The sequence below is a fragment of the Miniopterus natalensis genome, chromosome 19, assembly GCF_054644295.1.
Source record: "Miniopterus natalensis isolate mMinNat1 chromosome 19, mMinNat1.hap1, whole genome shotgun sequence".
Classification (NCBI taxonomy): Eukaryota; Metazoa; Chordata; class Mammalia; order Chiroptera; family Miniopteridae; genus Miniopterus; species Miniopterus natalensis.
Window position 1 is genome coordinate 4069179 of NC_142099.1, and position 256290 is coordinate 4325468.

The 256290-nt window shown below is 48.6% G+C and overlaps 1 protein-coding gene and 1 non-coding gene across 2 annotated transcripts; both read left to right on the forward strand.

Annotated features, from left to right (window-relative positions):
- Positions 1–35263: 35263 nt before the first annotated feature.
- On the forward strand, positions 35264–232647 carry NTNG1 (netrin G1). The gene is made up of 6 exons (XM_087828145.1): positions 35264–35421; positions 42526–43282; positions 130659–131299; positions 168281–168453; positions 178012–178038; positions 232364–232647. The coding sequence occupies exons 2-6, from the start codon at positions 43037–43039 to the stop codon at positions 232645–232647; spliced, it is 1371 nt and encodes a 456-aa protein (XP_087684271.1). The 5' UTR covers positions 35264–35421; positions 42526–43036.
- Positions 210884–210958, forward strand: TRNAT-GGU (transfer RNA threonine (anticodon GGU)). The gene has a single exon. It is a non-coding gene; the product is annotated as a tRNA-Thr (tRNA).
- Positions 232648–256290: the final 23643 nt, after the last annotated feature.

The window sequence follows — 256290 nt, forward strand, 5'->3', positions numbered from 1 at the left end:
AATAGATAGACGTCTTTCTGCTCTCTACATGGGAGTTCAGGTCATGCCTGGGTTACTGACGATATCACGGATGGACGGTGCAAAGGATGGGGCTCTTGACTGTGCTGATCTCGGCTGGAAGGACTCACGAGGCTGTGGTCAGATCAGAGGTCAGAAGATGGCTGGACTCGGCCAGGGCAAAGGGCACGGCTGCTGTCCCTCCCCCGGCCGTCGCGTGGAGCGTTGGCTCGTTTCTGCTCCACACGCTGTCTGTGTTTCTTCCTACCCCCCACAAGGGACGAGAGAGTTTTTGTGCTTTAAGGTAGAATTTCTGGCTGAACTGATTGGACAAAAGGCCTTAGCTGAGCTTGGCATCCATATGTGAGAAAATCCTAATACTAAAAGGAAATCAAAATGCTGTATTCCAAGCGGAAGATGGTATATGTTTTTACTTATTTATTTTGTATATGTATTGGGGTGACACTGGTTAATAAGATCATATAGGTTTCAAGTGTACATTTCTATGACGTGGTACCTTTACAATTGAATGATAACTTTGAGACTAAGTTCCAGCTGGCAAAATAATAAAATAAAAGCGAACATATTATTGTTCCTCAAAAAAAACCTTAACCAATTTACAACACATTTCATTGGGAAGCAATTTATTTAAAACTGCATTTGCCAAGCTTTCTATAATGTGGTAAAATGGCTTCAGTCTAATGTTTGGGTCCATCCATATCTTCTCTACACATACGAGATGTGACATTATCATAAAGTGTAATTACTTCCAGGAACTTTAAAATAAAAAGTGTTTTTAATTAAACATTTGCCTGGCCATAGATTAACTGCAAGTCACTCTATCTCAGAAAAATAGGCAATATTTTAACCAGATCTTGACACAAATGCATTAAACCTATTTTAAAAAATGTTTTATTACTTGCAAGTTTCGGCCTGATGCGATTTTAAAATAGCCAAGTTATAAACCCCTGAAAATTGGAGTTTATAGCGGGAGTACTGACAGAGCCTTAACTTTTAGGAGGACGGTCGTGCTGGTGGCATAACGTTGGCCGACGCCGCTCAGTCCGTACGGCCGGTGACGGGGCTGTGGGTGCAGCTCTTCCAGCCTGACGCTGGTTGACTGCCTGCTCAGAGGCTTTCCTATGCTTCTAAAATTTTAGAAAAGGCCTTTCTTGTTTTGGAAAGTCCTTCTCTGTCCAAAGTGAAGGCCCGATCTCTCCCTCCTTTCTCCGATGCGTCCTCAGGTACCTCACCTTCTCCCAGGGCTGTCCCCACCGCGCACTCCTGCCTGGGGTGCTGCTCTCCGCCCAACGGCTGGTTATTCCGGCAAGAAAATTAGAGGTCGGCCCTAACTGCCCATATTGCTTCCTTACCGTATCCGATCGGTTGCAGATACTGGGGGGTTACTGCCAAACTATCTTTTGAAACTATTTATTTTTTATCATCACTGCTCTCATCACCTTAGTCCCCGCCACCCAACCCTCGGCCAAGGCAATCGCAACGGCCCCCCGACTTGCATTTCAGGATCCCCAGTGCTTGGGGAGGGCCGGTTTGTATTTATAGAATTCTAGCCAATAAAGCAGTAGGAAAGATGGAATTAAAAAATCACCACTTTGTAACTTATGATGAAATCACGGGTCTCTGCAATGACCATCCGCAGTTGCTGAAACCAGGAGCGGTGGTTAATGGAGAATTTTATAATGAAGGAACCCGGCTGACATGCTCAGAACCCATCAGTCGCAATAATCACTAAACGTGGGGAAACCAGGTACTAGATGTCTTAAAATAAGATGAACGCAACAGGATGTAGTCTTGCCCAAATATTGAACCTGATTTCTAGCCAGGCATCTAGATTTATGGGATCTATAGGGGATGGAGAAATAAGTTAAACAACACTATGAAAAAATAATCGGCCAAATCCAGAATGTGAGAATTCTACAGAAAAAAACAGTGGCCTAATTTCTCCAGCAAACCAATGACATATAAAAGGCGGTAACGATGGGGGGTAGTTGTTACCAAATAAGAGTCTTAAGAGAGATCATGTGCCAGTTGTCTTCCTCTCTCTGGCTCATTTCACTTAGCATAATAATCTCCAGGTCCATGTAGAGCGGTTTTACATTCATAGTTGAGTGAGAGGAAGGCGCAGAGGTTCCTCCATACACCCCTTGCCCCGTGGATGCATGCATCGTCTCCCCCGTAATCAGCATCCCTCACCAAAGTTGTACGGCCGTTGTCACTGATGAACCTACACTGAGAAATCATAATCAACCAATGTCCGTGGTCCATCATGGTTCACTCTTGGTGCTGAATGTTCTGTGGGTTTGGACAAATGGGTAATGGCATGCACCCCTCATCATAATATCATGCAGAGTATTTTAACTCTCCTAAAAATCCTCTAGGCTCTGCCTAATCATTCTCTCCCCTCCCCCCACCCTCCAACAATTGACCTTTTAACTGTCTTCATAGTTTGGTCTTTTCCAGACTGTCGTGTAGCTGGAGTCACACAGCATGTAGCCTCCTCCGACCGGCCTCTCTCGCTTAGCAGCGTGCATGTCAGGTTTCCCTGTAGGTCTTTTCACGCCTTGGTAGCTCATTTCTTCTTATTGCTGAATAATATTCCATGGCCCGTACGCACCAAGGTTTATTTATCTTCTCACCTACTGAAGGACGTCTTAGTTGGATCTAAGCTTTAACAATTATGAATAAAGTTGCTATAAATATCCGTGTACAGGATATTGTGAGCGTACATTTTTAACTGCTCAGGGAAATACCAAGGAGCACAATTGCTGGATTATACGGAAGGAGTGTGTTTAGTTTTGTAAGAAACCACAAAAGTGTCTTTCAAAGTGGCTGCACCCTTGGTGCGTCCCCAGCAGCAATGCAGCATTTGCTGCTGTTGGGGTTCCGGATGTGGCCACTCTAGCAGGAGAGCAGGGTATCTCCTTGTGGTTTTAATTTGCATTTCCCCAACGACACATGAGGTGGAGCATCTTTTCATATGCTTATTTGCCATCTGTGTATCTTCTTTGATGAGGTCTCCGTAAAGGTGTTTAGCCCATTTTATAATCAGATTTTTTTAAAGAGTTCTCTAGATATTTTGGATAACAGTTCTTTATAGGATGTATCTTTTGAAGATATTTTCCCCAGCCCATGACTCGTCTTCCCATCCTCTTGATAATGTCTTTTGCAGAGAAGAAGTTTTAAATTTTAATGAAGTCAAGTTTATCAATTATTTCTTTCATGGATTGTGCCTTCGGTGTATCTAAAAAGTCATCTGCGTTTTCTCCTATGCCATTTTCTAGGAGTTTCATAGTTTTATGCTTTACATTTAGGTCTAGGTAATTTTTTAATTTTGTGAAAGGGGTAAGGCCTGAGTCTAAATTAGTTTTTTACTTTCTTTCATGTGGATGTCCAGTTGTTCTAGCACCGTTTGTGTGTGTGTGTGTGTGTGTGTGTGTGTGTTTAATATATCTTTACTGATTTCAGAGTGAGGAAAGGAGAGGGAGAGAGAGAGAGAAACATCAATAACGAAAGAGAGTCATTGATCGGCTGCCTCCTGCACGCCCCTGACTGGGGATCGAGCCCACAACCCGGGCAAGTGCCCTGAGTGGGAATCCATCTGCAATCTCTTGGATCCTTAGGTCGATGCTCAACCGCTGAGCCACGCTGGCCAGACATCCCGCGCCATTTGTTGAAAAGGTTGTCTTTGCTCCACTGTATTGTCTCTGCTCCTTTATCGAAGATTAGTTGACTATATGTGGGTCTATTTCTAGGCTCCTCCTTCGGTTCCATTGACCTGCCTGTGGTTTTTGGTAGATGTTGTTTTGTTTGTTTGTTTGTCTGTCTTTGCCAGTACCACCCTGTCTTGACCCCTGTAGCTTCACAGTAAGTATTGAAGTTGGGTATTGTCAGTCTTTCAGCTTTGTTCTTCTTAGATACCGTGTGGGCTATTATGAGTCTTTTGCCCCCTCTCCATGTAAACTTTAGAATCAGTTTGTTGATAATCCGCAAAATAACTCGCTGGGATTTGGGCCGGGATTGCACTGAATCTACAGAGCAGCCTACAGGCCTGGCGGCGGTTCGAGTTCTCGACGCTCAGTTTAGGGAACTGTTTTCCTACCTTCTTCTGGTCCAGAGGTTTCAAATCAGTAGCCTCTGTGCTTTGTTTGGCTCAACCTTGTGTCAGCCCCCAAATGTTTTCTTTGTGAATTCAAACAGCCTTAAATTCAGATAGTTAAGGATCAGGAGATTTTGCTTAAAACTCTGGAAGTTTGACTTGGATGACCTGCGATACCGGCCTAGAATCCCTCCCGGTGGCAGCCAGGAGCGGCCGAGTAGCAGGCACGGCTGTCTCCAGGCCGCATCTCTCTTGTACGCGATAGACCAGGTGGCCAACTATTCGCCCACATTTCCGTGCCCATAGAAATGGCTTTTTCTTATCCCGTTATTGCTAAGGAAAAGTCAGAACAAACTATTTTTTTCAGTCTTTGCATGTAACCTGCTTGTTTTCCCTAAATACTTGGAGAATGTTTTCTTCACGGAGCACACATGCTGAGCACCAAATCCCGTGACACTCGGCTCGTAATGAAAAAATTTCTCTGTCGTTCTCAGACCCAGCCCTCCTTCCCAAATGGCAGACGTTATCGGGAGTGTTTCCGATTTGCTTCGCTTACTTTCTAAAACACCAAATGACTCCCTTTGGAAGGATTATTTAATGTCAGTTTAGAGTGTCTACTTTCAATTCTGTTCAGTTTATACTGTTCCTGAAAGATGTTTCAGGAAGTTTATAGCATATGTTTGAAACGAGTCCCTAGTTTCAAGCTCCTTGCCTGCTTTGTTCACTTGGGTACATTTCAGCGTGGGCTGAGCTACGTAAGCCTTCTCCTGTTCCTACACATGTCCCGAAAATGTCTTCTCTATATGTCTCATCTGCAAGCTACATAGTGCGAGGTCCACTAAACATCTTAATGATGGGAGCGCTTGCTTTATTTCCTTCAGACACTCCCTTTTCAAGGGAAGGATATACGCCACCTGTATGCATTCAACAAAACTAATTACGTAGGGGAGTTTATGAACAACTTACTCATGGACTTGCTCTGTGAAGAAATACTTGGCTGGTGCTCAAGGTTATTCAACGAGGTAGGCAGTCCCTTTGCTTTTACCTTAATCTACCAGTCAGCCAACAAGCTACTTTTCATCTTGTGTTTACTCTGAACATTCTAAGAACTCCCAGTTAAAAAAAGATTTTTTACACAGATAGAGGGACTTTTCTAGGGTACTCATAACATGTATTAGTCCTGGGCCTCTAGAGAAACAGAATCAACAGGTTATGTGCTTGTATCTGTCTGTCTACCTACCTACCTATCTAATCTATTAGCTATCGAGAGATGGGTTTATTTTAAGGAGTTGGCTCATCCAGTTGTGGAAGCTTGGCAAGTCCAAAGTCTGATGGGGTCAGCCAGCAGGTGGGAGACTCCGGGAAGAACTGAAAGTCTAGTCCAAGGTCAGTCCCCTTGCAGAATTCCTTCGTACCTGGGGAAGGCCAGCCTCGGTTCTGTTAAGACTGTCAGCTGATTGGAGGAGGCCGGCCCCCATTAAGGAAGGTAATCTACTTTCCTCAGAGTCCACCCATTTAAAAATGAATCTCATCAAAAGCCACCATCACAGAAAACACCCAGAATTACATTGAACCAACTATCTGGCCACCGCGGCCCGGCCAACACTGACACATAAAATTAACAATCACAGAAAACAATTTCTATAGGCGTTCACAGTTATAAAAGGAGGTTACGCGCGAATTTGAGTTGTTGGAAAGGAAGATATGTACTCCCGTGAGCTGTCTGTGTTTACTATTAATGTGAACTGACTGGAATCGCAGCTATTTTAAACCAGCATTATCAGAACACATTACAAGAACTGCATATGCGGAAAAAACACTGGGCAGTAAAACATATCGATGAGCAGTTATTGACAGCTTTTATCCAGACGCACATTTGCAGGAACAGCGAGTCCATAGTTTTGCAACAGGCCGGTTCCCCGGCGAAGCTGCTCGGGCCCAGGGCGCGGCGAGTCCCGGCGGCGCAGCGCGGGCGCGAGGGGAAGGCCGCTGGGGGCCGGGCGCCCTGTGCACGAAGCGGGCGCTACAAGGTTCTTTGTTAAAGTACTTTTTACATCAAACTTTTTTCCCCCCAAAGTAATAGAGGAGAAATCGTTTTTCCTCTGGAATATTTACAGACTGCATGTTCTTGCCTTTATGGCCCGTTTTCTCAGTCCTGTTTCCCTTCGGGGAGGAGCGCCCCGTGACGCAGCGTTTGCCCACCTCCAAGCACTGGGCGCTTAGCAGCAGAGCCTCGGAACATCCTCAGTTCATTCCCCCACCTGCGCTCAGCGCCACGTACCCGAGGCCGAAACTGGGCACCGCGCAGGTTAAATCAGTAATTTCACTTCTAAGGAATATAATCAGTCCCTAAGTGACTAAAATAATGTTTTAGTTACTACCAATAGAATGACCAGAGATTCAGGTTGTTCACCATTACTTTTTTTTTTGGTTTTTTTGCAAAATAACCACCATTTTAAAAAATTAGTATTTGTGCCAATGCCACTCTTTGTCCTGGGAAAGTGTTCACCCCTCTTCCAAGCCCTGCTTACGACACTAGAACATTATTTGAGACTCTACTAGGTATAAAGTTGTACAGAATAGGCTTTCTATTCCTGGTGTCTATATATTTCACTAGCATTCAAGGATGAACTTTTAGATGAACTAAATGCAATTTTAGACCAACTATTTTATTCAAACATCGAAACCTTCAAGGGAAGACGTCACTTATTCTTCAACACCTCCCCTTTCCAAAGGGGACATTTTATAAGTGATATTTTCTGGCCAACCATTTTTCCCAGCGCTCCGAGGTGTATGTGGGCCGTGTTGCTGCTGGCTCACTCGGAGCGGGGCCGAGAGCCGGGTCGCTCTGCCTTGGAAGTGTTCACACGCCCTGGGCTGGAGGATTCTTTGTTGTGGGGTCGTCCTGTGCATCGTGGGATGTTCAGCTGCACTTCTGGTTTCTACCCACCAGGTCCCACGAGTGCCCCTCCCATCTGGTCTTGACAATCAAACTTGTCTCCAGACATTGCCAGATATCCCTGGGGATCTAAAATGCCCCCAGTTTGAGAATCACTGATTTAGAGCCACTGCTTGGCACTTTTTAGCTTTCTAAAAAGAATTCAAACCAAGTGAAGGTTGGGGACAGATTTCTCTAAAACCGGTACTGAAGAATTACTAGAAAAAAAACATTCCAGCCAGAAAATAGCGCACTGTAGTAAAAATGGGATAAGATGCTTCACAGAATATACACATTAATGAAATGAGGTACATACTATGTAGGATGAAACCAATGAAGAGCATTATGCCCCCAAAACTGTGGTGGGAAACCACTCAAACCATAGCAGCCCTGTGACTGTCCTCCTCAAGCCCATAGAAGAGATTCATCCTTCCGCCTTCTGCAGCAACCTTCTAGCTACGTATCTTGAGTGTTTTCTTAATTTAGAAGATTTCTCTTCTTGGCTATTAGAATTCCTACGGCATTTTTTATTGCCATAGTCAACATTTATTTATTGTCATGCTAATAAATGTCTGTGCGTCTGGTTGATCTTTTCTGGTAGGGTAGTTCAAGAATGGTCTTAGCAGTTAAAGTCTGTGAAGGGATTGTCATCATATTGACAACTTTTTCCTGATATTTTGAATAACTGTCTTTCAAATCGCTGAGATATTATGCCCTAGAAAATGGCTCGAGAGTTCTGCAGGAACAGCTTTTCATCTGAGTTATGAGTCTTAATATTCACTTACAGCATCGACTCGCGTAGTTTCAGATACGCCGTTATGAGCCACTTGGAAATGTAAAGGCATTCATAAATAAGCGCGTACTAGAAGTGTTCCAGTTGGTGGGATAAGTAATGCCCATTTAAAAAATTACGATAAAATAATATCAAAATGCACACCCACTTGGGTTAAATAGAGTCAGTGTCTTTTGAGTCATTAAAATAAATTCATTATACCGAGCGAGTCTTTCAGGAATGTTGTTTTTGCATTTTATAGCAAATAGCTGGTTGGACGCTAGAATTAGCAGATGCCAGGAATCAGAGTGAGGACTTCAAATGGGACGAGAGTATCACGTTATTATTGTGATGAAGCCTTGTTTATTAAGGACATTAATGCAAAAAATACACAAAAGAATCTGAGACTTTTAGTACTTCGTATTCAGCATGCATCGTGTCTGGAAAGAATCAAATGAGATCACGTGCATGAAAATTAACTGGCTGATCGCTAGTATTTTTTTCAGGTTCTTATATATTCAGAGACTTTAGGACAGAAGAAATATCAAAATAGCTTTCTTTGCCAATATCATAAATCTTCAGTCTGCCTCCCCTCCTCCCACAGATCAAGGATGCTGAAGTCTCTGGGACCCGCTCTGGCCCTTTTCCTCGCCCAGACCTTCGAGGTCCTTTTCAGGGCGTGTCCCTGCTTCATTTCTGAGCCACGGGTGACCGTGGGAATCCGTGCCAGGGATCCAAACTTGCCTTGGCACATGAGCGGCCATCGCCATTTGACGTCCTCCCTGGCCCTCGTGTGCTGGTACAAATGGAAAACAAAACTCCTTTACTGGTCCAGCAATTCTTGCGTCCTCCTGGGCCCAGGGTCTGGCCACTTCCATCATCCTCTCGGAGGCTCGCTCCCATTTCCTCCCCTTCCTGAGCAGCCCCATCTCCTTCTCGAACACAAGTCTCAAGATGGCTTCAGACAGATCTTTAAAGTAGCTGTTAATTACCACTGGGGCAAGGGAAGCAAGAACCAGAGGTTTAGCTCTTCTTCCATTCTTTCTGTTCTCTCCGAACAGTGAGAAGAAATCAATATTTTAATAGGCCTATCAATTATAGATACTGCCTCTATCCAGATTTCTCTATTCCTCACGAAACTCTTGCAACACACGCTGCCATTCCACGGACTCACCATGACCCCGAGAGTGTCTGGCTGTCTTGCCCAAAGTCACAGAGCTAGAAGAAGAGGCGCAGCTCAGCGCGACGCGGGCCCCCAGCCCCGTAACGGCTTCCCCGAATGGATGAGCTCGGGGAGGACGGCGGGCTAGGCCGTCTTCACCCGTGCTGGTTACAGAGCAGGAATTGCCATCCCGATGTTTGGTATCTGTGGTAGGCACGATAGCGGCCCTACAAAGATGCTCACCCCCTGAACCTGTTAATATGTCAGGTGACAGGCACGGGGGCATTAAGGTTGTAGATGGAATTAAGGTTGCTAATCAGATGACCTTGAGATGGGGAGATTGTCCTGATTGACCCAGGCAAGCCCGCTGGAATTACAAGTCCTTAACTGTGGACGAAGGATGCAGAAGAGTGAGTTTCAGCATATTCTGAACTTTTCTAAGACCTCCGTCCCACGAATATCACCTTGTCCAGGGAGAAGCCTAAACCCTCCAGGGAAAGAGTGAGTGTCCCTCTCCTATGGGCTTCCAAGCATGTCTGTGGGTATATATACTATATATTTATCATATACAGCGCAATAAAATTGCTTGTAATTACCTGCCCCCCCCCCCCAGTGTGAGCAACTGAAGTTTAATGATTTCTGTTTATAACTTGATAATCAGAATAATTATTCTGCCTTACACAGTGCCTCACACGTACTACAAGTTCAGTAATGGTCACTGAATCCATAGTCAAATTAACACATTCGTGAGTTAATGGAGATAGTTCTTTATATCTTGAAGAGAAACTTGAGACTTTAGAAAAACTAAACAACTAATTAAAAAATAAAGAAAAAGGAATGAATATTAGTTTTTTTGAGACCAAACCAATGCCCATTGCTCTTCAGATTTAATAATGAGACATCCGTTAGGCACTAGCTGTTTGGTGTTTGTTCCAAGGCACGGGGCAGATGGGGATCCCATGCATAAGTCAACCTTGGGGCAAAGTTCAACAAAAAATTAGTAGAAATAGGCATTTCTCTTACAGTTGTTGCATGGCCAGTACTTCTGCTCAACAGATACCCGTTTGGGCTGCTTTAGAGTCCCTATGGAAGAGGTAGGTCCACCCCGTCAGCCTTGAGGACCCAGGAGTGTTTGACCACGTCTCACTCGGAACTAGTCCTATTTTATTGTTTGGCTGCATCTCATTCAGGGATTGCTACACTCATCTATATTTAAACAGAATTAGATACAATCAAGAGGAAGGTCAAGCACGTCTATCTTCACCAGGGTTCAGTTTAAATAATAAATGCAGAGATTAAACAGCAAAACAGACCACTCACCGAAACACACCACTAAGCTTCAGCAGCTGAACTCACGGGCCTTCCCCTCTGTTCGCTTGAGTAGATGTTAAAGAAGTAAAATGTTCTGTGCCCCCTGCTTTCTGCCAAATCACAGCAGCCAATAGTCACAGTAAATCAATGCATGTTCTCCGTCCAAGTCCCTTCGGTGCTGTTGAATTGTAATAAATGCAACTCTCCACTTCAGTGAGCTGGGCTGGGATCCAGGACAAAGGAAAACCTTGAGTTTAGAGGCGAGGCTTTTATCTGCAGCTCAGCAAGACAGTCCCCATTTTAAAGAAGATGCAACTACCAGTACATGTAAATAATGAAACCCGAACTGTTTTTATTGAGGCTGCGACATCCTACTGAGTTTGGGAAGTAATTCTTTTTTGTCTAGTTAGATTTCAGGTGGCTGTGCCATTGCTCAGACACACCTTTTATCATGTACTGTGTCTCTTCGGATAAGTATTTCCTATTTTTGCTGTCGTGATTTTTAAACATTTTAATTTTAGATTCAATAGTATTTCATATAGTAACTTTGAACTTAGAAAATATCATGTACTCTCTGGCAGTGTAATTATCAGTTGTTTCCCCATCAGAAAGTAGAGCTTAAAGTTCACCTGGGCACATGGGCAGGTGAGTCCATGAATGGGCACAAGATTTTTTTTCCCCCACCAGTTTGATCAGAGGCTTCTAGACCAATTGATTTTTAGATATAATTCGCTTGAAAAAAAGGATTTTGGACTCTGAAACATGTTATGATTCCTACAGGTTTATTGTCTTAAAATTATAGTTCACACGCATAGAGATCATGAAATGGTAAATGCTTTACCATAAAATCCCCTATAATTTCTTCTAGAAAAGAAAAAGACTTTACCTCTTTGTGTTGGAACAAGTAAGACAACAGATACAAAACATAATTAAATCTTAAAGCCCGGTCGATGTGTGTGTGTGTGTGGGTTGGGAGAAAAGGTGAGCACTGGGTACCAGTCTTGAAAACAAACTTTGTTTCATTTCCAGTTTCAAAACACGACGCACTGAGATTTATTTTAAAAAGAGCAAAAGAGCGGAACCCGTCTCTTCAGCTTCCCAGGGACCCAGACTGCCACTGGCTGTCTCGGACTCGCAGCAGCCAGAGGACAGGGTTGAGATACCCCAGAGGGCAAGGGCCGGGCTCGCCTCCCCTTCTTGCCCAGAGCCGCTCATGCATCGTCCCTGGAGCACCCGCTGAGTGGCTGGCACTCCGCTGAGCACGCGTGATACTGTGGGGACAATATTTTCCAAAGATAGCAGAGGATCGCTTGAGTGGCGCTCGCCGAGCACGGGGGATGCTGCAAGCAGCAAGCTCTCAGCCCACATGCTCTCCTAGACGGGACCCGGCTAACAAAAAATAAATAAAAATAAAAGCGAGGAGGGAGCCGGGAAGGGTTAGCATGGGCCACGTTATTCGAAACGGGATATACAAAACCATACACAAAGTTCGCAATAACGGTGACTGCCGTTTATCGAAAACTTTTATCACGTGTGCCATGTGACCCTAACAACACATCGCAATGTAAGAATTATCATCGCCTTTTGACAGCGGGGGAAACTGAGGCAGCACTTAGCCAAGGCTGTAGAGCTGTTCGGTGGCGGAGCCGGGATTCAGGCCAAGGCAGCCCCGTTCCTGCCGACGCCACGAGTTCCGAGCCCGAGTTCCGTGGTGGCAGGTCCTGAAGCATGTTTCCACCCGGGGTTGGTAAGGGTCACTGCCGAGTCGGGCCTCGGTTGCGAGGACGAGAGAATATGAATTGTTTTGCCTCCTGGAAGCGCAGGCTGTAGCGTGAAGAGTTAATAACCAGAGAGTCACACGCTTGGAGACGCCCGAAGGAGAGGCGCGGGGTCTGGTGAGCGCCTCCGCCAGGAACCCGCTGCTGACCTGGGAGGTCAAGGCTAAACCAGGGCCCAGGGGCAGGGCCCAGGGGCGAGCCGCTGGGCAGGGGACGCCAGGCCGGCAGATGGGGAGGAGGGAGGGCGAGAGGGACAGAAGCGCGCTGAGCATGGTCACAAATAGAGCACTGAGCAGAATCAGAGTGACGGGCAGGCCTGTCCACGGAGCTGGGCGGTGTCACGCGGGCCACGGCGCCACTGGCAGGCATTCTAAAACCTGACTTGGGGTTTGTTAAATCCACTCTCCTCTCTGTGTACAGAATGAGTTGAAAGGCTGGAAGTGGAGAAATAGTGGGGAAAGTGGGGGTATTTTAAATATTTTCGGGAAATAGAGTTGGTAGGACCTGGCGACCGGTTACACATCAGGATTGAAAATGGGAAGGACAGTTTAAAGGACAGCTCGTCCGTGGACAGACGGTAGGACTGGGCAGGCAGGCGGCCACACCAGGCAGGCACATTTTATAAAACTGGAGGGACAGTGGGGGTGAGGGAGCGAGATGGGCTCACGGGGCCCGAGGGCCGTGAGCCGCCCTGGGCGAGAGTCGCGCGTAGTCGGATATGAGTGAGGAGCGGCGTCGGGACTGGAGATGCAGCCCGGGAAGTTCCTGGGAAACAGACCTGCGGTCAGTGACGCTAAGAATCACTCGGGGAGGAAGAGCGGCGGCGAGAGAGGCGTGGCAGGGACCGTCCCGGTCGCTCGTGCTGTGCGACAAAGGGGACGGAGGGGTCGGCTGGAGAGTCAGCGGTGAGAACCGAACAGGGCGGCGTTAGAGGGAATTCGGAGGCGACGGCCAGCGGCAAAGAGAAAGCGTGGAGCTGAGAATGAAGTGTTGGCCGAGGCCCCAGGGTGGCGCTGGTTTCGGGCAGCGTTCAGGAGAGGTCACGGGGAAGGGGTCGCACCTCTGAAGAAACTCCGCAGCGAGGACAGGAGGCGGCGATGGGGGCAGACGCGGGGCCGGGGAAGGTTCTTATCGCTCGTTTGTTTTTCCGTCGCTTCCCTCTTGTTCCCTGGGGGAGACTCTGGGCGCTGCTTGGATGTCGCAGCCCGCGTGCACCAGGCAGAGGAGGGCGGGTGCCACGATGCCAAGTCCTGCCCCTTCCACCAAGAAAAGGGGGTTGTCCCCAAGCATGAGCTCCGCGGGGTAAAAGACACCACCAAGATCAGACCTGGCCTGGAAGGCGCGAACGCCCCGAAAACGCACTGCTGCAGTAATTTTGAGAAGTCTTTCCCAGAGTCACATTCCCCCCTTTCCTTTAAATAAATGGGGCCGGCTGTGCCACGGTGTCCCCTTCCCCTGAGGGGTGCGGGCCTCCCTGTGGCGAACAGCTCCCCGGTTTCCCGGGAGCAGGCGCCAGGCCCGCGCCACGCCCCTGAAGTCCCACAGCGTTTCCCAGCCTGTGTCTCCCACACGTCCCTAAACTCATCTCCACGTGACGAACAAGAACCTGTCCTCTAAAAATAAGCACAGGTTCCTGATTTCTAAAAACAGTAAGAAGGCGCAGGCCGCTGGCTCCCTTTATTGAAACCCAACCCTGGGCGTAGAGGTGAAATAAAATTTCTCGCTGAAAACTTAAGAGCAGCAACGGCGGCAGGATCCCGAGGAGACGGGCGGCCAGCGCCAGGGTCGGGGGCCAAACGGGGTGGCGTCCAAAGCCACCTGCGCTGTGGAGGACACGGGGGCAGGTGCAGGGACTGGCAGCTCCTGGGCATTTCCCCCGCTCTCAGTGCTTCCCCTCCTCACCCTCAGCACCCAGGGGGCGTGGCGGGGCAGGCTGGCTGCCCACTGGGGGAGCGGGCGGTCAGAGGCGGTGACGCCGTGAAATACCAGGCGGCGGTGAGAGGCGGCGACTGAAACGTGCGTTCACAGACACGGATGGACGCTAATGTACGCCGGGGCCCTGAACAGTGTAAGACACAGCTCTGGCCGGGGGGCTCGGTGGGTTGGAGCACCATCCCACCCACCGAAAGGTTGTGGGTTCGATTCCCGGTCAGGGCACACACCTAGGTTAGGGGGTTTGACCCCCCGTGGGGGGCGTGCAGGAGGCAGCCGATCGGTGACTCTCTCATCACTGAGGTTTCTCTCTGTCTCTCCCTCTCCCTTCCTCTCTCTGAAATCAATAAAATATATTAAAAAAAAAAAAAAAAACCACTCAAGAAATTGATCAATTTTGTCAGGCTAGTTCAGAGATTGCTGTCATAGGTCATAAAATATTTTTGAGAGGCAGCGACCTAAAGGCATCGCCAATTAATAAATACAGAAAAATCTATGTACTGGAAAATTCTGTGAAATTAATATTTTATGCGTGTGTTGGATGTCGATCGCGACCCGAACGATGCCGCGACTTTGAGGGGAACAAAAGAAGGTCAAAAACGTCCTTCACATGAAAGTTTTATGTTCCGACAGCAGGAAGGAATGAAACACTTTCTCATTCGAAATAGCGGTTGTCTGGAGCTTCTTTATTCCTCCATCGCCACCCAGTAAACTGAGTCTTTTCACCAGGGGTGCAGTGGGGGACCTTAAAGATAATTAAGGAACGTAAAATATGCCAGTCCTCTCAGCCGTCGTCAGAATATAAGTTTTCATCTCTCTCCTTCAAGAGCATTAGTGTAAGTTTAAGTCTAGACTCATAATTTTTTTAAAAAATCATTTAAATTTATACTAAGACGAATGTCTAATAACTGTACAGAATATAAAATGTTTGCGTTTTTATAAATATTTAATAGGAGCCGTGCTTAAAATATATTGCTGATACATGAGCAAAAATATTCCTTAAATTTGTTGGTGTAACGTAGCAAACAAATAACAAAGGAGACAGGAAATCCTTAAATTTGTTGGCTCCGGGGTCAGTGTAGGCACGTTCCTCGCTCCTGAATGCCCTGGAGGTCGCAGGCAGCGTGCAAGGAAGTGCGTCTGTCCGTCTCCTTCCACCGTCTGTCTGTCTGTCTCCCTCTCTGCGAATATGCTGCCCCCTTCTCCCGGCTCCCGGCTCGGAGCAGGTGAAGGAATAAACACGGGTTCGCCGTCAATTCGTCCCGTAGCCCCGCGCGTGGCTCAGCCGACGTGGCCCGTCGGCTGGTTCTCTGGCCATGCCCAGCGTTTGCTTCTGTTCCTGAACTGTTACCCGGCGATTCCCCTCCCAGGCTTTCCACTCTGATTTGTCTGTGGCCCCGTGTAGGGTCCCTCCGTGTCCTACGCCCTTGAAGATCCCGCATCTGCCCTTGACGCCCCCCCATCCCGGCCTCTCCGGCCCCGCGCCGGCTCAGGAGAGGAGGCCCTGCCTAGACAGGCCTGCGCCCCCCTCGCCTGGTTTTGGGCTGTGAGATGATCAGTTTTGGATTTTCTGTTCATTGCATTTGGACCTTCAGGGAACATAAACTCATCTGACCCAATCTTAAATCCCTACACGTAGCCCTACGGTATCTAAAATTGTGGGTTCTTGCGCCATTAAAAGATTAACCTATTATGGATTCAAATTCTATAAGCATACAAGGATATATAAGCTTGCAACTTTAAAAATAGCAGATATTTGTTGAGCTTTCATTATGGCCAGACACAGGGCTAAGCATTTTCTGTATATTATTTCATCTTATTTTTTTATGAAGAGGGACTATTATTTTAGCCCCATTTTTTATATAAGCAAGACTGAGATTCTGGGAGGCTAAGAAGTTTTCCCAAGATCACACTTAGAAGTAGTAGCAGAGCTGAAGTTCATACTCTTTATATAAGGGCTTCAGCCAGGAGGCCAGCGGGCTACATGTGTTTTACTTGCCAACGGTTACGATTCTAATTAGCACCTTAAATAAAGGCAGTGGCCGGGGACCGATAATCAACGCGCCCGACCCTGTGAGAGCTTGCGACCCACCCAAGTTCTTTACAAAGTCCCCCTAATACTCTAAGTACCGGTGTGGTCAGGGGCGAAACGCCCTTCGGTTGGGCTCCCTCTCCCTTTTCTCGTGGCTCAGCGTGGATAAGCTGGGAAATGTATTAGAAAACAACCTTCCTAATGGTTTTTATTTCAAAATAGGTTTCAGGTGTTTCACGCTGAGCAGGCTGCCCCGTGAATTCCTAAGCTGCTGGGATGAACTGAATGCTTAGAATTCTCCTGTAATCACTTCTGAAGTCTCGAGAGGGGGGAAAACCTCCAGAAGGGGGATGACTCTGTGACCCAAGCCCCTCCTGCGTGTTGAGTTTCCACGGGGCCCCATCTGCGTGGCCCCCCAAGCGGACGCTCTGCTCCTAGCCCAGGGCTCGGCGGAGGAGGTGGCCCGGAGAAGGCAAAGGTGAGAGGAACAGATCCCTGGCCCCCCGAGGGCCACAGCCGCTGCCACCGAACTCCCCCCCTACCGTTTCGCTCCAGCACCCTGCCCGGGCTGCCCCCCCATCCCCGATTCCCCCCTTCCCCCCCCCCCCCCCGCTCCCCAGCAAACAGGATCCCTCACGCCTCCTTCCGAGCGCAGCCACCTTTGTCAACAGCCACGGCTGCGAAAATAACTCCAAATAACTCCGAGTGAAAACCAGCCAACCAAATAAAAACATGCTGTGTCCCTCACAATTGGCGAGGGGAGGAAATTACCCGGGGATGTTCTATCCAAAGGGAAGGTAGTGAGGAGGCCCGAGAGATCATTCCAGGCGCCCTGGGGGGAGCACAGCCCTGGGGTGAGAAGCCTCCCCAGGATGGAGGTCATCCTGGCATCTTCCGGCAACGGATACTTAAATAACAGAACCTTCCGGATGCCACTGGGCTTTGGCAGTTCGGTTGATTCAAGAGGAGGGTGAGGAGAAGGGGGCTGGATGTTTTATCTTGTGGCCCCAGAACACGGAACACAGCTGCTTCTGGCCTGAGGACGGAAAGCTCTTGAAATCCATAAAAGAAGGTGTCTGAGACTGGAACTCTCCGGTGTTACCTGGCAAGAATAAGTCGTTTTCATGACTGCTGAGACAAAACCAGGGTGCTTGGGAGGCGGGTGTGACGCGGAGGCGAGGGTAGGCGGCCTCGTTTATTTCCCATGATCTCAGATAAGGTCCTGCAGCGAGGGCCACGAGGCCTGCCGACAGCAGGCCTGCCACGGCGCAGTCCCGGCGCCGCCTAACCCAGGGTGTCTCCGTATTCACTGGCACTGAAAACCGCAGGGGGACATCGATTATCTTAGTGAGGCTTTGAGAAGTGCTGTCCACCTCATCACAGTAATCACGTGATACCAAGAAGCAGGCCAGGTCGTTGTTCTTGTTTACTGACCTAAAAATTTGGTCTTACACAGGTCTAAAAAAATTGTCTCTCAAACCACGTCTCCAAGGCCCAGGGATAGTACAAACATATCATCAGAGACATTCCCTCAAAAATCCCATTTTGATTTTTCCCTTCTGTCGAATGAGCACCTTTTTTTTTATGGTTCCTTCCATAGATTGACTCTCACAGGAAACTCCAATATAAAATCAATTGTCCCAGACGTCCTGCTGCAACCCCTCCTGACCTACAGCTGCATTCCAGGTTCCAAGGACCTGCTGGCTTGCTGTAGAATAAAACAGTTCTTAAAATTCTACCACAAAGCTCTTCTAGGATACCAGGGGTCCCCCCCCAAAGTTATTTCTCATATCATCATGGAAATGGTATCCTATGAACCCCTTGAAGTGGGGGAGCAGGTCTTCAATAAAAAATAAAAATTGAATATTCGAAACACCCTCAAACTTTGAATGCCTTCCTCTACAGGAGTCCAGGAAAGTTCTGGAATTTTAACATCTTTGGTGTAGGCTATTTTAGATCCATATTTCAATCAACCTACACACACACACACACACACACACACACACACACACGTTCCAGCTCTTCCACTTAAAGCATGAAATCTAGAACGTCTCCTTAGTGCACCTATAGCAATATTTTAGGCCTGATACAACATTATATTCCTTGTACCTTGATCCCACACCTGTCAGACCTCTTCCTACTCATGTCCCCCAAGTTCCTCTGACTCAGGTAAAGGATCATGCAGTTCTCCTGGTGACTACTGTACCTCATCACAGGTCATGATTTCGATACCTCACCCTTTAGGGCTGTTGAGACTTGAGTCTGGCTATAGATCGAGAACAGTGACAAGAGTAGGCCCAGAGGGTGACCGGGCAGTGCTTTGCAAGGCAACTGTCAGGGGAGGTCACTACAGGTTCTTCAGGAAAAGAAAGACCAACCTGCCCAGGTAGGGGGGAAAGGGCTGCTTCCACCGCAAAGAAGGCTCCGAAGATTTTAAGACATTGGGTCATCAATCAATGTCATAACTTTGAGAGGCTCTTCAAGGTTGGGAATTCAATTCCCTTTGTAGTTCAGCCACATACGAGATTAGGCTTCGGGTTTGGTTTTCAGATATCTTGGTCCCGCTATTATAAGAAATGAGAGTTTTCCTCGGGGCAGTCCTTGAAACAGACCTTGAGATGGGAATTCAAAGCACCGTGAGCTCATTGCCTCAAGTTCTCCAGCACAGTTAGAAGCAAACAACCAACCCCATTATATTCTGTATTTTTACTATAATGTTTGAAGTCTGCAAATACCTGGTTGCCCAGAGCCTTGCCTCCTAAAGGCGCTTGATTACAGGTATCTCAAGGCCATTAACTGAGTCACTGTGTTGCCGTGGGTTAGCAGCGTTCCCTTTATCCTGGGCTACGGGATCATTCACGCCTGTAAATTTAGTCACAGAGAGGGGGGCAGAGGGATTTGCCACAGGGAACTGACCTCATGCAGTTGTGGGGGCTGGCGCTGGTCAAGCGCTCGCTGCTGCGGGGCTTTGTTCTATTTGACGCATCTGCGCGGGAACCTTAAGTCCACAGGCCAAGTAGAGGCAGGAAGGGAAGATGGGTGCGGGTGGGAAAGGGCTGGAACCGTCAGCAGGAGCTGAACTCATGAGGAGGGTTTCGCGTCTGGTTCCTGTTGCCCCCGACCGGCCGAGCGGGCGCCCCGCAGAGGCCAGAACCTCCATCCTGAAGCTTGGCACCCACTCGCCCAGGGGCCGGAGGAGCCCGAGGAAGACCCAGGACCGAGGGCCGGTGCAGGCCCACAGGGTGGGGGTGAGCCACAGCGGGGCCGCCCTGTGGTGTCCCCCTCCAGGCCTTGCGTAGCCCCCGCGGGCCCACCGGGACAGGAAACACGGGAGAGGGACTTCTGGAAAGGCAGTTCAGCTAGCGGGCCCACACACTGTAAAGCCCTCCTGCGCCCGGGGACTGTTCCGTCAGAATTTTCTGGAAATGCCTGACAGTAGAGAGGAAGCAAAGGGCATAGAGCAGAGCTGAGTGACTAAGAGGATTTAACAGCAAACAGCAAATGTCCTTCGTGGGGAAAGGGAACAGCGTAAGAGGCTCCCGAGCGTCACAGCAAATGTATGCACCTTAGTGTGTGCGACACTGGCGCCTGGTTTCCTCTGGTACTTCGCCCAAATGCCGCCTTTTGTTCATTTCCCTGGATTCCGGTGGAGATTCCTTGTTCTCGTGGAAAGTAGATGCAGGGGGTTGTGTGATTCCCACGGTGAAATATTTAGACCTCGGCTTTCCTCTCACGCCTTAGAACTGTTCCCACATAACTATTTATTATTTGCCAAAACAGTAACAGGCTTATCTATATATCATAGAATTGATGAGTTTATGAGGCATAGAATGGTTTGAAGTGTTATGTCAATTCTTGAGAGTTGAATCAATCCTTAAGTGTAACTAAATAATAATTGAAAAATAAATTAACAATCATTATGGCCAGATTATTATGTTCCGATAATATTATTTATGGTTTTCATTTCCATGGTAGATTATAAAATTGAAATGTTTTTATGCTCCTAATATCTTTACTAATGACATTAGGATATAAAAATTTGGTTAGAAAGATTAAATTTTCTAAATCCTTTGCATTTTTGATGGAGAAAATAACCATGATAGATACTGTCTCTGTCATGAAATTCCCACTTAGAAATTGCCGGTTACTCATCACGTTTTCCTTCCCCTCACTCACCTGAACTCTTTCTCCCTCTGACTCCAACAGAAAATCATAACGACCATTCACTGAATAATTTTTACGCGGCTTATTGATGAACCTCCCAAAACTTGAAGGCGGGGAGCTCTATGTACCTATTGCCTTCATAGGACAGTTTTTCAGACCTCACGTCCACCTGGGGGAGGGGGCCGAGTGAAAACCAGAAAAATGAGAGGTAACTGGTCATTGGAAAGGCAGCAAGTCACAGGGAGCCAGGGAGGCACATAGTAGGGCCACCTGGCCAGCCCGGATGAGTCAGAAAAGCTTTCCAGAGGGAGCGAGCCTGAAGGCTGTTTTGGAATCAGGAAAAGATAGAAGAGGAGAGAGGAAACAATACGTGCGAAGTCCAAAGGTAAAAAAGAAGGGCTGTGTGAGAAGCGACAGCAGGGTGGCTGAGAGCACTTGGAAAGTAAGCACGTAGGTGGCATTTAAAGCAGGACGTCGGGCGGGGCGGGTCCCTGGGCTGCGCTGCCAGCCGGGCCCACCCGGAGGCCGGGCCTGTGGAAGCCGCGGGCACCGCCCCAGACGCTGGGTAAACACTGAGGTCCCTCAGCACTGTCACTGTCACTGCCCCCCGCCTTCCACGTCCCGCAACTGAAGGTGGAGTTGTTGGCACCGCATTAAACAGAAGCCCCTGCTGGTTGTGTCTGGCAGGGGCCTGGGCCTTAAGGCTTGTTTAGCATTTGGATATTTTCAAAGGTGTTAAGCTCATTATGAAGTTTTGAAGAAAATTCGTAAATATTCCTTTGGTTACATATATTACGTGTGTTTGTATGTCTCAACTGTATTTTTAAAAAATTACGTAACTTTTTTTTTGTATCATGATACGTGTACAATATTCAGTTGAAGGGAAGTTCACCAGGACGGTAGGGGGACCGCCGTGCTCCAAACCAGGGGGCAGCGGATGGAATGAGAAAAAACAGGTAACATGTGCCCTGGTTACAGTCTCTGTTGAGACTACCAAACACAAGCAGCGCTTAATTGCCCACCTCACTCGCTTTAATTCGCAGCTAATAAACGATTCCGTTCATGCAAGGTCTTAAGTTTTATATTAGAGCCTCCCTTTGAATCCAAGATATTTTTAAGCTCTCCGTAAAACATATATTTAAATCCCTTTATTTGCTGACTTATTATTGAAAATCATTGTTGGCAATAAAAACACTTTTTAATAATTCTCCCAAATCAAAGAGACCCCAGCCAAATATTCCCCAAAGTGGGGAAACAACAAAGGCAGGAGATGAAAATGAATCAGAGATGCTGTCTGGAATCTCAGCTTAATTTTTCGCAGTTGCTCAAATATTAATAACTTGCGATCTGATCTTTGGAAACATGTGGAATCTGCTTAAGCCTTAAAAAATAAAAAGGTATGCCCTAGCCGGCTTGGCTCAATGGTTAGAGCGTCAGCCGGAGGACTGACGGGTCCTGGGTTCAGTTCTGGCCAAGGGCACATACCTCAGTTGCAGGCTCCATCCCGGCCCTGGTTGGGGTGCGTGGGGGAGGCGGCCAATCCATGTGTCTCTCTCGCATCAGCGTTTCTCTCTCCCTCTCTCTCTCCCCCTCTCCATCCCTGCGGTGGGGCCGGGGGCACATGCATCTGGCCCAGGCCAGGCTTTGAGACCCACGTGCACATCTCTTGACTTGATTAAAAAAAATAAAAATAAACAGAGCAGATGGATTTGGGAGCCCAGCACCAGTGTTAGATGAGAGAGAGAATCATGGACCTCACACGATTGCTCCCCACATCCGCCTGGGGACGTGCGGGTGCCTGGCTCTGAGGGCCTCCCTGTGGGAGGAGGAATGGCAGGTTAGGAGGGCGGCGGGGCCTTCTCTGCCCTTTCCCTTCTGTTCCCACACTCTGAATGAGCTCCCTTTTTTGAGCACCAGGTGTGAAGGATGCTTATTTAGGTCAGCACTTGGGGGTAGCTGCCGGGAAATCAGTCACCCCAGAAGCCCTCTGTAGGAGTTCCGCCCCTGCCCATAGTACACCCCCCCAGGGGTATTCGTGGGGCTGATTAATTACAACATTTGGGGGGGGTGGAAGGAGCCCCCCAGGCCCGTTTCCAGGGGACAGGTGAGTCATTCGTCTTTGCCCCCAGTTCTCAATGCAGGTGACACCCGTGGAGGCCTTGCGTGCATGAAAATTGAGCATCCTACCACGGAGGTTCAGGAGGCCATAAAACCTGGGACACAGAATGGAGACGGCGAATTTTCCATCTGCAAAAAATGGCCCATAAAGTGAGTCAGCAAGAATGTGTCATAAATAGCACCGTTAGAGGAGCTGCAGAGGAAAGGGCCAGTTACATTTTCACAGAGCACCTGCCACCGAAGCTGTGACCTGCACACACCTCTGTCACCTCACCTGAACGCCCGTCCCACCGTGGATCTGCCCTCCAGCTTATTGAATAATTGAGAAAACGCACTCTGTCTCTCTGTTAAATACCATTAATTCCCAGCAGCCTGCAGTATTACCATACCATGAGCTCAAGCAAAATACAAATCCGGATGCATTTCACAAAAGCCCAGACTGGGTCATAGTTGTTCCAGTAGATACACAGAAAAGCAAAGGACAGACACAATAAATCCCAACCAGAGGCAGCGTTTCTTGGCCACCCAGAAGGAGGCTTCCCGATCGTGTCGAAGGCAGACGTATCCATTAAATAGAAAACGGAACTGGCCACTCAAAGGCAAGTCTCGCTGACTTTCGGCTCAGCCCTGCAAAATCCCCACCCAGGGCTGGCCTTGCTACCCAGGAGAGAAAAGAAAGAAAGCATTACAATACCCAAGAAAGTAAGAGGAAAAAAAAAATTCTAACTCAGGGTGAGACTCGCATCTTTAAACAAAATGTGTGTGGCGACAAATGAAGGAGCTAAGTGTTAGGTGTTGCGGTGCTGACTGCCTGGCCAGCCCGGGAAGCCTGAAGTGGAGTTAAGTCAATAAGGGGGCGGGGGGGGGTCTTTTCTGTATAATGCTCTGTGCTCCTGCCTCCTTCAGCTGTGACACGTCCACAGCCGCTCCCCCGTGGGGCCCGGTGGTCCCCGTCCAGCCGTTGTCTTCTTTGGACGCAGCATGGATTCCGAATTGTCTCCTCCGTGTCCTGTTGTATAATCAGGATTCTGGAAAATAAAGTGATAAGAGCATGTAGATTACAAACAGCAGTCCGCCGAGAAATGATGCCTACACACAGGGATGGGTGCCCACTCTCCGCTCCTTAGCCCCAATTACGTGCGTTTCTTCTTCCTCCGTCTCCCACATTCACAAGCACCCGCTGTGCTGAGTCAGGCACTTACCGGAGGAAGTCTCCTTAAGTCCTTAGGATTAGTAAGTTTTATGTCCGTGCATTTGGAGGAAAGGAGATGGAATTACAGCTCAGGACTCGCGCGCATGAGGAAACGTAGAGGGCCCCCATCCCACGGCATTTTTTAAAATATGTTTTTATTGATTTGGGAGAGAGAAGGGAAAGGAGAGGGGGAGAGAGATGGAAACACCGATGAGAAATATCGATCGGCTGCCTCCTGCGCGCCCCCTCCCGGGGAGCCCGCCCCCCGGGCACGTGCCCTGATCGGGAGTGGAACCGGGGACCTGTTGGAGCATCACCCCACAGCACTGAGCAGGAGAAAGAAAGGCCCAGTCGGGTCACAGAGGCAACATTCTATAGCAAGAGAGGGGGACTCCGAGGCCACACGGTGTTGGGTCCCACCCGTGAGTCGGAAGTTGACGAGCAGGTTCCTTAGGGCGGGGCAGCCTCCGTTTCTCCCCCTGGAAGAGCTGTGAGAATGTGGACTTCGCAGGCCTCTGGTAAGGCTGCGGGTAGACGGTGACATCAGTGTCTACACAGGACTAGGTGCCTCATAAGCATGTCGTACTTATTATTTGCCTCCCTTCCCTTGCCTTGGGCCACACCCTAGTCAGGGGCAGAAGGGAGGTGATGACACGGGTCTCTGGGCTTCCCTTACACAGGGCCCCATCTGTGATTAGCTGGGCCGAGCTGTGGTCCAGTAAAGCTGGACGTCTTTGCTAATGGCCATCCTGGAAGATTTCAGGCCATTCAGAGTCCTCACATCATGCTCCTCACCAGTGATAGAAGATGAAAGGGAGCCGAGGCTCTGGGCATGGGGCTGTCACCACCCCCTTCCCTTCTGCTGACTCACTGTAGTCGCTTAGGATCAACACCCCCTCTCTCACCCTCCAACCCACGGTGCTGAGGAATTAATTCAATCAGGGAGCTCTGGCAGTGCGTATAGCGGGTTGCAGGGATTTCCCCCCTCTCTCGTACACATGATTAATCTGCCGCAAAAGAACGGAGTTCGAGTCATGAGCTGCACTAGTATCTGGAAAAGATTGCATTGAATTTAGAGCGATCGATGCCCACGGGTGTTCCATGGAATGTGACAATTCTTTCACTTTCAATTTCAGACCCATGTCTTTGGACGTTTATGCTCTTCCATAATGCTATATTTTTGGATGGCAGACTAGAGGGCGAGAAAATATTTGTGTTCCCAGAGCAGCTGCAGAAAAAAACTTTGATTTCTGCTTCTCTCCAAGTTCTGTAAGAACCAAATGGTTCTGACGTGACAAAGGGTCACGTTAATGATAGATTCTGGGTTTGTGTTAAGACTATATTGTTTAAAGGTAGCCGGTCAGAACTATGAGCATAATATCATTCATTCGCAGCCGATACCTTTAAGCCCAACAAAGCCGATCATTTTTATCTACAACCCGAAATAACAGTCAGTGCTCCTTGTTGAGTGTTGCAGAGCCCTTGGCTGCCACTCGGTTCGAGGTCTTACCACAAATCACCAGCCCGGGCGAGTGCCGAAGGGCGAGGACCTCCACGCTCTGCGCTTCCGCATAGCACGCGTTGGTGAAGATGAGCCGGCGAACCATCTGGAATAACTCTGCCCCCCGAGGCTCGCAGGGCTGCGTCCTATTTATCATGTGTGTCCCTACCCCCGCTTGAAATCACTCTTACCTTACCTATGCCAAGGGGTCCTGGATGTCCCTGTGGCACACGGAACTCATTACGGGCCAGGGAGCAGAGACTGTCGCAGAAATCTAACACAAGCCATCGTCAAGAGGTGGGGGCGAGGCCCCCGTCAGTCATGGTCGGTGCACCGTGGGCATCCCATCAGACGCCTACGATGATGCCGCTGGAACTTTTTCTTTGCTTCCCCTAAACAACTTTTAAGAGCATGGCCAGTGGGTGGGAGGGTCTTCAACTGTGTCTTTTATCGTAATGCTGCCCGGCAGAGCTCAGCGCCTACTGAGAGTATTTTCTGATTATTTATTCTCAAGTGTTAACGTGTTGTTCCTTTCTGGCCAGTATAAGGGTGATTCTTAATATTTCACACGACCCCAAGTTTAACAAGCTTGGTAAAACTGGACTACGGGACAGCGAGGCCTCCCAGGGTGGCCTTGTTGGTGATGTCCTAGCTCCTAGGCTCAGAGGCTTCCCGGCGCCAGACAAAATGTTCCAGTCTCTTCTTCTTTTGGTTTGTTTATCCTCATGGGAGAGTATTTTTCCCACTGATTTTTCAGAGAGAGTGGAAGGGAGGGAGGGGGGAGAGAGAGAGAGAAATATCGATGTGAGAGAGACACATCGACCGGTTACCTCCCACACACGCCTGGACCGGGGCTGGGGATTGAACCTGCAACCCACGTACATGCCCTTGGCCTGGAATCAACCCCACGACCACTGGGTGCCTGGGCCGACACTCTAACCACTGAGCCACACCGGCCAGGGCCGGCGTCTTCCTCTTGAGAATTCATATGAAGATGTGTAAGGACACTAGGAATGTCATCCGAGATCCCCTGGTTTCAATTCCGTGCCTTCCTATGGAACAAGGGACAGAGATGTAATTTGTGGGGTTTGTAAACATGTAGTTATGTGACACCCGAAGTGAGAAAACGAGATTCTGTCTCGCCAGAACAAATAGCACTCTATGTGCGCCCGGGCCTCGCCAGAGGTGCGCAAGAGAACCAGCCAAAGCCTCGAATTCCGCTGCCTTCCTCTGGAATGTTTTTTTTCCCATTTATTCATGTCTTTGGCAAGAATGCTGTGAAAAAAAGATTACTTCCTCACATTGTATTCCCTTGCGAGGACCCCCAGGAAAAATGCATGCCTGGTCTTCGTACAAAGAACAGCTGTACATTTTCTATACCTGGTTTTTAAAAAATCTCCTAAGTACTATCCATTAAGTTATGAGGTTTGTCGCTTTTTTATGGTCCACTAGTTGGCTTAGGGGAAAACTGTGGCACATGGACATTATAAAGTGCATTTTAAGCTTTATTTCCTGTTGCACTTTGTTTCTGCTCCTTTTGGGGAATCATGTTTTATGTTCTCTCTCTTTTTTTGTATTAAATTTATTGGAGTGACATTGGTTAATATTACGTTCTCTTGTAAGTGCCCTGAAATCTTTTCTGAAATACGGGGGTAGCACAAATTTTAAAATGGGCAAAGGAGTTTTAAGCAAACTTCCCAGCAAAGTGCAGAAATGAAATTTGCATACAAAAATCAGTATTAATAAAAAAGTAGTAATAATGCCAGCTGACACCACCTGTGAAAAGGGCTGTTCTACGTGCTTTATATCCATGTCTCTACCTCTATCTCTCCCCAAAGGGTCAACGCTGCTTACTAGAGGGCCGTGGGGCACACGAACAGAGCAAATACGGTTAAGCCTCGAAGAGCTGCGTGAACACGGATCACCGTGATTTGCTGTTTGTTTCAGTCAGACGTTAAAAACCAGATTCTAACTCTCTGACCAGGATGACCACGTCCAGCATGCCAGGGAGCCTCAGGGCCTTTGTGTTAGCTGTTTCCTCTTTCTGGAATATCCTCCCACCCCCGCCAGTGTCTGTGGGGTCAGCTCTCTTTCCTCCTCACCTCTCTGCTCAGCGTCACCTGCCCCGGGAGGTCTACACCCGCCAGTCTGTGTTGCAGTGCAGGTGGCCTTCGGTGTCCCGTCCTTCCTCTATCTTGTTTCCAATCACAGTAGAAAATTTACTCATTAATTAGGTTTCTTGTTTTATCCTGTGCCCCCCAACTGGAGTGTAAGGTTCATGAGTTCAGTCTTCTTTCGCTCGCCACTGAACCCGAGCTCCCCGACGTCGCTGGTATTACGCGTTCAACACACACTTGGTTGAACATCTGAAGAAAACCAAAACTGTGAGAGTTGCATAGGGCTTCTTAGTCTCATGTAATTTAAAAGGATTGTTTCGTTTAAAACTATTTTTTTTGATAGATAAATGCCAGAAATCTCACTATGGTCTCACCTATTTTTTCTATTTCAACACCTATCATTTTAGTGTAAAATCATGACTACCTGGCTTCAAACGGTGGCCTCCCAGCCACTGCCCCTGCTTCAGCATCTCTAGCATCTATTCATCATGCACAGTATTTCCAGATAAATTTCTAGAAACCCACATTTTTCATGGCTCTTCCCTGCTCGGAACTCTAATTGCTCCATGTTATCTCCTGGCTGAGCCTCAAACTCTTCGAAGGGAATTCAAGGAGCGTTGACCTTCGAGCTCATCTAATTTCCCAAACGTGGGCCCGCAGCTCCCTGACGTAACCCCTTCAGCCCAATGACTCCGTTTCCCACCGTCTCCTGACACTGGCCCCACCTTCCTGGCCGGGCTCCCTGCCTTCACCGTCGCTCAGTCTCCTGCTAAAATCCCCTCCCTTGTTGACCCATCAGACTCTAAGCTCTTCCTCCCTCCTTCTGCCTCCATCACACAAACACTCCCTGATCTTTGAAGACCAATCACACCTTTATTCAGTTCTTAAAATTCACGTTTCAGTTTCTAACCATCTGCTGTGTGATCTTGTAAAATCCTCAAGTGAACTTGAAGTGACTTAAGCATAGAAATTAGAGTATCTACTTCTTTTCCAGAGGGTTTAGTACAAAGTTAGACGTGTAATAGATGGTTTAAAAAATGCTTGTTTATTAAATAAATAAGTGAAGTGTCAATGGAAGAATTTAGTCTGATGTAATTATGGAAGGCTCATTATTATAATATGGGAAGGAGATAATAACGTACACAGAGTTTTTTAACCAAATATTACATTTATTCTTCACAGCCATCCAATAAGATACTCAGGATTACCCCTATTATTTCCATTTTATGGTTGAGGAGAGAGAAACTCGGAAATAGTAAGTCAGCTACCAAAGGCCATACACTCTTTCCGTGATATATGAAGGACTTGAACTCCGGTTACACTACATCACATAATGACTTTGACTTGAATACATAGGAAATACACACACGTATACAACATATACTCATACTTATGTGTAGTTTGATCTATGAGTTGTCCATCTGAAATGTTTTGGAAGTCCTGACCTTTATGGAAGTCCGATTGTAGTAACTGACAAGTGCAACTTGTGTAGATATATTAGCACTTGCCATGAAAGAAAGCCCAAAAATCACTGACTGATTTGGAAAAAACTCAACTGGAATAAAGTGTTCAAAAGTTCTTAACACCTCATGACTGCATGGTAGGTGTCAGAGAACTGGAGTTTACGGGTTGAGTGATACACCTCCAGGAGAGAGTTATGGCAGCTTATAGCTAATACAAGTCTTCAGGAAACTGGGCCTGAGCGAGCGTGGTTACCAGTTAACTGTGTTAGGGAACAAATGCTTACGCTTGATTTCCCCTTTCCTTAGAAGTATGACTTCCAAGTTCCCAGCCTTCATTCTATCCACTCTTTCAGGGAATCAAACCTATATCCCACTTACTTCTAATATGTAGACATGGATATAGGACTCTTAGAAATCAGCAGTCCAATTCTGTTATCCAGGACTGTGAAGGATACATTTCTCAGCTTTCATTTAAATTAATACCAACCTCAAAGCAAGACTCAAAATGCAAAAGCTGGAAGAAACCTTAAGCTAGTGATCCTCAAAACTTAATGTGCTTAAATAAGAATTACCCGTGGAGGGGCTCATTCAGGAAGCTACTTTCTAGTGAGCCCCCAAGGCCATTCCAAGGTAGGACATCCACGAACCCCACTTTGAGGACTACTCCCTTAGATGCACCAAACTCAGCTTCCTTGTTTTACAGACGAGGTAGGGAAGGCCCAGCGAAGTGAAATGACTTACACAGCTTCACACTGCAAGGCGGTGTCTTAGCAGGGTCTGTGTCTCTTGGCTACTAGCCCAGTGCTATTGAAACTCTAGTACTTCACTGGATTTTCTTTAAAAAAAAAAATCATTCAAAGGGTCTAAACATATAATGGTTCAGATTTTTTCATTGCTGAAAGCTGGGCTTCCGCTTCTCCATCCTTAAATGAGCTATGAGGGTTCAGCTCCCCCTTGTCTACCCATTAATTCTTAATATGAAGACAATTGCAACATCTTGGTAATATATACACCATGCTACACGGTCACTGGCAGTCTAGCTCTGTTCCTTTATTGCAAACTCAGCCTTCAGACTCGCAGGGGCAGATCGAGTTTCAGGGAGGTGGCTGAGAAGAGAGGTGCTTTCCTAAGTCTCATTTTACACAGATACGAAGAAAACTACGGTTTACAGAGGCAGAAGGCAGCTGGGAGTGTGTGGGGAGGGCGGGTAAGAATCAGGACCCGATTCTTCACCGTTTTCCTCATCGCCAATCCATCTCCTGACTTTTTGGTCATAAACAACTAAAGGGCGTGACTGATTATCCCGTCTTCACCAAATACGAAAAAAATATGAGGTCTACGTCGACTTAGCAAGTTCTGATTGCTGCAGACACCAGTCTGTTGCTGTTAGTTTATTCCTCATAATTTCTAAATCTCTTGAATTTTAGCATCTTTTCTATCTTGCTTTATTTTATCCCTCCCCCCCCCCTTTTTTTTTTTTGGACAGATATTTCCCGGCAGGCGTCTGAAACACACAGATTTAGAATGACACAAACGCGAGCCACGGCCGAACGACTGGGGCTGGGCCTCCCGTCTGAGGCTCACTGGGGCCTGTGGTTAGCGGTCACTCAGCTCTGCACTGTGCGTGGGGGGCTGGCTTACCCCCGAAAGACGCTTGAACCCTGGGTTTCCCGGCCACCAGTCTGTCCTGCAGCCCCGCCCCTGATACCACTGCTCACTCGGGGCCATCCAAGGACCTGCAGCCCCATTCTAAGCACAGAACCTCATCGGGAAGGTGATCTCCTGCCAGAAGAAGGCGTGTAAAAAAAAACTAAAACAGGGTTTTTTTAAAAAAAAAAAAATCTGGGTGTCATAATTTTAAAATTACTTGCTGTTTTCCATCCCTCTCTTCTCTTACACAGAGACTGGGGCATGGCCTCCAGCACCTCGGACAGTTCCCGGCAGGTGGAGCGGGGTCCGCCGTTGTTTGCTGAATTGAAGAACCATTGGGATGGCATTGATGGAAAGGTTTTGAAATCAGGCAGGGGGCTCTATTATTCAATCTTCCTTCGTATGTTTTTCATTCTCGGTCTGAAAAGGCTTCTGATTTTGTTGTTGGAGAGGAATTGGAAATACGAAAATTACATAAATCACGTGTGAGGAAGCCTACACAGCTGTTGATCTGTGAAGACTGAACTTTCCCAGCCCGCATGCTAGATATATGATGAGATCTCTCTCTTTCCTTTCAAGGAATAACTTAATGATCTTAGACAAACCTAGTGCAACAAAATATAAGTTCATAGACGTGTACTGGATTCACTATGTGTTCTGAGTCTCAAAAAAACCTAAAACAGGTGTTTTTTTAAAAAAATCTAGGTGTCATAATTTGGACAGATTTCAGTGGTTGGATAATAATGTCTAAAAATAAAATAAAAGTGTCACATGCTCTGGAAGCATAAAAATTAAGAAGTCATTTCTTCTGGGTGAGATAAGATAAACAAAAAATAAAAATAAAATTACTATTTTCTCACAAACACTTCTAGGACTGTAAAGCTGGAATAGTAAAGACGTGAAATATTTGACAGGAAAAAATCTGTCTTTGAAGTTAGCATACTTTCTCCTAAAAAATACCAAAACCCCAATTTCCGGTTTTTAAATATATTATTTCAACCAAGCGGCCAGTTTTATTATTTTCAGACTGTTTTACACAGTGCCGAGTATTCAGAAGCACATGGATGCTCATGGTCATGGTCACGTTCCCTCCATCCATCACCAGCTCTCAGTGGCTTAGACCATCTGCTATTCTTCATGTTCTAGAATCAGTAACAGTCAACATGCTTATTTTCTTATATTAAACAGTATGTCCTTTGGTCAGCTACTGGCCCTCAGAAGAACTAAATGAGATTATGAACATGCCTGTGTTGGACATGCTTGATACTTGGGTAATTTGGGCTTGTACGTTGAAAATTTCATGGTAAGAGTCCTTGGTAGTCTGGCGATCAAACCCAGACCAGATGCGTAGGGCTTGCAAGAGGTTTAAATGTCAAAATATTTAAGCATTAAAAAAATCCTGTTAGCGAAGGGCTTCAAAACCTGTCAAAACCACACCTCTAATGGCGCTGTGATAAAACATGTCCCCGAGCACAGAGTGGAGGCAAGATCGAGCTAAAGGTTTACCAGCTGCCCACAAGGACGTTTCTGCAGGGACACAGTCAGCAGTTATAAGAAGCATCTATCACTCTAGAAACAACTGGCCAAAGAGAACTTGTCCCTGTTTGGGGTATTTCAGACATCTGAGTCTTAATTTAATATATGGGGAGTAAGTTCCTGTTACCAAGGAGGCCATAACCGAATCCTGGGGATGGACAGAAATCACTCACACGCGCAAGCGCAATGAGCATTTGTCTCCTACCTACTTTACGTCAAGCGCCTTTGAGTATTTATAAGAAGGCAGGTATCTTTTTGGACCAGATATATTGCAAATACACCACCACTACCAGCTTGGCAGATTGACAGTACAAGTACTTACCCAACCTGCCAAATCTCTACAAAGAAGGATTTTAAGCAGCTAATAACCCAGAAAAATGGACAACAGCTAGAGACCTAGTAGGATTACAAATAAGTGAACATTTAAGTCGAGGAAGGAGGACCGCATGGAAACCAGCCAGAGCTCCGAAGCCAAAGGCCTCAAAGATCAAGCGATTGTCCTCTAAAGGGGGAGAGAGAAAAAAAAGAGCGGAAAGGTTAAATAAAAACAGACATGTTGTTCTTTCCAGAGAGAGCCAACTATATATAGACGGAGGAAGCAGAGGGCAACAGGAAAAGTGAGCCTGCCCTAAATTATTTTCCCTGATGCCCAGAAAACATCTAAAGTAAATTCCTGATTGGTATGTATTATATAAATGAATGTGCAGAGGTAGAATCCAGAAAGCTGGTTTCATATATAGATGTTAGCTCACAGGTTCTCCTAAAAGAAAATATTAGATCTGCCCTAAGTGCCCTTTGGAGGGAAAGTCCTTCCCACCCCATCCCGGCTGGTGGAGGAATCAGATCCGGAGGGGAGGGGATTTAATGCTGAAGATTTTCTCCTGCGGATTCTGACTTCCTGCCGTGGTTGAGATTCACGTGTCTAGCTGGTGATTTACTGAGTCTGTGAAAAGATCAGAGCAGATGTGACGAAACTACCTAACTAGAGAGAGACCCCATTCTCATGTGGGACCAGGTGTGTGCCGCCTGTTCCAGGGAACCCTGGACTGGGGACAGGCCTGGTACAGGGAGAGGGGGAGGGGGGTCAGCGGCAAGATTTGGGCAGATGAAAGGGAACATTTCTCCAGGTCCGGAGCCAACCATCGTCAGTCACCAAGATCTTGGTGTACCCCAGAAGGGAGCTTCCTGATCTCTGCATAGGTTTCTCCTCTGTACTTTTTACTGGAGCGGGACCTAAAAAGATCAGATAAAGCTGAGAATGCGAATTCAGAAGCGGTTTTCTTGGCCTGAGGGAAGAGGGCAGGCTGAGAGCTGTGCGCTGCGGGCCAGGGGCCAGGGAGAAGTGAGGGGCTGCGTGGGTGATGCTTCTCAAGTCCCTCTCACTCCCCAGAAGGGACTGGGCTGGGGGAGCTGTAAGGGAGGGTTAGGTGGTGAGGGGCACCTCCATCTCATGAACCCTGGAGGAGAATGGGCAGAGACCCCGTGAAGGGCCAGGGACGGCCACTGTCCAAGGATGCCTTCTGAGAGTTTCACCCCTGCAAGGGACTTTATGAAATGTGGGTGAGAAGGAGGGAGCAGGGGAACCCCAACTTCCTGGCGGGGAGGGAGTAAAGGGAGAGGGGACTCGTGTGGCCTCTCAGGTGTGGGGCCTCTCAGGTAACCCCTGCCAGGAATCCCCCGCCTCCTTCCTGGCTGCTCAGGGCCAAGGAGGGTCCCTCTGCAGGCTCAGACCTTCTCCCCTGCGCCCCCTTCTGTTAGCACCACCCCAGTCGTGGCAGAGAAACGCTGGCTCTGCGCTTAGCTCTGCGCCCTCCTCTGCTGTGCCTGGACCACCCCACTGGATCCTGAACCCGGGGAGCTGGCCCCCAGATCGGATGCAGGCCACATCTCCTCCTCAGTTTATTCCCTGAACCCCTGGAGCACAGGGAACACATTCCTTGTTCAAACCACTCGTGGCGCGCCCGGGTTTGCTCCCTCACTGCTCACCCCTTGCGGTACAGACAGTGATAAAGCCGATTTCCGTGGGGTTCTGAACATGCGTACCTCATGGCAACCTCCTTTTTTCCTAGGTAAAGGTCTCTGTCCATCTAAGTCTTGATTTTGTCGTTGCTGGTGTGAATGGGTAGCTAAGAGTGGGGCCCCCCAGTGGGTAGCTAAGAGTGGGCCCCCCAGTGGGTAGCTAAGAGTGGGCCCCCCAGTGGGTAGCTAAGAGTGGGCCCCCCAGTGGGTAGCTAAGAGTGGGGCCCCCCCGCTGGTGGAAACAAAATCTTGGGGGCGCTGGTCTGTCTCTTGGGAAAGGCGCAGGGGCCTGCCATGCACCACCCTGGTCTTGAACTTGAACTTCTCCCCAAAGGAGCGCGCATCTCCAGAGGGGGAGGCTCGGGGCTTGCGCCGCGGGGCCGCCGGCGGGGCCGGACGGCCGGTGGAAACACTGTTGCCATCCCCGCGAGGGGCCGAGCGCTGCGCGCGGCAGGGCGGGGGGAGGGGTGGAAACCAGGAGCGAGGAAGGCACGGGGTGGGCGGGGGCGTGAGTGACAGGCACGCCCGGGGTCCCTGGAACCCGCGGCGCCGTGGGCGTGGGGGCGGGGGCGCGGGGCCCCGCAGCCGCCGCAGCCCGAGGTCGCCGAGCCCCGGCCGCGGTGCCTCCCGCGGCGGCGGCAGCAGCAGCCGCGAGCGCGACGGAGTTAGGACCGCTCGGAGCGCTCGGGTCTCGGGGAGGATCGGGTTTGCGATCCTTCCACTTGCTGCCAGTTGCAGAAGAAGATCCGCTTTTAAGTGAGACGTCCACGCCGCCCCTCCGCGGGCTGCGGCTTCCCCGCCGGCTGCCGCCCTCCCGCGGCCCCCGCCCCCGCGCTCGCTCCCGCGCCGGCGTCGCCACGCGCCCCTAAGTTTGCCCGGAGCTCGCTGGCCGCTCGGACGGAGCAGGGTCCGGCCGGGCGCGGCGGGCGCGGCGGGCGGGCGGGGCGGGGAGCCGGGCCCCGCAACCCACGAGCGTCGCGGGCCATGTATATTTCATCAAACGGACTTGGGGTGCGCCGCGTCGCGCAGCCATCAGCGCCATGTGCGGTGACATTTCTGACTTGAGCGGAGGAATGCGCGAAGGGAGCCCGGGCGGAATCGGTGCCCGAGCATCTTCTTGGCGCCAAGGCGAAGCGTCCTGATTGATGTCCCTTCGGACTGAGCTCGGCGTCTCCATCTGAAATGAAATGAAAGCTGTGCCGAGCGGGGTAGAGCCGCCGCCGGGCTGCTGGTTCTGATCCCCGGGGAATCTGGAAATCGTCCTGCAGCTCAACACATTAAAAACCAAAAAAAAAGGGGGGGGGGATAGAAAAAAAAATTAGGAATTGGAGGGAAAAAAAAGAAACACAATCCCTCCGTAAAAGTTTAAGGGGAGAAGCGGCAGAGGCAGCGGCGCGAGGAGGCGCGGAGCAGAGCGGGCGCGGGGACCGGGCGGCAGACCTCCCGGGGCTGCGGCTCCAGCGCGAACGCCGCCGGGGTTTTGGAGGGAGAGGCACCTGGCCGTCCTCGCTGCCTCTCCGCCCACCGGCCTCGGCTACCTGTCCAAGTCTCCGATCTTTTGCATTTCGGAAGGAATTCCCCCCTCTCGGCGCGGAGGCTGCCCCCGGGGCCCGGAGGCCAAGGTAATTGAGCGGCGGGCGCGGGGCGCGCGGAGTCCCCTCCGGCGGGCGGGCCGGGCGCGATCGGGACCCCGGGGCTGCGGCTGCAGCGGCTGCGGCAGCGCGGGGTCCACACCCCGCCGCTCCCGCTGCGCCCGCGCCGCCCCCCCACCCCGCCCCCCGGGAGGCTCGGCCGGAGCCGCCACCACCGGCCAAGCGCCGCCCGCGGGCTCCCCCGCTGCGCTGGCTGCCGCCCGAGGTGCACCAGGCTGGGCAGGGCCGCCGCCCGGTGCCGTCGGCTCAGTTCCGGGGGGCGCCGGGGCCATCGGGCCACACGGTGAGTGCCGCGGCGACCCCCTCCTTCAGCCCCTCTCCCCGGGTGCCCCTCCCTCCCGCCCCCCGGTGCCAGCCCCCCGCGGGAGGCGAGGAAGTTTGCAAAGCGCGGGGAGGAGGCAGCGCGCGGAGCCCCTGTGCGCGCCCCCGCCCCGCCCGGGGCGCACGCCCACCCCCCCACTCGGGGCTCCCCGGGGTGCGCCCCTGCCGCCGAGGCGGGCTGAATCCAGAGCCGGGACGCCGGGCTGTGCCTCGGCGGACGGACGGACAGACAGACGGCCCGGCACAGGGCGCGCTGTCCCTGCACACACCTGACCAGACCCCGCGCCTCCATGGAGGCTCCTCTTTATTTCTTTCACCAACTGTGTTTGCTTTGGGGGGGAAAAAACTTGCCCCCTCGCCGGCCCTTTGCAGCCGGTGGCCCCACCGATTGCTTTTGGAGTTTCCCTCATGGAATGCCCTGCGCTGGGGCGAGACGGAGCCTCGCGGTCCCACGCGCGCCGCTGGGGAGAAGGGGCAGGACCCGCGGGGGAACGTTTCCCCGCTGCTCTGCCGGCACTGCGGTCGCCGGCGATGGACCCGGCTGGGGACAACGCGCTGCTCTCCCGTGCGGATCGGTGGAGATCTATAGATAATACAAATAGTACTGAATATTATTGGGCCCAAAATAACCAATTAAGTGATTCATCCGCGGGGAAACTTGGATAGAAGAAGAAACTGCGCCCTCTGCCGTCGGTCTTGGTAACCTCACCCGGGGACCTTTGCCTTTCTTCCCTTTTTCCTGATAATCCACTTGGGCGGTTGTCATTTTACAGGGCGAGGGAGGAAAATTCCCAGCGGGGATGTTAGAGCAACTTTATTTGGAAAGGCCGGAGGGTGCGGTCCCAACCGTACAGGTTTCCGGAGAGAAGGGGCTTCTGTCCCCCGCCCCCTGCCCGGGTCTCCTGACCCAGGGAAAGGTCAGGGAGCCACACTTCGTCAGCCTTGGGAGTGGAAAATTCTGAGTAAGATTCAGCATCTCACGAAACATCACAGTGTATACCTGGCAGTAGCTTTGCTCGAGAAACAAGGCCCGATTTTATGACTGAAAATACTGAGTTTTCTTCTTACAGAAATAAAATTTTAAAAACCAACAACAAAAACGGGAAGACCTGACAACAGAGCCATTTATTCAAATATACTCAAGGATTAAGCTTGTTAGAGAAAGTTTCCCAGGCGTCCCCTTTTACGGAGGAGAGGCAGGGTTTGGGGGATTTGTCTAGCTCCTGAAGAGCGTGTCTGAGCCCTGGGGAATTAGCAACCCCTGGTTTCGTGAAGTATTTTTGAACTGTGTCACTTTGAATGACTAATATGCCCCCAGGCCCTTCTCTTTGGGAAAAAAAAAAGGCTATGAAAAAAGCCGCTCCATGACTGTCCGAGATATTTTTGGAAGACAAGCAACTTTTAGTTTTTCATTAAGATAACGTTTGATTCTTTGCATGTGAATCATAATACAAAGAAAAAAATCATCAGGTATCCCACATGTCCTGCAGTTCCAGCTTCCATACGTAAGGGGTATGTTTCCTGTCCTTTGCTGGCTGTCGTGAAATTAGGACCCGCATGAGGCATTCCGAATTCCTCATATTTGTCTAGCAATTTGGTGATGCTTCCTGTGGCGGGATTTACGTGGGATAGTCTCACAATTCTGTAAGAAAAGACTTCATTTGCCCAGAAGGCTGCTCTTCCTATTGAGGCGTCTGTTTTGTCAGCTTTCACCGGGCGTGTGTGTGAAAGCGATGAGGGTTACCTTTTTTTTAGGAAGAGGCTGATAATTTATTTGCAGCGTCCTTTGGCATATTTGTAATTAGAGCAAATACCTATCTTTGCTTCCATTATTGTTCCGGGGGGGAAAATCAGGCAACGTGCTTAAAAAATTTAAACCGTTACACATTTAGTTGGCATGTTTTGTAAGTGTTGTAAGATTTCAGGAGAGAGTTTTAGTTTCAAAAAGCCCCAAGTCTCTCAGAAAGAATAAAATTGCATTCAACTCAGGCAATTATATATTCACAGAAAAGTGTGTGTGTGTGTGTGTGTGTGTGTGAATTGTATTTTAGGTCAGTAAGAGACTTGGCATACTTTTAAAAATAATTTTATCTTCAGAACCCAGAGTTTTGTTTGAAAACTCCCGTTGGGGGTAGATTTCCTCAGCTGCGCTCTTTAAGCCCGGGCTCTCTGAACTTCCCTGCGCGAGAAGCAAAAAGACTTGTTGTCCTGTGGTAATGAAACAACAGATTTCTTCTCGGCTTAACTGCTTCTGAAATGATTTTATGAATTTTCCCATCTTCCAACATCCTGCCAAATGCATGCTGTCTAATTCCTCTCATCAGTCTTGTCTCTGCGAAAACAGACATCTTTCCAATACTGAGGTATGCCGTTTGGTTTTATTAAGAATCTCATGATAGGCAGTTGCTCATAGGAGCCAATCAAGTCTGAGCAAAAAAAAAAAAAAAAAAAATGCCAATCACGTTGCAGAACATGTTCAATTCCTTATATATTGAGAGACAGTGAACAAAAGGAGAGAAGCAGATGTTTCCCATGAAGATGGAAAACGCTCTCTTCCCCGCCAATAAGTAAATGCAGAGAACACCCGGTGCGTTGCCCACCTCGTCCGGTGGGCGCGTCCGGACAGTGCCGGGCGCCGCTCCTTTTCATAGGTTACGGGATTTGTCATGTTTCAGCCTCTCTTCACCTTTCCACTCTGGGATGTGACGACCGTCCCTTTGTTCCTTCCCATGGAGAAGCCAGCGTGTTTCGAAAGCCCTTGATGCCTGCGAGGAATGAATGAGTCGATAGCTGCCTGTTTCGGGTGCCCGAGAGGAGAGCCCAGTGCTTCTGGAATAAGCAGCCTGCTGCCAACACCCCCACCGCCCAGCGAGATTATGTAAGGGAGCGCGCGTGGAAAGGCAGCTAGCGCGCGTGGAAAGGCAGCTAGCGCGCGGGCCACGCGCAGTATTTTCCCCGCAGGTGATGAACTTGGCAGTCAGCCGACCGTGATTTGGGGCGCTGTTAGCTCCATGTAGCGTTTCGGGAAGGCTGCCTGTCTGCTGAGAGAGAGGGCCCGGGAGATGCCTCGTGCAGAGTTAATCCAGGAGGGAGGGGGTGAGCCGCAGGCTCCCCGAGACGGCTGAGGCCCCGTGTGCGCGAAGCCAGCTGGTGGCCCGCTCAGCCCAGAGCAGCGGCATGCGTCGGCGCGAGGCTTGGCACGACTTCACAGTGTTGTGTCGGCGCTGCGGACGGACGGACGGACGCCCCAGCCGGAGGTCTGGGGGGCGCCCGCAGCGTTTTCACCCAGGGGCGCCCCGGCGCTGTAGGGCGCAGGAGGGTGCGGCCTTACCTGGGTCAGACTCCCACGGTCTGCAGGGTGAGGCGCTAGCAGGGGGCTGCCCAGAGCTCTCCTGGGGCCGCCAGCGTTTAGGTGACGCGCACACCTGACACACAGCCGAAGCCCACGTCACTGGGCAGTTAGTGCCGTCACGGGCCAGAAGGGACCCGTGTAGTGTATTAAATCCCCAGCTGTGTCACTGACTGTCCTCCTGATCCGTCTGCCTGGCCATTTGCTGTGATGACCTAGCTTTTAAGAGGCCAGGGATGATTCTAGCCTGGTTGAAAGCATAGCCAGATGGGGACCGGTGCCATGAGGTAATAATAAACGTTAAAAACAGTGTTTTTACATTGTTTTATTTTCTTTGAAAACTCCTCTGTTATACTTGTTATACGTTAGTAGAAAATCCCTGATTTCGACAGAGGCTTCTGTGTGCCATAAGAGTTCACGGCTTCGATTTCCTATTAACTTTATATTAAGAGGATTTCTTTGACGGGTAAGCAGCACCGAAAACTAAGGGAACCCTGATGGAAGGATACGCACCAGGTGAGGCGCGCCACAGACCTAAAATATGAGAACACGGCCAAATAATTACGTTAGAGCGCAGCTCGCGGCCCTCCCCCCTGACCTATAACCTGCCGCGGTCGATATCATTTTCCGTGTCAATGGGAGCTCATTAAATGTAAATTCTGCAGACCGGCCGAGCCACGCCATATTAGTGCTTGCCAAGGCTTGACATTTTTAATACATTAATAGTACGTCTGTAATGTAATGGAAAACTATTAATCACAACTGGTTATGTGCCAGAAATGGAAGCTATAATTGGCTGCGTCTTGTCAGGGCCGTCTGTCGCACAGGCCTGCCAGTGCCTCCTGCTCAAATATCTTGCACTGCTCTGCATTTCTCCTTGTCAGTTCTCTGAGTCCGATCAATGGTCTAGTCCATAATTCTGGGTAATGACCATCATTATCATTCCCGGTCATTTAATGAGAACTCGTTACCATGGGATCACTGTTGGGTCAAGAAGTAGTAATAGGTTCCCATACATTTCCTTCCTGTCCAAATTTTCCACATACCTGTATATGGTCACCCCTTTATTTTGTGGTGGCAGGAAGGCCACATGTAGATAAAGACAGTAATCAGGAATAAATAGATTAGGGGGGTGACATCCATTGGTTTTTAAAAAAAAAAAAAAAAGTGAAGATTAAGCTCAGGGAGAATTCAAATATTTACTTGGGGTCATGTTTTGAAAAGAATAGGAAGAATTAACCCCTGCCAGGCCAGTGTTGCTCAGTGGTGGAGCACTGACCTATGAACCAGGAGGTCACAGTTTGATTCCTGGTCAGGGCACATGCCCGGGTTGTGGGCTCGATCCCCATTCGGGGGGGTGCAGGACGCAGCCGATGGATGATTCTCTCTCATCATTGATGTTTCTATTTCTTTCTCCCTCTCTCTGAAATCAGTAAAAACGTATTTTTTTTAAAAAAATTAATTCCTGGTGCTTAATCAGCCCAGAGTCATTGCCATCCGTTTCAGATCTTCCGGAGTATATTGTCCTTGATAAATAAGTTGCTGTGGATTTGAAACTAAGAACTGAAGTTGATAATTTCTGGTCAAGTGGATTTTAGAGTGCCTCAGTTGTAACAACCCCTTCCCCCTACACACACCCCATGGAAGTGTTGGTTCTGTTTATAATATAGTAGCAAACATCACTGAAGCATCACCTAGAAAATGAACTTCTATGCTATTTAAACACCTTTTTGGATTATTACTTGTCAAATTGGTGGATGTTTCTGAAAATATCAATTTATATATATTAACGAATCTAAAAAAAACAAAAAACACACAAGGAAACCAGAAGGCCATAGTAGCCACACCACATGCGCCCCTGTGATGTTTTTCTCTTTAGCTTAAGACCTCACACGGAGCTGCACACAGAGTCATCCTTACTCTCCGAGGAGGAGGCAGATTCAGATCAGTGGCTGATCCGTGTTTAGACAAACAGCTAATTATCGCTTCGCGGGAACCCAGCTATTCGACGTTTCCTAATAGGAAATACCACCATTTGCAGCTGTATGGTAGCATTTTATGAATGGCGATATAATGAAAATTGTACTTGCATCCATAAAGCAATTATTATAAATTACTTTGCTATGGAAACACAATTCAGCCATCTGCTGGCATTTCATAGTTTCTGGGGCTCCGTTCACTTGAAGACGGTGCATTATTTAAATATAGTGGATTCCTTTTGGAAGATTGTTTGAAGATGGTGAACCTCCATATTTAAGCCGCTTCGTGTGAAGCGGGGGGTCTCTGAGGCTGTTTTCTTGAACTCTGGGCTTTTTGTCCTTTCTTAGTGGTTTAAAAAAATAATGGTTGGGACTGTGACAACATGGACCAACTAATTAAGCAAATACACGTTTTGAAACGTGGAATCCAAATTTTATCGTTTGTTAAGATATGGACTCCAGTCTCCAAAGGGAAAAGTTGCCAGTTCAACCCACCAGTGACTTCCCCCCATAGCAATGGATGCTGCATTATCGGTTAACCAAGAGTATTTTCAAACAGTCATTTTTATTTTCTCTTAGAATTAGTGCCATATTATTCTGCTTCATGGCCTGTTAAGTCACCCTCAGCTATTTTTAAATGTGCATTTTAAATTGTGCATTTTACTACCGAGCTTTTAGTTTTAAAGTGTCGTATAACATTCGCCTTTGGGACAAACTCTCTGCTTCTGTTACAGAGAGTAACTGCAGGTGCGATGTCATGTCTGTAAAAAGATGCCAGAGAATAGAGAGAGTTTTGAAAGGAAAATGTGCTCCTTTGGTTTTATTTTGCATCTTTTTTTTCCCCCCAGAGCGCAGAATTATCTTTATGACTAAATGCAACCAAACAAAAGATGCTCAATTCTTCTGATCTAATGGGCAACTCCAAAGGGACGGGCTGGTGGAAACAATGGCAGCTTTCACTCCAGCTCACAAAAGCTGAGAAACGTACAAGGAATTGGGAGATTATTAGGGTCTCTTTGCCAAGAGACAAAGGCATACAAGTAGCTGCCACCCTTTGTCATTGTTGTAAAGGGACTCATTTCCTCCATTGTGCTCCTGGGAGATTTTCTAGCCCTCCCACGCAGAAGACATGCTTCAGTCCAGCTCTTTGCTCTCAGTTGGGTCAAAATGGAAATTTAATTTTTGAAGCAAAAACCTGTAACTCACCCGGAGCATACACACACACATGTGTCTTGGTTACATGCAAGAGTTCAATCCTTCCTGTTGAAACTTTCCCCAACGGGGATGATGTCTATGGTCCGCTCGCTCTAGCAAAACAGCCGAGTCACGGTGACCCCCATCCCACCCATCTGCTCTATGTTGCTTCCAACCTCCCCAATGCCAACCTAGCCTACCTTTGATAATTTTTTTTTTTTGTCTCTATAGGGGTGTTGGTGCCAGAAGAAGAGAATGGTTGCCGAGAAACAGACACCAGGCTAGAGACACTCAGCCTCTTGCTTCAGGTATTGACACCTGAGCAGGCCTGGGCAGCCCTGATGAGCCGCGACCGTCGGGGATCGCCCAGGGTGATCGGATGTGCAGCCAGAGAACCATCCCTTTGTTGAATCACTGTCTGCAAGTGGACGCCTTTTACGAGAACCAAACCAGACCCCAGTCTCCTAGTTATGCTCTAGGACAACAGACGCGCAGGTTAACGCCTGATGCACAAGTATGATAGCCTCCCGCCAAAGTCCTCGACGTCCCTGAGCACGCACCGTATCTCTCAACCCTTCCCCTTCCGTCTTGGATTCAACTTTGAGGTCTCATCCTCTTAATTATTTTTTTAAAATATACAGCCCTACCTACGTATGGACATCTATGTACATGTAAAATAAACGTGGACCACAGATAAGCCAAGCCTGCGTCAGTTACCGAGAAGATTGCCAAGAGTTTAGAGATGTATTTGTCAAGATTCCTGTCCATTCACGCCCTTTGGGTTACGGTGTCCTCGGTGATGCAGCCCTACCCTCTGGTGTGGGGACACTACGATGTGTGTAAGACCCAGATTTACACAGAAGAAGGCAAAGTTTGGGATTACATGGCCTGTCAGCCGGAATCCACGGACATGACAAAATACCTGAAAGTGAAGCTGGACCCTCCAGACATCACCTGCGGAGACCCGCCCGAGACGTTCTGTGCAATGGTGAGGCAGCCCTTTCGAACAGTGTTTCAGAGTAGGTGGGGCCTGTGGTAGGTGAATATACACCAGGTGGGTCAAAGACTCACCCCGTCGATGAGCTGGGCCCGTGGGTGGGGGCCATCTGGGCCGCCAGGCCAGCCTCATCTCGTGGATGGAGGCTTGTAGCATCTGGAATCCCAAGTCACAGTGTGATGGAGGCTCTGGAGCCTACCTTCCACTTTCCAAAGGTCTCACAAAGACAAGGGCACTGTCTATAGATGGTCAAAGGAGACGTGCGGCTGAAGGTGACATTTCAGATTGGAGAGGGGGACTCTGATTAGGCCGTGTGTGGTGTGGTCGGGAGCAAGCCTGAGGGTAAACCAGCTTCAGCCAGAGCGATTCAAGGCCAGTCCCAGGTTCCATCGCTCAAGGCTAGAGTAGAGGCCGTGGTGTTCCTCGTCAGGAAACAGCTGTGATTTGGAAATCTTTGGTTAGGAGGCCGGCGAGAAGAAAGCAGAGGAGGAGGGAGGGGCTAAGGCGTCGCGGGCAGCTGTTCCAGAAGAGTCTGACTTGTCCATCCCTCAGCCCCTTGTCTTCAGGGGCTGCGGTCTTCCACGGGTGTTTCAGAGCTGAACGTTGGGATGCTGGAAACATATCTACTGAAAGGTAATGGTGTGGGGCATACAAATTCAGGTTCAGCGAGTCCTCACTTAACTTCGCTGATGGGCGCCTCGACTTTAAGCAGGACCAGTTGTACCGCAGGCTAATTGATGTAAACAGCATTCAGGTTCCTCTGGCATCTCACCAGCCCTAGAACGAGGCAGCATTGAGCGAACGCCTGCTACCTGAGAGCCTGCTGTGCTAGCCGTGGATAAGCCAAGCTATGGAATTCGTCGTTTTCTCGGTGTGGCTGAGTCTCATTCTGGGCGGAAAGGCAAATGCTATGTGGAAAGATAACGCTGGAGTGACACGTTGCATTTTCACGAGGGACATTGCTGAAAATATACCTAGGAGGTCTTAGGATAAGAGTTTGGCGATTGAAATGATGTAAATCAGCATGCTGAGGGATTCAGGTACCGTGTTCATTCGGTATAGGTCATTGTTTTTTGTCAGAGGTGGTCTTCATTCGATCCAGGAGTTGGGATTGCATTTTTCACGTAACTGATAGAATCGTTTGGCGGATTTTAATAGTGTTCGTACCTGACTTTATTATCTTGAACCTGGCCGGGCATTCTCAGGATAGTGAAACTATTCATCAAAGTAGCATCTGTTCGCAGTCCCCAGCGAGTGAAATTAGCATAAGGTGATCCCAGACCTAGCACTGGAGAAAGGTTTTGCAACAGGAGACGATTGTGAGCAATAAAGAGTGTTTTCACCTAAAAGCGAAGGGCTTGCCATTTTTCAGAAGTGCCTTTGGGGACTGGTTTGAATTATGGTCCAAACCTGATCCTGTGGAGAGTGAGAGAAAGAGCTTGGCGATGAGGTGTCACTGTGACTAAGGTGCCCAGGAGACTAAATATTTCAAAGAAAGGACCCGTCTCCCTGGGAGGCGGGCAGGCAAGGGCTTTGCAAAGAAGTCCCATGTTAGAAACCAGAGACCTCCAGGAGAGGAGTTTATTCAAACACATTCGCAAAACTACAATAAGTATATAAACAGGGCAGGGGCATTTGTGAGCGTTATATGAGGCCTTTGACCATCTCTCACCCAAGGTCAGATTTTAGATCTCATGGCTAATCTGGGGGGAAATGGCCATGCAGGTGGTAGGTTGTGGGATATTTCACTCCTTACACCACAGGATGAGTCCTGGGCCAGCTCTTCATATTATTAAGAACACTCTGGCTCTATGTGTCGGTTCTCATGCCCTTGTAACAATACGTCACTTCAAGATGGGTTCAATAATTTACACATCTAAGTAAAATAGCAAATCTCCTTGTTCAGAGAGCCATTTCCACTTGCATGGCCCTGTGTGATGACTTCATGGGTGGTCTGATTGTGTGGCTTCCCCAATCTCCGCCTCCAGCCAGAGAAGCCTACCTACCACTGTCCCTGACCCTGTACTTGATGTCTCCCTCACCTTTCTCCCATCACGAGTGGGAAAGAGAAGTTCATAGACCTTCTTGTCCCTGCCTTTCACAGGGACATGGTCTAAGGTCCTTAATCAAGCCAGTTCCTACCAGCCCATTGGCTAAGGGATGTTAGCGACCAAAAGGGAAAAAGGAATTCAGATGATACCCCTCGGTGGCTTCATCTCCCAGGATACCCCACAGGACAGTCCTTTTAAAAAAAAAAAAAGTATGTTTTTATTGATTTTAGAGAGAGGAAGGGAGAGAGAGAGAAACATTGATGAGAGAGAGAAACATCCATCTGCTGCCTCCTGCACGCCCCCTACTGGGGATCAAGCCCACAACCCAGGCATGTGCCCTGATCGGGAATCAAACCCCTGATCTCTTGGTTCATGGGTCAATGTTCAGCCACTGAGAAACACCAGCTGGGCAGGGCAGCCTTTTGAAAAGGCTGCATTTTACTAGGATGGCGATACAGGGGCGCCTTGGTGGACTCTAAGATGGTCAATGAGCTGGACAGTTTTCCAGCGGAGAGTGGGTGGTTGGTGAGACGTTACCCATCAGGGCTTCATTTGGACTCCTTGATATGCATACGTTTGGCATTACAGAGTTAATAATCCATGCTATAAATGCATACATACTTTGGGACTGTTTGTGTGCATATTATAAACCAAGCCAACAGTAATGGCCCAGTATAGAAGCGCGTTCTCTGGGCAGGTTTGGCCTCCCCATGGAGCTCTCCCATGTCAGGGCTCCTGACGCAGGGCGCTGAGGCTGCCTCGGGACGCTGTCATGTCAGCCTGTTGAGGCTCCTTAGCCCCAGGTCTGATGCGAATGCTGCAGTCGTCTGTGTTAGGCTCTCAGGCTCTCCCCTCCTGACACACGCACCCGCACCTGCTCGCTCAGAGTCGTTACGGCCCATTACATCAGCGGAGCTGCCACAGCAGCAGGTCGCCACGTAGCCCCGATATGCAAACGTTTCCTGCAAAATGGTCTCAGGAATCACCTGCTCAGCGAGTGACACCCTGATTAGCTGTGACTATATCGGTTCTGAGCACCTAGGGGACATTGGTCAGAGAAGGGCCCTGTAATCCCTATAGCCTTTATCTTACGTGAAGTTGAAGTTCACTGGTGAGGTATGAAGAGCTCATGTTGCTGCTTTTCACACTCGTGTCCTTGGTCTGTGCCGTCCACGAATGCCACGTTTACCTTAGAGGGGAAATTTAAGAAGAGAGGACCACGTGACTCCATTTTACAATAGATTTCTGCTTATTAACCTGCATGACCTACTTAATAACTCTTTGGTGTCCGGTGATTTTAAATTTTTGTATATTAGTAAGGTCTGCATTTTAAACATTAGTTTTATGGGAGGATTCTGCCATTTCTACTCAGGATAGTGGAATAGGGGAATAGATACAGATACATGTAGAGACGGATATATGTATGAATTGTATATATTGAGGTCATAGATTTTTCTTTTTAATTTAATATAATGTTTCTTTTAAGTTGTTGGTGGCTAAAAAATAGCTGTTTTTGTTCCAGGGGAAGGACGCAAAGGGTAGGAGAGGGCTGAGCGTCTTGTCTCAGGCTGGGTTACCAGGTTAGCATGGGTCACAGCCTGCTTTGAGTCAAGTAGAAGCTCCAGGCGCACAGCTTGGTCAGAAAACACGGAGCATCTGGCAACTACAATTCCTTCTATTTGCTTAAAGAGCAAAGAAGGGCCAGGCTGGCATGGCTCAGTGGTTGAGCATCTACCTAGGATTCAGGAGATCGGGGTTCAATTCCCAGTCAGGGCACATGCCCGGGCTGTGGGCTCGATCCGCAGTAGGCGGCGTGCAGGAGGCAGCCGATCAGTGACTCTCTCATCATTGATGTTTCTATCTCTCTCTCCCTCTCCCTTCCTCTCTCCGAAATCAATAAAATATATTTTTTTAGAAAAAGGAGCAAAGGGAGTGACATGAACCTGTGGGCCAAGCCGAGTGACAACCCGGAGCTGTGCCCTGCCCTCTGTGTTTGGACAAACGTAGCTGCCATAGCTCCATCCATACCCCGGGGACTTGAAAATGGCCACATGATGTGCAGTGATCTGCAGCCTGTAGCTCATTCTCGGGATAAACTCAACAGAAGCTTTGAAAGACGGGAGGAGTCGGGGCATTCGTACAATTTATGGCTCCGAAGTGCTGATGACTGTGAAAACCGGAGCCCTTGAGTGCAGCTCTGGATTTCAGAGCCAATCAAAACCAAATTAGGAAACAAAGATTATTAAAAAGTCTTCTGTGCGTGTAATTCTGGCATAATATTATGAGGTGGCCATTAAACGCGGCCCTTGGAGACTCCGGGCGGCATTAATGTAGCATGCCTTTAATTACAAGCAGGCTCGTATTACTAAAAAAATGCAGAAAAGAAAGGACTCCGAGGGGCAGTTAGCAACACCCTCATTATGCTTACTGAAATAATGAAAAGGAGGGGTGTGATTTTTCTAAATAAAATGTCAGAATTTGAAATGGAAATGGATTTTCTTTAGGAAATGTACTAATGGGTGCTCGTGCTCTTGATGGGCATTTATTCAAGTGCTGTAGCAGGTCTATTAACGATCATTTTATATTGTGCTGTTTTGAGATAGGCTCCTATTAAGAATGGGGGGGAAACTTTAATTATTGTAAGCATTGTGGATAGAGCATATTTCATTGTGTGCAAATGGAGTTTATGGAAATGGGGGAGAGCCTTTGTGCTTTAAGATTCTAAAGGACCCAGTGGGATGAGGGAGTAGGGACGTGTAGTCCCAGGGCTCTCCATAGCTTACATTTCTGATTTGACATTGGCTCGGGAAAGCCATCTGGTGGCCATCAGGTGGCTTTTGAGAAGTTAATTTGATAAACTCAGTGATGTTTTCAATGACAAGGCATTAATATCAATTTTCCCCAAACGGGAAATGACATTGACTTATATAATAATCGAATGATCTTAAAAATGCACTCCGTTCGCATGAAACATAATTCAATAAATGGATGAAGTTTTAATAACAGCAACATATTTCATTTGAACTGATTTATCCCTTAATTATGCCAGAATGGAATTTTTAAAAAACCCCAGTTCCTTCATTATTAACACTCCATTGTTATTAGTTCATTATTTAGACTCATTTCTTAGAAAAGTTTAATTCGTGTTTGCAATGAATTAAGTTCCACGGAGATCAATCTTTCTGAAGTATCACTGTATGAAGTATTTCCTTGTTGAGGAGCCCGCAATAGCGCCTCATGCTCTGTTGTGTCGAGTATGAGGTACTCTGCCTGATCTTTAGCTCTGGGTGTACACAGCCTTTCTTCCCATCGCTTCCCACCAGGACCCCACGGCGTGTCTAGTGGACTTGAGCCTGGCAATCTGACTGGAAGGGAACCATTGGGTTTGGCTTGAAGCTGCATCGGCCTAGCAATGCTTGGTTTCTGGGAAAGGCCTTGGGAGGGAGCTGATGGAGATTGTGGCTGTGATGCTCTGGCCGGTGTGGCTCAGTTGGCTGGGCATCGTCTGGTGCACCAAAAGGTTGCCAGTTTGATTCCCGATGGGGGCACATGCCCAGGTTGCAGGCTGGGTTTCCCAGTAGGGGGCACCAGAGGCAGCTGATTGATGTTTTGCTCTCACATCAATGTTTCTTTTCCCTTCCCTCTCTCAAAAAATTAATGAACTATTCATTTAAAAAAAAAAAAAGATTAAGGCTGCCAGCCCTTGTTCCCAGGCAGTGTTCTCTGTGTGCACAAGTGCCCTTGTCCCTCTCTGTTGGGCTCATGCTTCACAGATATTCTCGCAGACGGCTGTGAGCACAGTGGCGTGAGCAGGGCATGTAGCGCACGCAAAGCCTGGCGGCGGTAAACCGGGTGGGTGGGGCGCAGCGTTTAAGTGACAGGGCAGCAGCCTGTTTAATGGCAGAATGACTTCTGATATCCGGCTGGACAGCAGAGGAGCAAAAACTTGTGGAGCCCTAACTTGGGACACGCTGGGGCAGGCTGAGTAGATAAGCCATGATTCATCTTCCCGGAGCTCCAGATTCACACCGGGGCCAGGGCAAGCATTTAACTGAATGCACAAGTGCAGGATGTTTAAAGGGGAAGCGTGAGAGTCCCGAATAGTCACTGCCTTGCGGTAGACCACCTTGACTTACCCCCCACAGCCCCCCACAGGCAGCCTTGCCTGCCCTCGGTCTAGAGGCATATCCCCTGGGAAGTGTGAGAAGACGTGTCCTAAGAGCACCGTAGCCTGTCTGGACTCTCTGGGGGTCCCTCGGGCATATTCCTTCTGGGGGGGATGGGGGCTAGCTCTGCTCTGCTTTGGAGCTCTAGGTGGGTCTTAGGCTGGTATGTAGATCTTCTGACTTGGAGATGAGAATCATCCCCTCATCTCACATGTTTTCTCTACCTGGACGAGCGGAAGACTCCTTCTACTTGGAATACTCTACTGTTTTCCACGTATCCCAGTCCCACCCACCCTTCAAGGCCTAGCTCAAGGCGATTTCTCTATAGGCCTCCTGCCAACTGCAGCTCATACTCTGCCGGCCTTTTAACTCCTCTGTGTGTGTGTGTGCGTAATATTATAATGTATATATCACCATGCCTTTGTACTCTGCCCGTGGAGTCTACTGCATTCCACCATTTAGCACTGCCCTGCATTTTGTTGATTTATACATCCACGTATGCACTGTTTCATGTGTTTACGATGTCCTGACTCTAACTAGATCATTACGCTTTACATGAGATAATATGTGACAAGGCCTACTGTATACATCATAGTGTAACTTCCTGTTTTTATTTCAACATTTGTTTTTGAGACACCCGGTTATGTAGTTTCTGATACCGAGAATGCAACAGAGATTAAACCTTATATTGCTTTTCTACCTCCAAGCATTTACCACACTCGCAGGCAACAAATAAATAATAACATGTTTTTAATTGATCAGTTGATTGAGTACAGTAATGATTTTCCAGAGTGTTTTCTTCCTTCTTGAGAACTTTGATCAGGACCCTAAGGTTGTTTGGGGGGTTTTTTCCCTCCATAAATGAAGAGACGGCTAGAAAAATGTGCCTGTTGCACTTGGGCAGCTTGTGATGATGTTTTTAAAAGACAGATGGGAGAGGCAAGTACTCTGAGCTCCGATACTGAAAGCGTAGATGAGGGATTTGTCCCATTTCTAATTGAATCCTTTAAAAATATTTATCCATTTGCGACAACGTGGGTGGAGCTTGAGAAGATCGCACTAAGCAAAGTCAGTCAGACAGAAAAAGTCAAGAACCATGTTATTTCACTCGTATGTGGGATATAAAACCGAAAGCAGCAAACGAACAAATAAGAAAAACCTCATAGACACAGTACGGTGGTTGCCGGGGGAAGGGGGTGGGGCAGTAGAGGGCAACGGGTGTCAGATCCGTGGTGATGGAAGGGGTGCTGACCGGGCGGTGGGCACACAGCGCGACGTGCGGGTGATGCGTCACAGAACCGGGCCTTCGGGAGCAGGTGCGCCTGAGACGTGCTCTTTGTCTGGAATCTGCCTGCATCGGGTTTCGTTCCCGAGGCCAGAGGACAGGCTGGTTTCCGTGCACCGTGTTTAGATTTCAGAACTCCTTCCCTCACGAGAGGGAGATGATGAAAATCGTTGCACACCCGTAGCTCTGGGGAAGGACTTCCTGAGGCTGGCAGGTTGTGAGTCTCCTCTCGTCCTTCTGGGAACAGATCCACTCACAGTGGCCGCTCCGTGAAAATCAAAGATGCGACTTGAGGAAGGAACCGGGGGCGGTTTTCACTCCTTGACCTGCCTGGACGCGGATTTCTGAAACAGGAACCGGAGAATTGAGCTGACGTGGCTTTGGGACAGAGAAATAGCCCTTTCGTTCCAGGGGGTCGGTGTCATCTCGAGGTGCAGCAGTTGACGTTGTCATCAGGTCCCATCTGAGCAGTGGTTGCTCAGCCGCCTGTAACCTCCTGTTTCTTCCCTGCGCCCCCTTTCCCTCTGGGAAACCGCAGAACGCGGAGGCTGGGGGCCGAGCGGCCCGATGCCCGGGGCGCTCCCGCCAGCGCCCTGCGGGGCTCCGAGCAGCGCTCTTCCCACCCCGGCCTTGCTGCCCCCCAGAACCTGCTGCTTGCTTGTTGGCGTGAACTTCGGCTGCATTTTTCACAAAGAATATTTGTAGCTGATGCTTATCAAGAACTTGGATGGTGCCATGGGCCATCCTAAACCTTGGCCTTGGTTGGTTAATCTAATCCCCGATCCTATCGTCATGTTACTCTAGATTAATGACGGGTTAAGTCATAGAAGCATGAGATTAGTAACTTTTCCAGCTAACCAGGGGGGCCAGGCTATCAACCCGTCTGACACGCGTGTCCCATTCTTAAACCGTGCGGCAGGCTCTCCCCTAATTTGATTTGTTGCATGTGGGATAAAACCATCGCGGAAAACCTTTTTTAAGAATCGCATTTATGATTTGGACTGTGAGCTCCAATACTGTGATTTTGTCGTTTAAGAAGCCTTTTATCTGAAATAACTTCGGGAAATTGGGTTCTGTACACAGAGAGCCGGGACGTCGGACTCGCGCGTATGCGATGAGCGTCTTCCTTCAGGGGTGCGAGCCAATCAGCGGGGCTTGTCTCCACTCCGCTCCCATTAGCGCGTTTATATAAATGGAAATAAGCTGCTGGAAATCCTGGAGGCCGGAATGCACACGGCGTTCACCATGGCGAGCCAGGATAGTAAGTCAGCGACTGTTGGCTAGTTAAAAAAATGAAATTAAATTAAAAAATCATGTTCCTGTGGGTGAGGTGTTGCAAAAAGCAATTAGCAGGATACTTTTGATGTTTTGATTTTTACAATGTCAATAACAACTGCTGACCATGTAGCCAGCTGCCTCCTTGCTGTCCCCCTTGGATGTCTGGGGGCATTTTTAACTTAACATGTTTACTATAAAGCTCTTGATTTCTTTGCCCCTCACCTGTCTTTAGTCTTTTTCATTTCTGTAAACATTACTTTATATTTACCTAGTTGCTCAAGATGAAAAATCTAGGAATTCTCCTTGTCTCTTTTATGTCCCTCACAACACACATCAGCAAGTCCCATTAGCCAAATTTCAAAATATATTGGGCATCGCCCCCCTTTTCACTGCCTTCGCTGCAAACAGGCAGTTCCCAAGGAGCTTTATCTCTAGGCTAGAGCCCTTCCCTGCCTCCCAGTCTAGCTCTATTATCAAATTCATATATGGTTTATAGTGTTATAATACAGTGTGTAATATTATAGCATATAATATAAATATTGCTTAATTACAGGCTATATACATGTAAAATTTTAAGGGTCTCAGTGAGTAAGGTCCTCTCCTTGTTCAGTTTCCTTCCATAACTTTGTGTCCCATTGAGAATGAAGCCCAAATGCTTACTGCCGCCTGGAAGGCCCTGATCTCTCTCACCTCGTTCAGTCCTCGGCACCTGCCACTTCTTGGTGGTCCTCATAAAACTAAGTTTATTCTCGCCTTGCTGTTTGGACCCACATTTTCAATATCTTTTCATAGTTTGTTTCTACCATTTATTCCCTGCTTAAGTACCTGTCTCAAAGGGGCCCATCTTCTCAAAGGGACACTATCTAAAAATAACATCTCCTGCAACCCTTTATCCATCCCTGAAACAGATTAATTTTTCTTTGTTGAACTTATTACAGGGGTGATGTTGAAATGATTTAATAGGTGAACCGGCACCAACACTGACCACTAAGAAAGACATCAGTGGCTCCGCCTCACTGGATGCCTTCTGACCGAATGACATTTATTATATCATATACGGCTCGTTTCTTTATATCTCTCCTTCCCCTCCACAATACAAGCTCCAAAGGGCAGGAATTTTATCTTGTGTCTGCTCATTGTAGGGCTCAGTAAATATTTGTTGAGTGAATGAATGAACGGCTAAAACAGAGATATGTTAATTTGATCATAAACATCATATTAAAGATTATTACTCAAATACATACATGGTCTTTGGGATATATAGGCTGCGTTGGAGGTCCTGAGTCTTGCACAAATCATAAAAATTTAATTTTTTTCACACTTGCAAGTTCATAAACAGCATATAGCTTTGACTCTTTTAAAATATTATCATCCTGAAAAACTATTCTGTAATTTGCTTTTCACTTAACATTATCTTAGCAAATTATCCATTTGATCTGTGTGATCTAGTTTATTTGTATTAAAATTGTATATATTCTTTATTAGTGAGAATTTAGGAAGTTAATTTTGTTGTTGTTGTTTGTTTTTAGTTTTTGCATTTAGCAGCCATTCTTCAGGAAGACATCTCATCTCTGGGTGCACATAAGCAAGAGTTTTGTTTGCACCCAGAAGCCAACCTGTCAGACTATAGAGTGAATTCAAATGCCATTGTACCATCTTCCATTCCTACCAACAGATTATAGGGATTCTCCTCTCTCTGTTTTGTTTGTCTCATTTACTGATATGCTTCCTCCTATTATCTAATGAAAATATTTAAGAAATCACATTTCTCTTATTGTCTCAGCTACCAGGACACTCACAGTTAGACTATATACTCTGTCACAGCAACCATACTTAACTTGGGATTTTTGATAAAACTCTATGTGCCATGACTCTAATCACTCATCTTTGTTTTAATTATTTAGTAGTAAATCACTTGGAAGTTGTTTGAACATTACTAATAAAAATTCATAATGGAACACAAAATTTGGAGAAATAGATATTGAGCTAAACCGTAACCAGACTTCTCTGACTAGCTCTTTGTATGGAGAGCAACAAATTTTAAGAGTGGCATCTTGCATCTGGCCATCTGAATTGAAAGGTATGCTCAGACCTGTACAATTTACACAAAAATCACGGCTTTAAAAGTTATTTTTAGTATTTAGTTGTATGTCACTTTTCCCCCCAAATCACTGTCTTCATTACTGGACTCTGACAATAGCCCAATAGTGCTTATAAGCTGGAAATCTCCTCGCTTACTTTGCAAGATGATATATAAATATTGCCTCATCCATCACCGGATGACTGGTCTCCTCCGTGGGAACCTGAAGATGCTGTGTAACTGTAATAAATTTGGACAGTGAGGGGAGGGTTCTGTTTCCAATGAAAACTATAGGCAGGAACTTTCCATTTAGACTCACAGTGTTGGTAGATCAGTACATTTTGTACATTTGCTTGTTTGTTTGGGGCAAATTTGGACTGTTTTAGGAGTGCCAACAATAAGGCGTCCACCTCTTTTATACCCTCCTAAGAAGGGGCCAATTAGATGCCCAATTAATATCCAAGATACTTACTGGGTCTTGGACATTCAGAAGTGGATTTGTCTAACTTGGAAAATCCTTTAGGGATATGTTATTTGGATTCCAACAAATTGGAATGTTCAAGTTCCAACGTAAGTTATTTCATTTCTTTCCTCAGGAAAAGTATGGTAATGGTGTACCCAGCACAGGGCCTGGCACATAGGAAGTGCTCAGTAGATATCAGTCACCTTTATCACTGTGACATCACCTTTGCTGCTGAGAAGCTGAAGTCATTCTTAGCCTCATTTTTGGCTTTGAAGGGATCTTCTCAATGTTTTCCCTGCTGTTTTCCTCTCTCTGGACTGTCTGCCATTCCCGATATTACTAATGGCATCTAATAACTAACTGCTTATGAGGCTCTGGCTCCAAGCCAGGTATTTAAAATCAAACTAATTTCACAACGGTTGTTTAAAGCAAATGAAATGTATTCTAAACAGCACAGTGTTGAAATCACCGTTCACAGACGCAATGGCACCGAAATGATCATGGGTCAGTGTTTTAACAACTGCACTAGACGCGCCTAAGAGCAACATCATGACTCCAAAAACAATGTTAACAAAATAAATAACGATATGAAAATGAATAAAAGCTCGTTTTGTTAACTAACTGTCATAATGGGCTTCACGTGTCGGCTCTCACGAGGGCTTAGGAGTAGAAGGGAAATTCAAGCACAGGGAATGGAAATGCTGCGTCCAAAACTGATTTTCCTGGCCCGTGTGTTATCCTCTCTCAAAAAGCATCTGAATTTGGTCAACAAAGCAGAGTGTCGTCGGCGAGATCGGCCTCCCGCGCTGATGAGAGCTCCTGGAGGACAGGGACCGGCCCTGTGCTCAGTTACAGCCGGTTTAGTGCCCGGCGCACCGTGAGCCCTTCGCACACGACTGTGGAATGGAGGGTCCTTCTAGCACTTGCTTCCCTGAATCTAGGCTCTCCCCACTCTTGCTCTTTTATTTTTATTATTGTCCCTCACTAATCTCTTCTGCCACTTGAGTTCCTCTTTGCAGTCTTTGCCATCATTGGTGATATCAGGGTCACCTCCGGCAGAATCTGGCGGAAGGTGCCGCTTGGGGACATTCATGGGCGTATTTAGCGCTCCCCCGTCAATTGGTTCTGCGCGCGTTTATGTGAGGCCTTGCTCTGGGAGCCCTGTGCCGGGAGCTCAGTGGGAGGTAACGCCGACAGGCCAGCGCTGCCTTCCAGAAGCTTTATCCAGTCAACTATTTAGAGAGAAGAGGGAAGTAAATGCCATGCTGGCACTCCATAGGGACACAGAGGAGACTGGGGACACAGGAGGAGGGTTCATTGCAGACTCAGAGGTCAGCGGTGGCGTCACAAGGAGCCGACCTTTGAGCTGAGCTTTGGGGAAAGAATGAACTGATCTGTGAGGCCAGAAGAAAGACAAGGACATCCCAGCTTAAGGAACAAGCACAGCTTTGCCTTTAGCTGTCCTTTTAAAATAATTCCCTTTGGTCGATCTGGCTGAGCCGTAATAAATGTTACGACTGTGCCATCAGGGATTAATCTGAATTCTGCTCAGCTGTCTTTATGGTTCCCCATAACATCATTCCTTACACGAGGCAGATTCCCCCTCTCTGATCTGTCCATCAGCAAACATGATCGTGTAGGTGAAGTTCTTTAGAAAAGGCAAAGTTCTATATAAGTGGGGGAAGGCTCTATGCAGGTGCAGTGATTCCTGTTACCTATTTGTTACCTATTTATTCTTATTACCTGTTTATTTCCAAGCTCAGCAACCACAAGTCGTAGGTAGGTACTTAACAGATGACATAGAGATTCAGTTCAGTAAATATTTATTGAGCCCTAATCAAGTAATTTTGGACCAGTTACCTATTTCAACCTTCAGTGTTCCAGTTTCTTTTGCATGGTTTTTGTGAAGATTGACTGAAATAATTAACCTGGAATCCTAGCAAGTACAGAGCAAGAAAAAGCCACCCCATGCATACCAGGCTTTTGGTTTGACCCAGGGCTCTGCCGACCAAGAGTTTTGCCAGAGAGATGACAATGACATAATTGAGACATGCAACAAATACACAGCAATGGATGGGTGACTGTATTCAAGTCGCTGCAACTGCGGTTAAGTATCAGGAGTGTAAGTGTCCTTGTTTGGAGATGGCAACCGTCAGAAAGATCTCAGGGAACATAGAACTTGAATATAGGCAACCTCACTTGATCTGTGTCCCTAAGCTCTGGTATTCAGAGGGTCTTCCATAATCCTAGTCCAAACTTGACTTTTCCCGAAATACTGATTCAGGACTATATGGCGTTGTCGCTGGCACCCTGGACTATTGGTTTTACCATTGTTTTCCAGTAAGAGGCATGCATAGAACTGTTGAAATGCCCTTTTCTTGTATTTCTCTGCTGTGCTCCAGAACGAATCTCCCTGACTCCATGAATCTCCAGCCATGCTCAGACTGGCATGAATTTATGCATGATCCCTGAGAAGAATATTCTAAAGCATCTATCCGCCAATGGCAGAACATTGGTGTTAATTTTCCCATTTATTAAATAATCAGGATACATAAATACATCTGATTTGCTATTTGCAGTGTTCATGAAGTCTAACGTTCACATCCCAGATTTGTTATACTGATCACTTATGTTTGTGTGCAAATAACTTAAAAATGGTCTCATGCATTTTGAGGCACATCAACCCTCATATATAGGTGGAAAAGCCCCATTTTATAATCGAGGAAGCTGGGATTTGAAAAGGTTAAATGACTTGCTTTAATTCACAGTAACTAACAAATGGTAGATGCCTGATGATCATGTATTTGTCAATATATAATAATGAACCCGTATTGAGTATATTGTACCAGGCACTAAGTGCATGTCACATGTTAATTCAATCTTTGAATGAAAGCTGGAGTAGATTCAAGAATATAAATATATCACCCTTGATTTTTTTCAAGTTTTTTCAAAGCCATACTTTTCTCTTTTCACTCGTGCATGTCTTCCATTAGTTAAGGCCACTGTAGTCATCACTGACGCCCCTTAGCGCGGGTTGTCACCTGGCTTCCGTGGCAATAAGGCTCGAACCCGTTCCTTGGGGCGCCACAGGATCAGAGGCATCGAGCTGTTGACAGATGGACGCCAGGGGAGAAGGTCCAGGTCTGGAGGAAAAGCAGCCTGCAGTTTCCAAGGGTGGCTGACGGGCTGCGCTGAGAAACGGGGAGCTAACCCCCGAGGCCGGGGCCTAACCTGAGCGAGCCAGCGCCCCGGCCGTCCCTCTGCTGGCCTTGCCTTCCTGCCTGCCTTTGAGGGGCGCCCACAGCATCATCGGTAAGGTTCTCATTTCCATTTACAATAATGCCAAGGAAGAAAGACCGCAGCACTGGATTCTAATATAAATCATTTCCAGGAGCTACGAATTAATGTTTATGATTAAGTAGTTACTAATCTGTGAAATGAGGCGCCATGGCCAGGAGAGTATTTTTCTGATAGGCACGTCTTACTTCTTTTTAATATTCCGGATATTTTTTCTCGGTCTCGGTAGACACGTGTAGTACTTTAACCTGACGCCGTGCCTCTGGTCTCGCCTTTCGTGGGCACCTCTGCTCCCTTGAGGAGACCCGAGGTGGAATGACGTGGGGGTCACGTTTGCGAAGGTCAGCATAAGAAACCAAGTAGTAAGTCTGTTTTTAAATAATCGTCTTTTGTACCAGGCGCTGTCGAAGAACTGCACCCTGGATGCTTGTGGAATGCGTCCTGGTTCTTCTGAGCCGCATCCTGGATGAACACAAACACAAAAACACAGACGCATAGTGTGATTCTTTTCATACCTACGGCACTATCTTTGGCTTCTCTGCTGTTTGGCTGCGTTCTCCAAACTCAGGACAGGCCTGCCAGTCTCTAGACCAGAGAGGGCTAACTCAGAGAGACCACCAGCAACAAAGTCAACAGCAGCATCCTGAGGTTACTGGATATTTTTCTGTGACCTCATGACATTCTAAAATATGGACCGAATCGACCCATTTCAAATATGCACCATGCTTTTGCCTCTGATGCTCTTATTTATCTTTAGGGTTGGGATATGGTCTAGTCCAGGACACAGGAAGACCTGGGATTCTTTAGAAATTCCAGTTTCACAGGAAGGGAAAGTGTTCCGAAAGTGTTTCGGAACCTAAGGAAGATGAATAAATTATTTCTGTTTTTCTTGGGCCATGTCATACTTCAAAATTAAAATGGTTGACAAGTTTTAGTACCAGGCAATATTTTATTTATCTTTATGATCGGCTCGTGGGTGATGATTTAATAGGATAATTATAATTAGCAGTGTTAATGAATGGCAGATCAACTAATTAGAAGGAAAACTTATTGTTACTGATGAATCTGGCAAAAAAGTAATTATTTAAGTGGCAGCTATAGTATCATTAAGGTTAATGGCCAGATGCACACTGAACATCATTATTGATGCTGATCATCAAAACCAGTTGCAAATGAATCAATTGGATGTGCCATTTGGTATCATGTTTGGTTATGTTTTGTGTTAAAAGCAACTGATACAGGTCAGGTTTAGAAAACACAATTTATCAAGTTACCATTGCTGACCCCCAAATCAAATATAGGCAACCAGTTTTCACCTTAAATGGCATATTTAGGCTTGTAATTCCTTTTTCTATTTTTGGAATTATTTAATAAGAATAGGAGATTAATAATGGGACCCTTATTACTCATCCCAATGTACAAATATTTAGTGTTCCAATCCCCATTTTAATAAGACAGAATTTCACTGTGTTGAAATCTAACCCTTATTTGAAAATACAAAGCTGGCCATTTTTAAAGCAATGGAAACTTGATAGAATGTTTATGTTGTATGAAAATAATTTTTCTTGGCAAACTCTAAAGTAGAGTTTGGTCGTGGGTCCTTCTGCTACCCATGAGCTGTGAACTTGGCCCTTGAAAAATCACCTCATTCAGAACAGCGGACGTTTCTGCTTCCAGGTTGGTATGAGATCGGTACAGGAGAGCTCCGGAATAAATGAAGTAGTTCCCAAGAACATCGTAATGGCCCTGGAGTAGGAATGGAAATTATACTCCACTTCCAAGCCGCTCTGAGATATTTGTCAATGCATCAAGTAGCAGCGCTTCAGAGACTTGTTGAGGTTTCCCGGCCAGGACGCAGGGTCTTGGCCGCTCTTGTTTTCAGTGTACTTTAACACAATTCACCGTTCTAGAACAGAAGTCTTTTCCACTTTATTCTTCCTTCCTTTTTGCCTCTTCTGCTTTTATTTTTCTTTAGGGTTGGGATATGGTCTAGTCCAGGACACAGGAAGACTTGGCATTCTTTAGAAACCCCAATTTCACAGGCCTGGTTGAAAGGGGTTGGTGTTCCTCTCTTTCAGTAACAGAGATATTGACTCACCTGGAACGTTTTTTGCCTGGGGCAGGAGAGGAGGTAGGAATCAGGCCAACGTTTCTTTGACAACCAAATAGGACCCACAGCACTTTGCTTTGCCTGAAAAATTACATGCCTAACCCAACACCCTTCACGAACGCCCCAGCACGCCCCGTACCTTGGAAGTGAGCGTTTCACAGCTCTCTGGATCTTGAGGAAACCCAGACTCCCCTGGTGGAAGTAGCGCGAGATGTTTAAGAAGCTCTTAGTTGCAGCTGCGAGGTACAGTGAGGAAAAAATCACAGCCCTTTCTTCCTGCCCACGGCCCTTAAGATGGGTGAGCCAATCTGAAACACCCGAAGATTTCGTGAAGAGTTCAGTGCCTCCCTGAGTGTTTATTCTTGGTCCTGGAATTGAGAATTGAGTGTCAGAGCTCCGTTTCTATCTGGCATTTAGGTCCCAGTCTAACTCCTGCAGAATTTTCTGATCCTGATTAACCAATGCAACTGGCTCAGGATTCATGTGGCATAACAAGTAGTATATACTGTACCCCACAGTAGGAAGATATGTCAAGACTTCTAATTTAATCGTGAGATTCCAGGCTTCTAAGCAAGCAGAAGGGACGGTTTTAATCTAATCACCAAAACAGAACTTAACTAGTATCTGGGTTGGAATCACCTCTGTGTGCTTAAGGACGGCATTGATCGAGTGTTTCATGCCACCTGTTATTTCTGCTCTTTGCATAATAACACTGTGAGGCATCTGTGATTATCCCCAATTTACACATAAAGGAAAAAGACCAAAGAAGTTCAGGGACACCCTGCTGATCGCTGAGCCGAATTCTCTGAATTTCCTCTCTGGGATCCCACTTTTTGGCTGGATGGTTGCTCATTAGTTTATTGTGCTAAATTACGCATGTCTCCTGGCTTACCTTCTTAATTCTTCTTTTCTGGTCTCCCCGCTTCTTTTCTGACCTTTTTGAGAAGGTATTTTGTTCTTCTGTAGAAATGATTAAGTCTTTTTACGGATAAAGCTTTCCCTGCCTGCCCCCCCCCCCCCCAGGCTGGTTTGTATGACTCTCCCAAGTGCTCCCCTCACATCCTGTCTGTCCCTGTGCCAGCATTTCTGCGCTGGCTGGGGTCTGTTTGTTCCCACAGGTCACTGACTTGAGCGAGGATCTCATCTTCTGCTCTGTGTCCGAACCTCCGGGGTGGGGGGTGGGGTTTACGCAAGTTCAGGGTTTGGAACTATATATTAGCCTATAAATTCTTCAAGAGCAGGGATAATTCAACCGTATTTTCAGAATTTAATACCGTTGCTGCTACATAACAGAGACTTACAAAATAATAGTTGTTGCTTGGTTGGTTGGTTGGTTGAATGAATGAATGAATTTAAAATGCTGACTTGCCTTGGTTTTTGCAATATAAATATTTTATTTATTTGCAGTGTATTGCTGATGAATGCATGAGTGCCAGGATACCATTAAGAATTCAGGAGCAATTGTAATAAATACCAGCTTGAAATGTGGCCAGTGCTTTCTGATGTTCGCCCTTGCCTAGCCCACCCTGCACAGTGGTTCTTGTCTATGTTTCGTAAGAAGCCCGAGCTCCAGAAGAACCAGCTTGTTAGGGTGAATGATTGCAACAAGAGTGCAGTCAGAATGTGAGGATGCTTCGCAAGTCCACCCCGGGATTGGAGAGCGCACTGCTGTGTTATATCCTGCCCAGATTCTGTGTTGGAAAGAAAGCAAGAGGCATGTTAGACTTCAGCAGCCTGCGGAGGGATCCTGGGAGCAGCGCGCAGCAGGCTATCGCCTTGGGCAACCTACTAGGAGAAATTGATTGTTACCCTAGGTGGCCATCAGGATATTACTAGATTTCTTAGAGCCCTAAGAACATTAAGTGGGGTTTTCAGGACTGTAATACATCCTTCAGGTCTCATTTCAATGGCAATCAATGCTCATAGTCCCCCTTTCAGAGCCCTGCGAAGCATGCTGGTAGAATTAATGTCACCAAGGTATTGTTTTCCCCTTTGCTTTCTGTTTTGTTTTGTTTTTTTTTTTCCCTAAGAAAGGCAAGTTCTAAGACAGATGCCTTCTATGAAAAGCTATTACACAATTTGAAACAGAAAGCCGTTCTCTAATAATAGTGGGGCGTTGGGGGACCATGAGTAAATCTGCGCAAATGAGATCAATCATAGGAACTCTCGGGCCCCATCTTTCAACTTGACATGCAAATTCCAAACGCATTTCCAGTGTGCGTGGTGAGGCCACAGGTAGCTCCAAGGCCGGTTTGGTAAAGATTCGGAGCTTTGTCAGTTGGTCCTGTCTCTGCCTAGGATCATAAGTAATTTCAGTGTTGACAAGTACGGATTCTTGCTGGGGGCAGGTTGAAATTAAATTCAGCGATTCAGTACAAATCAATAGCTACTTATTGAGGACTCACTCTTTTCAAGGCTGGGCACTTAGAGGGAAACAGAGTTGAATAAAACAAGGTTCCTACCCTCAAGGAACTTTCTTTTCTTTTTGATTATAAAATAAAGTCCTATTGTAAAGAAACTAATGGTGCACAGAGTAGCTCAGTGGTAGGAGAGACTGATTTAGGGAAAGTTAAGCGGACAGCCTTTTTTTCCCATTCAACTGAAGTCGGCAACTCATTTGATTAGGGAGCTATTGGCAGGGTATATGATGTATATGTTAGTTGTTTCTGAAGTTAAGCTAAAAATCACTATGCATTTTCATAGACATGAAAAGCATACTTTTACGTGTCTGAATCCAAGATGCTCTGGAAAAAGGATTTCGCTGCATTAACCCTTATAAATAACTCAGTTGTATTGATCCTCTGCGAAGAAATTCAAGGATTACCCCTGCTCATTCGTTTCGCAGCGGACACATGTTGGCGTCTCATTTCGCGCACCGGCCCACAGGAATGAGCGGCGCGCTCTTACGCTGAGGCTGGGATGCCGCGGCTCGCGTGGAGCACGCTGAAAACCCACCGGGGAAACCGCACTGCGCCGCGTTAGGGAACCCCCGAGAATGGACGAACAGGATATACCTTCTCACAGCCTGTATTTGCGAAGGCCTCTGCTTTTCATGATCACACCCAGGTTTTCCAAAACGCTGCCATCTCTGATTTGTTCTTTCAGGTAGTCCTTCTTGCTCTTGGTCCAGTTGGGGGCCCTCTTACTTGTCATTTGAGTAAATGTAGATAGTCTGAAGTGGGGGTTTTCGGCCTGGACATCATTGATGTCGTGGGCGGGATAATTCCTTGCTGTAGGCGGCTGCCCCGTGGGCGGTGGGAGGCTGAGCAGCATCCCTGGCCTCTACCCGCCGGGTACTAGCAGCACGCTCCCCCAGACGTGACAAACAGAAATGTCTCCAGACATTGCCAGACGTCCCCTGGGGGTCAGAATTGCCCCATTTGGGATCCATTCATCTAAGGTGACTTCCTAAATACTCTTCCTCAGCCTCACCTGTTCATGATGCCCTTTTCATGGTTCTAGGCATTGCTTTCACGCGTCACTCCTGCACCCCAACTTTCAGTGACAGTTTGCCCTAGTGTTGGGGCCTTGATCGCCTTCACCCCTGTCTTTTGTAAGTTCCAGTCTTTAGCAAAGTCCTGTGTGCACAGAGAGCCATGCAAAGCAGCTACCCTGCCCTGTTCCTCCCGTCTCTCACGGCTGAGAGGAAGCTTGAACAAATAGTTTCCAGTTTCCTTCTAGCTGTTTTCTGACATATAGCTCTAGATACATACTTCTGTTTACTGAACAATGTTTAGTCAGTGTTTAGGGCCTTACAAATAAAGTGTGTGTGGGAAGTAAGCTTTGCATGGGTTCTTGTATGAGGAACAATTTCTCTGTTGTATCCTCACGTTGATTGATAGGTTGGACAAAAAATTCTAAGTTAAAACGTTTTTGTTTACAATCCTAAAAGTCCGGTTAAACCCAGTGCCGGGGAAAGGCAAATAGCCCAAGGACGGTGCTTCAGGTTCCCCTCTGGGAGGTGGCTGCTCCTGCCAGAAGCTCGCCTAAATATTTTGATGGGAAATTGTGTATCACACATACACAAGATCAGTGGAGCACTCTCTAAGATTGATCACAATCTGGGACTAGTCGAGAAAGGGGTTCAACAGAAAACATGAGGCGGGTACAGTTTGGTTACGCAAAAAAAAAGAAGTCTGCTTTCAGAACCGCTTCCTTAGAAAACGAGACCGTGGCAGTGAATTCTGTATCAAAAATACATCTCAGTGAACTAGCCCAGGACCGAAAACGAGCTGTGAGGTCACCCATCGTTAACATTAATTGACTCTGTGTTGAGTAAGTGAGGGTCTGTTTTCACTTGTTACTTAGGGGACTGAGTACCTTTCAAGCAGCCAGAAAGTTGCATTAAGCGCAGTTTTCAGAAGATTCTGACATGCTACTGAAAACGCTTAAGTGTTGGTTTAAAAGGGAAAGTCGCCCAGCTGGGTGTGGCTCAGCGGTTGAGCATCGACCTAGGATCCAGGCAGTCAGGGTTCGATTCCCAGTCAGGGCACAGGCCCGGGTTGTGGGCTCAATCCCCAGATCAGTGACTCTCTCATCACTGATGTGTCTATCCCTCCCTCTCCTCTCCTCTCTCCGAAATCAATAAAGATATACTTTTAAAAAAGAGAAAATCAAGTACTCCTAGGTAATTTTTTTCTCTCCAGTGGGGGTTGGGAGGGAAATGACTCTTTAAACTTTTCCAGAGCCCTTCCAAAAAAGTGTTGCTGAGGAGGGGCCCTTTTAAGTAATAGCCAGACAAATAATCACAGATTACGGTGTCATGCAATTTAATGAACTAGGTGAAGGAAAAACAGCAACATTTCCATTGTAATGAGAAGCTAGCGCCCTCCCTCACTGTAGCCTGCATCTTAATGTCCCCGCTGTCTACCCTGACTTGGGGCGCCAGGGCTCTGTCATTACTTGGCAATTCCTTTCTCTAATTTCTTGTGACACAGGGTGCTTAAGTCCATGAGAAATGTGAGGCGAGGCAGAGCGAATTCCCGCAGACTGCTTTGCTATATGCAGATCACTCATTTGCATTATTCATTAGATAAGAGCTCCGATTTGCATCTCTTTACCGTTGTCTCCTGTACGTGAAAAAATCCTGGAGAACTCTCCATATCCCCCCCACACTTCTTATATTAATAATAATTATTAGGAGAATTGGGCGTGATCGCTGTCCTAGATTTTGTCCTGCACTATTTGCAGTTTCTCTTAAAAAAAGAAAAAAAGACTCTAAGCATCCCTAGGTCCCCAAACCAATGTGGTTTTTCCCTTCTGTGTTTAAAATATTTAAAACTTTAACATTTGATGAAAGATCTGAATACATAAATATATTTTATTGAAATGCAAACCGAGACATTTATTTATGATCCACATCTAACATTAGGAATGGAAAGGAGGAGGGAGTGGAAAATAAAAGTACAAGTACGTATAAGCACAAGTTTAGCATTTAAGTCTCCCTGCATCTCATTTCAGAGACATTTCCCAGCAGCGGAAACAAGCCGCAGATCAGAAGATGCTGCCGGTAGTAAATTCTCCCCCTCTTTGTGGTCAAATCCAGGCGATGAAATTTTGCTTTGCCTTTAAGCAATGACCAATTAAGATGATCATTTCTCAGCATTAGCCCCATCATTATTTAAAAAAACACAAAAACACAACACTCATTGATGTCCTCTGTATGGGCCTCTGGAGTTCCTGCGATGAGAAAATAACAAAATATCTTTTTCATGTCCTTGGCCTGTAGTCTCAGTTCACCATGGTCATAGTGAACTTCCAGGCACTCGCCATTTCCTTGCCATGGGCTCTGTAGGTTTCATGTATGGTGTGCGATTCTGCGTTGTGAGCTACAGAGGGGACTCTGGTCCCCATTTGCGCATTCAATTGGAACCCCTGGTGTGCTGACAAAGGAGAAGCAGGACATGGTGTGGGTGGCAGCCTTCTTTGTCTTTCTGAGGAGAGAAGGGAGCTGAGGAGTCAGAGACTCTTCTGCCTGATGCTCATGTATTGCTGTTCAGTTGCCTCTGGAATCAAGGATCACATTTTATCAAAGGTTGCTGCCAATCCAGTGTCCTGGATCAATCCCACCATTCAAAACCAAAATGGGATTCCCACGGTAGCAAGATGACAGTCATAACCGGAAATACAGTGTCTGGCAGGCTAGGATGGCTTGTTCTCAACAGAGCTGTTCTATAGATTGCTCATTGTTTCATCAGCACAGGTACAACGATGGAACCGATTCTTTTGTTCTACTCTTTCCTGTCTCCCAGAGCCTTGAATTCACTGGTGGAAGAGGTCATCCCAAACATTTATTATCCTTGTGCACGGGGCGCCCCTTTACCCAACTGCTGTTTGTTCTTGGCTGGTCCATGCTGTGGTTCAGAGTGACCTCTTCTGATTGAAATAGCCCGTATTTGCACAGACCTGACACTGCAATCCTGTCTAAGATTTTTGGCCAGTGTCCAGTCAGGTCAATGTCAAATTATGTTTTTCTTGCAAGAGTGATCGTTGAAAAGACGGTTTTCCACTTCAAGCATTCAAATGTTTTCAAATAATAAAGTGCCTTTTCACTTATTTAGTTAGGGCCAAATGGTAACCTTTCAAAGTAACAAACATGAATATTAAAAATTGAGGTCAGCTTATGCTTAGTTATATTAGTTTTGGGTGATTATGCCATTTGGAGGACATCCATCTTCTGTTTTTGTTAATGTCATAGTGGGCTTGTAGTGCCAGGCTTCATAAAAATGTCACTGGTGAGCTGTTTCTATTATAGAGGTCTTCTTGTGGTTTCAGAATCCTGAATGAATTGAAGAGATTACATTTGAATGTCTCATATGCATTTCAAAAATAACATGGCCAGAGACAACTGTGATTTGCCACCCTGCCCACCTCCCCTCCTGCCCCTCCCCTCAAAACGATTACTGATCAGCTCAGTAAGTAGTATCTCCAATTCCCCTATTTGCCAAAACCTTAGCAGTCACCCTCGATCCCTTCTTTCATTCTTATGACCCGATTTCTATAGTTTTACAACAAACCATCTCAAAACTCCATGGCGCACAGTAAAGACAGGTGTGTGCAATGAAAGATACTGTCATAGTCACCTTTGGTAAATACTCTCTGTCCACAACTATTCACATCCTTTCCACATGCTAAATATGCCCAATCCTTCCCTCAACATTCCCAGAGTCAACTTACCACTTCTTGATGTCCAGGATGTTTTCCTCCAAATCAGGCCCAGGTACTAATGAGGCTCTTTGGAAACATCAGCACAGCATGGTCCTCTCCATCTCTGCAGAGCTGTGAATAAAAGACTGCATTTATCTTCCATCCACATACCCAACATGCAGTGGTACCAGGCATAGGATAACCGCTATACACATTCCTGTTTAAAAAAAAAAAAAAAAGAGGAATGGGAATGGGACGCACCCAGCAGTCACTGTCCAAGGGCAATTCTGGAGTTCAGTTGGGCAGACCTTGCCGGTTCCTTGCTAAGGCCTCACATCTCCTCCCTAGCACTTGTTTTGTCCCAGCTGTTGGCTCCACCTTCCCCAGGAGCCGGTTTCCCTCCTTGAGTCTGTCTGCCTTTCCTTGAGAAAGGGCCCACCTTTGCAGCTGAGTAGTTTCCTGGCCCTGCTTCCTTCCCAAAGTGATTCATGGGTGCCAAGACACCACCCCCTTCATCTTGTGGTGCTTCTGCTTCCTTCAGCCCAAGCTGATACAGTTCTTTTAACATCCTTGGGCTTCCTATGTGTCAATTTATAAATCCACTACATTAGATAAAAGACAGGCCTAGAAATCTCTTCAACATATGCCCTTTTCTACCTTGGACTCCCTGTGTGACTAAGCCTTTAAGAATCTGGTGCCTATTGTTTAAAAAAAAACATGCTCATAAACCCAGAAGGCTTCACATGTAGTTGAAAGGTTTATGAGGCACCATCTTAAATTTTTCTGAAGTTTTAATGAAAGATTTCACAATCACACACTTGTCTTCATTCCAACATCAAGACATTTTCCTAACAGGCCTGGATTCTGTCTTTGCATGGAGGCCCTTTCTCTCTCTGAGAATCTTCCCAGGGGAGACACTGAGTGAGCAATTTTTTTTTTTCCAACTCAGCAAGATCTTTCATATTTTCTTTAGGGCTTGCTTAAAAGCTGATTTTTTTCCCCCCTTCTATTTCTAAATAAGGCTACTTTCTGAATTTTTGTGGGACACTGTGAAACCAGTACACGTTGGAAACTGCACTATCTGTGCAACTTAGCCTAGGGAGTTACGTAGCATCATTTGCTCTGTTCTGCAGTTGGTGGGAGCAGTCACAACCACCCCCAGCTCCAAAGCAGGGAGGGTTAGCTCCACTGATCGATGGGGGCTCTCAGGGTTACACTGTAGAAGAAGGTAGGGTATTGAAGTATTGCTGTGTCCATCTTTGAAAAATGCCATTTGCTACACTTTTATCCTGTCCATGACCAGATTCTATTGATTCTACCTCAAAATGTATCCCAAACCTGCTCACTTAACCTCTTTTGCACCCCACTCGGGCAGAACACCATAATTTGAATTACTGCATTGGACTCTTCTCTAATCTTTCTGCACCTGCTTTTGCCTCTAACCCATTCACCACCACACTGCAAGAAAAGAGGTATTAAGACTGTAAGTTGGCTCATGTCACTCTCGGTTTAAATCTCTCTGGAGGCTTCCGATTGCATGTACTACAAAACCCACATGCCTCCCGATGGCCCAAGAGGCCCTGAATAATGTTCCCCTCACCTGTCTGTCCAGTTGCCTTGGTGAAAGGCATGCCACTGTCTTCTTAAGCACTGGTCTTGTCTCCAGACCAACCCAACCAACTTGGCGCTATCTTTCTTCTGCCTGGAAACCCCTTTCTTTGGTTCTCCATTAGGCTTGTTGTAGGCGTCGGGAACAGGACCCAGGACTGGGTGTTTGACCTGTGGGGTCCGACCGGACCAGGTTCAGCAACCTTGGTACTTGAGGGTCTGGCCAGGAAAGAATTCAGAGCCAAGGCCCGAACCATAAGAGAACATTTATTTTGTTAATCACAGAGGTAGAAAAGGTAATGCCTAGAAGAAATGGGCTTAGGAAACAAGTTATAGAGGCAAAGGGAGGGCCCGTGGAAGCCAATGGCTAACAGGCCTGGGGCGGGGGGAGGAGAAGAGACAGGCATGAGCGTGCTCCCAGGAGGGGGAGCTCTGGGTCCTCCGTCCTGATGGTTTTACCTTAGGGGAGGTTCCAGGGAAGGATTTCATTATAATATTCAGCGGCTTTCCAGGTGTGTCCTTTCAGGGTTGTGGCTCTGAGGTCAGCTGTGGCTGGTTTGGTTCCTTCTCTGGGCCTGGAGCTGAAACGCAACTGAGGCCTAGATGTTATCTTCTAGGGAGGAAAGGTCACTGGGCGAGGGGAGGAACGGCCACCCTGGGGGCAAGGCCCCAGCCTGCAATTGTCCTTTGCTAGGCACCTGGGGCTTTCCATCCTGGGGACCTTCTGAACCTGGCGGGTCCTCCTGGCTGTGCTCACATCTGTCTGACTGCCTCCCACAGGCTCATTTGCATACTAAAGCTTCACGTGAAGCGTTACCTTTTCAGGTGAGAATGCTAATCATCATTATAATTAACATTTGTTTGAGTCAGCTCAAAACGTTTGCCAGGCCTGGCCCTAGCTCTTCCCTCTGATTATCTCTTTAAGTCCCTATAACACCTTGGGAAAGAGGTTCTGTTACCATCCTTACTTCACAGATGAGAAGCTGAGGCTCAGAGATTTTAAACAGTGCTCCCCAAGTCATCCTACGTGTGCTGCAGACGTGTACCCCGCACCGCGGAGTTTAGAACCGGGCCCAGGACTGCCTGGCCCCAGGGGCTGCCCCTCAGCCTCCAGACCCTTCTGTCTGTGCAGGGAGACTTGCCCCTTACTTTGTTCCCAGTCACAGCACCTATTTCTTTCCTGCGTCTTGCTGACCACGCTCTGTAGGGTTTTTTTTTTAATTATGAGCCCACTTGTTTATGGCCTGTCTTTCCCCACTAGCATTGAAGAATCTTTGTTGTTCGGGGCTGTATCCCAGCACCAACACAGTGCATGGCGCATAGTAGGCACTTAATAGGTATTTGACGAGTGAGTGTAGTGGGGTGTTGGTTAATGCTTAACCACCGGTTCTGGGTGGCAGGGTGGGGGCCTTTCCGAACTTCCAAACTACCAGCGCGGGGCCGATTTCATGCTGTTGGCTTAACCAGGGACTCTCAGGACTTCTGAAAACAAGGGCTCGGAGCACCGAACGAACAAACAAACTAATGCTGCAAAGAACAGAGCAGCTCACCCGCAGCAACTGGCTTTCAGGGGGGCTGGTGTGGGGCGGGGGTGCTGTTCCCCCTCTCCATAAGCCCTTGTGGGTTTTGAGCTCCAAACAGACCACGCGCTGTGGTGAGGGCTCCGAGCCCAGCTCCTGGGGAAGCTGCCGACGGACGGGAAGGAGTTAACTCTGTACCCGAGACACTAAATCTCCGCCACAAAGTAGCGCGGCCCGAGACCAGATAGGGGTTGGGGTGACCTTGCTTCATCCTTGATGGCAGGGGTTCGAGCAGGAAGCAGTGACAAGGAAGGGGAAGGGGGAAAAGCCATTAATATTTCACATGAGGTGGAAAAAACGCTCGGTTACAGCTTTGGCGAGGACCAGAAACTTCCTGGGAACATCGGTTAGATTTTCATGCCCAACGACCCTGCAAAAGATTGATTGGCGATGGGTCCAGTTTTTGACCTCTGTATGCAGTGCGAAATGACGCAGGCTTTTTTTTTTAATCACTATGTGCCCCTCGGCATTAATTACAAATATATCAATTGTTGTTTTTTTAAGCGGCAGTCCCACACCGGTGTGAATCGGGCAGTGGAGCCGAATGAATCTGTAGCGTTGGGCGGGCTTGTATTTATCACATCAGGTAGGAAAGCCCTGACATCACGTCGGCGGTTGCTTGTCCAGGTGGTAAGACAAGGGGTGACGCTCAGGTGTCTCGTCTCAGCCACGGCCAGGGTGTCACGTGACTCTTGTTTAACTGGCAGGCCTCTACCTTGGCCCCACCTGCTGCGATCCTTCAGCTCTCTGCATGAGCAATACCTCCTACTATGTGCCTTCACCCTGAGCTTTTGAATGAATAAATTCTAAAAATTTATTTAGAATTGGAGTTGTTTCCACCTTTGCCGGTGTCAGGATCCAGAGTTTTAAATGTGCATGTGTAATTCATTTTTGCTTTAAAATTTTGAATTAATGCCGAGAGAAATGCCTTCCCCTTTGTTAATTGCCAGGTGTGAGTCTAAAGAACATACCAAGCCCTTTCCCTGAAGTCACACGGATGGTACAGAAGGGAGGCTGTCTCGGTGGAAGGCAAAAACATTCTGTTTGTGTCTCCTGGTAATCTATCTGTTGGTTAATGGACCCAGAACCCTCTAGACAGTTCACAAATCCACACAACAGAGCAGATTTTCGCATTAGGAGTCCCGACCTGGCTGAGGAAAGGTGAGAAATCAGACGCAGCCCAAGAGCTCCCCGTTGACTATGAATGTGAGGACCGGGACCGAGTTATTCCGTCCAAGGCGACACTCGCTGGTAACTCCACGGTGGTTGGTGGCATACAGATCAATGGCCTTTCTAGGGGATTCATTCCATCCCATTTGAGGGGCTTCCTAGGACAAAATAGGCATTGATATCCAGTCCGATTTGGGGGTCTCTAAGAGTTTGAGCGAATTTAGAGATTCACAGGAAGCTTTGGGACAAATTTGTGACTCACTTTTTGTTTTTAAAAAAAAGACTAGCAGTCTCTAAAGGGAGTAAAAATTCTGAGCACTGTCAAAATTACTCTTTCCTGCTCACCAGCTTTAACTCAACGTTTCCTGTACCATTTGAGCATAGTACTCCTGGAGCGCCCACAGGTAGGTCCGTAAAGTGTGTCAGCGCTCTCGTCTCTTAAAAAGGACCTTATTGGATATAACGCACCAGCTGTCCAGCGCCTCACCCGGTACAAGAATCCCCTATACATCACCCTGGACAGACAGACAGTTCTAGTGTGAGCGCATCTAAAAATGGAAAGCTCTTACGTCCTGGGACAGTTGGCACTCACACCTATGTCCTGGCAGGTAAATGAGAGTCAGAAGTTAAAAAAAAAAAAGTCTTATTTGAACAGCTCTCTGTACACCAATGTTCACAGCAGCATGTGCACCATAGTCCAAAGGTGGGAACAACTCCAATGTCCACCGACGTTAAAACTGAAAAACAAAAGGTGGTACACGCACACACTGGCGTGTCCCTCAGACCTAGAGGTGAATGGAATTCTGATCCATGGTGCAACAGGGGCGCGCCTCAGAGATACTATGCGAAGTCCAATAAGCCAGGCACAGAGGGACAAATCTCGTATCATTCCAGGAACGAGAGGTGCCGACGACAGTCAAGTTCACAGAGACGGGAAGTGGAACGGGGTTGGCCGGGACCTGGGTGAAGGGCGGGGGGGGGGGGGGGTGAATAATGGATACAGAGTCTCAATTTGAGAAAATAAACGTTTTTGGAGACTGACGGTGGTGATATTGTTGCACAACAGTGTGGATGTACTTAATTCCATGGACCTGTGCACCTGAAATTGGTTAAAATGATACATTTTGTATTGCGTCTGTTTTGCCACAATTTTGTATTGTGTCTGTTTGGCCACAGTTGGTAACAGTAACAATATAAAAAGTGGTGTCGGGGGAGAAGGCAGGAGTCCTGAGCGGCTGGTGGGCTCTCTCAGGCTCTCGCTCTCGGTGGCTTGTGCCCCCGCCTGTCCCACTCCTGCTTCGCGCCTCTGGCCGCCCTTCCACATGCCCATCCCGGAGGAATACGCTCACCTGGTGTTTCCAGGAGGAAAGTGGACGGACTTGGTTCAGAAGCCATATCCCGAGGGGTGACCTCAGTTCCAGTGTGTCTCGCTGTGTTTTTTTCCCAGGAGTCCTCTCATAACCTCCAGGCCCCAGATTCTAACTTTCAGCCCCAAAATGCCAATGTCTGGAGCTCGGCCCCTGCCTCCCTCCTTCCAACTCGCAGGGGCCCTAGAGACACATAGATTAGCCCGGAATCTCCCTCTCTTTCCCTGCATTTGCTGTTTTGGGGAACATCTTCCCTTATCGTATTTTTCTTATATTTCCAAAGCGTGCATCTGGTTTTAAAAGCTAAGATGCGATTGCTGAGCGTGGATGGATGGAACGGTCTCGGTTGCCGTCGCCGAACCACGCGTGTGAGGACATTATGCAGGCTTGGAAATTACCCGCGACGCCAGGGGAGTTGATCCTAATGTTCGCTTTAATTCAGTTGGCTCACATTAGACAATAAAACCTGACTAATTGTGGATAATGGAATTTAGACTACACTGGTTTCCTGTAAAATGAGAGCCACTGGCTGTTCTTGTTAAAGAATTAAATTTTCTTTCCTTTAAATTCCATGTGTATCGTAAACAAAGTAAACAGAGACTAGTAGGTAGCGAGATAAGGTACAGGAGGAGGGTAATTCAAAATACGCGGGCATGACCGCGTCCAACCGACGCCCTGGAAGACACGCCGGTGTCTCATGGCTAGATGAGGGGTGGACCCGACAGGTGGCCGGCGTGCCTTTCCCTCTGGGGGGCAGGACAGCTTCTCTGCTGCACCGCGGGCCCCTTTCTCCCCTGGCTTTCGTCTCGCCTTCCGAGGGCTCCTTCCAGGCCGCGCCCAGTGTTCTGTTTTCCGCTCGCTGCCCCTCGTTTCTGTCTTCCTGACACGATCTCAGGCTCTGCCCAGTTTCTGCCGCGCCTTCAACGCCCACCTTTCTGTGCTTCCCCGCTTCCCTCTGGCCGCGCCTGTCCCGCTCCCCTGCGCAGCGGCGCCTGCTACCCAACGGGCACCGTCCTGCGGATCAGCCCCTGGAAGTGCGTTTAACCGGGTCCTCGGCGCACACGAAGCAACACCGTCCGCTCAGATTTACACCGTGAGAGGAGGCGGGGTTAGGTCGGGGCTGTGAGATCATCGCTGAAGGATGGAGGTTTCACTGTACTGTTTTGTCTGCTTTTACAAATGCTCGAAATTTTCCATAATAAAAAGTCAAAACTATATTCCCGATTCCCAAACTCTAGTCTGAATATAACTGAGCTTAAATACACAAAATCTAGGATTTCAATATTCATATTCAGAGGACAGAAATAACATTTGCCTTAAAATCCAATACTTATTTGTTTTTTTGTTTTTGTTTTTCCCCACCCTTTCCAGTCACTGGAGAGCCACATATAATAGAAGAAATTTACAGCTGGAGACTCCGAGTCTAATTCCAGCAGCTCTTTGCCTTTTGTTAGTTGCTAGACCTCAGGCAAGCTGCTTAAACCCTACAGGCCTCGACTCTCTCATTACGTAAAATGAGAACTTGTACTGTGGTCTCATAGGATGCTCAGCTCTAAAACTGTCTGAGCTGACAATTTCCAGATCCACCGTGAAGGTGGCTCATGGTGTGTTTAATTTTTATTCTGTCATTAATGGAGCAGCGGGCTGTATTCAGGGAACAACTGATTTTTAACTTAAAATATTGTATGCTTCCTCTGGGTCTCCTGTACATGAATGTATTTTTTAAGCCCTTCTGAAATTAGTTGGTATTTGTTATGGCTGTTACCTAATCAGTGAGTTATAGAAATTATTTCCCACTTGGGAAAGTTGAACAGTGTTCTTGGCGTGGTGCTAAACTAAACTCTTTCAAGACTCAAAAGGGTGCACCCTCATTTTAGGATTCCAGGGTTTTCTTAATAATACCATATGTCATTTTATGATTTCATTCCATTCAGCTATGCCCCAGCCTCCTTAACGAAATCATTGATATATTCTCATGTAACAGGAATGTCCTTTTCATCAATTTTATTCTCAATTTTTAACTGCCCCGTGTCCCATAGTTTGACATATATTATGGGTGATGTGTTTATGGCATTTTTTAAAATATGTTTTTATTGATTTTAGGGAGAGAGGAAAGGAGAGGGAGAGAAACATTGATCAGCTGCCTCCTGCACGCCCCCTGCTGGGGGTCAGGCCTGCAACCTGGGCCTGGGCCCTGGCTGGGAACCGAACCAGCGACCTTTCGGTGCCCGGGACGGCGCTCGGCCAGCTGAGACACACCAGCCAGGGCTCCATTTTTTAAAACAAAGGCGAGACTTGAGTATGTGAAAGGCAGCCCTCACTCATTGCGAGCCTGAGTGTGTGTAACCTCCACCCAAGGATTCAATTTCATTGCAGCCCTGTAATCATTGCAAAACATCTGCTTATGAAAAATGTGCATTGGATACTACTTTATAGTATTGCTGAAAGTATTACCTCAATGTCACATCAAAATTCATCCATTCAACAAATGTTTAATGAATGTCTCCTAGGTGTGTTAATTTTTAAAAGAGATCACACAGGAAAGAAGCCTCAGAACAAATTACCAGAGGACACACATTTTCAATTTTAAACTGATTTATTCATCAGAAAAAAATGTTACTAAGAGACACTTACTCATTCATACACACAGCCCTCCTCCTGCACAGATACTTGAATTTCCATAATTAATCCAGAGGCCAACCCTGGCCCTCGGAAAGTGAAGGGCTGTTTCGGTGGACACCGTATTGGAATGTCCTTACCAGATCCACCAGATCCACTTTCAAACAGATTCTCCCTGCTTACTCGGTCTCTTGGGGGTAATCCATTTGATCCATCACTGACCTTCTGGACCAGGGTTGGTTTGTTTGATCTCTGCTGTGTTCCGGGCCTAGCTCCTCAAAGCCCTCTCCCCTGCCGACTCTGTTTTTTCCTTGGTTAGGTGAGCTTGGGAGTCCAGAGGGGGCCGGAGTGGGAGAGACGCCCTCCCCCAGCCGGGGTGATGCCCTGACGATCTTTTCCAGAACATTAAGTCTTTTATCTCAGCACACGGTACAAAGATTGTCCCCCCCCCCCACCAGAGTCACATGGGAATCTTTGGAGTGAGAGCCTGGTGGGATTCCTGGAGATAAAACCCGTAGGAGTGTCCCGCTCTCACGTTAGTCCACACTCAGCGCCTGGCAGCTCATCAACAGTAATGCATTTTAGAAAGGTGATTTGATGACGATGCTCATCACACCGCGCTGAACACTGGAAATGTGCAAAGAGCGGGCTTGGGTGCGCCCATCACACACAAAATGAGGACTGTGAGGTATGTTAATGCTTGACTGGGGTCATAATTTTACTATGTGTACATATATCAAATCAGTTTTGCACACCTTCATCATAGACTCTGTGTGCGCGCGTGTGCATGTGTGTGTGTGTGCATGTGTGTGTGAGTGTGTGCATGTGTGTGTGTATGCATGTGTGAGTGTGTGCGTGCATGTGTGAGTGTGTGTGAGTGTGAGAGGGAGAGAAACATGGCTTAGGCGCCCTAACCTTGTTGTAGTTGAGTCGTTTGGAGAAGGACCCCGTGGGGGCAAATTGGAAGGGGGGAGAAAGTGAATACAACTCCCGTGGTACTCCCGTCAGAAAGGGCTCAGGCTTGAGTTAAGGCAGCAGCTCTGGGGCAAACAAAAGGGACCCCGTCTTTGAGAACAAAGGGATCCCGGCCAGGAGGCGGCGGCTGGGAAGTCGGAGGGGCGGGGGGGGGGGGGGGGGGGGCCCCGAGGGCCTCGCCCGCAGGGAGGCAGAGGCCAGGCCGGCGCTCACCCGGCGAGCCGGGAACTCGGGCTGCCCCGCGTCACTGCGGGTGACTCTTAATAAAACACTGGTTTCGGTGCATTTCTTCCCTGTGCAAAGGTTGTGCAGGGAAGAGAGGTTTAGATTCGTTGATCTTTAAGATTTCTTGGGGTGGTTTTTTAAACAAAGAATTGATTACCTGTCACTGCCCAGGAATCTGCACAAAAGGTTCAACTTCTAATCTCTCCCCGGCTTTTAAGCCCCTCGTTTGAATCGGGCCCCTGTGCCTCTCTGATCATGTTTAGGCTGCTTTCCAGGCCACACTGCACTCGGGGAGGCCAGCGCCTTCCTTCCAGGCTGCGTCCCAGAGTCCGTCAGGCCCGGCCCCCTGCCGCCCCTCCACTCGCCCCTGGCTCGGGGGCCCGCCCGGCCTTCCCCGGGGTGCCTTTCTCCCCCACTGCCCCCTGCTCCCTAGCCCTTGCTTGTCTCCTCCGAGCATCCCCCCGGGCTCAGTTCCTTCTCCGGAATCAATCAGTTGCATTTGTTCCCTGCTATGTGGAACCCTAATGATCTTATAGATGGTGGTTTGCTTGGTTAACGAAATTAGTGTTCCTCGGGGTTTCCTGGGATGTGGAGCAGCGCTCAGTGAATTGGGGAAGCGTCCTGTAAACAGTTACATGTGGCCTTCGCCTCTGCGGGAAGCCGCCCGCTCCCACTCTGTCTGCCAAAATCCCATTAATATATTCCTCAAGGTGCAGGTCCAACTTTATATCATCTAAGCCCCACACTAAGTTAGTGTCTCTCTCTCTCTCTATACATATGTATATATGATTATATATACATGATTATGTATATATACACGAGTATATACATGTAGTCATGTCTATTTCAACATGTATGTGTAAGTGTATATATATTTGAGCATATCTGTTAACAATATTTCTTTTTTTTTATTCCCACCTGAGGATATGTTTATTGATTTTTAAAGAGAGAGAGAGAGAAACATCAATGTGAGAAAGAAACACTGATTGGTTGCCTCCCGTGTATTCCCCAACCGGCGATGGAACCCGCAGCCCTTTCGTGTTCGGGAGGTTGCTCCAACTAAGTGAACCACCCAGCCAGGGCTCGGCTACAATATTTCTTAATCTAAACGAGCATCTCCAATACTACACATAAACAGGTTTAGTTTAATATCCTCAGACCACCACGCCCGGTGCCGTTACTCTTTGACCCTTGGAAAGATTTTTGCGGACGAGAGGAGCTCATGTCCGTATCCATGGGGCCCCCTTAGCACACTGCGGAGCGAGGGGAAGGTCGAGCTCACCCAGGGAATAAGCCCATCAGTGGACAGAAGGCAGGTGGTGGGGTCTCTCTCCAGACTGAAGCAGGAAGGGCAGCCGCTCATTAGGAAACACAGAGATGTCTGCTTAATTACTTGAAAAATGTCTGAGCCAGTGCATTTTATGACACCTGCAGGGTATAAACATGCCCATAAATTTAATTAATTTTCTTTCTTCTTTCATTGCACCTGTATGGCCTGCAGGCAAAGGAGTCTAATGAAAGCACAATCAAGCACTTCTGCTGGACTTCCACAATTCATTTGGGCAACATTCAGGAAATGAAATACCGAATTTTCCACCCGTTGATGGGGAGAAATGTATTTGGAAAAATGCAGCCGAGCAGTGAAATTATTCCCCCGTCAAATTCTGATCAATGACTCCCTCAGTCTTATTTCCAAAAAAGAGCTTAAATCTCTTTATGGAGATATTAAAATATATTTAATACTCATAAATCTCCAAGATATTATTGTTTCCCTGGAGGAAAGCGTTATATGAGAATTCAAAGGCTTAGGGCTTGGATTGGTCAGACCCTTAGAGCAAATAATCCAATTTGCTCTCTGTTGCAGTAACATAACCACACATTTTTGTTAAAAAATCTTTAAATCTATGATATTACTGTTTTATCAATTGCAAACTTCATAGTAATGAGTTTGCTTGGATACCTATTATAATGATATTCTATCATTGAATAAGTGCTATTTGCTAGAAACAATACGAGTACTTTAAATATTATACCTTGAATCCTCATAACAACAGTGCAAGGAAAAGATGACCTCTTTCAAAATGATTCCCATGGAGAGTAAGGGGCTTCTTCAAGGTCACACAGCAAGTAAGCATTAAAACTTATCCTTAAACCCAAGTTCCTTTGGGTCCAAACTCTGTGCTCATTTAACTTGGTTCCATGAACAGCAATGCCAAGCGATTCCCTCTTTGTTAATTCAGTGTCACAGAACATGTGAAAAGTCCATCGACATGGCTGGTTTCCTTAAAAGAATCTTGACATTATTAAGCGCTGAGTGATGAATTATTCATAGGAGCTTCTGGACTTGGCCTGAAAAATCTACCTCCCCAGGAATTTATGCAAGAAAATTCCAGCTGTTTCTGAGACCATTTAACCTGAACTACAGGGTGGGGCAAAAGTAGATTTACAGTTGGGATTACTCGAAACACAGCTCATTTTTGTATTATTTTGTTTTAATTATTGTATTTTACGTAGGAACATATGGACAACTGTAATCCTACTTTTGCCCCACACTGTATGCTTGCCTGTGTCCAGTTCCTACAACAACCACAAAGGACTCCTTTGCTTCAATGCTATAGGGGGAGGGGAAAGAAAACACCACTTATTTTGCACCTACTGTGTGCTCTGCATTTCGCGTGTCATGTGGGTGATGGAGGTGACCAGAGTCACTGCCCACTGGGAGCACCCCAAGGCTCTGACCTTCCCACCTGGGGATTCTGCCTTTAAAAGACACAGTGGTGAACGCCAGGCTTCAGAGCCGACTTGAAAATCACTGCTGGATAAAAACGAAATGACATATTCTCATTTTAGCTGCGAAATCCCTTACTCTGTCATGAAACACTGTAGTTAGTGCCATTTTCGGTCTTAATCTCTTGTAAACGCATCGACTGGTCACGTTCTGTGGGCCCTACACTAATTCGAATCGATCTGATTTTGCGCCATCCAGCCCATTACACTTGTCTCAATTTTTTGCATCATGGCTCTAACATCTGGCAGCGCGAGAGCCTGTCTAAAGAGACTGTCATGAGAAATCACGTTCGAGGGCCTATTATTAAGACTCGGCCAACCGTCGGCACTAAAGCTCAGCCGCTCCCTTCCCGTCTCGGGCAGGGGCGCACCCCCGGGGACGGGACAGGACGGGATGGGCGAGCGTGGCCGCCGGCAGCTCCGAGGCCCCTCCTGGGAGCCGCTCCTCCCACCCCAGGTTTTCTCCAGGTGCCTGCTGAGCCCTCCCGGCCTCCTCGCCGCCCCCACCTCCCGGTTCAGCCTCCAAGGCCAGTTACTAAATTAGCTGCCACTAGTTCCTCAGTGACACTGTGGACCTAATTAAATCTGGCTGACAAATCCTTGTGGCAGTCAGAAGCAACGTGTGCACTCGACTCCACGCCCTGGTGCCTCAGTGGGACTCCGTCCCCCCGTGCCTTTTCCAGGCGTCGTGCTCTGAAGAGGCCAGTAAACAAGTAAGGCTGCCCTTGAACGTGGAACGTTGTTTCGAAAAGCCAGCCTGTGATTTTAGGCCAGACTTAGCAAGGGGGGATGAAGGCACTAAAGTCATTCACACGCTGGCTCGCATTTTACACCTCGATTTAGATGAACATATGTTTGCCTTCCTGGCCATTTAAAATATAGATTTATCTCTGGTGGCGGCTTTTGTGCATATGCCGGGCATGAAGGCAGAGGGACCTGTCCTTGCGGTCAGGTCCCTGGATAACTGGGTCTCTGTCTGCGTCCTCTCCGGAGGTGTTGCGCGGTGTTTATCAGAAGCTGCAGGATGGCCCTGCGTCCGTTTAATTTTGCAGGGTAATGAGAAGTTAAATAGCCTCCCAGCTCAGGTTGTACAGCGGAGGCCCAGGCTGTGGCGCCTGACAGTGGGGACGTTTACGTCCGAGGGAGCCCAGTTTGCGACCCACCTCTGCACACAGTTGCGGAGCCCTGAGACTCGGAGGCTCGGTGTTCACCTGCCGCAGGCGGTGGCATCCTTCACGGGGCCATGAGCAGTAAACGAGGTCACGCGTGGTCGTCAGTCAGCACAGTACCGAGCGCACGGTCAGTGTGGAATGAATGTTCCTGGTCACTGTTCCTGCTGCTACTGTTACTCTCAGCCCAACTTTCTAGAGACTGTCTCCAGGAAAGAAAGGAGATTGCCCCAGGGCAAGACACTAACTTACTGCTTAACCAGAACCTACGGTTCAGATGGGATGGAGCCGAAAGAACGAGCCATCTTCCTGTGGAGGTCAGATTCTGGACAGGAGCTTGACTTTGGGAAGGGGCTGTTGCGGGCCCTTCTGGGATCCGCAGACATCACAGCCAAAGGTATTTATAGCCATCTGATAGGTCACAGGCAGGGGAGGGCCACCTGTTCATAGGACAAAAGAAGGTGGAATGCAAATAAAAAAAAAAAAAAAAAAACATTAAAAAAAAATAAAAACCCAGCCCTGGCCTGTGTGGCTCAGTTGGTTGAGCATCCTGTGCACCCAAAGGTCACTGGTTCGTTCCCAGTCAGGGCCCATGGCCTGGTTGTGGGCTCAGTTCCCAGTAGGGGGCGTGCAGGAGGCAGCCGATCGATGTTTCTCTCTCTCCCTTTCTCTCTCTAAAATTAATTTTTTTTAAAACTTAAAAAACAAAACAAGCAAACGAAACCCTTGCCTGTGTCCAAATGAGTGAAAATAGGGAACCGTGCCTGTGCAAGGCTAAGATAACATGGGTCAAGGGTTTGGACATGACTTTGGAATTAGACACACCCGGGTCTGAATCCCAGCTAACTCACTTTCCTGACCGTGAGCCCCTGAGCGAGTTATATAACCTACGTAAAACCAAATCTTCCTCCTTTGGGGAGAATTAATTTTGCTGCTGAGAGCGAGTTAACAGCGAGCCTGGCAGGAGATAAGCCCCCCGTATGCGTTAGTTCTATTTTCCTCTATATGAGAACCTGACGTTGGAGTGTATCCAGGCAGACAATCTTTCTATCCCAAGAAAGTGCCCGTGTGTGTCAAGATAAAATTGAGAATTTGTTTTTTTAATCCTCAGTTACTCTACTGAATAATACAGAGATTTTTTTTTTTTTTTTTTAGTAGAAACCCTTCCAAATAATTAACATTTTAATTACTCAAATTGCCACTAGGGACAGCCACAGACTAGAGAAGTACACGGGAAGGCGCTGTGGAGACCACACTTCGTGGGCCCAGAGCTGTTCTAACGCAGACCTCACGCTCACGCTCCGAGAGGGGCCGCATCATCTCCGTTTCCATGAGTCTCGGAGACGTTAACTGGCTGCTCAGAGTTATGCAGGATGTGAGAGGAGGCGGGATTTGAACCGGAATCTGCCTGTCTCTCAATCCGCTCTATCCAGTGGCAATTATGTGGCATATACAGATGTCACATACAATGACTACACTGGAGAACAACATCGGCCCCCCGTGATGTCCCGGTAAACTCGGCGAGCCGTCTTAATGGGACCGGATTGGTCCCAGATGTTCAATGCTGCCCGTGATGGGCTGTTTAAGGTCTTCCCCCCCCCCCCGCCCGTTGCTATGCAAATACAACCATTCACACGGTCAGAAGGTAAAATGTTGCACCTGAGACAAATGCCACGCTCATGTGCCTTCTTCCCTCTCTCGTGGTGTAAGAGAAGAATTCTGTCATGAATGTGACACAGGTTTTATTTCCCAGGAATGAAACACGTGTAGATTCACATGCCCCCGGGGCGGTCGGGTGCAGACGCCGGGCCCAAGTGGCAGTTTCCTCCCCACCTGAATTTCTAGTAATCGCACTTTCCTTGTCACCTCGTGTGGCTTCTGCAGCCCCATCAGCTTCGGTGACGTAAGTGTTGGGATACTAGCAACAAACAGCATTTTTTTGACCATTGGCCCGCTCATAACTGTGTGCTCCAGCCCTACGTTGATTTCCTCAGTTATTCCAGGGAGATTTGCTTCAGTCTTTGTCAGCTGGCTTCCTCCTCGCTTGTTCCAACTTCCTGAAGGGACCACGCCCCGGGGGGTCTTTGATGTCTCCAAGCTGCTTCGATTCTTGGTGCCTCCAAGCAAACATATGGGGGACCCTCCAGAGCACCGATTGGCCCAGTAACGGGGAAGCGCCAGTGGTCTGCTGTGTTCTCTGGAATTCCTGAGGTCTCCAGATCACTTCTGTGTGTTTCGGATAATGGGGACCAAGCTATCCACCTGAAGATTTTGATCCCTAACCTGTGATGGATCTGGGCAGGGCCGAGGGGCCCGACGCCCGCCTGGGTTCCTTCATCCATGGATGAAGCGGCGCTCGCCCTAGTACTGACCTCCTAGGCTTGTGCGTCACGTCCAGCATGGGGCTCAGCGCACCCTGGCCACTGCTCCCATTGTATTCAGACTGGCTCAGGCCCGCAGGCTGGCGCAGAGATTGTTATTTGCTCTTTTCGTGGGTATTTAGTGGGACTCAGCCAGGAGCTGGAGGATGCCCAGGGTAGTAAGCACTAGGTTATATTCGCAAGCACCCTGCCCGCCAGCTCTGCGGTGCTCACCTTGACTTATGCCTCGGTGCCTTATTACTCCTTTCTGAGGACTCGCGCTCGCCTAGCTCTGATTTCCACGTTGGGTTGCCCCAGACCCCGGAGGCAGCGCATCTTCCGAGGCGCCGAGAAACAACAACAGTAATAATTATCATTGACTGGGGGACTAGGACATGCCATCCACCGGGCAGAGCCGTTACCCAGAAGGGTAGATGAATGAACAGATTGAGCCCTGGGTGGTTCCTGTGCCTTTCGGGCCAGTGAGGGGCACAGATAGCAAGAGAGCGAGCCCCCGGGACCCGCTAGCTGGCCCTCAACGCCATCTGTCCCTTCTTCACCCTCTCGGGCGCCGCCAGACTGTGGGAGGCGCGCTGTTGCCAAAGGAGATGAAGTGAAATGAGCATTCGGCTGGAGCAGGAGAAACACACTCAGTCCGTAGGTCGGCCCCTCCATTCTGAAACCTCAAGTGAAATCAGTCTAGAGACTCCCCAGGCCTTTCCCATGTACCTGTGGGTCATGTGTGCGTCGAACAGTTTTCCTGTAGCGAGAAGGAATAACAAAGGCCTCTCGATTCAGAAACTTTGGGCAGCAGCCTGGGATCGTGCGAACGGTCACAGGCCAGATTCCAGGCCTCGCTCCACCTGGTCGTCGCAGCCGTTAAGCGAAGGTGCAGGGAGCAAAGGGCGACCCCGTGGAACCATCTCCGTCTCCTAGCTACAAAAACGTTTCAAGATCAGACCCTTTTCACTGTCACAATCTCTTTTCAAGTGAAGGCAAGTGTAGCTCCAGAAAAACAACGAAGAAAGGACCCATCGTGCTAAATGGAGCTCCTTATAGGTGAAAAAAATTCCACAAAACAGTGGTCGTGCCCCACGCGTAGAGAAACCCCCAGATGACTGCTTAAACCTGTCCTCGCCCGCCGCTCTTTCCCTACATCCATGGAAACCAGAGACTCTGGATCTCTTGCCTTCCCTGGTTTCCCACTTCTCCTTAAATAAATATTCCTTGTGTTCTCTCCCGCTAATGAGTGTCACCATGTGCCTGTATTGCTAACCGTTTAAAGAGAGCAGTTCCTTTGAAAATATAATTTCCTTTTAAATGCGTCATCATTTTGAAGTGGCCTCATAAATCCGGTTGCTGATTTGGGATCTTAAATGCTATATTTATTTATATGAAAGTCGGCCTGCTGTTCGTCTTGAAGGTATTATATCCATATAGTTAACAGAAGCGATGAGCCAAATTTAATTTTCTTTCCACTCTGGAATGCTTTGCATCTTGTAATCACCATTGATTGCCTACTTACTAGTCAGAATCAATAAAGGGAGTAGATGTAAAATGGCCCGATCTCATGTTTTATAATATAATAGCCTAGTCAAAGTGGAGGGTGCTAATAGCATTCAGCTGCGTAGACATTACCTGGTAATGACAATGGGAAGAGCTCAGACTCCGGAGGAGCAAAGGAAAACGGGAAGCTTAAATATTGAACTTTATTTTATGTAGAATGAAGTTTATGCACAGATTTTTATCAGGATATGTGTTTTTACTGTTTTATGGACAATATAATTTGTCTTAACTTTTTATCATTTTAATTGCATTTCCTCTTGGTGACACCCAGCCCCGTTTTGCCTTTGTTTCAAGACTGTCTGTGATGTGACGGATGCATTTGCCTAAAATCCATCAATACGACATTATGGAAACATTAAAGCGTATAATCCTGAGCTGAGAATAACAGCTTTCGATGTCAGGTTCCTATAAATCAGCAAAACCCCACAGATAAAAGATAAGAACTATTCCTAGGCGCTCGGAGGCTTGGGCCACTTCTCCACTGTGCTTTATGGGTCTCAGAAAATAATTTCATTGAGCTTAACTATTTCTAAAATGATTGTTGTTTCATATGAAGCCCATTAAATGCGGGCATCCTGCTGGGAGTAAGCAGCCTTCGGACCATTCATTGGTATTCAGAATCGGAGGTCCTTAAGCAAGCACCCTTGATGAGGGTGTTGTTAGAGAAGAAATGGGACGTGCACGGTTTCAGAGCCCATCCAGAAGGGAGCAGCTCCGAGAAAATCAATCCGAACAAATGACAAATTGCATCCTGTATCGGAGGAGAAATGTGCTCCTGGCGTCTGGAAAACATTCAGGATGGGCGTCAGGTCCTCTTAGTGACTTTCCTGACAGTCACGGCCTTTCACTGTTTCCTACACCTGGAAGCAAAAGTCCGCCCGCAGACAGCCCTCCGATCCGGTGATTAGGGAGTGTCCACGGGGTAGAAACCTCATTTGTGGAATAATTTGTGGATTATGGCTTAATTACTTCATTGCCTGTCACTCATTCAGGATGGCTGATGGATATGAGTGTCTGTATGTGGATGTCACACCCCTCTCCGGCCACGTCTTTTGCTCCCTTTTATATTAGGTTCTCCCCACTGGAAGCCACGTGATAAGAGCCACCTTTCGTGGTCCTGTCTTCACGGGCCTCTACTCTAAAGCAGCACAATATTTTTGTTCTGGAGCAAGAGATGCGTTTGATGGAAGGCTCAGAACGGCCTAATTGTGCCTGTCTTGTTCTGTCACTCTACTCTGGAGATAGGGCTTTCGGTCATTGATTTTTGCCTTTCTATGGGATAAAAATGTGTAATAGAGCAGGAATAATGTATAAATTTAAGAACATACTGAAATAATAGTCTAGGGATGTGGAGATGCCCAAGAGTTTTTTCACTTTCCCCCCGAGACATCTATGGTCAGTGAAAATCCTATTTAATGCTTGAGTGCTGACTCTATGCCAAGCACTGTTCTAAATGCCGGATGTCACCTCTTTTGATCCGCACAGATGTTCCATGAGGTGGGCACTGTTTCCTTCCTGTTGTCAAGGTGAGAACACTGGTGCTCAGAGACGTTGAGTCACGTACCTAAGGTGATCCAGCTGAAAAGTGACAGAGCCACTGTTTTACTCTCTCCACCTCCACCCACTTTTAACAATACTCTGATTCCCATGGGAGCCCAAGGTCAACTGGTCCCATGAATGAAACACTGATAGTCGGGAATCATCCCACTGGATGAAGCTAATGATTAAAATGAGACTGCTTCCCAGCTTTCCAGTTTGTTAGCACCGAACTGCTCTTGCAGTGTCGGGCGGCCCAGTGCAGAGAGGCAGGTGCAGAGAGGATCCCGGGTGAGCGCGGATGAGAGCCGCCCTTGGGAAATAACAGCCGCTAACTTTTATTGAATACTTTCCCTGTGCTAGGCCCAACGCAGCGCCTTGTTTAATTTTAGCTCCTTATAATTATTCCAGTTACATCAGCGCTGCAGCTGGGGTTTTGAAAGGTTAGACGATTTTCCCAGGGTTACCTAACTGCTAAATGATGACAGCAGGACTCAGACTCCATTGGTCTGAGTTCCCAGGTAGATGCTCCAGGGCTCTGGTTTAGCTCTGACACGGCAAGAGTTTGGGAATCATCACGCCTGTCCTACAAGGAAAACCTGGGTGAACTGAAAGTCAGGGAGTTTTCTTGGTTCCATCAAAGATGAGGTTACAAGGCAGATGAACACAGGGGTGCATATATCTTTGTGAGTAAATGTTTTCCAATTTATCGGGTAGATCCCTAGAAGAGGGATTGATGGATCATATGATAGCTCTGTTCTTAAATTTTTGGTGAACCTACATGTTTCCCATAGTGACTGTACCAGTCTACATTTCCACCAGCAGTGAATGAGGCCTCCCTTTTCTCCACAACATCTTCAACACTTGTTATTACCTGTCTGGTGGACAACAGCCACTCTAACGGGTATGAGGTGGTATCTCATTGTAGTTTTGATTTGCATTTCCCTAACAGCTAGTGAAGTTGAGCATCTTTTCATATATCTGTTGGCCATTTGGATGTCTTCTTGAGAGAAGTATTTGTTCAGGTTCTCTGCCCATTTTTTAATTTGATTATTTGTTTGATGTTGAGTTGTATGAGTTCTTTATATATTTTGCAAATTGATTGTCGAACTTGTTGTTTGCAAATATCTTTTGTTGGTGGTTTCTTTTGCTGTGAAGAAGCTTTTTAGTCTGATAGAGTCACATTCATTTATTTTTGCTTTTACTTCCCTTGCCTTTGGGGTCAAATTCATAAAATCTTCTCTAAGGCCAACGTCCATGAATTTAGTACCTATATTTTCTTGAATGTAATTTCTTGTTTCAGATCTTCTGTTTCAGTCTTTGATCCATTTTGAGTTAATTTTTGTGCATGGGGACAAACTGTGGTCTCGTTTCAGAAAGTTCTGGTAGACGGCAGTGTTCTAACATGTGGGGATGGAATGATACAAGGGGAAAATGCAGTTAATGTCTTCCAGAAACAACTGAAAAGCAGCTTTAAATTTTTTATATTTATTTTGGAAGTGAGGGTAGTAGGGCTTTCGCAGCATAATTCTCCGACTGTGCCAGCAAACATGTGGAGGGGTGTCTGTCCCTTCCCAGTGGGATGAAACATCCTCATGTTTACAGATCAGGAGACTTAGTGGAGTCAGATCCCTTCACACAGTCATAAATGACCGTCAGGAACTGCAGTCAGGCTGCTTAAATCCAAAGCCTGTTCCCTTGGCCTTTGCACTTACAGACATCCCACCAGAGGGTCACCTCCAGGGCTCAGGGCACCAGTGGACATGGTGTGGGCACCTCTGGTTGTTCACAGCCAGGTTTTAGATGTTTTATAAGATCACTTTTGAAAAAATAAAAATAATGTGGCCCAGCCAGTGTGGCTCAGTGGTTGAGTGTTGACTCATGAACCAGGAGGTCACAGTTCAATTCCCGGTCAGGGCACATGCCGGGTTTCTGGCTCCATCCCCAGTAGTGGGCGTGCAGGATGTAGCCGATCAATGACTCTCTCATCGTTGATGTTTCTCTCTCTCCCTCTCTCTTCCTCTCTCTGAAATCAATAAAAACATTTTTTTAAAATGTGTACAGTCTTGTACACCTTGATCTTTGCAAAAAGTTCCATGCATTTAATGCTTTTCACTACCACCCAGCCAACCACTTGGTTCATGAGTCCAATTTGCTTCCCATTGCTCAGTGGAAAACGGTGAGAAAACTTTTTCTGGACGATGGGGACACACTTTTAAAAAGTAGCCTGAAGCTAATGTAGATTTGACCAATTAAAAGGTTAAAAAAAAGTAAATTCATTATTCTGTTACTAGAAGAATTCCTCAATTTCTCAGTTATTTTGAAATTTTGTGAAATGCCTTCATTTCACCAACCCTCCGTGTTTTTAGTAAATTCTTCTTTGGGAAGGCAAGAGGCTCAAAATAAGTCTCTCGAGTTGCTGTGGGTTTTCATTTTTTTAAAAAGAGCTAATTACTTGGCACCTTTTCCTTCCTTTGCTCTTAGTTTACATCAAAGATTTTTGGAAATAGCTGTTGAGATTTCTTCATTTAAAAAATGTCCTTTCTTTTGTAACAGTGCAGAAAGCAGCTCCTTCCAACATCTTTCAGAGGCTGGGGAATTGCAGTTAAAGTTGAATGGATTTCAGGCCGCGAGCTGGACCTCCGGCTCCCACGTGCCCAGATACGTTGCAAAGCCTCGGATCACCGGTGACTGGCGTTCAAAGCACAGGGCTCTGTTGTGTCTGGCCGTGTGGTGCGGAGCGTCCTAAATCAATAGTGATGCCATCAGAACCAGAAAGCCGATGCAAAATAGTTCCCTGGCTTCCTGCATAGTGACCTTTGCTCTGTTGATAAATTGCTAATGGCTTCTTGGACGGGAGGTCTCCCGGAGCAGCCAAGCCTGGGGATAAATGGAGAGGGGGAGACAGGGCTGTTTATTGTCCAGAAAAAAGTGGCTCTGTGAACATGCTACAGCAAGAATGTCCAAATGTCATCGAGTCTCACATTGTGATAGATGATATAGATATAGATATATAGATAGATATAGATATACATATATACATATATACACACACACACATATATAGAGCAAAAAGAAAAAATACTATAAAGATCCAAACGCCACCTAACTCGAGGGCTTCAGAAATTTGTGGCAAGAGGAAGTCTTCCCACCACACAGTGCATTAAACAGTCTAACAAATGCAGACCAGGGCCCGAGTTTTGCAGAATGTAGGGTAACATCCTATGAGATGTATTGAAACAGCAAGCAGCCCTGGCCGGTGTGGCTCAGTGGTTAGAGTATTGGCACCAAAGGGTCTTGGTTCAGTTCTCAGTCAAGGGCCCGTACCTGGGTTGCAGGTTCGATTCCTGACCCAGGTCTGCGAGGGTGCAGGAGGCAACCAGTCATTGTGTCTCTCTCACATTGATCTTTCTCTCTTTCTCTCTCTCTCTCCCTTCCCTCCCTTCCACTCTCTCTAAAAAATTAATGGAAAAAATATCCTCGGGTGAGAATTAACAAAAAAATAAAAGTAACAGTAAATAAATAAAACAGCAACCAGGTCCACGTGGCCTGTGCCTGTGCTCCATACGGCAAACTTGGGGCTCATTCTGACCCTAACCTTGCTCTGTATTTCTAAGTTGGTCGCTGTCGCTTTTGGATTGAAAATGAATAAAAGTAGGACTTGGCTGTCACGGCAAACAAAAGGCCCTTTTCCTTCAGCCACTTGACTATCTCCTCCACTTACTGCCCTAGCTGGGTCTCACCAAGCTGCCTAGAACGTTTGTGCCTCAAAAATACCTTTTGTTTTGTTGAATTTCCAAATTTTAAAGGGGAAAAGTTTTTTTATACAGAAGGGTTAAATGCCACCAGGGACCAAACTAATGAAAAGCCTCATTTGAGAAGAAGAAGTTTTGGAATAAGAGGTGACTGGATGTCACATGTCAGATACAGGGAGAGTGCGCTTTTGATTACTCAGAGGTAAGGCTGCCAGACGACTTCTGATTAAAATTTCTCAGGCTGGATCGGAGCATCAAGGGGTTGGTTGGAAATCTTCATAACTTGTGAACTTGACTTTTATCCCTTTGAAAAATTATACAAAATATTTTTTGCTCACATTTATATTCCACGTGGTATGTTTCTCCTTGTGGCTCCGCAGCTACTCTTGCTCAGGCTTTTGACTCCTCGTAACATCAGAATCGAATTTGAGCATTTCTAGGAAAAAAGAGGAAGTTTTAGAAATGGGAAAGTGACCCCCAAAGTTGGCTCTAAAAATGTGTTAGGTCAAAAAAAGACTGAGAACAACCTAAATGAACGTGAATCGGGACTCTATAGAAGTTTTATGGATGGTGCACTCATAAAACAGAATTCTACAGGGTGCCTCCAAAAATGTATATACACGTTGAATAATTGTTCATTCTAGTGGGTTAAATCTGTAAAGAAACATTAGTTGAGCGATCAAAAAAATGTATGTATATTTACAAGTTTAAAAGATTACAACAGTGTCTAGGACACATTGAAGGAAAACACACAAAGGGTCCCCACTGTTAGGTACCTTGATTTTTGTCACTCAGTATTTACACGCATGGAATCAATTAAGAAGACTTGCGTAATGAATTAGTGGTACTGCCTTTGAGCAAGGCAGAGATGCTGGGGCTCAGGAGTTGGGAGACCTATTTCTCACTGTCTGGACCCTCCTGCATGAGCCGTTTCACTGTAAAGGTGGAGAGACAGACGGAAAGGAAGAACTGTTGGGCTCCGCACACCTTCACTCTGCCCATGAATTACTTAGGGTCTGAAGTTCATCAAAACTTATTTTGTCCAGTGAAGTGGGAGTGTGGATGGGTAAACCAGTTAGGAAGCTTTTGTTTTATTTCTGAATGAAAAGCTAAAATAACCCACTTCCTCTTTGGAAATATATTGGAGGTAAGCGAACCATTCAGCAATGAAGCATTTTCCAGCCCATGACAATTGCTAGAAGGTACAATACTGAAATTTTAAGTATACACCTGTTATTACAGCTAATGCATAGGGCTAATAACCTTGCACGTGAGATCACCTGCTTTATGAAGATATAAGCCTGTAAGAGACGGTTACTCTCACCGACAGCGAGTTACCCGGTGCAGGTGAAAAGTTCCAGTTGCCTAGATAAAACTCTGGAATTCCGGAGTATTTCTCTTTCCTTTCCGTGGCCTGTAACTTTTGAAACTTATGCTTCCGAAGACTTGAGAGTGTTGACTGTTTGGTTTCCTCCCCCCACCCCCATCACTGCGACTCGTTCCGAAGCGGGTGCCACGTGGGGTGACGTGTGCCGTGTCCCCACATCTGCTGCTCCGCTACACCAGTGCCACTGCCCAGAGATAATAGGGCCTCTTTTCTTCTCCGGCAGGGACACTGCCATCATCTGAGCTCGGGTGAGAGCTTGAAATGTTCCCACGGGGAGTTTCTGTTTTCTGCTCCTCTGATGGGATAAATGCCCCATTATTTCTATAATTGTGCGTATTGTTAGAGTTTCAGGGCTCCTTCCTCCTGGGTCTCCCTCTTTGCCTCTCCCCCTTTCTTTTCTTCTTCCATCTCCTGCTTGCTGGCTGTCTGTCTCTTCCAGTCTCTCTATGTCTCTTTCTATCTCTCTGTCTCTGTCAATCTCTCTCTCTCTCTCTGTGTCACACACAGATCCCCTGCCTCAGGTGAAGGGTGTGGAGCAGGCCGCAGGACCTGGGGCCCAGGGGTGGCACCTGCCAGGCCAGTGCGCCGCCCCCTGGAGCCTGTGTGGCTGTCGCCGAGGGGCCTGCTGTGGTTCTGTGACTAGCACGCGCCTCACACAGCCGGAGCCCCGAAAGGGAAACCGCATCTGGTGTCGGAGCAGCTTGCTGATAAGATTTTATCTCCCTCCTGCAGATACTGATAGAGCCGGAGCCAGGTGGGCAGTAAATAAAGGAGATTTATCAGGGGCCGGAGCTGTGAGCTAACAGGACTTTCTCAGGACTGTATCAAAAGAGACCCAGAAGTGTTCATCTCCCACCTCGGTGGGGCGCGAGGAGGAATTGTGTGGCGGGGCAGGAATTTATCTGTGCAATTTGTTTTCAGCGGTGAGCATTTCTTGCACAATCGGCCTAATCCGAATAGATGGCCGAAAACCCAGGGGTTGATAAATTACGGTCATGGCACCCACATCTTATGCTTCGGGAACCTTAAGCAAACCCAGGGCCGTGCTCATGGATTAATTGAGCATGCATAATTTACCACCCAGTTTACATAAGTGTGAATATTTTTCTCATTCTGGTAAATAGGCTTTTCCAGCTTGGGGAGAAAATCAGAATATTGCTACACGATGAAATGAGCCGTCAGCCTATTCAGCTCTTAGAAGAAAAAAATAGATCTCTGCTCTTGCTGCTACTACTTACTTATTAAATCGAAATTATTTTTCAAGTTTAATTTGCTTCTCTCCATTTATATATATTTCTTCTCATTCACTTTTATTGTGTTGGTTTTTCCCCGTGCTTGTGATCAATACCGTTTCCCCCTTTCTAGCTTGATGCTACTGTACTTGAATTATTTAGCAAATGTTAGTCTAGGAAATTACTTTCGGGACAGTTAGCTCTGCGAGGGAGACAAAGGCAGGGAATCCTGCTCAGACACATCAGGGATCCGATGCCTTCTCACGCAATTAACGTAAATTAGCCATTAATCCTGAGTCCCTCTCTGTCATTTACAGAATGGGAATAGAAGGGCCTCTCCTGCAAGTGGCTGTGTTCGGGGTTATAACGGACGCAGCAAAGAGCCTGATTTACAGTTGGGCATGTACCAGGTGCCCGAGCAGTCGTATTTATTTTTGTCCTTATCTTATTAAAACAAAGTTTATTTTACATACCTAAGGGTAAAGTCTGAACCTCTGAATTGGTAGTTTAAAGCACGTCTTTGCACAGGAGAATTTGTTTAATTCTCCATAGCCTGGGCTAGGGAGGCCTTGGACACACTGCACAGGGCGGTGACTTGGCTGGTGCTGGCTCTGTGGCAATTATGCCAGTTCACGTGTAGGCAGATAACCTAGGGGCTCGCGTCTCTCACAACGTCTCCATTAGAGTTTTATTCTTTTTGTTTAAACCAAAAGGGCCCTTGTGGGAAATAAGAGCTTAAATGCAATTGTTCATAAAGGAATACTACTATGAATTTATTAATCCCCATTTTACAACGCGGAAATATATCTAAACCCGAATCCGCATGGCAGGTGTAATCCTGAGAGGCTGACTTCCCTCATCGACTCTCGTTTCCCATAATACACATGTTGTAGTTTTAAAAGTGTTATTTTTATTTATGCTAAATTTTTTACTACCATAGCCACTGATGCTAAAATCTTAAATTTTGCTAACTTGGGGCCTCTGTGTGATAAGTTATTTAAAAAAAAAAAAGTGTAAAAAAAAAAAAAAAGTGTAAGTAAATGTAGAGAAACCGGCTACTGAAAGGAGCTTTTCAATAAATCTTATAAAATTCACAATCCCTTTCACAAAGGAGGTAAACGTATTTGCATCGTAAGTTAGTATTTCATAGCATTCAGCACCCACACTGGTAAAATTCCCTGTACGCTCCTGTCCTGGTGCGAGTCGCGGCGCTCCGCCAGGCCCTGGGCTGTTCCTAGAGAGGCGTGTCACATTTTTGGCCAGTTCTCCGTGGCCTATTGACGTGGCTGTCACCCTAGAAACCCAGGGAACTCAGAGATGTGGCAGCCTCTCTGCTGGCTTTTCTCCGAGGTACGTGTCGGGAGACCGCTGCCAGGCCCCGGTGGGAGACACCAGCGGGGTAATCATCCAGAGGAATAACCTCGGGCCTCTGAGATCAGTGACGACCTTACACCTCTGTCTGCTTCCGAATCCTGGACGGAGTGTCGCCCGTTAGCCACCCCACATGAACGGGGGGGAACCCAGCTAAGGGGATCACTAATTGTGAGCCGAGGGCTCGGAGCTAGAAAAGAGACTTCAGCTACCTAAGACTCAGTTTCTTCTTCTGTAAAGTGGGAGGATTAATGAGATTGAGCACCGTGCCTTTCGGTGTATGTCAGTGGCTTCTAGACAGACCTACACCCGGAGGTAGGGACCTTCTCTTCTCATTTTGGCCCGGGTGACGTGGGATTGAGTCCTAGTCTTAGCACTTGGTCTTTCCCTTCGCTCTAAGTCACGTGGTCAACGTTCCCTTCTTGGCTTCCTGAATGCCAGCGTTGCGATGCCAGCCATCGGCCTCTTAGACAGTAAGGTCTTTATTTCTCTTGTGAGCGCCAGTCCCAGCGTCGGGTGAAGTGGGGTCCCAGCTCTGGGCTCCCTCGGACACCCAGGCCTTGAGGGGCTCTGCTCAGTCCACACGTGTCTGGTGCCACCTTCTCACGCGCAGCCCAAACAAGGAGGCCCGAGGCTGCAGCTCCGCAGGCGAGGCTGAGGGTGGACCCGGAGGCCCGGCTCGCCCACCGCAGCTGCTCTTTTCGGCCAGTTTGCAGGTTCCTGCAGAGCTTGGCGCTGCCACTCAAAATGGTCTCTGGCCACTGTGGTGGACTTTGGTCATTTTTGTAGCCCTCTTACTGCCCATGTGTGCACTGTTGTTAGAATATAGTGCCCTGTCTCTGAATACAGAGGGCAAGAAAGGGGAATAGACGTTCCCAAGGCCCTTTGGCACCTGGGGCTCAGCCATGTGACCCTGGCTTGGCCGACCACATGCTCCCGCTTCAGGCCGCGCCTGCAGAGTGCAGTGGGGAGGGTGCATTCGTGACACCCAGTGACCGGCAGAGGCAGGTCCTCGCTGGATGCCACGTGTATCGTACGGTGTCTTCTTCCATCGCTAGCAGGGGAATAGCGGGTGGGGAGGCCCGTATTTGGTGTGAGGAAGTCGGGGGAGTTTTAGACGCCACTAAAAATTCGGTGCTGCAGCAGGCATGGGGGTAACAAGGAGTTAACCTTACCTTGGACAAAGGATTACATATGCATATTCGCTACCCACTTGTCCTCAAGTCTTCTGTGACTTAAGACAAGCATTTTTTCATTGCTCCTGGCCATCGCATTGAGCTTGCTGCATCTATAATGACAATCCCAATAAAAGCGATTTTATTAACCTGTCAATTATTATGCCGTTTTCTTACTCTGGTCACACATCCCAAGTCTAGGAGGGTGTTGAAAATGGAAGACAGCATTTCTTCACATCCAAAGCGCTGAATTTCATATTTTCCTTTCACGAATGAGAATGGGGGTGGCCGTGCCTATATCTAGCTGCTTATTATAAGACTACTCCTGGTTTACTTCCTCAGAAGCTTAGGTATTCTATTGCTTGAAATTAGAAAGTTTATGGAGCTATGCCTATGTTTGGACTTTATCTCCTAAGAAATCACTGCTTTCATTATTCCCTGAGATAAGAGGTTTTCAGAATGTGTTGTTTGGATGAGACCACCCTAAAAAAGAAAAGGGTTCTGTGGTCAAGCAAGTTTGGAGAAAACTATATAAAATCTCTTCTTGAAAATCTATACTATATATTAGTTCACATATGGTGTCAGGTTGTGTGTGTATGTCTGTGTGTGTACTCTCATTATACATATGAACTCATTTTACATTGTCTGATCCAGAGTTTTTCAATTTTATCTGACTACCAAGATCTTTCTGGTAGAATAACAACTGTGAGCATCCTCTGGAATTAATTAGTTACAATCGGTAATGACAGTGTATTAAGAGACGCACTTTGGGAAATGTCTTTCCTATATTGTATTTCTGTTGTTGTTGTCATTTGTTTTGTGGGGGGGGGTTTTGCATTACCTATGTTTAACGACAGGTGCCTTGGGCTTACCTGCCCCCCACGGTTCACTTCTGCCTACTTACTAGCTCTGTGACTTCGAGCATGTTATTTAATTTCCCTCTGCACCATTTCCTCATCTGGACCTGAGGATAACAGCATTCATATCAGAATATTATGAAAATCAAATGATTTATACTTGTAAATGCTTTGAAAAGTGCCTGCTTATAGTGTTTTATAAATGTTGGCTTTTATTATTGGGGTGTTTTTTCCCCCCAGGCTAAGTTAATGTTTTCATTGACACCCCCTTTTGTATGGAATTTTTTTAACAAAGCCACATAACACTCAGTTCTTTTTAAACCCAGTAACTGATTCTCTACTTGCTGATCGTATGCCTGTGCCCAGATTTTTCTATTTTGTGATTCTTTCCGGTTCTAGCTCAAGGAATGTTAAATTGAAAGTCAAAGAAACCAATGCATGTAAACACGGCGTTTACTGAAAAAAACCAGCAAGCAATCACACCCACATCTGAACACAGGAAATTACAGGTAGCCAGGCCATGTGGGGTTAGACTGAGGTGAGACTTCTTCCAGTTCTGGGGCATTTCCTGTTGTTTTGGTCTCCTTCAGGGCCCTTCCCTAGTTCCCTTAGCAGACTGACGTTCTCTGCTCAGTTTTGCTGCTTTCCCGTATTTTTCTTGACCGTGGGTAGGTTCACCTTGCAAGGACGACATCACTTGGCTTTGCACCTGGTCTCCCGCAACTAACAAACTCCATCTCTCAGCACCTGAATTCCAAGTTCCCAGGGAGGAGTATCTCCCTGGCTCAGACCAGACTATGGTTTGGATCCCAGGCTCAAGCGTCCGCTCCTATTTCAGTTAGCTGAAGTCTGAGCTGGAGCTTCAACTGGTCCAAACAGGACCCCTTAGAGCAGCCCTGCTGTAGGGATGGTGGGTGGAGAATATCCCCAATACTAGAGATGGGCATGGGTGGTGCAAACAGCACAGAATGGTCACCATACTTACAGTAGGAAGAGATCTCTTAGTATTTTCTTCTAGAACGTCTGTTGTTTTCACTTCCTTTTTCCACCCATGAAGAACCAAAGAGTGCCGGGGGAAATGTGTTATATATAACCTAGCACTTGAAAACCACAATCTTGATTTCATGGAAATTTCTCCACACAGACATACGACATCTGAAGGTGGCTGCAGTCAGAGTCCCTGGGTCAGAAACACAGCCTTGAGGAAGCCCGTTACTCAGGAGGGTCCCTCCTACGGCGAGGCTGAGCGCCCGTCTAGACCACGCTCCCGGGCCAGGTGCCCGCTGGCTCCCTTTCACTCTCGCAGCAGCCAGCCTGCAATGAAGGTTTGGTCTTCATGCCACAAAGTGAAGTTTATGACACAAAGCGAAGTAGCTGATACCTGAAATTATTAAATTCAAGATCCAAAAAACAGAAACAGCCAATCAGGGATTTACATGTACCCGCTCATTCTAAGTTATGAGCATTAGCTCCCGTGCGAACCATTTCCCTGGGAAAACCCCCCCGGTCCTCTGCCCCTCTTGTGTGTTGCAGGTCTCGGGGAAGGGTGCCCTTCATTCCATTTCCGTTCCTCTGCCTCCACTGGGGCATCGATAACCACCTTTACCTGCCCTCGCCCAGGAGCGGGCATTGGTCTAGATCGTATTATAATAGTCTCAGGGCTTTCATGCCTGATGTTCGCTGGTGTCGCCCGTTTCCTCCTTCGTTTGAGAGCGTTTGCTCTTTTCATTTTAGCCTGACAGTGACATATCCCCTCAAACAAAGGAGCGAACACCCCACACTGCCTACACATTTGTGCCACATGTCGCTCCTGAAATTAGTATTCTTTTGAACTGGCTCACACACGGGCACCGCCCCTGCCACCTTTAACCACGCCAGCGATGAAACATGAATAGCCCACAGTGAGGGGCCGCATCCCGCGGAGCCAGCCGCTGAGATGAATTACCATTCGGGACGGTGTGTAGATTAATTATTTTGTTTGTGTATTATGTTCCTTAAGTGGCTGCCTGATCGCTGCCCGGAAGATTGATTACTTGTTCCATTTGCCGTGCGGTTTCTGCGGGGGAACATCTTTCAGGACTCATCACTTCTGAAAGCCCAGGGGGCTGGGTTGACACCAGGGTACTCCGGAAAGGCTGGAACACGGGGGCCAGGCTGTGGGAAGTGTGTTCTTTAAATAAACACCTGCAGCCGTGGCGAGGGTAGCCATCAGGCCCTTTGACCGTCAGGAGAGACAGCCGACCAGGAAACTGAGTTAATGTGAGCGATGCGACCTGAAAACGCAGCCCGCCTGTTGGATCGTGCGGTTGGGGGGAATGAGCCCCTCCCAAGATTTTCTTGGTCTCCAGGAAGCTGAAATAACAAACTGTGACTTGCTTGTCTTTTCATCTCCTGATGGTCGAATACCCCAGGGGCGGCCACACGGTGGTGACTGCTGCTGCTGCTGCTGGAGGCAGCCTGTCCTCACGGTGGCGCTCCAGAGCCCCCCTGGTTCCTCCGGAGGAACCCGCAGCGCGGCCCTTTGGGGGAACCTCGTGGGGGTATGTGCTGCCTCAGAACACGTGTGATCTGCCGTGTTCAAGGGGTGACCGCCAGCCCTCAGGAAGGACTTACATTAGTGGGATCGTGTTGCAATGGGAGTTCATAACAAATTTAAATAGAAAAGTACTTTTGAAAGAAACAAATGAGCTAAGATTAAGAAATAGGACAGCCTTTTGTTTCGTGAAAGACTGGGCTAGCCTCTGCATTTGGGGACGGGAAAACACGTTGCCTAGCGCGGAGCGTGTGCTCTCTCTCTGCGACTGAGTGCTTAAGGCCGGACAAGGCCGGTCAGGACTCAGAGAGATGTCGCATGCCCCGGCCGGACACTCCGCACCGGTGCCCAAGGGGGACCGCACCTGAGCCCAAGGCGTGAAGTTTCTCTCTCCCCCACGGCTTTGGCCTTATTGTTGAGGCCTAGTAATCATCGTCGCAGTCAACTGCAACGGTAACAGTAAATACTTAGAAGCAGGGCCCGGAAAATGCTTAGGATCCTTCGCATCATGGGTTAAAATTTAGCAACTGTGAATATATTTAGGGCCATTTTGATTAAATCATTTTCCTGTGCGACCTGAAAAATTGGAACTGGACAGGAATTTACTCTTTTCCTTTGTCATTGGCCCTCTCGGTGTGTCGGGGGGGGGGGGGTGCCTGCCTGAGTTCAAGTCCAGGAGGAAATCCTAGTAATGCAGGTTTTTCAGCAGTTACCCCCCTCCCGCTCCCCTCAAACCTTCCGTTTTGACAGACTAAGTTTGCTGTCTTGGGAAGCGGGGCTGAGACTATTACGGGAATAAAGTTGCCTATGAAACGAGTCTTCCAGGGTTTGAAAACTCTCCGGTTAGCATATTTAGAAATAGACTAGAATCGGAAAAATAGGGTCTGTTTTCCTCAGCGTCCCCGATGCCCCCCCCTCGTCCCCTGCACGTGTTGTTCTATCTTTTACGGCTCAGACCCACCCTCATGAATAAGTCTCTTACCTTGTTGATCGCCTAGGCTCCGAGGAAACTGAGAGTGTCGGGAAGCCTCGGGGGGCGCGTAGCTGTTATCTTCGTTGTAAAATCGGCCCGTTGAGTGTATCCGTGAGAGTGCGGCTTTAAGTTAATGAGACCGGAGTCACGTATCGTTTATTGAAGTCATTTCATTACTTTATGGTCACACCTCCAGCCTTGAAAGGTCCCTGTGATTATTTGATAGCTAAATGTGGCTGTCCTTTTCAAACAAAAATGACAGTATTGATCCATTGTTAGAACCAACCCTCGGTTTAGTGTAATTGCCTCTTTCCACTGGCCTCTCTTCATTGTCCTCATGTAACCAAAGTAAATAAAGACGCTAACCAAGGCGAGCATGGGGTGTTTTCTGGAGCAGCGTTCATTCATTCCCTCCATCAGTCATTCGCTCAATCAGTCAGCCTGTCAATAATAAAATGCATCGGGCACTTGCGAGATTTCTCACCCCATGCTTTTCCTTTCCGTGTGAATGAGAGCCCCAATCCCTGCCTTCGGAGGGCCCAGGGTTTTGCGGGAGGCCCTGCAGAGGAGCGAGCCGTCAACCGAAAGCCCAGCAGGGCCCAGGGAGGTCACCGCAGCCTCCCAGGGGAGAGCTCGGGGAGATCTCGGGGACCCCTAGGGAGCTGACGCCTGAGGGAGGGGGCGACAGGCACAGGAGGCAGGAGAGGAAGGTCAGGCGAGGCTGGGAGGGTCTCCGTAAGCCGTGCATTTGGCTTTTACTCCGCAGAACCCGGAGAGCAAATGGGGAATGTGACGGAGAGAATGTCTCCTGCCCTATTAGTATCATATCCGCACTGAATTAATCAGCCATACTTTATGCCTCTTCTTTACCTGTCAAAATGTCCAAACTGGTTCTGTTTTTTTATTTTTTATTTTTTTTATCGTCCAGACTGAGCCGGTTTCCATTTCTGACAGATTTGACTTTGAAATGTTTTTGCTTACCTGAAAGCTAGGAAGATTTTTCTTTCCACCAGAATTTCTAACTTCTATCTTCCTTCCTCAGCTACCTGCTGAGGTCCTTTCCCAGGCTAAATTAGAAAGGCAAATCAACGTCAAAACATACAGGGGATTTAAAAAGAGGTGATATGCTATGTATGTGATATAAATTATCTCCCTTTATGATTAGTTGGCTGAATGAACCAATTTAGAAGCCAGTTTGGGTCATAATTTATAACATTGAAAATATTTTAGTTGCTGTGAGAATATCACTGAAATTCACTTTCGTTAAAAAAATTTTCAAAACTAGAGAACAGCTAGGTCTAGGGAAATATTTGAGAAAATTCTGCCTTGTGACGTGTTCATTTCAAATATTTCTCTTATAGTTTAAATATAAATGGGGAAGTAAGAATATATGGTATAAAATGCACCCCATCTCTTTAACACTTTCTGTAGATGTCCCAGTCAGCTCTTCTGAAATAGAGAATTTGCCCCCTTTTTACTTAAGACAATGAAAGGACCAAAACCCACCCATACAGTCATTTTAGACACCTTCATGAATAAATGGAGTTGCTACACAGCTGTCCAAGTCACTTATATCCAAAAATACCAGCTTAGCTCTACGCAGCCAGTTTGATGGGTGCTCAGAGCCCTGCTTTAAAGATGGGGAGGAATTCGGGGGGGAAGGGGTAGAGCCCTCTGTGTGGGCCCGGCTGGAAGAGCCTTCCTGACATGTTCGTCCTGGAGATGCAGATTAAGGGGGCAGAGAGCAAGGGGTCGTGCACCTGCTGGAAATTCCCAGAACCCGAAGATCTCAGTCCTCTGGGACCTCAGCAAGGAGGAAGGATCCCACCCCACGTGGCCACGTTCTTAACCCAACACCCTGTCCCACACTGTCTCTCTGGCTCGGTGGCCTCAGGCCTGTGGTAACTCAAAGAGCCTTTTCCCCAAGGATATTTTGTTATTTAGGACATTGTCAGTGATAGCAGGGCCTCCGTTCCCGTTTTCCAGTTCCAGGCGAGCGGGATTAGAGCGTCCTGTGAAAGACGTCGCAGGTTAATCCCTGGCTCTATGTGGCATGGTCCCTTCTGCCCTGTGTAGTCAGGATCGTCTACATTCAGGTTTATAGGATGCATTTCATTAAGTTAAATGCTCTTGCTGGGATTATGTGCTTTTTCATTTAATGTTTTGCCCAGGGCTACTTTTAATAAGTATCTTAATGGCTCTAAGAAGTTTTGCTATTTTTTTGTCTTTTGTTTTGATTTTCACTTTAATAGTAGCTGAGAAAAAAAAATCCCCATGATGTTACTGGAAAAATTGTCATTGTCACTACATTAAAATAATATAGGTTCATCTCTCTGAATTAAAACCTGTTATTTCACCTACTTCCTAAATGAAATGATTTTTAAAAATCACATGAAAACAGAAGCAAAAATAGCCTCTCCATAATAGACTCCCTGTATTGTATTTTATTTTAAAAACCTCTTCATAAAAATACAAATAAATATTATAATTCATATTGTATTTCCAAGTCTGATCTTGAACAGAGATGACAAATTTTTTATTTAAAAAGATAACGGTATTCTCCCATGCCATTTGTTGCTCCCACACTTGTTACATAAGGGAAACACAGATTTGGATAAAGTGCTCTGGCTGAGCATGTGAACTACAGGAAACCTACCTTCTAGGAGAAAGAAGATACAGCGAAATAACCACAGAACAAAGAATGTCAGATAAGATCCGTGGAAGTTATCATACGGAAGGGCTGTTTATATATTTTGAAATGAAAACTAACAATGAATAGACTGATAAGACTTTTGCCCTGATTTATACAACCACACAAAAAATTTTATTAAGGTGTTTTTAAAAAGCTGTTGTACATACAGTAACACAAGTTGTAGATCACATGAAATCTGAACGATTCCTGAAAGTCAGGGGCACATAGTGGAGATGGGGAGGGAGCCCGGGGTGTGGGTTGGGGTGGCCAGAGGGAGACTGTGTGTGAAGGGTGGGTCACCAGGGCAGCTCAGGGAGCACGAGCAGGGAAGGCATCTTTGGGTAAAAATTTGAGGTATGCCTTAGAGACAAGTAGTAGACCAGTTGGTTAAAACAGAAATTTATTTTATTGTTAAAGAAAAGGCCATAAAGGTAGGTTGGGATCTGACCGTGGTGAACCGTGAATGCCCAGCTCAGGAGTTTAGATTTTATCTGATAGTTGATACCATGGAAGGTTTGGGGAAGGGGAGCATGTGAGCAAAGTAGAAAAATCTATCTGGAGGCAGCACATGGAATAAGGGCCACGTAGTGCATGTTAATTACTCAGGGTAGGAGCCCGGAGTTAAGAAATAAACACACGAGTTAGAAGATCTAAAACATCTCTTATGTTGACTGGAACATATGGTACCCACATTTCCCAGGGACTTATTTGTGTTCTGTTAAAACAAATAAAAAATCAATCTCCCTTTGCCCCAAAAAGTGGGGTGGCAAAAGACAAAATAAAGGGATTTTGGGAGGTCGATCTGTTGGTAGTGGACAGAGTTGAAACCCTTGTGCTGTGATGCACAACTTTACTCATAAATGTGAGCGTTCCCGAGCAGGGGAACCGCTGTGCTCGAGACTGGAGTGAGGGTCAGCCCCGTTCAGCCATTTGGTGGCAGAGGACTGGGGACCATTATCTCGTATAAACAAGGCATTTACTCAGGTGTGAATTACTGTTGTAGACAGTTCTGAGGAGAGAGAAGAAAAGGCCATGGAATCAACGTCTTTGTTGTGAAGGGGGAGGGGAGCACACAGACCCCAAAGCTTTGAAACGTGGCGAATCCCAATCTGTGTCTCCAAATACGTGGCTCATGGCCACAGCTCCCGGTTGAATGGATACGGGGACATGAGAGTGGGTGGGGGTGTAGGAAAGTGAATAACGTTTCCAAATTAGCCCCCTTTCCGTCTTTTTTCTTTCTTAATTTCCCTCAAACCTGTAAGATAGGCACGCTTATACCGTTGAGGCCTATAGTAATCTTTGAGGCCCGTTTTATACTCTTTCCATTTAGGCCTTAATCAGGAAGCTGGTCTTTTCAAAGTGAAAGTCATGAATAGTGAATAGGAAACATTTTAAGACCATGGTAGGAAAGATGAGCACTTTGGGGCTGGCTGCTGAGTGGAGCGAGGTCGCTAATGAATACTCCGTGTTACCCGGCTCTTGTCATCGGTGGTAATTAGCCTTAACAAGGCAAGTTAAAGAAATTCTTTCCCAGCCTTGTACCGGGTGACTCCCTACTTAGCATTTGTCTCCTTACAAGCCTATAACCCGAGGCAATCCCAGATACTCCCCATGGGAAAGATGTATTTCACAGTTAGGCTTACGGCACTTGCCTTTATTAATTTTATGGGGGGAAAAGTCCATTTTAACATTCATTTTAATGTTCGAGTATTCAGGGATTTGGGCGTTGTGTTGGTAAATATTGTTATTATTTAAACAAATAGAAATAAAGTATAATGACAATAAATCATGACCCAAACACATCTTAATTAAATATTCTAAAACTCCAAATCTTTTTTTTTTTTTTAATGTATTGTGCTACTTCTCTTAGGCGTCGTCTCATCATAGTTGGTTGAAACATTCTAAGGAATTGTAGACACTAAGCAGTCTTGGTTGATAGACGTCAACAGATGGCAGGAGATTAATCTGGGATCCTAGCTCTCTAGTTAGTCAATTGAGCAGATCTATGCCGACTTCGTTCCACTTTGTCTGTAGAATGCACCCCCTACCTGCACCCCTACTCTTCTGTTTTCCAGAATTCTTAACCATGCCCCTACCATCATTTTGCAACCAGGTTGCCCCATCCTGTAACACTGAGAGAGATTTCTCTTTGATCATCCTAGCCCCCCTCCCCCTGCAGTTTTTTGGAGGTTGACAAGGTCCCTGCCATGTTTCCCTTTGTGAAGGCTGTTGGGACCATTCATTATAGAGATGTCATCATTAACAAAGCGACCCCAAAGCTGCGGGGGGTTAAGCCGTTTAGTGACAGAGTGAAATGCTTGGTGCTGGCCTAGAGGGGTAGCCTCTCGCTCACGTCTTATATCACGTCTTTAAAATGCTTAGCAGTTTCTCCGAGTTCTTTTCAGAGATTTTTTTTTCTTTCCGTGTTCAAACATCTGCCTTGACATGTAAATCTAACTAACAGGTAGACAGCAGCAGCCCGAAGGAGGTTTGGAATGGGTGTCTTCACGACGGTGGTCTCTGCCATTGTGCGGCTCTGAGGATAGCTGGCGCTGTGATCTCTGTGCGTGCTCAAATGCCATTGAAAAGCCACAGAATATTACACAATGTCTGCCAATATGAAAAATGCCGCTCGGCTGCCATTTATTCCAAGCCGGGCTTCTGCACAATGCACCGCTGCAGATTCGGCGAAGCCCGCTCCAAGGCACTGTGAGCAGAAAGACTGGCATAAAACAGTGGATAACTTTCTAAAATGGAAACAGGCTTAATGCGTTTGCCCAACTGGGGCCATTATATTATTGCATTATTTTTTCAACATTTTCTGGCCCGTCACTTGTGTTGAGTTTTTCGTGGCTTCATCAAAATCATTTTATCATTTTCTGCAAAATAGTTTTATAAGGTCTGAACATGCCACTGCAGGTGGCTCTGGTTGGCCAACTTGCTCACTTAGTATTGTCCTTTCCAGGCTGTGTGGTTGGCACATCTCGGTCTGAAAGGAAGCTCTTTGAGTTCTCATTTCAGCAAACTCCTGAAATGATATAACATCTCCAAGACTCAGTCTCCTCTTTTATCCAATGGGAAGAATAAGCTTATGATGAAGGTTGAAATAAACAACATATAGCGTCTAATATACATTTGCTAGTATTTCTGTGGTTACCAATTACACTGTCAGGAGGACTCTTTATTAAAAGCTCACGATTTAGAGCTACATTCATCTCCACAGTACAAACTCTGCTCACTTTCTGCAGTTGCTTTTGTTTTTTTAAATCTTCACCTGAGGATATTTTTTCCATTGCTTTTTCAGAGAGAGTGGAAGAGAGAGAGAAACATCGATGTGAGAGAAGACACATCAATTGGTTGCCTCCCGCACGCGCCTGGACCGGGGCCAGGGATTGAGCCTCTAACCGAGGTGCGTGCCCTTGACCGGAATCGAACCTGGGACCCTTCGGTCCGCAGGCCCACACTCTGACCACTGGCCTGGGCTTTGCTCACGTTCTAAATGGAGCGTAGCCAGCGGAACGCATTGACTCGACTCCCTAAAGAGCAGTGTTTACTCCCCTCATCCATGTCAAGACCCGACACATTTCTTTGAACTTAAAAAGTAAGTTTTTCAGTGAAAATTATGTCCTGAAAAGAAGACAGGTTGGCATGACTCTATGCTTGCTTGACTCTCATAGCATCGGACGGACTTTAAAGGAAGACCCTCCTGTAGCTGACGCATCCCTTACCCATGACGATTATTCATAATATTATTAAATACTACTAAGATTCTTCAAGAGACCTAAAATTGGTAACTCAGTATCTTTTCTCAAATATTTTTTTCCACGTGGCAAAGAGTTTCCTTCTCAGTAGCTGCTTTCAGAACATGGAATAATAAGCATTGTGTCTTCCCCGAAGAGTCTGTATTCCAGACTAATGACTCTGCATTTGCTCCACAAGTTTTTAACTCTCTGCTGGGCCGATGGAAGCCCCAGAGTCCTTGGTGGCTAATAAATGAGCATTTTACAAGGAATTCTGCTGGGAAGATGGCATTCAGATCAGCCCTCCGGGGCATTTTGCGGCAGTGAATTCCCACCGGAGCGTGGAGGGAGATGACAGAGAAGTTCAAGTTCACCCTTGGGAAGGTTGTTTACAAGCCTCTCTGGAGCACCTGGCAACCCTCAGAGGCAGCCACAAGCGCCCGGGAGGAGCCCGTCGCCCGTCGCCCGTCGCCCGTCGCCCGTCTGGACACAGTCGAGCAAGCGGAAGGTGATGTGCTTTCAGGCGCGTTGCGGAGGGGTGACGGTGCTGCTCCCTAGGTCACTGGAGGCCGCCCTTGAAAGCGAGCCGTCCGCCTACACACGGCCTCCAGGGCGCTGCCTTCAGGGGCCGGGCGGCAGCATCCGACCCCCATTAGGCGCAAGCGCTTCAGCAGCTTAAAGCACTGACGGCGGAAGCACTTAGGAGCCGAGTAAAGTTGTCTGCAGGACACGCCGACCCAGGGCATCATCAATACTTAAAGGCGGCTTCGCGTATTCCGTGCGCCCCCCGTTTCCAGGCAGCCTGCTTTCTGCATGATGTTAGGAAGCAATGATCGATAATTTCCCATTTCTTAGTAAAGGAACGGGATGTGTCTCTGTTTTTCCCCTTCTGTGAAGGTTGTTGCTTTTTTTTTTTTTTTTTTGGAACAGCACCAGGCTCTGCCAAACGGTGTGGGTGACCCAGGAGCTGACAGATGTCCAGACAAGGTCCTGAGGAGGATGGCGCGGCCTGAGAGCAGGGGGCAGGGCAGCCTGGGATGCCTTTCCTAAGGAGCCGGCCTGTGCCTAAGGTCGTAGTTATCTAGATCTCAGGGCTCAAAGTCAAAAGGCCTCCTCGGAGGAATCACGGCGAACAAACTGTTGATGCCGCGTGTCTTGCGAGCAACAACATGTGAAAAGTCTGTTGTGTGGAATAGGTCATATTTAATTTATAGGGGTTTTAAGTGACAAGCCTTGTCTAAACTCCAGAAGGCTTTTAAAATTTGCATTCTTATGAATAAACCAGTCTGTCTGAGAGGCAACCTTAAGTGTAATAAATAAATAAAAGCCAACCATTCATTCACGTGACATTTTTTCATGCCAGAAACATGGTTCAAGATAAAATCCGGTGATCGGCTGACCACCCGTTCGCCGCTTTTTCTTACCTCTGGATATTTTCTCAGGGGTTTCTTCTTGTTGCAAAGGTCTTTCCATTTCCTCCTCAGCTACGTAAATCCATGACTTCCCTGTGGACATACTTTGAACTGGTAAAGACTACCCTCTTCCCAGAAGTCTTTCCTAAAAAAAAACTATGCTCCCAATTTTCTTTCAGAAGCTACAAAAATAAGTTGAAGCCGTCATTAGGTATTTGCGTTCCTTCTGCTCTATACCAGTAACTTTTACCTGGGCTAAGCAAGCACCTGCTTCGTGTGGCCTTTTCCTTAAACTGTTTCATGTCTCATTTCACCTGTTGGATCAGAAAGTCTTCAAGGAAATAGATTACTCATTTTTCCTGTAATATTCCCATTCATACAGTAGACCCTCAGCAAATGATTTTTTGTGCTTGTTTTTTCACCTGTTGCTGATGAAAAAGTCTAAGGCTGGTCCTGTCTGAATTCCTGTTCCTTTGTAGGTGTGTATGTATTTTTATTTTTTACTCTGGGTGTTTCGGGGATCTTCTTTTTAAAAATATATATATGTCTTTATTGATTTCAGAGAGAGGAAGGGAGAGGGAGAGAGAGAGAGAGAGAAACATCAATGATGAGAGTCATAGATTGGCTGCCTCCTGCACGCCCCCGACTGGGGATCAAGCCCACAACCCGGGCACGTGCCCTGACTGGGTATCAGACTGTGATCCCCTGGTTCATAGGTGGAGGCTTAACCACTGAGCCACAGCGGCCAGGCTGAATCGTCTTTTTAGCCTTGGGGTTCTTAGATTTTCTAAGGATGTGCAGGTGTATTGTGATGTCAGACTTTTTTTTTTTTTTTTAACTCATTGGTTTGGTTCTTATACAAGACCTCTCAATCTGAAGATTAATATTGGTTGCGGAAATTTCCTTTTTTATTTCTGATAATTTCTTATGTTCTGAGAATTCCTACATATTCTCTCCTTTTGTAACTCTATTAGCTGTACTTTGGATGTCCCAGATTGAATCTCTGTGTCACTTCTGTTATACTTGTGTGCGTGTTTCCTTTCACTCAGTATTCTGAGCAATTTTATCAGCTTTATTTCTAACCCTTTACAAATGTTTTAAGAGTTGTGAAATTTTCATGTTGTTGGCATAGGACTGGAAATGGACCAATTCTAAAATTTAAAAAAAAAAAATGCCCTACACTTTTCTCAATTAGGTTTGACTCGTTTACTTGGTTAAATGGCATCATGTATATAAATCAAGCCTACCCACAATGTGGTGTGTGGACCGCTGCAGGTCCACGAGCTGTTTGTCACCTGCCCGAGACAAGGTAAGATGCTTACACCAGAATGTAAATCAACTAAGTTTCTAAGTGCACTATGTAGTTAGCTGACATTTTTTCCTAGCAAGACTTTCCAATGGAAAAAAGCCACACATTGATTAGCATTTTGGCAAATGCTAATGTCACAGACAGGTAACAGTTTGCTGGTCAGCACCACTCCTTGGACCACACGTTGAAAAGATGGTAGAAGGCGCTTAGAATCGTGCCTGGCGGAGATGTTGAATAAGTGTTAGTTGAGTCTGGCACATGCTTTCCAAAATTTGCAAAGTCCCATGATCGTCCGCAGATAGGACGCTTAGCTGTTTATCGCTTTACTAAAACAATCCAGGGAACTTTGCTAATTTCTCACAGTGAAAGTTTTGTTATTTTTTAGTTTGGCAAAATCCCATAAACCCCTTTGGTTTATTCAACAGAAAACATTCACTGGTGTTGCCAGTGAGTCATTCGCCAAAACGGCGCTGAGCTCTACTTGTTGCCAACCCTCGCCTGCCTGTCCTGGCGCGCCCGCGGAGGGCCCCCGTCCTGGGACCTCGTGCCAGCTGATCCTGATTAATGCTCTGGGATCTGCATGCGTGTGTGTGTTTTGCTAGTGGGCTGGGTAGCGAGTTAATGTACCAACATCTGTCTTCCATCATAAGTTCCCCCCGGAGTTTAGAAATCATCTCTCCATCCTGCTCGCCGATGAGAGGCGGGACGTCTCTGCAATGCTTTGGAGCAAGTCCTAGCTCCTGAATGTGCACTGTGGCGAGCCATGCACTGGTCAGCCCCCTTCTGTAGGCACCCGGGGCTCCTTGGCTTCCTTCCTGAGCACTTTTACCCAAGGAAGAAGTCCACCCACACCCTACCTCGCTGTCTGGTGCTGGTCCATCTTGGGCCCAGCCAGCTCCAGATTGCAAAGCTCATGTCATGGCCCCGTCCTCCAGTCTCATTCCAGATCGTCTTAGAGTGGCCTCGTTTCTCAGTGGGGCTCTTGCCATCTTTGGACTCCACTCCCAGAACAGCACGCAGCCCGTCTCTGCAGAGACCGTACTCCGCCTGACTTCTACCACCCCGTTCGCACAGGCTCAACAGGCCACACCTGACTCCACCTTGGTTGGCGTCTCTGTGACCTTCCTCAGGCACCAGGACTCTGCTTCCCTTTAGGACCCCCCTGCTCTTCTTTCTCTGGATGCCATGTTGGTCCAGGGCATGGCCCAGGGCCACTCCTCACAGAGCCCACCCCAGCCCTGCTCAACCTCAACCTCAGCCTGCACGCTCCGCCTGGCCCAGTCCCCGAGCTAGGGAGTGGCAAACACGTACAGGTCGTGTTAGTGCAGATGACCCCTTAGTTTGTCACGTGTTCACTTTCAGATTTCTAAATACACGTGATAACCAATTCCTTTGTATTTAACGAGATGGCCTTGGAACGAGCAAGCCAGCGCGATTGCTGTCTCCCTATTCGCAGTGAGGTCGCCTCGTCGCATGTGGCCCATTTCAGTAGATCTGATCCAAATGCCTTGTTTGTTACTCTTCCTCTGCTCAGTCCATTCTTCAGGCCACTGCCACATTACCTTTCTTAATCTGCCGCATGAGCCCTCATATGTGTGCGGCAGGACCTAGTGGCTCCCGGTGGCATAACAGATGGAGTCCAAGCACCGTTGCCTGATGATTAAGCCACATCATTAACTCAGCCACTGCCTCCTACACTCTAGGCTGTCTTTCAATTATTCAGTCACATGCCCTTAATGATTGCGTCTAATTTTGCTCAAATTATTATATCTGAATTCTCCCTTCCTACCAACTCCATGTTTATGCCTCAGTTCACATGCTCTCTCGCTTTAGGACAGCCTTACTCGAGTGGCTCAGCCCCATGTGCTCTTGCCCTGTTTTGAACTCCCGTCGTAGTTACCGTCATTTCTTATTTATTGCTGTACTGAAGTCCTCTCTTTTTGATGTTAGCTCTTGGGGGGCAGGTGCTGCTCCCCCAGGCCTCAGTATTCACTCACAGTGGCCAAGAGAGTGCCCTTCACGTGGAAGACACTCAATAGACACTCAGTGAGTGAATATAATATTGATTGTTACAAACTGAGGAAGAACCGGGAAAGTAGCCATATGATGCTCACTTAATGAAGTGGGTTTGGGAAACTTTGAACAGAGGCAAAAAAACTCACAACAGGGCCACTTTATATGAACAGAACCTAATTCTCATGATACTGAGCAGCAGGCTAGATCATCCACCCTCCCAGTAATTTATCTGAAAGTATCGATTCATAGATGCCTTTCGGGAACCTTCACTATATGTATGCGAATAAAGGTGTCTGGAGTGTAGGAGGGCAGAAACACCTATCATATCTTTGAATCTTTAACAAATCTCTACTTAAGAAAATTGACTTAATAATATATTCACTCTTTGGAAAATTTTCTAACCTCTAAAAATTATACTTCATCGTTTGCAATACAATGCAAGTAAAAGAAGTAGCATAAAAACTCTACGTGGTATAATTTTAACTGTATTTTTTTTAAATGCATGAGAAATATTTGAGGAAAAGAGAAATATATCTAAAATATTAATGGTTAAGTGTAACCATGAGTGCTTTTATCTGTTTTACAGTATTTTGCATATCTTAAGTTTTTATTAATGAATATACTAGACTTTACTATTATGAAAAGTGATGGATTTTAAAAGGGAGGAAACTGCCTAATAGAATGAAGTCCAATTCATTGATGGCTATTGTTAGGGCCATTAGTCCACTGACTTGGAATGGAGAGCGGAGAATTATGTCCTTCAGGGAAGAGTATATAGTACTCTCCGTCTTAAATTCATATTTTATTAGATTAGCCACAGGTACATCTCTGTGGGTAATTTGTATCTCATTGATTGCCACTCATATATAAAAAATATTTTGACATCTGTTAAGTTTTTGTGGGATTGTTGGGAAATAGTGAGTTCTCCCAAAAATGGAGTTTATACTTCTTGATGCTGTAGAAAAAATATGGATGAAATTCAGAAATAATTTTGCATAACTACCCAGAATAAATTGAAGTAGAGTGGATAAGTGAAATCACTTCTTTCTAAAGAATTATACTGCATAATTGGAAAATATAAGAAATCCCACATCCAGCCCATGCTAATAAGGAGGTGGGCATTACTTCATTGTGGTCCGGCGTCCAGATATGCTCTTCCGTGCCCTGGCTGGGTGCCTCAGTTGGCTGGAGTGTCATCCTGTACACCAAAAGGTTGTGGGTTCAGTTTCTGGTCAGGGCACATACTTAGGTTGTGGGTTCGATCCCCTATCAGGGTGCATAGAGAGGCAACCAATTGATGTTTCTCACATTGATGTTCTTTCTCTCCTCTCTCTCTCTCAGTAAAAACATATCACGGGGAAAGGATTTAAAAAAATGGCTTTTTTTGTGAGTTTTGGATTACATGCTTATTGATGACAAATTGTAGGAAAAGTGAACAGCTAAGTAATCAATGCACCGTTTTAGAAAAGTGAAAGGAAATGGGTTCCACTTACTCCTGTGGTTTCTGTTTCTGTTGGCTTTCTCCATTGAAAGGCCCGTTCACACGAGGGTTGCTGAGCTCAGCAGGGCCCGCGGCCGTGAGGAAGGCCAGCGGAAGGTGCTCGCTCTCCGGCGGCCGAGCGGGCTTGGGGGTGAGGGCAGGGTCCCCGCCCGCGCTCCCACCGCCCTGGCGCCCGACCGTCAGCGGCGGCCGGCAGCTCGGCGCCGTCGGCTTCGCGGCAACACTCCGGCCGCGGAGACGCGGGTCAGAAATCGTCAGGAGCGGCGAGGGCTTCGCGACCAGCCCTGAAACGGGGGTTCTTTTAGAAACCCCACCTGTGCGGGAGCCCACCGGCGCGGAGTCCGCAGCCCAGCGGGGACCGCAGGTCACCCCAGCGTTGGCCTCCAGGACGCGAGAGGGGGCAGAGCAGCTCGTTCACCTCTCCGTGGCTTTGCCGTGGCCCCCTGGCCATCACCATGGCCCCCTTGCCATCGCCGTGGCCCCTGGCCATCGCCATCGCCGTGGCCCCCTCGCCATCACCATGGCCCCCTGGCCATCGCCATTGCCAGGGCCCCCTCTCCATCGCCGTGGCCCCCTCGCCAGCGCCGTGGCCCCCTCGCCATCGCCGTGGCCCCCTCGCCAGCGCCGTGGCCCCCTCACCATCGCCAGGGCCCCCTCTCCATCGCCGTGGCCCCCTCGCCAGCGCCGTGGCCCCCTGGCCATTGCCAGGGCCCCCTCGCCATCGCTGTGGCGCCATCGCCGTGGCCCCCTCGCCATCGCCATCGCCGTGGGGTGCGCGCCTCCCCCGCCCAGTGCCCTGAGCAGAACGAGCAGCCCGGAGGCAGTGCCAGCGCTTCCTCCTGAAGGCAGGAGGCACCTCGGGGAGCCTGTGGACACAGACCCGCCGTCCCCCTGTCACTCGGGAAGGTGTTCGCTGCGGATTCCCTTAAGGGGGCGTGACAGGCCATGGGAGCTGGTTTTGTCTTAGCTTCTGTATCTAGAATCGTCCAGGGGCCACCTTCAAGCCGTAATTCCTCACCCGTTCAGGTGCTTGCGGGGAAATGAGGGCTCCGTGCGTGGAAGCGGTGAGGTGGGAAGGGGACCATCTAATATTCTTCTCTGCTGGTAAATGAGTAAGACCTGAGACCTCATTGATGTGCCTCGGCCACAACCCCACGCTCTGTACTCAGTGTCCGCCTGCCCCCAATGGTGAGCTGTCCCAGTAACGCCTGAGCCCTCTGCTGGGGACATAGGACCATCGTGGAAAAATCAGCAAACTGACACTGACGCTGTCTTGTCTGAGGCACCCATCGGTGAGCCCCATGGCGGACTGCAGGCTGCAGTCGTCCTTCTGTAAGCCTTGTCCATGTGCCATCTACCGTCTGCTGGTTGCGGGTTGCTTTGTATAGAAGTGCACAGATACATATGGATTATTGGTTGTCGATGTCACGATGTCATTCATTGTGACATCCGTAATCTCTCTCATTCCAAATCCAAAGATTTGGCCAAGAAAACCAAAAATCCCATCATCCAAAGTTATGCAAAATAACTTTTCAGGGCAATAAAATTTGGGGTACTCAAAATGACGCTAAACGTCACATCCTTCACCTGTATGTACAATGATGTTTACACATTTTTTAAAATGTTTTAAATCTATGACAAAAGTCAAGAAAAGCTTTGTATACTATGAGTCCACACGCGGAGGTCTCACTTTAATGCCGTGTGATCTTCCCGTCAGCTGCTTCGTCTCCCCAGTGGAATCAATGTAGATGCCGTTGATTAGCCCCGACGACTGTTTGAGAATCTGTGTGCTCCTCCAGACCCCTCTTCCCTCTCTTCACTCCCATCACGCAGTCTGGTCTGCCTCCGAGAAGACAGAAGCCCTCAGAGAGGCTGAGCCTCAACTCTCTGCCCCCAAACCTCCTGGCTTTCCCTCCCCTTCGCCGCGGAGCAGGCCGACCCCTCCCCACTGCGCTGGATGTCCCCCCCCGCCCCCACCCCAAGCACTTGTGCAGTCGGTCAGTTTCCCACCTCACATATGCAGCTTCGAATGACATCTTCCTGCCAGTCATCAGACAGGCTCGGTCACAACCAAGCATTGTCAGAGGCCTCCCTTCGCGCCTTCCCTCCCTCCAGCTCCTGTTATAAAGAGGTCGATGCTAATCCTGTAGCTTCGATGAACCTGGGCCTGCTTTTCCCGTACAGCGCCTCTCCTTGCCTCGAAAGGTTCTTTCCTGCCCCACAGCTCCCCTCTCCCTCCCCAAGCTTCTTTATATTCATCGTTTGAATCCCAACTTAAATACCATTTCTTTAGAATTAGTCTTCCCTCAGCCCCAGCCTGGGAACATTCCTTTATTATACCTGCGACACTTCTAGCCACTGGTCATCATTCTTTCCCAAGAGATTGTAAATCCCACGAGGGAAGGCTAAGGAGCCCTCGGTCATTCTTATATAATGAGCGCTGCATACGGCCTGGCATAGGGAAAGCAATCAGAAAAAAATCATGTTGAATATGTATTGCAGATTTTCATTAATAGATTCCCTAGTACATGTATTAGAATGTAATCTGTCAAAAAATAGATTTAGATTCAATTGATTTTTATATTAACTGATTTTTACCCATTGATTTGGGGAGTAAAGCAAGGAATATTTTCATATAAATTATATTTTTCACTAAGCGCAATTATAATTTCAAATATGTTGCCACTGAAGAAGTGTTGACCTCAACATATGATAGAGTCATCTTTAACATTTCTCTGTTTACTTCCACAAGCACCATCTCTTTGCCATATGTATTTAATTTTTCAGTTTATGTATTTAATGCTCTTATACCACTAATAACTTAGTCCACCAGACACATAATACTTATTTATACACATATTAAAATATAGAACGGAATGATTTCACAATCCATAAGAGTTTCCTTATGATTTGATAACACACTTACTCATGGCTTGAGAGCCACCACCTGCCTTTGTGCCAAGATTTTTAACAGAGCAGCCGAGCTAGAAGAGCCAAGCAAAATGCTGGGGGAGGGGGGGAGAAGAAGAGTATGTTGATAGAAAGCTCCCTGAAATGACAGCTAAGAGACCTGGGCCCGGATGCTAAGGTGCTCATCGATTAGTTGTGTGATCTTGGATAAGTCAACTGATCTTGAATCTGCTTAATCTGCAAAATGAGTGTAAATGAATTACACTTACCTTTTAATTAGGAGAATAAATTGATCTCAAATGTGTATTGTGCATGCAAACATTTTCCAAGCATTGGGGGAGGAGGTCCTTAGAAGACAGGCACAGTCCTTACCCACGAGCAGCTTATCTTCTGCACGTGTACCCAAACCAAACAGCCTGAAACTACATGAAAACAAGCTCTGGTACTTGAGGTGACTAAGCACCTGCTGAACGGGGGAGACCCCTTGTGCCATAGGGTTTAGAGAAGCAGAACTTCTCGTCAAACAGGAAGACCTCTTCCCTGTCAATACCAGAATAAGATTGAGTATAAATCATCAATTACCTGCTTGCATGTAGAACCTACTTATGAATATGCATTGAATAAATGCATGAAAGCTATGGATAAGCCCGTGAATTACAATATTTAAAATATTGATTATACCTGCAGAAATATTTCAAAGTATTTCATACAAGTACATATATATGTATGTATGTGTCTATATATGCGTTGTATGTGTGTACACATATGTACATACAAATATACACAATGTTTATGTGTCTGTGTCTATATGTGTATGAGTCTTTATCATAAATGTAAAAGTAGCATTTCACATCTGGAGAAAATGAATTTTTCAAGGAAGATTGAAGATTGAATTTATTTACTGCTTGAAATATATTAGAGTTTTTGTATTATACCCAACAGCAAACTATGTTCCAAATGATTTAAAGATTAAATAATGCCACAAGGAGGAAAATATATGTGAATATTTATAGGTAGTGGCATGAAAATATGTTTTCTAAACCATAAAGGACAAAACTGACAGACATGACCGTATTAAAATTTAAACTCTACTGCATCAAAAACATTTGTAAGAAATAGGCCATTGGCAAACAGGGAGCATTTTGCAATGGTTTCAACAGAGCTAGTAGTCTTAATATAAAGAACTCTTTCAAATAAATAATAAAGAAAGAGAAAGAGACTTGCAACCTAAAGATTCTTTAAAAGTAAAAGCAAAGGGTACAAATAAAAATAAGCTTAAAAGAAAGAAGAAAACAATAAGCCAATAAGCATGTGAAAAGCTGTTCTGCTTCATTAGTTCTTAAAAATTCAGATAGAGCCCTGCCGGGTGGCTCGGCTGGTTGGAGCATCTCTCTGTACAACAAAGGTTATGGGTTCAGTCGGTTGCATATGGAGGCAACTGATCAATGTCTCTCTCTCTCTCTCTCCCCCTCTTTCTTCCTTTTTCTCTCTCCCCTTTCTCTCTCTCTCTCAAGTCATTGGAAAATATCCTGTGGATGAAGTTTAAAAAAGAAAATTCATACAGAAACAAAAATGTTTGTTGTTGACAAGGTGTGAAGAAATGGTCACCACCTTTCCTGGCAGACAATTTAGAAACACCATAAGTTTTAATAGCTTTAAAATGTGGGTGTCCATTAATCCAGCCATTCCACCTTTAGAAATTTAACTTAAAGGAATAATCAGGATTCTAGGCAAAGATAAATGTTCAAATACGGTCACCTAGGATTTATTTATAGTCAAGAAAAATGAGAAATGGCTACATAAGCATTTTGGCCAGAGCAGATGAAAAATGCATGCAGAAATTTTTATGATCTTTTGTTAAAAGCAACTTGGCGATGTGCATCGAGAATTATATTTTTTTAATATTTATACTCTGACATATCGACTCATTTTCTAGGAATTTCTCCTAAGGAAATAATTGGAAACAGAAAAAACTAAATCTGCGAAGATAGTCATTGCAACATTACAGCAATTTATAATCCATTGTTGGACTAAGAGCATTGGGTGAGCAAATGGTAGAGTCCAAGAGGAGAAGCGTATGGGGCCATTAGATATGTTATTTATAAAATGTGTCCAATGTCTTGGAAATATGCATATATCAGATATTAAAGTGAGAAAGGAGAGTGTGTTCCTGGGTTCCAACCAGCTCTTTGCCACTATCTACCATGACTTCTCTAAGCTTTAGTTTTTAATTTATAAAATGGATGGGGGCATAGTTTTGCATTCCTTAGAGGGGTGCCGGGGGACTGCATGAAATAACGAATATAAAGCACTTAGCACAAGGCACGTGCCACTCCATGAACACCATAATTTTTTTAATGGGGCACAGGAATCCATAAAAGGGTGGTTGTAACAGACTGAACGTACAGTGGAAATCATTTACCGCAGCATCGACAATGGGTATCTTGGAATGGTGTAACGATAAGTGATTTTTTTCCTTCCATATATTTTCCAGACTTTTCTACCTTTCTAATTTTTTAAAATATGTTTTTTATTGATTTTAAAAAGAGAGGAAGGGTAAGGGATAGAGAGATAGAAACATCGATGACAGAGAGACATCGATCGGCTGCCTCCTGCACGCCCCCTACTGGGGATGGAGCCCACAACCCGGGCATGTGCCCCGACCAGGAATCAAACCGGTGACCCCTTGGTTTATGGGTCAACGCCGAGCCCCCCCACCTGGGCTACTTTTGTAATTTTTAAAGTGTGTAGGCTTTGGGTGGTTTTTATTGTTGTTGTTTCATTTTATTTCCTAATGGTGGAGAGCAGACAAAGGATTCTGAAATGGAAGAGTGGACCAGACAGGGAGCAGCGACAACCAGGACCTTGGCCACCAGGGCAGTGCCGCCGTGGGCCAGCACCATCTGCCGCTCGGGGAGTAGCTAGCGTCCTGGCCAGTGAGGGGTGGCCCAGTGGCCAGAACCCTGGTTCCGCTGTGGTGACGTCCATCTGACTCAACTGGGGAGCTCAGAGAGAGCAGAGGTGCCAGGGCCCTGCCTCCGGAGACTGCAATGTGGTAGGACTGGGGTGGTCCAAGCGCTTGAATTTTCAATAATTACTTTACCTGTGATTCTGACTCACACCAGCACTTGAGAACCTTGGGCTGGAGCAGGGCATTAATGAGGCCAGAGATCCAGACTGCAGCCCCGAGGGACTCCCACAGTGAGCTGTGCCGTGTGCCTGCAGGCCTCACGCCCACTCGTTGCCATATGTCTAACCAAGGCCGGGCCAGCTCAGAGCATCACTGGGAAGCAGCGAATTGCCTCCTCTCTCCGCCCCACCACCTCCCCCCCATGAGACAGACAACCCCTCTGCCATGAAAAACAATGAAACCTTGCCTTTTGGGACAGCATGGACGGACCTAGTGGGGTTCATGCTAAGTGAAATAAATCAGACAGAGAAAGACAAGTACCGTATGATTTCACTTCTGTGTAGAATCTAGAAAACAAAAGAAACAGACAAAACAGAACAGGCTCATAAACACGGAGAACAAATCCATGGCTGCCAGATGGGAGGGGCGTTGGGAAGATGGGTTTAGAAAGGGGGCATTAAGGGATTAACACGTACAGACCGCCAGTTATAGAAATGGTCACAGGGAGTATAATCTAGAGTATTGTATTAACCGTGACGGTGCCAAGTGGGTCCTAGACTTACCAGGACGATCACTTCATAAGTTATATAAATGTCTAATCACTATGTTGGACACTGGACACTAATATAATAATTGTATATTAACCATAATTTAAAAATTGAAAAAAAACAACAAAAACCACCAGATAACCCAAACAGGCCTTCCTACTGGTGAGTCAGTCCCACCTTGGCTAGACTAGAGCGATGAGGATGGGCCGACGCGGTGTCCTGACAAAGTCATCAGCGCCGGGAGTCCGTGCTGAAGACGGGGGCCGCTCGCCCTCCGGCAGAGCGACGGAGACGGGCGCCGTCTCGGTTCCTTACTGCTCACTGGGGTACCCTGGCATTTCCCCCTGGCTCTTGTGGCATCACTGATTTATCCACGAGTGTGTGACACCACCTTAGGACACACTGTCCGTGGGTCCGAGTTCCCCTCGAGGTCAGGGTGTCCGGCGCATCCAGCCAGCGGACCCGATGGGGGTTTTTCATCCAAGATCGTATCACCCGAGCGCCCACTCGGTGCAATCCTTGCGGCACTCAGGCGTCTGATTTTCACTTGCCCTTTTGCAAAATCCATCCCTGTTTGCTTTTGAAAATAGCTTTTAATTAAAGGCTCCCTGTGGATTCGACGCCGTGTTCGGTTCTCCGTGTCAGAGAGGGGCTGTGTAATTGCCCGGGGTTGGCGGGGATGTGCGGGAGGAACCATTGTGCGCTCGCCTTTTTAAAACGGAGCCCAGCGGAGCGACTTGTGTCACTTTGATTCTCCCGGGGGTCTCACTCTGCCTTCTTTCTTTTCTCCTGGTTCCCTTAGATGCGATTATTTTTAGGCTTCATTATCTAAACCTTTGGTCCATTCTTTGGGTTTGTTGTAGATCTACCCGTCCTCACTTTGCTTCGTGTTAGCAGATCTGCCAGCTTCTACCGGGCATCAAATAATCCGATTTCTCCCACGGACTTGGAAATAGCACATGTCCTTGCTGTGTGTCATTAGTTTTCCTGCGTCTTAATGAAGATGCGTCAGATGGCACCGAGCTCAGGCGGTGGACACCTGAAGGGAGCCGAGGGTTTGTGGTGTAAGTCCCAAGAGACAGACCTTGACACCTGCCCTCCACTCCCCTCTTCTTTGAACCAGTTACGGGAATGCTCTGTTTCTTCACCTTTAAAATGGAAACGATAAAAAGGGTTTTGCAGATTTGCTTGCAAATTAACGATACTATTTATAAAGAACCAGGGACATCGCAGCAGTTAATAAATTATATCTATTATTATGACTGTACATAAAGTACATACACACGTATAAAGCGCGTGAATGACACTATTATAAGAGAAGACAGAAGGGAGATTCAGAATTGTCTCAACGAGCGTCACATTTAACCAGTATAAAGATATAGGATGCAGTTTAGCTTCCAACAGCGGGCCGCTAATTCAGAGGATAGGTTCACCTCTTTGTTTCGCTTTATTGCAATATTTTTTCACACCGGCCAGGGCATCGTTCTGCAGATTTAAATGAAAAGTCCCGATGTCTGTGCTATACTCTAAAATAGTCTAGTAAAGAGTGTAAACAATTTTTTAAAGAATGGTAAAATGGGGTGCTGGTTGATAAACCAAAAAACACAAGATGAGGGAGTTGGGGGATGGGTACAGCATGGCTAGTTCTATTGTCGTTACACTTCAGTGGGCATTAGAAAATCTCACGTTAAACGCTGAACAAATGAGGGTTCCGGGCACGCCCCTCTAGCTGGGCTCCCTGGGGGTGAGGCCCTGGAATCCGCATTCTCGGAAGCTTCCCAGGGGATGCCTGTGTGCCCTGGAACCTGAGCACCCCTGGGTGAGAGCGAAGGCGGCAGGACCATACTCATCTCTGCCCCCCAAGGTGGCCACTGCTGGAGACCCCCAAGCAAAACTTTCCCTCCAAGGGTGAAAATATCAACACATCAGCCTCCAAGACGCGGAGCCCGAGCCCCCGTTCGGCCCCACAGTCGGAGCCGCGTCCTAAGGGTTCGGAAATAAATCCCATCTATTTCATGAAACAGAAGAGATGGTTTTCGAAATTACCTACTTCTTTATTCCTAATGAAATAAAAGAGGACATTGTCTCCATTGAGCCAAAGCAGGCCTGGGTAAGAAGAGCGTGCTCCGTAATGAAAATGACGATAACTGAAATAAAAATCTTATTTGAAAGTAGTAAAAAGCAGACCTGACATCGCAGATAATCAGATCAGCCAAACCCAGAATCCCGGAGAAAATGAAATCATGGGCTTAAAAAAATGAGCCAGAATAGAACGGCCAGGGAGGTCAGCGATGGAGATAAAACCTATAGACTCAACCAGTGGATCACAAGCGTCATTGAAGAGGTAATAAGCTGTATTTCAGAATTCTGTGGAGAAAAAAGAGCCCAAAATAGCAGTTAAAGGAGTTTATCGAGGCCCAGGTAACTTAGCAGGCAGGGTGATGGCATTAACTTTCCTTGTTATCACTTTTGAATTACAGACGGTGGTGGTGATGAATTTCATGAACGTGAGCAGGAGTTGACGTTACTGTCCCTCCTAGTTTTCATAGTTCCGGAGACAATGGTGCAACTCTGGTATTCCTGGGGGGGATATCGTGACTTATTCCAATGAGAAGACATCCTCAGATGTGCAAATAGTGAGAATATGTCACCCAAGAGCCCATCCTGTCAAAGTTATTCACAAATAAAGTCATTGATGAGAAGTCAAGAAAAGGGTCTTCTATCCCCTGGCACATATTTTGTGATAGTTTCTCTAGCATCAACCCTGAATTGTATTTTTCTCCTGTCATTTTAACATCACTGAGGTCAGGATGCATATTCTCACCAACGGGTGTCCTAGAGGTGCTGATTGACGGGTGCAGCTTGACGTGGTTGTCACAGCACAGGCCTGGCCGGGGCTCCTGTTGACATGACTGAACAAGGGCGGCCCCTTGATGCCCCTGAACAAAACCTAACTGATCATCTTACTTGGTTTGACTCCCCGATAAGCATATTCCCTGTGCAGTAGGAGTTTAAAATATTTTTCTTAAAATGGTCCAGTGCCAGGCAGGTTGGCCATCCCCTGGTTGTCACCAGTGGAGCACCGATCGGGGACTGGGCCGCAGGAAGAAGGCGGTTATCAGAACAGGAGGCCCCGTGCATGATCAGGACGAGGCAGGAGGAGAGTTGGTGTGAATCCCAAATCGTGGAGAAGGTCTATTTTAAATCCCTTTCACCTAAGGCCGGGATTCATCCTAGAACCTGGGGTGAAGCTAGTCTGGCCGGTTTTGTCTGAAGCCAAGATACGCCGGTTGCGTGGATCAGAGGAGAGCTGAGGCTGAGACCAAACAGGGCTTATTCAAAAACTGATGGGATTCCAGGCGCCGAGGGGAGCACACAGCCCTAGGAGACGAGGGGGGAAGAGTCAGTGAGGTAAAAGGGACTGGCCGCTAGACTCTCCCTGGGATGGTGTGCGAACTCCAGGGAAAGAGCTGGCAAACAGCAAGCCAAGGTGGTCTTCAGGACACGTGAACAGAGCAGGATTTACCTACGGCATCCAGGACTGTCCCTCCTAAGGATTCACAGTGCGATTCTGTATGAAAAACGAGAAGTCAGGTCCCTGGTTCGATCCCGGGTTTCAGCACCCCACGTAAAAAGTAAGTAAATAAAAATAAAAACGAGAAGTCACCCGGCAAGGAGACCCGTCTAATTTTAGCCTAGCATTTCCCTGACGTACCTGACGGTCGCACTCCGTCTCGTCCTGATTACAGGGACGTTGCGCCGGCGTCTCAGAGAAGAGACTGGGAGACACTGGGATGAACACCACTAACGAGAGCACGGAGTAGGCCATCCGGGGAGCTGAGGAAACTATTGGAACATCTGTTTCTACCTGTGTTATCTCATCATTTTAAAAAAAACAAAACAAAAACCACTTAGATTTGGTTCTTTCCCTGGGTCACTGAAGACCTGGTCTCCTCAGATGCAAAATTAGGGTAACAGTGTGCTCCCCTAGGCTGGGTCTCTATTTGTGTCGAGAATCTCATGACTTCATACAGGTCAAGTACTTGGACCAGAGCACTTAGGACAGTCCCAGCACCCAGGTCCACAATAAATATTCGCTTTCATTTTTGTTGTTTTAAGCAAATTCATCAGTTATTTTTCTGAAAAACATGGGCTTTTCGTACATAGTTCACTAAAAATCAAATATTTACGTTTCATGCGAGGGTTCGGAATTGCACGTTACGGCTCTGGTTCTAATATTTTTTAGTATTACTCAAGACTGAGTATTCATCACAGATTTCAAAATAGTGCAGTTGCAAAGCAGTGTGGACCCACTTTGGTCTTGTCAATTTGGACCCTCAGGATTATCGTCTCTGCTTATTTGTTCGCTACCTTTTTATGGCATCAACCTACCGTCAGGACGTTTCTCTCAAAGGCAGCAGGCAAGTGACTCGAACGCTCTCATCGCTTCTTTCGGTTAGCTGGGTAGTCATTTCTCTGCTTTGATATTTCTTTTGTTACCACGGCCAAATGTGATCGGCCGCCGCATGTTAATAAATTGCTGCGTTCAAAGACGGCGACATTCGTTTTAGAGCCTGAGCCACCCGCCCTTCAGGGCGTAGCATGGGTCTCGTTCCCACCCTCGAGGCCCCGAGCCCCCAAACACTGTCCTGTAAGACAGTGCGGGTCCCGCAGCGAGCTAGAGAAGGCGCGCAATAAAGACAATGTGATTTTACACTTTAATATCTAATATTAGATCCAAAGTCCAATATAAAATAACCTAATATTTAAAATTCAATATCTTCTGACTCCCAGTTCTGAAACCACTTGAGGAGACCAGCGCAATCCATTCAGGACAAATAGATTTTCCGCGGACACGGGCCTGAGCCAATATTGAGGAAGATCTGAAATTGCCCCAAATCAATCCTCATATTGGTTCCCGTTAGCAAGAGTTAACCACAGCCGATTAATGAAATTAGAAAGGGAGGGACAAAGGAGACATTTCTCCAATAATTTTAGCCTTAGCTCATCCTGGCTACTGACTAGGAAGACGCGTAGCCCATAAAAAAGAGAGCTTTTTGCGTCGGGAATACATTTGTTTGGGTTTCCAGAATTACAACGTGGGACCAGCGGCTCATTCCCACACCTCACCCTCCGTTGACGAGCATGTTTCATTTTCCCTTCCCCCTGCGTTGCTCTGCGGTAAAAGATGGACCAGTCTCAGGAGTTCATCACCTGAAACCACTATCCCATTTCCTCTCAGACTCTCCAGCGCGTGTTTGAACCCAGCCTGGTATTTGTTTCCTTTCGTTTGATATTTCTTCTCTTACAATAGTCAAAAGAAATACCGCCCACCCTCCGACCCCCATTTCTCACCATTCTCTAGTACGACTGATGTATGGGACCCGCTTTTGTGGCCTGCGGCTTGAGACTGTATTTGGCTCCTTCTTAGAAACTTGGTTTTCTTGACCTCTGGAGCCTTCCCCAGTTTGACATCCTCACGGTGATCCTCGGGGGGATTTACATGGGCGTCTGTTATGGCCCATAGTCTGCGGTGTGGTTCCTAGGACTCTCACAGCTGAAAGGTCAAGCCCTCCCGACTTTATTGCCGAGTAAAGAGGTCCGCGTGGGGTTAGTGTTGTCAGCGAGCAGATTGAAACCCATCGGCAGCGTCATCAGGCCTGGAGCCCGGGGCTGCGCCAGGAAGGAGCCTTCGGGGTGAGCGAGGGGGCTCATCGGAAAACGGAGCAGCCAGCTTTCGACTCCGGAGTTCAGAAACAAAACTCTATCCTGTTATTCTCAGAGCGGCCGTATATCCCAAACTCAAATTTGGGACGCGTGCTCTGACACATACACAAGTACTTTTGTCATAGCGGCTTCAGAATATCTCCGGTTGGGACAATCCCTTAATATTCAGGCTACATTGTTCCCCCCCGTGGCCACCCCATGTGCCAATGAACAGGGCAGGTTACAGGTTAGACTGCACTGCCATTGGTAGAGATTGCTGCCTTTTATGTCCAAAAAACACGCTGCCTTGTGGGTTGTTCCTGTCTGAGGGACACAGTTTATCCCCACAGCCGTGCTCATCAAGACCCGTCGGTATTCTCGGTGCTGACACTTGCCCTTCAGGCTTCTGGAACAGATGTGCGCCAGCTGGGACTGTGCTTCCCGCCGGCTCTGACTCCCCTGTGCTCCCGAATGCCAGTAAGAAAGCTCTACGACCCGAAGGGCACCTGAGCACGACCCAAGGACATCAGCTCCCAGACTCCGAGTGTCTGAGTGTCTTCAGAATCGTCCTGAGGGAGGTGCCCTCTCGTCCTAGAGCCGAGCAAGAATCCAGGAGCGGACAGGACCTGGGGAAGGGAGGAGAGACTGAGAAGTTCCAGGAAGGGGCTGGGGTAAGGGTCCCTCCCACCTAAAATGACACCCCGTGTGGGCTCGCGTAGAGCACGCCCATGCCCTTTCTCGGGCATGAACTTTTTACTTCCTCCCAAACTCTAAGGGTCCCCGCAAGACCCGCAACCAGCGGAGCTGAGGGCAGCGGCAGCTCGTCCCGGGCGTGCGCCTGATCCCGTCTGCAAGGCCCCGGGTTCTCCGACCTCCCAGTGAGCTAACCGCGCCCGCCTTGGCTCATGCTGTCCTGTATCGTCTCTAGGAAGGAGCCAAAGCAGACCCGCCGGGCTCCCTCCTGCTGCTGCTTCCACCCTCAGTCCCACTCTCAGAGTCACCTGGACTCCTCTCGTGGAGTCTACCACGCGCTTCCCCCTTTCACAGCCTGGCGCTGGCACTGGCACTGGCGCGGCTTAGTGAGGTCAGCGTGCAGGTCGGGTGTGCTGTCTGAAGGCCACTTACCAATGAAACGGGCAAGGGCTAAGTGCCAGACGCAAATGGGTGTGAGCAGCTCTGCCGCAGTTTTTCACAGTTGGTGGAAGTGTGACCCCAGATGCTTCCACAGACACGTGTAGGTACACGCACGCCTGCTTGGCACGTAACTCACAGGGCCGCGGCGAAGCCTCCCGTGAGAGTCCCCTGCGTGTCCAACCGTCATTCCCAACCGCTTGCCGAGGAGAAGGCCAGGAAGGGCGAGTTCAACGAAGCAGGAGCCCCAGGCACCGCGTTCCTACAGCTTACCCAGGATTCTCTTTCCTTTTTTAACCGAAGGGTCTAGCGGATCTTAGGTGGACGGATTTTTTTTATTTTTTTTCAAAGTTGTGACTTGTCAGGAGAAAGGCACTGCCATCAGTAGAAACAATAAAAGCACGTCTCAAAATTTATTTATCCCTCTAAGTTCCGAAAGCACACTCGGAGGGAGTAACACCGTCCTCCACTCCGGCCACAGAGTGCTGATTGCAAACTAACTTCAGCTCTCCCGGAGGGGAACTATTAAGGTTATTTTAAAAATGAAATTAAACATCACGGTCTTCTTCCTCTTTTGCGTTGCTATAAGGACATTTAGCAGCCATCCCTGGTGAATGACTTGGGCATCTCTTAACGGTGTCGATATTATCAGCACAGGCATAAAATACATTCTGCTCTGTCCATAGGTGTCAGTTCAGCGTCTTTTGCTTGTAGGACTTAAGATCTATTTTAGGCTGCCTGCCGGCTACAAAATAATTACTTAAACTTGCTAATGCCCGAATCTGTGGGATTTAGCAGCAAGAAGTTCTTTGCTTTCCCGGGCAGGGGGGGGAGTTATTTTTCTTATAGAAATTTCTTTGTTGGTGGCATTAGAGAGGATTAAGGTGGGGTTGAAGTACTCGAGAATGTAATTAATCTAATCCCTTTAACAGCAATTGTTTTCATACTGATAATTCTCCCGAACAACAGTAAAACAGACGACAGCCTTGTGAAGTATTGACACTAGGTATCTTAGCATAAGAACCTCTCCTCTGTCTTTCTTTTTCTATAGAAGGGTAACATTTTTGGCTTCTTTGGCAGCCTCTCTCTCTCTTTCTTTCCCTCCCTCTCACCTAAAATGCAAGCATGCTTCTCAGGGGACCAGAATAACATTCTTTTGTACTGCTAATTTTCTCTCAATGTCATCGTCTCTCAGTTAAGTTCATGGCCATCAAGTCATTAATCTCTTAAACGAGTATGAATAGGAAATAAGAACAGTTCCACTGATTTCTTTCTTTCTTCCTTGTATCCACAGTCATTTGGTTCAGATTCTCATGTGAACTGATTTGTTTACTCATCAATTTCAATAAATTGTTATGCTGTTGAAATTACCACCAAGAGGAGGAAAGTCAGACGGGAGGGCGAAGCTGTCCTTCTGGTCAACCTCCAGAAACTGGGAATTGTCCTTAACCTGCTCAAATATGACACTATCCAGGGGAGACTTTCTGCGACTTCTCAACATAAAATTACAACCAGAACCCCTCCTCCAATGCCACTCTCCCCTTTAATAGGCTTTCTTTTTCCCCAGAGCATGTAACATTATAAAATATTATGCATTTGTTTACTTGGTGCATCTCCCCCAACTAAGATGGATGCGCTGCCAAAAGCAAGGACTCAGATATGTGTCTCTGGAGCCAAGACAAGGGCCTTAAATATAGTGCTATAGGAGGCAATCAATAATTATCAAATACAGTAGGCAATTATCGAACGCATGAAGCTCTTCTCTTATTTTTCCGGTGCCTAAAGCAGAGCAGGGACAGTGTCTCCTGGTCCTGGCATGCATTTCTATGGCTGACAACTTGATGTAAATGTGAGCATTCACCCTGAGCCCGCTGTCCCGCTGAGCCCCAGCAGAAGTGTCCCTGTGGCCAAAAGCAGGGACCGAGTGCTTTATGCGGGCATGTCTTCATTAAAGGGCTAACATTTGGGTTGTGTGGCGCGTGTTTGGCATCCACACGTCTACCATTTTAAGAGTAGTATTGCCTGGTCATTGTGGCTCGGTGGTCACCAGTTCGATTCCCAGTCAGGGCACATGCCCGGATTGCAGGCTCAGTCCCCAGTGGGGGGTGTGCAGGAGGCAGCCAGTTGATGTTTCTGTTTCTCTCTCCTTTTCATTTTCTCTCTCTAAAATCAATAAAACTTTTTTTTTTTTTTAAGAGTGGCACAGAGCAGAGAATCACAACCGGGACACTCGCTATGTGCTCTAGAAATAGGGGTTGCTAAAACAGAAAGGGGGCCCATGGTCAGATAACCTTCTGAAACTAGGTATTACATGAAGTTGAGGAAAGTTGAACTTCATGGCGTCTCAGATGTATAATCATGCTCATTAGGGCTCCTTAGCCTAAGGCTTTAGGCTGTGTTTCCCAAACTCATTTGAACTTAGACCCTTCCTCTTGTACCAGCCAACCCTGCTCTAAGGCTGGGTTGTGTCCTAGGGAGCCCGTGGACCTGAGAGTTGAACAGGCCAGGCCAGGTGCAGGAGAAGGTTCTAGCTCTGCCCCTTACTGACCTGACCTTGTTATGTGACCTTGGGCAAGTTACTGGGCACTTGTCTGTATCTCAGCTTCCCATTCTGTGAAGTTAGGGATGAAAAAGATGACCCAGGATAATGTAGGTCAAGTGCCTGACCCACAGAGCCAGCTAACTAGTGGTGATTGCCAACACCTTTGATTGACTCTAGGAAGGAATGCTGGTTGGACAGACATCCTCAAGTATATTTTCTGAGACAGGCTTGCTAGTGTTGCTCTGCTCCCAGAATCACTCTGCCGTGTCTCCTCCTGTGCTTTATACCCTCTCCCCACCTGAGAAGCTCCGCGCATCTGTGCTGAAGTGGAAGAAATGCTTTCTTTCAGCACAACTTGCTACAAACGTCTGGTGACTCCCCGAGGGTGTCCCGCAGCACGGACATCCTGTGTTCCCATACTCTTGACCTCAGATGAAGATGCCTTCGTCCAAGGGAAGGTGGTGGCATCCAAGCTAATGATCATGCAGATGGCTACATGCTGATCTGTTCTGAAGGGACTGTGTTTTTGCAGTAAATCTCCAATGAAGGTGTGATTTGTGTAAATCTGACCCCTTGCAGTAAAATGTGCATTTACATATATTTAGAATTTATAAATCCCGACAGATTCCACGATATTTATAGCCCTCCATAAAAATCCTTCGCCTGTTTGCGAAGTTCTGCATTTGGCTCTCTGGTGTGCTGGAGAGAGTTTAAATAATAATAAATTTGGTGATTTATTCCACCTGGAACAGAAACTTATTTCCCCCTCTTGGCTCATTTTGAAGGGGACACTATAAATAGTGCCACAGACGCTGGGATCAGGAATAGGGAATTGAAATTCGAGAGGGAAGTACAGAAACATTTCCATTATCACTGATGCCTTGAATGTATTTTTGAACCAGTTCTGTTCCTCAAATAACGCCTTCTCTCCTTTCTCCTGCCCCATCTCAATTATGCGTGAGCCCCCCAAACCTGTTGCCAGCTTTAGGATTCGGTTGCATTAATGGGGGAGAAAGAGCAAATGGATTAGCGGACTGGGTAGCGGAAAGTGGCCCCTGGGGAGGCCAGAGCAACTCTCCGACGCTCATCTCACATTTCACAGGCGTCAGCAGGTAACTGAGCATCAATGTCTAAAGTGTAAATTTGTTATTTGAGACCCAGCTCATGCATCTTGCAGGTTTGATGACAAGCTCTCAGTTCATGAAAAAGGGGAAAAAAAACGAATCTAATTGCAATTACTAGAGACAACCTAAGGGCAGTGTCCGAGGGTCAGTTCTTTCACCCATCTGTGCTTATCGCAGGATCAGCGAGAAACACCTGCAGGATTGGCTCCAAAGGACACCACTTGTTTTCTTAAACACAAAATAAACAAAAATCAGGGAGCCGGTTGTGTGTGGTAGAGTCTCCCGATGAAAGCCGAGAGCAGCCGTTTAGTGCAACATGAATGGTGCTGTCACTTGTCCTGGTAGAAGGAGGGGACTGATGAGCATTTGGCTCCTTGTGTGATTGGACTGGAAGGAAGCAGCCTTCGTGAGATGGGAAACAACAGTCATGATTCGCGTCCGGGGACAGCTGCCCGTGGCCGCGCAGAGCGACATGTCCGTGGTTCCCTGGCTCTTGGCGACACCTTCCCTGTGTTAGGCACTGGAGTTTCCTGTTGTGATGAGCTGGGGCCCACCCGGCCCGAGCCTTTCCCGAGCAATCCCCTTGCCTCTGGCTGATGGGGCGGCAGGTGCTTGGACCGCGCCCCAGAGCCCCCAGCAGAGCACATTCTGACAGTCGGTGGTGAGCGAAGTCAATGTTTTAAATGCAGGCTCTAGGAAGCGGGGACCCAGATAAAGATGATGGATCTGAGGCAAAGCAAGGAGAAGACCGATGTCGCGTGGGGGTGTTGTTTCTCAAACAGGACACAGGTATCTACGGTTCATTGCTAGTTCCAAAGCTTTGCCTGAAAAACGGCTTTTTAAAGAACTGCGCTCTTGAGGCCCGTCCTTGAGGCCTGGAAGAATCTCCTTGCTTTTGCTATAGCATCTTTCTAAGAGGCCGCAGGGTATTGAGCAGTTAGACAGTCGCTCGGTGTCTTTGGTGCTTTGGGACCACATTATGGGTCTAACACATATGGGATAAATAAACTGTTTTTATTCCTTAAAACCCGTGGAAGGAAACCAGACTAGAAAATTAGCATATGTCCTATTTTTTTTTATTTTTTTTTAAGTGATTCAATAGGAGACTCCAATTAGGCAAATAAAAAATGATTACTGCAGCCCAGCCAGTGTGGCTCAGTGGTTGAGCCTTGACCCGGGAACCAAGAGGTCAGCAGTTCGATTCCTGCTCAGAGCACATGCCCGGGGTGCTGGCTCGATCCCCAGTAGGGGGCGTGCAAGAGGCAGATCCATGAGTTTCTCTCTCTCCGATGTTTCTCTCTCTCTCCCTCTCCCTTCCTCTCTCGCTAAAAATCAATAAAAACATATTTTTTAAAAAATGAAAATGATCACTGCCAACGGGTTTTTCCCCTTCCTCTCTTTCCTGGCCTCGTACTCAGCAGCAGCTCTGAGACCAGCCGTGTGTCCTGCCCCTGTTTTGATGAACCCTCCGTGTTTTCTCCACAGGGCAACCCCTACATGTGCAATAACGAGTGTGACGCGAGCACCCCCGAGCTGGCGCACCCCCCCGAGCTGATGTTCGACTTTGAAGGGAGACATCCGTCCACCTTTTGGCAGTCGGCTACCTGGAAGGACTACCCCAAGCCTCTCCAGGTGAACATCACCCTGTCTTGGAGCAAAACCATCGAGCTCACGGACAACATAGTGATCACCTTCGAATCGGGGCGCCCCGACCAGATGATCTTGGAGAAATCTCTGGATTACGGGCAAACGTGGCAGCCCTACCAGTACTACGCCACGGACTGCTTGGACGCCTTCCACATGGACCCCAAGTCCGTGAAGGATTTGTCGCAGCACACGGTCCTCGAGATCATCTGCACCGAGGAGTACTCCACGGGCTACACCACCAACAGCAAGATCATCCACTTCGAGATCAAAGACAGGTTCGCGTTTTTTGCTGGACCCTGGCTGCGGAACATGGCTTCGCTCTACGGCCAGCTGGACACGACCAAGAAGCTCCGCGATTTCTTCACCGTCACGGACCTGAGGATCCGGCTGCTGCGGCCGGCCGTCGGGGAGATCTTCGTGGACGAGCTGCACCTGGCGCGCTACTTCTACGCGATCTCGGACATCAAGGTGCATGGCAGGTAAGAGGGCCCGGCCCAGGCCGGCGATGGGTGTGCTCAGAGAAAACGCCAGGGTGGCGGCCCCGGAGCTGTAGAATGATATTTGTCACTTTCTGCGGCAACGTATTCTCAGGGACACCAGCCTGGAGGTAGGTTCTGAGGCACCCGAGACCCTCCTTACTTAGCAGTAATTCGTGATCCCAGACTTGCTCTCACCAGACCTGCACCTGGTGGGATTTCTCAGCATTTAAGCAAAAGGGGGAAAGAACATCTTAGAAAAGGAACTGGAAACCGAGAAATGCATCTTTCTGTAGTTTTCAAATGCAAGAGAGGGTTTCAGCATGGTCCAACTCTCTATGTTTTTAAGTTATTGCACAAAACCCCTGAAAATGAAAGCTGTATTTCTTTCAGTGTATTAAATCAGAACCAAAAGCATTTAGGGAAAACAAGTGCATTTGTTAAAAAGCGGCAAGCTGTATTTTTCAGGTTTTGGGATGCTATTGTCTTAAAAAGATATGGTGCCATTTCAAATATGGACCCGAGTCAGGCTCCCTTCATTCTTCCGGGTCAGTTATAGATGGACCAGAGTTTAGACATTAACGGTCACAGTCAGGCATACCTTTGGTTTTGATAATGTGCCTGCCAGAGACACAGTTGAGCAAGTTACCAAGAATTTTGAAGATGTTTAAATGAAAAAACTTCAATCAGTAGAACCAGAACCACCAAAGTAGAGATTTTTCAACCCGATTTTGAAGCGCGGGAGGTTACTGAAATAACCAACTTGTGGCGGTTGGAATGAGGCATATGAGTTGGGAAAGCTAAAGATGAGTGGGGGATACAGCAAAATGGAAGAGGGGGGAAGCAAATCCAGGCAGCAACCATTCTGAAAATGCCAAGATAGTTTTAAATCGGAATATATGAAGATAAGGCTATAAACAGTGCCTGAGTCATGGAGGTTTAATTAAGTAATCACACGATTTAAACAGATAAGGCAGGATTTATTAACGCATCCAGCATTCCTTAGGGCAGCCCAATCCTCCGCAGCCGGAGAAACGTTGAGGCCCCCTGGCCCCTGGAGCGCTGTCTCAGCCCATCTTCGGTCACAGGGCTGTTATGTTTGTGCACCAGGAGGAGAGGCCGCCGCTGTGGAGGGAAGGGCCAGAGCGGGCCGCTAGTGAGCATACGGGTTCCGCGGTGGACAGGACAGTCCATGAATTAGCAGGGCACCCCGGGGAACAGTATGAAGCTGTTACCTTAAAAAGGGGTTGCTGTTTATGATAAAATGTAGCCGCTGTGTCCATGAACATCTTAGCAGAAGATGATTGGTTTCCAGTATCTTATTCTTGGGGACTAGAATATGTAAAAATAACTGACGTCGACACTATTAACAATAGCATTCCACAACAAAGCAACAAGTATTCTGCTCCTCTACAGAATAAATGTCAAACTTAATAAGCTGAGACTTGAACTTGGATCCCAGTGTGACCGACATTGGTAGGTAGAGTTCTCTAGGCCAGTTTCCTTGTGGTTCCAGAAGTCCTTAGTCTAAGCCAAGGGCCTTGTAGCCCAGCTTCCCCAGATACTCTCTTGTGAAGGCGATCTTGTGAAGCTTTGGGGTTGGGAACTAGCGATTGTTGGGGCATATTTCTTGTATGGCCTATTCATTTTTGTTTCCTCCGATTATTTTTAAAAGACTGTAAATATACTTGAAAGCTACAGGCATTTTATGCATTCTCCACTGGGGTCAGACATATTATCCCCTGCAGATGGCATGTTAGAAATGCAAAATCCCACCAGATCTACCTCTTTTCGCTTACCCCTCACCCTGGTAGCGCCTTCCAACTGCACGTCAGCGGTTCCGAGGAGCTTGGAGGAGCCCGCTCCCTTCCCTAGGTCTCACCTCCACCGTCTTTTCCTGTCCACCAGTCAGCTGTCAGCCGGTGAGGTAGCAGCTGGGCAGGAGAGAAAGGTGCAGTGGAGGTGAGCCCCTTCAGTGAGGTCCCCCTCTGTCGCCGCCAAACTCTTGTCCAAATTCTTCAGGGCAAAACTGATGTTGGCGGGTACCGTGCTAGGCACCAGATGGCTGGGGTATTTTTAGTCTTGGGGGAAAGACTAAAGAAGCAAGGCCCGGTGGCTCGGGCGTGTCTCCAGCTTCTAAGTTATATAAGGAACGCGGATCTCAGATCTTTCGGCACTGAAGCTGATAGACGATTCACCCTTGAACATCTCAGCCTGGTGTGTCTGTTTCTTAGACAGCGCATCGTCTACGGGAGCGTTGAACGCGAATTGATGAGCTTGAAAATCAAGTTCTAAAGGTTCCTTTACGAGAATAGCAAAAATAGAAACTTCCCATCAGCGACTCCTCCCTCCATTCCTGGGGTGATTGAGCCATTTAACGAGCTTTCCGTGTCTGGGTGTGATCCTGATGATGGTCGTTTTCTGCCTGTCACTCGCCCCCACCCCCACCGTAGCGTGGGAACTGGCGTGAGTTGTTTGGGGCCAGTAGGGAACTTGACACAGAATAGTGGGCAGAGAAGACAAGATTTTTCACCTTGAGATATTAAGCTGTGCAGCGAAAACAGTTGGAGAGTCTTTGAGTTGACAGACCATGAATTCCAGCTCTTTATTTCTTGTGTGCAAGTGAACTTGGCGTTTATGTTTCATACTGGCTGGTTTTGTTTGGTGTAAAGAATGATGTTTTGATGGTCATAAGACGAAGGTCGCGTCCAGGTTCTTTTTAGCACGGGACACGTCTGATAACTGTTTTCGCTGGCGACAAATCCTGTGGTCCCATCGGAAACATCCCAGCCCCCTTTGGCTACTTGCTTGGTTTTCTGCCACTTCCTCCCTCTCGTCGTGTGTTTATTAAGATCGCGGAGGGAAAAGATGGCTGTTGGCCATCTCGGTGCCTCCGTGGTCCTCACATTGCTCAGTCAACTTAATAATCTTCAGGGACTAATTGTGACTTATGGATGTCCTCCTTCAGTAAATCAGGGTGATTTTCTCTAATGAATAATAGACGAGTGCTGTGTGCCAGCACCTTAATTAAAGAGCGCCTCTCTCAGTCTTGATCTCATTTTAATTTACAGGGTAATACTACAATAATATCACTAATGGAAGGTACATTAAAGGACATCAAGTAGCATTAACTGTATTAAATTATGGTACTTGTGTTAATTAACTGCCAAAGCAAGATGGTTCTAATGGCCAGAAAGGTCGTCTAATGCATAAATAAAATCTACCCAAATGAGAGGTGAGGGGAGAAATGGAGAGGAGATGTTTGTTCCGAACATCTTTTTGTACAGACAGGGAGTTAAACTCATGGGCTGTTAAATATAAGGTCCAAAATGTTTTCTTAGTCATACATGGAAAGTTTTGATTTTGTAGTGTTTCTGTTTCCTTTTAAGGAGTCCATAATTTAATTGAAAAGTTGAACATTGCGTCTGTCCGATGCATTGATTTTATAGAACACAAACTCAACCTTATTTATTGTTTCTTTGAGGTGAGTAGTTTCAAGGAAGCGATGTGATTTACTGTAATAATTGTTCAATCAGGAAGACAAATGAACATTCAGTGATATACTCACCTATTTGTAAGGCGTGCCATTAGCAGTGGGTCTAGGTCTGGATTCAGACACAAAATAAAAGAAATTCTTTTTCAACCTCAAAAACTGTAGGACAGAATTGTAAGGACTTTTCTCAGTGGCCTAGAAAACTCTAACCCGCATCTCTATTACTTGCCTTGCTACACAATATCCCTAAACATAATTATCAGTAATTTTTCTCACTGGCATTCACTATGTTGTGCCCTTTGCAGCGCCTACCCCAGCCCTTTACAGGTAGTTGGCAGTCGGTTACTATTTGCAGAACTGCCTGCCGTCTGTGCCTCCATGGTTCGTCTCCGAGAAAGGAGCTGGGGGCACTAGCACAGAAGCTCCACTTACACTTTTTAGCGCTGCCCTAGCTCAGGACCACCCCGTTCCTATCTCATCCTGGGACCTGGAAAGGCCCAGGGACAGAGCCACTCTAACTGGGCCCAAGGGGAGAGAGTCCCCTGCACTCTCACCCTCAGAAGGAACCAGATATGTTCTAAATCCTCACTGTTTGAATGTCACCACCTTGATATGTGCTGTAATCAGGACAAAGAGAGGTTGAAATTCACTTTCTTGAATCAAGGCTTTCTGATGGTTAACGGGGAAATATGTGACCTTAGGTAAGCAAGAACACGGGGGGCAGCTGCAAAGTATAAACACAGTAGGGAATTCCCACCTCTTCTCAAATAGTTTGGGGAAAATCATGTAACACACTAGTGATCTGAGGATGACCAAGGCTCCCAGTCCCCCTGCAAGTTTGCTGAGTGTCTCTCCCGGCCACGATTTGAGTGGACCTATCAAGGCACTGACTCGCCACCTCTCATGCGAGAGGCACAAAGCACTGAGCCTGGCGTTTGTTCACTAATCCCAGTGAGTCCTGATTCTTGAAGTTGGATTTTGCTGCTGCTCAACAGATTCTGCTTTTATAACACCTTCCTGCTGTCACCAGTAAATGCTCCTCCACCCGGGGCCAGACGCCGGGTTAGACAGGGGTGTGACATTTACTTGGTGTCTTGAAATATGTGCTTTAGAACACCAGACAGCCAGGGCAGAACGGGTGTTTTAGGGGGACCGGTTATGCTTAAGAAGAACGCACTCATGGCAAGGAACTCTCCAGGTAGTGGAAAGAGGTGAGTAGACAGAACCTGGGAGATGGCCTCCTAGCATCTCCAGGAAGCACTGAAGGACGCTTACCTTTTGACCTCTGGAGTCCCCCATGCCATAGGAAATGTAAAAATTCGATGGGTTCAGCATGTCAGCTAAGTGCAGGAGGGGTGCTTTCTAAGGCAGTGGTGTGAGAGGCTGTCCCAGCAGGGCTGTGTTGACCGAGGAGATGCAGGTGGAGACCAGGAGGGCTGGGCCATTGCTTACTTGCGGAGCACCTGGAGCTCCAAGTCCTGATGCTCAATTGGAGAGTCCAGAAGAGCTCCCCAAATTCCACAGAAGCCATCATAACTGCAGGGTTTGAGATTCGCTTCCCCACCAATAGGACTTGGTGGACCCATCAGATTTTAAGGAAAGAAGGGCTGAAGGAAAGACATTAGTTGGAATCCGAGTGGAAGGTCCACTTAAGGATTTGGAAACACTGCTCTGGTGTCGCAGAAAGAAGTCTGGGTTGGAAATACGCAAGTTTGGATATTATCTCCTTGCATGTGATGGTTGAAATTTAGGGAGTGGATGACATCAGTGTGATAGGGTTCTTTTCCCATATAATCATAAATGACTGTGGTCATTTGTGGAACATTTGTGGAACTCTGTGGACTACTGTCATTGAAGAGGTAATTTCTGAAGGAAATTGAGAAATGATCTGGGAAAGAGGAGGAACTCAGAAGAGGGGAATGAGTTAAGTGACTTCTAACAGCCCCATGAATATTTAAGTAGTAATCCTTCACACCTGCATAGCACTCAGGTCATAGGGTTCCAGTCAGGGAGCTTCTTTCCATTAATCCCCACTAGAGACTTTGTGAGGTAGTTGTTGTTTGGCCTCATTTTACAGGTGAGAAAACTGAGGACCTGAAAAGTTCCATGACTTTTTTAAAAACCCCACACATACTAAAGTGATAAAATCACACGTTAATTACAAACCCTGTGCTTTCTCATTATGTTCTTATAGCCACACGAGCCTGACACGAGCTCAGTACACACAGGAGGCCCAGAATTCCCAGCGGCGCCATCGTTCAATAGCGCCCATGAGCCAGTAAGTCCGGTCGCTCTGCTCGTCTCAGAAGCTCTGGGAGTCGCCCTCTCCTTGACTTTGGGCTCAGGATTTTACTATATCAGGTTGCCGTGTGTTTATCTGAACGCCTTCTCTCATTTTCACCAACTTTATCATGTGTTGTTGGGCTGATTTGTCGTATTGTGCCAGGCCTAGGTGTTTTGCGGCTAGAATAAAATTGTGATGATAGCTCCTCACTTTATGAGGGGAGAAATAAACAAATAAATGAAGTTTTTTCAGTATTAATTTTTTATCATATTTTCCCATAAATCTTTACTACAAACAACTACTTTTGCTTCATGGGCATCACCAAACAGTAAAACAAGCCACAGATGTTCATGGATCAACTTGGAAATGGCCAACTACCTTAGTGTATTTCAAGAACGTTTATCTCTTAATCGAAGGCAATCTTCTTTTTGAATTTTCTCACATTAGGCTATATACTCTTTTCTGGAACTATATTGACCATAAGTGTCTGCCTCTTTCATACAACAAAGTTTTGTAAATTTTGAAGTCAATGATTCTATCCCCCGAGTCTTTCTTTTTCCAAGTTAAATGGACATTTAAGTATTCTACCATCCAGAATTTTTACATTTAATTTCCACTTCTTTTAAAAGGTGAATGAAGTTCTGTAAATAGGAGTATTCAAATGGAAAGCCTAGTAGCCATAATTAAAAATAAAGTAAAAACACAAGCATTGCTACTTAACTCCAATGGAAACACTTAGAATAAAGATTTATGGCGTGAACCCATTTTAAGTGGACAACTGAGGGCCATTCTGATTTTGGAGCATATTTTTTTACATCCTTAAGTATTTCTTGAATTAAAAAGAGAAAAATATGCATAAGCAGCTCATTTCCCTCTGAGGTTTGCACCATTGTAAGGAGAGAATGTACCTAATAATTCCTCCAATTAAATCATGAACTTCGTTAGTGTGCAGAAAAACAACCCAGTTTTAGAGCTTGTCTCTGTGTCCTTGATTCCCAGGCGCCATCGATTTTTTAAACTAGTGGGTCATTAAAGGAAAGATGTCTCCTCCTTAAGAAACATGGGGATACTTAGGCAAAACACCACATCATAGAAAAGCGAAATAATTGCCTACCTCACTTAACTTCACATTTGTAGAGGAGGCGAGTCCAGCCACATCTACAGGCCCAACGGGAAACAGAGGTGCCCTTGGCTCTTCTAACTTCTGCAGCTGTGTTTTTGACCTGAGTTCAGTGGTTGGCATCTTTGGAAGGTCTTGGTGTTTTTTGTCCCGAGGATCAGAGCTATTTCCCGGCATAAGGAGGTCGTGCATTGGTTGACATTCAGTGTAAGCGTTTTTGTGGAGCTCTTTGACCACTGGCTCATTCGAATGGGACCATTCCCACTTGATCTGCAAATACAATACGAAATGCATGAAGGACAAGGGTGTTATTGTCATATTTTGATTATGAGGAGAGATGGGTTGATGTCATTGCAGTGCAGGTCTGTGTGCCAGTTCAGTCAGCCCCCCTGAGAACTAAACGTGTTCGTTTAACTAGAACTAGCTGCACCGCATGTACACTCGTGATGGCTATTTCTACCTCTTTTCTATCGGTAACAAAATTGTATCTAAACGAGGGCAATCGGTGGCAAAGGGAGAAAGGAAAATGTTTCAATTACTTATGTTTTGGACAAGAATTGTGTTTCTGAACTTCCCTTGAAAACCGTTGAATGAATGGGTGGAGGTGTTAAGTAGGTGATGCAGGAGCCTTACAGACCCGCCGGCCCCCAGATCCCGGTCCAGAGTGCGATAGAATTAGGGCAGCGACTGTCAGCTCATTCGTGCTGACGGGTGGCTGAGACAACGGGTCCTGTGCTCGGAGTGGGGAGAGGACAGAGAACAAAAGCATCAGGATCTCAAAATCATTATTAGTTTCATTTTAGAGGGAAACTTTGGCCAGAAGTCAGAATCGGTTTTAGCTCCAGCTGTGCTGATGCCCCCGGGAGCTCAGAGTCAGTCCCGCCCACACTGGGCCCAGCCTCCGGTCCCCAAAACAGGCGGGTGATACTGGGGTTGGGGTTGTACTGGGTTAGGGTTGTACTGGGTTGGGGTTGTACTGGGTTAGGGTTGTACTGGGTTGGGGTTGTACTGGGTTAGGGTTGTACTGGGTTGGGGTTGTACTGGGTTGGGGTTGTACTGGGTTAGGGTTGTACTGGGTTGGGGTTGTACTGGGTTGGGGTTGTACTGGGTTAGGGTTGTACTGGGTTAGGGTTGTACTGGGTTGGGGTTGTACTGGGTTGGGGTTGTACTGGGGTTGGGGTTGTACTGGGGTTGGGGTTGTACTGGGTTGGGGTTGTACTGGATTGGGGTTGTACTGGGGTTGGGGTTGTACTGGGTTGGGGTTGTACTGGGTTGGGGTTGTACTGGGGTTGGGGTTGTACTGGGTTGGGGTTGTACTGGGTTGGGGTTGTACTGGGTTGGGGTTGTACTGGGGTTGGGGTTGTACTGGGTTGGGGTTGTACTGGGTTGGGGTTGTACTGGGGTTGGGGTTGTACTGGGTTGGGGTTGTACTAGGTTGGGGTTGTACTGGGTTGGGGTTGTACTGTGGGGTTGTACGGGGTTAGCGTTTCCCGAATTCCGCTCCCTGCCAAGGCCGCGGCGCTCAGATACACTTGGGGGAAGTGTTGTTTGCAGTATCTTCTTCTAGGAGAGTCACAACATATATATGAGCCTAAGCGATGCCCAACAGTAAAGAAACGCTTCCATTTTATTTAAGCAGAGCCTCCCAAACTTACTTAGCCAAAAACACCGATGAATACCGCCGAAGAATTAGCATGAACAGGACGCTCCTGGGATAGCAGCATTCCTTCAGTCGCCAGTATCTTGGACCCTTCATATGACATCAGGAAATAAAGCATCTCGCGTGTGTGTGTGTGTGTGTGTGTGTGTGTGTGTGTGTGTGTGAATTATTTGTACTGCTAAGAATAGATTGACATTTCACAGCAAGGTCCAATTTTAGCTACCATCCTCCCGATATTGTTACTACGCCGGGTGAAATAAAACGAGACTGTCTTAGGGAAAGGCTAGCCCCGACAGGGAATACCTTTCTTTTTTTAACCGTTGCTCTTCTTTTCTGAGCCTTGGGGAATCCTGTACACTTAAGAGTGATAGGAAATTAAGCACTGCATTGGACTAGATGGGGAATATTTTTTGTTTTGTTTTTAAGCTGGAGAAATTGTGATGGAAGAGTCAGCAGAGATGTGAAAAATGAAATGCCAGGCGACTCAATCTGGTGCATTTTAGAGACACATAGAGACGCCAGAGGCTCTCTATCCCTCTTGAATGTAATCTCTTCAAGCTCTAATTACACGAATAAACTAAGACCATGCATTTAAAGGCAAATGAGATGAACTAATAGTTAATGTATTCTTTCTCATCTTGTTGAAACCACAGGCTGGTCTGAGTTAAATGCAGGCTGCCTTCTCCTTGGCTCCTCGGCAGTGTTAATGAGGAACACGCGAGAGCCCAGTCACACTGAACATAGTCTCCAGCGAAGGGATGTCGCCTCGTCTAGGCACTGCGCTGACGCCCTGGCCGCCTTACCCACTCGGTCTCAGCAGAATATCAGGGAAGTGAAGCTGTTACAACATATGGGTGACATCCACATGTAATTATAGATCTTCCAGTGCCGCTGGGAACAGGGAACAGATGGGGAGAGGGCGGGCCAAGAGATGGAGGGAGGGGGCGTCTCAGGGGTCAGCGATTTGGCGGGATGGGAATAGATGGCATCCTGAACTCCTGTATTGGAATTATATGGGCAGTGTCTAAGCCCAGTAGACAGGGGAGTCATAGCATTGCAGGATTATTTCTTTTAGAACTGGAAAAAAAGCCATGGAATAATTTAATCGAGCTCCCTCTTTTACGGATATGAAAGAAAATGGCTAAATAAATTAGCCAATTAGCCAAGGAAGATCTGTTGCATAAGCAGAATTTAGACCCAGATAGAACTTGTGTTTTACTCACTGATCTGCCCCCAGAGCCCAGAACTGAGCCTGGCACATAGTAGGGTTCAGTACATATTGATTGAGGGAATGGCTGTGCAGTACCCGTTACAAATCTCTGTGCTCTCCCCATTTGCTTCCTATGGCCACTGCAAGGGAATTGGAGCTAAGCCCATTTTTTTTGGTAATGCTTTATCTAATATACCAGAATTGCAAAGCTTTGGGCTTCAACCAACTGTCCAGAGTTAGAGAATAAAATTTATCAGAGTAATACATACGTATTCAGGATAAATGAGTATCACCCTACCTAGGCAAGCATCGTTTCTTTTATTACTTTCTGATTGGTGCTTTTAAGACCAGAAATTGCAACTCATGATTGTTTTCCCCTTTGGGTAAAGAAATGGGCTCCTCTGCTCATCCTCAAGAAATATTTGTAAATAAATAGTAAAATCACAATATCACTGTGTGTCTCAAAGTTGTCTCCAGGTGATACTTGTCTCTTGAGTTCAGCAACTAAGGAGTTAAAAATGTATAAATCCATCTACACCCCTGACTGGCCTTGTTTTTCACACGGGGCCCCATAGCTCACTCCCCAGGGAATGGCTGGAAGGACCCTCATCTCTCCCCAGCCAGTCATGCTGTGTAGACACGGGGCCACTGGAGGAAGGCAGGCACTGTGTCCCCAGCCCCCAGACGCATAGGTGGTGACCAGATCTGCATGGACTTGGGATGGAAACAGTCACCCCCCCCTTATCCACAGGGGATAAGTACCAAGACCCTCCGTGGGTGCCTGAAACCACGGATAGTACTGAACCCTATGAATACTATGTTTTTCCCTATACATACATACCTGCGATAAAGTTTAATTGATAAATTAGGCACAGTAACAGATTAACAACGACTAATAATAAAATAGAGCAATTAAAACAATAGACTGTAATACAAGTTATGTGAATGTTGTCTTTCTCAAAGTATCTTACTGTCCTGTGCTCACCTTCTTGCGATGATGTGAGATGACGCAGGGCCTACAGCGGAGAACTTCCACTTTTTCACTTAGAGGAAGCACTCTGCGGCTTCTCTTTGGCAAATCCAAACTGCCAGCATCACCGCTCTTGCACCTTGGGGCCATCATTAAGTAAAATTAGGGTCACCTGAACACAAGCACTGAGCTACAGCCACAGCCTATTTGATAGCTAACGTGGCCGCTAAGGGGCGGGGAGCGTGTACCCGTGGGGACACTGGACGGAGAGAGGACTCACATCCCGCTGGACAGGGCCGGATGAGGCGAGATTTCACCAGGCTGCTCAGAATGGCACGCAATTGAAAACTTGCGAATTGTTTCTTTCTGGAATTCTCCATGTACTGTTTTCAGACCACGGTGGATCACACAGAAAGCAAAACCGTGTCTAAATGGGGAGGCTACTGTCCCTGCCTCACCCCCCTTTCGAGAATTTTGAAAAATGCCAAAATGCCATAGAAATCAATGTAAGCACGCAAATGTTCCGTGCTCGCCACTCCCTGGCAGCGCGCAGGTGGCGAGGGCTGCAAAGGTGGGACGCCGCGGTCCCTGTCCTCGGGCCGCTCCCGTCTGGATGGGCTGATAGACATTTCACAAGGTAAATCATAAAGCGATGGGATCTGTGCGGCGACGGGGACATGCGCGGGGTTGCCATGGTAACAGCCGGGCGGTGGGGGGAGGAAGACCTCTGGGATGCAGGAGGCTTTCCGAAGGACCTTTTGATGGTCTGTCCTTCATCAAGGTTATTTCCGAACACTTACTTCCGTGTGTTAGGTTGAACCAGACAAAATTGTTTTTATTAATCAGTTCAAATTGTTGAATCTTATCTAATGATTGAAGACGTCTCGTGCCCTGTCTGACTGCTAGCGCTCCCTCAGACGCGTTTGTGTGGCTCTTCTCCCTACTGTCGTAGGCTTGCCCGGGAAGTGCACGCACAGGTGAGTTGGCTCCAGACGCACAGAAATATTGAGGAAAACGTGGGCTTGCAAGAGCTCACGTTGTTTAATCAGACTGAACGACAGGCTCAGTTTTCAATAAAAGTTAATCCTGTTTTCATTAAACATAAATGTTATTTGTGGAAAACAAGAGTCCTGCAGAAACACAAGGGTATCTCTCAGGGTTACACATTTCATATTTGCTTAGCATTGATGAGTCCCAACCAAGAGGCTTCTTTGCAATGTGATTATTTGCCCCTTTCCTCGATACTGATCATTCTATTAGATTTCGCTGCTAACAACAGCCTATATAAAGATGCCAGTAGTATTTTCCTTCCAAAATAAGATGCCAGAGGAACTCACACGCCACAGTTGCGTCTTTGATACAGACGAAAAGAAGACAAATATTAAGCTGAGGCATGGGTTTGTTAACCAGCCCTGGTTTCCATGGCGAGGCCGCAGGGGGAGGCTCGGAGCGGGTCGAGCTCGGTTCCCGTCCCAGCTCCTCCACTTGCTACTTGACAGACTCGGAAAAATTACATAACTTAAAAATAGCTCAGAGTCTCAGTCCCCTCACCGATAAAATGCAACCCGTGTACCCGCGTGGATGAGTTATTTTAAATACTATTCATGTAGACAAAATTCAAGTGCATGCTAAATAAATGTTGGTTATCATTATGAGCCCAGGAATGGTCGTCTGCCATTGAATAGACTCCAAAAGCAGTTTTTCTTTGTTTTCAGTTATTTTTTTATTGGCCTCGCTACAGCATGCTGGCCCTGTCAATATTAACCATTAGTGTTACTTCTACCGGTTCCTCTTCTCCATGCCGCTGGGCCGAGTTTATATTTCTACTAATACGTAACCCACGCTCTATTGTACCTTCATTCAGTCACTTCTGTTATCTGTCTGAATTGTTTCCTCTCCCTCTGAAGACTTCAGCGGGTTCAGTTTGTCGTTACCGTATTTCTAGGGTTCTTCGTTGGTCGAAATCCCCATGAAAATGAGAGCTGGGCATTGCAAGAAGGCCAGAGCCCATTTTTCTAAGCTCGGTGCCCGGAGTTCTGGAGAAATGCAGGCCTCTCGCCCAGTTTCCCCGGGGGCAGACGTGCGGGTGTCCCGCCGATGATGGATGGCCTGCTCTGACATTTTGCATGGAGGGCCCTTGGGAAAGACAACCGTAGTTATGAAAGATTCATTGTTTCATCTCACATCCTAACCCTGTCACCTTGACACGCGGTGACAGAATCATAATGTCCACTGACCCTGATGGTCAGCCAAAAGCACAAGAAAATGTCTCGGGATCACTGAGACAGAGGAGGGGTTGGGACTCTTTTCTATGCAGTCGCAGTGCCATTCGAGCTCTGCCTTCCCTCTGGCCTCAGGGAATCGGCTCTGGGAAGAAAAAGCCGCTGGGCCGCGGAGGGTCAGGGTCGCCGGCTGAGAAGCACGCTGGGTTCAGAGAGGACCCGGGGGCCGGGAGGGAATTGGAGCCGAGGGTCAGCGGGGAAGGAAAATGAGCGAGCTGGCTCCAGCGGGCCACCGGGAGAGGAAGAGTGACACGGAAGAATTCCGTATTAGGAAATGGCTTTCAGAACCAATTACAATTAGACGCTCTGTAAAGCATAGTTTTTTGGTTAGTAGCCTTATTTCATCTCTGTTATATATTGAGTATGTTCTGTTTTCAAGGCAAAGTGGAATTCTTAGAATAAGCGTTCAAGCGCTAGCTGGTTTGGCTCAGTGGTTAGAGCGTCGGCCCCACAACTGAAGGGTCCCGGGTTCAATTCCGACCAAGGGCACATACCTCGGTTGCAGGCTCGATCCCCAGCCCCAGTCAGGGTGCATGCTGGAGGCAACCAATCGATGTGTGTCTCTCACACTGACGTCTCTCTCTCTCTCTCTCCCCCCTTCCACTCTCTTTGAAAAGCAATGGAAAAAGTATCCTCAGGTGAAGATTTAAAAAAATTAAAAATAAATATTCTGGTGGACTTGAGAGTCACGTATGAGGATTCTAACATTTAAAAGCAAAATGTGGCTGACCTACCAGGGAAATTCTGATATATAAATGATAACCTCCCAAATAAAAAAATTTTTTAAAAAAGTGTATCCGAAGAATTAATAGAAATGTAATTTCAGTGTTACCATTATTGTAGGACGGACATCACAGTTCCGACCTAAGTGCTTTACACAGATAAAACGGGGAACTATAAAAAATGCCCATGGAGAGATGTGTCTTTACACTTAATTAGTCGCCACCGAGTGTTTTTGCTTTGCTCGGTGACGTGTGGTCCATACATCACTGCAATATGTTAAATGCAAACGGTTGTTAATACAGGGACCATCTGCTCCGTGCCGGGGAGTTTGTTAAAAGAAACGTGGTTGAAACGCTCAAATACCAGATTTCTAAAACGAGCTGCCTCTGTGAACCCCAACATTACCAATCCTCCCCTGGCCTTTTGAATTCTACGCATTCATCGCTCAAACGCTCGGAACACGGTCTGTGCCGCTTTTAACTCGCTCATTGGACGCTCCTTAGAGGCGGAGTACCTAGAGGGGCATCTCCCCCTGCACGGAGCCCTTCGTGCCCCAAAACTGTGTTCAGGGACTGAGAATAGCCAATAAATAAGGAGATGATCGTCTCCGGGACGTCTTTGCTACCATGGATGAGACACACTCTCCCTCCCTGGCCCCCTGGAAGCTACCCCTTCGGAGCGGTAGATCACGGCAAGGTGCGGGCCCGTGATGAATTGCCCTGGGTATCATCAGTGTTGCACCCTCCGCCTCCTGCAACCCACAATACTGTATTTCTCCCGAAGATCATCAGCGCAAAGGGGAGCCATGATTTCTCCCTCAACATGCTTTATTAGATGCTGTCACCGGGCTTCCTAATAATGTCCGCCGGACTCACCGGTGACAGGGTAAAACATGGGAAAATTAGTCACAGGATGGGAATCAGAGCCTCCAGGTTCCCAGTGTCACGCCCCACTCTCTGGCAGAAGGGGAGTGCTCCTTAATCCTGGCCTTTCTCATCAGTCCCCGGTCAAGGTTGCTATCGGTATATTTAAGAGCCATCTGCCACGATGATCTATTACATTAATATCCATCGGAGGTGTGCTCAGATGATGCGACACTCAAAATAGAACCTTGGCCATGAAAGAACAAGCTTAGAAATTAACTGTGTGGATGAAAATCTCCCAGCTCACAACTTCACTAAAGCCAGATGTAATGGATGATGATTGGCCTACTGCTAACTTGGCTTTCTTGACCCTACTTTTTTTTTTTTTTTTGGTAACGTTCCTCCATTCCTCTCTTTTGGCTTTAACGGTGTCTGATTTAAGAGTGTGCTTTTGGGGATTCGCCTGCGGGAGAAGAGGCTGCAGGAGAGCTCATTAGCCCAGCAGACGATCTATCCCTGGCTGAATTAGACAATGAAAGCTCGCTTCCTAGGGGCCACCGAAAAGAGCCAGGGCTCTGCGGAGGGGCGCAGCCCTGCGGTGCAGTACAAGCTCTTTATTTGTTAAAAAAGGGGATTTTTGTGCTAAAAAACATTCCCCTCGGTTTGTTCTCATGAAAGGAGGAGCCTCCCGGAGGCTGCAGGCATCCGATGCCTCGGTTTCAGAATGAACACTTGTCAGTCTCCAAACGGGCGGCTGTACTTGAAAGCTCCCAGAGCCGTTCGGCCATAATCAAACACACGGTACCTTCAAGGCAGCGCACGCTGGCTGTGAGTCTGGGACTTGGGTCCGAACAATGATCTCGAGCCTTTACAAAGCCCCTGCTTCAGAGTTGGAGCCTAGGGAGAAAAAAAAAAATTCTTAGGCCTCCTAATTACATTAGTTTATTGAGTTGTAGAACCCCTTGGGTTCCCAGAACGCCGCTTTCATTTAATTTAGATTTCGTTACCTCTTTCCTCTCCAAAAGGAAACCTTCACCGTAGAAGCCTGTTTCTTGTTTTTAATGCTAATGTCTGGAGACATTCACTAATTCATTCTCCCACTTAATTACAGGGAGCGGGAGGGCTGACTCTTTAAACCTACAGGTGATACTTACCAAAGTTTTAATGGAAATATACATGGAAAGTTGCTTTGATCCAGAATTATGGTCTGATCTTTCTTCCTATCTTTTTTTCTTTCTTGAGGTAAGGGCACCTAGGGAAATAGGAGGAGTCGACAAAAGCCAGCTGCAGAGACGTGGCATTCGTCAACCTTGAGCCTTTTGTATGGAGAGGTGCATCTGGGTCATTGCCGCCTTCCTTCTAGAAGGCGGATCCTGTGGGGCCTCCCAGCTCGCTCTGCTGATAGTCAGTGACGCGCCCAGCAGGAAGGGCAGGCAGACACAGCCCATCTGTTGGTGTTTTAATTTCTTTCAAATCCACTCGATGAGGTGTTTATCTGCAAATGTGTCACTCTGTTGTGTTTTTGAGGTTCGGCCCTCTTCTTGGGCCCAAAAATATCTCAGAGATGCAGAGCAGAATTTCAACCCTCCCTTAATACTATATGAAAACACATATATATGTATATATATAGTATATGTGTGTGTGTGGTGTCCCCTAAAAATGTATAGACACTTAACAGCTGATGGCTCACCTGATGTTTCTTTCTTTCCATAACATTGACCCTGTCTAGTTAGGCAAAGGCAGGCATTTATTTATTCTCAACAAGGATAATTTTTGAAGCTTGGCCTTCTCCTTTACAATGTGATATTCTGCTTTAAAACGGCAGAAGGGGTTGATTTGTGAGGAAATCTATTATTTTTTAAAAAACAGATCAAAGCACTGTATCATATTTTTCTATCAGGAAAAGCAACCCCACACCATCCAAATGCTGATACCCACGGGGCAGTTCCAAAGCGTCCCTTACAATAGTTCTGTCTTCCTCGGAAGGGTAAGAGCCAGGGATGCTAAGACAGAACAGGGATCACGAACACAGTGTTGTAGATCTGATCGAGAAAATCTCCCCCAGTGTCGGAGTAAGTCTCATTTACGTATGTGGGAATTAAGATCCAGTGTTCCAACGCCATGTGGGAAACCTGGGTGGTTATCAGCCATCTTCAGGCTGCTTGGTGCCAAGAATTCTTGATCGAGATACAGGAGAGCTACGATTTTCGAACAGGCTAGAAGCTGGAACTGCTTCTTGTTTTATAATGTTCAGAACGACCGACGCGTATTCTCTGTGTGACCCCAAAGAGAGAGCCCAGAGGGTGGTTTTCAGAGGTCTGTAGATGGCCCTGGGAGGCAGCAGGCTCAGCTGCTCGTGGACGGTTGTCATCGGCTGCGGCAGAGAAGTCACGAACACAGCCACAAGGGGAAGCAAGGCACTCTGGCTTTCTCCTGCGAAGTGGCATTTCTCCCGGATGGCATCGTCAGAGGGCATTTCATATGGTTCACGACGGCCACCCCGCAGCGCAGAACCGCTGACCTAGAAAACCCACCTGGGGGGACTGGTAACCGTCGCCTGCGGTCTGCATGCAGCCTTTTCAGCACCTTGGAGGGAAACTCTTCCACCCTCAGAAAGCCCCAGAAGGAAAGCGTGCTTGCTGCCTGCCTGTGATTTGGGCTCATTTCTCTTTCTTTTAGAAACGTTCGAATTGAGCGCTCTTTAGTCCTAGACTGTGGGTCTGGCATGGGAAGCAGGACTTGCTCACTTCCAGGCTGCGGGAATGGTCTCGTCAGAGTTGAGGGTGGTCAGTGTTCACCTGGCATCGATGGTGTAATTTACTGAGCCGTGTCCCGAGAAGGGGTGTCCTGGGGATCCTCGGGCCTCGGGATATCAGAAAAAGCACAGCTATACCAACCAGAAATGAAAAGAGGGCAGGCCTGCGAAGCCTGGACTCGGGCTGGGGTCTGGAGTCTCCTGTGTGGCTGCTGTGTTGCGGGTTTACCATTTTAATAAGTTTCTAAAAGGAATAATGTCTGAGACTAAGAAACACTGGACTGTAGCCAACCTGTAGTGGCTGAAGGTTTTCCCCACCAGTGACCCGGCTTTGGAGAAGATCGCTCCCTAGACACTGGCCCTACGACCACATTTCTTTGGCTCCGAGTAGGAATTTAGCATCGTTGGCGGCCAGAAGCAAAACGGGGCTCGAGTGAGTCACTTTGGCAACCGTGGGGATTGCAAAACTGGAGCAAAAGACCACTCGCTTGAGAGCAAGGCAGATGCCAGCCGAGAGTCCCCCTACCCCGAAAACGTGTTCCAGAGAGTCCCAGACCCGACCTGTGCGTGGCCCCCTCCTCGGGTGACAGCTCGGCCATGGGGGCTGGGCTGGCTGTCCTGCCTCCAGAATACGTTTCTCTCAAGGTGCACTCACAAATATATATTTAGATGTTTTTGTTTTGTTTTTTTCGCGAGTTTTGAAAAAATCCTCAGACATGTCAAAACAAGTGAAAAATTTATATCCCAGATAAAATGCTCAGTGCCTGGTTTAAAGAGAAACTTCGATCGCGCTTAGGGGACCAGAATAGCATCTGGAAGTCATTGCTAGGCTGTCTTTACTTAACACATCCCTTCCAAATCGCCTAACTGTGTCTTTAATCTTGGCCCCTAACAGCCAGGACTTTCTTATCTTGTATTTGCATTTGTAAAGGACCCGCCCATGGTAGGAGTTCAAAATTCAGCCATTCAGTCTTAGTCCCCCATCCCTGCCATCATCTCCCTCTTTTTTTTTTTCCTTGAAAACAATTAGGTTTCCTTTCTTTAGGGGTGTACTGACCCTGGGAAACGGGTGCAGAAGCAGCTGTAGCATACATTAGCGATGGAAGGGAGAGGAACACAGAAAGGAACAAGCCATGGCAAGCGGGGAGGATTCCCAGCAGAGGGTCATTGAATGAATTAATGAATTGTTAAGAAACCTCCCCATGAAGATCTGGGCTGTTTTCTGTAGGGAGTCAAGTCATTGGAAAATATATATGGGGTCTTTGGGAATAAGTAGAAAAGGCTCATTCTGGGAGGGTTTTGCGAAGCCTCTGTCCATCTGGGCAGATAACCGGCAGCTCCTAACCAAACGACACTTCTCAAGCCCACAGTTTTATTTGTAAGTATCTTCTCCCACAGGCGCCACCCCGGGCAGAACGGGGGCCCACGGTGTGGGTGTGGATTGCTCCCCAGGCCGTGGAGCACAAGCCCGCAGCCTGTGTGTGCTGCCCCGAGGCCTCCCTTTCTGCTGGCCCACCCGTCACAGCAGGTGGGCCTGCCTCAGCCATCGGAGCAATGCCAGCGGACCCCTAAACGTGCGCGTAAGCGGGCCGGGGGAGACGCGTCGGCCCCCAGGGAGCACGAGAAAGGGAAGAAAAGCCAAAAATGATGCAAGACTGGCACATCTCTTCTGGCTTCCGTAGTCCTGATAGCTGCTTGTCAGTCGTGGGCCGCAGAATCTCCGCACAGGTATCCGAGCTTGGCCAGGTTTTCATTTTAACCACTTTACTTCTTCCACAGTTCCCTAAACATTGAAATAATTTCATTCTTTGCTTGACAGACCTGATATAAATGAGCGAGAAATGAAGAAATGACCAGAAAGTCTGGATCGCTAAGTGGATGTTGACAGAAAGAGGGGGGGCTGCCTTTCTAAGCTAACAGAGGAGAAAAACGGGGGGGTAGGGAGGAATATATTTGTTAACATAAAAATGTAAACATTGTCCGCAGTATTTAATGATTCGTTTTTCACAGTGACAGCTGTAAATTATTTTTAACGGGGTAGCTGGCCCTTAGCTTTTGAGTTATATGTGGTTGTAATGGTGAGCTGATACAAAATAAAGGAGAGTATTGATTGAAAACATTTGAAATATGGATGAAGTCATTTTGCTAGATAGAATATTGAAGTTGTACTTTGTTTCCTGTGTTTGAGGTACATTTAGAAACTCCAACTGCCGAATTTCCACCATTATATCCTACTCTACTGTGCAAGTCAAATGACTTCTTTTAAATGTCTGAGTCTTAAATAACAGATTCTTCCATTCACATATATGATGAAGATGTTGAATACATAGAATTGAAAATGGACTATCATTGTGAGTTCCATTTTAAACACTGTGAGAAAATGTTTACATGTCCAAAGAATACAACAGAGAGATTTTAGGTGCAACAATATGCAAAATCTGAAAGTAAATCTCAAGGGTATGGATTTTTTTACCTTTGGCAGGAAGAAAGTAATTGGGAAAAAAAAAAAATTACTCTATTGATTAAGGAACCTCCTGAACGTGAGTTACAGGCAGGCCTCGGAGATGGTGCAGGCTCGGGCCCAGACCACCGCAATAAAGCAAGTATCACAGTGACGCGAGTCACACACATATTTTGGTTCCCCGGTGCATATAAAAGATGTGTTTACACTGTACTGTAGCCTGTTAAGTGTGCAATAGCATAATATCTAAAAAAAACAATGTACATACTTTAATTTATACATGTTTTATTGCTTAAAAATGCTCACTGTCATCTGAGCCTTCAGCAAGTCATAGTCTTTTCGCTGGTGGAGGGTGTTGCCTGGATCTCGCTGGCTGCTGACTGGCCAGTAATGAATTCTAAAGAGCACCTTAGGGGGATAATCCAATTATTCCGGGGGTGGGAGGGAGGCGGGGAGCTTAACGATATCTACACACTGATTTTGCTTAAAAACACACAATTTGAACTGAAATGTGGGCATATTTCTGCTCTTTAGACATTAGACACTTGCCGTAACACCCTGCCGTGAGGACAGCTTCGTGCCCCACAAGTAAAGAGTTGAGCTGTGATTAGAGGATTGAGGCCTGTGCCTTGAACCGACGGATTGGTTTTTGCTGAGTCTTCCCTGTTAATTTTAAGCTTCAGGGCCCCACCATGAGTTAATGCTATGATGGCGAACTCTTAAAAAAGCTGACCATTGTCTTGCATCATAAAGTACTATAGAAATATCTGGCATCTGTCACTAAAATGCTGTTCCAATTTGGTGGAAACATGAACAAGAGAACTAAGACCAGAGGAAAGCGCAGCTGAGAGCCATAGAGATCTGGACACTCACACTGAGCTCGCGGAGAGAGGGGCCTGACTTCGGGGGTCACTGCCTTGAGCCTCCTGTCTGTCTTCTGGTGGCTCGTGACAGTGTAATTGCATCCTGCCTGTCCAGTATGTCTCATAACTGAAGCTGATAAATACAAACCACAGTTTATGACTGTGAATCGCAGCCTGAAGCTACCCGACAAGACATTGGTTGCAGAGAAACATAAACCGATGATAATAGATGGACCGACCCAACCTGAACCCTGTCGCAGACCAGTTAGGACCTCGGGGAATCAGACCCGTCTCCGGTCCATCCCGGCTTCAGCGAAGAGGCCGTGGTCGCAGAGTGGACGGGTCTGGTCGTCACATAAAGGCTTCAGAGCCTCCTTGGCCTCAGCTCCTATTCTCAGGTACCCCTTCCTCTGGGAATTACCCCTCTCTGCAGACCTGAGGGCAGGCACCAGAAGTCAGGGGCGATGTTTTCTGTCACCTCCCTGTCTTCAGGTTGCCCCCTCGCCCCCCATTTCCTAACTGTGTTCTTGAGTTTGGAGCCAGTGTTCATGAGGTAACCCTTTCAGCCACCACCCCAGTTAAGCAGGATCTAAGCCGGAGAAGGGACGCACCTGCTGCGATAAGCGCAGGTGAAACCCAGGCGGGGGGCCCTCGGGGGTGAGGACCTAGGTGTGGCTGGCGCCATCCCTCCGCTCGGGGACGCGGGTGTCATACCCTGGGCCCCAGAGACGCCTACATCACCCGTGAAAACCCAGAGTTGTCGTGAGACTTCAACCCAGAATATATGTGAAAACACTTGGTAAACTGTAAAACACACAGCAAAGGATGCTATTTTCATTTTAAGTAAAATTAGAACAAGGGCAGATGAGGCTTTCAAGATCTTTCAGATTTTCTTTTTAATTTTCTCTACCTTTCTTAGCAACATTGCCGTTGCGGCTGATTACCTAAATGGTTACCTATGATGACATGTTTTCATTAGAATCAGCATAAGCAGTTCGTTACACAAATACATCCTTTACTATCCAGTCAAGCGCAGATGTTCATTTAGCATCTATTCTGGTCACAGTGGCACAAACAAACAAACAAAAGGGGCAGCCCTCCGACCCTAGAGGCTCCGTAGACCAACAACACAACAGGAACTGTATTAGGAATTGTCCCCAAAATAATGATGACTCCTCCCAATAAAAAATAGCCAAAGGGCCACTGATGATGCCTGATTTACCGATGGCGCCCACTCATCTTTCTGTGGCCCGTAGAAACAACTGGCCCTGGCCAGTGTGGCGCAGTGGCTAGAGCATCGGCCCGGGCACCGAAGGGTCATGGGTTCAATCCTCGGTCAAGGGCATGTATCTGGGTTGCAGGTTCGATCCCCAGCCCTGGTCTGCGTGCACTTGGGAGGCCACCAATCAGTGTGTCTCTCTCCCATCGATGTTTCTCTCCCTCCCTCCCTCCCTTCCACTCTCTTTAAAAATCACTGAGAAAAATATCCCCAGGTGAGAATTAACAAAAAATAAAAGGAACACTTGACTTCCAGCCCCATTTTTGAGGCGTTAAATGATAATTTAAAAAATTATACACACGAATGTGTTTACTGATTTGCATATAGGTAAACCGATACGATTTTCACATATGCCTGTTTTACAGTCACGTACCATCTGTGATGTAATGACGTCTATAAATATAAAAATTCAAATCCAGCCGTAATACAGGATAGGCAGAATCTTCAATGAAACATAATCATATTTTTGCATATTTTTTCTATATGCCACTTGGCACGAGACATGATTTGTAAGAACTGCTTAACATAATCCCTCAGGATCTGAATTCACACGAATTTAAAATCTATTTCGAAGGTCTTAAAACAACACGGAGTTTGTTTCGCTTGGGGCGGGAGGGCAGATTCTCAGCACAGCGCCGCGATGCCCAAGCATTATTTTATTTTCGTTTCTTTCAGAGCTTTATTAAACAGTATGAAATTAACCTCTTTTGTTTCTCCAGCAGCAGTAAACCATTCAACCGAAAGTCAATTTCCCCCGTCCGTAAACGCACTGCGCTCCCCACCGTGTGAAAGCGCCGGCCCTGCGTCGCCGATGGCAGACGCGCATCCTGCGGCGGCCTGCTCGTTGCCACAGCAGCGGCTGGCACGGCCTGGAACAGCTCACCTGGGCGGCCCTGTCCGCGGGGGGAACGCGGCGCAGAGCTAAGTAATAGGTTTGAGTCCTCTTGTAGCCGCGTCCACTCAGAGGGTGATTTAATCTCCGCAATTGTAGACCCCCGCACGGCAGGCCGTCCCTCTCGGCAGCCCGGCGGGGAGCCCAGCGCAGGGCTCCGCGAATATAGATAGGTCGGGAGTCGGGGTCACCACTCGCATCGCCGAAGGACGTTTGTAGGATGGCGACTGAGCAGGTGTCGGGGCACTTTTAATTAAATATAGACCCAAAAATCTGCCTCAGAGTGAAGTCTGTTATGACACAGCCTCTCTGGAGGCCTGGAAATTCATAGCTGAGATTAACGTTAGAACAATAGGGGTTTAGAGTCAAGAGTGATGTTCCAAAGAGCCACAAAATGCCAACCGATAGCTATAGATCTGTAGACAGAGGCCCCTGTTTCTGTGTGTGTGTGTGTTGATATTTAAAGGCATTCAGGATGAAAGACTGAAGTCAGACTTCAAATCCCTTCCAACTTATTAGCATATAAGCTACTGGAATGAGAAGAAATCTTCCGCATTTTCTATCTAGATTGAAATGCTGCAGAATTAATTCATCTTGTCTATTGGGGATGGAAGATGTTCTCTGATCTTTAATCCCTTTCAGGGAAATGTAGGAGAAAGTGTGTGGAATCATTTCGAAATGTTTATTTCAAGATGTTTTCATTCATTTTGTCCACAAAAGCTGTAGACCTTTACAATTTTATTTAGAACTCTATGTGAGCAATCCAGGGAGCTTGGGTTTCTCTGTCAGAGTGACTGCAGAACGTCTCGATTAAATATTTATAAATTTCTTAAAATGTATATTGCTTGCTTGATCTGTCGAATGCGTACATATTCATCCGTCTCCTCTTACAAAGGGCTGCTAAGCAGGAACAGTGTCTTTCGTCTGTTTTCTGTGCGTCTAGCACACGCTGGGAGCTTAATAAATGTTTAATGACATTAAGCCATGTGATATGTCACTGCCACCCTCCAGATATAATTGGAAAATGGGACAGCGTCCTGAACGGAGACTCGGGCATCCTAAGCCTGTGTCTGCCCCAAATGGGAAGTGTAGAGCCTAACATTTGCCCCGAAGAGATTTTTTTTTCACACGGGACCCTAAGAAAGGGAGCTAGGAAGTAGAAACATTTCAGGTTGGAAACTCCTGAAAGAGGGACACTGAGCCTGCTGAGCGTCGGACACCAACGTGCCTGGTTCCCTTCACATACCCAGTGAACAGGTGTGGAGTGAAGGATGGGACACCAGCCGGGGCAGCGAGAAACCCCTGCACCATCACCAGCTGGCACCGCCAGGCTCTGCCACGGCCCCTGGTCCCCGCTCCCCGCTCCCCGCTCCGGGGAGAAAGCCCTCAGGAAGACTGTCTGGAAGCGTCCTGTTCCTTCAGTGGGAATTCCCTTCCCACCCGGGAAACGGGGCCGACCTGCCCAGGTGAACAGAACATTTCTTCAAGTCTGTCCAAGGCCCCTTAGCATCACCTGTGAGGCACCGAAACCCAGTCCGTGTGGCGTGTGCCCAGCTCACTCTGGTTCCCCTTCACAGTGTTTTCTCTGCAAAGAGGGCCAGAGAGATCAGGCCACCACATTCCTCCCTGTGTAGTACACTCTGCAAAGGATGCACGTGTCTCCTGGGGACAAGGGAGTTTGGGGGGCATAGGGCAGCATGAATTGTGACTTAGTGGGGAGTCTCCTCGGAGACGTGGGTCTTCAGGGGGCTCACCCATTTTCCATCATTGACCAGAAAGCTTATCATCTCAAGTGGAAACACCTGCCCTGGAGTTATTTCTCAGACCCGAGAAGAGAGGGTAGGTATTTGCCTTACATCCCATGGATGAAATTCTTGGAGTTTCCAGAACTAAGGAAGATTTTCCCCACAGGTGTAACCCCTGCAGGTGTTTCTGGAAGAGCCCCAGGGACAGGTTTTCAGCATCAATAAATATTAAGGCACCTTCTCTACTAAATAACCCCATTTAAGGTAAGTGCTTATTTTTAAAAACAAAACAAATGAAAAGTAGAATAATTTTGAATGCTTGTAACATGAAAATGGAGGCTCCGAGAAATTAAACAGCATCCTTAAAGTCAGGCAGCTTCCTAACTGGTGGCCGGTGAGCACCGCCCTTCTCCAGGTGAAATGAATCCAGGTCCCCGGGGGCACCTGCGTCAGCAGCAGGTGCCTGGCCCCTCCCAGTCTTGGCACATGGCCTGTGACCCTTCTGGATGCTTCTGATGAGGTGAAAACCTGAGGACATCTCTCAGGGAGAAGACACATCCAGAGACGAAGCCAGGCAATGGTTTTAGGAGGAGCCCTCCCCAGGACCAGCGTGCTGGAAGCGACCAGGATGAAATAATCGGGCCGCACGCTCCCCATCAAACCATCCACACACACAGGAGCCACATGGGTGCACATGGGTCCTGGGTAAAAGCGGGATTAGCATCTGAAGGATGCGCCGCAGGTGAACGGCCTTGGACGAAAGAGTCCCAGCCCTGGGATTTAGGGATGAGACTGGGACACTCACCAAATGCACCCATACAGGAGAGCAGAGCCGGGTGCCCAGCACGGGCAAGGTGAGGACCACGGTGGAATGTCGGGGAAGGAGAAAAGCCAGAGGTGCAGGTTCGGGGACCAGGACAGACTAGAGACAAAGAGGCAGGCTGGCACCGCCCAGAGGACCCCGGCAGTCACAGAGCCACCTGTTCCTCCTGCTCCACCCGGCGACCGTGGGCCAGCCTGCGGGCTTCCAGGAGGCGGTGGCTGCACAGCGCCCTGCCCGGCGCCTCGCTGCCAGCCTGGCGTCCTGCTCTTTGCCGGCGAGCTCTCGTGTTTACCGGCGCGTTCAGCACAGCCCTGCCGTCCAGAGCCCTCATTTTCATGCCTGAAATGCATTATCTGATGGCGGAGCTATTTGACTTTTCCTGCGCGCCTCTCATTCCTCCAAGCGAGGTAATTGACCTTTTCTTCGCCACCCTGTGGATTAAACGGCTCCCCCGCAGCCGGCGTTTGATATTTCCAGCCCGGCCTGCCCGGGAGGCAGTCCCCATTTGCTCTTGTCACGGAGCTGCTCTTCGGGCGGGTCCCCAAAGGAAGGGAAACCTCAGGGCCCGAGACCGCACTGTGGCAGTTACTGTCCCCAACACGGGTCACTTCGTCTCTATGGCCATGGACTGCGGGCTGTAAGACTTCCTGAACCTTCCACCGTAGTTTCAGATGACATGACTTCACTCCCTGCCTCTCTCGGTAGAGTTTAGGGGTCAAGGGCGTTTTTCAGATTTGGTTTAAAATCTGAAAGTTTAAAATCGTGTCCAAACTACGCAATTTGTGGGAAAGAAAAAAATAGAGTGTCCCAAAAAAAGGTATACGTACTTGGAGTAATTATTAATTCCAATGGGTTAAATCTGAAAAGAAAGAAACATCAATTGAGCTATCAGCTGATAAAGTGAGCATACATTTTTTGGGACACCCTGTATTGGTGTTATCGGTAAGAGATTAAGCTCTTGGTCAACCCCCTGACCCCAGAAACCCTTGTGGTGTAATTTAGCACGGGTGTTACAGAGAGAGCTCTACAGGTCAGGAATTCTGGGGCCCAGGCTTCCTCGGGTGCTCCCTTAGGTTTCCTTCCCACAACCAAAGTGATGACAAGAACAATGAAGGTGACCATAGCGAAGGAGCTGATAAGGAGAGCAAACATTTATGAAGTGCCAGACACCGTTTTTAAATGCTTTGAAGATAATAATTTGTTATTTTTCATCGTAACAACTCTATGACTTAGGTACTGAATTATCCCATTTTACAGATGAGGAAACTGAGGCATGTAAAAGTTAAACAACCTGCCCAAGGTCAGGCTGCAAACAAAAAGTAGAGCCGGAATCCAAATTGAGGCATTTTGGACTTGAGAGGCAGAAGACTCTGGTACAAGGAAGGAAAGGGACTTGTTACTCCCATAATCTCAGCAAAGGCCCCAGGGCCAGTTGTTATAGGAACTGGGTCACATTTCCATCTTTGGGCCCATCATGGAGTCTAAGAAGATAAATTAGAGATGGGTTGAGCCTGGCCTCTCTGGTCACCCTTGGAGCTGCAAGCTGGAATCCCCAACCTGGACCTCAGCCTGGGCATGAGAAAGGTGGTCCCCAAGGGCTGTTACCAAAAGAAGAAGAGAGGACTCGGGGTGCACAAGACTCCAGCGTGGATGCACACTACAATTTAGATGTGCCCCACGCGGCCAGGCAGCCAGTGTAGGCTGTGTTTCCAACACAGACCAGACCCTTCACATTTCAAAGAAATTAGCCCCGGAAAGCTAGGGAGACCCACCCAAAGGGAATGGGCCAGCTAGTGATTGAACCCGGGTTCCATGATCATGTATTAACGGACTGTAAAATAGGACTGTGATCCATGTGAAATTATTTTAAATGTCACTTCTCATTAAGATCTTCTCACACATTGGTGCAGACCCCACCTCTGCGTATGTCACCATATAGATGGAAAGACCTCTAGTTATATTTTCCTGACCACATCCAATCTGTTGGATCTTTGCAGACATCATTGCTTTTCTTTATTTTTCTCAGGGTTCTTTGTGATACAGTTCAGGTCATTGGTTCATTGGTCACAGCAAGTAAGATCAGGCTCGTTTAGTGGGTGGGGTTTTTCTTTTCCTCTCTCTCTTTCTCTCTCATCTTTAAACTTCAACCTTTCCAAGGCTTGTTAACAAAAGTAGGCCACCAAATAAGCGGGGGGGGGGGGGGGGGGGGGGCGGGGGACAAAGGCTTTGCTAGGCATACTCTTCTCTATTGGGTGTTATTTTATTTCTCAGAGAAGGGGGAATTAGGAGAAAGCTATTTCCCCTGATTTTTCATGCCACCCCTGGGAATCTAATTCAGTTTTTCTCTCAGATTTTGTAGTGAAAAGTCAAAGTATAGACTCAGGTTCCTGTCGTGTGTTCTTTTGCACAGATTCTACATTTATCCCAGTCGTAAAGCTATTTATTCAGCCTGATTCATTTTTAATCGGACTCTAATATGACCACTTGAGGAAATGAGGCCTTTTTAAAGTGGACCAGTATGCATATTTATGAGACCTCAAACACTCACCTGACACTCTGACCTCGTAAGGAAACCCTGCAATGCCAGATGCTCCTGGGTCTGCAGCCAGAGCCTTACTGAGCTCGGGCTTTGCAGAGCACAAGAGAACTTTAGGTTTATTCTGCCCTATTTTTCCTTTGTCCCAGTTTCTCTGAGAATAAAAAAAAAAAAAATGGAGAGTTATATATTTTTTAATCCAAGGAAGTATCTAAGAAATTATCATGGTATAGTTCACATCAAATTGGAAATAAAAAATAGATGAAAGAAATAATTCACTTATGTGGAGTATTTTTTCTCTATAAAAAGAAAAAATAGAAGAGAAATTTAATTTAGCCATTGGTTACCGTAAACCACAGAATGGGTGAGTATGTGTGAAAATAACGTGGCTACATCAACAATATTGGTAATTGCTGCTTATATCAGGAATACACAGGGTGTCCCCCAAAAATGTACACACACTTGGAATGATTATAAAGTCAGTGTTTATTAACACACAGTTCATTTTCAAAATTTAAAAGCATCCACAGAAGTGAATAATTTTTTTTGGTCAATGCCTGTTTCCAAACCGATGACCGTTCTGGTCCAGGCCCTGCTGATAAAGCGAAGCAGTGGAATCGCAAACATCAGGAATCCATTCGTACGGTATTTATGTGCCTCCAATTGGTCAACTGTTGCCAATTTTGTACCATAAACTTTATCTTTTATGTATCCCCATAAAATAAAATTTTTTTAAAAAGCCTACTGGCACCTTAGGATACATTTTCTTTGTTCAAAGCTTAGTCTGGCTTCACCCATTATTTCAAATCAGTTAAACCTGAAAAGGAGTGAAAATTAAGTGAGTTATCAGCTGTTCAAGTGTGTGTACAGTTTGAGGGCACACCCTGTATTTATAGTTTTCAAGAACAGGAAAGCTGACTGTCCCCCACAGGTCGGGGCTTGTTTTCTACAAGCGAGGGCCCAGGGAAGGTCCCCGCAGGCTGGGGCTCCGACAGCAGGGACATCATCAGGCCTGGGCTTCCTCCAGCCTCCCCCACCCGTCATCCAGTGGGACTTCCGTTCTCATGGCTACAAAGCCTCAAGTCCCTCTCGACGTTCACTCTGGATCCCAGACGAGAAACCAGCGGGCAAGGGCAGGGAAAGGGCACAAGGCCGCGGGAGCGATTCCACCTGAGCTCTCTTTCCACGGAACACTCCGCCTGTGACTGCCGGTCACGTCTCATCGGGGAGCACGACAGAGCGGGGCCCACCTAGAGGCAGGCGGGCCTGGGAAAGCGAGCATTAGATTCCCACGGGTTGTACAGAGGAAAGCGAGGGGAAAGGGGGTGCGTGAAGGGCTTTTAAATAGCCAAGCCATGCCGGCCCGTGTGGCTCAGCGGTTGAGCATCGACCCACGAACCAAGAGGTCCCCGGGTTGATTCCCAGTTTCCGGCTCAATCCCCAGCAGGGGGCTGCCGGGGGAAGCTGGTTGGTGTTTCTCTCTCATCGATGTTTCTGTCTCTCTCCCTCTCCCTTCTTCTCTCTCTAAAATCAATAAAAACATATTTAAATGGCCAAACCATGAATCTGCCGTATCTCCCTAGAATAATCACTACCATTTCTTGAATGCGTACTATCTACCAGAATCTGCGGTATGCACTTACCATGCACTATTCCGTTCAGTCTTTGCAGCGATCCTATATTAGAGATACTAAGAGTAGTTCATAGTATAGGTGAGGAAACTGAGGCTCAGGTGGGGCCACCCAGCAGGCTCCTGGTAGAGCTGGTCCTTGAACTCAGGCCCTTTGTCTCCATAATCCAAGCTCTGAACACCACGTTGCCCCATCTCTCCTATAGATTCTGGTACCGTGAACAACGATCGTTACTATTTCTGGGACTGGAGACCCTTAAATTTTCTGTCTTCTCAAAAATAAGACGATAGGAGTTCACCCTGCCCGTATTAAGCATCTAGTGTCATCTAGTAATTGCGACTGGGCCTGGGATTGGTTTAGTTTTAATTTAATAAGCTCTTTACATCCTAATCTTCCAATTGATCGGATGGGCAGAGAGCAGTGGCCGTCTGGATTGTGATAATTATCTCGTCAAATCTGCCTTCTATCCTCAGCACCTCTTATCTAAGCAGATTCCTGGTGAGCCCAGGAAACGGGTCAGAGAGCACGGCCGTGTACCTGCTTCGGTCTCGGACAACGCTCCGTCTCAGATTTATAAGCTCCTGTTTTTATTTTATCAGCCTCTAGTCTCCCCGGCAAGACTGAGGAATAGAAAAGGGGCCACGTTTCGCATTATCTAAAAGAACCAGCCATTGAGAATCATGCCGTCTGATGCTTCACTATAGGGAAGTTTAGGGTTTCAAATAAAGTTTAAATGGGCCTTTTTGGTGGTTTTTAAAATGCCATAAGGATCTCTAAGTCATTTATTGCTTAACTGTACAAGAAGGCTTTCTGGTTCTTGTTGCATCAATTTTGGGAGCAAACCAAATCGCCGTATATACTTAAGAAAAGATCATACGATCCCAGTGTCCATGGAGAACTGATTAAGATCAGTTTTTATTTTTATACTTCCAGAGAAAACTGTGTAATAGTACATTTCTCTGCTTAAAAAAGAAATAGGCCTACATCAGTTTTCAAAAATAATTCTTCCAAGAACAGAGCTCAGGCGAGGAAAGCCCCACCCACCAGGGTCTGTATCAGGGTCTCAGTATATCGTGAAAGAATGAATTCAAGAGCAGCAGGGAAACTGCCCTCTAGATTTTCAGGGAGTCTTCCTAGAGCCCTAACGCCCCTTCTCTCCCAAATGCTTCTTCTGAAAGACAGGAATCCGAACATGAGTTGGGTGTCCAGCCTCTTCGTCGGTCTGTTAGTGTGTGGCTGCTTTCAAAAAATTACATGGTAGCCCAACCAGCGTGGCTCAGCGTCAACCTATGAACCAGGAGGTCTCGGTTCGATTCCCGGTCAGGGCACATGCCCAGGTTGCCAACTCGATCCCCGGTGGGGGGGGGTGCAGGAGGAGCCAATCAATGACTCTCCCATCATTGATGTTTCTATCTCTCTTTCCCTCTCCCTTCCTGTCTCTGAAATCGGTAAAGATATATTTTTTTAAAAATTATGTTGTAAGCAGGTATCTATTTCACATTGAGCTTTGGCCATTGCAGAGTTTATAAAAACACATCTTCTGAAAAAAAGTTTGCTTGCCAGTGATAACTACTGTTGGCGTCCAGGTTTGATTAAGGAAGGAAAGAGTGGTGGAATTCTGGAAAGACTGGGGCCCTCCTGGGATCAGGACCAGACCAGGCCCACTTGATACCTGAAGATCCAGTGTTTCTCTGTAAGATTATGCTTGATAATTGTTTAGATTTGGCACATGCTGCATTCCAGGTGCTGCGTTCAGATATAAGCTCAGATGTGTGTAAGAGGGACTCACGTTCACAATGCCTGAAATGCAGTAGAAATTTATTTCTCTCTGCCTGAGTGGGGAGGTAGGGGCCCCGGGCTGGCCCAGCTTCCCTGGCTGCAGCGGAGGTGGTCTGAAGGCCCAGGTCCCACTCTCGTACTCACTGATTTAGTCCATGTGGCCAAGGTGGCTCCACACCGTGGTCACGTACTGGGAAGTAAATGAGAAGTGGAGGGAAAAGGGTGGGCCCGACGCAGGGGTCACAGTCACAGACACCACGCCTCAAATGTCCCATTGGCTGGATGGAACACAGTCACGTGGCCACACCCAGTTAGAGGAGGTCCTGGGAAATGCAGTCTTTATATAGGCTGCCCCATGCCCACCTTTGGTGTGGAAAAAGAAAGAATACATGGATTAGCAGTCTTGCTCCACTGTATTGTATCATGTAACGCTCCCAACCACCCTAAGGTGGGTATTTAGCATCCTCGTGTTACAAAGGAGTGAACTGAGCTTACGGAACTCGTCATGGTTGGAGGGACAGCTGGTTAAGGGGGGACCTCCATTAATTAAAATATATAATAATATCTCATTTGTGGAATGATCCAAGAGCACATGACCCCGTGAGCACATTGCTAGGGTCCTTCTCAAGGACTTGAAGGGCTGGGATGCTCGAACTTCATCCACTGCATGGAGACTCCTCCTCTGGCTCAAAAGTAGCCCAAACTTTCACCTGCAAGGCAGCGAGCCTGGCTTCCCTTCCAGTTTGCTTTGGAAAAAACCAGTGTCAGACTTCTTTGTCTCAGCACCTCGGAAACGCTACTAATAGATTAAATATACACACCTGTAACTCACAGGAAATTCTGGTGGGTAGCATGCTTCCCAGAATAAATATATTACATTATGTAATTTAAAAAAATAAAAATCAGGCAGACTGTATGGGTTTTTTCATACCTACTGGCAGGTGGCAGGGACCTAAATGTTGGAGCCTTTTTATAAGTGAGATTAAATTGACTCGTGGCAGCTGGTCACTGAGACACAGGAAGCGTGGGCCTGATTGACAGCAGGACACACCGCGGCCCACCGTTAGCATCGCAGGTGAGCGCTCCCTTTAGGTCCGTCTCAGCGATGTCCTTGTTGGACGTGTGTGCCCCTTGTCGCTTACACACAAGTGGATCTTCAGGGTACAAGCAAGCCAGTGAGTTCTGTCTGCAGGTCTTGGTGTGAGGTTTTTGTGTGTGTTGTAAACAGAATGGGTGAACAGGCTCAGCTCCCCAGAGCACCAGACGTGTATCTCGCTGCCGGCCAAGTCTGTTGTCCCCCTTGTGGCGTCCCTCCCCCGCCGAAGGTGACGGTAGACGTGGGAGCCGGTGGCCATGGAAATGGATAATGAATCTGTCAGAGGCGAGTGGGTGTCTGGGAAATCACAGGGCTGGAGGTGGTGACCCAGGAATTGAGAGCAATCTCCCAGCCTTGCCAAACCCATTTCCCCAGTGGAGGCAGGCCGCTCTGGCAGGGGCTCTACATGAGGGATTTTAGCGTCCGGTTGGAAAGGCTGATGGGAACGGACCGAGCTGTAGAAAACGAAAGGGAGTCCTTTCCAAATTCGGGGATGCCAGGGTGCCTCGGTGCCACATTGACGTGCTCGGCCTGGACAGCGGTCGGCACGGTGACCGAGGACACAGCCCGGAGCCGAGCCAGCCCCGCCCACTGGCTGCTGGAGAAGTTGCGGTTTCCAGCGGTGCCCGGGCAACGCTCTGCCCAACTCTTCATGCGTCGGATATTTTCTGAGTACTTACTGTGTGCCAAGCACCTTGACACATGCTAGGGACGGTTCAATAAACGAGGCCGGCGGGACTGTGCTCCCGGGAGCTCACAGCCCAGTGACGGTCACGGAAGAGAAGCAGCTAGGACAGGGCTCGGGGCTGCAGCAGAGAGCGCGTGGGCTGTCACCGCTGGCCTTGCCCGGTGGAGCAGTGCGTGGGCAAGGCGTTCGGGCGGGAGGAGACCGAGGCTTCTCAGGAACGTGGAGACCACGGTACAGAGCGTGGGCTCTGCTCTGAGAATACTGGGAGATCTTTCTCTGGGTCTAAGGCAGGGCGACCCAGATATCTGTGTGTAAGCGATTGTTTGGACTGTGGTGCTGAGGTTGGGGCAGAGACGAGCGTGACTGGAGCAGGAGGTTCTGTTTCGAAGCCGTTGTGCTAAACCGGACCCGAGGTGACGCTGCTGATCTCAGCCAGGGAAGGGCATTGCCAGAGCTGAGAGCTGTCGAGAAGGAGGATCTCAGAACCGGGTGAGAGGCCGAGAGATGGCAAGTCAGATGTAGGAAAGGGACAGGAGTCACTCTTGACCAACTGATTGGAAGGTGGTGCAAGTTACCGAGGGGGAGGAAGAGTGGGAGAGGGAAGCCAGAGCGTTCGGGTTGGGCTGTGTTGAGCCTGAGCTGCCCAGGAGGGAGCCACCCCGGAGACCCGGGACTTAGCAACGCGCTGATCAGAGAATCCTCACCCGGGGATAGTGGAGGGAGGGCGTTCCCTGGATCTCTGTGGGCAACGCAGAACCTCAGGATCTCCTGAACTGTTTTCAAATGTGTGAGCTTATTCTGCATATGTCTGTTCGTTTCTGAAAACAAAAAATAATGCAAGTTTGCTTTCAGTTGCCTGTAACTCAAAGGCAGTGAAGGACCACAGAGGAAACGGAAGGGACAACCTGGCTAAGGGGGCCCAAAGAGAGCCACTTGGGCTGACACGCTGGGCCAGAACCCTAACAACAGCATGTGAAGGGAACACACAGAAGACGAGGGCTCTGGAAATAAGCGAGAATCCAGCAGGGAGAGAGCACCAGGGGAAAGGGAGTGGTCCACAGAGTCGGATGCCCCAGTGGTCAACTAAGGCAGGGAAAATCCCCATTGGGTTTTCAACAAGGAGGCTATGGGTGACCTTTTTTTTAAACCCTCACCGTAGGATATGTTGTTGTTGTTTAATTGGTTTTTAGAAAGAGGAGGTGAGAGAGAGAGAAACATCTATGCGTGAGAGAAACATCGATCGGTTGCCTGCCATACATGCCCTGACTGGGGATTGAACCTGCAACCTTTGGCGTACAGGACAAAGCTCCAACCGAGACACCCAGCCAGGGCTGTGGATAATCTTGGCAAGAGAAGCTGTCGTTAGTCGGGAAGTGCGAGTGAGTGGGAGGTGAGAAAACAGAGATGGCAGGTGTAGGAAACTCAAGAAGGGAGAGGAGAGTGTTAAAGAGGTAAATGGACAAGAAGACTAGGGAACAAAGTGGCTATTTACACACACACACCCCCTTCAAGATGGGAGAGATTTATGCCCGTGAGTCAAAATTTTAAAAGCACAAAGAGTCTTAAGTAGCAATCAACCAAATCAAACACACAGAAGCATTGAAGGAGATCAGAGGGGTGGAGGTGAGGGTGTCCCCAGTGGGCAGGAGAGAGATCGGGGAGAGTCATGAACTGAGTTGAGACTTGAATGATTAATGAGCTTGTGGACTGGTGGAGATGAGCCACTAAACATTCATCTGTTTTTCTCTTGCCTCCTTTTGTTACTCAGAGAATATTTTCTCAGCGAATAAAAAGTCTTAAGAATGGAAATTGCCTGTAACTCAGAGAGTGACTATAAGTATGAAAGTATTGACAGTTACAGGATATATCATCCAACTTGCAGTGGCTACTTAGGTTCTCGGTCTTCGCACATGAAACCAACCTGGTTTTTCTTGGGGGGGGGGGTCCCACTGTTCATTTCCTCATTTGGAATTTTTAACACCAGAGAGGGTGGTAAGTCAGTAAACACTGGTGCTCCTCTCACTTAGGTTTCTAACATCTTCCATGTATATATATAAACACACCCATAAATAAAGGCACTGATGCTGGAAGGAGAAAGACCCTTTAATGAGCAGCTTAGCTCAAGTAACTCCTTACACATAGAGGATTATTACAAGACCCAGCTCACAATTAAACACTCTTTCACTTCACTGAATGATTCTTCTCTTTTTAAAAGATTGTACTAATGTTAATTTTTGAAGGTTCTGTTCATGAGTCTTAAGTTGAATGGGTATCGTTGAAATAGTAGCCTTTCAGCATATTGCCGTTTATAATGACCCAGAGGGCGGGGGGTAGCCGCAAGTATCGCAAACTGTAGTAGACCCCAGAGGAAGCTAAGGCCGGATGGCACTCAGGGAGGCGTGAGTGGGTGCCCGCGCCGTTTAGTGAGAAGAGAGCCCAGCCCCTCTCAGCAGTGGCTTGGCCATCCCTTTGCTTCCTCGCCGTAGGTGTGGGTCGGTGTCCAAACAGCTCATCGGTGCACCAGGGAGAAACTCAGATGCTACTGCACAGACAGGGAAGCCAACATCCATTGTTAAAGAATCTTATTTTCCTACCTAGGGAGGGGTATTGTTACTTTCCCCGATTCCCGACATCTGCCGCAAGAGACAAAAATGTAAAACACTACCATATTTCTTTGTCTCTGTGAGACTTGGCTCCCTTTCTATATTTTCATCCTAGATCCTGGAGGAGGCCTGACTAGCTTAGAAATGTGCACACACACACACACACACACACAGGAACGTGTTTCGGTTCTGACTGTGACAGATCTTGGTCCTTGACCCCCCGCGGGGGTGTCCTGGCTCTCTCCTTTGAGTGACACACCCCTTCCCACCTACGCCGCTCTGACCCCGGGGTCATGGTCATTTTTTCAACCTGGGCCTTACTTCCCCAGACAATGAGGCCCGTGCCTGGAGTGTTAGAATTTATATAACCTGCCACCTCAACAGATACCAAGTTGGCCTTTGCAGTTTTGCAGTGGAAGACTTTGGATACAGGAATATATTCCTGTGGCAATTGCACGTTCCATTATTGCCTCTCCTGTATCACAGCTTTATGCTCGGGCGCCCAAGGCGAGGCCTTGGCTAAGGACCTCAAACCCCGGCCACATGGAGGTTTTGATTTTCTAGGAAGCATAAGCATCTCTTACCTGAGCCCTGTGACCCGTGTCGGAGGCTCCTTTGTGATGAGCGTGTTGGCCGCGAGTGGGGAATCTGAGGACTGACGCTCAGGCTGGTTAGAGGCCTCGGTGGGAAAACACTTCCGATGGGAGGTGTCGCTTTAGGAATGAGAACAGCTGATTATAACCTCTTGGGGGCCTGTCAAATAAATCAGAATAGCCAACTGTCTTCATGGTTATCTTTCTTTCTTTTTAAACAAATAAGAACTGTCCTCTGGTTTCAGGGAGAACAGAACAGATCATGATCTTCCAACCCACACAAAATTGTCATCGATTTGATGACATTACAGGAAAACCCCTCAGGAGTGGCTGTAGCTTGGATACCTGACAGGAAACCCTTGACTTCAGAGCACGATTGTCTTAGGGGAGCCCCGGGACCCCAGGGAACCGGCCCGCTGGGATTAGGATTCCTCGGCGTGGGCGGTGAGGCCAGGCAGGACCCCCCACCCCAAGGGCACCCGTTGGAGAGAGTCTGAGGGCGTCGCTGCAAATCCTCATTTACCTGGAGCCTCCGGGTAGCCCTGTGAGAGCCTCAACCCGCGGAGACGGGCGAAGCCTCAGTGTCCCTGAGGCCAGCCCGACTGACGCTGAACTCTTGTCTCTCCTCTGCCCAGGTGCAAATGTAACCTGCACGCCACCGTGTGTGTATATGACAACAGCCGGCTGACCTGCGAGTGTGAACACAACACGACGGGCCCGGACTGTGGGAAATGCAAGAAGAATTACCAGGGCCGCCCGTGGAGCCCAGGCTCGTACCTGCCCATCCCCAAAGGCACTGCGAACACCTGTGAGTAACCTCGCCCCGACCCCCGTTTCGTGCGCGATGAACCGATGGGCCGGCTGCCGGTTCCTCTCATTCTCACTTGTGCTTTGACTCCTCTTGCCAATGGTCCCGTTCATTTCTCTCCAGGACGCCACTGAGGCCTCTAGTCCCTGTTTTACCATCTTTAAGCGTGTGTTCGCGCTCGGATCACCTGCTCGATTCAGTCTTCCAATATTCACATCAGGTGGGCTGGGGAATGATGGAAATCACAGGAGAATTCCTCTAAGTGATGAAACAGGTGCTTTCTCTCCTCCCCCAAATTAGTGTCCTATTAAAATAACAAATGCGTTCGGAACTCCCAGCTCGAGCTCCGCTTGAGCCATAAACAACTTCCGGCAAGCCTCCAAGTGTTTACAATCCCATTGCTCACGCTGGGAAAGCTGAGAGATGCTTTGATTAGAAACGCTTCCCTCTCCGATTTGAGCCACAGCCTAATGTTGTCCAGTGAAATAATTGGTTTTTCCCAAACCCCAGCGGTTGAGATGTCAGCCGGCGTGGATTCTGTTGCAGAGGCGTCCATTAGATAAAGGGCCTGACTGTAGGCGTGTGGGGGCCACACTGGAGAAAAGAAATGTTTGTGTCCATGTGAGACGAGCTCAGGCGTGGACTCATGAGGGGTGCCCATTGCCGCTCATGTCTGCCCCCCTGAAACCACGCTGTGGCTCACTCAAGGAGAGAAGCCCTTGCTTCCAGATAATTTACCCAGTTCCATGGATGGACCGATTAGCACTTGCAAAAGCCCAGGAGTTGCGCTCTTTCAAAAGCAGAGAAGGGTAAGGTGGAAGATGCACCCCCCGCGTGAGAGGAAACGGAAAGAGCACGAAAACTGGCAAAGCCACCAGCTCCGTGCAAGGCAGGGAGCGTCATCAGGAGCTTCAGAGCAGCAGCTGGGAGAAGCCAAAACCCCAAAACCAGTCTCACAGGCCCCAGGACCTTATCAAGTTCAATGTAGGAGCCATGAACCAAGTAACAAGCCGTGCAGTGTGAGAGCACGAAATTACGGTAACATTTCCACGAAGCAGAGAGAAAAACCCCTTAGTGCAAGGGGGTTCCGTTTCTATCTGTGTTGAAGAACAAAACAGACTGTCTAGCTCCTTAAATTAACACATAGAGCTCTGCTGAGCAGAAGTGTTGATTTTTCAAGGAGATTTTATTAACGGAGACTCTCTGGGCCTCCCTCAGTTGTCTCGGGCCACAGCTCATGAATTGCGAGGGAATCTCCTAAGGTTGTGGCGCTGCGCCGTGGCCGGCTATCTAAGAACCCCTATCTCCACGGTCGTCAAATTGAGTTTAAAAGTTTCCCACAGTGAAAATGGCCCCGATTTCATTTTCAGCGTCTGCCTCTTCTTCTGTGAGACAGGATGGAAGAAAATGAAGCTCACCAGCGCGGGCTGGCGTCCCGGCTGGTCCTCGGGGACAGCCAACGTGTCCAGGCCACCAGACGGGCAGCTGGGCACACGGCTGTTGAAGGCACTGGCTTCTGCTCTAGCCCGCCCCGTTCTTCTGCCCCTAGCTGGGCTTCACAGACATTTTGCCCTGGGAAAACCTTCTTGCGCCAGCCACGCTTTCTCGTTGGAATGAATTCCTTCTAACATTCCCCGTGGGAGTGACTTGCCTACCCCTAATTTTAAATTATTGCAGGACACCACCAGTTCACTCCCTGGCCAAAGGAACTCGACCTCCTTAAGTCTTCCTCGTGGATTCCATTGTCCATCCACCTCCTAGGTGTTCTGTCCTTGAGACTGTTAGACTTTTCCCCACCTCTGTTAAAATAGGAAGGTGACAGGTGGGCACAGTGGCCAAGGAGGTTTGAGTCCATGTTTCAATTCTCGATATGGCAGAAATGAGAGGAAAGATTGTGGAGATGACCTTTGACGGTCCGGTCTTGCAATGGAAAAGTCTTACAATGGAACCAGCTCCTTACACTAAATCTCTCCCATATCAGACTGTGCTTTAAAACACCCAAGGATGAAAGAAAACAATGTAGTAGTTTCGCACACAGGCTCCGAGATCCATTCACTAGCTGTGTGACCTTGAAAAGTGAACTAACCTCTCCAACACTCGGTTTCCTCATCTGTCATGTGAGGATACTAGCAGTTCTTGCCTCCTGGACATTTTGAGAGAACTGACTAAGCTAATGCATATGATGTGTTTGTCATAATACCTGTCACAAAATAAGTTTTTAAAAATAAGTTTATCTTTAGGATTCTTTTCATAGGCAGACTTGTCCCTTATTGAAGGACAGTCTTCATTGTTATAAAACGTATTTCTTAACATCAATAGAGTGTCTCTTCATTTCTGACCATTTTTTTCCTTTTTGGATAAAGAGCTATATTGACCCCCGGTTTCTTTTTTTGTCCAGGTTACCATCATTAGCTCCCTTTTTCGCGTGATAAGATTTTCATGTCTCTTACCTGGTTGCTTGCCCAGGAAATCCCCTGATCTTTTAGTGTGGAGATTTAAGTCAAGCACAGGACTTCTAGTGTTATGATTCTCACTTTGTATTGGCTTTTTCTTATGCACGTGCCTACATGAGCCCATGTGCATGCACGCACACACACACTCACAAACGACTCCATTTGGTGAATTACAAGTCAGCTCTTTAAGAGGGACACTTAGGATTATGGCATATCCTAATTCAAAAACATAAACCCTAAGAAGTAAAAAAATAAGTGGCTACAATCTGATCCCTCAACCTCAACTCCTCGGTGACTTGGACAGGACGCCTGTACTGGATAACCTCTGGATTGAGCATAATCTCTAGCAGCCAGGATAATTTTTGAATAGAAAAGCCAGTTCCTGTCCACTCTTAGCAAAATAACTACGAGGCTTTTATCACATTGGAAATGATAAGATCTCCCTTCAGAGACACTAACCCGCCTCTCAGAGGTACTGTAAACTAGGACTTTGCTGGGGATCCTAGGGCTTGGGAAGTCCTGAGTTCTCAGGCAACTCCAAGGCCTCCTTCACAGGGAGCGTGTAGAGCCAGGAGAGATGCGTGCAGAGCCCCACACCCTAAAATACAGCCACCCTGATCCGTGAGACCCATCACCGTTCCCCGTGCTTCTCACTGCAATAGGCTGGGCCGAGGCAGAAGCCATCACTCTTGTGATGATATCTGTGTCCATCGTGTTTGTGTTCAAGACCCAGTATGTGTGTTCTTGGTCTTTAAAGCCATATATAGTGGGCACCAAAATCTTTTCCTCATTTCTTTACAAAAAAAACGTAGAAATTATGTTTCATCTGTAAGATGTCTCTCTTCTTTTCCGTATTGATCTTCAGGCTATTTCTGATAGAATTCTGTCTTGAATGCCCGTTGAGTGTTATTTCTGTCTTCCACATGAATAGCCACTGTGTCCAGCCTCATGCTTGGCCACGATTCTCTTGATTCTCAATGTCCGGCTCATGAATAAGAGTGTTAAGTAGCTCCCCTTTAAATTCTGATCCCTGGAGAATAACACCCAATATTTTTCCATAGATAGATGCTGAAAACTTACTAATCAACCTTGAGGAACTGTGACTCCAGGAGAGACAATATTTCCTGTTTTACCCAGCGTTTCCCAGACTTTGTCGTCGCTGGAACTCCTGATAACTTCCTATGAAACAGTCTTTGGGGGACACGTGTTTCTAAACAGTATCTCAGCCAGGTGACAGAAATGTCACGGAGGCGGACGGAAAGCCCAGCTAGTTCAGCTGTCTTCAGTCTTTCACTTTCCTTCCACCTCCACGGTCCAATATTCTTCCAAGAAAGAAAATTAAATTGGCCTGACATCGGCGTGCTTTGTCTGTTCAGAAACCCAACTTGAAATGCGGCGCAGCAGCCAGGGCTCCTCCGAGGGAGGGAAAGTAGGTTGACGGTGGTTCTGTTCTTTTCTCTGGTGTTTCATTTGCACTGATCAGCTTGTTTGTCCCCGGCGGACATGTGTGTGTCAGGATGCAGACAGTTTCCAAAGTGCCCGAAGTGCGTCGGTTCACTCTTACTTCGCAGCAGGCTTTAAGGAAGATGCTGCTGTTTCACGCTATTGACGTGGGATCTGAAGACCCCGGAGGGGAAGGAACCTTTGAGGTTTATAGCTAGTTGGGGTCAGATGCAGGGTCTGAACCCAGCCGGGTCTTGACTACATCTTGCTTCTCGGGTGACATCAGTGACTTCCACCGTCCTACCCTGGGGTCAAGATGCTAGATATTGATTCCTTTCTCTTCTCGTTTAAAATTCTGCTCGTTTTCAAGGCTGCTCCTCAAAGTCAGCTCCTCAGGGCAGCCCGCCTAGGTTCCCCCATGCAGAATCCATCGCTCTTTTCTCTCTGGATTCTTGGCGATGTATGTACACTTACAATCGGTTATCTATGACCAAAATTCTAATAATAATGATGATGATAATAATAGTTACCATTGATTAAGCTTGCCATAGGCTTTTATACTTTGTGAAGTGCTTTGCTGCATTAAATCCTTACTATTTCTTCCCCATTTTACAAGTAATGAGACACAAGCACATAGAGCTTAATGAGTTGCCCTAAGGTCCCACCGCAAGTGCATGACAGAGCAGGATTTAAACTCAGGTCTGTTTGACTTCGGGAGCTGAAATGTTAGCGATCTAAGAATGGGACTATAGCCCGGCCGGTGTGGCTCAGCAGTTGAGCATCAACCTAGGATCCAGGCGATCGGGGTTCGATTCCCAGTCAGGACACATGCCCGAGTTGTGGGCTCGATCCCCAGTTGGGGGCCTGCAGGAGGCAGTCGATCAATGACTCTCTCATCATTGACGTTTCTATCTCGCTCTTTCCTTCTCCTTTCCTCTCTCTGAGATCAATAAAGATATATTTTAAAAAAAGAAAGAAAAGAATGGGACTATATATTATTCTTCGCCTTTATAAGTGTTTACCGAATTAATTACTTGGTGACCGAATACGTGGGCCTAAAGAATCCTGTCACGTCCATGTGGGTACGTTGCCCTCCCGTTGACTCTCCTGTGTCCCCTGGTAAACGTGGCCCTCGCTGCTCATCGCTCTAACATGAGGGCCTGCGGGAGGAGACCCACTGAGATCTTGGAGGAAATACGATGGGAGGACTCACTTTGTTCTCACGGGTGCTCGTGGCCCATCCAGCCATCTAGAGACGACACACGGACTGGCTGGTTTTCACAGACCTCCCCAAGTGTCAGTCACGGCCTCGGTCACTAGACCACCAACCTTTCAGGCACAGGACCTGTCGGCCCAATAAGCGGGGACCTTCCTTGCAGAGCCTTAGGCGTGTGAACCAAACCGCAGGTCCAATCAGTGAAACCAGGAAACCAAGTTATTCATGTGCAGCCACCAGCCCACAGTCTCTTATCTGAAGCTCACAGGGCCAGAGATGATTTGGAGTCAAAATCTATAGCATTTTAAAGGGTAATACAGTGAATGTATATAATATTACACCACCAACCGCAGCAGAGTATCAGGTAACACCACTGAATTCAAATCCTAGTTCCTTTCCCAAATGACTGAGATGATCTCGGGCAAGCTCTCCGTGTTTGAGTTTCCCCAACCCGTGAAATGAACCTGAGTATTGACCTCATAGCGTTGTCATAAAATGGAACAAATTCCTACGTGTCAGGTACGTGGAACAGTGGCAGGTACACAGTCAGCACGTGATGAAGTTGGCGGCCGATGTCATTATAATTTCACTGGGACCCGACCCAGTGTGATCAGCAGATTCTCCCTTTGAAGACAGCAACCACGTGGGGAGACAGGTTGTGTCCACAGGCCAGTTTACGCAACCACGGCAGCAGGTAGCTGTTTGGGTGCTCAGAACAGCCGGGTCTTTACGACCAGCGTCTTCTCTCCTCTGTAATTAAGTCTCCTTGAGGAGCCAGGATAATCATCCGAAGGTTGCTTGGCAAGTGCGGGACCAGGAAATTTAAATGACCCGAATGCTAATTACAGGCTGAAACAGCCTGACACAAGCATCCGACCACAGGGCCAGCCTCCCTAACGTCAAGGGGACAGCGGAGGCCGCGCTCGGAGGCTCCCCATCCCTCTTCCCGAGACGCCGCTAGGCCGCCCCGCCACCGCGTGCCTCAGGATGCCCCTTTGTCCCATACTTCGCTGTCGGCCAACCCACTGATGTCACCTCTGTTAAGTTTGTCACATACGCTCAAGCCCCAGAGCCCTCCAATTGGTATAAGGCGACCTTAGCCTGCTCCATCTAGTTTTATCTTTTAAAGTTAATCTTCTTTTTCTCAAACAGAGCTCCCACCTTCATAAATGCTTTAGGCCCCACGAAATCCGTATTTGCCCCTGGGTGGAACTTAGCAAAAAAATAATACGAGTGAGAGTATTCAAATAGGAACTTAAAAAGAAGATGTGAGAGAAAGAGTAGAAAGAACGTAAGCCAGACATCACATGAGTTCCGCCCAGCTGAGCACCGAGTTGGGCTCTGAGCCTGAGTTTCCTGCAACGCAAGGCACCTGTACATGGTCTACCTCCTGCTCTCAGGATGCAGAAAATGTTCAGTGAGGGACAGAAACATTCAATACCCACCTCTGAGCAGTATCTCAATGGGCCATTGTCAAGGGGACCGATCATATTATGACCAAAGCGGTATTTCCACTATGATAGAAACCTTCTTGGAAACAAGTGACACTTTTTTATCGGGCATTGTCCTTGGAAGACACTAGAGACACGGAGAGGAAGGAGACCAGCGCTTGCCCCTCAGAGCTGTCAGGCAAACTCGGTCACAAAAATAAGCTGACAAGTTGCTTGTGGAGACCTGGACGGAGGTGTGTGGTCAGGAGGGAGATGACTCCCTCACAGCAGGGAGGTAAAGAGGAAGGGAAGACCTCTGGGTTCAGTTGTCCGGGTAAAGATATTCTTCATATAATAGTTGTCAATTCACAGGAGATGTGAAAAAAATAAAATAAAACCTGCCAACACAATTTTTCTGACTCTTATTACCATTAATTGAGGGCCCTGTAACTGTTGTAAGATGGAATTTCATTCACTGATTCACCCCTCTGAGACCCCAAAGAAGCCCACTTTTAGGAAATGAACTGCGGCCTCCCTGTCTTATTGCCTCAAACACTGGAAAGATTCCTCGTGACTTACTCATAGCTTTTTTAATGCACCTAATGGGTTTATTAAATTCTTTACTTGTCCGTAGAGAACGCAAAGCCAGGTGTTTTGGACATTGAATAAGAAACATTAGGGGGAAGGGGAGTAACGTTTGAAACTATCCCAAAGCGGCCATCCCTGGACGCTCAGCTGTTCTCGACTTCAAAAATCTCTGTCCCGACGAGCAGTGGAAAAAATCCTCTCGAAACAATTCCCATTCGACAGCAATGGAGTGCAAAGTGGATCGCCTGGTGGCATCTCAAAAAATTGCCGGCCACAGAAATGAGGAAGAGCCTGAATTTTAAGCACCCAAATGGTAGGTGATGGGAAACGGCTTCACAGGAAAATAGGATTTCATAATGGCCCTGCTTATGGAGGTTTGCGGAGCCGCGGCGAGCCCTGCTCCCCTACACCGGCCTCCCCAAAGGAACGGGAACATCTCCGCCTGTTTCTGACGTGTTTTACTGCAGCAAGGACTTCATCAGCCTTGGGAGTTGGCTCCCCATGGTTGGGGGGGGGGCGGTCTGAGCACCTTGAGACTGAGAACTTCGCTTTGCATTTTGCACGGCCCCCTGTGGGTTTGCAAACCCATGAACAGCCTCTCCCTGCCACCCTCCCTTCCATTCTCTTTGACGGATTACAAGAGGCAAGAGGTTTCTCGCGGTGGAGCGGGATTTTCAGTCACGGGGAAATTTGGAGCCTCCTGCCATTGATACTAAAACGACGATGCTGCCACCGTTCCTCACTCAACAGGGGATTTGCAAAGGCAAAAAATAAAACAGGATTCAGTACCAAGCCACAGTCGCGCTGCGGCAAAGCAGCCTGACTGCAGCGGGGTCGGGATCAGAGGTCCTTTTGGACACTGCGTTCAGCTTGAACCTCGGTTCACAGGACGGAGTTGAACTGCGGAAAAGGAAATTTAGGTTCCCCGTTTGGCTTGATCAGTGATCAGTGATTGAGCCAATGCCCCATAAACCCTGTGCATCTAAAATTGAGAGATTTTGAATGTATCTAATAACCAAACATAGGCTTTCATTCCTTTCAAGGTGTTTTTTTTAATAAAAAAAAAAAAATCATGGTAAGCTTTCGTTTCTCCTCCCCTCCCTCTTAGGAAATAGGAAAACGGCTCTTGGTTTTAAGGAAAACAAAGCCAGGAATCTCTGGGTGAGATACAGTGATCAGTTAAAATAAGCACAGGGCAGCCGTTCGAAAATAAATACGAAAATAGCAGTTTAATGATTCCTGCACTTACCACCTGTTCACACACTTCATGATGCAACGAGCACGTCTGAGCAGCTCATTAACAGCTATCGTTTATTGACTACGGACCACGAGTCAGACATTTTTATGGATTATCTCACTCGATCCTCGCAGCAGCCCTTGGCGGTAGATATTATTAGCCCCTCTTCAGAGGGGCAGATGGGTGCAGAGAGGCGCGGAACTTGTCCGAAGTCGCCCAGAGAGTTGGTGGCGAAGCAGGACTGGCTCAGCCTGACTTCCATCTCCTGCTCTCAACCCAGATTTACTGGGCAGGTACAAATCCCTGTTGATTAGCAATATCGGCCGTGGGGTCGTTTGCTTGATGCACCAGTGACATCAGGAAGAGCCATCGTAGCCAAGGTGGACATTGCGCGTGTTACCTGCACGCCGCGTTTTGAGCGGCTTACGTATGTCAGGTTCTGTGATCTTTGCAACGACAGGACGAGGCGGGACACGGAGCCACCCAGGGCCTTCGCAGCTTGTCCAAGGTCACACAGGCAGCGAGCGCAAGGGCAGATCTCCCACCCCCAACAGGCCCACGGTTACCCCGAGTCCGGCGCATTCTGAAATGGCCCCACCACCTCGGCGCAACTTGGAAATTAAGTGGAAACTGGAAAATCGATGGAGCCCATGATCAATATGAGCCACCTAACGTATTCTTAAATTATTCTGCCCAATTAAGTTTCTATCACAGAGTTTAACCCACATATCTGACAAGTAAAAGGGGAATGGAAAATGAGGGTCATGTGAAATTAATCCAATCGCGGGGCCAAATGCCTCCCGCCAGGTAACACGCAGCAGAGGTCTGCTGCGTCCTGTGGACCCACGCGCAGAGGTCCACGCGGTGTCTGGTCCTCCGTGCCCAGAACAGAAGCCTAGTTTAACATCTGTCCTGAACCACATGCAAATGTTCATTAACCGTGTAGGCAAACACGAAACGTTTGATACGAAGCTGTCTTCCGAGCATTAATTCCCTAACTCTGGTGACTTATACAAGGAAGCAAAGTGGTTTCAGTGCATGGATATATTCGCTGTTTTCTCTGTGCTGCTTTTCTGATGATCTGAATGTTACCCAGTGTTAAGTTCCTAGGATTTTTATATTGTGTTCAAGACGTCATGTACTAATAAATGTCTAACAGCTTTTCTTTCTTTTTTTTCTCTTTTTCTCTAGGTATTCCCAGTATTTCCAGTATTGGTAGTAAGTAAAAAAAAAAACAATCACCCAACCCAGGCTAGGCCCGCTGTGCTTTGTTGTTCAGCTCCTCGGACCTATTTTCCCCCGTATCCATTTCTGATATGAGTATGTTCTTGGCGGGTTGAATTGCTCTGTTTGCGCTCAGCACAGATAGCATGAGATCACAGATAAAACCGTTATCTGTGCAGAACCTCTCTGTGGCCCGGCGGAGCCCCAGCTGTCCGGACTGCTTTTGATCCGTGAAGGCTCCCCCCTCATGAAGGTGCAATTAACTAAGGTCACCTGAGCGCATTTAGCAAACCTATAAACAGCCCTATTTAGTATCCAACAAGCAAATTGAACGCTCTCCCTAGAACGAGGTATGGATTTCCACCGTAATTTAGAAAAGCAGAGAACAGACGCCAGCGAATGCTGCAGGCGCATTCATTAGAATCCAAGGAAAGTACCACGAAGCCAGGGGGAGGGAGTCTCATTAATGCATCAACTCCAGTCTTTGTGAAGGCCTGAAAGAAGCACGTTTGGGGTCCTTATTAGTCTTTCTGGAGGAATGAAGGAAGAACCTAATCGGTCTGTCAGCTTCTCCCTCCTTAAATACAGCGACCCAGGCTTTTCTGATTACCTAGGTTTAAGTTTGCTAGAGAAGGGGGGTTAAAAAATACAGAGTTGAGGAGTCGGGCTGCTAGAAATTTCTGCGAGAAATCTTTTTGTAGAGATAGAAGCAATGGAAAGGGAAATGCCTCTTGGACCCTCTGTGGACACTAGTCCAAGACCTTTGCAAAGAGCATTTTTCCGATACTGAGAGAATTGGATTGGAGCTTCCTCTTTGCGTATAAAACAATGACGCCCCGACATTAGCCTGAAAAGCTCATTAAGAAAGTGCCCCAGAACTTTTCAGAGCAGAAGCTCCCCTCGTTTTGCACACTGCGCCCTTTCTGACGGCCGCGGCCTGTGTGCGGCTGCTGAGTAGCTGATGGGAAAGGAAGCCCGAGGAAGCCGAGGTTTGCACCGGGAGTGAAGGGGAGAATTTTCACTGGGGCCTCGCCCCTCACCTGTCCTCGGGGCTGTGCCACACAGGTGACTGCAGGGTGGCAGCTGAAGCTCGACCATCCCCCCGATTTCCAGCTAGAAAGCCGTACTCTGATCAGCTAGATCAGGGGTGGGGAACGTCCGGCCCGCAGGCCCTATACAGCCAGCTAAATCATTCGGCCCAGCCCTGCCAAGGCAGCCGCAGGCGCTTATTTCATAGCTAATTTTTAAGCTGATCATTTTGTATGGCCCTCGAACGATGTTATAAATATCCAGATGGCCCTTGGCAGAAAAAAGGTTCCCCGCCCCTGAACGAGATCAAACAACTTCCTGATTGTTGTAAATGCAAGTCAGGTGCTCCAACTTCTAAATCAACCCAGTCGACTTCGGCTCGGGAATTCTTAAGCACCAGACCTGTTGGATGCCGTGAGAATCGGGGCCTTTGTAAATTGAAGTCGTGGTCTCACCACGTGGAGACCAGCCCCACGAGACAGCATCTCCCGGGAGCTCTGGCCGAGAGGGCCTCGGTGCCACACGCTGGCAGGCGAAAGCTTTCGGTTCTCAGAGTCTGATTTTTCTGCCCCGGTGTCTCCCTTGCCATGGGGCTAACCGCAGACACGCCCCACAACTCGCTCCTTTCAGGCCTTGACAGTGGCATTTGCACGAGCATTTCGGAGCAACAGGGAACCCAAGGGAAACAAGCTGAGGCAGATTGCCGAGGCCGCTGTGTCGACCGGCCAGGGTTTCAGAAATGGACGGACGGAAAGTAGCTCCCTGGGGCCCGGGTGTGTCTCTGTGTTGGGCGTGTCGGTCGCGTGCTGCATGGATCTCTGATGTTCAGCTCACTCGACATCTCATCCGGCCGCCTCCACCTCATGCCCCATCTCTGAGCATCAGCAGATGCTGACCTTTTACACACCAAATCGGGAAATTCCAGTTCTGTTGTGCTTTTCTTGATTTCGAAATCATTGGTGACCCGAAAGGATGCTGCATTGTGCCTTTGGAAAACGTATTCACCCTTATTATCAGGAACCTAGGAGAATTTAGCTCCTCCGTGCCTAACCAAAGCCCTCTAACAGATAAGGTGGTGTCGTTTACCCTGCCTCCGTTATGCCTCTGTCTGTTCTGCTCGGGGTGCAATGGGTGTTTCCTTAGATTTCTCCAGCAAACAGGATGTAAGAGCCTCCTAGGGTCACCCAACATCACACAGAACTAGTTTGCCTGTTGCCTGGCTTTCAGGTCAAGAGATCTGTGATAAAACCATCAAAGACGATTGTATCTCTAAGCTGCTTTAATGGCATTCGCACGTTCCTCCTTTGTGGGCTCCTGAGGTTCTCTGGGGATGAACTCTCCTCTCCAAAGGGCAAGAACTCAGGCATAGATGGTTCACGGCCTGTTCTAGAGGGCACAGGAAGGGGGCTTCCAAGGTACAAACCTTGGCCAGGGCTGTTCCCTTTATCCCACAGAAGGAAAGAATCAATGAGCGTAATTCCACCAAGTATCTAGAAAGATGCCATTACAATAGATGAATCACTCCGGAGACCCCCTCATCAAGGCACATCTCAAGGAAAATGAACGATGTCTAGTCTCGACGTGAACGATTGATGTATGTAACCATAAGTTCACATACATGCAACGGCTAAAGATTTTGGGGCCCTTGATAGGCTTCAGTATAGATCTCGAACTGTCAACACCAGCACTGAGTCAGGTTCCGACGCATGGACAGAGTGGTCATCCTTTCCGATCATCTGATCAAAGTTTTTGGAACAAATTTCCCATGAAGGTCGTTTGTACCTGCTGTTGTCTCTCTTAGGAAGTAGGTTTTCCAGTCGTCCCAAAGGCACTCCATCTAAAACTCGGTCATTTTGACGTGCTTTAGCCACGGCTGAAAAAACACTGGTGATACCGTCAGCAATTAATGAACCCCCAAATAGATCAGCCTCGTGACCTCTGGTTACCTGATGGGGGAGCAGTTCACTCAGGTTTCTCCTTTGGTTTTGGTTTTATAAAAGTTATCATGCGTTTATAAGTAAACATTCGCCATTTTATCCAGGAGGACATTTGTTGATGCTGATGATCCAAATTAATAGTCAGTTTGGTGTGGGCATTTTTGCTAAAGTGATAAACTAATTATTACCTCCTGACATATAGTATCTGACCCTTCTTCCCGAAAAGCAAGTGATTTCGCCAATTTTGTTGAACAGTTTAATAGAAAGAACATAATTAGAACAGCAAGAATTGGCCTCATGTGCAGAGAGGTTTACGAGGGTGATTATCACTTAGAAAGGGGGGATGAGAGGAGCCCGAGGTTAAAGGTAGACCATCCACGGAAGTGAAAGATCACATCCGAAAACACCATTTCAAAAAAAACTTGGAATTCTTTAATAAATCAAAATATTCCTTTAACAAGCAACAGAAGAAGAGAGATACAACACCCTGTGAACCCGAGTGTACATTATTTCCCTAAATTACTTTCAGATGACGGACATCATGGCATGGAAAGCCTAGACTATGGGTGGAGGTGTCTGGCCGTCCCCTCCCCCCACCTCCCCAACTTACGCCATTTGAAACGATAGTTCACGTAGGGGAAATGTTCTGTTTCCTGTTTCCTCTTACAATAAGCATCGCCTTCATCGCAGAGTTAGAAATTCACCTCTCACTTGATTTAATTGGTGGGACCATTAATCAAGGGACGTGGTACCCGCAGGGACCCATCAGCCCCTTGGGAAGGCCCAGCCACGTTTCCATACTTGAAGACATTAGGTGCCAGTTGGAGACCTTGTAAAGGTCTTCTCCGTACACCATCCAAATACTTGTGCTTGGCACCGATCGACGGCGGAAACCTGGACCGTGAGGCCAATACCAAGGTTAATCATCTCCCCACCCAAGGGCGATTAGCAGCCGTGTTCGTGCTCCTCGGAGAGCTGCCCGGGGGGTGTTTTCCCCTTCGCTTTAATGCTTCTAAATCCCTCAAATAAAAGTCTCGTTTGGGCTGCCCTTTAACTAACTGGGTTTCGGGTGACGAGGGGGGAGTGAGCAGGCTAGTGTAGCTCGACGGCAACTCGCACGTGAGCCGCGTTCATTTTGAGCTGTTTGCTGATGTTCTGGAAGGAAAGCCGAGGTCCCAGGCGACACGCCTTCGGGACTTGTTCTCTCATGCACCCAGACTCCTCATCTCAGATCCATTTCATATCTGTGTAACCGGCATCTCACGTTCATGAGACCTTTGTGGCTATCCTAAAACTGAATGAACATTAGGACGTAGCTGCTTCCTTAATCCTGGAGAACAGGAAGGAGGGGGAAGCATCCCCTACCTTAAAAAAAAATATCCAAGCGCCTTAGTGGTTTTTCCCGGCAACAACCTCCCACCTTGAGCAAGCTGACTTTGTTCCATGTGTTAATCTCCCCCAGGTGGACTTAGAATTGTCAAACCACTTTTTAAGTGTGAGCTGCTATCAGTACCTTTGCTGTTATCTCTGTGGAGGGGGCGGGGACCTGGAAATTCATAGCTTAAACCAGCACCTGCCAAGCTCTCTGCAAGGTCCCAGGATGAGTCTTCCAACATGCGACTGTGAACCCCACACTAAGAGTGTGGGTATCCCTGACGTCCTGGGGGTACCAGCAGCGAGCTGGCCACCGAGCAGCTTCTCGTCCTGGGAAGAGATGGACGGAGTGTCAGCGCAGAGGGCGGGAGACGTTCCGACACGTCTCCGGAATCCCGTTCGTAGGAGTCGAGCCCGAGGCTCGGAGTGACGGAGTCACTCGCCCGACGCAACGGGGCCAGGAGGGCCTGTCTGGCTGCAGATGCAAAGCTCAGAACATTATCCCAAGTGGAAAAGAAAAGTTAGAAGGGAGGCTCTGGATTTATTGATTCCTACCCCAGACTGTCTGCAACCCACTGCGCTGCCCCCTGGGCCTGTTGAGCCCGGAGCTGACCCGTTTCTCTGCAGGGAACGTCGGTGTCCCGGAGAAACACAGAAATCCATTTTCTGGTGCGACGGGAGTTACAGGCACCGCGTCTGCGGAGAGCGGGCAGGGAACCGTCTTCCTCTGGCACCAGACCGCCCCAGCCTGCCGAGGAGGGGGGGATGTAGAGACGTCAGCTATATTGTAGGACACGGGGACACGCGAACTAAGCTACGCCGATCGTAAAGCATGCCTGTGCGTAGTCCGTGACAGTAAAAGTCCTTTTTTAAAGAAAGCAAGACAGTCGCTTACAGCAAATTAAAATTCCGTGTGTCGCCTCAAGGGCAGGCCTACCACTGTCACGGTAAGCGGCGTCTTCCCCACCGGCTTAACGACGCTGAGTCTCTGAGAGGAGGCGTGCGCTGCGAAGACGGCGAGATTACCTCCATGGCCCCGGGGGTTTCTGCGGGAAAGCTTCAGGGTTTTGCACGGATCCCTTCCTGGGCATCAATAATGGTGTCTCCCGGTCCCCTGAGGGGCACCAGCAGTCACCGCGTTAACCCAGGGGACCCCGCGACTCTGTCGCCGCCTGAGACGCCCCCAGAAGAGGCATGTGGAATGAGAGGGAGCTCGCCAGCCTCCTCTCAGCAGCGGCCTTTCCTGTCCATGGTGGCGCCCTGATCCCCACCCTACCTCAGAACCAGAAAATTACGTGAAAGCCAGTGTTTTCAGGAAACGTAAAGAGCACTGTTCCAACACCATTTCACGGAAAAGGCCACTGAGGCCGAAACGGCCTGTGTAAGTCGTCCTGGTGGTGCCCAAGACAGGCGCCCAGCTCAGTGTCCGATTTCTAAACCGGGGCTCCTTGTATTCTACCATGACATTCAATCGTTGCCTCTTCCCATCGTTAAATTACTAAAGTATGAACAAGTACGTAGTAGGCTGTTCTAGAAAAAAACAGATGGGAAAGCATGGCCACCGTCCACTCTGTCCAAAGGGTGTCGGCAGGGAGAGCCTGACGCTGTGACAGGAGCGGGTTGGGCATCCCACAAATTAGAGATTATTTGGACAAAAAGCGTCTAATTCTATTCCCAGGAAATACAAGGGCTGTGCTCTCCCCACCCCCAAGAAACTATCTTAAGGACACGCTACAGAAGAAAATTACATTCTAGGCAAGGATCAGGTTTTTGATTTTTCCAAAGCGATCATCACAGTTCGGGTGGGCTTGTTCTTTTCCTTCACCAAAGCGCTCGAGGAAAAAGCAACATGCAGTCAACAGCGTGCGTATCCTGCCTGCGTGCTACCGAAGCTCTGTTTAGTGATACCTGGAGACGGATGTGGGAAACCACTACAGGCTTTTTCCACTCGTACATTTTGACAGATGTAGTGCACACACACGCACAGAGCAACGGTACATCAGCTTCCTAACAAATATTTAAAAATCCAAATTAGAGTGAAAGTTCCGTGTCTCACAAGAACATCCTGTGCTCTCATCTGATTACGGAGGAAACAGTCGGGTAATACCTGTTCACCGTCGCCGAGGCGCCTGAGTCAATGCCTCGGCTATTAGATACTTGCCGAGGCCGCCTGCCAGGCCCTGCCTCTCCCCGAGGAGCCCCGGGGCGATCACGGAGCTGAGAGAGGGACCTGTGACCCGGAGGCGAGCAGCGCCGGAGCTCGCGCCTGTCCCCGCAGCGAGGAGCCAGGAGCCGGGGCGTCGCGGGCCGCCCGAGCTCGGAGGCCAGCGCTCGCCTCGAGGGCCCCGGCGGCCCCACGTGACCGCTCAAGGGGCGGCGTGGAGCCCGTCTCAGCGGAAGGTGGTTCTGAGTCTGAAACAACTGCCTTCATAGCAATGGCCTGGGCAGCTCGGCAAAGGCCGTTTCAGAGCATCCAACCCTAATCCTGAGTCACTGTTTCTTTTTAACATGTTTTTATTGATTTGAGAGAGAGAAGCAGGGAGAGGGAGAGAGAGAGAAACATTGATGAGAGAGAAACATCAATCCGCCGCCTCCTGCCCGCGCCCTTCTGGGGATTAAACCGGCAACCGGGGCGTGGGCCGCGACCGCGAATCGAACCAGTGACCTCTTGGTGCACACGACGACTCTCAGTCCCCTCAGCCACCCCGGCCGGGGCCACAGTCATCATTTTTTATACCGGTGAACCTAAAAAAGAAATAACGTCAGTTCTTAAATCAACAACGCTTATAATTCTCTCTGGATTGGAGCCAATAACTCGTACTTTGAGGTTAAAAACCATCGTGAAAACATATACGCGCCCCTACGTACAAACTTAGGCAGGATCAGAAGGGCCCGGGACCCTTCCGCTTCGGCCACAACCGCCGGGCACCCCCCTCCTTCCTTCCTCTGTGAAATTGCATAAATTAAGAGGAAATCAATCCATTTCTTTGCAGAGATAATAGCTCACACTTAAAACATACCCCAAAGAATCTCTCAGGGAAGACGAATGCACCCAGTTCATATCTGGAAATATAAATTGTATCTGGAAATATAAATTGCAGGGCCCGGGATCCTCGAGTGAGGAATTATTTCCTCCGTGTTATCTTCTGGTTCCAGGCGCCAGCCTCCTGCGGGGCTGGAGCAGCGGCGGCCGGCCTGGCTGGGCCGGAGAAGATCCTTCCCCCGGGGAAGGCAGGTGGCCGGGCCCGGATAGGGAAGGGGCTCTGCTCAATGTCCATTCAATGTTTTGGGAGTCATCACCCGTTTGCTCTTGTTTGGTGCCAGGGTCGTGTTTTGTGACGTGCATCCCAGCCCAGCTGGAGAGCAGGTGTGTGGCTTGTGTCCTTGTCTGTATGACCCTCTGTGTCGACCAAACGGCGTGAAAGCTGAAAGTAACATGCCCTGATTTTTCCTGATGCGTGCAGATCCTTCAAAGTTTAATAGGATATGGCCGAATATCTCTTCCCTTGAGGTTTCTAAGCCAAAACAAGGTAGGAGCATGTGAAATATAAAAATCCCACATGTGGAAGGGGGAAAATCCCATATGCTTTTTTTTTTTTTTTTTTTTTTTTTAGCATTCAATAAGAGCATTATCGTAAATGGCGTGTCTTTGAAAGAATCGTACTGTGACTATTTTTTTTTTTTCTAATATGGAGCATGCTCCAGTGAAAGATATAGGGGGGGAAATGAGACAGCATAGGAGTTATAAGCAGTTTATTAAATTTAGGTGGAATGTCTGGCAGCCCCGAGACAATCCTAGAGTCCCGTTGCCCTGACCGTGTAGGGTACCAATAATAAGCCTAAAAGGCTTGGGGGTGTCCCGGGCATCCGCCACGGCCTCCCTTTTACTTTTGCTCAGTAAACTGCCACATCAGTTGTGTTGAGGGTCCGGGGGAAACTAATGTAAAGGCAGCAAGTATTTCAACTCCTGAGGAGACCTGTTTTTTCTTACTGTTGCTCCTGTGGACTTAGAGAAATTCAGATCTATCGACCGATCTATTTATCTCTCTATTTATCTATCTGTCTGTCCCCCACCCCCACCAATCACTGCGTTTTCTCTGTTAGGGCCTCCCCTCTGGTAACCTTTTACGAATTCACAACCATTTCTAGTTGCATTGAGAGCCACCCACCTGCATCCTGTCTGCCCTTAGGGCTGTCGTTGTTTTCCGACTTTTCACATCAAGGATAAATACAGACATAAAAGAGGCTGACAGACAGCCCTGCGATGACGCGGGAAGAGACAGAACTTTTAAAAGCTGGGCGATAAAATTCGCAGGATGCCGTGCGGGGTTCGGTTCGCACCGGCCCGGCCCACAGCCGCACGCAGACGCGTAGACAGAAGTTCATTTTGGTAGAAAACCGTCCTCTTTTGCTTTCTTCCTTCTTAAAGAGGAAGAGCACGTCTTCGGCCCCCCTTCCTTCATTTCACACAGGATGCTCCTTTTGAACCGTAATGAATACAGATGCCGGAGGAAACAGGCAAAAGGAGGGAGCAGACAGTGGCCGCTAAGCTCACGCGGCGCTAGCGGGGCGTCGGGGAGGCGGCCTGGAGGGGCGCGGCCGGGCCTGGAGCCGGGCGACGGGGCCCAGACTGTCCTCGATACCTACATTACTAGTAAACAGGATTATCCCAGACATCTGCTCCTGATGGAGTTTTTCAAGTTTCTGCACACACGCGTGGGAGGGATACAGCTCAGACTCGGAATGAGTGGGGCCCGGGGAGGGTTGGCGGGTTTTCCCACTGAATTTTGGAGCCCAGCATATTAGACAAGACAGGGTGTGATGCTGAGCGCTTCTCCACCGTGGGTTTGGAGATGAACAAAACTGTGCATTGCCCAGAACCTGAAACACCCCCGTTTAATTATTCTGCTCTGTTTCCTTGTGTCGCGGGACTGAAAGCTCTCAGAAATGTCTCCGGCTAATGCCAGCCGCCCCGTCTGAGAATGCGGGTGACGAGTTCAGACGACTTTATCGGGGAAGCAGCCCGCTTGAGTCAAGTGCTTGAACTTGACGTGTTAGCCAGAGGTGCACTTCCCGGCAGAGGCCGGTTCTGGGCAGCCCTCATTTATCTTGTCAACATCTGCAAAGAACATCAGGCTCTATTCTGTTCAGGCTGTTTCCACAAGCAACTCTCCACGAACCATTGGGGAAGAAATGGCAGGCAAACTTAGAGAAAAATCCCCGCCATTAACGAACCGATAGCATCACAAGGGTCATTAATCAGTGTTGGGGAGAAGACTACACTTTTGAAAGGGAGACAGGTTCGAGGTGACGCTGAGACTGAGGACCAGGTGCTGGTGAGCGGTGGGCCATGGGACGTCTGATCAGTTCAACAAAAAGAATCTGCCCCGTTTATATGCAGACGAGCTTATGGTCACACAGAGAGAAGGACACGGTGAATTGAGGGCAATGATGTAGCCAAATAACAACACAAACTACTGTTTTAACAGAGGGAGAGGAGGGAGTCCCACAGTATCCATAGTGTTACTAGAATAACCTTTGCATAGCTGGATTCTTGATTTAAGTGGTAATTATTCTTGCCCCTGGAAAGGAAGCTTCTAAACTTTATTTCTGACCACGTTAAACCATTTTCAGCCAAATAGAAGACTTCCTTTGTGATTGAAACAAACTCCCTCGGGAAGAACAGATACAAAGAGTCTCCGTTTAGGGCTACTTTTCAAGTGGGTTGGTGATACGTTGTTGCCGTTTGAACGTGTTTGGCGACTGTTTCTAATGTGCTGTTCATTCTTTTAAACCTATCCAGTTGCTCCCAAAATAGCTTTGTCAACAGTGTCTTCTGTCCAAGTTGCAAACCACAAGAGAGGTAGGAATTCTTGGATTCATACAGTGATCTCATGGTGTTACGTGTTGTGAGACATTGCACCGTATGAATCTGGAATAACTGTGGAGTGTACCCATCGGCTTATCGGGGAGGCCAGGGACGGACGGATGCTGGTCAGTGCGTCCGAGTCCTGAGAAGGGCATCTGTGAGAGAGAAAAGATAAAGCTTCCCTCAGAAATTGGCTGCAACATTTGTTTTCTGAAAGATCCATGTGTGAATAAGAATTATAGCAGTTTAGGTTCCCGTTTCACACGAATGTTAGAGCATTAGCATTGTCACCCTTTCGCAGTGGAAATACGTGTGGAAAGCCACTCAGAGTGAGCTTCGGGGACTCTTCACGAGAACACAATGGCAGGGTTCGTACATGGCCCGCATTTCACATCGTAACAAATTAAACCCCTTGGAATTCCTACTTCCAAACCTTATTTGGAAGGAAGTTGAACAAACACCAGCGAAGATCTGCACTGGGTTAAGCTTTGATCGTGACCCGACAGTGCTAGTTACGCGACGTTCACGAAAGCGAGCGGACCCTCACCGGTGCCTCGGGACCGGCCGTTCCGCCTCGCTCCCGTCGTTCATTCACAGAATGAGATCTTTCAGGAAACCTGAAGACTCCTGCTTTTATTTCACCTTTTTTCCTTTAAATGTCCCATGTGACAGGTGTCTCTTGTTTTCTACCCTTGACTGTTGGGCGTATGTTTTTCTTTTTTTTTTTAAAGGAAACACCTCTTACACATAAATATACTTATTAACAAAATCCAATTTAGTTTGACCCACCTGGTGAAAATGACCACACTAGCTTCCCTGTTTCTTAACAAACATAGTCAAATCATTTCCCAGATTTTAATGAGCACCGACTCGGTCCTTCTTTGGCATGTGGGTCAAAGGAGGAAACTGGTGAGAACCTGGGAAAAGCAAGAACGATAGGACTGAAAGCAGGTCTTACAGTCCCTCCCAATGCTCTTTTCCACAGCGAACACTGACTGGGCTTCCCGATGGATTTGAAACCCTGGGCTTCTAATTCCTTTAGGGGCAGAGGGGCCTCAGGTGGGGTTATGGGGCCTGTGTGGACATGTGTGCATGTCGTAGGCGGTCACAAGGCCACCGTAGGGATGCCCTTTTTCATCTGCCACATGCAGATCTGCACCAAGAAACCAGGGAGGCGACGGAGAAAGGAAGCAGCGGAGACTTTCGCAAAGTCCCCCCCTTTCATGTCGTGTCAATCATGCTGGATAAACAATAGGCCTCTTGACCTGGACTTTGACCCTCCCTCATCGAATCTCTGGCTTCTTGGTGTCACAGCACCCATGAGGGCCAAACACATCTCTGGAGGCGGGAAGAAGCCACCCAGTGCAGTCAAATTATCACAGGAGAACCCACGTTGTCATCCACGGATGTGTTTGGAAGAGCAAAGCTACCTCGGGTTGCCAGGCGGGGTTGGGGCGGGGTAGGGACCAGGACAATGCTCCGGTCCACCCCCGGGAGGCCCCTTCGGAGGCGTGGCGCCTGTGAATGCAGAGAAGGGACAATATTGTTAGCGTAATGATTCATTCCCCTTCCTCCCACCTATCTAAAGTCATTTTCCCAAATCCTTTCTTTTCGAGGGACTGAAATGAATTTTCTGCAGCTCTGACTTGGAATAAATTTTCCTCATTAGGCCAAAAAAATCTACCTGGACCACATGCAGAGTACTCTGTCTTATATTGACACAGGTAATATAGTCATGCAATTAAAGGCAGCCTGGGGAACAGTAAGAGAGAAGGCACCCAGGGGAAATTTAAACACCCCCCCCCCCAACATCCTTAACATCTGTGTCCTTCCACACTCCTTCTCTCCAGCCTTTTGTTTCCCTGGGACTCCCACCTGCCCAGGTCTTCCCCAGCCAGCCTCAGAAAGAGCCTCTAAGCCTTCGAACAGGTTTGGGTCTTTTCGTACCTAGAAAGGCGACTTTGAAGGCTCTCGCTCTTCTTAAACACTTCTAGCTTTCATTGCCCTTAACTAGCCAGTTACTAAGTACCCTGTTACCATGACTGCCTTGTACCATCTCATACGTGTCTTATGGGGGATTTTGCCCCCCCAGGGGAATGTTGGTTGTCTCAGCTTGGGGGTAGAGGCCAGGGGTGCTTCTGAATATCCTATAATATACCGGACAACAAAGAATCGTTTGGTCCAAAATTTCTACAATGCCAAGGTTGAGACACCCTGCGTTGGACTTTGCAGGACTGGGCCTCATTCACGCTGTCCCCTGGTACAGGTGGCCCTAGGGACACACACATTGTTGGGGGTCGGGGGGTGGGCCCCCGACATGCAAGTGTATTTGCAAGACCACCATTAGGGTTGTTTACACAACAGTAATTGAAACTTGTCTGAATATATATATATAGATCATCCGCAGTGCAATTTGAGATTGAAAAATTATATAAAACCACAGCAGTTTTCAGAAATCTGCTTTTTCCTGCCTACATTGACCTACATAGACCTGCAGTCAACTGTCTGCTGAAAGAATCCCTAATTCACTTATATCTTGCCGTGTGGCTGTTGTTTTCTAAGCTCGTTAATGTATAGGATCTATCCAGGCTCTTGGCGAACTCAGACAGTGAAGGGGTGAAATTAAAGATTGTTTCCCCCATATCTTCCTCTGCCTCCCAAAGGAAGGTGCCTCGGGATGGTCACTGATTCTTGATCCATCCATCCGACAACAGCTTTTGAGTGTTTAGTATGTGCCAGGTGATGTTCTCAGCTCTGCGGTGGCAACTGTGGACCAGACAGACATAGTCTGCACTCATGTGCTTACCATCAGAGGGCCGGGGCGGTTTCTTCTTCAATATACTTTTCAAGTACTATAGATTCTATGAAAAAAAAACAAAAACTAAACAGGCTCAGGAAATTGGGGGGATTCGTACGTTTGGGTCCAGATAGAGTGGTCATGGAATTTTCTTTGAGCAGAGAACTGAAAGCGTGGAAGCAAGTCCTAGGGATGCCCGGGCGAGGAGCACTCCAGGCAGCGGTGACGGCATGTGCAAAGGCCCTGGGGAAGCGCGGGGCAGGTGGGCAGAGAAGAGAGCGAGGGCAGTGAGCCCCAGGAGGCCAAGGGGCCAGATCCCCGGGGAATGGATGAGCTGATGAACGAGGGGGTGTCGTGTCCTAATGTAAGCGTTGAAAGCGTTCCTCTGACTGCCGCGTGGAGAGGAGGCCGTCTCAAAGGTGGAAACCAGGAGAGCAGTTCGGGGACAGCAGCAGTAACCCAGGTGGGGGTGGCGTTCACTGAGGCAACGACGGCGGGAGGCGGTGAGATTTAGCGCATTTCCCAGCGCAGCGGAGGCGCCGCTGGTGGGCTGGCCGCCAGGGCTGCGGAAACGAGCGGTGCCAAGAGCAGGTCCCCGAGGTCTGAGCCCAGGGGCTGGGAGCAGGGCTGCCATGGACTGAGACAGGGCGGGCCCTGGCGAGTCGCGGGGGTGGGACGGTGGCCCAGAAGCTGAGTGGAACGTGTTCACCTTGAGGTGTCCATTCAGTGTCTACGCGGAGGCCTGAAGGAGGCGGCTGAGTGTCCCGGCCTGGATGCAGCCTCACCCACTGGCTGGGGAGCTGGTCCGGGCTGGGAGGAACCACAGGAAACCTCAGTCTGAGGGCCTGATTCGGGTGAGGCCGTGTCCCCCAAAGCCCAACGTCCGTTATGTAACAAAGTGGGTTTTCCAAATGCATGTGCTAAAAAATGGGCAAATTAGTTCGTTTGCCTCTTGTTACTTATGTAGACACGTCTGTGTGATTAAAAGTAAGTACGTATGAAAGGTTTAATTTCACAGAAGAGTTTTCTGCCTGGATTACAGTCACTTTAAATTGATACTGACCAGGCCTAGTCAGGGACTCTCCCCAGTCACCATGACTCAGCAAAGCGCAGGGGGCGGGGCCCGTCGCACGTGGGAGCCTCGGTGGGCACGTGTCACAACAGTGCAGAAAGTCAGGCCACGGGACCACAGAGCCAGTTAAGCAGTCACCCATGATGCCGGGTGACCACGTGCTGATCGGTCCCGGAACATTGTTTACCAGTGGTGACTCTTGGATTTAAATATGTGGACTGTAGTTGTCCATAGGTAATATTTATGTCGGCGAAATTACTAGTGTTTTTTCCAACATACGGCCTAGCCACTAAAATTTATCAAAAGTAACAGTGAATCAACAACAAAAACATAACCTGTTAACTTAATTCTAAGCAAATCTTGGTTGAAAGCATTTTAAAATAAACAGAGTGTTAATTTTCACATATGACATACTGACGGGAAATGTCCTTTAAATCCCACGACGTCTGCAAAATGAAGGGTTTACAGTGTTTTGGAAAGGTTAGCATCGAGATGGTTAATAAGGTCATGAGCCCGGATGAAAAAATACAACCACCACCCCGGCTCCAGGGTGAGCTAAAGAGCAAAGGGGTCCACGCACTGAGCCCCGAGACATTTAGGGGATGGGACAAAAAGCTAAAGAGAGGGGAAGCCCCCTGCTCAGGAAGGGTCGCCAGGCCGCTCTGAGGGCCCCGCTGAGATTTGAGGTTATGCACTTAAGAGTGAGACTTGTTTCAAAATGGTTGGAGAAAACCCCCAACGGCTACGGCGTGTGGGCAGAAAGGAGGAGAGAGCTGGGCTTCACCCAGGTCGGGTCTGCCCGGGAGACGCGATTGGAGTCGGGGGCAGGGCGAGGGAGGTGATAATCCGTGAAAGGGAGTGACTGCGAGGATGGGCCGGGGACTCTAGTCTTGTAACGAGAGAAGGGAGGAGATGGTAGGTCGGTGAGTTGGCCGGTGGAAGAATTACTGAGCAGCTCCCCTACCCCGTCAGGATCCTCATGTGATAACGCATCTCAGGCTGGATCGTGAATGATCGTTAGTGGAGTCTCTGCCTGTTTTGGAAAGAGCATGAGGATGCTGGCCATCAAATGCAACACCTCCAGAATCTTAGCTAAGCACCTGACACGGTGCCTTGTACATGGTAGACCAACCTAATAAAGCACTGAATGAATGAATGAGTGAATGAATGAGTGAATGAGCTTAAATAGTGGCTGCATTTGGCTTCCTAGTGAGATAAAATAAAAGCCAGACATTAGTAAGAGGAGTATTTTTGGATAAACAAGGTTTGCAGTATCACGGTGGACTTTCCTCTTAGATGTCCAGGTAGGGCCACCCCCATATTTTGAGAAGACAGATTCCCCACCTAGTTACCCCTTACCTTTTTTTTTTTTTTTTTTTTACAGTCTGATTTGGCAATTACGGCTACCCATAGAGGCTGTGTATTTGCCACTTCTTTTAAAAAGATCGAATCAGATGAACAGCTTCTCGCTTTGGTTGAGATGCAGCAGAGAGAAATCTCGGCCGCCCTTCCCGCTTCCCCACCTGCTCGGCCCTCTCCACCCCATCTCCTTGTCCAGGTCTTATCGTTGTCACCCCGAAGCTTCAGAGGCACCTCCAGCACTTTGAAGAGACAAAGGAAAAAATTCTGGGGAGACAGCAGCTGCCTAATCTCTCTTTTGTAGCAAATTTAGCTAGAACTCAGAAGAAAAATAAATCTTAAGAGCCCCCCTTTTTATACAAAAAGCCTCCCTGCTTTTTTATACTTTCGCTCGCCCGGAAGCAAACATGCAGACTTGGCCTGGCGAAGGGCTTTCAAAGGCCGCCTTTCCCCTTAGCAGCTGGAGAAGGGAAACAAAAATAATATGTAGTTGTCTAGATCCCTACGAAGTTGGCCGTAATGTCTGTGAGACCCTGACCGAGTTCCTCCCCCGACATCCCCGAGAGCGAGGCTCTCAGCCGAGGAGCCGTGGCTGACGACAGACGCGGGCCTCGCTCGGGGGCTCCCTTGGTCCCCCACACCCTTTGCAAGGCTGCAGCTGTGGAGAGGAAACGGGGGGAGCGATGCAAAGACGGCAAAGTTCTCAGTGTGCAAAAATTAGACTTTTGCGTCAGTGGGAGCGGAGCCTTCCCAAATATTAAAAGGTGTGCACCTGCGAATGCTTCTGCTCATGTTTGCCAAGAACCGACAACCCCCCCGCCCCCGGTCATGTTCCGAACCCCAACCTCTCTCCCCTGCTTGAAACCGATGCCGCTTCCATGCCCGTCACAGCCACCCGTTGTCGCCATGTGTCGTGTCCAGTCGCGTCGGTGTGATGCCGTGGCCGCCATCGCCCCGCCACCCCCCCATCGTGTCCACGCATGCCGTGTGCATTGACCCCGTGACGGTACACACTCCGTGTGCATTTCTGTTCTTCTTTGCAAGACTGTGAATGCTTCGGCCACTCCAATCGGTGCAGTTATATCGATCTGCTCGATACGGTCATTTGCGTGAGCTGTAAACACAACACTAGAGGGCAGCACTGTGAGTTGTGCAGGCTGGGCTACTTCCGAAACGCCTCTGCACCGCCCGAGGATGAGAATGTGTGCATAGGTCAGTCCCATTACACCGCCCGCGACGGCCGGGCCTCCGAGCCCGGGCGCGGGGCGCGGGGGGAGGCCGAGCTCCGCACCGCGGCCGGCCCGGGAGCTGCCTCCGGGAGGGCCGTGCTCGCGGGAGGCTTGGAAGTCACGGGTGCTGGTTGAAATCATAGCCGGGGGCATGTCTTTTGAATCTTTACGCTACTGTTGCTTTAAAGGTAATGAGTTGAACAAGGTTTAGGAGATAAAGAATTTTCTATTTTTTTTTAATTTTTTTTTTTTTGCATGAATTCTTAAAACCTGGGCATTTCAACCCAACCTTAAAATTAAGTTACGCATTCAACATTCAGAATGGAAACTCATTCTATGGGACTGAATTACAGATGTGAGAGATTAGGACACAGACGTTTGCACGTGATTGGCGAGCAACACGTACGGGTTGGTGTTAAACAGATTGCCCGTTGCAATCGAAAGCCACCTGCAGTTGGCGATGTAGAAGTCTGTCCGAGTTTTTCAAGAAATTCCATTTATTGAATTTTTCTACAGTCCCTCAAAAAGAGAAACAATTTCTCAAAATTACTGTAGATGATTAATTCTCTTAGCTTTGGGAGCCCTGGAAAGCTGGGCCCACAGGGTTGAGTCCCTGGAGCACTGTCCCCACCCGCCATGGCCACCGATCCTGTCGACCAGAGAGAATCAGGTGGCCCTCCCATCCCAAAATGCCTTCTCCTACCTTGTGCATAGGGGGACCTGTCCTTAAGAAAGGGAGCTGATGGAAAAGTAAACAATGAATGGAATTTCGCTTCTTAATTTACTTGGGGAAAAAATGCATATATTCGAAGTGGTGAAGGCGACACACCTGTTACCACAGCAGGTAACCAGAGAAGGGCTCGATTTTAAAGGTAGAATTTTTCACATGGGACTAATTCCAACAGAATGCAGGAGCCTGAAACATGACCGATGGTCTTTTCATCAAGCAAAGGAATCCAATCCATCTGCAGTTCTGGGGTTATGGTTCTCTGATTGGATTGTCAAGGTCGTGTAGGCACTTGCCAAGTGTCTCATTAACACAGGCCTACGAGTTGTCTTGAATGCAGCTGGGCCAAGTTTACATAAGACTGTGTATGTCTACAGTACGTCCAGTTTTTCAAAGCCTGCCTTATTATTTGTGAATTAGTGGAGAAATCACTGGACTTAGCGGCCGGAGACCTGGGTTCAAGTCCCAGAGTGCTATTTAGTAGCTGTGTGCCTTCGGTAAGTTACCCGAGAGCTGGTCACCTTGGGATCCTGTGAGATGCACAACAGACACTTGGTGAACTGCAGACTGACCTGTGAATACATTTTTCCACTTGACTCTCATTAACAAAACCTTGGGGGGTGGTAAGTGTTTCACGGATAATTTCCTCTGTTTTCTAGCTGAGAAAAGTAAGACAAATTGACCCAAATCACACAGCGTTAGCAAAGAGTTCGTTTTTCCGACTTCAGAGCTTCAACACGTTCTCCCGGCCACCCTGACACCATTAGCTCTTTGAAGGAGAGCCACCATCCCGCCACGAGCTTGTGAACATAAGTTCAGGGGCCCTTATAACACTTGGGATACAAAGAGTTGAGGCTATTAATAAAAAAACAAAAGACACGTCGCTGTCTGAATTTTGAATGCAGAGTTCCCTTTTCCCTGAATGTCATTTGTAAAAATAGATAAATGTCATACTATAAATATGGAAGCAAGAGGAAAGGTAGAATAAATAGCAAACACGGGAATAAAACCTAATCGTTTTTACAGGATAAGTAAGATGAAAAGGTTTTATCATTTAATTTCATATTATTTTAGCTAAATCAAAGAAAAGGGCCTTAAGAGAAAAGATTGTATTCCACAGGGTGGCTCATGGTGGGTGGCCTGGCAATACCCAGGTATGTTTTGCTCGGAGTAGGAGTCTTCTGATGCCACTTGGCCTTGCCCCAGTCCTAGAGCCACCTACGCATGACAAAGCCTGCGCTTCCTGCCCCTTTCTAAGAGCTACAGCCCTGTTGTGAATTCACGTTTAAGTATCCACAGGCAAGAAGATGGCCCACTCGGCTTTGGTCTCTTACAACATACGCTACAGATAAAATATGGAAAGCTTAATATACAGATTTGTATTTGTGTCCACTTTTTAAAAATCAAAAGCAGTTGTTTTTTTCCATCTCTAGGAAGTTTATGAATTAAAATGATAAACCTTTGGAGAACTTTACAAACTAGAAATCTTCGGAGGGCACGTATTTTATACTCTTTAAACCGAGCAGAGGGCTTGGTGAGCGCAAAGATGGGTGTTTCGAAGCAGCATTGAAATTGGCTGCGCTATCCCCCTCACCTACCAAAATTCCTTAAATTGTTGCCCTTTTCCTGACGGGTAAAATTGCTTTTAGAGGGTGAACTGAAAAGCGTGGCCAGCTGGCACATGCTGCGGTCTGTCTTTTGTCTGTAGTCTCTCTCTCTATATATAAAATGAATCGATAACATTTAGATTCCAGCTTCCCCACTGAGGGGCCAAGGGCAGAGAAACCGGGCGCCTGTGTGTAGCTGAGGCTGGCGTGGCTCTCAAGGGCACCGGCGCCCGGGGCTCCCTCCCCAAGGTTTGCCCCGGGGGGCAGCGTGAACCACTTCACTATATTCCACCTTTAAGCTCCCTGCAGGGCTTGGGCAGGGCCGAGAATTCAATCGGCGAGGCTACACCACAAGGAATCGAGAGTTCATTTTTAGACCGTTTTGTGTATAGAAAGCACTCATGAAAATGAATGGGTATTTACCCAACTCATTTTTGCAGAATTAGGCGGTAATCTCAAAAAAATTTCAATTTCATCTAAGTCTCCTCTAAATTTTTTTTTTAAAGGCACTTTCCCAATTCTCTAACAACTGGCCATCAACTCCACTGGGGAGCAGGCCCCGTCTCTGACAAAATGTGGACTCTGTGGAATGAGACGTCGTAAACTGCTTGCATCATTTTATATTCCAGCAAATATAAAATGCAGGCCACTCCACGCGGCCACAGTGATCGCTGCTTTGTGATTACTGGTGAATGCACGCGTCCTCATACAAATGCCACGTCTCCAAAGACGCATGTAATTACCCTGCATGACACAGCGATTACATGGAGAGAACACCCTCGCTCGCCTCCGGTCCCTAAAACTCACTCGGGCGGGAAGCAGGAGGCTGGCGGACCCCTGGTCTGTGACTCGGCCAACCACTGCCAGTCATCCCTGGGGACAAGCCTGATGTCGGGAACACAGGGCTCAGCCGTTGCAGGATAACTTTGTGACCAAACCTCCAAAAGGATCTCATGTTGTTTTTCAGTCTAGCAGTCAGTCCTGCATATTCTTCCTAGTTTCATGAAATAAAATATAATTCTCCGAGGCCAGCCTCATCACCCTAGCACCTCCCGTGGACCACAGTCCCATAAATAATATATTTTTTTAAAAAACGAAATTATTTGTATGCAAGGTGGAATGTAGACCGCATCTCTTCTTTGTTACTTATTTCCATGACTGTTTGAGTAACTTAACTACACTGAGCACCTTTTCTATGACAGCCACTGGGGTGTACTGTGGTTTAGACACTTCACATTTTTTTAAAAAAAACTGCTTACATTTTTTTTGCATCTAAAACCTTATATTAATCAATTTTTATGGGCTAATTGACTGGGATAGTATTGAATTCATGTATGAGAAGATTGTACTACCTGGCTTACAAAATGTTGGTGATTTATTGTCAGCTTATATACCTTAAAAAGTAAAAAGCATATTCCAGTTTTGGGATAGATGCATACTTCATCTTAAAGCCACAACAAAATTACTATTTAAAAAATTTTTAAGCAGCCCCCTAAACACACATATTAAAATAGAAAATGCCACTGTAAAATAAAACTCTAGTTTTTAAGGACAAGCCAAGCCAGTCAAGGAGAGAGCATTTGAGAGTTAATTTAGTTTTATTTTTACCTGTGTATATCACTGTTAGTCTTATAAATGTTTGTATCAGAAGAATGCTGAACTAAAAAAGAAATTGACTTAATCCACACGAAATAAATCACAGTTCTGAGGTACTCCACACTCTTTGAAGAAATTATCTAATTAGTTCCCATGACAAAAAGAGTTAGAGCCAAATCTCTGGCCGTCTCTATGATGTTAAGCCGCGAATCTCCATTGCTAATAGATGTTCAATCTGCTGATATTAAACTGAAATTCCCAGGGCCGTTCATGGTGGTTGTTCCGTTGTTTGCTTGGTATGATTTTGTTTGTGTTTTCTTTTAACAAGAAAGCCTCTTCACGGGACCGTTTTTAAATAGAGACAGAGACAGAGGAGCGTAAGAGCTTGCCCGAGATTCCACGGCGGGGCCACAAGGGGAGAAACTTTGTCCCACGCAGTCCACCGGCTGCAGGCTCCCTGGTGCTACCTGTCGGGCTAGTGGAGGCCTAAGGAGCGCTGGTCCGGCCTTTAAGCGAAACAGTGCTTGGGAAGTAAAAACATCCTATAGAGCCGGGGTGGGGAACCTTTTTTCTGCCAAGGGCCATTTGGAGATTTACGACATCATTCGTGGGCCATACAAAATGATCACCTTAAAAATTAGCTATGAGAAAAGCTCCTGGACTTTCGAGGGGCCCGCCTGTGGCTGCCTTGGCCGGGCCAGGCCAGACCGAATGGTTTCTCGGGCCATGCGTGACCCGCAGGCCGCACGTTCCCCACCCCTGCTGTGTAAGAATGTGCGAGGCGTCAAGGAAATACTCCATTTCCTTTTTATTACACAAAGGTCCATGGTCCTTCCAGCGGACAGTATAATGAAAAAGATGTTGAAAGGATTATAGTGTCTGTTTTTCCTCCCCCAGCTGCCTAAGAGCTGTGCTGGCCTCGTACATACAGTATCTGTAGGGTGCTGTAGATACAGTATCCGTGGGGTGCTGTAGGTACAGTGTCTGTAGGGTGCTGTAGATACAGTATCTGTAGGGTGCTGTAGATACAGTATCTGTAGGGTGCTGTACGTACAGTATCTGTGGGGTGCTGTAGGTACAGTATCCGTGGGGTGCTGTAGGTACAGTGTCTGTAGGGTTCTGTAGATACAGTATCTGTAGGGTGCTGTACGTACAGTATCTGTGGGGTGCTGTAGGTACAGTATCCGTGGGGTGCTGTAGGTACAGTATCCGTAGGGTGCTGTAGGTACAGTATCCGTAGGGTGCTGTAGATACAGTATCCGTAAGGTGCTGTACGTACAGTATCCGTAGGGTGCTGTAGGTACAGTATCCATGGGGTGCTGTACACACAGTATCTGTAGGGTGCTGTCCCAAAGGGTAAAGCACAATCAGCCTCTGAACGAACAAAGTGCATTCATACTGCACTTTAAAAATGTTCCGCGCTTCTCAGATAGCGAGCATAGCAGAGAAGCCCATTTGAATAATTTAAAACAGATTTTTACACTGATGGCCTATTGATTTATCCTTGATATATAAACTTCTTGCGGGGTTCCTGAGACCATCTGAAAAGGGCCGGACAAATGGAATCTCCATTATGCCCTGTTAGCGGCGGGGAGCACGATGTCTTATTTCCTTGGAAGGTTGCCGTTGATTTCCTCCGGTGTCATAAAAATGATCCCGCGCAAGGCCGAGCGGATAAACGAACGGGCCTGCAGCGGCCGCAGGTGCCGGGCGTTTCATCAGCGCGGATTTCTCTGAGTGAGCGACGCGCGGGTGTAAGTGCGCGTGGGTGTCGGCACCCCCGGGGCCACGCGGGCTTCTCTGCAGCTGTGTGTTGTCTTGTTTCTACAGAGTGTTATTGTAACCCTTGGGGCTCAGTCCATGACCGTTGTAATGGCTCGGGATTCTGTGAGTGTAAGACTGGAACCACAGGGCCTAAGTGTGATGAGTGTCTGCCGGGGAATTCCTGGCACTCCGGCTGCCGACGTAAGTAACTCGGGGGGCTGCCCCCCTGCGCAGCATGGCTCACCCTGCGTGTCCAGGCCGCCCCGCAGCGGCGCAGAGCAGAAAAAGGCCCCACCGCTGGCCCTGGCCCCCTTGAAAAGCTGCTGACAGCACCTCCCGCTCCCTAGTGAGTCACGGTGGTCACTGAGGTTGGAGGGGGCATTCAAGGTCATTGCTTCCAACCCAAATGCCATTTTCTTTATTATTATTGTTATTGTCAATCCTCACCTGAGGATATTTTTTCCATGGACTTTTTTAGAGAGATCGGAAGGGAAGAGGGAGAGCGGGAGGGAAAGAGAGAAACATCGATGTGAGGGAGACCCAGCCGTGGGTTGCCTCCTGCTCGCGCCCCAAGTGGGGATCAAGCCTGCTGCCCGGGTACCCCCACTTGCCAGGGAATCAGGCCTGAGAGTCTCCGGTGCGCAGGCCGAGGCCCTAACCACGGAGCCGCAGCCGCCGGCGCCCAAATGCCATTTTCCTAACAAGTTCTGCAGGTAGCTGAACTTAAAGTTCAGGTATTTTTCAGAGTCCGCTTTGGGAAAGAGCAGAGGTTTATTTTTCTCTGTCTCTTCCGATTTTCACTTTCTTTTCATTCCTCTACCTCTCAACACACCGTGATGAAGAAAGCAAGCTTATCACCCGCTATAGGCGCTGAGTAGACTTTTCTTTCTTAGGTTTCATTTAGAAGCACCAACGATCCATGTTTGTCCTTTAAAAAGTAAAATAAAAGCTGCATAATGTCCCCAGCCGACAGGAGAGAGGACAATTCGTCAGCTGTTGGGCGGGCTTCTTTGAGGCCCAACTCAGCCCCTCCGGTGTCCGGAACAACTTACATTGAAATATTGTCCGTGGATCCGTACAGACCATAAATTTAGTGGCACAATAGGGACCCAGCTGGAAAACCGTCACCACGAAACAAAGGCTGATGTGTGTGGTTAATATATTTCTTGAACTGGAAGGTGCCCTGGAGCCCCAGAGTTCGTAAATTAAACGATATCTACATAACTTATCGCCACCCTTGCTATCACTTCCATCACTGAATCTTAACCAAAAACCTAACGGTAATCCATCTAAGGGACATTTAAATGCCAGGGAAAAATAAATGGCACCACGCAATACTGACTTGAAGCCTCTGAGGTTAGGCACCATCCAGCGAGCCTTGGACGGATGTCGGGTAGCTTGGTTCAGCCTCATTTCTCTGAGGATTCTCAGACCTTCTTAAAAACCTGTCAGGGCAGGTGGCATGTCGGTGTGTTCAGGGAACATAAATTTAAAAACCGGAGCAGAAGCCTCCTGCTGTCATTCATAACCTTTCCTGCTTTTGAATTCTACACCAACTTTGCATCCTATCTATACACAGCCGGCTTGCTCGTATCTAAGGGCCGCCAGGCAGATTCTCTGCAGCGGCCGCCGCCCGGTAGAAAATCGTGTAAACCAGATACGCAACCTTCGATGATTTGTTATCCACATTTTAAAAAGTAAAAAAAGTAAATAAATAGAAATGGATTTTAACAACTTAACCATCCCCAAAATATCTAAACTACCATCATTTCAACACATAATTTAAATGATCAAGGAGATAGTTTACATTTTCCCCGCAGTCTGTGCAGGCAGACGTGTGTTTGGTACTTAAACAAAACAGCTCAATTAGGACTGGCCATATTGCGAGGCGTAATGGCCACATATGTCTACCGTATTGGACGGCCCGGCTCTGGAGGTTTCCTCGCTCGCTTTCCACCTGAAAAAAATGTCAGCGCGCAGGGACTGTCTGGAGCCTGTTTGCACCAGGGCCCTGCAGAATATTTTGCCAGCTGCTTGTGGAATTTATAGTCGCCCGTGAGCCGCACCTCTACATAAGGTGAAGCCAAAGCGGAAAAAGTGCTTCCACGCTCATGTCACGGGCGACAGTGAGTGGCGGAGATGGGCTGAGAGAGTGGGTGGCACTGAGCTGGCCGAGGGTGGGCTGGGATACGGGAGCTGGAGGGCGAGCGTCTCGAGCGTGGCATCAAAAGGCAGTCCAGCCCCGGCCCGGTGGCTCCGTTGGTTGGAGAGTCATCTCGCACCCCGGAAGGTTGTGGGTTCAGTGCCAGGTCAGGGCATATACCTGGATTCCGGGTTCGGTGCCTGGTCGGGGTCCATACGGGAGGCAGCCCAGTCGGTGTTTCTCTCCCTACCCCCCCCCCTTCTTCTCTCTCTGAAAAATATATCCTGAGTGACGATTAACAAAACAAAACAGAAGAGAGCCTCGTCCTTGGAACAGCAGACAGTGATGCAGGCGAGCCCGTCTCTGGTGAGGGTTTTTCATAGAGGGATGAAGCAGGTCGGTAAGCGCAGGACTTGACGCGTGACAGGCGTCGGCCGGTGCTTGGAGGGCGGCTCGGTAACAAGTGGACTTGGCTCAGGGAGACGGACGGGGGCCCGAGGGGCAGCAGAGAGAGCGGGTTTCCGCCCAGCATTTCCCAGCGATCGCTGTCTCCAGCTGTCTGAGAACAAGCTGTAGGGTGCCTTGGGTGGTGAGAAACCCCCAAACTCTGGAACAGTTCAGACAGCCGCTGAACGGGCGCCTGTGAGTGATGCTTTCTGGAAAGTTTCTGCTTAAATGGAAAGTGGAGTCAAAAGACCTTCAGGGCCTCTCCCAGCTCTCTGGCCCTGACCTTCAGACCACGAGGCAAAGGGGAGGCAGAGCGAGATGCTCAACTCGATTAGTATTAAGAACCATAGCTGGGCCCGGCCGGTGTGGCTCAGAGGTTGAGCATCAGCCTAGGGTCCAGGGGATCACAGTTCAGTTCCCGGTCGGGGCACATGCCCGGGTTGCGGGCTCGATCCCCAGTGGGGGGCGTGCAGGGGGCAGCCGATCAATGACTCTCTCGTCACTGATGTTTCTCTCTCCCTTCCTCTGTCTGAAACCAATAAAAACATGTTTTTTTTTAAAAAAGAGCCACAGCTGGGCCCTCAGCTGTCTTCTATGCTCTAACCTCTCTCTACCACCAGAAGGCCGTCCCCATGTCTCACTAGCCAGCTTCTCAGTCCTCGCTCTGGTTCCCGAGAGTGAGACTTCAGATTTACCCAACTCCTTTCCTCGTAGAGATTCATTCCCATCATAGCTTTCCCACGAGGATCGTTCAGGTGGCTTTCTTTTCCTTCCCCCCTTTTCACTGCTGGGAGTTTAACTTCCCCGCGCCTGACAACTTGTGATCACTAAGAGGATGCATCCAGTCGCTTCTCTGAGATGAAGATTATACCTCCCCTGGACAGCCGCCGTGAGCCCACGTTGTAATTTTTCAGTGGCTTCTGCCTGCCGTCCCCTGCGCTCTGCTGTGTTATCTGAAAACACCCAGCTCACGTTTCACCCGTGGACCTCGCAGGCCGAACCCACTGGCAGGCGCCTGTCACTTAAACAAGGGTGTCTGTGGCCTTCGCGCACAGGCCATCCTGGGCATACTGTGTCACTCACTGGACGCTTGCCTCCCTCTCTGTTGCCACAAGCGATTGGCACCACTGGGTCCCAGGTGTTCATTTCCTTGCTGGCATCTCGAACACCAGTGGCGCATCCCTCGCCGAGCCCGACATCCACAGCAGTGATGAAGGGCGAATGCTTGGAGGGCACTTGAGTTCCCGTGTTCAGCTCCTAAGGGCGGGAAGGACATGCTCTCTAAACAGGCCCAGCAGGAGCCTCCCAGAGGTCATTTAAAAAGGAAAATATTAGGAAGACAGAGGATAGGAAGCGGTCACTTGTGGGCACCGCAGTAGGCAGGGTAGTCCTCCTGGGGGGAGAGGCTCACTTTGTCAGCTGGGAGAGGAACCCCAGGTGGCTCCCGGTCCTGAAATTCTCCTGAGTCCGCAGGAGGATGCCGCTCGGCTCTGTCACTCTAATAACCATCACTTTCCAGTCCCAGCTCCTGTTTTCCCTCCATTCATTTTATTTTTTTGAGTTTCGCTTCATATTTCTTTTTATTTTTTTAAATATATTTTTTTACTGTTGACAGCATTACAGATGTCCCCCATTTCCCCCCCCGTTACCCTCCTCTATCCAGCCTTTACCCCACTCCCAGGCCTTCCCCTCGCGGTTGCCTGTGTCCATGGGCTGTGCATATAAGGAGATAGGTTCTCTGGTTCATCTCTTCTGGTCCCCACCCCCCAGATATGTCCGTCTGTTCCATGCCTCCATGCCTCGCACTCAATTTTGTTAGTTCATTTAGTTCGTTAGATTCCACGGATAAGTGAGATCCTGTGATGTTTGTCTCTCTCTGACTGGCCTATTCCGCTTAGCGTAATACTCTCCAGGTCCCTCCATTCTTAACACCTCAATCTGGGATCGATGGAAAAAGCCCGCTGGCCTCTCACTCGTCAGGGGCCTGAGGCCACCAGAAGCTGAGGGTCAGGGTTTACACTAAGGCTGGGGAAAGGGTTTCAGCCCTTCAGGTCACTAATGGCCCGTTCGGAGGGCTCCCAGGAAGCAAAAGCTGACAGGGCGGCTCGGAAGGGGCGAGTCATTCAGAGCAGCCCCCGGGATAGGACCGGATCTTAAATACGCTGAAAACCCAAGGCTCTAGAACTGCTGGAGCCCTGAGGAGGACAAACGCAGACAGTGGACACACAAACAGTAACCCCAGGCCACCTCCCGCCCTGTCCCTGTGAGGCCTGCCTGCGACTCGCTGCCCGGCCTGTGTCCCTCTCGGAGGGGTCGGCGCCGAGCGGGTGGGCAGCCCCCCTTGCTCATGTAGCAATCCACGCTCACTTCCCCATTTATTTGAGGCGAGTATCGCGAAGGACGCATGTGCCCGCATTCTACCGTTTCACACCGTAGGACCGTCCCAGGTTACCAGGGAAAGGCGTGTGAGGGGCCAGAGCTCGTGGAGAAATGCAGGCGTGAGGTTACCTGCCGACAGCCCCGAGCCGAGGCAGCAGCCTGGGCCCGTCGGCGAGTAAGACCGTCAGGAGGCACGTGGGGACCCAGCACGCGACGTTCCCCCGTCCGAGGCCGTGCATAAGCGGAGTTCCACCTGAGCCATCCTCACGCACTGGCAGGTCTGTGTGTGCGTGTTGAAGAGAAAGAGAATCTCAGAAACTTCTGACTGCATGTGGAACATCTAAGCATCAAAGCCAGCCCAGTTGCTGCCCTGCCAGCGTGGTTCAGTGGCCGAGCGTCAGCCCGTGAGCCAGGAGGCCACGGTGTGACCCCGGGTCAGGGGACAGTAGGGGGCATGCAGGAGGCAGCGGATCAATGACTCGCTTTCATCCTTGATGTTTCTCTCTCTCTCTCCTTCTCCCTCCCTCTCTCTGAAATCAATAAAAACGTATTTTTAAAAATCAGCCCAGCCAGGCCAGTGTTGCTCAGCAGTTGAGCATCGACCTAGGATCCAGGCGATCAGGGTTTGATTCCCAGTCAGGGCACATGCCCGGATTTCGGGATCGATCCCCAGTCGGGGGTGTGCAGGAGGCAGCCGATCAATGACTTTCTCTCATCACGGATGTTTCTCTCTCTCCCTTCCTCTCTCTGAAATAAATAAAGATATATTTGGGGGGGAAATCAGCCCAATTCCTGAAAGACCACCCATTTGAAACTTGTTGGAGAAAATGTTCATTCTGGTGAAGGGCTAGTCCTCAGACACCCTCACAACAGGATTCTGGGGTAGCAGGGCCACAGGCAAACCAGATGGGAGGGTCCCGTCCCGGCTCCTGTTTCTGGGTGCGACTGCTCCCCCCTTCCCAAGGATGGTTGACTCAGCCACCTCGGTTGGCCTTCTCTCTGCATCTCCTCCTGTGAAACCCTACACAGGGCCTGATGATCTAAGGTGCTTGTTGGTCTGAAATTCTGTGATCCTGACATCTCGCCAGTGGCCTGACCTGTTTGCGTGTGGACCAGTTTCTGAGGAATAATAATGATTTTTTCTGACCTGTTTGCGTACGGACCAGTTTCTAAGGAATAATAATGATTGTTTTCAGAAAGTAAAAATAGTTATTTATTGTGCATTTGCCATGTGTCAGGAGTATAAATAATGCATCATCTTATCGTACAAGACAAGATTACTTCCCTCAATTTATAGATGGAAAAACTGAGATTTAAATCGGGTTATTTCCCCAACTCAAATGCAGGCGACGTGGCAAACCAGCCATTAGTGAGTATTGATTGTTCATTGAGTCTGCTGGGGCATTTTATAGGATTCTGTCGTTTTTTTACTTTGCAAATGGAGACAGAGGCTTTGGTGATTTATTCCAGGGGTTGGCAAACTTTTTCTGTGAAGGGACAGATAGCAATGATCTTGGGTTTCGTGCACCATGTCATCTCTGTCCCGACCACTCACCTCTGTCTGTCGCTGTGGCCTGAAATCAGACGTAGACGACCCATGAATGAATGAGTGTTGCCTGCGTTCCAGTGAAATTTTCTTTATGGAGACCGAAATTTGAATGTCATTTAATTTTCACATGCCATGAAATACCATTCTCCTTTGGATTTGTTTCAGTCGATTAAAAATGTTAAAAAAAAAAACAAAAAAAAAAAACATTCTTAGCTCATGGGCCGTAGTCAACAGGAGCAAGGCTGGGCTTGGCCTGCAGATCATAGTTTGATTTATTTCTAACTCACACATAGTTAGAAATGAAGAAAAAGAGGAGATTTTCAATGAAGTGGAGAGGGTAAGAAGCAGGAGGCAGAGAGAAAGATTTTTTAAATATGTTTTTATTGATTTTAGAGAGGAAAGGAGAGGCAGAGAGAGAAACATCATCCATCGGCTGCCTCCTGCATGCCCCCTCCTGGGCATCGAGCCCACAGCCTTGGCATGTGCCTTGAGCGGGAATCAAACCGGCAACCTCTTGGTCCATGGGACGCGACACTCACCAACTGAGCCACACCGGCCGGGCAGAAGAGAACATTTTTTTTAAAAGCCAAAACCCGTCCATTTCATTGAAGCGTGTCCTCTGCCTGAACCTGGGTAACAAGGGGGCGTGGACCTAACTAATTCATATTTACCGGGCCCTCATTCACATTGAGAAAACTGTTAGGGTTTCCAAAAACAGGATAGCTTTGACCATATAATTTCCAGGACAAGATCATAGGTAGTGCCAACCGTTTAAAGGCTTCCGTGCCGGCCAAGTCAATTTAGCATCAATTTCGGACAATCAGCCACTAATGAAAGAGAAGTCAGGGTGGCCGTAATGCAATCAGGGCGGCTCGCGTTGTTGTGAGCAACCCTTCTGTCTCCATCTGCAGGAGCGACCTGTCGCCCCGAATATCAGCAAAAAGCTCCACGAAGAGAGAATTACTGTAATAATATCAGGCTACACCACCAAGGGCACGGGAAAGAAATGCACACAGATCCTGTGGAGACTTTATTTCTCACCATCACCTTTGATACCAGAGGTAATTATTCTGAATCAGGTGCACGCCCGTGCAATGAACCCGTGCCTTTTCTGTCCTGAGGCTTTCGCGTGCCATCGAGTCTGTTGAACCCAGGAAATTCTGGATCCTGTGGCCCTGCCTACGGGAATAGAGTAATGTCATGGCCCAAGTCTATGTAAGTGGTATCTCCACTCTGTCCCATCTTTGTCAAGTTCTTTATTTTTTAAAAAGTGTGGTCAACCTTTAGTCGTCCATGACTGCAAGGTGGGGAGAAGAGGCCTGCACAAATAGCAGCTGATGGGAATGGGGTCAAGTTGGGTTTCACCTGAGACAGGCACATACACAGAAATTCAGACCCATTCACGGTTCATCCGCTCGGTGTCCAACCTCAATCCCTAACTCATCCCTGTAGTTAGCAGTCAGGATCACCCAGACATCCCTGGATGGATATTTTAGAACAGAAATAACTGCGCAGATGTATTTTTTTAATGTTTTTTGTTGTTTTTTTAGAGAGAGAGGAAGGGAGGAAGAAAGAGAGAAAGATCTACCGGCTGCCTCCTGCACAGCCCCTCTGGGGACTGAGCCCGAGACCCAGGCATGTGCCCTGAGTGGGAATCGAACCAGAAACCTCTCGGCGCTCGAGGTGACGCTCCAACCACCTGAGCCACACCGGCCGGGGCAGATGTATTTTTAACGATAGTCCTTCCCATAGTCTGCAGAAGTATAGGATTAATATTACGTGTTGTCGTTATTTCTTCTGAGCTACAACTCGTTTGGGAAACAGGCATATGTCTCAGAGACAAAACACTACAAAATAAGGAAATATTGACATAATTATTTTTAGGAATCACAGTTAGACCTCTCTTTAATTAGTATTATTGACCCTATGGACTCAGTCTTCTGTTAATCTGTATTCTTTATCATGAAAATCTATACTATGGACAACTGCATCGTTCACTTGGATTTTTAAGTGCAAAAAAAGACAAAGTTTGGGAGTTTATGCGAGAGCCTGTTACCAGGAGTAATTTGGCAATGTCTTGGGGGATGTAATGACAGGTGACAGTTACAGCATTTTCAATGATTTTGCTGACCCGGCTTTCACTAGAGCCCACCCAGAAGATATTTGGATGCATTATAAGGTTTCTCCTGAGATATTGCACCTCTGTTCTAATTAAAATAAAAATTGAAGTTGCTGATTTTGCACCCAGGATGCTAAACTACATATAGACGTGATGTACAGATTCTATCTGATTATATCAGGTCTGGAAATTATTCTAGAGTCGTGAAGACTGTCGTGGGAGGGGGGAGTCTGCGCTTCACCTATTGGCAGGCCCAGCTAATCAAACGTGATTGAATCAATCACGGTCAATGCGCTCCCTTGTTTATACCGGAGATCAGGTCGCACCATACCCTGTAGGAAAACCATGCCCTTGGTTTCACCTTCGGTTACTAAATTCAAGTTCATCAAGACGATCGAAGGCTTCTCCACAGCCATGTAAACCTTTCCTCTCCGACGCGCGGGGCTGGCTGTAGGGTTTGCCAGTCCATCCGTCTGCCCCGCGTCATTCATTCACTCATTTGCTCGTTCATGAGTCACCCTATCATTCATTGAAAAAATATCAACGTCCTACTGCGAGCCAGGAATTGTGATCAAGTTTAGCACCAGAAGACAAATAAAACGTGCTCCCTGCCCTCGAAGGGCTGACAGTTCAAGAGCGGCCTCGGATCTGACGGCGCCTCGCTCCTGCTGCAGCCCGAGGACCCGGCTTTCAGCACCACGTCGCCAGCTCGATTTCCTGACCACGGGCTTCTCTCCTTTGGCCTGTGACCTTAGAGTCGTACACCTGAGGGGGCAGCTTAGAGACGGTCCAGTGTAACACTCATCGTAAGTCGTAGGTGAGCTCTCCTACGGCATTCAACAATAACAGCGATGCCCACTATTTATTCAATGCCCACCCTGTGCCAGGAACTGTCCCTTGCCATCTACATGGCTTTGCTGAACCTGCATAAAACCCTACGGGCAGTTATCCCCGCCTTGCAGGTACGGGAACCAGGGCTGAGAGCGGCTAGGTAGCCCGCAGATCCCTGGAGGTTTGAAATGCAGAGCCCAGGCCCCGCCCGGGCTGATCCGCGCGCTAACGAGATCTCCAGGTGATTCCTATCACCCTGACGCGGGGGAGTCGGAGGATGAGGTGCTGAGGGTGAACTTCGGCCAAGGGCAGGCTGGTGGGGAGCCCACGAGCTGCGTCTTTACCACTTAGAGTTAGAACAGCGGCGGCTGGGCCGCCAAGGGCATCCGCGTGCCCTGTGAGAACTTACAGAGGAGGCAAGAACTCCTATAGTTTCACACACCACGTGCCCTACAAATCCAAGTCACGTTAAAGTAAGGAGAACCACGAAAGCTTAAGTCGCCTGTTTGTTTTCTTTCATCCGTATAATTTAAAAGTGGTTAATATTTGATAGGTTAATAATAAATATTTTAATACAGTATATCGCGCCTGGTTACGAGTATATCAAAAGGAAATGCAAAGTGGGTTCCGAAAGATAAACTTTTATTGGGCACATGAAACGGAACATAAACTCTGACGGCAATTACCGTTTAATCTATCCGTGCTTGCGAACGTACTGAAAGAGGAACCGTAACTCAGTTAATTGTTATGAATTATTAACGGCTCGTCTGAAAGGCAGTGAGCAGCAGTCGCCGCGCTTGCTGGAAGGAGACCTTCCTCGGTGGCTTGAACCTTTGTGTCATCGGTTTGTTGGGGGCAAAAGAGAGAGAGGGTGACGGCGAGACTCTGATCCCGTGAAAGCAGCAAGTGACAAGACCCCGAACATCGCAGTGACGATACGAAGGTCAGCTAAGACAGTTACCGGTGGCCCCCCTCCCGCATACTGAGGATGGGCCCGGGCATCCCCCAGGGGCCAGTGTGGCTCAGTGGTTAGAGCATTTGGCTGGTAGACCAAAGGGTCCAGGGTTCGAGTCCCGGTCAAGGGCACGTACCTGGGTTGCAGGTAAGATCCCTGGCCCAGGTCGGGGGGTGTGGGGGAGGCAACCGATCCACGTGTCTCGCTCACGTCGATGTTTCTCTCTCCCCCCCCACCTCCCTCTCTCCCTTCCACTCTGTCTAAAAAATCAATGGAAAAAATATCCTCAGTTGAGAATTAACAAAAAAACAAACAAACCAAAGAACTCCCGGGCAGTGGCCGTAGGCAGGCAGGACTGAGGGCCACGTTTTCAGTACTTGTGCAGCATCAGAGAGATTTCATCCAGCCATGAACTTAGGATACTCCGAACCCCAAGCGAGATGCCAGCTGAGCTCCGCCCCGGCGCCCCGGGTGGGGCCTGAGGCCGGCGGGCACCCGGCCAGGACCAGGAGCAGTGCGGACGGTGGAGGTGCCAGCTGCAGGCGGCCCCGGGTGGCGAGCGGCTTCTGACGCGAACAGGCCGCGATCAGGAACGCCGCGCCTGGACTTCAACACAGCGGATGGAAACTGCCCTCCCTTTCTCCAAAAATCAATGTGATCACTCTCTCCTGTGGGATGAAAAAACAAACCTTCAAAAAGTGGAAGCTTTTTTTTTTTTTTTAATTCACTAAATCCAGGGATTTATTGTTTAGTGTCAGCAGCGTAACCGCTTTGGTAATTAATTTTTCTGAAGAGAACGGAACACTTAAGCCGCCTTAATTTCTTTTATCTCGACACACATGATGAGCGTCACCGCGAAATATATTTCACCAGGTTCCCAATTACCATATTTTAAAACCCACCTTCTCGCTGCATGCTTGTCTTGATGAAATATTTCTAAGAGAGAGGGAAGGCGGATGTCTGAAGGTAAAACACGGCTGCGATATTCCCGTCGGTAGCTCTATCCGCTTTCTTCAAAAAACTATGTTTATATTCGGTTATATTTTTAAAAATTAATGAGATTCTTAAAATGCACGAACACCTGTTCCTTTTTTAAATCTTGGGGCACAAAGTAAGAATATTACGGGCAGCGAGAGAAAATTAAAAGGTAATGAAGCAAAGTACAATATTTGCAACCCAGATAACGGGCCTCGATCCTTACGGACTCAGATACTTAGTGCGACAGTCACAGCCCTGTGGCGTCGGTGCCCTGACGGAGCCTTAATTTGCTCAGTGAAGTGAAAATAAGCGTTGGACCCCCTCGTTTAATCTGTGAGAATTAAACAATATGTTGGTTAACCCAGTTTCCATCGCACGGTAAGGGCCTGAAGTGAGATGAAACTGTAAGCGGTGACTCCTGCCCTCAACGTTTCATTGAAAACCGCGGCGATTGTATCAACGAATTTAAGAAAAGCAATCAAGTTCCAAACCCGGGACATGATCGATGGGAGCCATAGCTGCTTTCTGAAAGAAAGAAAGATTAAAAAACAAATGGGATTTGATCCTTCCTGTATCACGTTTCTGCTTATTTCAAGTTGTAATTGCCACCTGTAAATGCAAAATGTCACTGAAGATTTTGTCTCTAACACCCGGGCCTTTCAGTTTGGCAGCTTCCAAACAGGAAAATACAGGCTGTGACCATGAACATTCACCCGTTACATTCACCCTAACCTTAGCAGCGCCTCTTCACCGGTTTTAGGGTCACCCTAAATCTTGGAAATCACCCCGTATCTCTCACATACCCGCCCGCTGGCCGGGTCTTGAGTTACGGTGACCCCTTAACAAAGCACAAGCGTGACCGGGTCCTGCATTCGGACACAAAGCAATTTCTCAGGACAGCTGCGACCCCCTCAGTCGCCGTCAGAGGCATGGGGTGCCCGACTGTTCAGCTTGGTGACTGTTGGTGCCCTTAGGGATCCGTACGTCAGAAATGCACTCAGCTCCCTTATTTTTATTTTTTGCTTTATTTTCTATCACTCAGGAGACCTTCCACTGGGTTATGTGGCTATTCTTAGCAAGTTCATGCGATGCGCTATTTTTTCCAGCCACGTTAAGATTCCTCTTCTTATACCAAAAAGATACTCAAATTGAGACCCTTCCTTTGAACGGAATGAGGTCATTTATTCCTGCAGAAGGTTACGAAGATAATCTGAGTGACGATCTGACCGCGCATCACGCCAGCCCTGGAGGAGGCAGGCTGAACGTCACAGAGAACCGAAGGGCACCGGGCGGCGGGGACAACTTACCACCCCTGCGGCCCCAGCAAGGTGGGTGCAAAACGTGGGGCTGAGAAGGAGCCCTAACCGGGCAGAAGCGAGGGGACTGGGAGCCCGGCCTGCACGGGGTTCGCCGTCGCGGGCGGCCAGCCGCGGTTCAGCCCGAGCGTGGGACACGTGCCCTCTCCCTGCGCGCTGGGCGCCGGCCTGTGAGCTTCTGGTTTAACGCGAATGTGCCGTGGCGAGAAAGGAGCCGTGAGAGGAGAGAGAGGGGGTGAGGAACCCCACCCCCAAGGAGCAGGGCGGACGGAGAGAGCCTGGGCGGGGGGCCTTTAATCAATAGCCAGGTGTTTGCTGACCGTCGGCTGCGAACCGCTCGCCCCGGGAGGTGCTCTGGGAGGGGAGGAGAGTGGGTCAGAGCAGGTCAAGTCGGGCTGAACGGGGGGCTCCCTGCCCAGAGGGCCCCCGGGGCTCCCACCGGCCCTGGTGGTGCGAGGAAGCGGGAAACCCTGCGAGGCCCGCTCCAGCCGGGCCGCGCGCTCGTTGGGCGCCGCGCTTGGCACCCTGGCTTTGCCTCTTGCTCTGCCTCCTGTGGAGCAGGTGGGAGAACCGCTCTGTCCTAAGACGCTCCTTCTCCTCGAGGGATGACGCCGCCTGGCCGAGCCGCTGCGGAATGAAGGGAAAGCCCGCGAGGGACTGAGCCCGGGCCCCGGGGCCTGCGAGCCCCACGAACGGCCGCGGCTGCCGGCGTTGCAAGCGTCGGTGAGCCGTTCCGCCTGCAGGTGGGGATCCCAAACCTGAACGTCGGTGTCCGAGCAATCTTAGGCACGCCGTGAATCGTGAGTGCCCAGAAGGCAGCAGGGACAGCCGACGTCCCTAGGGGTGGAAAAGGAGCCTGATAGGGATTTCCTGATGTCCTGAAATCCAGTGGGGGATGGAAGTGCAGGGAAGGAAGGAATGGAAAGCCCTTCCTATGCTCAGAAGGCGCCTGGCCTTGCAGGTCCCCTCCCCGGTCCTAGGGAGGTGACTAGGACAAGCCTGGTCCCCCAGCCTGGCGCAGGGCCCCTGAGCTCCCACTCACGGCGCTCGGCGCCCTGACATTAGTGTCACCAAACGGTGGTCCGCATTAGCCACTCGTAGAGCAGAAGAGAGAGTTCTCTGGCGTCCAGGTTCGAATTAGGATTTTATCGTTTTGTGAATCAGCAGGGCTGACTTCCGAGGCCGTCAACACATCTAAGGGGAAGGTGGCCTTTTATTGCTCTTTCATCGGGAAGGCAAGGCGCCACCTGGTCCTGGCCCCGGACGTAACACGAGCACAGAAAATAACATTTCTTTAGAGTGTGGATTTCTGACGAAAGCATCATGCGTACACTGACGGTCCAAAAGGATGCTGAAAACACGCTTCTTTTCAAAGAAGACAGGCGTGTACTGGGGATCTTTTCTTCCCCTCAGCAGGTACCTAGTTCCCAGCCACAAAAGTCAACATTGCTCGCTGAAAAATATGTTTGAAAACACTCCGGCGATCATGACTCAACCCCCAGGTGGTCCCCGCAGTCCAGGGTCCATCCAATTCTTTCCCTCCAATGCGCTGGAGCTGTTCCTGCTGACTGTGTCTTTCTTTTCAAATGGCCGTGACTTTAACAAGCAAGAAAGGCCGGTGCAGATGTATACGCCCTTACTATAAACACTTCACAGACTAAATTGCATTCGAAAATATGGTAGCGATAAACTTGCCATGTGCCGTAAGCACGCTCAGACAGTTTCCATATATTGTTACATTTACTCTTTCCAGTAACCCTGCAAAGAAGTGCTACTGTACCCATTTTAGAGAGGAGGAAACTGAGGCTCAGAGAGTTTAATTGGTTCGAAGCAAACAACTAGTAGGCGCCAGAGCTGTTACAACACCGAGATAGGTCTGGCTCTTAGTCCCCCGTGCGGCGCAGACTCACTGCGATGGGTCCAGCCGGGGCCGCCTTAAGCTCAGTCGTCCTTCGAGGGGAGGGTAACAGGAGCCCGCCGTGTTCTCGCCTTGGCACGGAGCCCAGCGGCAGGGTCGGCTTGCTTTCAGTGACATGAAACAAGCTCAGCACTCAGTCACTGGGGCGTTCTTGAATGTAAACACGGCCACACGACAGAGAAAGAGCCCCCTGGATGGAAACAAGCATCAGCCGACAAAGGTCGCCGACTCCCTCTCCCTGTCACGCCATTGCCTGACAACGGGCGCCCGTGCTTCCTCGCCGCCCGCCACGTGCAGGGACCGTGTTTCTCAGAGTCAACAGCGCGTCCACCCGGGCTCTCCTGGAACAGACGCGCAAGGTCAATACCCCGATGCACACGGAAGGGACACCCCGCTTCGCGTGCGAGCGCCGTGGGGACGCGGCGTCTCACAGAGGCCCGGGGTGTTCACAGGAAGAACGGACTGTGGTTCTAAGGATGCACGTCATGTGATTCAAGCCAAAAATCCTGCATCTTTTCAAACAACAAGTCACCAAACTGGGTATGAAAATATTTTCTGGCCAATTCCTGAAACCAATCAAACATGCAAGTAAATAGACATCAAACTGGACCAGACCCCAGGTCACCTCACAAGTTAACACCCCAGAGAGGAAATGGCACCCCTAAACAGCTGCCAGATGTTTAGCCACTGGGTCGTGTGTGACAGAAGAGATCCCCTCGTTCCAACACCAGCACCAGGGCCAGCGCCGTGCGTCACCGGATTTTGTCTTCACGAGAACACACCCCATCCTGCATTTTACAGAGGAAACTAAGACTCGGAGAAGCCTGAGGCCATGAACGCAGCGAAGACCGAGGCGCCAACCCGCTCTCTCTCCTCTCCAGCCCACGCCAGCGTACAGGCCTCGGCCGGGCGCCGTGCACGAAGCAGGGGGCCCCGCACGGGCCCAGCCCGCTTGCTGACGGGGCTCCCGGTGGGTTTTAGAACAGCCTTCGATGGGGCCGTAGACTCAACACTGCCCTTCGTCCAGCCGTTACTCCCAACGGTGACTGAGATGTCCGGCACCAACTGAGAAGCCCCACGCCCCAGCGAGAGGTTCCCCGCGGTTTCACACGGGCCCGCACGTGCCTGGCTGGCTGCACATTGCAATGCTGTCGCTCACAGAACACGATTCGGGACGTTAACCCCCCAGCTGGGTGACATTTGTGCTTCGATGAGCTATCAGTCCTCAGGGACTCCGCCCTGAAACCATTCTCCATAGACCGCACTGGAATGCTGGGTCTTAATCCCGTGGATTTACACACTCGGGGTGTCGTGTGTCGTATAACTCACTGTGTAGATGAATTAACAACTCCGCAAAAGCTCTGCCCACAGCACCATCCACACGTGTGAGAAACGGCTTTCTTTTTGTTCCATCGTGAATCCAACTCCTGGCACATCTAAGTTGTATTATTTGAAGGAAATAAACATTTCAGTCCTATTAGTATTGCTCTAGATGTCGACACACGGAATTAGTCCAGTCTGTTCTCCTTCAGTAGAGAAGCATTTTTGGACAGAAAAAAGAAAAAAAAAAAAAAAAAAGGCCAGCAGACAGCATCCAAATTGGAAAGAACCACCCTTCACCTGTCACTCAGCTTGTTTTCCTGGGTGAATTTTGGGTGCTTTTGGGACCAAGCTCCCGATCCAATATTTTAAGTATAAAGAGCGGCTCGTATTTGGAACAGTCGGGGGCAGAGCGTTGGAATTCCGTTGGCACCGCTCGTGTTTGCCCCGCGCGGCAGGCTGCTCGGCGCGACGGAGGGCATCGCCGCGGGCAGGCGCCCATCGTGGTCACACTGGGTGTGTTACATTCATTAGCCGCAAATCTGAGGATACTGGTAACATTGTGCTTACTTGGGACAGGCCTGTGTCTATCAGATGTTTCTGTGAATGTTCTAAGAGGCAAATAGATACTTTGGGGGCTTGTCTAACAATAATTTATTTCTTATTAAGGTTTTTTTGTAACAGGATAATTGCAACATTCTTTTATAAATATTACAGTTGGAGTCGGGCATAAGCTGCTGGGATAAATTATTTATATCAGTAGACTTATGAGCTCCTCGTACGAGGATGCATTTCCCTCCTAACGTATTGGGAAATGATGGCTCTAATACTTTGCCAGAATATCTAAGAGGCAGAATGTTAATTTCTTGCTTTTTTGTGTTATGAGTAGTGTAAGGAAGTTTTTCTGAAGACTTTGCCTTCATTTCTGTCTCCCAGACTCCTTAGTTAGAGATATTAGAAGATCGAAGCTTCAGTTTCAGGGAGAGTAAAGCGGGTCTCCGCCCTCCCCGACCATCCAGCTTTACAGAATAGGCGTCATTTGGGACATGGGCAGAAATGAGCAAATTCAGTGAATTCACATACTAGCCGTCTCCGTGAAGCAGTTATTGCAAAAAGCAGCCTGGTGGCCTGTTTGAAGTTGAGTAACTTGGGGAACAAAAGGAAACACGGGCTGTCTTACCATTCCCGTTAAGTTACCAGTTTCCAGCTGATGCGTCCGTGGGTAACAGTTCTGCAAGCCCAGAGCCGGTGGGCCACATTAGCACTCCAATGTCTATAGCTTTCCCACGTGTGGAATCCCGATTGTTGGATATAAACCTCCCTGGTAAGGAATATAATATTCCGTTTCCGCCTATGTTTGTTCTACTTCCTAAACCTCAGGAGGCATCAAACCAGTTTAGGAAGGTGGGCCGATTGCTGTGTTTGAAAGTCACTTTCAATGCATACGATTTCTTTTAGTTGCTTTTATTAATCTATTTCCCTCCAAAAAAAAAAAAATGTCATTATTGGATTTTTATATAGCACTGGCTCACACTATCTATTATTACCTGAAGCGTATCCAAGAGGGAAAAAAAAAAGTGAGAGCAGGTCCTTGCTTTTTTTTCCTTTGGCAACTTTGCAAAGACTTATAAACATGTTGCTCAAGGAGAGAGAGAGAGAAACTGCATTAATTTGGTCCGAGCCTCAAACCTCGGATAACTTCATTCCTGCGTCCTTCGTAAAACCCAGGACCCACGGTGTGTTTTGTTTTCCTGACACGGAGGCCACTAGCTCTGGGTTCTGCTTTTCATTCCGCCTCCAAATAGAACACGCTTTCTGAAGCTTCCATTCTCTGCGCTCGTGGCCGCCGGAGGCTTTGGAAATACCCTCGCAGGTGTACACGGGGGTCAGCCCGGGAAAAGGGACGGCGGGGGGGGGGGCGAGGCAGGGGGACAGCCAGGAGTCGCAGGGAGAGAAGAGCCTGCGCTTTCAGCCTGGGCTGTTTCTGTTCGCCGGGTCTTGGGGGATTCTCATTGCGCACAGGTGGGCGAGGCCTCGCACCCCTCCAGCCGGCTTCTCCTGACCAGAGCCCGTAGGCGGCGAGGCAGCAGGGGGCCAGCGGGGAGTTTGTTAAAGCACCATCGGGATGCAGCATTTTAACCCAGAACCCGGCACAGAGGCGCTGCTCCCACCCCTGGTCTGGAACGTTCGAGAAAAGGGTCAGCAGCAGCATTTTCAGACACGGCCGAGCGTGCGCTCCCGGAGCTAATTGTTGGCTTGCGGGTTTACCGGGCGTGATTTTAAAAATATGCTTTTATTGATTTTGAGGAGAGAAGAAGGGCGAGAGATAGAAACGTCGCTGGTGAGAGAGAAACATCGGTCGGCTGCCTCCTGCACGCCCCCTACTGGGGATCGAGTCCGAAGCCTGGGCCTGGGCCCTGACCGGGAATCGAACCCGTGACTTCTTGGTGCACGGGAAGATGCTCAGCACACTGAGCCACACGGGCCGGGCTGCCAGGAGCATTTTTAAGTCATAGATCAGTCTCCCCCTCCCCCGCTCTTCAGGTGCCCTTGGGGGGAGCCCCGATGAAAGGCCCAGTTGCAGTACAGTCGTGACTAGGCCCGCCTGACTTTATTCTTTGCTCTTGTTTGTTCTTGAGAACTTGGAGACTCTTGAACAGCCTGATTTGTTGGGAGAGAAAAACCTCACAGCACAGCTCTCCGCAGGCTGCGACCTGCGTCAGCGTCACAGACGGCTGCTCCTTTCTCCTCCTGACACCCGGCACATGCCACAAGCTAAGCCTGCCCCCGGCCCCTGCGCCGAGACATCCTGACAGCTCCCTGTAAGCACCCTGGGGCCATTAGCAGCCCCGGTTAGGTGACAATGCTCCCCCGCCCCTTCACACCGAAAGAGCTGAGCTGATAATGTCTGATCAGGAAGGACAGGTTTTACAATCCTGAATTATCTTTGGCAATTAAATCTCACAGAGCAACCCAGTAGTTCCTGTTCAGGATAGGAAATTATTTCCTCCGTGGCCCTTGGTTTAATACTGACTTCAGACAAATACTTATATTCCTAGCTTCGTGGCTGCACTGCCGGGGGGAAAGTTCTGTGGAAATAGCAGCTGTCATTACTTGGCAGGCTCTTTTTTGGACAGCAGTGCATCCATCCACTCCCCCTTTTCTACCAAACTAGAAATTAGGAGGTAGCCCAGCTGCGGAACCGCCGCTGGAGACCGTCCGTCCGTTGCGAGGAGTGAGCTGTTCTCGGAGGGAGATTTTCTGCTGGTTGCCAGGAGCATAATATTCCCCCAGGGCAAAGCTGCATAGAGCGACCCTGCTGCCACAGGTGCCCAGGGTATTTAGCTCCAGCCGGTCAGGCAGCCCAGTGCCCCGAGGGCGCTAATTGTGACCCATAGTTAACTTCAAGCCTTAAAGCCCTGAAGGTCAGAAGAGCTTGCCTGACCCTGGGATACAAGGGCAATTAAAATCCACCCCAGCCGGGAGATTTGCCACAGACTCTATTACCCCTGCCCTGTTCTCGGGCCCGTAAAGGAAGGATGCTGGGTGGAACCAGCTGGAGGTGGCTTTCATTTATTCAAGAAACGTGTTGGGCGTGAGGTCTGGGCCAGGCGCCGTTCTGGGTACTGAGAACGGGGCGCTAAGAAGACACCCGCAGACCGGCTCTCGAGCTCACGTGGTGAACTGCAGCATCCATTAGCCTCTTCAAAATCCTATCTCATTTAGACCTCTCGACAATCAAAATAGGTACCACGTCTCGGTGAGCACTTTATCCGCAGTATTTATCTGCATCTCCAAATCGATGCACGTAGTACCCTTCGGAAGTACCCCCCGGGGAAGGCACGAGCCCGTTTCACAGATGTGGAAGCTGAGGCTCAGGGAGGGTCCCTGGCCTGCCGAGGTCCCACAACTAGTGGGCCCAGGGGCCAAGATTCGGCCAGGTCTGCATTTGTCCCTTGACCGAATTCCAGGCCAGGATGCTCTGAGCCAGGCTCCTCGCCCGGCTGGCCCGCGTGGATGATGCCGTCCGATGTTGTCGGGCAAGTTGACTCTGTCAAGCTGATCTGTACCGCGTCGGTTATAACTTGGCCAGGCAAATGTGTTTATCGTGAGATTTTGGCCCGATTTTTCTCTACGGACTGGATATTTGCCATAAACTTCTATCGTGTTAGTTATGTAACACTAGAAAAAAATAACATGCCATTTCAGTTTTGTGGGATCTTTGTTTCTTTGGTGTGTTGTTTTTTTTTAACTTGTTCCCAAAAAATAAGATTGAAGAATTTAAAATGGCAAATGAATGATCCATAATATTACTTAAAGCTTGTTTATGTATTTAGGCATTCAATCAGAAGCAAGCCTAAGACTTCTCATCAGAAAATCGTCAAGAATTAAAATGTACTTGTGTTTTGCAAGATTTTTTTCTAACAGTTTACTACCTGGCCTCTGCAAGGGCCCTGATTATGTCCTTGGGAGTCAGCTCCCTGTGTTTATTAAATTAAAGTTCTTAATCATTTTTAACCCTGAAAGTTAGTAACCATTTAGTGACTCTCAAAATTGCCAAATACAATGTATTCATTTTTAAATATATTTTCATTTTGGTGGATATGGGAGATTTGGGGTAATTTTAAAATTGTATCCTTTCTTCCTAGACTAAAAAAAAAAAAAAAAAAAAAGGCTTCTAAACATTATTTTGGAAATATGAAAGCAATTAGTTGCGACGGAGTGACGGCTTTGCTATTCAAGTTCGAAATAAGAGCCTAAGGTTCACCTTCACATCCTTTGAGTTGTGCGTATCTCCCCTCACTCACCATAAGCAGGGCGTCGTCTTTTTTTTCAATCCGTTGCCCCTCAGCTGGCCTCGCCTCCCTGTCTTTACCCAAATGTCTTCTGCAGAAGCGCTTGGGTCTGTTTTCCCTTCACTAAAATAGCCGCGTCGATCTTCTTTTCAACAGCGAAGCAGCTGTTTCTGCGTGTAAGGAACTGCAGGGGTGAGAGGTGACCCCCCCCAAACTGACGAGTGGGAATTAAGCACCAAAGAAGCTGGAAATCACTGATGGAAGTGAATGAGGAGGCACAGGGCACACAGTGCGAAGTCACACCGTCTAAGGAGATGTAACTACGTGACCCTATAGAAACAGGCAGCACGTCCGCGGCTCCTCCAGTCGCATGTTTATCGCAGGGCCTGAGCCGTCCAGGCGCTTGTAAAGCGCTTAATTAAATGCTAAACGCCCCTGTCCCTATTTTGCGTGGCTCAGTGATTTATTCGTGGGAAAGGACAGCGGGGGTCGCAATGGTCAGCGTCGACTTTACTGAAAAGGTACGCTTACGACTCGTCTGTAATTGTAACCCCTCTGTCCTTGCCCTGACCTCGCTACTATGTTTTAGATCATTGAAACGTCTGGGCCCCGGTAGCAAATGGCGTTTTCGAGAATTAGCAGTCATTTTTACTGGGAGCGCGGCGTCCCGAAATGACTCCTGTCAGCGTTTTGCACATTTCCTTGATTACTTAACGCTGTCGTCCTCACCTTGAATTTATTGACGCCGATTCGTTCTGCCTTGACATTGGCATTAAGGAGGAAACGGCTTTGTTTCGTTCTGACATTATAAAAGCACCTCCCAGGACTTGGTTTGACATTGTCAGGAGGTGACTGTGGGACAGCCAACACCCGGCACCCGGCGGACAAGAGTGAATTACAGTGATTGGGGGCGGAATCGTTAAGAAAAGTTACTGTTGAGTGATTTCGGTAGTTCTTTTTCAAATTTAAATATCCCTGCTGTTTAAAACTCCTGAGGGCTTAGCCCATATTTAGGACGCTCCTGCCAAGGACCTAGAGGAAAAATTAAGTCTCTAAGGAGACATTTGGCTGTCACTGGACAAACAGGAACCTCACATTCTAATTTAGCTTTACATAGTGCTCAAAAACTTTGTCTCAAAAAAAAAAAACACACAACCCACGCCTGTGAGTTACTTCCTTCCAGCCTCAGGTACGTGGATTTCTTAGGAAAGTACCAAAGGCTTGTGGCCTCGCTCAGCCTGCTCGGGACGTCGAATGCTTCGCACATCTGTCCTGGGCACTGACGGGGGCCCCGCACAATTCCCACGCCACCCCCGAGGGCCACACCCTCTCCCTCGCGCCCCTCCAGGCACCCGCGAGAGCGGACATGGCTCGTTTCTTAAACGAATTACCTTTATCATCTCCGTAAGAGAACTCTTATTTTCTCGAGCACAATTCCTTGTATGGACATGTGGGTACCCTCGGAGGCCTGTATACTTACTCTAGGTGATTTGGAAAGAGTGAAAAGTGTAAAGATGAAAATGAAAATCACGGAAACCCCCGCCCTCCTCCCAGCCAGAGATCAACCCCGGGCACATCCGGGCGTAAGTGGTCGCAGTACCTTTTCCAAGGCTTCCATCGCGAAAGGTGCGTGTGGAGGTTTATGTGGGTTTTTGCGGGGGTCACACCGGGGATCAGTGTCTGCACCGTTTTCCTCCTGGCGTAACGCCGGGGACTTTGACTCGGTGTCGCCCCTGCTGCGCGTGGCCGCTGTGGGACAGTGCCTCCCCGCGATCGCCGCCTCCCACCGCGGGCAGGGGCGTGGAGGTTGCCCCTCTTCATCGGAGCAGACGGGAGCTTTTGCTCACAGCCAAGGAGAAGCTGGCTTCCCGGCAGCATTTTTACGAGCACCGTGCACGTGTCGGTGTCTAAAGCTGTCGACCTGAATAGGATTTCGCTCCATCCTTAATGATCGCTTTGGGAAAGGTGCCCAGCCTCGGGCCCATGGGATTCTCGGGGAAGTAATCCTCTCTCAGCATCAACAGAGGCTTTTTCAGTTTGCAAACACTGGAAACTCTGGGGGTGTTCGGGCGGTGCCTTGAGCTCCTGAGCCCTGCGTCTGTCCCCCACCTGGTGCAGGTGTGACCGCAGACAGGCTCCTCCGCAGTGAGCGTGGCTTTCCCATGGTGCTTTGAGCAGCATGTCCTCCGCTTAGATGAGAGCAGGCGTCACTCCCATGCAGTGCTTGTGTTAGATGAACGACAATGGAAGGGCTGCCCTTGAAGGTCAGAACCTGCCCCACTCAGGACCCTGTCGTGTCTGACCACCCAGCTGACAACTTCCAGTTTTCCATGCAGTCCTTCTCTCTGCCCTTGGACCTCACTGCACTGAGAGCAAGCAGGCTGGGTGCTGCCACAGGGGAAGGTGCCACCAGCTCCACTGTCCTCAGACGGAAGTGGAGTCTGAGAGCAGGACAGCAAGGATGCTGCCACTCGATGGCCCCAGGTGTCAGTCTGGAGACGGCATGCATCCCCCTGTCCCCAGCCCCACCGCTGCAGAAGCCAAAGGTGGGCCGTGGGGCAAGGGAAGCAGGTGACGGCCTGCAGCCCAGCCCCTCCCTGCTCTTCTGGAAACACACCGTGCGCTCTGATTGGTTCAGAAGGATGCACAGTGAACAAGAGCAGGCCAATCACCTTTGAGAAAACGGACTCTTGGGTCCCAGCTGTCCTCGCAGGGCCCTGTGGCGGACGCAGCAGCTGGAGACAGATACTCAGGAGCCGCGTACTTGGCCCCACGCTGTCCCTTTTCATACCCCCAGGGGACACGTACACCTGCTGTCTTTGAGGGAGGACATTGGCTTCCTTTTCCACTTCAAGTACCTGGAACTGGAGAGGGGGTGATGAACTCGTTACTCTGACAGAGGCAGGAACGAGCCCGTCACCCTTCCAGCAGCAGGGGGCACTGGGGAAGGTATCGGACAAAGTATGCTTAGGCTGTGTTTCATATTTTTTAAAGCACCTCCCATCACTCGCCTTGAGGCTCCCCACACCTGGGAGGCAGGCGGATGGGACGAGTGCTATTGTCCTTTCCTTAGACTCGAAGAAAGGGAGGCACAGGGAGGTCAAACAATTTTCCCAAGTTCACCAGCCCATTAACCTCAGAGATTGGCCTTGAATCACAAGTTCTTCACCCAACTCTCTTCCTGCACCTCATGCTTTTAGTACAAAAAAACTCTTCCTGTTCCACCAGGAACTGTGAAGACGGACAGGGGACACCGACCCAGCGAAAACAGCCACCCAAGTCATCACCGGGACTCATAGCATTGGGCCAGAAGTCCCACAGTGCTCACGGATTTTATCATAGAGGAAGGATCCCCCCCCTCATCACCTTTTAAGGTGCTACGCTTTCCATGAAAAATATTCATGCCAAGAGAACTTTATAAACACCGACTTCAAACCCTTCCCCAACTTTCTAGTTGTCACTAGACCGTGAGTGAGCTCCACATCCGGGTACCGCAATGGGATCACGGTTTAGCACAGTCCTGGATTGGATGGAGGTTGGACAGGCAGATCAGTGTGGCTAGGTGGTGTCCTAATGCATCCGAGGCCTCACAGCAAAGCGATGGCTACTCAGGACTAGACCTCAGGTTTCACGGCTCCTAACCTACATTTTCCCACTGGGCCACATCACCGATCATGGCCAGACGTTAGTGAGAAAAGATGGGGGGAAATGCAATCAGTGTACCTAGAATTCCACCCACAAGACCCTTAGACAACGGTCTATAAAGTTTCTTCCCTACCCCGGGAGCTAACCTGCAGGCTCAGTTTTTCATCTCCCATCTCACAACTTAATAAAATAGCCGCCAAGGCTGAATAAGTGGGTCATAATCCCGGCTCTTTATCTCCCGGCCACACTCTCTCAAACGCCCGAGTCAGGACTGAATGCTGCGCACATGCCTTTGTTATTAGCCTGTTTGGCGGAGGTTATTCATTCTTTGAAGTTTCTTTGAAAAGGATGGGAGCAATCTGGAGCATCGTTCCCGCAGCAACCCTGGGCTTGTTTCAGGTGGCGAAGGTAGAGGTCGCTTTATTAATACAGCCATCAGGGAAGGCTGTCATGGTAACGCATCGCATCAATTCCTTGAAGTGCGGAAGACAAAGCCAAAAAGAGAAACTTTCAAGTCTATAAATATAGGCCCCGCATCGCTCAAGCCTACGGCTCCCGGGCAGGGCGGACCTGGATGTATAGCTCTGAACAAGACCCACAGAGCAAAAAAGAAAACTGGCTCTTGGAAATGTAATGGATCGTCATGGCCATCATGGGAATGAGCGACCCCTCAGGTCACAGTGGGGAAAGAAGAATGCAACAAAGTAGCCATACGACCCTCCAGGTCACAGCAGGAAAGAAGATGCAACAAAGTAGCCATAGGACCCTCCAGGTCACAGCAGGAAAGAAGATGCAACAAAGTAGCCATATGAAGTCCCGGCTGGTCCCTCAGCGCACAGACGATCCCTTGCTCGGTCTGCTTTTCTCTGCCTTCCGGAAAGGATGAACAGAGAGCTTTAAAAGGAGTCAAAGTCTCCTAATTCATGTTTTGACAATAGATTTCAGTTTGGAAAAAGGAAATGGGTACAACAATCAAGAAACCTACCAACACCAAGTTAAAGAACTAATTGAGCTGCATGCCCATGACTCTCATTGTCCCGTGATCCTCATTATACAGGAAAAGTAAAAGGATGTGCAGGAGAGAGGAAGAGATGTTTCTTGTCCCTGTTCTTTCACTGGAAATCCTGAGCATGTTCGTGAACTCACAGCAATGGTGGGAGCTTATTTATCTACTGCTGTGCATGTTTACTGCAGCTGTGATCAGAGTTACTGTAGCACGTTGCTGACTTGAGCCTTTCCACCAGGACCACGCCCATCTTTTAGCCACGTAACTGTGTTTGAGTCTGATGTTAATACTGTAACCTATTTGTCAGGGGCCACGGATTGCCTTGGCCACTCCATCTGAATCTGAAAGCATTCCTAACATCAGGGGGTTATAGGTGCCATGGTGTGATATTGAACACATCATAAGTGGATTATTTTTATCCATGGTAAAATGGTGCTTTAGAATATAGGCAAGCTATGAACAAAGGAGTATTAGTTTTTCATATCTAAGGGTCCTATTTTATCATCCTAAAAAGAATTAGTTGCACCTAGCAAATAACAGTGTGTGTCCAACACCAGTCTAGTGTTGCATGAGGGATTTGAAAGTGAACCTTCTGTGTTTACCAAGACGGCCCCCTCTAGACTGTGAAGAGAGAATCGGCGGGACATGCTTAATGTCAGAGCTTTGCAGAGTGAGTTCAGAGTGTTCAGTTTAAGGTGATCCACATGGACAGACACAGAGTGAAGAGAGTGCTAGCTGCCGGGGGTACATACTCACAATCCTGGCAAATCCTTCCTAGTTGCATGTTCAATCCTCAGCTACGCTCGAGATAAAATGAAGGTGACGCCAGGATTGTGAGTCAGTGTGTATCCCGGTGCCGGTTCTGCCAGCTGCTGGGGGTGGGTGCCAGGAACCTTGTGCTGAGAGGGATCCTGAGGTTCAGTGCGAGAGACGCCGTGACTGAGCAGCTGCATCTGCGTCTATGGGGAGAGAAAACGAGAGCATGTGCAACGCATTCGCCTTTCCCAGCCCGGACCTCCGCTGTCCGGGGTTGTATTTGATGTCTGAGCTGATCTGTATTTGGAGCGCTGCCAGGATGTCATAGGACCCTAGAAGATGTGACACCGAATGCTACTCACAAAGACCCCACCTCGTCCCAGTGGGGTACAAAAGGAAGCAGAGCAGCCGGTCAGCACAACAGAAAGTGACTGAGGATCTGCAGATAGAGTTCTCTCGTCTTGAGGAACGTGGAGCGCAGCCCTGTGCAGTTGCCTTTCTCCTATGGGGAGACCTGGGTTCCAGTTCTGTTTCTACCCTACATTTCAGGGTCCTGATCTAGGGTTTCCCAATTATCCTCCAGCTCTGATTTTACCCTTCCTATCTGAGCAAAGCAGAACAAATTCCACGAGGGTCCTGTTGGCTCCGCTTAGCCTTTAATTAATGGTGAGCAGTAACTCAAGGGTCAGTGTCCGATCCCCATCTTCTGTATTTGCACCCCCAGGAAGATAATCCACTCTTTCATTTCAGTGTCTAGTACTTACCGTCACCTCGAATTCCATGGCTCTGCACCTAAAAACTCGAGGTGTCTGACCTAGAATCGCCAAGGCGTCTCCATTCCTCTCTCCCCAATAATCATAAAGACAACTGTTTGTCTCCATGGCTGTGGCTGACACCCTGAACCAGGTCTTCCTCATTTTACCTCCGACGTTGACGGAGGAGTAGTTCTTTCTGGTGGGGGGAGGGGAGTCCTGTGCATTGCAGGATATTCAGCAACATCTCTGGCCTCTGCCCACTAGCCTGCCCTTTCCAGAGTTGTGACAACCAAGAAAAAACATCTCCAGACATTGCCAAGTGTCCCCTGGGAGGTACAGTCACCCCCCTGTTGAAAACCACTGCTTTAGATCGACAACCAGAGACCTCTATTACATGTTAATTCCACCAACTTCTCCAATCTTTTTTCTAATTATTCCAAAATCCCTCCTGTCACATGCAGTCAAGAACAGGCCTTGCTTTTATTTGTGTATTTCCTTTACCCAACTCAAAGTGCCCTTCCTCCCAGACCCTTCTGGTCGGTCTATTTCTAGATGCAGTGGCGCAGCAGGAAGCTTCCTGTGACCCACTGTGCACCCTCCCTGCATTTGGTAACATTGTTTCCTCCCCCACTGTGCACCCTCCCTGCATTTGGTAACATTGTTTCCTCCCCCACTGTGCACCCTCCATAGCTACTGCTTCCCTTCCTAGGGCTCCAACGCTCATACTCTTCAGTGTTCTATCTCCATCCAGTCGTCATTCCTACTCCATCTGTATTCCATCAGGACAGGTCTTCTCTCCCTGCAGTTTCACCCTTTGTAACGATGACCACCGTCAGCCCTGTCCCAAATCCATCTCCGGAGCTGTTAACTAGCTTTTCCTGCTGATAGCAAGACCCCTGCATAGGAGCCTACGCCCTGGAGGTCAACAGGTCCAAAAAAAGTTCTTATTTTTCCTTTACTAAGCTCTTCCTCCAATCTTCTTTTCTTAATAAGTTGAACTGTGATGAGTCCAGATACCAAAAAGGAGAATCCCAGAATCTCTCTTCCCCATTTCAAATAACCTGTCTTCAGATCTGTACCTTTTCTGTCCCCATTGTTCTAACTCAGCCCACGCCCATTCTTCTGAAGTATCTGGTCTCCTGGCCTCCAGTCTGCCCTCGCTTTTGTCTGGCCTTGCCTGCCTTCCCCCCTTAAAAACCCTATCCTGCTCTCGGGTCTTTGACAGCTCCAATTGCCCATTATCTGAACTCTGCAGTGTGCTACATAGAACGGTCACCCCCAAGCCATAGCTATACCTTTCTAGTCTCCATCCATCTTTGCACCCACACCAGTCCACTCATCATTCACTATCGTGTCACCTGGGTCCCTCCCTCAGGCTCTGGTTAGAAAACTGAAACCACAGTAGGTATTTTAACAGGGAGAATTTATTGAAGGTTAACCACATGTTTTAGAATTTGGAAATGAAGACAGAGAAGTAAGTCAGAGATGGTAACTGTATGAGCAGGAGGCAGCTCTCACACCCGGGCTGAGGGGTTACAGGGCAGAGGACAAGGTTATGAAAAACTAAAGGTTTGGAGGAGAGACCCCCACAGCCCGGGGACCTGCACGTCTGAGGAGGGGTGATGCCTGGCTGCTGCTAGGACCTCCCTTGGAGCTGGAGCTCAAACGTCTAGAGAAGGGAGGCTGCCAGGTTGCTGTGGGAACCTCTAAGGGTGGCAGGAAGCTCCTTCTGAAAATGCTGAGCCATGAAATCAAATGCTGCGGTTGGGAACAGGGGCCATGGCTGGGGCGATCCTGTTAGGAAGAGCCATGAAACAGCAAAAGGAAATCTCTTCTTCCTCCCGCTTACCTTCTCTGCTCCCTCTAGCGCCCCCTGTGGAAGCCAGGAGACACCTTGCAGGGTTCCAGCTTCAACATCAGAAGGATGGGTAGATTTAGAATTGAAAGACAACTGCTTAAAATAACCAGCACAAAGCTCTTTCACATCTCTGTGCATTTACCTGTACAGTTTCCCATCCACATGCTCTTTCCACCAGTATCGGCCAGGTTCATGCCTGCATTCAAACCCAGTCTCCTTTCTTTAATCTTCTCTAATCTCCTCCAACATAATTATTCACACCAGCATCTGAGTTTCCCTGGCAGCTTGCAAATACCTCCTTTATAGTCTTTTTTAATATTGCATCATAATTATTTCTGCATATGTTCATTTGTTTGCTTTCTGCCAAACTGTGAGCTCCTTTAGAGCAGGTAGAGTAACAACCATAAAACCTAGCAGGGTGCCTGGCACACAACTGATAGGCTGGTTGAGCTGGATGGAATTGATAAGGGCATTTTAAGGAAATTAATGTTAGATCATTTCTTGTATATATATTTCATCTTCCCAACCAGACTCGAACTCCACAAGAGCAGAGCTTTATATCTCTTTTATTTCTTCGTGGTGTTTAGTACAAGAAGAGCTCAATGGTACTTGTTAACCACCTAGCTTATTCATTTAGCACCACGGTTTTGATTCAAAGGGACGCAAAGATGGAACCTAAGTCCATGAGTAGCAGGTAAGATCTGCAGTCAGGTTTAGATGTGTTTCTAGCGCAGGATTCCAACAGCGTTGCTGTGCATATAGTCAAGTTCTGTCTCTGTTGAAAGATTAGCACAATCGAGAGACCAAACATAGTATGTCTCATAGTGAATTCTAAAGTAATGAAATATATTGTAGTTTCTTTTTTTCCTGTGTCTCTCTTACAGAAAACATATCCCCCCACTCCCCAAGGTTACACCTGTTCCTTGTCTGTTTATTAAATTTCTCACAACACGAACCAGTAGATTATTTAAACATAGGAAAAGCATTGAATTTTAACTTAACCACCAACTTCTTAAATAAAGAAACCTCCCTTCAACAGCTGATTTACATTCAGGCCCAAGAGGAAGCAAAATCATTTTTTTTAAAGGGGGAGTGATATTTAATTAACTATTGATTTCTTCTCAATTATTCAAGGCAAGCAATTATCGATATTGATGGAACAGATATTTCCCTAGCTCCAGTGCCCCAGTGAAAGGAAATAGCCCACTCAGCAACCTGCTGCCTGGGACAAAAATGCCGAGAATCTTTGACTTTAAGTGGAAACAGTTACTTGGATCTGTACACTCCACGTTGCCTCAATTAAACAGATATTTCCTGAAGTGTAAGCAAAACAAAACCCCGAGAACCTATACGTGCTCTCCAAGTTAACAACAACCCCCAAAAAGAGAGAGAAGGTGTTGGTCAGTGTTGACTGTGATCTGATCTCTCTCCACTTGCAGACTTGACCTCATGACTGCAGCTCTTGACATTTTTAACCGTGACGCATTAAAGACTATAATTTGGGGCTAATGCTCACGACGTCTGCACCACCCAGTGAGAGGCAGCCGCTATCATCATGGGCTACCTCATTTAGAGCTGGAACACCACCTTCTCGAGCAAGGCTTTGAGCTGAAGGGTTTCGTAGGCCTTGGCCGTCGCTTCTGTCATTTACAGATAGCCAGCGTGAGCACATGTGAAAATCACACCAATACGCCAGGAGGTCGCCAGAATTGGGGAAAGTGGTAGAACAGGGCCCTGTTTAGGCCACTTTTTGATCAACCCTGTGAGCGTCCACTTGCACACAAGAGCATCCGCATGTTTGTAGGAAGCTTCTTTTGAAGGTGGCATGACCTTTTTTTAAAATTCTACTTTATTTTTTTCCATCACCATTTATCCCCTCTATGCCCCCTTCTACCTCCACCCATTCCCGGTGACATGACCATTGAACATAAGTAACGACAAGGCATCATCCTCTATTCAATTATTACTTGGAAGATGGGGGTTATTTTCTTTTAAAATACTTTGCAGTTGATCATAATATTGAGTGTGTGTGTGTGTGTGTGTGTGTGTGTGTTTAACCCACGTGCTACCCCTGGGGAAATTTAACCATGGCCTTTTTTAAAGAACGAAAAATGTTACGATTTATATAAAAAAAAAAAAAAAAAACCTCCTTTTCCTGCTCTGCCCCCACCCACCGCCCAGTCCAGAGTTCCTACATGTTAAGTTCTCAGGCAGCGTATGTTGCTGGGAAGTGTTCTTGGCGCTTGCACGCTGTGTCGCTGTCTCGATTTCCCCGGCTTCTGTTTCACGTGCCGCTGGATCAGTGAAACCTTGATTATCTAAAAGAATTAGAGAGACGGCATTCATGAGGATCGCCAGAATTTTGAGGAAATAAGAAATTATCCGATTTGAAAGTTGCATGGCAGGGTCCAGGAGGGAATTCCCCCGTCTCGGAAATTGCTTGCCTTAACTTGTTCAAACGGACCCCATCAGTCGATGACCACAGTGACATTTAGGTAATCGGGGTTTCACCACCGCATTTGTTATCAACCAAGGTCACCTTGGACTCTACTTCCCTGATTTACAAGATAAAAGCCCTGATAGGCTGTCAGGGGCAGGAGCGAGGGCGCCTCCCCGAAACAGCCCCAGCCTGCAGCATGGCCCCTGCCCCTGTCCCCTCCTGTCCCGTCCCGTCCCTTCCCCCTGGCTTCTGCGCGCATGCATGTGGCACTGGAATCATCTGCAGGGAGAGTGTCGAGCCCCTTAGAGGTCCTTGGTCATTTAGCAACCCTGCTTTGCATTTTAATTACCATCACCTGGCTTCAAAGCTCTGCGTTCTTGCATGGGGCACTTGTTTCAAACAAACAAAAACCCGGGGAGGTCACCGCAGGTGTCCTGGAGAGAAGCCACTGCCCGACCAGGAGCTCTCCCTAACTCCTGCTCCACAGCCTGAGATGGGCCGTGAGCATGTCCCGGGCTGCAGCCAAAATCTATAGGGAAAGAAGCGATGGGAGGGAAACGGAGGCAGCCAGCCAGCGACAGGTGTTTGGAAATTGGAGTCACGTGCCCCGTTTGCGCGGTGGGGGTGGGGTGGGGAGGGAAGCGCGAGATTGATATTTTTTTTTAAAACTGAAAACATGTATCCGATGCACTTACATTGATTCTGCTTTTCCCCTCCCCCCGCGCCCCCCCGCCCCCTCGACCTGCAGCCAACGTCTGCGACAACGAGCTCCTGCACTGCCAGAACGGAGGGACGTGCCACAACAACGCGCGCTGCGTGTGCCCCGCCGCCTACACCGGCGTCCTGTGCGAGAAGCTGCGCTGCGAGGAGGCGGGCGGCTGCGGCGCGGGCGCGGGCGCGGGCGCGGGGTCCGGCCAGGGCGCGGCCCCGCGCGGCCCCGCGACGCTGCTGCCGCCGCTGCTGCTGCTGCTGCTGCAGGTGCTGCCGCAGGTGCGGGTGCGGGTGCCGGCGCCGGCGCGGCTCGCCCTCTAGGCGGCGCTGCAGCCGCGCCCCGGGCAAGCGGACCGCGCCCCCCGCACCCGCTGCGGACCCAGGAACACCCTCTCCGACGCCCCCACGCAAACGCAGAGAGGCCCGACCGGACGAAGCCATATTTCTCAGCCGCGGACAAGCGCCGCCGCGCGCGGAGGCTGCTCATTTCTGGCTCCAGGGCGGGCAGCGGCTGATGGTGTCGCTAAAGATCACGGTGCCGGCTGCGGAGCTGAGTGCCCATGGGAAAGGCAGGGACAGCGCCCCGCACAGGAAAGACAGAAAAACACACACTACGCGCGCACAAATCAACCGACCTGAAAACGTTTGTGCGCCAACGCGGTGCGCCCCAGCGCCGCCGAGCGCCGAGCGCGCACCAGCCCAGGAGGCGCGACCTTGGCCCGGGCGCCCCGCGGGTGCAAGGACACCTGCGAGCCCCGGCCCCTGACTCCCTTCCAGCCCGTGCTTTAGTGAACGTTGCTCTGTAACCCTCGTTGGCTGGAAGATTTCTTGTCTGATGTCAGTAACGCACACATGTAACGGCCCCCTAGGCGCTCCAGCCGGTCATGCGCCCCCCCTCCCCGTCTGTCCCAGCTGCTCTGAGGCCTCCCCGGGCCCAGGGCCAGCGCCTCCACTGTCCAAGAGTGGCCATAGGGAAAAAGAGAGAGTGTATCTATCCTTTTGTATTCAAATGAAGTTATTTTTCTTGAAATACTGTAATATGTAGATTTTTTGTATTCTTGCCAATTTGTGTTAGCAGACAATCTGTTCGTGCGTCCCGTGGGACTCAGCAGAGACTGGCGTTTTCCTGTATTCTCTTCAGCCCTTGTTTTGTTTCGCTGGGCAGAGTGGGCAACCAACGCGCCGGCATCAAAGAATATCCGTTTCCGTACAGAGCAAGCGTAATAAGATCCCACCAAAGGACATTCTGTCTTCTTGTTGCTTTCACACTGGAAGAGTCAGACCATAAAAATCCCTGCAGGAATGCGCTCGGGAATTGGTAGCGCGACTCCCTGAGGGGCAAGGAGACCCCGCCGAGCGGCCTCTCGCTCGCTTGGCCGATTTCTGTGTGGACTGAACACACCCCGCTGACGAATTTAGTGCCCGGGAAGAGGGAACGACGTCCGCTGGCCTGGACAGCTTCTGCAAAACGGGAGACTGCTTCCACCTGGGAACATGGTAACGGGGAAAAAACCCGAGCGATTGCCAAGACCATGCCAAAGCCTGTTGGCAGAGCACTAAGAGACTTTTATTTTTCAGTCATGCTGTTTCCACAGATTGATGTGACCGTGTGACTCGAGGGATGCAATCTATGTATCTTTCCGAATACAGTGTTTACATGGAGTGTCCTAGGGGGCAACCTGGGGAACCAGGGAGGTCGCAGGGAAAACGAGTGATTCGCGATTTGACTTTGAGTATATCCAGACGAGCTATTTAGAGGAAATATCAACCGCACAGCAGCAAGTAGACATAACTGCTGTTCCTGAGAATAAAGTTTTGTTTTAAGTACCGCCCAAGGTGTAATCAATTCTTGTTTCTGCCTTTTATTAGGCCAATTACCGTGCGAGACAGCGAGGGGAGGGGGGCGGGGGGAAGCTGGGTCAAGTTTCAGAGCAGCTGGAACAGCGCGCGGTCCCATTCCCGGCACACCTGTCCCACAGGCGACAGGTGCGTTCCAGCAGCCTCTGCTGGACTCAGGACCGACCGTCAGCCCAAACCAGAGCCCTAAAGACCACGAAGTCCTCCGTGACTTTCGCCCAATGAGTTACGATCGCGCTAGGTGGGGAGCCTGCTTCCCGTCTGAATCCCTTACCCCGAATTCGCCCCTCCTTGCTGAAATGGGGGGGGCGGCTCCTGATAAATAAGCTGGCCGAACCCTAGATGGAGGAACAGCGTGTCGTCCTGGTTTTGTCCCCAGAAAAGCCAGCTCCAAGAAGGCAATAAAAGGTAAACAGGTAAGGCCTGCCCTGCCTGCCACCCCACGTCTACGCCGATTGAATGTTTATTATTCAAACCAACAGTCTCTTTGGATGTGAGAAGCAAGGAAAGATGGAAATAAATTAGGGCTCTGGCCGGGAGCCAGAGTGGCCAACCAGAAATTGGAGATTTTCATGAGAAGCGTAAACAGCACATTATATATCAGGCTCACCCAAGAACGCACGTGCAAATGCCGGTAACACACAGAGTCGGCGATTGCTTATAATGAGGTGGATTTCTGATATTAAAATTGGAATTTAGGTCGTCTTATCGTTTATTAGCAGGAACCAAAGGCAGGCCCGTGTTATTTCCAGCCAGGACGCGCTTTGTCATTGCCCACCCGTGGCTTTGTCACAAAGCTCAGGCGTCAGACTGCACATTTCAATACCTGGGACTCCGAAAGCTAATTCTAAGATTTAATGAAGGCCTGATCCGAATCACTTCATCTGCATTTTATCTCCGTGAGGCTCGGAGAATCTGAGGCGATGAGGAATATCGTGCGTTCAGTGTATTTAGATACAGTTTTCTGAATTTCCCCGAGGCGATGTGATCTGCTTTTAATAAAAATTCACTTTTAGGTATAGAACCAATGGAAATGAAATGTTCTTTTTAATCTGGACTCTCAGATTCCTCTGAAGAGTATGTTCCCTTGAAGAAACCACAGCTCAGTGGATTTTGTGGGCCTGCTGCGCTCTGGCATCCTTGCAAAGCTGGTTGGCTCCATCTATAATACTGTGCCTGAAGAGCATGATTGGGGTAAAAAGTGGACACCAAGTTGTTCGCATACTTAAGGTCCTAATTCTTTTTTTGTTAATCTTCACCCAAGGATATTTTTTCCATTGATTTTTAGAGAGTGGAAGGGAGGGAGAGAGAGGGGAGAAAGAGAGAGACAGAGAAACATCGATGTGAGAGAGGCACAGTGATTCGTTGCCTCCACACTCGCCTTGACCAGGGCCCGGGATCTAACCTACAACCCAGGTACCTGTCCTCGACCAGGAATCGAACCCACGACCCTTCGGTGCGTGAGCCGACGCTCCAACCACTGAGCCACACCGGCCAGGGCTGCCCCTAAGACATTTTTAACGTAGGTTCTGAAACAGGTCTACCAAAAAGATGTCAGTGATTTTAGGGCGTGTGGATACGATTTTTATATTCGAGCATTTAGCAAATGCTGAGATGCCCCCTGTATCCTCTCCCACCTTTTTAACTGATGGATGATTTCAAAGGTAGCCGGGACGCTGAAAATTACGTGATGTTTTTATGAACCCGAAATGATAGCTGGTAGAATGGGCCGTTATTCTGCGAGACCTAATTATGTTAACACTGAAGAGCTAGGCTGGCTCAAGCAAACTTCCAAGAATTGGAAGTCGAAATAATACCCATTTTCTGAACCGGGTCCCATTTTTTTCAGAGGCATTACTTGTAACTAGCATTTCATTAGCGAACTATGAATTCAATGGGGGGAAAAAAACTGTAAGAGAGGAAAAATAATTAACTGTCCCTCCCACATCTGTCTGACCAGACTCATTGCTGTGTGACAAGAACGTGTTAGGTTTGTTAGAGGCAAGCGGTGCCCCGCGTGTGCCTCCCAGCCGCCCTGCCCGCAGCAGCACACGGCAGCTTTGCTCCTGGGGGCGGTCATTCCAATAAATCACACACCTGAAGGCCTGGTAAGAATAGGTGACCCTTTCTGACCCAGGCGGGCGAGAACACGTCATTTCTGCGGCTTGTGCTCTGAAGGAGGGCCGGCCTGCGGGGGGAAGGTTTTCCCTCGGCCCGTGGGAACCACAGCAAGAAAACTCTCTCCGAGCAAAGAGCATTTTGGTGTTTATCAGTCATGCCCACCCCATGAAGCTCTGAGGAACTGTCTTGGCCTCCCTGGTGTGATAAACCCCTGAAGGCCAAGAGATTAGTGCCATCCCCCTCTGTCTCGTTTTCTCTCCCTTTGGGAAAAAATAAATAAAAATGGGCCCAAATAGAGGATGCTGACGTTCGCGAGAAGAATCTCAGTCGGTTGATGCCTAATTACGAAGACCCCGGCTAAATATTTAGTTTATTAATTTAATAGTGTGACAAGTATTGCAGCAATTTTACAAGCACTTAGGCACGTGTGTACACCCCGCGTAATTACAATTTATAATGGGGAAAGCAGGCGGATCTAAATGCATTCTGATCGATGGTTCTCGTTCTGCCAAGTAGATCCAGCAACAGGTGACAATAAGCGACTCTTAAAAACGTGACTTTTCCACCTACAGTTCAAACCAGATTTGGGGAGGGCCCTGGGGGATTCTAGCGGTGGAGCGCTTTAAATCACGTGGAAGATTCTGTGGATATATGATTTTTTTTTCTGGGCAGAGGATCTATTATACTGTCCTTTTTAAAAAAAATATGATTTTATTGATTTGAGAGAGAGAGATCAGCTGTCCCCTGCACTGCGGATGGAGCCTGAACCCCAGGCATGTGCCCAGAACCGGAAAGGAGCCGGCGGCCTCCGGGTGCCCAGGAGGGCACTCGACCTACTGAGCCACACCGGCCAGGGACATTCCCTCTCTCTCTCTCTTAAATTTATAAAAGGCCTAAAGACATAGAGATGACTGCTCTGCAATCTAAGATTAAGATTTCCCCTAACTGTGGGAGGTCCCTGTAAATAACAAATTGCTGACGGGCTGAGTGAAAGCAACGTGCAGGTGTTTGAAAGCACACGCTTCCCAGTAATCGGCTTAATACCCATTTCATGCCGACCCGGCCTCTCCGGAGCTGCCAAGGGCACCTGTAACCCCTTCGCAGATGCCTGTTTCCCCGCGTCCGTGGTGGCTCTGGAAATCAAGCGCGGGGCGAGAGTGCCGATGCCCAGGTCAGGAGGACGGTGTGAGCGCCTGTGGCAGGCGTCTCGGCGTCTTCGGGGTGTTTCTCATGGCGGCACATAGCCCGGCGGAGACCCCGTCCTCTGGGGCCCTGCCTCAGCCTTGCTTTAGGGCTCGAAGGATGTTGGTGCCAGGAAAGGGTCCCACGGAAAGCTCTTGAGAGAATCTCTGTTTCCGAATAATTTAAATAGTTGCATTAATATTTTGATAATAAACGCCTCGCGCCCCAGCCCCTGCCGTGTTGCCCGTGGTTAGAGCGTCAGTCCATGCACCAAAGGGTCTCGCTCAGGGTTGATTCCCGGGCAAGGGCACGTACCTGGGTTGCAGGTTCGGTCTCTGGCCCCAGGGGGGTGAGTGTGGGAGGCAGCCAATCGATGGAAGAAATATCCTCGTGTGAGAATTAAAAACAACAAAAAGCCTCATAACCAGGTCCAATTAAATCAAGGCAGACCGCGCTTGGTTGATCTGAGACGTGCCTACGAGAGGAGGTGACCACACAGATTTCAACCCCTGCCCATTACTCAGATTCTGCCAGAGATACGATCACACTCTGAAAAAGTCTGAAATAGGTGGGTTCTGATCTGTCTCAAGCCTGTGAGAAGCACCACCCATCTGTTTTCTCGATTGCAGACCTTTTGCTAGACAGGGTTGAAACAGTTTCTTTCCCGCACCTGTCATAAATTTTTTTTTTTTTAATGAATGACACAAAGTCTTTTTTTGGTTTTGGTTTTGGCTGCGTCTAGGTTACAAGCATTAGATCGAGAGAAGAGGTCTATCTAATTGTCTTTCTGGTTCCCTGAGTCGTGGGCACTGTTCTGACCATTTGGGGCGCTTACTTATGTCTGTCCTCTAGACCTGCCCTGTCCAAATCGGTGGCCACTCCCCACCTAGGACTACAGAGCACTTGACTGTGGTTAATCCAAACTGACAAGTCCTGGGAATATGAGATACAGGAAGATTTCAAAGTCTTAGCTCGGAACAAGAAAAAAATGTGAATTACCTCTTTAATAATTTTCATATTGATTCTCTGTTGGAATGATAATATTTTGAATATACGGGGTTAAATAAAACACATTATTAGAATTGATTTTAATGGTTTCCTTTTGCTTTTCTAACGATGCTACCAGAGATTAGTTTTTAATTACACACGTGGCCCACATTATACCTCCATTGATTATCACGGCCCTGGGCACCTGATCTTCCCGTCTGTAAAATGGGGATAGTAGTATTCAGGCTCCAGAGTTAACACGAAAGTCAGTGGAGCTCATGAGCATGAAGTTACTTAGTAAATTATAAAGTATAGAAAGAATCTAAAGTGCGAGGACCACGATGGCGAGGTTCATGACGATGTTTTCAAGCTCCCCGCTCCACATTTGCAGATTTTCCTGGAAATTTTCAGCCAGTAGGTCTTGCCATGACTTTCTCTAAAATTGCTCCAGGGTGATGACTGCAAAACATTTAAAGCTTTTAATGTGACAGGCAACCTGAGCAGGGCGCTTCCATTGGCAACAGTGTCAACTTTCTCTCAGTGTCACGCTGATAGAAAGTAGCAGTAACAGCAACCGCACAGCTCGTCTTTACTAAGAGCCATGAGCAGGTCCTGGGGTGAGTACTTTCACCATCTTGATTCTAAATACAGCGAACCCTCGATTTTGTGGACCTCGATTTAATGGACAAAATTTCCAGTCTGTATGTCATATGTGCAAATTAATACCCGGTTGGTTTTAAAATGCTTTTAACCAAGGTTTGTTTATAATTAAATCAACAGGTTATTTTTTTGTTATTAATTCAGTTATTTTTAACAAATTGTAGCGAATAGGCCATATGTTGTTAAAAACACTGGAGTCATTTCACTGACGTAACTAAATATCATATATCTACAACTATAGTCAGATATTTAAATCCAAGTCACCGCCCGTAAACAATGTTCCGGGGACGCTGAGCACCTGATCTCACTGCATCACGGCCGGTAATTGGTTCATCGGCTCTGTGGTCAGGCGGCCTGACTTTCCGCAGCTGTTTTAACTCCTGCCGGCTGATGTTCCCCGAAGCGCTAAGCCACCAATTTGCCAAGTCATAGTGACTCGTGAAAGCTCGAATTTACTGGACCCATTCAGTGTCGATTTAAAATTCCTGCAATACGTATAGAAAACTTTTCTGTGAAATAACACCTTCCACACGTGCTTAGCGTTAATCACACGAGTGTGTCTGCGTAAGTAAAACCAGGTGAACTACTTTGCCCGTTTTTTACATACGCGTTCGGAAAACCTACTTTGTTAGGGATGGGCTTGCGGCCCCGGCACACAGGCCCTCGCCCGGGCCGGTCCGTGAGACTGCGGCTTTACCGCACCTCGCTGCGGGCCTGTGCATGCAGCTCGGAGCACGTGTGGACTCGTATTTTCCTTCTGTCAACCTGATTGCTTCTGATGAGTCCTGTGAGTCTTGCAATGAATGGAAAGGTGGCGAAATGCGACTTCCAGCGGCAATCTGGTGGACAAGGGCAGAAAGTGAGCGGCCAGTGTGTGGCTCGGGCCGCGTAACGGGTGTGGTGTCATCAGCGAAAGGCGTGAGGATTTCTGTGGCTGGATGCCGGGGCTGGCCCCCTCGTGAAGTCGTGCCTGCTTAAGACGATCGCCATGAGATAACCGGTCCGTTCTCTCTCCACCCATCCAACTACCCGTCAGGATGAACTCATTAGACCCCCCGGCTCAGGCAACTCCGCCGCCTACGAGAAATGCTGGTCTCCGGGTTCCGCCGCTTTCACTGACAACCTGACAACGTAAAAGGGCCCTGCAGTTGACAGAGACCTCAGGGCCTTTCTGGGGCAGTTAATCGTTCCGGACCAGGCGGACCGTCCAGCCCTTTCTTGTTTACTCAATCCAATAAAGCAACAGAAACAATCGAGCTGGTCGCACATGCCATTCCTCCCCTCGAATACGTGGTTTTTCCTAAATTGAGTTATTGGACCGAAACGAGCTGCGTCCAGGCTGAAAGAGGCTCGGAGACGAGACCTGCGCGCTTCTCGTCGGCGCCTGGAGGGAGCCGTCAGGCCCCGCGGGAGCCCCAACAGCAAAGCCGGGGGCCCCTCCCAGCGCCGGCTCGCCCACCAGCTTGCTCTGCGGCCTTGTGTGTCTCTGACCCGTTGGGTGGGCTCGGGGGAATGTGAATGCCGGGAATCAATGATCAAAAATTAACTTTAAAGCCCGCGGTAAGAGAGCGTGAACGTGACTGGCGCAGCTTGCCGAGCGCAGGATCCGCGCGGCACGGCCGGGGCCTTCCAGGGGATTTGAGATCAGGATTCTGCAGCTAGAATGTGTCTTGAGGATAATGGTGCGTGTCACTAATAACCCAGTGCTAAGTCGGAAGCCTAAATTGGAGGCTTTGCCGGAGAACGCACAGCCCCTGTAATTTCCAGTTTGCTATAATAATATGGAAATGGCTTTCGGTGCCGCGATTGGATCAGCCTAAATGAGCTGGAATTGATAGCTCGCTGCCTGCGAGACAAGAACCAGGAGGGACGGATCACGTCTGTGTCCTCACTGACTTACCCAGGGCTCTCCAGACGTGACAGTTTTAAGGAGCGGGCCTTTAACTGTGTTACGGAGACACGCCATGGCCTCCCGCACGGAGGGGCTCTTCTAAAACTGCCTCCGCGAGGGGACAGGATGGAGTCTCCCTTTCAGGGTGGGAAGTGGCTTCTGTTCCCCCAAAAAGGAGACGGAGACTGTAAATTCAGGGAAGCGGGGGGGACATGGGGTAAAGGTGATCGGAGAGCACAGAGAAGTCTGCTCTCTCCTTAGGAGACTCCCCAAGCCCAGGCCTCTTTGTCCCTGTAGATTTGAGAATATTCCAGAAGTCGGACACCTGCCCCCTTTGGGGGAGCACAACCTAACGGGCATTTGAGGGCAAGGCAGCTACTCCCACGATCAAAGTGTTCGAACCGCTAAGTAAAAGGCCTGAGGTCTGTGACGCAGGGAATGCAGAGCCGCTGTGGGCCCTGCGCTGTAGACGCGTCTCAGGTAGTTCGCAACAAGGAATGTCACGAACAGGTCCTCAGGCCGTGACCGAGCCGTTGGGAGTGGCGGTGGTGGCACAGCGGCAGAGTAGGAGCTGCGGGCGGGTCCTCAGTGTCCCATAAAATCCAGCCACCTTTCCGTGCGCCCACTGGCGGGCCCTGCTTCCCTCTCATGGGGGTGGGATGGGTTGGCTCCGACAAACCAGTGTCGACAGTGGGGAAGTAAACAAGGCTCCTGATTAACGTGTTTGCTAATGAGGCTCCGGGATGGGTGTTGAACCGTAACACACGAATCAGGTGTTAATCCCGAGCATGTGCTCTGCCGGGGGGCCAGGCATTTGGCGCTCTGTTTATCGGGCCAGGCCTTCAAACACATCCCTGCAACTCCGCGTTTCGGATCGGGCCCAAGCTCCCCTTCTGTCTTCCCTCCCTGCCTCCCACCCCTGGGGATTCGTGACGTCCCCGCTCCCATTAGCACCCTCGTGAGAAACAAGCTTCGGAGCAGCTTGTGAGCCCCGCTGGTCTCAGCGCCTCAACCAGAAAAGCAGAGGCAAAGGCTCCCGGACTAGGTGGAGCCCTCGCAGGGAGGCGGAGAGGGCTGGAGAAGGGACTAGGGGACGGTTCCCCACCCCCAGCCCCTCCAGGCAGAGAGAGACAGCAAGCGGAAGGGGTCGCGGGTCGCCCACCCCGTCCCAGTCTCCGGCACAGTGATGGAAACACAGCCAGCGAAGGACCGGGTGGGACGGGGCTCTGCTCTTCCCTTGAGCCAACAGTAGTTCGAATCATTTGCCCATAAAACCTTGAAATAAGGGTGTTCTCTTTCCAGCCTGAAGAACGTCGCCCTCCTCGGAGCACCCATCAAGCTGTGCCCGCAGCTGTAACACCGCCTCACCATACTAAGTGCTCAATAAAGCTTTGTGGGAGGAACGTTGGATGTTTCACTGCACCGTGAAAAATCCTTTCCCTTCCCTCCCCACCTCAGAAACGAGACACGAGCGCCTCAAAAATCTGTGAAATATTCAGCACTGCATCCAGTCCCCGCTAACAAGCCGCCGGGACAGTGACACTTCCGTGCAGAAAGGCCCGCGTCCCTCTAAACGCGTTACCAACGGGGCCCAGTCCGCCGAGGAAAACCGATAGGCGCGTCTCCTTTGTCGGTGTGCTTTCCCCTCTCCTCCTGCTGGATTTATTAATGCCCATATCATCAGAGCTTATAATAAGCCTTAAAATTAATGTCCAATGTCTTCTGTAGCTTAAGACTTAATTTATTCCCCAAGCCTTGGACTCCGGCACAATTAGGTTTTGATACATGGACATTTCTGCTTACTCGGGACTTAGCAGGAAGGGACGCCGCGTTTTGAATGGCCTCATAAATATATATTGAATTTAATTTTCTAACATGCAAAACCCATTTTCCTGTTGTTGGGAGGTTTCTCAGGTTGGGGGCAGAGCGAGTTCCTCCAAGTATGTTTGCTGTGTGCCATTAATTAGCCCATGCATCGCCGTGTCCCGGAGTTGGGTAGATGGCCCTAAAGCCGGCGCCCGTCGTGGGGACACGCGGCGCGTCCTTCAGCCTCCCCTGCGCCTCAAGGGGCCCGTTCCAGGCGATCGAGATGAGCGGGGTCACCCGGCGTTCATAGAAAGTTAGTAACACTTCAGTTTTCACTGTGTTCTGTTTTGAAAAAAAGTTACTCTTTTTTATTACACAACTACATAGGTTTAAAAAAATCACAGGAGGGGGGGAAAAAAGAGACAAAGTACTGATGAGCTAAAAGATAAAAAGTTACTCTCCCAAGACCCCCCTGCTGAGAAACAACCACAGCGATCGCACACATTGTTAGTTTGTGTGTCCAGTGGGCCTTTATTTGTGTGCATGTGTGTGTGCCTGTGATTTCCTTTCTCAGTCCCGATATTTAAAAAAGCTTGTGTGTTTTCTCGCCCACACGCCTCTGTTGGCACTTTTTTGAATGAGGCTGTGAAACTGTGGGTTCTCTACCCGGGATGACAGAGGGAAACGGGGGGCGGGGAACGCAGAGGGGGCGCTCCCGCCCCCGGTGGATACTCTCGGTCACTTCTGGCTTCACTGCAGCAACGACGGAGTCTGGCTCCGTTACCTCCTGTCTTGTTGCGGCCACTCCGCCTCGCCTGGTCCGTGCCTCTTCCTCTCCTGACTCAGTTTCCCCGGGCCACCGCAGCCCAGGGAAGCGGGCTCCGCCGAGCTCCCTCCCGGCAGCGCGCTCCCGTCGTGTGCAGGCCGACACCCCAGCCGGGCCCTCCTCACCCCGCTTCTGTCCGATAAGCTCCCCACCTTCCCATCCCACCCTGCTCTCTCTCTGGGGACATCACTTACTTACAACGTGTTGTAACAGACTCGGGCACAGCCGAGAGCGGGGCGGACTCCTTCCGAGCGATGCCCACGCAGGATGTGAGGGTGATTTTTTCCGCTTACAAGGTACAGGCTCCGTTTGACAGGAGCTGGGAGGAGTAAGTCCCCACCTTCGGGCGGGGTGGCTGAGCATGTCCCCGTGGGGCCCACCAGGTGCTTCAGCCCGCGGGTGACCCGAATGCGCGTGTTTGGAAGTGGGACGTGCCACCTCCCTGATCCGGCTGGCTGGGCGTCACCACAGCCCGGATCCCGCAGGGCAAGGAGGGAGACGCGGGTTTCATTTGCCCTGATCTGTCATGGTTTTCATTTCCATTTGAATGGTAGGTGTCAGAAGACCTCCGAGTGGTGAAATGTCTTACCCCTGTCAACATCTCCTCTCCACAGTCGGCCTGGTGCCCCTGAACTACACCTGGGAGTCACGGCTGGCGGGGCCCCATTCCTTGTCGAGGTGCCCGAGCTCGCTCCCCAGCCCACCTTTGCGAGCCTCCCGCAGAGTCCAGGTGTGACCCTTTTGGGGGGAGGGGATGCAGGGGACATACGCTTCCAAGGTGGCACTTTGCTAAGCTCACAATAAATTATTATTGATCACCTGCTTAACCACCTAAGGCCTTTGTAACCTTGCCCTCAGGCCTCAAAGGTCACAGGATCCATTACCAGAGAGAATCCCACCCCACGCAGCCGATGACGGCCATGCCTGTTGGCGAGACCTGTGCAAACGGCCTCGTCACCTCTCCGCGGGTTCGCGGGGAGGCCGCTGTTCTCTCTCCTTTCTCCTTGAGGTCTCTCTGCCCCACCCCAAGGCCGTGGCTTCGTCTGGTGTGTCTCCCGTGGAGCCATTCTGTGGGCTGCGCTCCTGGCTCCACTTACAGAAGGGGATGCTACATAGATAATCACATTCCTCAGCATAAAATCCCTGAAAGACAGACCGACTCTCATTTGCTAATAGGGATCATCTCTCAGGCACAGCAGGAAGAGCTGAAAATCCCTGGAGCTCTGACTCCCTACCCGGCACCATGCCGAGCACCTTCCGTGTGTCATCTCACTTAAAGTTTATGAAACCTGTGACCTGGATACTATCATTTCTCTGATGATCTCATGGTCTAGGAAGGTGAGACGTGGAGAGTCCTACAGATAAGTTGTAAAGAATTCAGAATCCAAACCCAAGCTGCCTAACTCTAGGTCCAGCGTGCAGCAGGGTCCGGCGCAGGGTTGAGAAAATTAAAAGAGCTGAGGCCTGCAGAGCACTTAAAATATTGCCGGGCACGTGGCACAGTCGATGCAGAGACGTGTGTCCCACCAGAGACAAACGTGGCTGGGAACCAAGTGGACAAAGGGAAAGAAGAGGCCACTGTTACCACGCACTCGTTGTTGGGGGAGTGTATACAAAGAGCCGGGATGAGGGCAACAAAGTTGCACTGAGAAGCTTTCTTTCCTTCTCAAATATTTATAAACCGACTGTTAAGAGCCAGGCCCTGTGCTCAGCGGAAAGATTCAAACTAACTGTTGTAACAAAAGAGACAGAGGAAGAGACATTAGTGGATAAGCCACAGAGAAGAGGGGGTGTGGTCGACTCCCACAGGGGTGGGGCTCAGGGTCGGAAGGATTTCACAGGAGAGCCGCTGGCCAGAAAGAGGACCTTCCCATTCGTAAGACAGCTGTCGCGAGGATGAGGCACGTCGGAGTCAACATTTTCCCGAATTCTGCCTGCCAAGCCTGGCAGCACCCAGATGCCACTCACAGATGTCTGCAGGCTATTTCTGGTCGCCTGCCCCTCATCAGTAAGGTGAGAAGCAGACACTGCTCACGACCGTCTGCCTAATGAAGGGTGGAGATTAAATCCGAACACGGAGACACAGATCACCCGCTTCGCCTCCGACGACCGAGTCCCCTCCTTTCCTTGTTCCACAAGGTCGTGTTTGCTGTTGCTACAGAGAGGGTGTGTCCAACCCAAGAAGTTAGTGCCCCCCGAAAGCTGCATTCCCACTTTGGAAATGAGCACATCAAGCTATCAGAGCGTAACACCATTTAATATTCAAATGTATAAGCCCCCTGTTCTATTCCGTACCCCTCGAGCAGACTTCTAATAATCTGACTTCCCACATCGAGTGGCCCCCCAGAGAGCCGGTCAAGCTGACATGTCCGGTGGCCAGTTGCACCGCTCACCACGGATGCCCAGGGGGGTGGCGTCTCCGTGGGCGTGGCTAAGGTGCGTTAGCTGTCGGTACGTGTGCAGACATGTGGCCTTCTTTAAGGTAATGTATTTCGGTTTAGAACATGTCTCGTGATCACAGGATCGTTGCTCAGACCCGTTTCTTTATCTCGGCAGGTTTTCAAACAGAAACTTTCAAAGGCGATCGCTTCCCTAACTGATTCCGTTTCTTGTCTACAGTCACAGCCACTCCCGGGCCTCCGTCAACAGAGCACACGTTGCTCATGGTAACGCTGGAGAAAGAGCTGGGACACGGTGGCCTTTAATTATTCAGCATTTAATCACGCAGGCGCGGACAATCAATATTTGCCCATCTTAATGTGATTTCCAGCTCGTGGCGTGCGGTGCCTCCATCAACGGGACCACAATGTGGCACATCATGGACTTTCCGAACACTCTTCTACAAGCTCATCGGAAGGGTTTCAATCAGCTAATGAACTCGTCAATGGCATTTTCGGGAGCCCACCTCCCATGGCCATATTTGCCTGACACCTTGTGGCCGCCAGGAACATGACAGTGTGAGAGGCCCAACATCTGTACCGGGAGCCACCGCCTCTCTGGATGCTAGGCCGGCGTCACAGTGAGAGCAAAGCGAGCCTGCTTCGGAGACGTGGGACGCGTCGTTATTTCATCTAATTAAACTGGAAAATGGCCTCTTGGTTTTATAGGGAGGAGGGAGCTGGAACACGGAAAGGGGCGGGTGGCTGGGCCTCTGCCTGGGCCGCACAACACCTGGCTTGGTGTCCACTGGAACGCGTCCGCCGTGGGAGAGCCACTGACGCAGAATGTGGCCCCTGGACTTTGAGAAGGAGGGTCCCTGCCGTCAGCTCCTCCGGGAGAGAGGGTGTCAGGCTGGTGCCGTCGGAACAAAGAGTGAAGAACCCCCTGCGTGCTAAATGGGGGGCGGAGAGAGGCTTCATTTTCAACACACACGGTAGAGTGTTGTGGGCCAGGATCTTTGTTTTTTGAGCACTAGAAGCATTTTGTGCAAAACCAACGTAGTGGGGAATCCTGTAAATACAAGACAGGAAAAAAAAAGGGGGTGTTTTGATTGAATTGGGGAGGGGATTGAGCTACACTGGCTTAGCGTCCCGTGCCCCCCGAGATACCTCCCAAAACCCAGGCTTTTGAGGGACAGCTTGGAACCGTTGGAAAGATGGAAATGGTATTAGACGTGAAGTCGGACCTGCTGGCTTAGTGTCCCAGCTCTGCCCCAGAGCAGCTGGGCGTCACTTAATACGTCGTCGACCTTTCTAGCCCTCAGGTTCTTCATCTGTGAAACATTGAAATAACGTTTATTTCACGGGGTTATTGGCAGCATTAAAAGAGGCAGTAAGAGGACAGTGCTTTGTAATTACTGGACAAATGACCACGTTGCCATCATTACACAGCCATGATGGGCAGTCACACAACCAAGAGGAAAGAGCTCCAGACGGCGCCCTGCATTGTCTCCCCCCAAGCCCCCGGGAACTCGGGAGGAATCCACTGCGCGGCGTGAGTCGTGACTATTCTCTGCAAAGCTCGGCATCGCTCCCACGCAGGGAGGCGCCCCGAACGATGGACCCAAGGGCCCCCCAAACGCGTCGTGGCTCACCACCATCACCTTGCTCGCGCAGAATAGCTTTGCCTGAATCCGGCACCCGCTCCCACCTGATGCGATAACCAGGTCGGAAGATTGGTATTAGTATCTCTTCAAAGGAAGGACAGATACAGAGGCCCAGAGAAGAAAGTGTCACTCATCTCCCAGCACACGGCAAGTTCATGGCTGAGCCAGGACTCCAGTGATCACCTGCCTGCCCAGGACAGCCCGTCTTGCACGGAGACCAGTCTCGGGGGGGCGGGGAGCTGGGCTGCCCGGGAGAAACCGACGCAGACAACTCCAGGGTCGCGTCTGGGAGCCGGGAGCCGGCTGGGGCCAGCGGGCGGAACAGCACGGAAACCTGGCCTTTGCGTCCCTCGGGAGTTTAGTGAGTGGGAAACAGGATACGTTCTCCCTGCTGGTGGTAGGGTCAGGAGATATTTCTAGGTGTTTCCAAGGGAGGAATACTCTTTTTTTTATTTTTAAAGATTTTTTTTATTAATTTTTTTGGAGAGAGAGGGAGAGGGAGAGAGAGAAACATCAATGTGAGAGCAAGACCCAGATCGGCTGCCTCCTGCACCCCCTCCCCCCCACTGCGGATCCCGCCCGAAACCCGGGCATGTGCCCTGACCGGGAACCGAACCTGCAGTCTTCCGGTGCACAGGGCAGCACCCAACCCACTGAGCCGCACGGGCCATGGACTACTCGTGACTGACCAACAGGAGGAGGTCACCGGCTTGGAGCCCGTGACTCCGGCACCCACAGCCCCAGGAGTGTGTCACACCACGCGGGAGGCGTTGCTACCTCCACAGCCAGCTGGGTGCAGTCTGTGAGCTGGGACGCGGACGGTGACACACACAGCGCCCGGCCCATCCCGCCACACGCCTCGAACCCATCGGAACGGATTCCCGGGGCAAGCCGTTGGTGATCTCCAGGGGGAATTCTACAAACAAGCTGTCTCGGGTGTGATCCTGACCCCAGAAAGAGGGCAGAGGCAGGGTCCGGCATCCCACCACCAACCCTCTCTTCAGGCTGGAAATTATACGGCAGAGTTGTGCCATTAGAGGTAATTTAAAAGAAAATGGGAATTTAATGTAGAGATCCTTGCGGCCCAGGCTGAGCCCTGGCTCCACCAGCGTTTGAGCTGTTCCCCAAACCAGCAACGTCAGAGCCACACACAGTCTTGTCCCCTCACGAGCCGGGCACCTGGGCCTTTCCTCTCATGCTCTTTAATATTTCCTCTCTCCTTTATTTGAACCCAAAGGAGAAAAAGCTCAGGCACAGAAATAGAAGGTCACTTGAATTCAGTAGGTGGTTTTTTAAAAAAAAAAAAAAAAAAAAAAAAAGCGAGCCCTCTGAGGCAAGATGATAAATGGCGACTAGGAAACGGGGGTGCCTGGGGCTGCTGAGGGGGGCTGGCCACGCGGGGGGTCAAGAATTCAGCGAGAGGCAGGTGCTGTTTCTTCCCTCGGAGAAAGAGCTATTGATTCATTCCTAAGGGAAACGGGTTGGATCCCGGGGACCGCGGACGGTGGCACAGGGGCCTCTTGGGGCTGCCCCAGGGGGTGACCCCTGCGCGAGCCACAGGAAGAGCGATGGAGAGGCAGCCTCCTGAGCGAGTCACTGGGCTGTTTGCTTCGTCCCTGGGCCACATGTTCCCCGAGTGATCCCTGCCCGGCCCACGTGTCCTCGGGGAGCGGGACGGCAAGCGGAGCCGGCGGCCGCCGCGAGCGGGCTCGGGGAGTCCTGGGCAGGAGGGGGCCGCCCGAGTGTTTTCTCGCCGATTCTCTTAAAGATCAAGGGCACTTGGCAGCCAGCACGCCTGTGCGCCCCGGGGCCAGCGGCAGGGCACCGGGCAGCGCCCAGTCCCACCGAGCGCTGGTGCCTCCGTGAACCTCGCACGAGGCCCCCCGGGATTTAGGAAACGGTCACTGCGGGGTTCAGAGTGGGCCGCAGCCTGGCCGGTGGGTTTTCTGTTCCCGCTGGAGATACCCACCTGCTGGCTCCTGAGCTGCGGGGGGCGGGGCTGCCACCCTCCGAGCGAAGGGTGGAGGGACCCCGAAACTGCTGCCTCCGCTTTCTCCCTGAGCCCCCCACTGACCATGGGGACCCCCAGCTCTCCTCCGCAAGCCCACCTCCTGAGCAGCACCCATGGGTGCCGTGCACCCCCCCTCAGCTAGGCTGCAGCCCACCTGCTCCATCCGACGGGCCTCCTGAATGTGGGGGGGCACACGCAGCAAACAAGAATACAGGGCACCCAGTTAAATTTCAGATAAACGGCGAATATTTGTCCAGTGTAAGCATGTGCTAGGCATTTATTATTTACCTCGCATTTAAAGGTAACAGGGTGGCTTGTATTTTATCTGGCAACTGGCCTTTGTTTTGTTCTCTAAAGTAGCCCTCTAACCACCCCCAGCCGCACCCCCAGCATACACGCGCGCACGCACACGTGTACACACACATGCGCACGCACATGCATGCACGCACACAGGCACACTCGCTCCCAACCCGAGCAGGCCCGGGGCTGGAGCCGGGTAAAGTCCCTCCCTCCCCTCCCTGGGCGGCCTGCCCGGGTCGGGAGTGGCCACCGCAGGCCTGTTCCCACTCGTCTGACCAGCTTCCGGCCTCAGCCCTGCCGCCCGATCACTCAGCCGGGCCGGCGCGGCCCAGGCCCCAGCAAACCAAGCCCTTGGCTCCATCCAGCTGCTTCTGTAGCCAAAACGGGCCCTGGTTTTGCCGGTGCCTAAAGCTGACGGATAATAACTTAGCCTTTCCACGCAAGGCCCTGCCCGCACCTCCCTCTAAAAGCGAGGGAGCCCCTCAAACTGCAGGGCTTCATCCCGCCCGGCGCGGGCACCAGGCTGTGCCCGGAGAGGCTCCTTGCCCGCCCCCGCTCTGCCCCCGCTGAACTCTTTGTCCGCTTCCTTAAGGACTTCTTGTTTTGCCTCGGTCCCTGGTCCCCTGAAGCTACCCCCCAGCGCCTCCCCGAGGTCAGGGCAGGGAGGCAGACGGCCTTCCGAATTCTCAAGCCCGAGGACTGACAGTTTTGGAGCCTGTCCCTGAGGAACGCCACGGTCTTGACTTATATCCCAACGACTCCGGTGCGTTTCCGACTCCCGAGAGCCACAGCCTCTCACCCGGGACGAAACAGGGCCGGCTTTTTGGCCCGATGGCCGAGCCCTGAAGTCCCGGAGCCGGCCGCCTTCTGGCCCGGCCCTCCTTCCTCATGATCCCTCACGCCTTCCTGTGATCCCCCAATGACTTGGGCCGCGCTCTGTCTGCAAGCTGGGGGCTCCTAACCTGTGGCGCCCGCTCACACTGGCTCCTCCGCAGGGACACTTCCCGGGGGATGTCGCACATGCATATGTCACACTCGGAGTGTCGGGAGCTGACGCGTTCCTTCTCCCGGTTCTCACTCTCACCGCTCCGCATCCCAAACCCCATTCACTCCAGTAGACGTCTCAGGAAATGGCATGCACCTGCGGTTCAAGGCAGAACCTGGGGTTCCCCTTGGGCCCCTCTTACCCCCTAACCACCCAAATCCTATTCAACCTGGGCCTAGGTCACGCCCCTGTCTCTAAGGCGAGCCCGTGGGAGCTCTCACGGTGAGCGCAACGGGAAGCCACGGGTGTCTGCAGTGGAGGAGGGACGTGCTGGGCCGTGGATCCCGGCGGCCGCGCTCAGAATACTATGCTGGGGCCAGACCGGAGTAAAGGAGCAAAGGTGGGAACAAAAGAGCCAGGTAGGAGGCTCCTGCAGTAACCTGGTCCGTGATCACGGCAGCTCCAGCCCGGGCGCTGGCAGAAACGTTGACTGTGGTACATACCTTGAAGGTGGAGTTGACAAGACGTATGGACGGGCTGGATGGCGCCTGTGAAGGAGGGGACGCGGTGATGCTAATGGCTGTTGGCTGAGCGGTTGGAAAGATGGGGCTGTCGTTAACCGAGATGGGAGACGTGGAAGGAGCTGGTTGGAACATATTAATTTTAAGCAGCCAATTAGACATTCAAGGCATTTCATGCTGCTCCGAGTTGCATATTTTTAATTAAAATAGCACTTGTCAAAACGCCTGATATCTTTTAGGATTAGCCTCATTCCGTTCAGGCTCCAGGCCCTGGCACCACCCGTAACTTTATCGATGGCGTAAAACCGGTCGAAGGGGATGCATTCATTTGGTTCTGTCTGCAGCGCCAGATCCCCAGAACTGCCGCTGTCTCGATATTTACTCTGAGCATCGTTTCAAAAACCTAATGAGCAAAACATTCCCGGTTGCGCAGAAGGTTTGGAGCCGCTCTTCACCCTAAAGCTTCCCAGATTCAGAGGTATTAGGCGAGGTTTTCTTGGCCAAACCCTGTGCCAGATCTTCTGATAAACCATCTGCTAGGAATCTGTCCCTCTATACAGTGAGCCAAGCGCTCCAGATGGGGCCGTGAAAGGGCTCCGGTCTGGATAGAGGAGGCAAAGGATTAACCGTGGGTATGTTTTCAAATCACGGGGCCTGGGCCACCAAGGACACCATCAGATAATGTCCTCCCAAGGCCTTCTTGGAGAAGTGAAGCCATTGCTGACCAGGATGGGGGACCAACGCCCCGCGAGTCACTCAGAGAACCTCTGTGGGTAAACTGAGGGCAGGTGTTGCCCCATGAGTAACTTGAAAAAGGTTTCAACCCCCCCCAACCTGCTGAAACACAGTTCTCCTTCAGATCCACAGTACTGAATGGGTGAGTGCATTTTCTTAAAATAACTTGCTTGCTAAGGAAAAACAGGTATATTTCTCAGACTCGAAAGTGCATCCAAGGAAAATAGCCAAGTCCTCCAACAGTCCATCATCCACCTGCAGGTTCCTGTGACAGACCCCGGGGCGACGGAAATGTGAGCAGCTCCATCCAGGATGGGTGGTCCCCTCTTGAAGGACACATGGGGCGAGGGCTCTGTGGGATTTCCGGGACAGTCAGTCACGGTGCCTCGCTCGCTGTTGTCCTATGGGATGGGGCTGGGGTTTGGGGATCTTCCCAAGTTCAGGGTAGGAGTGCCCATCAAAGAACCAGCCAGGTGTCCCTGTGAGTCAGCTCACAAGACCCATCACCAATGTGTAAAGTCAGGAAAAACATGAAATTCTCAGCTTTTTTCCTAATGTTGCATTTTAACAATGCTAGTAGATCAAACCAGATGAAATTGCTGGTTAAGATTAAAATATCAGCAATTATCATAGGGGTCAATTTACAATATGCCCTGGACATTTCTGTTCCGTACACTTGGTTATACTGTGTGCTTGGTACCCGAGGGCAAGTTTATTAAAGGGCATGTTTAAAAAGATGTATATGAAATGAAACCATTCAGGGCTGACCTTTGCTTGCATAAAGACTGAGTTTGCATGAAAATGTCCAACCGTTTTGTCTCACTAATGCATGGAGGGGACTTTGGGGAGCACCTTTCCTAAGCCTTTATTCCTTCTGATGAAGAGAGTGAGGTCCTGAGAAAATGTATTTGGTCAAGGTCACAGTTAGGAAGTACAGGGCCAAGACCAGCCCTCCCGCCCTGAGTCCCAGTTCCGTTTCTCTCATGGGAAAATCCAATTTCTGTTGCCTGGAAATGTGTCGGGCGGGTGCAGGCTGTGTTTATAGAGAAGCCACCTCCGCGGTGTGGATAACACGGGCCTCAGCAGATCTGCTCTAACCCGAGGGCCGAGACCCGCTTTCGCAGGTCCTGGGCCAGACCCCCGATGCCTGGCTGTGTCTCGTCTCAGGCCCTCTCCTCCCGCTTCCTCCAGCCCTGCGGGTTCCTGAACCCACTCATTCCACCAGCTCCTCTGGGCCTCGGCCTTTGTTTTCCACTGTCGCTGGCCCAGGGACGCCTCGCCAAGCCTCGCTGGTTTCCTTTAGCCCTGCCCTGAGCTCAGTAAACAGCCTGCTCGTTAAACTCTCATGACTCACGGGCCGTGTGTTTCTTGCTGGGATCATGACAAATGCAGCTCGTGTGGATTCCATCAAACGGCAGGAGGTGTCGTTCCACAGAATTCGCAGGGAAAAGCACTCGGTTCAGGTCCCCGTCACCCCCACTCCTCACAGGACCGAGCGCTTGACCAACCAAGGACTTCTTGGGGTTCTGAAAATGCTTTTACTGTCTTTCAGACATGACTTCTTTTTATAAAATAAGTCTGTCCATCATCTGGTGGCCTTTTTTTGTTCTCCCACAAGGAATTGATCATTAGCACTCGATTCTCATGTTTACTCTCTTCCGAGCTATCACGGGGGGCAGGGGGCCCAACACTCAAGAGAAGCACCCTGACATTCAAGGACCAATAAGCCCCTGCAACAGCCCGTATTCCACGGGGAGGCAGCGAGTGCCTGTAGCAAGGGCGTTTGCTTTGCTTCACGTTTGACTTTCCGCGGTAGCTGTGCCAGGCGAGTAAGGGGGGCGCAGGTGCCCACGCAACGCGGTCAGCGGGTGCGGTGGGGAAGGTGCGGATGGTCTCCACTATCTCCACGGCGCGGTCGTCTTCTCTACCCAGCCTGCGGGCGCTGGAGTGCCCGGGCTGGCTGTCGCCTTCGCCCCCTGCCTTCGTTTGCTAAGACGGTCCGTTAGCCCCAGGACCTCAGATACACCGCGCATTTCCAACTGCTTTTATCCCGCCCCAACCCCTCCTCAAACTACGGGCTCGTACCCGACCGCCTACGGATACCGGTGCTCGGGTGGCCGACAGGCATCTTAGGGTTAATGTACCTAGAACTGAGCAGGGAATTTTTCTCCCCAAATCAGCCGCCCACCCTTCCCCACGCGTGTGTAACTCCGTGCGTGCGCGTAAACACCGTTTAAGCCAAACGTTGGCATCAGCATCAGCCTTAATGGTTCTCTTCTGCGCATCGGTCCACATTCCAGTGACACAGGGCCAGCGTGACTTCAGGATACACCCGGCGTCCCGGTGCTTTTCGCACCCTGTGGCGTCACCCCCGGAGGAGCCACCTTCACTGTCGCCCGCATTGGGCAATCGCTTCCCGTCTTCTACCCCTTCGGAAAACTCCACCCACGAGCCAGAGCGGTTCTTTGAAAAACCAAGTTTCGTGATGTCACTTCCCGGCTCCACACTCTCCAGTGGTCCTTCCAAAAATAAAAGCTGAAGTCCTTGCCATCACCTGCAAGGACCTCCGTGATCTGATCCCAGATTAGCTCTGCCATCATCTGCCAGCCTTCCTTCCCCTTGTTCACGCCGTTCTAGAAACAGACCCACAGCCGAGACCTGGGAGGGCCGGGCCAAGCGCGCCCACCCGGGGCCTGCACACGCTCCTCCGCCCGCCTGCAGGTCCTCACCCGGCAACCGCGTGGCTCCTTGCCGCCCGCTCCGGGCCTCTGTGAAATATTCCCCAGAGGGGCCTCCCGTGGCTCCCAGGTCTCCGTGAGCACCGTCCTCACTGCCTCCTCCCTCTGCTTTGACTCTCTTGTTTTATCACCTCCCGCGTGCATTACCCCAGGTGTATGCGTTTAGTGTCCGCCTCCTGTTCCTGCCAATACAAAGCAGGCTCTGCCCGAGCAGAAAACTGTCTGCTTTGCCCATCACTTATCTCCAGCACCCGTGCATACAGGTCAGTGCTCAATACATGCACTGAATAAACAGAAACTGTTGAAGAGTTTGGGGAAATGATATACTATCATCAAAAACTGGCCAGGAGCAAAAATGGGAGCAGGGTTGCCAGGCGGGGGCTCTTGCAATCGTCTAGGTGAGATGAGGTTGACTTTGGAGTAAGGAAGAGGGAGTGGAGGTGTTGGGGAAGAGACGGATTCAAGTCTTCTGCCCTCCGAAGCTGTGCACCCCAACTTCGTTTGAGCCCCGGTTCTCTATCTGTGCCATTTACAAATCCGATTCTCTAGCCAAATATTTATCCCACGTCTTGGTGCAGAAGGCCACAGATGGAAGTAGCCACAGAAGTGACAGACTCTAATGCCTGCATCCTATGTATGAGGAAACTGCGCCTCGGGGAGACCAGAAGTTCAACTCGGAGGCTCTTGGCTTGGCAGTGGAAGAAGCCAAGGCTGGAATCTACTAAGACTTATTTCCAATTCTGGGCTCTATTTGCCCGTTAGCTGTGTTGCAAAATTGTCTTGGAAAAAAAAAAAAAAAAAAAATGTATGTACTTTTAATAACATCTTAAGAACTTTGAAACTGCTAATTGTTTTTAAAATAACTTGCTATGTGATTACAAGTTTAAGTTTGGCTCTTTGCACAATTTTAATTGTATTTTGGGGCTGTGCTGAGAAGTCCCAAGAGAGCTCATCAGATTTTTGTTCAGGTCGTTCTGTTCAATGGCTTCTAACGTGGCACAGCAGCCAAGTACCACCCAGGGTTGTTAACCTAGGATTTATTAGGGTTTAACCTCCACGTGCCTCTGTGCCTCCCCTCCCCCAGATATCTACTCAATGTCACGTCCGAGGCAAGACTTAAACATGGGATTATGTGCGACAGGAAAATGCAAAATGAACTGAAGAGCACAAGTAGACCAGACAGACTGAATAAAGGTAAAGAAAACGTTTGTATTAATTTAGATCCATTTCGTCCCACATCAGGAATGTCTCCTGCCATCCACCCAGGCAAACATCCCTCATCGCCAAGTGTGATAAATG

What these genes read in the sequence shown, in the direction of transcription:
- NTNG1 (XM_087828145.1), top strand. Translation starts at nt 43,037, where the DNA reads ATGTATTTGTCAAGATTCCTGTCCATTCACGCCCTTTGGGTTACGGTG. An exon ending in CCGAGACGTTCTGTGCAATG is followed by an intron (nt 43,283 to 130,658) that starts GTGAGGCAGCCC and finishes TTTTCTCCACAG; the next exon opens with GGCAACCCCTACATGTGCAA. An exon ending in CAAAGGCACTGCGAACACCT is followed by an intron (nt 168,454 to 178,011) that starts GTGAGTAACCTC and finishes CTTTTTCTCTAG; the next exon opens with GTATTCCCAGTATTTCCAGT.